The 232817-nt window shown below is 41.7% G+C and overlaps 6 protein-coding genes and 2 pseudogenes across 17 annotated transcripts; 1 reads left to right on the top strand and 7 right to left on the bottom strand.

The window, feature by feature from the left end:
- Positions 1-20796: 20796 nt before the first annotated feature.
- LOC114677587 (glutathione S-transferase A4-like) lies at positions 20797-34665 on the bottom strand. Its single transcript, XM_078001044.1, has 7 exons — positions 34579-34665; positions 33938-33974; positions 32630-32762; positions 29541-29682; positions 24770-24904; positions 23304-23313; positions 20797-21075 (listed from the first exon to the last, which is right to left on the bottom strand). Exons 1-7 carry the CDS (start codon positions 34663-34665, stop codon positions 20966-20968), a joined length of 654 nt encoding a protein of 217 aa, XP_077857170.1. The 3' UTR covers positions 20797-20965.
- Positions 34666-57075: 22410 nt separating this feature from the next.
- GSTA4 (glutathione S-transferase alpha 4) lies at positions 57076-72937 on the bottom strand. Of its 2 annotated transcripts, NM_001258102.1 has the most exon segments (7): positions 57249-57697; positions 61691-61822; positions 63536-63677; positions 64542-64674; positions 66460-66511; positions 71821-71925; positions 72880-72936. In NM_001258102.1, coding segments are annotated over 6 exon segments (669 nt in total). In that variant the 5' UTR covers positions 71908-71925; positions 72880-72936; the 3' UTR covers positions 57249-57574.
- A 3900-nt stretch (positions 72938-76837) lies between these two features.
- CILK1 (ciliogenesis associated kinase 1) lies at positions 76838-117048 on the bottom strand. 2 transcript variants are annotated; one of them, XM_015136532.3, is made up of 13 exons: positions 116776-117048; positions 113581-113635; positions 108365-108486; positions 107022-107101; positions 95648-95780; positions 94752-94923; positions 92043-92210; positions 89614-89934; positions 87968-88158; positions 87700-87848; positions 84911-85039; positions 81864-81986; positions 76838-80857 (listed from the first exon to the last, which is right to left on the bottom strand). In XM_015136532.3, the coding sequence occupies exons 1-13, from the start codon at positions 116874-116876 to the stop codon at positions 80703-80705; spliced, it is 1899 nt and encodes a 632-aa protein (XP_014992018.1). In that variant the 5' UTR covers positions 116877-117048; the 3' UTR covers positions 76838-80702. The 2 variants fall into 2 exon arrangements, with proteins under 2 accessions (XP_014992018.1, XP_077855933.1); XM_077999807.1 differs by having other exon boundaries at positions 81864-81920.
- On the bottom strand, positions 116776-137946 carry LOC144340338 (uncharacterized). Of its 8 annotated transcripts, none has more exons than XM_077999811.1 (4): positions 137468-137672; positions 134950-135026; positions 132733-132817; positions 116776-117048 (listed from the first exon to the last, which is right to left on the bottom strand). In XM_077999811.1, the coding sequence occupies exons 3-4, from the start codon at positions 132752-132754 to the stop codon at positions 116906-116908; spliced, it is 165 nt and encodes a 54-aa protein (XP_077855937.1). In that variant the 5' UTR covers positions 132755-132817; positions 134950-135026; positions 137468-137672; the 3' UTR covers positions 116776-116905. The 8 variants fall into 8 exon arrangements, with proteins under 8 accessions (XP_077855937.1, XP_077855938.1, XP_077855941.1 ...); XM_077999812.1 differs by lacking the exon at positions 134950-135026 and adding an exon at positions 129394-129532; XM_077999808.1 differs by lacking the exon at positions 116776-117048 and adding an exon at positions 129489-129532 and having other exon boundaries at positions 137468-137946.
- On the top strand, positions 137788-177970 carry FBXO9 (F-box protein 9). 3 transcript variants are annotated; one of them, XM_015136480.3, is made up of 14 exons: positions 137788-138002; positions 138682-138832; positions 146927-147013; positions 149669-149827; positions 152343-152400; positions 154324-154423; positions 156470-156600; positions 157991-158105; positions 169583-169701; positions 169885-169975; positions 170617-170712; positions 171037-171130; positions 172633-172784; positions 174870-175469. In XM_015136480.3, the coding sequence occupies exons 4-14, from the start codon at positions 149681-149683 to the stop codon at positions 174976-174978; spliced, it is 1212 nt and encodes a 403-aa protein (XP_014991966.1). In that variant the 5' UTR covers positions 137788-138002; positions 138682-138832; positions 146927-147013; positions 149669-149680; the 3' UTR covers positions 174979-175469.
- Positions 177971-204142: 26172 nt separating this feature from the next.
- On the bottom strand, positions 204143-226658 carry GCM1 (glial cells missing transcription factor 1). Its single transcript, XM_015136485.3, has 6 exons — positions 226529-226658; positions 223342-223552; positions 211164-211416; positions 209118-209230; positions 207946-208074; positions 204143-206097 (listed from the first exon to the last, which is right to left on the bottom strand). Exons 2-6 carry the CDS (start codon positions 223414-223416, stop codon positions 205357-205359), a joined length of 1311 nt encoding a protein of 436 aa, XP_014991971.1. The 5' UTR covers positions 223417-223552; positions 226529-226658; the 3' UTR covers positions 204143-205356.
- On the bottom strand, positions 225602-225705 carry LOC114677953 (small nucleolar RNA U3; annotated as a pseudogene).
- Positions 226659-231482: 4824 nt separating the features above from the next.
- Positions 231483-231582, bottom strand: LOC114677833 (U6 spliceosomal RNA; annotated as a pseudogene).
- Between the last annotated feature and the right edge of the window lie 1235 nt (positions 231583-232817).

The raw sequence follows: 232817 nt of genomic DNA, 5'->3' as shown, positions 1-232817 counted from the left end.
ATCAGTATGAAGACTTGTATGTGCCTGGGCAAATACTGAGAGGAACACAGAACGAGAAAAATAATGTGTGTTGGGGTTATGAGATTATGGGTAAATTAATTTTCCCATCAAATGTACTGCAATTTTAGTATAGTATCATTTCTCATAGAAATTAATATAAATCAGAACAGAGATGAAGCAAAAGGGAACTTCCAGTAGAAAATGGAGGCAAGGAAGAAGAGATGAAAGGAAGAATGAGGCAGAAGGAAATATACTTGACCTAGACACAGATTTGTATACTTAACATTGCCAGCCTTATGCAATATGGAAGAGCACCGAATTACATTGCCCTGCATAGCACATTTAGTGCCTCCCAGAATATGCATTAGCATGGTGTGGACTGGCATAGGTTTAACTTTGCTTTACTTTAAATTCTATCAGCTTAGTGTCTCCTTATATCACATGAACGATACGTGAAGAGCACCGAGCTTTGAGTTCTAGGCTCAAAACCCAGCTCAACTATTCATTAAATTATGTAAACAAGGTAAGTTGCTTAGTATCTCAGAGCCTAATTTTTATTAGTAAAATAGAGATGGTAACACCTACCTCACCAGATTAGTGTGAGGTTTAAACGAGGTACTATGAGTAAAATAGCAGCTAATTATTAAAAACAGTCACCATTATTACAATTATTATTAGCATGTGTGTAGAGCTTTGTATGGACAGACAGGAGATATGTGTGTAAGCAAGGCCCAAACTGCGAGACTCTCAGCCTCTGAGGCCGGTTGGCGGCCAGAGTGTTGGTTAATTGGGCAAAGGCAGTGTTTAAAATTCTGCGAGAGGCAGGTTGTGGTGGCTCACGCCTATAATCCCAGTACTTTGGGAGGCTGAGGTGAGTGGATCACTTGAAATCAAGAGTTCGAGACCAGCCTGGCCAATATGGCGAAATCCCATCTCTACTAAAAATACAAAAACTAGCTAGGCGTGGTGGCAGGTGCCTGTAGTCCCAGCTGCTCAGGAGGCTAAGACAGGAGAATCACTTGAACCTGGGAGGTTGAGGTTGCAGTGAGCCAAGATCATGTTACTGCACTCCAGCCTGGGCAACAGAGCGAGACTCCATCTCAAAAGAAAAAAAAGAAAAGAAAAGAAAAGAAGAAAATATATTAAGTTTAAAAATTAACTTAAAATTTCAAAAAAGTACTCCAGCCTGGGTGACAGAGATAGACTCTGTCTCAATAAATAATAAATAAATAAATAAACAAAATAAAATAAAATTCTGCTGGAGACTTTCCAGGTAGAATTTCACAAAAGGAGTGTCTGGGCCAAGACAAAGATTCAGTTATCAGAAGTGCAATCCAAAGCAAGTGCAAAGCTAAAGACAAAATAAAACACAAAAATTAAGATAATTTGGGCCAATAAACAAAAACACCCAGTTGTAGGGATGGAGAGGGGGAGGGCGGGTCAGTGCAATCAACATAGAGACTTGTCTGCACCTACTGGGACTGGGACCTTGAAGGGACAGGCTGCATCCAGACAGCAGAGGCAATGGCTCAAAAAATAAATGGAATCCCAAGTTTTCATGAGAATGTGATCCTAGAAACTATGTTCTAAAGCAGGTTTTATAAATTAAAGTGTATTCCCCCATTAAAAACCATGTTATATTTATAGCTTTTATTTCTGACCAAGGACTTGTCATCAAATAATGCCTAGATACGTTCAATAAAATGTCATAAAAGAACAGATGAAGCAACTATGAATTTTCAAAAGAATCTATTGAGCTTCAATTTGTGTAAAATGCAAACCTGTCATCAATCCTGACTCCTCCCATAGATATGGTTAAACACAAGCACTATTTTGCTGGAAGAATCTAAGGAGTTGGTGGCCGGTTGAGAGTCATGTGTTTCCTCCATCTCTTCCTCACTCCCAAACCCAACCTTCCATCAAGTTTGCTGATTCTCTTCATTGTGTTTAAATCCATCTCTTCCTCCCCACACTTCTTCCTCTGCCCTACTTCTGGCCCTGTCATTAGTCACCTGAGTTCTTACGGAAGCCTCCTTCGCTGACCCTTGGTTTTCCCTATATATTAGTTAAGATGCTTTCAGCTTCGTATAAGAGAAAACTCAGAAGTGTTTTGAATAGCAATAAGAAAGATAACATCTCAGCAAGAAATCTGGAAGCAGGCCAAGTGCAGTGGCTTGAGCCTGTAGTCCCAACACTTTGGGTGGCTAAGGTGGGAGGATCCCTTGAACACAGGAGTTTGAGACCAGTCTCACAATACAGCGAGACCCTGTCTCTACAAAAAATTAAAAAATTAGCTGGGCGTGTTGGCGCATGCCTGTGCTCCTTAGCTACTCAGGAGGCTGAGGTAGAAAAATCACCTAAGCCTGGAAGGTTGAGACTGCAGTGAGCCGTGATTGCACCACTGCAGTCCAGCCTAGGGAATAAAAGCAAAATAAATCTGGAAGTATCTCTAGAGATGATTAACTTGGCAACACAACGTGATCCAGGACCCTGTGATTCCACTGAGTGGCTTCATCAAGGTTGTGACCTGTGCCAGACGAGGATCACCACAGCCTTCCCATGACACATTTTGGCAGGAGGGGGTTTCTCCTGAGCATGTCTTTTTGTGAGAAAGTGAAACTTCTCCTGCAAGCTTCTCAGCTGACTTCTCTCTCCTTTTAAGTCAAGGTTGTACATGGACACATAAACACATGACCATGATTGTCTTAGACTAATCAAAATTCAGTGATGGAACTGATTCCACGAGAGGGTGATGCCAGAACAAAACTGAGAAATGACTGTTACATGGGCCACCAAATGCGCCTGCTATCATTCACCTTCCTCACTGAGCTCCTCTGCACAAAATTCACTCCCTAGTGCAATCTAATCTATTACACTCAGATTTAAAGCCCTTCAGTGGCTCCTGGTGATTGAAGGCCCTCATTTTATGTTCTAGGAGCATAAACTTCAAAATATTTCTACACATGCCACTCTTTTCAACGCCTGTGCCTACATTATACCTCTTTTATTCTCATGCTCACATTGAGCCTTCCAGACTCTCCTGAAAGAGATAACCTCACTTCTCACCCAAAACTGGGCTAAATATCCCTAGTTAAAATCCCATGCAAGGCTTTACCCACCCACTGTGGAGACAACCACAGTGGTTGTTTAGGGCTGACTTTCATTCTGATTGTTTGGGTATCCAATTTGATTAGTCCCTGCCCTTCCTAAAATCTATTGTTAAGCACATTTTACATTACCCTACTCTTATAACACTCTTGCCATCCATCATGTCAATTATAATATTACATTAAAATTATCTGCTTATGTGATGGTTCTTTACTAAACTACAAGAGCATTGAGATCGTGTGTATTATCTTATGGGTCTTTGTAGCTGCTACACCTTCCATCCAGTTGCCATGAAGTGAGCTTTCAATGACTTCATCTATCGTTATAGTGGAACCAGTTGCATACAAAAGGGTAAAGGAGAGGAAGGAGTCAAAAATGGTGCCAATGAGTGGAATAATTTTGATAGGAAGAAAGTTGTGTGGGGAGTGCCATTTGGGTGGGAACAAAAACTTTGTGGGGTAAAGATTTTGCCATCTGGAGTTTTAGGGGACGGCAGGACTGCCCTGACAAGATGAGGGGTTGGGGTCTATTTCAGAGTCCAGGAGTATATATAATGATGGTGTGGTCATCAATATAGAGAGGATACTGTAAAGCATTAGAAAAAAAATCTGTTAATCTCCAGCTGAAAACCTGTATATGTAGTGAAAATAGGGGTGAAGGTCTTAGCTTAGATGTCACTACTTCCCCATCCCCTCCTCATCCAGGCTTCCTACACCTGTTATGAACTCCCATAGGAACCTGTTCTAGCCACATCATCATTCTTATCACATAGTATTATTGTTATTATCATTATTAGTGGTTTGAGTATCTTCCCTATTAGACTATAAGCACCTTGAGGGCAGGGACCATGTCTACCTTCATCTCTACTGCATCCCTAGCCCAGCATCCAGCAAAGTAGGAAGCACTTAAGAATTTCTTTCTTTCTTTCCTTTCTTTCTTTCTTTCTTTCTTTCTTTCTTTCTTTCTTTCTTTCTTTCTTTCTTTCTTTCTTTCTTTCTTTTCTTTCTCTTTCTTTCTTTCTTTCTTTTTCTTTCTTTCTTTCTTTCTTTCTTTCTCTCCTTTCTTTCTCTTTCTTTCTTTCTTTCTGTCTGTCTTTCTTTCTTTCTGTCTTCCTCTCTCTCCTCTTTTCCTTCCTTCCTTCCTTCCTTCCTTCCTTCCTTCCTTCCTTCCTTCCTTCCTTCCTTCCTTCCTTCCTTCTTTTTGATACAGGATCTGGTTGTGTCACCCAAGCTGGAGTGCTGTGGTGCGATCATGGCTCACTGCAGCCTCAAACTCCCATGCTCAAGCGATCCTCCTGCCTCAACCTTCCTAACAGCTGGGAGCACCAGTACATGCCACTATACCCAGCTAATTTTTGTTTTGTCTTTTTGTAGAGACAGGGTCTTACAATATTGCCCAAGCTGGTCTTAAACTCCTGGGCTCAAGCAATTGTCCCTCCTTGGCCTCCCAAAGTGCTGGAATTACAGGTCTGAGCCACCACACCCAGCCAAGAACAATTTTTTAACTGAATGAATGTTGAAAATAATTTTACTAGCTAAGACTTACTAAGTAGCTGTTTTTGTAGCAGGTACCATGCTAATTGCTTTTTCATGTATCATCTTGTGTAATCCTACTAATCCTCCTTTTATGCTGATAGCATTACCATCCTCACTCTACAGATGTGGAAACTGTGGCTTAGAAAGTTTAAACAATTTACCCAAGGTTAGAGCTAGAGAGGATAGTGGAAAATGAGCCTTCTCTCTTGAACACATTATACTGCCTTCCAATTTTAGTAAAGAGGTAGAATCTAATAGGTAATCCATGGGTCTATATTTATCTCAGTCCTGCACAATATTTTTAAAACATTTAAACTGTCAAAGTCAAATAAAATATAAAGATGAAGCTTTGGCTGGGTGTGGTGGCTCATGCCTGTAATCCCAGCACTTAAGGAGGCCAAGGTGGATGGATTCCTTGAGACCAGGAGTTCAGGACCATCCTGGCCAACATGGCGAAACACTGTCTCTACTAAAATTTAAAAAATTAGCCACGCATGGTGGTACATGCCTGTAATCCCAGCTACCTCGGGAGGCTGAAGCACAAGAATTGCTTGAACCCAGGAGGCGGAGGTTGCAATGAGCCGAGATCATGCCACTACACTCCAGCCTGGGCTACAGAGTGAGGCTCTGTTAAAAAAAAAAAAAAAAAAAAAAAAGATGAAACTCTAAATTGAAGACATTTTATTTGTGAAGTAATAATTGTAATTTGAGGCATACACACAGAACGGGTGGTCTTCAGTACGTCCAAAGAACAAGGAGAGGGTTGGGAGTTTTATTAGAAAGGAAAATCCCAGCTATAGTTTTGCAAAAAAAGCTAATTGGCACTAGAGAAGTTTTTGAGAACTGGCAAACTCTGATTAGTGAGTGATAGTGGTAAGTAAAATCAGTCAGAGTCACAGCAGGTTAGTTCGGCAGCCATTAGGTAAAATAGTCTTAGAGTTACAGCAGGCCGTTTCAGCAGCTGAGCTTGCGGAAAATTTAATTTTGGAGGCAGGTTCTATGTCTCCTGAGTGCTTTTTTACCCTTGGCTCTGATTTAGTTGGGTATGACAAGAATAACCCAATTTGTATAATAAACCTATACAAAACCAACCATGAAAATTGGGAAATTTTACATAAACATTCCAGATATCAGGCTTGTTTTGGAAAACTTCGGAAAAACTGGAGAAGTTGGGTAGGCTCAGCTACATCAGCAATTGACTGGAGCTGAGTAGTGGCGGCCTGCCTTAAGGGTCCTGAGCCCTGTCCACTACCCAGACTCAGACATGCCCCCTGAGCATCCACTGGGGCATCTCCACCCACTGGCCCACTTCATTTATTGGCCCACATGCACCCTGGGCCATTTTATATTGCAATTTTGGATCTATCAGAGAATCCTCATAGTTCTTTTATTATTCATTTCCACTTTTCTTTTTCCTGAGAAGCAGAGTTCATTGGTGTTTTTGTTTTTTCAGTCTCTTCTTAGGTTTGTTTTTTTTTTTTTTTAGACGTTACCTATTAATCCACACTTTTTCATTTTCAAATGAATTAACGTTCAAAAGTAAGAAGGCTGATTTCAAAATCCTCTCGGGGAGACAGCTACCTCATTACTCCAAAGTCACAACTCATGTCTAACCAGCAGCAAAGTCCATTCTTCCCTTCAGGCTGGTGGAGCAGCCTCCTCAGGTCCCGCCTCAGATAAAGCTATCTCCTCTCTTCCCTTGCAAGTCTCCAGTGGGAAGTCCTTCAGAGCAGTGCCTCATATAAAATAAACATCTGGAGATAGAGAGCAAAATCACAGACTCCTGAGCCACCACAAGAGGAAAGATTCTGGTTTAGTCATTGCAGATGGGGCTCTTGAGGCAAAAAAAGGCTTCTTGCATTTCTACCCAGAAGTTCTGTATCTAGACATATATCCAAAATAATTGAGGGCAGGATCTCAAAGAGTTATTAGTATTTCCGTGTTCATAGCATCATTATTCATGACAGCCAAAAGGTGGAAGCAACCCAAGTGTACATAGAAGGATGAATGCGTAAACAGGATATCATCATTTCTTCACGGCCTTTTGGCTAAGACCAAGTGTAGCAACAAGATGTTGTATATATATTCAATGGAATATTATTCAGCCTTTAAAAAGAAGGAAATTTTGATACATGCTATAACATGGTTGAACCTTGAGGATATTAAGCTAAGTGAAATAAATCAGTCACAAAAGAACAAATACTGTACGACGGCACTTACATGAGGTATCTAGAGTAGTCAAGTTCATAGAGACAGAAAATAGAGTGGTGATTTCCTAGGGTTTAGGGGAAAAGTAAATGGGGAGTTAGCGTTTAATGGGTGCAGAATTTCAGTTTTGCAAAATGAAAATAGTTCTGAAGATGGAAGGTAGTGATAGTAGAACAACAATGTGGAATGTAGTTAACACTACGGAACAGTACACCTAAAGATGGTTAAGCTGGTGGATGAGTGGATAAAGAAAATGTGGTATACATATACACAATTGATATTATTCAGCCATTTTAAAAAAGAGTAAAATCCTGTCATTTGCAGCAACATGAATGGAATTGGAGGTTCTTAAGTGCAATTAGCCAGGCACAGAAAGACAAATATCACCTGTTCTCGCTCATATGTGGGAACTAAAAAATTTGATTTCATGGAAGTCGAGAGTGGAATGATGATTACCAGAGGCTGGGAAGAGTCAGAGGCAGAGATCAAGAGACATTGGTTGATAGTTACAAAAATGCAGTTAGAGAGAAGAAATAAGTTCTAGACAGGGCAACAATAGTTAACAACAATTTATCGCATATTTTAAAATAGCTAGAAGTGAAGATTTGTAATGTTGCCAATCTGAACAAATGATCTATGTTCAAGGTGATGGATATCCTAAATACCATGATTTGGTCAATACACATTGTATGTGTGTGTCAAAATGTCACATGTACTCTGTAAATATATATGATTATTATGTATCAATAAAAATGGTTAAGCTGATGTTATGTGTATTTTGCTATAATTAAAATTAATAATAATAAAAAATGATTTCCATTCTAATAAGGTCCCTGGGGATGCCAAGAGAGCTGGTCTATGGACCACACATTGAGTAGCACTGCTTTAAAGGATCGCACCAACCATAGAAACATTGGCAATGTAAGCCAGTTAGCCCAGAGAGATGCGAGCTCCGTTCTTTTGAGCAAAGGGTGAAGCAGCATCTGAGCCACTGTACCAGAAGTTGGGAGACCTTCATTTTACTCCTGATTTTATCACTGGCTCACTCTGTGTTCTCAATAGGGCGAAGCTCTTAACCTTCCCATGTGCTCATTTTTACATCCATAAAATGAGAGTTTGGATAAGAGTCTGGACCAGATGATCCCTACATTTCCTTTGGGCTAGGAGAATGCATAATTTGGATCTGCAAGTGATTCCAAGAGAGAGCTAAGGCTAGCCAAAGGAATGCCTGTGCTATGTGAGGCAGAGCAGGTCTAGGGCTGCCAGGCTTTTCCAGTCCTGGGGAAAAACAAACTATTCCCCATGGGGAAACTGGGTTCCTTCTGGATGGTTCTAAAGGTTTTAGATCAGTGTTCAGCAGGCCTGAAATCTGACAAGTGACCATTTGAACCTCTGATTCCAGTGTTTGGTAGCTTTCCAGAATGTGAGAGTCCAGTTGAGAGAGAAAGCCACAAAATGACTGTGAAGGATGCTTCTCTCCAGTATTTTTAGAGACACTTGCCAAGGTACATGTGAACAACGGCCTGGTTTTATCACTTCTGCCTGTTGTATTGAAAACCCAGCTTGTTTTCTCATATTACAACTGGTAACTAAAAATTCCAAATTCATTTCAACAAAGCATTCCAAAGAGAGTGTTTATCTCAATTTATCCCCCAACTACTACATGGTTCTAAGGAAGGAGACCACTACTACTCCTGCTGCCCTCCTCCCCCAAACCTTGCCTAGTTCACAAGACAGGAGGAAAGAGAGAAAGCAAAAAGTTGGAAAGAAACAAAAGTAAGATAAATAGCCAGACAACCTTGGTACCACCACTCGGCCCTAGCAGTTAAAAAAGTAATAATAATAACATCAACCCCGGACCTAAACTACTTGTGTTATCTCTAAATTCCAGACATTGTATGAAAAAGTATTGCAAAACTTTCTGTTCTGTTAGCTGATGCATGTACCCTCAGTTACATTTCCCATGCTTGCTGGATTTATTGTGATCTTTTCACGTGGACCCCTTAGAATTGTAAGCCTTTAAAAAGGCCAAGAATTTCTTTTTCAGAGAGCTTGGCTCTTAAGACACAAGTCTGCCGATGCTCCCGGCTGAATAAACCTCTTCCTTCTTTAATCCAGTGTCTGAGGAGTTTTGTCTGCAGCTCGTCCTGCTACATTTCTTGGTTCCCAGGCCGGGAAGCGAGGTGATTAACGGATGTCCAAGGCAGCCCCTTAGGCATCTATGCCTGCCCTGTAGAGCATCCCTGTGGGGGAATCCAGCCAGCCTGAGTGACACGGATCTTGAGAGCGCTCCCGGGTAGGCATTTGCCCTGGTGGAACACCTTGTCAGAGCGGTGCATGGCAGGCCCCTGCAGAGGATCAATGCAGTGGCTGAACACCAGGAAGGAATGGGCACTTTAAGTCCAGACATCTGAAACTTGGTAAGACTGGTCTTTGGAACTTGCCCACTCCATTTGAGTGGAAGTGTGGCCTGATCACCCATGGTGTGCCTGTACCGGCACTTTGGTTTTTGCTTTTGACTTGACTTGAATTGCTTGATACTTTGGTTTTTGTTTATGACTTGACTTGAATTGCTTGATAAACAGGCATGCCTTTATTAACACTTTGGTTTTAAGTTGGGGGGTCCTTGCTCCCAGAGCTCCCAAGATGGTGGCGGGCCACTTCCAAGATGGTGGCAAGCCTCATGTTCTCTGACCTGGGGTTCTTGGCCTCATGGATTCCAAGGAATGGAATCTTGGGCCATGCGTGAGTGTTATAGTTCTATTAGAAGCTGTGGGACATGGAAGAGACCCGTGGAACCCAGTGACTAGTGTTCAGCTCGATTAGGACAAAGCCAGGCACTTAGCCATGCAGGAACAATGACAAGCCTTTAGTCCGATCAGGAATGGCAATGGGCGCCTGGCTGAATCAGGAGCACAGCGGACACCCTGCTGGATCTAGAGGGATGGAAGTCAGCAGCGGGTCTGCTACAGCAGCAAACAACAGTGATGGATGGCAAGCAAAAGCTCAGCCCGAGCCGTAACAAACACGAAACAGAAGAGTGTGCAGTTGCAAGATTTAGTAGAGTGAAAACAGAGTTCCTATAAAATGAGAGGGAACCCAAAGGGGTTTACGTTGCTGGCTCAAATGCCTGGGTTTATATCCCTATCATTGTCCCTCCCGCTGTGCTCTCAGGCAATAGATGATTGCCTATTTCTTTACCTCCTGTTTTTGTTTAATTAGCATTTTAGTGAGCTCTTTACTACCTGATCGGTCGGGTGTGAGCTAAGTTGCAAGCCCCATGTTTAAAGGTGGATGCGGTCATCTTCCCAGCTAGGCTTAGGGATTCTTAGTTGGCCTAGGAAATCCAGCTAGTCCTGTCTCTCAGTGACAGGGGTCAGAGGACAGCCAGTGTACCTGTATCAAATACCTTTATATTGATTCTTGGTTAAATATAATATAGACAAAACCAGCATAAATTTAGCTCTGTTTTACAGCTTACTGCAAGAAAGCCAAAAGTAAAAGTAAGAGCAGCTTTGCCAGCAGACACAGAGTTAAAAAGGGAGTTGAGAAGCCAGTTTTGCAGGAGCCACCAAAGATAATAGAAATTCTTTCTCCATATGTCTCAGCCTACCCCCTTTACCGAGGCCAACAGCCCTCTCAGAAACCAGATTCAGGAGCTAACATGCCCCAGGTCTCACCTCAAAGGGGAGGATGGGAGTTTCAAGAGGCCAAGGAAGGAAGTCAAGATACTCAAGTGGGTCCTCTCAGATCTGGTCTTGCTGGAGCTATGCAAATGCCTCTCAGGGAGATGCGAGGACCTGTCTATTACAATGACCAGGCCCACATCCGGCGGGGGGCAGCAGACTTTCATCTATCAGCCCTTTTCAACCATTGATCTACTAAACTGGAAACACCCTGAACCCGCCACCTTGCTCTGGCAGCTAGAGCCCTGTTGAGCATAACTGTGTAGAGGTGTTGGACTCAGTTTACTCTGGCAGACCTGACCTCCAGGACCAGCCTTGGGCATCAGCAGACTGGGAGCTATACGTGGACGGGAGCGGCTTCATCAACCCACAAAGAGAGAGATGTGCAGGATATGCAGTGACAACCCTGGATACTGTCGTTAAGCTGAGCTCATTGCTTTAATTCGGGCCTTAGAACTTAGCCAAGGTAAGACTGTAAACATTTACACTGACTCTCGGTATGCTTGTTTAACCCTCCAAGTGCATGGCGAATTATATAAAGAAAAGGGCTGGTTAAACTCTAGAAAAAAGAGGAAAAAGACCCAGAGAATGCAACTCAGCTTCAGTGTTTGCAGAGGTACCGAGAGGCACTTCTGCAGAGGCTAACAGTTAGTAGAAAAAAAAGCAATTGATATAAAAAAGATTTCAGAAGTGCTTCAAGGAGCTGACAAGAGCCTAAGTCAGTTTTATAAGAGGCTCTATAAAGCATTTTGACTTTATACCCATTTAACCTTGAGGCTGCTGAAAATCAGTATATATGAATACTTCATTTGTAAAGCAAGCCCAAGGTAACATCAAGCAGAAGCTGCAGGCATGAATACCACCCAGTCTATAAAAGTGGACACCAAGGTGTATGTTAACTGTGACCGAGGAACAAAACTGGAAAGAGCAAAAGCAACAAGCACGGCAGCTAGGCATGCCAAGGATTAAGTCCCTCTCCCCAGCTCGGTTCTACCTAAAAAAAGAAGGAGCCAGGGACTGGCGCTGGGAAAAGAGCAAAAGGAAAAGAAAGACTAAGAGTAAGTGTGAAAAAGAGAATCAGAAGAAAATAGGAGAGACAGACAGCAGTGCACGGGGGCAGGGCCCGTGCCATTGCCTGGCCCTGCCAACTGACTGTAGGAGCAGGAAGGGAAAAAAAAATTAATTAAAGGCTTAAGAAGAAAAAGAAAAAGAAAAGGCTTAAGAAGAAAAAGCCAATCTGTTGGCAACAGCTCTTATAAAAAGAGAGATTAGCAATGTGAGAGGACATGGACGTGGATGTAGATGTAGAAGAAGTCAAGTTAGGCAAGGATTCAAGAGCCAGACAAGGCTAGACAGAGATTAATGTGTGAGATACAAAAAGAAAGGACACTAGAAAGATAAATGTTCAGAAGACAATGAGGAAAATGGCCAAGGCCGCAAGACAAACAGGCCATCGGCCAAGGGCTGCCGCACCTTGGAGGAACCAAATACTGATCTGATCAGGCTGGCAGGAGCTGAAGAATGTAAAGACTAGATCAGACCAGCCACCTTCTCATTAGGCTCCCAGGAGCCCATGGTCGTATTAAAAGTTAAAAGCAGCAAGATTCTGCCATATCTGGATTCCAATTTCTCACTGACGGCTAAGCCACTAGATAAGAGTTACAAAGTAGGGAGAAGAAAAAGAACCCCTTCTGTAAGAAACTTAAACAGGAGAAAGAGCCATACCTTGTGAAAATTTGTTTATAGACATTACAGAACTGCCCCATGCCAGAGGCTATTGGTACATGCTAGTGCTTGTTTGCACCTTTTCAGGGTCAGTTAAACCTTTCCCCACCTGGATAGAAAAAGTACAAGAAGTAACTAAAGTACTGTTAAAAGACATTATCGGGCTGGGCGCGGTGGCTCACGACTGTAATCCCAGCACATTCGGAGGCCGAGGTGGCGGATCACGAGGTCAGGAGAGCGAGACCATCCTGGATAACGTGGTGAAACCCCATCTCTACTAAAAGTACAAAAAATTAGCCGGGCGTGGTGGCGGGCGCCTGTAGTCCCAGCTACTCGGGAGGCTGAGGCAGGAGAATGGCGTGAACCCGGGAGGAGGAGCTTGCAGTGAGCCGAGATCGCGTCAGGGGACTCCAGCCTGGGCGACAGAGTGAGACCCTGTCACACACACAAAAAAAGGACATTACCCCATTACCCCAGGTTTAGACTGCCTCTAACTTTAAAGTCAGACAATAGGCCAGCATTTGTAGCTAAAATAGTTCAAGATTTAACAAGACCGTTAAAAATAAAATAGAAGTTACACACAGCCTATCAGCTGCAAAGTTCAAGAAAAGGTGGAACACATGAACTGGACACTTGAGCAGCCACTGAAGAAACATTGCCAGGAAATTCATTTAAGATAAAATCAGGTTTTTGCCTATGGTCCTCCTCCAAGTCTGGTGCACCTCCACCAAACAAACTAGGTATTTGCCCTTTAAGATTTTGTTCGGTTGGCCACCCCCAAATCATAGGTCAAATTAAAGGTGACCTCGAGGAACTAAAGGAATTAACCTTAAGAAAGCGAATGCAGGCTTTAGAAATAGCCATACAAAGTGTTTATAATTAAATACATACAAATGCCTATAAGTCTGACACCCCTTTAAATCTAGTGACTCTGTTTAAGTTAAAAAGTAAAATCTAATTTTTCTAGGACCCATATAGGGTGGGCCCTTTACTGTAATCTTGTCCACTGCCACTGCTGTTAAAGTTGGAGGTGTTGTGTCTTAGATCCATTGTGTCTAATCCATCACTTGATTCACAGACACACGCACACACATGCACACATGTAGGTGTCGAAGAAAGAGTCAGAAAGCAGCCCCTGGTTTTTCATTTGGTTTGAACTCATTCCATTTGTGGGAATTATAATGTCTGTCCTTAAGAGTCTGCAGATAAACCAAACACTTCAAGGACATCTTTTTGTCTTTCTTGATGTGGATTCCCTGATTAAACTGGAGATGATTTTGGAAATTGCTCATGGAAATTTACATGAAGAAGGCTTTGCAATTTCATTCCCGGAAGAGGCTGGGGGGCTGCACCCCCCTTCACCAGAGGTATCTCCACTGTGTCTCCAGGGTATCACCTGAATCGATGAGCTCTGGCTTCCCTTCCAGTCTTGGGGCTCTTCTGTCTGTATGCTTTATACTTCACAGGGCACTTTATCACTACACAGAGCTACTCTCTGTGATGCCTTCTGATAGGAAGAAATGTAACTAAATTATAGTTTTAAATTCACCCACAAAGACCTGAAAAGAAAATGGAATTAACTAGATTATTGGATTCTTTTGCAATTGTAAAGGGAAATGGGGGCATTTAGAATTCTGGGAAATAGCAGCTACTTTTAAGTATATATTACAGCTCTATGAACAGGGGACATGGCTTAAGTAACACTTGAGAATTCTCCACATCCCACCTCCCATTTGTACTGGCATCTTTGTTACGCACAAATCTATTTACATAGCATAGATCTATTAACAAAGCAGATCCTTCCCTGACCTTCCTCTGCTAGGGTAACTGACAACAGGCACCTGGAGCCAGGCCGACCTGTGCTCAAACTTTGTTTCAAGCACGTACTGGATCTATGATTGTGGAAAGTTACTTAACATCTTTGGGACCTACCTTATAAGGTACTTGTGAAGATTAAGTAAGAAGTAAAAGCTGCTTAGTGCAAACCTAGGCACAGATCAGGCCCTCAAAAATGGTAGCCATGAGGCTTATTGTTTCATTAACAATGCAAGAGGCTGTGGAAAGAGAATTTGAGAATACACACTGAAGACTGGAAATGGAATGTGTTAAAAAGATAAACATCAAAGTCAAAATTTTAAATTAGAATTCTTTTCATATGTATTTTCAAAAAATTTAAACAAGATCACTTAAATATAGCTAACATCTCAAATTTTAATTTTTGAAAAGTTAACTAAACTTTACTAGATTTTTAAATTTTTATTTATTTAAATCCTTTGCATGAAAATACATTCAGCTTTTGTATATTTGGAATACAATTATTATTTTTTTTTTTTTTAATGAGACAGAGTTTCACTCTTGTCGCCCAGGCTGGAGTGCAAAGGCACAATTTCAGCTCACTGCAACCTCCACCTCCTGGGTTCAAGTGATTCTCCTGCTTCAGCCTCCTGAGTAGCTGGAATTACAGGCACCCACCACCACACCCAGCTAATTTTTGTACTTTTAGTAAAGATGGGGTTTCACCACGTTTGCCATGCTGGTCTCGAACTCCTGATCTCAGGTGATCCACCTCGAACTCCTGATCTCAGGTGATCCACCTGCCTCGGCCTCCCAAAGTGCTGGCATTATAGGCTTGAGCCACCACGCCCGGCCTCAATTAGATTTTTAATCCTTTAGATGATCACTATAAATAGAACCCAAATTATGTGAAAATCAGGTAATTAATGATTTTTGCTGAAGTTAGGAGAATAAATTTTATAGAATGAAAAAAAGAGACAACTAATGTATTAATTTGGTTAATAAATATTTCTAAAATAAAAAATAAAACAAGGTAATCTAAATTTAAAAAATGAAATATAGGCTGGGCACAGTGGCTCATGCCTGTAATCTCAGCACTTTGGGAGGCCGAGGCCAGAGGATCATGAGGTCAGGAGATCGAGACCATCCTGGCTAACATGGTGAAACCCTGTCTCTACTAAAAATACAAAAAAATTAGCTGGGCATGGTGGTGGGCGCCTGTAGTCTCAGCTACTCGGGAGGCTGAGGCAAGAGAATGGCATGAACCTGGGAGGTGGAGCTTGCAGTGAGCCAAGATCGCACCACTGCACTCCAGCCTGGGCGACAGAGTGAGACTCTGTCTCAAAAAAACAAAACAAAACAACAACAACAACAAAAAAAAAAAAACTAAGAAAGACATATAATAAAGATATTTACACTTAAAAAAAAGAAAATAGAAAGTATGGGTGAGAGAGGTGCGTGGATTGCCTCCACAGACCCTGGAATGGCTACTGTCCCCCAAGTTTAGAAGTCTGGCCAGGAAGCCAGCCTGAGTCCACCTGGCAGGTCCTGGGGATGCTGTGAGGGAGAATGGGGCCACACGCACAGATCTACCACCTGAGGACTCTTGAAGTTATCCACCACCACTACCTGGAAAGCAAACTGCTCCTCTGGCCCCTTTCTGGGCTGCTGGCCTGGTGGCTCTAGCTAGTTAGAAGGCTCTCACTTGGGCTGGGCCAAGCAGGGAGGTCCTTGCAGGACTGGATTCTTGAATGTTATTGGAGGCCATGCTGGGAAACAAGGTGAAATACTCTCCTCAGCTGGCATCTGGATCTTTCTAAAGTCTTGTGCTTTACAGACGAGATCGGGCATGTTTAGGGTGGTATGGCTGTAGACAAAGCCTTGTGCTTTACAAATATTTGCTTTTACCGCCTGGGGCCTGGCATGAGTAGGCCTGGCTTCTTGCCCTAGTTGTGGTCACGTCTCTGGGAACCTAGGTCCCCAGCTTCTCAGGGCCTCAATTTCCTCACCTGTGCAAACTAGAATGATCACATGTCTCTTGGAGGGTTATTGAAAGGATTAAATTATATAATGGATATAGAGTACCTGGAAGAGAGCCTGGACTATAGAAAGTACCCAACAAATGTTACTTTTTTCCATGACATTTGTCAAAAGCAATCTCTATGTGGTGTAATTTCAGCACGAAGGACCCTTTACTCCTGATACAACCATACCTATTTCCTGACACTTGAAATTCCTTTTAGAAAAGACAAAGTTGGTTTGTTTTTTCTTTTACAATTAAATATGGGGTACAAAGAACAAATTGTTCAGAGAGGTTCCATAAATCTGAGAACTAATCATGAAGGGGAAGAGCATTGCAGTTAAAGAAGCCAGAAAGAACAGACTCCCAGATAGCATCTCAGGCAAAGATGGCCCACATCCTGTTGGGCCATCAAGCTCAGGGACTGTGTGTCAACTCTGCAGGTCCCGAAACACAATGGGACAAACTGCTTCTGGGGATAACACAACAGGGGGAAACTTACTTCCATTATAAACACCCAAAACAGCCTTAAAGAGGAATACAATTCTATTACATGCCACAACATGGATGAACCTTGAAAACATGCAGAGTGAAATAAGCCAGACACAAAAGGACAAATATTGTATGCTTCCACTTACATGAGTTACCTACAATAGGTAAGCAAGAGAAAAATAAAATTAGCCAGGCATGGTGGCGCATGCCTCTGGTCCCAGCTACTTAGGAGATTGAGGTAGGAGGATCACATGAGCTGGGAAAGTTAAGTTGCAGTGAGCCATGACTGACCACTGCACTCCAGCCTGGGCAACAGAGCAAGATCCTGTCTCAAAAGAAAGAAAAAAAGAAATGTGACATTTGTAAAAACAAAAACAACATTGAGCTATAAATTTAAGATGTGTCCCCTTTACTGTATGTTTGTTTTACTTTGATAAAAAATTTGTCAAAAAAAATGCGTAAGTTCCAAAGTTGTTATAATTTGAAAGAAAAAAAAAAGTTCTATTCCATGCAAGGTTTTGTTTTGTTTTGAGACAGGGTCTTGCTCTGTTGTCCAGGCTGGAGAGTAGTGGCGTGGTCACACTGTGTCCCAGGCTCAAGCAATCTTCCCACCTCAGCCTCCCAAGCAGCTGGGATTACAGGCACGTGCCACTATGCCAGGCTAATTTTTGTATTTTTTAGTAGAGATGGGGTTTCACCACATTGCCCTCTCAGACTCCTGAGCTCAAGCAATCCTTCTGCTTCGGTCTCCCAAAGTGCTGGGATTACAGGAAATGGACTTAGGGGAAAAACAGATATACAATAACTCATAGTATTAAAACGGCTGCAATGGCCAGGTGCAGTGGCTCACCCCTGTAATCCCAGCACTTTGGGAGGCTGAGGTGGGCGGATCACTTGAAGTCAGGAGTTGGTGACCAGCCCGGCCAACATAGTGAAACCTCGTCTCTACTAAAAATACAAAAATTAGCCAGGCATGGCGGTGTGCACTTGTAATCCCAGCTACTCAGGAGACTGAGGCAGGAGAATTGCTAGAACCTGGGAGGCGGAGGTTGTGGTGAGCTGAGATCGTGCCACTGAGCTCCAGCCTGGGCAACAGAGAGAGGCTCCATCTCAAAACAAAACAAAACAAACAAACAAACAAACACAAAATGGCTGCAAGGACTCTGAGTGGAAACACCATTTTCAAATTTGCCACCCCTTAGAAACAGGAGAGACCTAGTCTCCCAAGCTGAACAACAGGCTGCTGCCATATATATTTTAAAACCTTGAGTCCTGACTTCTAGATCCGGGCTCTGGCCCAGCCACTCATTAACTTATGATCTTAGGCAAATTTGTCTTCTTCCTTTTGGTCTAATTTTTCCCTTCCCTAAAACCAGGATGCGATCCCCGTTGGCCACACCACACAGTAGGATCGTGGCTCATGGGGTAAGGCACTCGCTGATCCTCACTTTCCTAACTGGAAACTGGGGAGACAGTAGACCTTTGCGGTTCTGTCGGCCCCTCCTCTCTCCTCCTCTTCCTCTGGTAATACCAGCCCCACTCTTCTGAGGGACTTCTCCTGCCTCCTCCACGTGGTTACTTTTGGCTGCATAAGGACCTCCATGACAGCAGCAGGTGCACCAAGGAAGAGTGAGCCAATAACAGAACCACAAAAGGACCTCAGGCCAACACAGGTGTCAGAATGAGTTATGGGCCATCCTGATGGTCTGAATGTCCCTGAATTCACACTCATCTTTTCAAATGTGTGTATTAATAAACCCCCATCTTTGCTTGAAAGTAATAACTACAACTCCCCGCTGACCCCTGCACTCCTGATAAAGAAAATCAAAGACCAAAATCAAAGCCAAACTTCGTTCTGTCAGTTTTGCTCAGGGCTGGCAGCCAATGGAAGCAAACCATGTCTGGCTTGGTCTTAGCCTCTCCCTCTAGCCCTGTGCCAAGAAACTCATGCAGCAATCACACGTTTAAAGTTTAGAGAGGAGTCTAAAGGGAGGAGTAATTGCCAACATCAAGGGGTCATTAGGGGGGCCGCTGCTCAGGTTTGAGTTCTTTGTACACTGATGTCCAAACAATGACAAAAATAGGCTTTCATTGAAACAGGAGATATTTATAGCCACCAAGAAAAAAAAAGAAAAGAAATTTTCACTTGCCAGAGCATTAAATGGAGGACTAAGACTAGTAGCAGTGTTTCTATCCCAGTAACTTCGGGAATAAAGGACCAAGGCCCTTTTAAGCCCCCAGCCCTCCATTTTGATGAGTATGCTGAGCTAGATGCTTTCACTTGCCTTTCTCTCTCTGTCCAAAAGTAAGGCTTTCTGGTGACAGAGGGGCGCCGTAATGGGGCCTTGAATGTCTGCTGTGTGCTATCAGGGTCTCTGAGGCTCAGTTTTCCTTGGGCATCCATGGTTACCTCTACTAGTTTGGGTGAGACTCCAACCAAGAAGCTAGGGAATGGGCCCAAATAAAACCACACAGGGAAGAACGAAGAGTTGAAGACTATTACAAGAAAGACATCAACTTGTACTTATGAGATGATTGGACAAGGAAACGTGCTTCTGGCATTGACTGGTTGGCGGGCTGTGTCTGTGGTGACTTTGGGGAATTCTGTGAGAACATGCCAGCATGCCAGGTTGAGGTCAGGCCTAAGGACTTGTTTTCAAAACCTATGAAGTAGACCCGAAGGAAAACTGGCTTGGAGCATTGGGAACTCAATCACGCAGCACTTGGAGACCAAACGGAGGCATTAGAGCAAGGAGTAAAGGCCCAGACGTGGTTGTTTTGAAAGCAATTCAGAGAAAGGAGGATTTCCTTTTTCACTATATAGCCTTTTATACTGTCTGAATTATTAACCAAGGCCATGTAACTATAACAGAAAGAAATTGGGTTTACAGTTTTGAATTATTAAAAATGAATTTTTCTTTTCTGTTCAATTCCTACAAGTTCAGATCCCTGGCTTCGCTGGAGGTCAGAGGGAAAAGTCATCCCACACAGGAAGCAGGCACAGGGTTTCCAGTGAAAGCCTCTTCTCCCAATCCATGTTACTCTGTCATTTTCATCATCTGGTAGCTGGCTGGCAATGGCTTGCTCAGGGTGAGGAATGAGGAGGGATGACAAGCTGAATGCTGATATCAGGCTGGGATTTGACCACTCTGGGAGCTGGAGCTCAGGTCTACATGGACTGTGTTGCGGGGATGCTGAATGGCCCAGGTTATCAAAAAAAACCCTGTTGCTCCGTCCATCATCTGAAGACAAGAGGAAGAGTGAATGGGGAAGAAGGTAATATAGGGAATGGTTATGCCGTGTAGTGGCCCTGAGGAAATGGCATGAAGTCTGGTGGTCATTAAGTCATTTCACAAGGAAGGACATATACCTGGATACACACAATAAAGTGTGCAACCTGGGACGGAATGTCCCAACAGGAGTTGGAAGCTGGTAGAGTTGTGTGCCCCAAACCATGTGGCAGACCAGAGACCTTGCTTCAGACCAGAGGCCACCAGGAACTACAATTGTGCCTACAACATCATCCTGAATAGATGCTCTGTGACTAAGTCAGCTCTTCCATCTCCCATCAAACAAGCCCCAATATAAGGCTGAGCTCCAAATTTTACAGTTTGGAACATAATAGGTACCGTTAAAGAAAGTGTATCAGAGTTCGAGGCTGCAGTGAGCTATGTTTGCACCACCGCACCCCAGCCTGGGTGACAGAGGACCCTGTATCTTAAAAAAAAAAAAAAAAATGTATCCAGGCTGGGGAGTCTTTTGCTCAGCTTGTATAAGTAGTATTTGTCAGTTATAGTATTATATCTTAATCTCAGTGCTGCTTGGAATCGTTTCATCACAGCAAAACTCACTCTCGGGTGGCTCTGTTAGGTGGAAGAGTGTTGTCTAAATATCCAACTTTTTTTCAGGGTTTCAGAATGAACATTTTCTGTTCCCCACACGTCCCTGTAAGATTTACTAGCATCAGCCAATGTCTAACTCCTAATTTGTCATTTGCCACTTTTTTTCTTATCCCAAGTAATCAGCAATTAGAGTGGGTGTTGGAGAGATCCTTCCCCCCCAAATTGCAGGGCCCTCTTCCCTCAATGGTCCCAATCTTGATGCAGACAGAACAGGGTTGTATGTGGACCCCTGCCCTACATATATCTGGCTCCTATTTATTTATTTCATAAAAGTTGTAGACTATCATCCATAACTGACAAGCTTTAAAAAGCCACACACATCCGAATGGTTTTATACTACATTTAATCAGCATTGCTGTTAATGGCAGCATTGTTTGGTTCTTTTCAGACACTTTACTCCTGGGATCTACAGTTCGCTTCTATTATCCTCTGCAGACAGCACATGCTGGTGCTGCGACTGTATCATAACGTTTGCCATCACGCAACCTGCTGCCATTAGAGCAGCACTATGTTCCTGACACAGTCAACGTAGTGGGTATCAGGGGGTGGTTTCCTCTGACTCCCAGGCTGCAGGAACTTCTTAATTGTAGGGATGTTGCTGATTTCTTGTTTTAAAAGCCTGAAATGAGAAACAGTAAAATCAGGGCCTTAATAGCAGTCACAACCTTTAAGAAAAATCTCAACTTTGTCATCAGTGAAGGGTGCTTAGACCTCAGTTTATGGAGTCCAGTGTGTTGAATCTGCATTAATCCCTCAAAAAGTCTTTGCTGGATATTTCTGAAATGGATAATAATACAACTGCTGACATGTTTAGCATGAGTTATTTTATCTATTAAAAAGTCACAATCAGGCAGTGCATACCCCTAAAATATTCATATTCTTTTTTTTTCTTTTGAGATGGAGTTTTACTCTGTTGCCTAGGCTGGCATGCAGTGGCACAATCTTGGCTCACTGCAACCTCTATCTCTTGGGTTCAAGCAATTCTCCCACCTCAGCCTCCCAAGTAGCTGGGATTACAGGCACACATCACCACACCTGGCTAATTTTTGTATTTTTAGTAGAGACAGGGTCTCACCATGTTGGCCAAGCTAGTCTTGAACTCCTGACCTCTAGTGATCCACCCGCCTCAGCATCCCAAAGTGCTGGGATTACAGGCATGAGCCACCACATCTGGTCACATTCATATTCTTGACCTATCAATTCTTGTTTTAGGAATTATTATAAAGGAATAAGTATGGGTGTGAGCAAAGAAATAGCTATAAGAGGCCCAGTGTGGTGGCTCACACCTGTAATCCTAGTACTTTGGGAGGCTGAGGTGGGAGAATTGTTTGAGCTCAGTAGTTCAAGACCAGCCCAGACAACAGAGTGAGACCCCCATCTCTATAAAAACTTTTTTTGAATAAAAGAAATAGCTGTAAGAATGTTAACAGGGGCCAGGTGCGGTGGCTCTCACCTGTAATCCCAGCACTTTGGAGGTTAAGGTAGATGGATCATGAGGTCAGGAGTTTGAGACCAGCCTGGCCAACATGGTGAAACCCTGTCTCTACTAAAAATACAAAAATTAGCCGGGCGTGGTGGCACGAGCCTCTAATCCCAGCTACTCAGCAAGCTGAGGCAGGAGAATCGCTTGAACCCGGGAGACAGAGATTACAGGGAGCCGAGATTGCGCCACTGCACTCCAGCCTGGGCGACAGAGCAAGACTCTGTCCCCCACCAAAAAATGTAAAAAAAGAATGTTAACATGGTAAAAATTGGAAAGAACCTGTTTCTAGGAAAAGGAGACTGGTTATGTAAATTATGATACTCTACAAGGAGTATAAACTAGTAATTTAAAATGTTCTTATGTAATAGGAAAGAGGAAGGTCCTTGAGCCCAGGGCAGAACAGAATATACACTATTTTCTGTTTTGTGCAAGAAAGTTGAGAGTTGCAAAGAATATGACTATATATTCTAATTTGCTTTTATCTGCATAAATAGGAACACTGGAAGTATACATAGGATGCCAATAAAGTGATTATGGGAGCAGGGTGGTGGGAGGGGAGGGGTGGGAATAAGACTTCTGAATTTATGCTCTTTTTACATAGCTCTCACTTTTTTTTTTTTTTTTTAGATGAGGTCTCACTCTGTTGCCCAGGCTGGAGTACAATGGCATGATCTTGGCTCACTACAACCTCCATCTCCCGGGTGCAAGTGATTCTCCTGCCTCAGCCTCCTTAGTAGCTGGGATTACAGGTGAACACCACCACACCTGGCTAATTTTTTATATTTTTAGAAGAGACGGGGTCTCACCATGTTGGCCAGGCTGGTCTCAAACTCCTGACCTCTAGTGATTTGCCCGCCTCAGCCTCCCAAAGTGCTGGGATTACAAGCATGAACCATCGCACTCGGCCATAGCTCTGATTTTTTTTTAAGAAGATGTGATTCTATTGATTAATGAAAATAAAATAGCATACTATTGCAAAAGAATATTTGTTGACCTGTAAACTTATTCATGATAATTGAAAAGGATGTTAAATGAAGGCCACAAAACAATCTTCAGTATGACCCTATTTGGAGGGAAAATGCAAAATAATAGGTCAGGAAATCTCATGCAGATAACATTTGGCTGGTGAGATTATAGGTCTTTTTTCTTTTCTTTTTTGAGACAGTCTTGCTCTGTAGCCCAGGCTGGAGTGCAGTGGTGCGATCTCGGCTCACTGAAACCTCCACCTCCCGGGTTCAAGCAATTCTCCTGCCTCAGCCTCCCAAGTAGCGGGATTACAGGTATGCACCACCACGCACAGCTAATTTTTATATTTTTAGTAGAGAAGGGGTTTCACCATGTTGGCCAGACTGGTCTCAAACTCCTGACCTCAGGAGCTCTGCCCGCCTCGGCCCCCTAAAATGCTGGGATTACAGGCGTGAGCCATCGCAGCCGGCCAGTCTTTTTTCTTGTCTTCTTTTGGTTTACACAAACGTCTAACATAACTATATGAACTTGCATTTCTTTTATTGTAAGAAAAATTGCTAATTCTTAAACCACAAGACCCCTGGTTGCCTATTAGATAAAATGTTTCTCAGGAATTGGAACAGAGGCCAGGTAAGGTCTGGCAGGAGGGGAATTCTGTCTGAGGGCTGGGGCAGTGCCACAGGAGACTGACAGCACCCCCTAAGCAAATGCTTTGAACAATGGAGGAACTATGTGGGAGCCCACAATCAGGGGGACTAAAAGCAGGCAGGGTCATCTGGTAGGACCTAGAGGGAGAAACAACAAAGACAGACGTGTGAGCTTTGCTTTGCCAGGAAGAAAAGTTTTAAAAGCACTAAAAACAGGAAAGTTTTTAATGTTCATGCTAAACATCATGATGTTTAGCATCATGCTAAATGTTCATGCTAGACATCAAAATAATCAATTATTTTCCCCCTTCATAAAGTTTTATTTCGTAACAGATCCTATAGATAAGCAAGAGAAAAATAACCAAAATGAATAAAAGAATGATTTTTTATTTACTTTTTTTTTTTTCAAGAGGAGTCTCGCTGGGTCCCCAGGCTGGAGTACAGTGGCACAATCTCAGCTCACTGCAACCTCCGCCTCCCGGGTTCAAGCGATTGTCCTGCCTCAGCTTCCCAAGTAGCTGGCATTACAGGCACACGCCGCCACGCCCAGTTAATTTTTGTATTTTTAGTAGAGACTGGGTTTCACCGTGTTGGCCAGGATGGTCTTGATCTATTGACCTCGCAATCCGCCTGCCTCAGCCTCCCAAAGTGTTGGGATTACAGGTGTGAGCCACCGCGCCTGGTCAGAATGATTTTTAAAACAGTGTTCTTGGGCTGGGCATGGTGGTTTATGCCTGTAATCCCAACACTTTGGTGGGCCAAGGCCAGGGGACTGCTTGAGGCCAGGTGTTTGAGGCCATCCTGGGTAACACAGAGAAACCCCCATCTCTACAAAAAAAAAAAGAAAAAAAGTTAGCCAGGTGTGGTGGTACACACCTGTGGTACCAGCTACTCTGGAGGATGAGGTGGGAGGATCGCTTGAGTCCAAGAGGTCAAGTCTGCAGTGAGCCATGATCATGCCACTGCACTCCAACCTGGGCAACAGAGTGAGACCTTGTCTCAAAAAACAAACAAAAACAACAATAACAACAACAACAAAACCCCACCACACACACAAACACACACACACACACACACACACACACACACACACACACACACACACACCAGTGTTCTTAAGTTTCTTTTGAGATTGGCCTAGAGGCATATTTTGCTTCAGTCTTTGTTCATTTTTTTCTGGGCTTTGTGTGGATGTTAATACACTACCTTTAGTAGAGGGAAGTCAGAAAGAACAGAAGCATTGAGTTCTTCCACCATTAAAATAGCTTCTAACAGCTGTATGTCTGCCCGGCTGAATTTGTTGCCAACAAGAAAATCCTCTCCATGGTCATTCAAAATCTACAGAAAGAAAAAAAATAAAGAATATCAAATGAGAGTAAAAACCATTTTGCATGTCTAAATACTTAACAAGAGCATGAAGCCTTTGTTCTGATTAGATTTAATAAAGAATCTTAACAACAACAACAAAAAATCTCCAGGGCTGGTAAGAATAGGATGAAACCAACACTCTAACACATGTTGTAAACTGGCACAATTTTGGTGGGGGTAATTTGTCAGTGATTATCAAGGCCTTTTGGGTGGTGAAATGCTGGTACTGGACTCCTGTTATAAACCTGGAGGTGGCTAAGTAAAATTGTATCCACCAGTGCAGAGAGACACAAAAGTTACAACTAGCTTAAGCCTGCTGGCTATACCACCAATAGAAACAAGTGACAAATGTGATCCCAGAAGTCCAAAGCAGAGCCACGTAGAAAGCTAATTTTTCACTATCCAGTGAAGAGTGAATATTTAGAAACCTCTCAGGTGCATCTGTGAGTACCAGATGCATTAAATGTGGGTTCACTTGATAAATAAGGAGCAAAGGTAAATTCAAGTGCTATGTCTCTTCTTGTGATACATGCAAGAATAAAAATAAATGTTAGTGTGGATGGGGAAAAATCGCCAGAATCAGTGAATTCTATAGTACAAACACTTGATGAGATATATCAAATAAATGAAATGGGACTCCTGCTGAAGACAAACTCACAGCTAAAAATTACACAGCATATAAGGAAACCCAAGTCATCTATGAGACAGAGGTAACAAACTGATGAAAAAGAATTTTGAACCACAGAGCCAAAAATAAGAGTCGATTCTGTAAAGGGATAAAAATGTTTTCAAATCAAAGAGATGATAAAAAGGTGTTGTGGGTGAGCAACCACTCTCTGGGCTGGTGGCACCGGGTCAAAGAATTTACCAAGATAGTTGTAAAGAAAGGCAGATTTGTTCAAGAAAGTAGGAAACTATGTTGCGAGGAGGCAATGGGCAGGATCTGCAGAAGAGAAGCTGACTGCAAAGAAACAAAGGCTTGCTGAAGATTTTATAGATAGTGTCTATGCTGTCTGCAAAAGAGGGCTTTGTGCAGTACTGATAATGCCGTGATTGAAGTGAGCTAACGTGCAGGTGTCTGGTGATGGTTGGGCACAGAAAGATTGTGAGTTGTTTGCAATTTATTAATCTAGAATTCTATAAACATCTAAATCATTATTTTAGAGTAAAGGTAAAAATACAGATATTTTCTAGCAAAGACTGAAAGAGCTAACCACTTACAGACCTTTCCTGAAAGAACTCCAAAAAAGACGTGCTTCCCTTAGAAGGAAAAAGCACCCAGAAGAAAGGCATGAGAAGCAAGGAGCAATGGTTAGCTAAGGAATCAGTTAAATGTGTTCATAAATACACATAAGTTGTAGCTAAAAAAAAAAAAATTAGAAGAAGTTTAAAAACAAGTTGGATATAAAATATTATTTAACAAAAACAGAAACAGGAAGTTTGGAGAAAAGTTGAATCTTTGTCCTATCAAGAGAAGGACAAACATTAATAGTTTCAGAAAGAAATGTTTACCTTCTGAACCATAGAAGAAAAGCTGGAGATAAAGAAAACCAGATCATCTGCCAGGATCTAGAAAAACAAAGGAAAACTCAAAGAAAAGTTTTGTTTTTGTAAATAGAATAAATAAAGCGAAAAGGATAAATACAAATGTATTAGCAATGACAAGATATTTGCCTATAAGGCTCAAAAACATAAAGTTGGTTGATAAAAACAAGTAGTAGAACAAACTTATAGTATGATGCTATGTACATAAAAATATTTTAAGATCCACACGTGTAAATACTTTTAAAACAGCTCAAAGCCAGGTCTCTATTTTTAAAAATGAAGAGAAAGAATTTACATCAAATTTCCGATAGTGGTTGCCTCTGAGAAGGGAGAGAGGAAGGGTATAATGTTTGAGTACAGTTCAAAGGAGACTTCGGCTATCTATATACATTTGTTTTAATGAGAAAGTAAAATTCTTAAGCAAGAAAATAAAAGTACTGACATTTGTTACTGCCAATCAGCAGTTCTGATTCTGAAAATATTTTAAATACGGTTGACCCTTGAACAACACAGGTTTGAACTATACAGGTTCACTTATACATAATTTTCTTCCACTTCTGCCACCCCTGAGACAGCAAGACCAACCCCTCCTCCTTCTCCTCCTCAGCCTACTCAACGTGAAGATGATGAGGATGAAGACCTTTATGATGATCCATTTCCACTTAATGAATAGTAAATATATTTTCGCTTCGTTATGATTTTCTTAATAAAGTTTTTTTCTTTCGCTTACTTTGAATATAGTACTTAATACATATAGCTACAAAATATGTGTTAATCCACTGTTTATGTTATCAGTAAGGCTTCCATTCAACAGTAGGTTATTCATAGTTTTTGAGAGGTCAAAAGTTATATGCCCCAATTCACATGTTGATCAGGGGTTAATTGTAATGGAATACCCGGCAAAATTATCTCCTGTATAATCATAATTATCTAAAAGTCCAAAAAACAAATAAAAATGTATTTATATGGGAAAAACTAGGAAGAACCATGTAAAAATAATACTGACTGAGATATATCTTTGGGTGTGAGGATAGTAGTGGTTTCTTTCTACATTCTACAGCTCTGTGTTGTCTAATTTTTTATATAATGAACATCTACTTCTTATAAAATAATTTTTAAAACTCACCTCATTTTCAGAAATAAAATTTGATATCTAAATACAAAAACTTGGACTTAACATATTTTGAAATACAGCATCTACATTATTGAGTTGAAGTATTATGTTGAAGTACAGTATTCTTTGATTTGGAAAAAGCAGTTTAGTTATCCAGTAATAGGTGAATAAGAGAAGCAGGGTTTGTTTTCTGCTCAGTATCATTCTCTTCACTCAGAGAAAAGATCTATCCCAAAGCCCCAGAGAGATGCTTTGTTTGAAACAGCAGCCTCCAGGATATATTCTCTTGATCAGAAGGAATATCATGAAAAGATGGTTTGGCAACTAAAAAAATAACACAAGCCCAAGCCTCAATGGCAAGTAAGGGTGACGTCGCATTTTGAATAGTTCCCAGTTCTTTAACTTAACATAAGGAAATTAGTAACTTTGCATTTAAATCCAAAACACAATCAAAACTCTTCAGTACATTGTGTCTTACAGAATAGAAGTAACATAGTCCTGGCCAAAGACTAGACCCAAGTATTAAGCATCTACTTATTTCAGAAATAACAACTATGATATAAATGAATGATATCATTCCACTTTCTTAAAAGATTCTCTGGGAACAAACTATAATAGACACTAAGGTGCATTTTCAAAAACTATCATATCCAACTCCAAGTTAAATAAAATAGTCTTATAAATGAGCATTCTAAATAATCCAACATCCGATTAAGGAGGGTTATTTGGGCCAGAATGCATCACCCAGGTGCCACACTTCACTGCTGTGTGTCAATAACAGAGTTTTTGTTTTTTTTTTTGAGACAGAGTCTCACTCTGTTGCCCAGGCTGGAGTGCAATGGTGCGATCTCAGCTCACTGCAACCTCCACCTCCCGGGTTCAAGTGATTCTCCTGCCTCAGCCTCCTGAGTAGCTGGGATTACAGGAGCCCGCCACCACACCCAGCTAATTTTTTATATTTTTGGTAGAGACAGGGTTTCACCTTGTTAGCCAGGCTGGTCTCAAACTCCTGACCTCAAGTGATCCACCTGCCTCGGACTCCCAAAGTGCTGGGATTACAGGCATGAGCCACCGCACCTAGCCAATAAGAGAGAATTTGAACTGCAAGCTCTTGAGGTTGTCAAAAGAGGCCTGGAGTGATGGAGCCCCCAAAGCAGTCTCTTCCAGCTGCCAGCTGCTTTGCCTGTTTGTGCCGATGCCATACAGATATCATCATTCTTTATGACTACTATGGCATGAAAAAGTTAAGCATAAAAGAAACCAGAGCTCCTTAAAAAAATGGCCGATTGCCGGGTGCAGTGGCTCACACCTGTAATCCCAGCACTTTGGGAGGCCGAGGCGGGCAGATCATCTGAGGTTGGAAGTTTGAGACCAGGAGTTCGAGACCAAGGCCAACATGGTGAAACCCGGTCTCTACTAAAAATACAAAAATTAGCTAGGCATGGTGGTACACGCCTATAGTCCCAGCTACTAGGGAGGCTGAGGCAGGAGAATCACTTGAACCCGGGAGGCAGAGGTTGCAGTGAGCCGAGATCACGCTACTGCACTCCAGCCTGGGTGACAAAGTGAGATTCTGTCTTAAAAAAAAAAAAAAAAAAGAGAGAGAGAGAGAGAGTTTGTCTTTTGATTGAGGCATAATTAGCCTCTAGTATTAGACCTAAAAAAAAAAAAAAACCTGATAGTATTCACGGTGGTCACACCTTAGGCTGATGTCTTATTTTAAAAGACAGAACAGAAATGCTGTATGCTTTCATTGTACTTGGTATATTCCAACTCCGTTTCATTGGAGGTTCCATAATTTTACCTGTAATTTGTTCTGGATCCTTTTTAAAGTTTTGATCCAAAGGCAGTAAAGCTCTAACATGGCCTCTGTGTCTCTTTTCAGATATTCACTCTTGAAATATTCTCAGAAACAAAATGTAAAAGCCCTGGATACCTGAAGCCTACCTTTTCAAAGGCAGGCAAGTACCGGGTTTTAGCTTTCTGCATGATGGAAGCAAGCGTCTCCTGTTTTTCCTCAGGGAATTTGAAGGGGGCCATAATTATCATCATCATCAGGACCTGGGTGCCATCAATGTACATGTTGATCCTGACAAAACAACCATTTGACCATCAAGGAGGTTTTGAGCGTAGGGTTCTTACTCCAACACTTCTCTGGTATAAATGGATGCAGGAGCAAATAATGTTTATTTTTCCTCTTAAGCTTCCACTCTCGTGAATGATTTCTAGCACCAGAACCAGCCAAGTGCCCAGGATATAGTAGAGTCTCTGGAAATGTTTATTGAATAAAAGGATGTATGAAAGAATTCACGAATGCCCTTAAGTTGAAATCTACCATAAACAAATAATTGATTATTATGGCTTTAAAAACTAAACTCAATGAAGTTTATTAAAACTACAAAACAATTAGTACCAGAACATTTTCACTTATTTAGAGAAGATAGATAATTTAACAGGTCTTCTGTTGACCTGGCAACTGAGAAAGAAATGTTTAATTTCCTTTAAAGTTTTCCTTTCATTGCCAAGCACTAAATAAATAAACAAACCATAGTATCTCTATTGCTGTTATTTACTGGCCTATTATACGTTCATGCTGTGCTAGTTATCTCTTCAAGAGTGTCTTTGTATTCCCCATTATATGCTAATTGCTTAATGAATTTGTTTTAATGGTCTTTTGTAGTCTTTTTCTTTTTAACAGCATATAAAGAATAATGGAGTCAGGCTTAGTGGCACATCTATGGCCCAACTATGCCGGAGGATGAGACGGGAGGATTGCTTGAGCCCAGCAGTTTGGGTCTGGCCTGGGCAACATAGTGAGATGCCATCTCTTAAAAATTTAAAAAAAAAAAAAAAAAAAAAAAGGCCTGGCATGGTGGCTCACACCTATAATCCCAGCACTTTGGGAGGCCAAGGTAGGCAGATCACTTGAGGCCAGGAGTTTGAGACCAGCCTGACCAACATGGTGAAACCTATCTCTACTAAATATACAAAAGTCAGCAGGGTGTGGTGGCACGTGCCTATAGTCTCAGCTGTTTGGGAGGCTGAGGCAGGAGAATCACTTGAACTCAGGAGGCAGAGGTTGCAGTGAGCCGAGATCACACTAGTACACTGCAGCCTGGGCAACAGAGCATGACTCCATCTCAAAAAAAAAAAAAAAAAAAAAAAAAAAAAGAATGAATGAAAAAGAAAAAGAAAAAATTTAATAATATACTTTCATTGTCCTGTTTGAATTACAAATAACGTTTCTTTCATGTTAGTGTCACCTAGTCCACTTGCTTTAGTTTACTGTAGTTTATGGCTAACCCAAAGAAAAAGAATATTAACAACACCATCTATAGCTCAGGGCTTGTCTTAGAAAAAACGAGATTTTTAAAGACCAATTAAAAACTTTGCATCAAAACAATAAGAAGCAGAGTGCATTTGCATATTTGTACTTATTTACAAAAGTATCATGTTCACATACTGTTTGACATTGCTTCTCCTGCCATATACCTTCGGAATTACAGGTTGGAATGACTAAGCCTGTTTTAAAGATGAAGATATGGGAAAGTTGGCATGGGCTGCTACTTTTTGTGGGCCTTGCTCATTCCTGTGTTGTTCTTTCTCCTTTTTCTGAACAATTGAGCCCTGGTCTTTCTCCCACTGCGTCTTCTGTGTATACTGACCTTGCGCACTGTGTCCATGCTTATAGTGATGACTGTTTAGGGACCTCTGAACAGGCCCCATGACCCCAAATCCAGGTAAGATTTTATAGTTGCAAGTACTTGTTTTGTCTTAAGTCTAGTTATTTCTTATGAAACTAAACTATCCCCGTGAATAATTACCCAATCATTTTCTGCCAGGCCTAGCACAATGCCCAGCGTAGCATAGATGTCTGTGGTATACAGAGGCCAAAAAATGGCCAAAAAACTTCACCCTCCTGTATTTGTGATGAAACTTGGCAGCTCCTCCCATCAATAGATGGGGTCTATTTCCCAGTCTATCTGTGGCTTCCTTTAATGAGTGGAATGAGGTAGAAATGATGAGGTGCCAATTCTGAACCCAGAACTTAGGAGGCCAGTATGCTTTCACTGTCGCTCTCAGAACTCTGCCTCGCTGCCATGAGAACAAGCTCAGGATGAGAGGATGAGAGACACATGGTCCATTCGTATCCCAACTGATAGTCAGCCAACACCCATGACCAGAGCCTGGCTAACTACAGACATCAGTGAGTGCAGTCTAGCTAAGTCAAGCTTGACTCACATAGGCCACCCAGATACTTGCTCACCCATAGACAGGTAAGCAATAACAAATGCTTGCTGATTTAAGTCAATGTGTTTCAGGTTTGTTTTAGAGTTTTCAAGATACGTTTTAGAGCATTATTTATAGTCAATAGATCATTGATACAATGCTCAGTATGTGTGATAAATCAGTCATTTCTACCTTCATGTAGAATAACTTACCAGTTTATTTTCTAAGAACATATTTTGTTAGGAGTGGGGAGAGAATATGAGAATGTTGAATGCAACATTCAGTGCACTATCAGTAGTACACAGAAAAGGGGGATGTGGAGTACTTATTAAGAATAAGTACAAGGTGGCTGGGCACGGTGGCTCATGCCTATAATCCCAGCACTTTGGGAGACCAAAGCAAGTGGATCACTTGAGGCCAGGAGTTCGAAACCAGCCTGGCCAACATGGCATAACCCTGTCTCTACTAAAAATACAAAAATTAGCTGGGCATGGTGGTGCATGCCTATGGTCCCAGCTACTCAGGAGGCTGAGGCATGAGAATTGCTTGAACCCAGGAGGCGGTAGTTGCAGTGAGCTGCGATCATGCCACTGCACTCCAGCCTGGCAACAGAGTGAGACCTGTCTCAAAAGAAGAAAAAAGTATAAGTACAAGGCATGCCAGGTCTAGCAAGTCATTTCCCCTTTGTCCCATTTGTCTTTTTTGTCTCAATCCAGGCTGAAAGGTACACCTGAACCAGGTCTCAGTTGGTGGAGAACTGAAGAAGTTTGACTAAGAATCAAGTAGAGTAATGAACACTATAGTACCTGACTCTTTCCTTCAGGTCCTTCCCATAGAAGTTGTCCTTCGCAGCAAGATAGCTGAGGATGGCTCTAGTCTGTGTCAGCACCATTCCATCCATTTCAACCAAAGGCACTTGGCCGAAAAGCAAGCGTCCATCTGTGGTTTGAGCAAAGAGGGGTTAAGATACCCTTATTCAGTAGTTGCAGTAAATCTAAGGATGGTTCACTTCTAATTTCTCTCTGTGATTTTTAGGTTCTATCCAAAGTGATGAATTAAAGACCCCAGTTGTTGAGGAAATGGCTACCATTTGCTTCATGTAAAATCTGAGATTCATTTGGCAGTCTCATGCATTTTTGTGTGTTGGTTAACGTGATTATTTACGATTTTCTGCATTACTGTAAATATGTTATAGTATAAGTGCTTCTGATTCTCAAAGTTTAGGGTGTTGGCTGGGTGCAGTGGCTCATGCCTGTAATCGCAGCACTTTGGGAGGCTGAGGTGGACGGATCACTTGAGGTCAGGAGTTTGAGACGAGTCTGGCCAACATGGCGGGGGGGGTGGGAGGTGGGGGGAGTGGGGATGTGGGGATTCTTAAAGGATTCTTCAGTGAGATGGGAAGAATTAAACCAATTATTGCGGACACATATGATTTTCATTCTATCCTCTTAACCAAAGTCACTGTCATGACCTACTTGATAAGAGTTTCTGAAGGCTAATTGGTGTGGCCTTTGCTGACGCAAATTAAGCTGTGTATCAGGAACATGATGAACAGCCAATCAATGTTAGCAGTCATGCTATGTGCTTGCCTTTTCTAACAGTAGCCATTCTAGAGCTCTGTCTCTTTTATCAAAACAAATACTTCCCAAAGCAGGTTTCCATTTTTCTCTAATAAGATAATATTGAACAAATCTAGGCTTACCCTTCTGCAACTTTCATATTGTTCTCTTGTTTCAAGAAATTCTTCTTCAAACTAAATAAAAGATAAAGAGATATTATTCCAACTTTAAAGTCCTCAACAAAGAGATTTTGTTTTTTGTTGGTTTTTTATTTTTGCTCCCATTCCTCTTTTTCCTTTTCATCACCTAAGTTCTTCCTTCCTTCCAAACTCATGTCCTTTCTCCAACTTCCCCAGTGATTTTTCCTCTTCTTTTTCTTCTTCCTCGTCTGTTATTTTCCCTTCATATAAAGACAAGTTAAATTTATCTTTAATGCTCATGTATTCAATGAAAGGAATCCAGAGATCTTTAATCAGGTGAGATTATCATGATTTATTGATGATGTTTCTAAAGCTTTTGTGAGAAAGATTGATTTTTTTTTTGGTCCCCCCAAACCTTGAGATGTGGGTAAGCAGTGTAAGGGGAGATGTCCCTAAAAGGAAATAGAGAAAAATAAGCAAGGTAATGAGTCCTTGCTCTAGAGGAGATAGCATTCAGATAGGGAAAAGGAAGCCTACACCTGCATAAAACAATTCCAAGGCACTTGTAAAAATCTATGAAGAAGTCAGTGTGGAGGGAATTCAGAGTTAAGGAAAGATCCCATAGGGTAGATGTTTCAAGGGAGGAGTTAAAGGGGAGGCCAGACTGCAGCTGGGCCTAACATTCCAGCTGGCAGCCATGAGTACTACAGGACTAAGGTGCTGAGGCAGAGATGAAAGACCCCAGAAAATCAGCCAGTCCCAATGGAGAGAATGAGGCAGATGTGGGTCTCCTCTCTCTTCTTTGTCTTGTGATCCACAAAAATCTTTTTAGCCCCTATGAAGCTTCTGGAACACCACCTCCCCTGACAGCTCCCCAAATCCTCCCTAATCCTCCATCATCCTATGATCCCTCCCTCACCTCTTACAAAGGAAGACAATAGGAAAGGAAAATAATAGATACAGCCTGTAGGCACCATTCCGAAGCCTGAAGAGGAAAGGAGGCTACTTCATTCCCACCCAAATTACCATCCTTCCCAATCCCAGTCAGGAACCAACCTCCTCTCCAGCTGCAGCCAGCAGCCAGCGGATGGACTCCATCCTGCCCCTGCCATGAAAGTAGTAGAGCTTGGGTCTGGCTGCCATGATTCCTGGCTCAAAGTTTTCTAAAGGATATAAAAAAAATTAAACAATATACTGACAAGTCATGTGGTATTTCTTCCCTATTTATAGCAATTCCAAAACAGGTAAAACAAAACTATTGTTGAGGGATTCATACATAGGAGGTAAAACTATGAAGCAAAGCAAGAAAATAATTACCAAGGAAGCAGGATAATGGTTACTTCTAGTGAGGAGAATGGGGTTGTTATTGGGGAGGAGCACTTAAGGTTTCTGGCATGCCAACAATGTTCTATTTCTTAAGTGGAATTAGTGGTCTTTATAATTAGTCTTAAAATTGCACATAATGCATTTGCACCCTACCCTATAAATGCTCTAGCTCACAATTTAAGAAAAAAGAAAGAACAAATTATGTATATTGTTTCAAAAAAAAAAAACTCTCCAACCATATTGCTCTGCTAGAAACACAAAAAACAGTCAACGCAGAAGACTTCTGTGACCCCAAAATATGTGGGGATTTCTCCCCACTGGCAAGCAATTAATTCTGCAGCAGACACCAGCTGAGTGTCCTCCAATTTAATTCGAACACTATCCACCTGGAGACAGCATCGCATCCCAGAGAATGAGGGCTCTGTCCCCAAACTGCTTACCTTTCAGACACCAGTCATCAGTCCAGGCCTCCAAAACTTCTGACCAGTCAGCTTCAAGTTGGGATTCCCACAACCCCCTCTTTGGGTTTAATTAATTTGCTGGAGCAGCTCACAGAACTCAAAAAAAACACTTAAGTTTACCAGTTTATTATAAAGGGTATTACCAAGGATATAGATGAAGAGAGGCATAGGGTGAGGTGTGGGGAAGAGGCATGGAGCTTCCACGTCCTCCCCAGGCCCAACACCCTCCAGGAACCTTTACCTGTTCAGCTGTCCGCAAACTCCTGGAATCCAGTCCTGGGTTTTTATTGGGCTTCATTACATAGGCATGATTCATTAAGCCATTGGTCCTCTTCCCTACATAGAGGTTGGGGTTTGAGGCTGAAAGTCCCAACCCTTTAACCACGGGTTGGAAGTCCCAACCCTTTAACCATGTCTTTTTCCTTCCAATTAACCAGCCCCATCCTGCAACTATCAGTCAACATTAGCATACAAAAGACAGCACTGTGGAGATTCCCTGAATTTAGGAGTTGTATGCCAGAAAAGCAGAGTGTGATACCCTACCTTGTTTTTTTGGTTTTGAGAGGGAGTCTCGCTCTATCACCCAGCCTGGAGTGCAGTGGCGCGATCTCAGCTCACTGAAAACTCTGCCTTCTGGGTTCACACCATTCTCCTGTGGCAGCCTCCCAAGTAGCTAGGACTACAGGCGCCCACCACAACAACTGGCTAATTTTTTGTGTGTTTTTAGTAGAGACGGGGTTTCACCGTGTTAGCAAGGATGGTCTCGATCTCCTGACCTTGTGATCCACCCGCCCCAGCCTCCCAAAGTGCTAGGATTACAGGCGTGAGCCACTGCACCCCGCACCCTACCCTGTTTTAACGTGAATTGACTCTCCCTTAGCTAAGAGAGCCAGACAGACTCCATCTTGGCTCCTTCACTTGCAGCCCCTTACCCGCCCTCTTTCCTCAAGGACTTAACTTGTTCAAGCTGACTCCCAGCACAGCCAAGAATGCAATTAACTGATAAGATACTGTGGCAAGCTATATCCGCAGTTCCCAGGAATTCACCTGGCTAATAGCACTCAGAGTCCCGGCGTTTGTGTCCGGTTGATAATGCCAAAGCCCCGCATCTATCACCTTGTGATAGATTTAAAGCCCCTGCACCTGGAACTGTTTGCTTTCCTGTAACCATTAATCCTTTTAACTTTTTGCCTGCTTTACTTCTGTAAGACTGTTTTAACTAGACTCCCCTCGCCCTTTCTAAACCAAAGTATAAAAGAAAATCTAGCCTCTTTGCCATCTCTCGGTCTCTGGCTAATAAAAGAGTCCTGAATTTGTCTCAGAGTGTGGCGTTTCTCTATAACTTGCTCAGTTACAATAAGAGGAAGACCAAATATGTATTTCGCAATAGCACAGTCTACCCTCCCCGACCTTTGAACACCAAGGTGTTTGAACATTAAAAGGACATACAATTTAAAAACTACTGCCACATTACTAGAATCCCATTCAATCAGTAAGAATTAGTCCAGTCCATCATATTGTATTAATGTCTTTAGAGGGAAGTCACTGGGGCCTGCAGGTTTCCTTTCAGTCAGTTCCAAAAGTAGGAACAAACATAGCTGCATCCTTTCAGACATCTGTTGTAATTGAACTAACAGACATGTCATCTCTTGCTCTGAGCCCCTTTCAAGGTGTTAATGTAATGTTGGATTTCCCTCCATTTATAACCGATTTATTCATTCCTTTGCGCTCAGCTACTTCTCCCCTGCTCCGTTAATACCTAAACTTTTTCACCTTTGGGAGGAACATTAGAACCGCCACTGTGCTGGTCTAGATTGCAAGCAGCAATACTAGTCTAGCAAGTGCCTCCTCCTCAGTTGGACTGCCATTAAGGTGGGGTACAGTTCCATAGGTGCAGAACTAGTGAGCTATTTCTACCACCAGGCAATATAGCTGCATTCTTTCACCACAATTTTGCTAGACAGGATGAAGGCACAACCCTTCCCCATCAGGCCCTTAGGAATTCTGACATAAGGTCTGAAAAACACTGACAGTTTCTTGCTTAGAAATCCCTGCTTCCAGCACTTGTAGTTGCAGCCCCAGTCCTAGGACTGTTGCATCATGTTGGCAATAGGCCCCCAAAATCTGGCCATAAACTGCCCCCAAAACTGGCCATAAACAAAATCTCTGCAGCACTGTGACATGTTCATAATGGCCATGATGCCCACGCTGGAAGGTTGTGGGTTTACCAGAATGAAGGCAAGGAACACCTGGCCCACCCAGGGCAGAAAACTACTTAAAGGCGTTCTTAAAACACAAACAATAGCATGACCGATCTGTGCCTTAAGGACACGCTCCTGCTGCAGATAACTAGCCAGAGTCCATCCCTTTATTTTGGCCCATCCCTTTGTTTCCCCTAAGGAATACTTTTAGTTAATCTATAATCTATGGAAACAATGCTTATCACTGGTTTGCTGTCAATAAATATGTGGGTAAACCTCTGTTCGAGGCTCTCAGCTCTGAAGACTGTGAGATTCCTGATTTTCCACTCCACACCTCTTTCTTTCTTTTTTTGTTTTTTTTTGAGACGGAGTCTCACTGTCGCCCAGGCTGGAGTGCAGTGGCACAATCTCAGCTCACTGCAAGCTCCACCTCCCGGGTTCACACCGTTCTCCTGCCTCAGCCTCCCGAGTAGCTGGGACTACAGGCACCTGCCACCATGCACGGCTAATTTTTTATTTTTTTTTTGTATTTTTAGTAGAGATGGGGTTTCACCGTGTTAGCCAGGATGGTCTCGATCGCCTGACCTCATGATCCGACCACCTTGGCTTCCCAAAGTGCTGGGATTACAGGCGTGAGCCACTGTGCCTGACCCCACCCCTCTATATTTTTGTGTATGTGTCTTTAATTCCTCTAGCGCTGCTGGGTTAGGGTTTCCCTGACCAAGCTGGTCTTGGCAGTATCAGGTAGGTGAGAAGAAAAATGTTTTTGAGGTGATTTGGGAAAGACAGAAAAAAATCATAGTTGTTATACAAGTGTACTCCTCCCTTGGCAAAAATTGCATAGTCATGTCGCTGAAATGTGGGTTACTTGCCACGTGTAGAGTCCAATTAACAAGAGTGAGGTCTGATACTAAGAAAAGTGAACTTATTCCTTTCTTGCCACAGTCTTGTCACCCTCTGGGCACCATCTCTATTGAGTTGCTATTAAGATTCAGTCCTTTTTACATTGACTCTTGAGCTATTGCATGTTGAAAATTGCAGGAACTTCCTAAAAATTTATGACTTTACTGTCTTGGGAGACACCCTGATAAAAAGGCACTTTGCTAACCCAAATGCCCTGATTAGAGAAACCATGTGGTGGTTCAGTGACTCAATCCCAATACACCTTAACATGAACCTTACAATGAAATGAATGTGGAGAAAACATGAGAAGAGGGAGAGGAGAGACTCTGCCTTGTTGTGAATCTCTCCTCAACGAGAGAATTCTTCAATTCCCTGGCCCCCTGCAGTGACCCAAGCAGGATGCTAAAGGAGTTATCACACATTTAGAGGTCAAAAGCGGGGTGGCTAAGGAGTTCACAGACATGCCAAAAGCACCACGGGACAGCATACCTGGTGGCTTCCAGCACTGGCAAAGTCACCTTGTAAATCGGCCATGTTCCAGGTACTGACCAGGTGACAGGCAACCAGCAAAGCAAAAGCCACTGGACCATTGACAAGTGATGCCTCACTCCACCCAGCTGCCTTCTGAGAAAGATAAAGCAGCACTGGGCCCAGTGCAGTGGCTCATGCCTATAATCCCAGCACTTTGGGCTGCTGAGGCGGGCAGATCACCCGAGGTCAGGAGTTAGAGACTTGGCCAACATGGTGAAACCCAGTCTCTACTAGTAATAAAAAAATTAGCCAGGCATGGTGGCATGTGCCTGTAATCCCAGCTATTCAGCAGGCTGAGGCAGAAGAATCACTTGAACCCAGGAGGCTGAGGTTGCAATGAGCTGAGATCACACTACTGCAATCCAGCCTGGGCGACAAGAGCAAAACTCCTTCTAAAACAAAACAAAACAAAACAAAACAAAAAACAAAAAAGATAAAGCAGTACTGTTGAAGTTCAGTATCAGCAGCCCACTTGGGAAGTGCCATCTCTCCCTTTCCACCTGCTCTGAGAGATGGGATAAATCTGTAAAGCTGGTGAGGGCTGGTCTGTTTAATTCCTGTGGTTCTGTCTCACTAAAACCTTTATTAGACCAAATTGTATTTGAAACTAATCCTAGGGTGAAAGAACATGGGCACAAGAAATACTGTTAAAATCCTCTATACAGTGGTTGTATTCAGCTCCCCCAGTTAGACACTGTTACCTTTTGGTTTGTCCTGTGAATCCAGATAAAGTCACTTCTAGTAGCCTCCAGAAAAGCTGTTTCTTTCTGTTTCTTTTTTCTTTTGTTCTTTCTTTTTTTTTTTTTTTTGAGGCAGAGTCTCACTCTGTTGCCCAGGCTGGAGTGCAGTGGTGTGATCTCGGCTCACTGCAACCACCATCTCCCAGGCTCAAGCAATTCTCCTGCCTCAGCCTCCCAAGTAGCTGGGATTACAGGAGCACGCCACCATGTGAGGCTAATTTTTGGCATTTTAGTAGAGACAGGGTTTCACCATGTTGCCTGGGGTCATCTCAAACTCCTGAGCTCAGGCAATCTGCCCACCTCGGCCTCCCACAGTGCTGGGATTACAGGTGTAAGCCACCGCTCCCGGTCAGAAAGCTGTTTCTAGGCAGTGGTCTCTTAAAATGCAGGCTGGCTGGTCCTTCTTCTATCTAGTTATTCTCTTGGTAATGAAAACGCTCAGCTCTGGGCTGCCCACAGGAGATGGGTCCCTAATGTAACACTGAGTGTCATGATTATCTAGCTCTAGATATTATGTCTGTCCCAGAGGCCTGGTCAAGATGGTGAGATAGCAATGGCTATACCTTGTGCAAGTGATAGTAAAATCTCCCAGATGATAGGAGCAGCAGCAAAATGCCATTATCAAATGAGAAAAACAGGGCAAGCTTCTTGCTGGGATTGCAGAGCCAACATTCAAAGGGATGCAGAGATATGGGCCCTTGGATATGCTGGAATAAACCAGTGGGGTCTGGCAAAATCAGACAAGTGGACAACAGTCTGGGTACTAGAGATGGGATGCATTTTTTCCTTTGGGAGAGCTGAGGAGTCACAGGGTGAAAGGGGAAACCTCTGCTCCTTGGAACATAACCTTCTGGATGTGGGCTAACAGCTGCTCTGACCTCTCCAAGGGAATGAACACTGAGAAACCCAGATGTGGATCCACTCCTGTTCATTTGCTCCATGCCAAGTACAGGACCATGTTCAGTACAATTCTCAAATGGAAGTGATAAGTGAGTGTTAATATCTCCTTCTTTCAAAGGCAGGGGTCTCTGGGGGCTCAGGGGTATGAGTCCTCACTATAGTGACACAAGCTTATTCCACCTAAGCCTCAGTCTCCTAATCTTTAAAATGGGGGGTGGTGGTTGAACTACCCACCTTGAAGCGTTATTGTGGGGCCTGAGGATGGAACCAAGCAATAGATAAAATAAGTGCTGCATGGATAGGAAGAATCAATATCGTGAAAATGGCCATACTGCCCAAGGCAATTTATAGATTCAACGCCATCCCCATCAAGCTACCGATGACTTTCTTCACAGAATTGGAAAAAACTACCTTAAAGTTCATATGGAACCAAAAAAGAGCCTACATTGCCAAGACAATCCTAAGCCAAAAGAACAAAGCTGGAGGCATCATGCTACCTGACTTCAAAGTATACTACAAGGCTACAGTAACCAAAACAGCATGGTACTGGTACCAAAACAGAGATATAAACCAATGGAACACAACAGAGCCCTCAGAAATAATACCACACATCTGCAACCATCTGATCTTTGACAAACCTGACAAAAACAAGAAATGGGGAAAGGATTCCCTATTTAACAAATGATGCTAGGAAAACTGGCTAGCCATATGTAAGCTGAAACTGGATCTCTTCCTTATACGTTATACAAAAATTAATTCAAGATGGATTAAAGACTTAAACATTATACCTAAAACCATAAAAACCCTAGAAGAAAACCTCGGCAATACCATTCAGGTAATAGGCAGGGGCATGGACTTCATGTCTAAAACACCAAAAGCAATGGCAACAAAAACAAGAATTGACAAATGGGATCTAATTAAACTAAAGAGCTTCGGCACAGCAAAAGAAACTACCATCAGAGTGAACAGGCAACCTAAAAAATGGGAGAAAATTCTTGCCATCTACACATCTGACAAAGGGCTAATATCCAGAATCCACAAAGAACTCAAACAAATTTACAAGAAAAGAAAACCCCATCAAAAAGTGGGCAAAGGATGTGAACAAACACGTCTGAAAAGAAGACATTTATGCAGCCAACAGACACATGAAAAAATGCTCATCATCACTGGCCATCAGAGAAATGTAAATCAAAACCACAATGAGACACGATCTCACACCAGTTAGAATGGCGATCATTAAAAAGTCAGGAAACAACAGGTGCTAGATAGGATGTGGAGAAATAGGAAAACTTTTACACTGTTGGTGGGACTGCAAACTAGTTCGACCATTGTGGAAGAGAGTGTAGCGATTCTTTAAGGATCTAGAATTAGAAATACCATTTGACCCAGCCATCCCATTATTGGGTATATTCCCAAAGGATTATAAATCATGCTGCTATAAAGACACGTGCACACACATGTTTATTGCAGCACTACTCACAATAGCAAAGACTTGGAACCAACCCAAAGGATGAGTTCATATCCTTCATAGGGACATTATTCTCAGCAAACTGTTGCAAGGACCAAAAAACAAATACCACATGTTCTCTGGGAATTGAACAATGAGATCACTTGCACACAGAAGGGGAACATCACACACCGGCGCCTGTTGTGGGGTGGGGAGAGGGGGGAGGGATAGCATTAGGAGATATACCTAATGTAAATGACGAGTTAATGGATGCAGCACACCAGCATGGCACATGTACACATATGTAACAAACCTGCACATTGTGTACATGTACCCTAGAACTTAAAGTATAATAATAAAAAAAAAATTTAAAAAAAGAAAAAAAACATAAAAAAAAAGTGCTGCACTCTGTGACCTATATCAAATAGAGTCCTCCATGTCTCTTTAAAGGTATTACAAACTGATTTAGTGTTTTCTAGATTGTCTTTTACTAAGACTAGCTTGTCTGTTAGTTTTCCATGTCTTTTGAAAAATGTGTGTTGTAAATGCAATCGATATTTTGTAAAAGGAAGCTAAAGCTATTGTAAATTTGACGCGGTATTGCAATAAAAGGTGTGTTAAAAGAAAGATCTGGAGTGACTTTTGCCTTCATTTTGTGATTTATGAGCGTAATTGGAGAATTTTCATTGTTTGGTGCTTTACGGTAGTGAATTTTGGCATTTTGTGTGACGGCTTTGGGCCAGCATAGTTTTCACCACTTCACTCCTGCCTGTCCCCTGCATGTTCTCGAGGCAAGTGGGAGACAGAAGGATGTAACTTTGAAGGCCAGCACCTCAAATGATAAGCACTTACCACTTGCTGTAAAAATCTCAGCAAGTGTTTGTATGCCCCATAAATAGCTGGCTCTGGCCAAGTAGTCACCGTACCTGGTCTCTCAGCCTCGGCTCCATGGGATTCTAAATTAGGCACTCAGATTGCTTGAACCTGGAAGGCAGAGGTTGCAGTGAGCCGAGATCGCGCCACTGCACTCCAGCCTGGGTGATGGAGCCAGACTCTGTCTCAAAATAAATAAATAAAAATAAATAAACTAGGCTCTCAGGAGGCATGATGAATGGACTGAACTAGAGAGTGTCCAAAAGCCTCAGCAGGACTCCATTCCCCACCCCGAGCTCCTCCCAGGCAGAGCTCTTCCTTGTAGAACAGCTGAGTGCAGAGAAGGGGCCCCATACATCTTACAGTCTCATGCCCAGGAAAAGCCACCTTCTCTCCCTGGATTCTACACTGCAAAATTCTGAGGAGGTGGCAAACTCCTGGAAGGCAGGGTCAGGTCATGTTTCATCCATCCCGCTGTGCTATATTGCACAGCGGCTGTGCAATACATATGGTGGATACTGTCAATGTACTACTTTGGGATACCAGTTTCTAAACTTGATAATATTCCTGTGTTCAGTCTTTTATTCTTTTCTTTCAACATCAACATTTATTAAGCTCCTTTTATTTATTTATATTTATTTATTTATTATTTTGAGGCAGAGTACCACTCTGCCACACAGGCTGGAGTGCAGTGGCACGATCTCGGCTCACCGCAACCTCCACCTCCTGGGTTCAGTGACTCTCGTGCCTCAGCCTCCTAAGTAGCTGGAATTACAGGCGTGTACCACCACGACTGGCTAATTTTTGTATTTTTAGTAGAGATGGGGTTTTGCCATGTTGGCTAGGATGGTCTGGAACTCCTGGCCTCAAGCAATCTGCCCGCCTCAGCCTCACAAAGTGCTGGGATTAGAGGCGTGAGCCACCGCCCCTGGATGGATAAAGTACTAGGGTAGGTACTCTGGGCACTGAAAGATAAATAAGATGTACTTCCTGCCATCGAAAAATTCAGACTACTATAAGGTAAGTCAGAATGAAATAAGTGTTTCATGAAAGTACAATATGGTATTAAGAATTGAACAGAGCCTTTCTGAATGAGTACAAACAGAGATAAATTTGTTTGTCTGACCTCTCATGCTTCTCCTCCCCATGGCATTGTAAGTTAAGGGCCCAAACCAGGTCCTTTAATCCTTTTTCCTTGACCTCTAATGAATTTCAACAAAGATTAGGCTAAATCACAGCTTAGTAATATAGAAGACCAAGTTTGTTTATGCTTCAAAAAGTAAACCCAATTATTCTGATTGTTTAAAAGTATACTGTCAAAACTTAAAAGAACAGGTGCAATGTAAGTATGTACCTCATCTGTGGGAAATGAAGAAGCAGGGAACGGAGGAGCAGTGCTTTCTGGATTTCATCCAAAATGCAAACACTCTGAAAACTCCGCTGATGGAAGGTCCAGAACCTTAGAAGCTAAGATGAGCAGATGCTCAAGCCCATCTCCTCACCTCTGGTTTTTCTGATGCGGATATTGGCCGACAGGTGTGTCCTCACATGGGTCTTATAACATTGGAAATTAATTCCCATCTCTCAGGGCTTGAAAACTTCACCTGTGTGCAGCTTCACCTGAGATGAGCCAGCCGTGGGGATGCATTCCCCCACCCACAGCCCTGAGTACATATCTAAGGTGGGCTGAGAAGCAGTGAAGACAGCCTAATGACCTTTGGCTAGTTGAAGAAGTGCCTTTGAGTAAAAAAAAAAAAGGCCCGCAGCTGGGCACAGTGGCTCACGCCTGTAATCCCAGCACTTTGGGAAGCCAAGGCGGGTGGATCACCTGAGGTCAGTTTGAGACCAGCCTGACCAACATGGAGAAAACCCATCTCTAGTAAAAATACAAAATTAGCCGGGTGTGGTGGCGCACGCCTGTAATCCCAGCTACTCGGAAGGCTGAAGGAGGAGAACCCGCTTGAACCCGGGAGGCAGAGGTTGTGGTGGGCCGAGATCGTGCCATTGCCCTCCAGCCTGGGCAACAAAAGCAAAACTCCATCTCAAAAAAAAAAAAAAAAAAAAAGCCCAAGATCTTTTTGAAAATGTGGAAGAACACGTTTACCCGAACACATTAATCTGAGTTAGGCTCTGGGTACTGGAGAAAAGACCCAGGTTCAAATCTCAGGTCTCTCTCTCTCTCTCTCTCTCACGGGAACAGGTTTCTTAATCTCTCTGAGCTTCAGTTTCCTTATTTGCACAATGAGGCTAATAGTACTTAATTCATTTGGTATGAGGTTGAAAAGAGGTAATGTGTGCAAACTGTTGAACATAGTAAGGACTCAAAAAATGCTACATACACACACATACAACTCCAGATTACAGCAACATTCACAATAAAGAAAAGCAGTCAAACTTGCTTCCGATAGAAGTACAGGGCATTCTCTGGAAGTATGATTTTGGAACAGCAGCAGTGGTGCCTGGGAGCCACTTTTAGAAATACAGGATCTCAGTCCCTGAGTCAGGCCTACTGAGTGAGCGAGCCTGTGTCTTTAACACCATCTGCTGGAGATTCGTATGTATATGAAAATTAAATTTGAGAAGCGCGGCTAGAATAAAAACCAATAACCTGCCTCTGCGGCTCAGTGTCCGGCCCTGGGTTGTTCTCCCCCAGAACTGCTGGGCAGGCATACTTTGCAGGACATAACGTTTTAAGAGGTGGGCTAAATAAAGTGGTGGAGTCATATGTGGCTGTGGATACAGAAAAGTAGAGGAAAGACTGGAGAATTGTAAGTGAATTCCTCCTGTTAAATCATCTGCATTAACCCTCTTTTAAGAGAAGAACTCCTAGTATTCAAGGCCTCCCTTCTTTTTTCCCCCACCTAGAAAAATAAGAATTTGTGTTTACTAACGAAGGGTACGGAAGTCAGAGCAGTACAGCCTACTAACCAGTCCCTCCTGTAGTCTACCCATCTAGGTCAGTAAAACTAGTCTGTCTGGAATTGGTGAATTCTTGGTCTCACTGACTTCAAGAATGAAGCTGTGGACCCTCGCGTTGAGCCTTACAGTTCTTAAAGATGGTGGGGACCCAAAAACTGAACAGCAGCAAGATTTATTGTAAACAGCAAAAAAGCAAAGCTTCCACACCCTCAAAAGGGACCCCAGCAGAGAGCTACTGCTAGCTAGGGCAGCAAGCTTTTATTCGCTTATCTGATCCCACCCACATCCTGCTGATTGGTCCATTTTACAGAGAGCTGATTGGTCTATTTTACAGAGAGCTGATTGGTCCATTTTACAGAGAGCTGATTGGTCCGTTTTGACAGAGTGCTGATTGGCGCATTTACAAACCTTGAGCCAGACACAGAGTGCTGATTGGTGCATTTACAATCCTTTAGCTAGACACAGAGTGCTAGACAGAAAAGTTCTCCAAGTCCCCACTAAATTAGCTAGACACAGAGGGCTGATTGGTGCATTTACAAACCTTGAGCTACACACAGAGTGCTCATTGGTGCATTTACAATCCTTTAGCTAGACACAGAGTGCTGGACAGTAAAGTTCTCCAAGTCCCCACTAGATTAGTTAGATACAGAGTGCTGATTGGTGCATTTACAAACCTTGAGCTAGACACAGAATGCTGATTGGTGCGTTTACCATCCTCCTGCTAGACATAAAAGTTCTCTAAGTCCCCACCTGACTCAGGAGCCCAGTGGCTTTGCCTGGTGGATGCCATGCTGGGGCCACAGGCAGAGCAGCCCATCAGTCCCGCTCCACGCACCAGCACTCCTCAGCCTTTGGGTGGTCGATGGGACTGGGCTCTGCAGAGCAGGGGGCGGCGCCTGTCAGGGAGGCTCAGGCCACACGGGAGCCCACCCAGGGCGGGGGGCAGGGAGGGGTATGGGGCTCAGGCATGGCGGGCTTCAGGTCCTGAGCCCTGCTCCCTGGGGAGGCGGCTGAGGCCCGGTGAGAATTCGAGTGTGGCCAGGGTGGGCCAGCAGTGCTGGGGGACCTGGTGCACTCTCCACAGCTGCTGGCCCTGGTGCTAAGTCCCTCACTACCCAGGGCCGGCGGCACTGGCTGGCTGCTCCAAGAGCAGGGCCCGACGGGCCTGCGCCCACCCAGAACTTGTGCTGGCCCACTCGCGCCACTCACAGCCCCGGTTCCTGCGTGGGCCTCTCCCTCCATACCTCCCCGCAAGCAGAGGGAGCCAGCTCCAGCCTTGGCCAGCCCAGAGACGGGCTCCCACAGTGCCGTGGCGGGCTGAAGGGCTCCTCAGGTGCCACCAGAGTGGACACTGAAGCCGAGGAGGCACCGAGAGCGAGGGCTGCTAGCACGTTGTCACCTCTCACTAGGAAGGTTTGGAAAAAGCAATAGATAGGCCCCCTCCTCCCAAGGTGAGTTCCCAGGGAGCCAGAGCCTGCTAAGTAAGGAAGAGGAAGTCAGCAAAGGTCAGAGGCCAAGGAAGGAAGGAAGAAACAAAGCCACCAGGGAGACAGCCTTTCAGGGATCCCTTGGCCCTTCACTCTCATTGTGGAGGGCAAAGCACCCCAAATGCAGCCCCACAAGAGGAACTAAGCAGGGGTACACTCATGTCAAAAACCTTGTATATGGGGTTGGGGGGTGAGGATGTCCAAAGTCAAGAACAACTCCCTCCAGGGTCAGTCCTTGCCCAAGGATGCCGGTTCAGCCTCCAAGGTTTTGTCTCCATACCAAGTTTACACCAAGGAGCAGCCTCTGGCATGCCCAGATCCAGGGAATGGATGCAACAGAGGACAAGGGGTCAATTGCTTCTTTAAGATCTGTCCTGTGGCAAATTCCGAGTCCAGTGGAAGTCCAGCCTTCAGCTGCTCGGGTCTCCCGTGCCTTTCTTAGTTCATACAACCACTTCATCATGGAAGTGTTGCACTCCACCACCGACATGCCATAGGGGACGTGCTCCTGGGCCCGCTTCCCAACAGTGACCAAGCTGAGGAGGGAACAGCTTCCCTCAGAGCTGCCCCGCCCAGCACTGGGCCCAGCCAGGGACATGATGTCCAAGCTGGCAAGGCCCACCTTCAATTCCCAAATTGAACAATGTGCCAGATGTGTGGGTTCCAGCCCTGAGGCAGGGTCACAAAGAGATGTCGGTTTCCTCAACTATAAAATGAGGAATTGATTTGGAATCAGATCATCTCCCTAGTTTCTTCCAGTTTTAACTGCCCACCCCCACCTTTTTTTTTTTCTTTTTGAGACAGGGTCTTGCTGTGCTGCCCAGGCTGCAGAGCAATGGTGTGATCATGGCTCACTGGGCCCTTGACCTCCTGGGTTCAAGGGATCCTCCCATCTCAGCCTCCCAAGTAGCTAGGACCACAGGTGCTTATCACCACACCAGGTTGATTTTTCTATTTTTTTAAATATAGGGTCTCCCTGTGTTGCTCAGACTGGTCTTGAACTCCTGGGCTCAAGCCATCCTCCTGCCTTGGCCTCCCAAAGTGCTGAGATTACAGGTGGGAGCCATCACACCCAGCCTTCAAGGGTCTTCATAATCTTGTTCCTCCTCCCATGCATTCATACTTTGCCCTGTGCTCTTATCTGCTGAATACACCTTGGAAAGGGAGCCAATCTCTTTGCAGTGACATTCTACTGACAATGTTAACAGTCATTCTGGATCATTGAGGCAAAACAAGCACGTTTTTCTCAATTACTTGAAATAGTTAGGCAAAAGCAGATTTTTAGTGAGTTTTCTAGATAATAAAATTATAAGGAGTTAATTTAGGAGACCGCCAGTTTTAGCGATGTTTTGGGCCAGAATATAAGATGTCAATTCTAAATATATTATCAATAGAAATATCCTTAACATTTACCTTAGCTTCACTAATGGATCAGAATGGCCTATCTTTATTACAACCAGCAGATAAGAATGTGTCACTGGAACTAAAAACTCTCCTGGCTAGTCCTGAATTTAGATTTGCTAGTTTAGAAAGATGTAGCCTTATTTTTGCTTTAAGTATATAATACAACAAAGAAAGAATATTTTAAAGTTGGAAGATAACAATGATAAAAACACAACCAAGGGTTCCAGTACAGCTTTAAAGTATAGCTTTATTGTAGCTTCAGTATAACTTTAAATTTACAGTGATTGATTATAAATTATTTCTCTCTACTTTTCTAACATATGACATGTTAGCAAAAGACTGAATTAGTTGAGTTTGACATGTTACCAACAAACATGGTCTCCTATATAGAACCAGCCCTTCCAAAAAAGATCTCAAGTATTTACATGGCACTTTTAGTACACAACCAACCAAACAATATTACTGTGGAGGAGGTGATGGTCACTTACACTGTAAAAATGATTAAGGAGGGAGGTCTACTGCAAGCTTGTATAAAAAGCATCTTCTCCAGAGAGCCCTATATTTCATTTTCAGAAACTAAATTTCCTTTTAACTAGGGCCTAATGGATTGATTCATGTTTCCAAAACCCACAAGAGATTGACTTATACCTCCAAGGCTTACAAATGTATTTAGATGAAAAATATATGAGTCAAGAAAGAGACTTTTATCTACCCAGGTTTTTGAGACTTCTTGGAGAATAAATAAAGTGAGCCATCACATGGCTCATTGCTGTCAAAAGACTGGAGCGAGTCCTAGAAAAACTTGTGTGAGAACTTTGAGTTCTCATCTTGGCATAGTTCCCTGGGGACGTAGAACCCTGAAGGAAGACCCCAGGGTCAGATCATTTGAATTAAATCTTCCAAACATACATGGAGTAGATCTGTAGGTGCAGGGAGACTTAGTTTACCCATTAGACACCATAGCACAATGTGGCTGGGGCCTATGTTCTTTTCAACTGGGTACAAAATTATCTGACATTTGCTTGAGGTGGAAAAAATGTAATGGTCCAAATAATAAATATTTTTAAATTCTACTAAGCATATTATGTCAACCAATCAACTGAAACACCACTTAACTCTTAAATAATTTTTAAAATTATATTTAATGTGTGATGCAGGTGTGAGGATACTTTAATATGTCTGATAGTATGTATATCATGCATAGACAATAAAAACCTTCAATAGGCCTTCTCTATACGTACATTTGCTCTTTCTCATTTACATTATCTATTCTGCGGAAAACAATATCTGTTTATTTCATTCGATAGACACAGGCTTGGAAATAATATGCATTAAATTAACCACAAAGTTAAAACAGTTGTTGAGTATAAGTTAAAAACTGGGCAGCAAAATACTATAACTGTCCAACCAGGCCCCAAAGAGTAGATAAGAACTTCACTTCTCACCTTATCTCTCCTAGGCTCTTGTCTCCAGGGTGCTGGGGGGAGATTAAGTGAGGATTTATAACCCTCTCCTTTCCTATTGAAAGCTCTACCCACTCAAAATATCAACCAACAGTCATTCCAGTTTGGCTCACACCTCTGGGGTTTCACTTTACATTCACTTTTTAAAAAATATTTGATAGCTCACTGAGCTAACTAAGTAAGAAGAAAGTAACATTCCACTGGCTCATTCAACAATTGTTTGCTGAATACCCTTTTCTGCCAGATATTGTTTTAGGATTTGGCTCTACAAAGGTGAGTATGACTGCATTTCTGCACCTATGGTGCTTACATTCTAGAGGAGGAAGACAGGCAGTACATAAATACATATTTTTAATGTAGTTTGTTCAAAATAATAGCAACAATGTATTGGATGATTATAACTTGTGTATGAGTTAATGTATGAAAGCAAAGTTACAAAGTATGGGAAGGGGCAATTAGAAGCACTCTGTTATGAGGTAGCTGCACTATTTGAGAAGTGATGTAGTGTTACTTGAAAGTGGTCAAGATTAGTTGTTCATATATATTGCAAATTCTAGGGCAACCACTAAAAATATGTTTTTAAAAAGTATACTTGATTTGCCAAGAGAGGAGAGAAAATGGAATCATATAAATAATATAACCATATGTGATGGTTAATACTGAGTGTCAACTTAATTGGATTGAAGGATGCAAAGTATTAATCCTAGGTGTACCTGTGAGGGTGTTATCAAAGGAGGTTAACATTTGAGTCAGTGAGCTGGGAAAGCCAGACCCACCCTTAATCTGGGTGGACACCATCTAATCAGCTGCCAGCACAGCTAGAATATAAAGCAGGCAGAAAAATGTGAAACGACCGGACTAGCCTAGCCTCCCAGCCTACATCTTTCTCCCACACGAGGTGCTTCCTGCCCTCAGACATCAGACTCCAAGTTCTTCAGTTTTGGTGCTCACACTGGCTCTTCTTGCTCCTCAGCTTGCAGATGGCCTATTGTGGGACCTTGAAATCTTGTGAGTTAATACTTAATAGTAACTAACCTTTATATATATATATCCTATTAGTTCTGTCCCTGTAGGCTAATACATCATACAAATGGAAGAAAAAAAAGAAATAAAGGAGCAACAATAGGAAACAGCTACAAACATGGTAGGTATACATCCAACTACATCAATAATTACTTCAAGTGTGAATGGTCTTAAATACACCAATTAAAAGACAAAGACTATCATGAATAGATTAAAAAAAACAAGACTCAACTGTGCATATATAAGCAAGCCACTTCATATATAAAGACATAGATTGATTAAACAAATCATGCCAGAGGGTGCTGAGTGCTATGAAGAAAATAAAATAAGAGGATAAGAAAGAGGTATGAAGGGGCTGGACGCAGTGGCTCACTCCTGTAATCCCAGCACTTTGGGAGGCTGAGGCAGGTGGATCACTTGAGGTCAGGAGTTCAAGACCAGCCTGGCCAACATGGTGAAACCATGTCTTTACTAAAAATACAAAATTGGCTAGGCATGGGGGTGCATGCCTGTAATCCCAGTTACACGGGAGGCTGAGGCACAAGAATGGCTTGAACCTGAGAGGCGGAGGTTGCAGTGAGCCAAGATTGCACCACTGCACTCCAGTTTGGGTGACAGAGTGAGACTCCATCTCAAAAAAAAAAAAAAAAAAAAGAGAGAGAGAGAGAGGTATATGGGTATGTGGGGGGTCGGGGCAGCAGTGCGGGGAAGCTCTGTAGATCTTATGGTCAGGAGAGGATTCCCTCACGTGGAGATGTTAGCACTAAAGGAATAAGACAGAGCCTGCCACGCAATGTTCTGAGGGTTGTTATTTGGGTTAAAGGCATAAAACGCACAATCAGCCATGAGGGAACATTAGTAAATACAAAATCCCCTGCTGGTTATTGTCTGTTGCAGCCCCTGTCCAGTGGGATTCACTTTCTGCTCTGTTCCGTCCCCCAGGGAGATTGGACGCTGCAGAACTGCCTCGGCCAGGTGAGGACAGGAAGAGAGTCAGAGTCAGGTATTCAATCTGCCAAAACCTCTCTGAAAGTGTGGCTTTTATTCTGGGTCCCTTGGCACTTCTTTTTTTTTTTTTTTTTTTTGAAATGGAATTTTGCTCTTGTTGCCCAGGCTGGAGTGCAATGGTGCGATTTCAGCTCACTGCAACCTCCACCTCCCAGGTTCAAGCGATTCTCCTGCCTCAGTCTCCCAAGTAGCTAGGATTACAGGCGTGCGCCACCACACTCGGCTAATTTTTTTATTTTTAGTAGAGATGAGGTTTCTCCATGTTGGTCGGGCTGGTCTCAAACTCCTGACCTCAGATGATCCACCCACCTCAGCCTCCCAAAGTGCTGTGATTACAGGCATGAGCACCTGAGCCCGGCCAGGTCCCTTGGCACTTCTGTCCTAGATACCAGAGTCCCACACTGTCCATTTTTCCTCTTTTGTCCCTGACACTGAAGCCTCTGCAACTGCCCCATTTAGGCATGGCTGTGCACTTTAACCCCGTTGGTTCACCTGTCGTGGCTTTTACTCAGTGAGCCTCTTGTCTTCCTTCTGCTCTTTCTTGCACCCTGTCTCACTCATGCTGACTTTGGGTTTAGCCTTGAACACTCAGCATGTTGATATTTTTTGAGGATAAACAATCCTGTCTCTGACTTCCGACTCTATTACCAAAGTCTGGTAACTCGTGAAAATTGTGGGGGGTAATGGTGGTGGTGGTGGTGGTTGGAGGTTTGAGACTAAAGGGTGGGAGCCTGCACCAAAAAAAGAAATTATGAAACTGGGGTGATGCCACCTGAGGCAGAACGGGACAGGAGGGGGCTGGTTTCCAACATGGGAAGTGAATTGCACAATTTAAGGTCATGCAACTATGAACACGAGAAACATGGGAACTTCTTGTTGGAGAGAGCCTCGTCTCTTGTTTTTATTTTCTCTAATCCTTTACTTCAATGCAGAAGCCAACCTTCCTCCCTGTTTTTTTCCTAAAAGAACCAGATTCAGGGGCCCCCTTGTGTCTAAGAGAATTAAAACCCAAAAGCAAGTACTTGCAAAATGGCTTAAGGTCTATATAGACAGCCCTTGATTAAAATTATCAGGCAGTGGCACTGGGTAGTAAAAATAGCAACACAGTAATATAAACTAGCCCAAATTTGCTGCCATCCCACAAAACTCAGTACAGTTTGAGTGTCCCTTATCCGAAATGCTTGGGACCAGAAGTGTTTCTGACTTTAGAACTTTTTTGGACTTTAGAATATTTGCATTATACTTACTGGCTGAGTATCCCAAACCAAAAAATCCCAAATCCAAAATGCTCCGAGGAAGATTTCCTTTGAGCGCCATGTCAGCACTCAGTTTCGGATTTTAAAGCATTCTGAATTTCTGAGCATTTTGGATTTCAGATTTGGGTTGCTCCACCTGTAATACAGACCCCTGAGGATTGTCAAGTCAACTGTCTGGTTCCCAGGTATAAATTAGTCTCTAAATGTGTGTAAAATGTTTATCTTCTCTGAAGAGTTCAGAGGGAAGTTTGAGGGGAACCACCCTTAGGTTACATGATTCATTCGAAGGACTCACAGAACTCACTGAAAGCTGTGATACCCACGGCAATGGTTTATTACAGGGAAAGGATACAGATGAAAACCAGTCAAGGGAAGAGGTGTGTGGGGCAGCGTCCAGGAGGGATCCAAACACGGGCTTCCAGAGGTCCTCCTGTGGAGCCATGGGCAGCGTTCACTCCTTTTGGCAACACTGTGTGTCAATACCCATGGAGTATTGTCAACTGGGGAAGTTTACCTGAGCCTTGGAACCTAGGTTTTTTATTGGGGGGGGGGTCCATCAGGTAAGCATGGCTGACTGCCCAACAGGTGATCTGTTTTCACTCTCTCCAGAGTTGAGCTGATACCATGTGACCCAGAGCTCTCACTCAGTATCGCATTGCTGGTGTGACTCAAAGCTCTCACCCTACATCACATTGTTACTAGCTGACTGGCCCAAGACCCCCAGGCAAACAAAGACACTCCTGTCAGGCCTAGCATTCAAAGGACTTAAGAGACTGCCTTCCAGAAGCAAAGGCCAGACCTTTGGTGGGGCAAGGTGAAAGTCTTTACCACACACTTCCCATTTTCTTTTTTTGTTGTTGTCTACTGCACTCAGGGGCCTGGCCACGCTGGGCCTCTTTCTCAGCACAGCAGCCTAGGTCAGCACTGTTCCTCAGGCCTGCCTCAGGGCTGCACCTGCCACCAGGCCTTTGCTCTTGCAAGAATTTTAAATATCAGGGTGATAACAGAGTGCTCACATTGTTTAAATATGAAGGCAAATCACTGCCTTGATGTTTGCGATTTATTTTCCTGTAATGAAAACAATGGAAATTGTATTGATTACATCAGACAATGATCATCTCCCACTTGTCTTTTCTTCTTTTGTTTCCACTGAGCAAAAAATCCCTTCTGTCATGAGAGATAAATGAGTGAGACTCTCATCAAAAACTTGCGTTTCCTTGGTTTTAAAATTTCTGAGTAGTAGATACTCCAAAGAGCGGCAATTCTTTCCTTTTTAAAATTACTTCTGCTGTTTACATGTGTATCTTGCCCTACCCTATTGTGTCCAGAATTGGTGGGTTATTGGTCTCGCTGACTTCAAGAATGAAGCCGTGGACCCTCGCGGTGAATGTTACAGTTCTTAAACATGGTGTGTCTGGAATTTGTTCTTCAGATGTTCAGATGTGTCTGCAGTTTCCTCCTTCTGGTGGGTATGTGGTCTCGCTGACTTCAGGAGTGAAACTGCAGACCTTCGTGGTGAGTTTCACAGCTCTTAAAGGCGGTATGGACCCAAAGAGTGAGCAGAAGTAAGATTTATTGTAAAGAGCAAAAGAACAAACCTTCCACAGCGTGGAAGGGGACTGGAGAGGGTTGCCACTGCTGGCTTGGGCAGCCTGCTTTTATTCCTTTATCTGACCCCACCCACAACCAGCTGATTGGTCCGTTTTGACAGAGTGCTGATTGGTGCGTTTACAATCCTTTAGCTAGACACAGAGGCTAGACAGTAAAGTTCTCCAAGTCCCCACTAGATTAGCTAGATACGGGGTACTGATTGGTGTATTTACAAACCTTGAGCTAGACACATAGGGTGCTGATTGGTGCATTTACAATCCCTGAGCTAGACACAGAGTGCTGATTGGTGCATTTACAATCCTTTAGCTAGACACAGAGTGCTAGACAGAAAAGTTCTACAAGTCCCCACTAGATTAGCTAGACACAGAGCACTGATTGGTGCATTTATAAACCTTGAGCTAGACACAGGGTGCTGATTGGTGTGTTTACAAACCTTGAGCTAGACAGAGTGCTGATTGGTGTATTTACAATCCTTTAGCTAGACATAAAGGTTCTCCAAGTCCTCACCAGATTAGCTAGATACACAGTGCTAATTGGTGCATCCACAAACCCTGAGCTAGACAGAGTGCTGATTAGTGCATATATAATCCTCCGGCTAGACATAAAAGTTCTCCAAGTCCCCACCTGACTCAGGAGCCCAGCTGGCTTCACCTAGTGGATCCCACACCAGGGCCACCTGCAGACTGCCTGTCAGTCCAGCGCAGCACGCCTGCACTCCTCAGCCCTTGGGTGGTCGATGGGACCAGGTGCCACGGAATAGGGGGCGGTGCCCGTCAGGGAGGCTCCGGCCGCGTGGGAGCCCACCACAGGGGGCTTGGGCATGGCAGGCTGCAGGTCCCCAGCCCTGACCCACTGGGAGGCGGCTGAGGCCAGGTGAGAATTCGAGTGGGGCACCAGCAGGCCTGCAGTGCTGGGGGACCTGGCGCACCCTCACAGCTGCTGGCCTGGGTGTTAAGCCCCTCACTGCCCTGGGTTGGCGGCGCCGGTCGGCCAGCCGCTCCAAGTGCTGCGCCAGCTGAGCCCGCTAAGGCTGAACTCGCACTGGCCTGTGAGAGCCGCCTGCAGCCCCGGTTCCCACCCTTGCCTCTCCCTCCACAGCTCCCAGCAAGCAGAGGGAGCTGGCTCTGGCCTTGGCCAGCCCAGAGAGGGGCTCCCACAGTGCAGTGGCGGGCTAAAGGGCTCCTCAAGGTTGCCAGAGTGGACGCTGAGGTGGAGGAGGCGCTGAGAGCGAGGGCTACTAGCACGTTGTCACCTCTCACTATGCTGAATTCTTCTAAAGCAGGGGCTTTCTTCTACGATTCTGCCTCCTGGCAGTCTGCCTGGCATGTAATAGGTGCTTGATTAGTACTTTTTTTTTCTTTTTGAGATAGGGTCTCATTCTGTCACCCAGGCAGGAGTGCAGTGGCGTGATCTCAGCTCACTGCAGCCTCCGCCTCCCAGGTTCAAGCAATTCTCCCACCTCAGGCTGTCAAGTAGCTGAGATTACAGGGGTGCGCCACCATTCCTGGCTACTTTTTGCAGTTTTAGTAGAGATGAGGTTTCACCATTTTGGCCAGGCCGGTCTCAAACTCCTGACCTCAGGTGATCTACCCACCTTGGCCCCCTAAAGTGCTGGGATTACAGGCGTGAGTCACTGTGTCCAGTTGAGGCTTGATGAGTATTTGAGACGTGAATCAACGCCTGTTTAACAGCAGCATTATATTAACAGACCATACTTTTAGTTCTGAAATGCAAAAATTTAGAAGCCTACAAATAACCATTTGGGTAGTAAGAAGATAAAAATAATATATATTTGCATTTTCTTATACATGTGTCAAATGTAACTGGAAGGGTACACAAATAGTAACTGCGTTTGCCTGTGAGAAGCAGGACTTGGTTGTGGGGAAGCAGGGTTGAAAAGACTTCCAAGACTGTAGACCCTTTTATACTTTTTTGATTTTTGAACAGTGCAAATGTATTCTTTATTTGAAAAAAATTAAAAAATTCTAGCAACAAGGCAATGAGCAATGACTCATAAATTCTTTATTTTGGCTAATACTGATTGCATTCATTACTACCATTTTATTTATTACAGTTCAGATGAGAGTCATTCACTAGACATTTGGTTGTTATTAAACACTAAAAATTAGGCAAAGACTGGAGGGGATAAGGATAAGAGAACAGGATAAGGAGAGCAGAAACACACTCAGGAGAGAACAAGAGATCCTGCCCATTCTCATTATGAGGATGAACTGGCTACAGGACATTAGTAGCCTGATCAGATCTAACTTAAATACCAGCCTCGCCAAAAAAGTTTTCCAGAAAAGATCCCCTAACAATTATTTACTGGACAAAAAAGGTTGATATTTCTAGAAAGAGATGATCTCTTTGACACAAAAGACCAAACTTAGGACCCAACGTAATACATAGCACCATGACAGAGCTGGGATCCATTAAGACATGACTGTGGACAGAACCATCTCTAGGAACACGCTCTCACTCACAGATGGATGTGTTGTTTTACGGCTTAAAGATGTTGTAGACGGTTCTCACATAAATTTCATCAGGGGGAGGCTTCTTCTTGCTGCCAGGTTCAAGGAATCTCTTAATTGTAGGGATATTACTTAGTTTCACTGTGTACTCCTGAAAAAGGAAAACCCAAAAGTTTAAGGCTAACAAAAAAGGTATTAGTTACTACGAAGATATGGTTATGCAAAATGGCCCATCAAAATTTGTTCAATAAATACTTGTTGAAAGGTTCCAAGCAGAACTGAAATCTAGCATTTGTTTAGCAGGGATGTCCAATCTTTTGGCTTCACTGGGCCACACATAAAATACACTAACACTAACGGTAGCTAATGAGCTGGAAAAAAAAATCCCAAAATATCTCATAATGTTTTAAGGAAGTTTATGAATTTATGTTGGGCCACATTCAAGGTTGTCCTGAGCCACATGTAGCCCATGGGCCGTGGGTTGGACAAGGCTGGGTTAAGATCTGATCTCTATGCTTATTTACAATCGCTGTCATCAATCACCCGTATCAAGATCGGAGTTTAGGCAAATCTCCAGGTTCACAAAAAGAACTCTACAGCAATGGCAAAAGTAAAAACATACTCAAAATAGAATTATGACACTTAAGGTGAAAAAAAAGGAAGGGGAAAACTCATTGAAAACACCTCCAGTGTATTTTTCTGTATTGTTTTTTAATGCTAGTCAATTTGAAGCAGTGGGAGTGGGGAAGGAACAAAGAAATCTGTAACTTGTTGTGATCAATAAGCTGTAAACACCACTCGGACTAACCACCTGAAGTGCACTGATCTGCTGGGAGAAAATGCATGAGCCACTTAAGTAAAGGTGCTTTAAAAAGTCACCAGACGGTACAATTTATATTTTAAGATTCAGCTTCTTCAGAGTTTTTACTCCTATCAGTAAATGAATCCTCTTTCTGGCTATGTTCAGGAAATCGCCAGTTGCATTTTTTCATAGCCTCTGGCCCAGATACCAAATATTTATGTAAACTGGAATAGAAGAAAAAAAAATTATATTTTTCATTCATAGAATCAAATCTTACCAATTCTCAGTAACTGAGAAGAAAAGCCCATTTTATCTAGTGAAAAATCTGAACTATATGAAGAAGCATATGCTCATCATATATAATTATTCTAATAAAACCTTTTAAAGCTATTTAAATAAAACCATTTATTTAAAAGTGAAGAGGTTGTTTTAAATAGCTACTATTTATTAATTGCCTATTATGTGCAAGACACAGCCTTAATTAAGCACACACAAACATACATACATATGCCACTAATATTAACAAAAACCCTAATAATTATGCCAATTAATTATATATAAATATGACAATTTTCTCTTTTCATTATGTACTTGTGTTATCTGATTTTAAATATCATACCAAAATTTAGAAGCTTGATCCAAATGATGTATTGTTTCAAGATTTATGTGGGGTTCATAGTTATCATGTATAGTAAAACTTTTGTGACTTTTTAAATCCATTAATCAACACAGGAATAACCCTTTAAATTCAACACCGATCTGGTGTCCAATTCTGAAGATTTAAATATTGATCCTCAATCTGATCAGAGATTAAAACTGTATTTACACAGATAATGCCTTGGGGTTTAAAAAGGGGTTGTTATCATAGTATCATCAATGTAAAATACCAATAGGTCCTGGTGCTACAGTTTACCAAGAAACCTTGATCTCTATCATTTACCCCAGACTTTTTAGATATTTTGTGTCTATTCAGTGAAAAGTTCTTTACTGCCTGTGAGGTGTGTGTGCATGTGTACACAGCATGTATATATATGCATGCCTGGAAAGATTTCACCTTTTTTTTTTTTTTTTTTGAGACACAGTTTTGCTGTGTCACCCAGGCTGGAGTGCAGTGGCATTATCCTGGCTCACTGCAACCTCTGCCTCCCCGGTTCAAGCGATTCTCCTGCCTCAGCCCCCGAGTAGCTGGGATTACAGGCACGCACCACCATGCTCAGCTAATTGTTTTATTTTTAGTAGAGATGGGGTTTCACCATGTTGGCAGGCTGGTCTTGAGCTCCTGACCTCAAGTGATCCACCTGCCTTGGCCTCCCAAAGTGCTGGGATTACAGGTGTGAGCCACCACGCCCAGCCTAGATTTCACATTTAATAAGTTTAGCATTCTACCTACTTCTGGGTTCAGCATCTCACCTATTTAGGGCCATAGGTACTTCTAGTACTTCTAAATGTGTTTTTCAGAAACCACACAGTCTAGTGGAAAGAGTACAGACTTAGATCCCAGACTCCTCTGTGGCTCCCAACTCAGTCATCCACAGTCTTGCAACTTTATGCAGAATGTAATGTTTCCAAATCTGTAATTTTCATCTGTAAAACGGAGATAGTGAAGCCCATCTCCTAGGGTTATTGGGGTGGGTTTGAGGGGCCAGATGAGCAAATGCATGTTAAGTGCCTAGCAGACTGACTGGAACGCAGCTGGCTCTCAATAAGTTGCAGATCCCTTCCTCTGATTTCCCTTCTCTGCTAAACAAATAACTCTTTTAACAGTGCAAAAGAATACTTCAGGTGAAAAGTATCCTAAGTCAGTTCTGAATGAATAAAATCAAATTAAGGAAAGCCGATCTCTGTGTCTGCAAGAGTAAATGAAAAAAAAAAAAAAGAAAAAAAACTATATAAACTATAACATCATAAATGATATGGTGGTTTATTGCCTTGAAGATTTTTATTCTCATTTTCTGGGTGTATTTATTGAACCGGTGGTAACTGCCCTCATTAGTACATCAAAATATTTAACAAACTTGGCAAAAAATGGTTTTAAGTATGTGTGTTACTCTTCGGGGAGTCAGTGTATCTCTCTTGGCTTTTGATAACTTGGTCAAACATACAGCAATATGGTCCGTATCTGCACTGTATCGGGGATTGGCAAAGTTTTTCTATAAAGGACCAGTCAGCAAAACTTTTAAGTTCTGCAGGCCATATGGTCTCTATCAGATCTACTCAACTCTGCTGTAGAAGCACAAAAGCAAACTTGACATTGTGTAAATGAGCGGGCATGGCTTTGTACCAATGAAATTTATGAATACATTTTGAATTTCATATCATTTTTATGTGTCATGAAACATTATTCCACAGATTTTTTTCAACAATTTAAAAATGTAAAAACTATTCTTAACTCACAAAAACAGGTGGCAGGCCAGGTTTGGCCCAGGGGTTACAGTCTGCACATTAGACTTGGAGATAAAAGGCTAAGGTTCTAGACAAAACTCAAGCATCCACTGGCTAAGCCAGCTTGGCGGCTGATTTCTTTATCCTGGGTCTCTACTCCCTCAAGTGAATACTGAGGTCACTAAATGTTTTTTTAAAAAGGCCCTTCTCTCCTTTAAAGTTCTAAGATCAATCCTGCCAGAATAACCCTGAGGGATAATTTGAACCACACAAGTCTTTCCTTAGAATTCTCAGGAGAATGGTAGGAACCCTTTGGGGTGATGTTTAGGGTGCTATCATCTTTCATTTGCTCTCAGAGCTCAGGCTTACAATTTCCTAACTTGAGACCATACTGTTTCTGAGAAAGGGGGTCATAGCCTGATGAATGAGACTGTTTTGATGTTTATCTTGCCCACTATCCCATCAGTAGATATATGTGAGTGTGAGAGCACCTCACCTCTATGGTTATTTCTATGGAAAGTCCCCAGTGGCAAACTCTCTGTGTATGGAGTTTTTTCCAGGAGTGCAGTGATGGAACAAAATTAAGATGAAAATTTCTGAGCTGGGTGTGCTGGCACATGCCTATAGTGCCCCCTACTCAGGAGACTGAGGTGGGAGGATCTCTTGAGCCCAGGAGTTCAAGACCATTCTGGGCAACACAGTAAGATCCCATCTAAAAAAAAAAAAAAAGAAATCTTTACACATCAATGATCTTTCAACTTGAAGGATTTAAGGACCAGAAAAACAACTTCGGGTCCTTACTTTCATTTCATTTGCCAAATTAGAATCTTAAAAATATTACACATACACACACACACACACACACACACACACACACTCCCCCAAAGCCAACCAAACAATAGGCACTGAAGGGAGGCCTAAGAGTTCTAGGACAATCTTCTAACACATAGTTTTATTTACCTGGAGGAAAGGAAATGCAGACAGGATATTAGGAATTTTCTCTTCTAGAGCTAAAATGGTTTGGAGTAAAATCACATCTGCAAGGCTCAGCTGATTACCAACAAGAAAGTTTTGTCCGTGACCCCTTAAAATCTGTAAGGAAATGGTGTGCATCAGTCATAATATTCCACATAGAGAGACTGATGAGGCTATTGAATCAGTGCAGTAACTGAGAAGAGGTGAAATTATGACCTTGTCATTTCATGCTTTCATAAATAACATCAAGTAAGAGAACATGCCCTATCTCTGACAGAGAGAGCAAGAGAGAGTAGGGGAGAGAGAGAGAGAGAAAGTACAAAAAAGGCATGGAAATGAAAGCATCCTTAAATATCTGCTGTGGATCTGAATGAGACATTGAAGTGGGGAAGGGAAAATTCCTTATTTCTGGATTTAGCATCTGGTGTTTTGAAAGGATGCATCTACTCCAAAAATGTATCTACAGAAATGCATGCAGGAGGCTTGGGGAAGGGCGGGGTGATTTAAGAAATCTAAGTGATAGATCATCTTTAAGGGGCCCACTCTTACTTCCCAGTTCTGTTGCTAGAACATCAAGACGTGTAGTAATAAACTCAACCCAATTAAAAATTAAGCTTCCTCTTACATGTCCCAAAACAGAGAAAATTAAAAGCTTGAGTTCATCTTGACTCCCATTCTGAGGGTAACATACAAGTGTGGGGCTTTATAAGAATAGATTGTGATTAGGGACAGGCAAGGAGCAGTGGTAGCAACGGGGAGATCCCCTTCACAGGGAACTCTTGCATGCCCATGGGTGTCTTCATGTGCACAAGTGTGTGTGTGACAGGAATTCTGAACGCAATTCCAGGTCAAATATAGCTGCTGGAGTCAGAGTGGCATAGTACAATGTATCCTGAATTTGTAGTCAGAGGCCAGAGTTTCAACCCTGCTCTCCGTTTTCTGGCCATGTTACCTTGGACAGGTCCACTGAATCTCTCCATGACTTCATTATGTGTAAAAGGGACAACAGTTCTCACCTCATAGGCGTGTTGCAAGAAACCCTGACACAGTCTGGGCCCTTGGGACCTAAGAATGAGCAGTGACCCTTTGCCAAAGCACCATGTCCTCTGTGCCCTTTCCAGACCACATTTCTGCATTATCCTATTTTACATTCACAAAGTGCCTGTGGGAAAGATACCATAAAACCTAGCTACAGAAACCCCAGAAAATACCTCTCCTTTTTCCTAAATCTAGTTCCACAAAGATGGTCACAGGAAGCTTGCCAGATAGGCCTTCCCATATTTTCACATCCTCTTATTTAGTGTTTGCACTGAAACACTAAAAATACTCCTCCCAGTTCAGGAATAAAGAATTGGAAGCTCAGAAAAGCAGATATAACAAGAAGAGAAAAACAACAAAACCAAAAACAAAAAGAGCAAAGGGAAGACAAATAAAATGGAAATGTTCTTCTCCTCATATCAAATTATCAGGGAGGATGTCAGCTATGAGATAGCTGTTCAACAACTGTTTGTTGAATGAATGAATGAGGCAGTTTCTGTTTTCTGTATCTTCTGAAGTTTCTGCTGTATCCACACAAGGTGGGAACTTGGTGAATGCAAGGAACAATAAGGGACACAGGCAGGGAGCCCATACTTTTTCTAGACTCCTGAATCATGTGGTCCTAGCAGAGTCTGAGGGGCTCTAAGACACCAGCTTTGTGCTGTGGCTACTATTAGCTCTTAGGTTAGTCCAACTGGGCTCAGTTTTAAAATGCTTGGACAGAAAAGGGTGTTTGTGGCAGCTTCTTTGTGGTTTGGTTACTCTGTGTACACAGGCATCTCTGCCACCTACCTTTTCAAACACAGGAAAGTATCTAATTATAGCCTTCTGGGCCATGTTAACCACTTCCTTTTGTTGATCATCTGGTTTTAAGAAAGGATGCATGATAAGCAGTTCCAGCAGATCCAGCGTCCCCTCCACATACATGTCAATCCTTAAAACAAAAGAGCAGTTGTCTCAGTTTCTCCTTTCTTTGAAGTCATTGGTTTCCACAACTAAGAATTCAGAGTGCTTTTTTTTTTTTTTTTTTTTTAAGATGCTGGCAACTTAAGTCCCTAGCAGCATTTACCTATACCTGTCTCTTAAGAGCAAAGAGATAAGGTCAATTCTAGTTGTAACTCACAAAAATCTGTCACAGATCAGACAGCTTGAGAGTCACGAGTGCTTTCTTCCTGGCATCCTACTCCTCCACCTTCACCCCAGCATCTGTGTTTTGGTCTCTTAGTATGGGTCAAACTTCATCTTCATGAAAATAGTGAATACCATTTATTGAGTGCTTAGAGTGTACCAGGCATGGTGCTAAACACTCTCCATTCATTATCTCATTAAATCACATGACACTATGAGAAATGTACTATTCTTATACCCACGTTGCCCAGGGTCATACATCTAAGGGGTGCAAGGACCAGGCTTTGAATTCAAATTATAATCTAATGGTCTCTAATGGTCACTCTCCCAGGCCTTGAACATCACAGCAGCTCCTCATTCCTAATACTTAACAACAGTGAATGTGTAAGAAAGGTAAAAAGCAGTATCAAAGCATTTAAAAATGTTGAAATCTGAAACGATGACACCCTAGATATAGTATTCAACATCTGAATCCAATTATTTTCTTTTGTTTTACTCAGACTCTCTCTACTGAAGTTCCAACTGGTCTTCGTGACCTTCTTGGATTTTTGCTCCCTGATCTCATAACTATGTAAGACATAAAGTAAATGTGGTGTGCTGCAGAGGACTGCTAATCAGCTAAGGCATCAGTAAGCTGACAAGTGACAACACTTGAGAGGGGCCACAGTACAGGGTTCTCTCCTTGAGGTCCTTGCCAAAGAGATTGTGCTTGTCTGCTATGTAGTGGAGAATGCTTCGGGTCTGTACCAACTTCATCCCGTCAATTTCAACCATAGGCACTTGTTGAAACAGCAGGTGGTTACCTGAGAATGGAAGCCCAGAGTTAGAAGTGATCTCTTCTTCTCTGTCCCCCAACCCCTAAAAAATGCTCTGTTGAATGAAAAGAAATGTGGAATCATGGCCTTAGGAAATAGTGTAAAGCTTCCAGATGACAGATAACTTTAACTTCATTCAGGAGAGCAGATTTAGCCACAAAAGAAACCTGAAGGGGTCAGGCACGGTGGCTCAAGCCTGTAATCCCAGCACTTTGGGAGGCCGAGGCAGGTGGATCATGAGGTCAGGAGTTCGAGACCAGCCTGGCCAATATCATGAAACCCCGCCTCTATTAAAAATAAAAAAATTAGCCGGGTGTGGTAGCTGATGCCTGTTATCCCAGCTATTTGGGAGGTTGAGGCAGGAGAATTGCTTGAACCCAGGAGGCGGAGGTTGCAATGAGCCGAGATCATGCCATTGTACTCCAGCCTGGGCGAAAGATCAAGACTCTGTCTCGGGGAAAAAAAAAAAAAAAAAAAAAAAGCCTGAAAACTAGCATTGTTATAAACGTTCCCTTTTCATTTTCACCCCAGGAAAAATACCTATCCACAGTGATAAGGGATTAAGGGGAATGTAGTGAAGATATTTCTTCAGTGCTACACAGGCCAATACAGCAGTCAAAGCTACATGCAGCTATATAAATCTAAATTTAAATTAATTACAATTTTTAAAACTTAAAATTCAGTTCCTCAGTTGCACTAGACATATTTCATGTACTCAACAGTCACACGTGCCTAGTGGCTACCATATTGGACAGTGCAGAATACAATGTTTCCTTCACTGTAGAATGTTCTGCTGGACAGCACTGTTTTTAGAGAATCTGATCATGAAACCTAAGTAACTAGCTGAGACTCATGTATACTCTTTGGCTCATGTATACTCTGTGGCTACTCTGTAGCCACAGAACAGATTGTTTACTACCAAGTTCGCTGTCACTAGTTAAAAAAACTACCCATTGTTTTCTTTAACAAATCTGAATCCAACACTTTCCACATACCAAACCCTGGGGAGAGATGCCTGTATAGGGTACAGCTTGGCCCTTGAGGGTTTGGGCATTCTGAACGGGTGAGGGTAGAGGGGAAAGGAGTACTTAGCACATGCCTAGTGGCTTCCAGCCACCGTCGCACACAAAAGGTGGCCTTACAGCCCTGGAGTGCTGGTACCATACAAGGGAGCCTCCAGCTGGGCCTGAGGACCCTGCTGTTGGCTGGGAGGGAGGCTGCTCACAGGTTGATGGGTGCACTCTTTATGGGTCTACTGGTGGCTCCTGCTATAATGGATGGGCAAGGAGGGAGCAGGGCTGACCAGGAATTAAAGGTGAAGGGAGGGGCAGTTCGTCGATTTCGCTTCTGTGTGGTATTCACTTCAGAAAGTATCCCCATTGCGGGTATTTATTTGCATACTTCAAACAGGCCAGGATGCCTCAGATAGTATGAAGGAAGTAGGGAAAGATGAGAAGGAGGGAAAGGGCAAGGGAGAGAAAGAAAGGGGGAGGAGGAGATTAGAGGGGAGAGAGGGGAGAAGAAAGGGATGGAGGAGAGCTGTTCACTTGGGTGGGGAAGGAACTACTCACCCCCTTCAGCCAGCTTTTATGGAACTATTGAATAAGAAGTGATTTCCTGGCAATTTCAACTATTTATTCCCTCTTGCTTTTTTTGGTTTTAGGATACTGTTCTGAATGTTCAGTGTCATTGAATATTTTTGCCCTTCCACATAAACAGCAGTTCTTAAAGGAAAATCAGTATTAGAGGCAGTTGTTTCATTTTCATACTCACCATCCTGCAACTTGTGTAACTGTTCTTTTGTTTCCAGAAATTCTTCATCAAACTAAATTTTAAAAAAAGAAATGTATACATACATAGTGGAATATTATTCAGCCATTAAAAAGCAAAATCCTGTCATTTTCAGCAACACGGACAGAAACAGAGGTCATTACGTTAAGTGAAATAAGCCAGACACAGGAAGACAAAGACTGAATGTTCTGATTCATATGTGGGAGCTAAAAAGGTGGATCTCATGGAAATAGAAAGTTATTGGTGCTTACTAGAGGCTGGGAAGTGTAGAGAGGAAGAGGATGTGAAAAGAGGTTGGTTAATGATACATAAATACAGCTAGACAGAAGAAATAAGATCTAGTGTTCAATAGTATGGTAGGCTATAGTTAACAATAATGTATTACACAGTTCAAAATGGCTAGAAGAATTGGAATGTTCCACCATAAAGGAAAGATAAATGTTTGAGGTGGGTAATGGACATCCTAATTACCCTGATTTGATCACTACACATGATATGCATGTATCAAAATATCAAATGTATCCCCCAAATATGTACATTGTGTATCAATTTTTTAAAAAGATATCCTCACCCTCCAAAAGGAGGTAAACATCATAGAGACTCAGGACTAAAAATACCAAGTTAAACAGTCTTAAGAAGCAGAGAGAAAGAGCAGACTTAGCATCCACATCTTGGTTTCTAAATATCACTGCCCCCTAAAAGGAACTAGGGCTCCTATAAAAGAAGGTTGATTTTGTTATGCCGAAGCAAGGAAGTGCTCAAAGGTGAAACAGAAAGGCATGGAGGGCCCTGTGAGGGGAATTCCCTACCAAATTTGGGAAAATTTAAGCATCAAAAAGAATGATGTCAATTATGGATTATAACATACAACAAAATATCTATGTCCATAAATGATGATGCTAAAAAAAAAAGGTAAGGAGAAGAAAAAGCTCTTTTTTACAGAAGACTTAATTAAGTTACTTAATTATGATAAAGGGAAAGTATCAATTTACAATGGAGAGATCGGGAGATCTCTCACCCTCGGTCTAACCAAACAATCAAACTTGGCTCCCCAGTGGAGAACACTCTGACATCCTAAGCCTTCTGTTGTAACACAGTGAGAAAGGCACAGTCACACCTGCTAAAACAGTACCAAAAATATTTACCCTGAATCTACGCGAAAGGTGAAAAACAGGTATATTCAGGATGTGGGACCTTACAAACATAATGGCCTGGACTTCTCAAGAGTCGAGGGCATGGAAAAAAAGTCAGGTCCTGTTGATGAAAATCAACTAAAGATACTTAACAACCAAATTGGAAGTAGATCTCGGAGGAGAGGAAACTGTTATAACTGCTAAACAGATGTGTAACAGTTAGACATTTGGGGGAAAATAGGGAAAATCTGAATATGGATTGCATATTAGATGTTGTGAAGGCAGCGTTAATTTTCTTGGTGGTGACAATGGTATTGTGGTTATTAGGACAATTATTTATTTTGCCTTGGTGTCAGAGGCGTGTGAACCAGAGCAACTTCATCTTGAATAGGAGCCGGGTAAAATGAGGCTGAGGCCTACTGGGGGCTGCATTCCCAGACGGTTAAGGCATTGTAAGCCACTGGATGAGACAGGAGGTCAGCACAAGATACAGGTCATAAAGACCTTGCTGATAAAACAGGTTGCATTAAAAAAGCCAGCTAAATCCCACCAAAACCAAGATAGTGATGAACGTGACCTCTGGTCGTCCTCATTGCCACACTCCCACCAGCACCATGGCAGTTTACAAAGGCCATGGCAATGTCAGGAAGTTACCCTATATGATCTAGAAAGGGGGGAGGCATGAATAAATCACCCCATTGTTTAGCATATTATCAAGAAATAACTATCAAAATGGGAAACCAGCAGCCCTTGGGGCTGCTCTATGGAGTAGCCATTCTTTTATTCCTTTACTTTCCTAATAAACTTGCTTTTGCTTTGCACTGCAGACTCGCTCGAAATTCTTTCTTGTGCGAGATCCAAGAACCCTCGCTTGGGGTCTGGATCAGGACCGCTTTCCTGTAACCCTGGGAGGAAGACACATGCTGATGTCTGCAACTACTTTGAAACAATTCAGAAAAAAAAAGGAAAGGAGAAAGCAAATTAGTAAAATGTTAAGAATTGGTGAATTTAGTTGAAAAACATTCAACCTGGAGGGGTGGGGGAGAATCAGGATCATAGGGTGGAGGCTTGGCTTCTGCTGCTTGCCAGGGTGGGTGCTCATGGTGTGAGGAAAGGAGACTCAGTGCTCCCAGAGGACCTTCATTTAATGCTCATGAACAGTATCCTTGGGGCAACAATGCTCGAAGCCTAGATGGTCAGATGTGGTGCAGGCAGTACTCCTGGATCAATTGACAATGTCTCTCAGATAGATTCAGTTGAGGAATTTGTCCCTGGATATTTGTACTACGACACACTAAAATCAAAAGTTAAAACATCATATTAGTTAACAGAAAGGGTTATTTATTTATTTTTTTCTTAGAGGTCTGTCACCCAGGCTGGAGTGCAGTGGCTCAATCACAGGTCACTGCAGCCTCAAACTCCTGGGCTCAAGGGATCCTGCCACCCTCAGCCTCCCAAGAAGCTGAGATTATAGGCTCAAGCCACCACATTTGGCTCAGAAAGTTTATAGGATATATGCAGGGACAAGGTGCTCAACTGATGCTCCTAGTTAATGGTAGAAATGGTGTACATCTCCCACATCTCAATGGGGATTTGCCTGGGTTTTAAGGGGTCTTCAGGCAAATAAAGTTCCAAGCATGGAAGAAACAACCAACTTACAGCAATGTCAATGATGACTCAAATTAAGTGACTGACCAACATTGAGGACTCCCTGAATTAGAACAGGCTGTTTTTCAGTAGGTTTTAGTGACCTAGTTACCCAGATGTGTGTGCTTCAACTTTAGGTTCAACTCAATCATGGGATATTGAGAATCATGGACTTGTCTGGTGGCTGCCAGCTGGTCCCTCCTGACTGTCTCAGATCTATGTGAGCACAAACTTAACTGGCGAAGAGATGGGGAGGGGCCCCCTCTCCACCACCCTGTAAACCATGTGGTTGCCCTGGGAAAGAGACCAATGCAGCTTCCTCCACTCTGGTCTGAGGAGTGGGCTCATTACTCTACCAGATCAGCCTGTTCCTGTCACAGATTGGACTGGGGTAGGTGGGTCAGATAACTCATGTTCTTTTTTTGTTTAACTTATTTAAGGTTGGGTTTTTATTACTGTAACCAAAAATGTTGACTCATAGGTGAGTAGGAGGGGCAGGGTAGAATGAAGAAAGAGAGAAGATTTGACAAAGGGTTATATCCATTCAAAACCTATGAAATGAACCAAGAATTACAAACTCAGAAGCCTATGGGGGTTAGACATATGACAGACACGAGTGAAGTCGGGCAGGTTCAGGTCCTGGGACCTTGAATGTTTTTCACTTTCCTCTTAATAGTTAGCAAATACACCCTGAGACAAGAGGGCGAGGTGGGGCAGTCCTTATTCAGATCCAACAATTGCTGCCCTGTGAAAATAAGGACTCAGGATCACCACATCTTCCAATTTCTAAAGACAAGTCAGAAATCAGAATTTGCATATGAACATAATGTCAACTCATTTAGAAAATTGTAAAACACCATGTGGCAAGTTATCATATGCAAAAAATAAAAACAAAAAACAAACACGAAACCCATAACCCAACAACTCACATTTGCCATCTTTGGAGGTTGCTAGGGTAACAACACATTATTGTGAAAATTTATAATCAAGCATTTACCTTGCCTTTCCTATATGAAGCACATTTTAAAGTAACTGAGTTTTAAAGTTTATGATTTAAACATAACATTTTTACACATTTTAAAGTTAATGAGTGACGAGTACTGTCTTAGAAGAGAATCACAGTTCATAAACTTAGGTGAAATGATAGAAATGAAAAGAATTGCCATTTTGTAAACCCTAACAGGGATGATGATCAATAGCTGCTAAAACCACAAGTTGAAAAGAAACTGGGAGAAACTATAATGTGTGGATTGGGGTTGACATCACAGGAACACACCGAAGAAGCTCGGCATCACTGAAAACGAGACAACCAGACACCAGACAGCCCCTGACATGGTACAAGAGAAGTGTGTTCACAGTATCTCCTCTGACATAGTCTGGCAGGAAAAAAAATAAAATAAAGAGAAAGAAAAAAGGAGCCTGAAGTGATCATGCCTCTGGGTCCAGCTAGTAATTTATGGGAAGTACAGAAAATAGAGGAGCATGTTCAAATAAGGGTAGCCTTACTTTACTATGTTACCTCAAGGCAACACCTGGAGGGTAAGTAAACCAAATCCAGAATAGGGAAAATTTTACAGGGCAGTTTCTTCCACAAACAAATGGCACTAGAAACAAACGTAGACATCTAGCACCCAGATCTTGACGTTAATACCTTTTCTTTTCTTTTTTTTTCTTTTTTATTTGTGACGGAGTCTGGTTCTGCAGTCCAGGCTGCAGTGCAGTGGCGTGATCTTGGTTCACTGCAACCTCCGCCTCCCAGTTCAACCGATTCTCCCGCTTCAGCCTCCTGAGTAGCTGGGAGGACAGGCGCGCGCCACCACACCTGGCTAGTTTTTGTATTTTGGGGAGACACGGGGTTTCACCATGTTGGTCAGGCTGGTCTCGAACTCCTGACCTCATGATCTGCCCACCTCGAACTCCCAAAGTGCTGGGATTATAGGTGTGAGCCACCGTGCCAGCCTGTTAATACCATTTTTCTATCTAAGAAATTCCTGATTCTAGGGCTAGGGCAGGGAAAATATTAATACAAGATGAGCACAGAGCATTTTATAGTGTCAAAAAGTGCTGAGAACAAAAAAGAGGCCAATGTGAAATAAAAAAAGGTAAACCTGAAAGAGCACCGTGGCCAAAGCTGAAACAATTTAGGCAATTTAGGTCATTGGACTATAATCTAAAGTATAAAATCAATATGCAAGCAAGATACCAAGGCTGCCAGTTTGAAGCCACTGAAGAAAACACGAAATTTACCCTAAGAATGCATAATAAGAGCTCAGAGTAACTGACAATTTCCAGGTACATTTCCTTTCTTCTTATTAATAAATATTCATTGGTGCTAGATCAGAAGCCAATAATTAAGTAACAGTCAAAAGGAAAATAGAATTCCACCAACTACATTCTAATGATAAAGAAAAGTCCCTTCAGGAATGGAATCTGATTCAGTGAAGCATGCCTGTGATTTTGGTGGACGAGAACGAGACCTGAATGGTGCTTCAAAACCTATTTTTCTTTCAAAGGTCTCAAAAAACTGTATAACAAATCTGTGAAGAAACAGCACATAAGGTACCTCGACTCCGGCGGCGGCTAAAACCCATCTCACGGACTCCATCCGGCCTCTTCCGTTGGGATAGTGGAGCTTGGGCCTTGCTGCCATGATAGCTTTTCAGGCTTTCTGAAAAACAAATGCAGCAGCTCCTCGCACACCAATAGTCCCAATTTCGCGTCTTCAACCCAGTGCTCGGGGCGAAATGAATATTCAGGATGTTGGCACGGGAAACTGTTCTTTATTTTTGTTTTTGCATTTTCCCTCACTCAAGAAAAAACATACCACCATTTTAAAACATGGACAAAAAAAAACCTTGGCTTTTATATGATTTCTATTTATGACTTCTTATCCTGGATCTTGGGAAGCTGGGGCCATTTGTTGTAAAAACATATGTGCTAGCAGTACGGGATTTCACAAATTCAGAACATTATATATTTTGACCTTGAGAATCTCAGATTTTCCAGATTCAGCTTGGGGATAGGGGGTGGCAAGCGTTGAAGAGGGTCGCGAAGGAAAATTGCACAGCCACAGGAACCTCTTCAAGTATTCATGCTTTTACATACATCATATTTTATTATCACGGCAACTGGAAGGTGAACAGGCCGAGTACTACTATTGTCTGCAAAATGTGCATCCATCGTCACGCATGCGGGGGCTGCCCCCCGGGTCCCACGTGTCCCCCACCCCTACTGGGAGATGAGCCCCCGGCCTTGTAAAATGAGCCGGGGCCAGGGTTTGGCCATCTGAGACTGCACTCTCCCATGCTCAGCTTCCCCGCTCAGCCCACGCAGGGGCGTAGCGGCCGCCCCACCAGGCCCTGGGGACCATCCAGGCCCACCTTCCACCAATGCATTCAGACTCCGCAGAAGGGGTTAAAAAAAAATACGCACACTCCAAAAAGGACCCCAGCTCCAGCCAACAGGCCCACCTCTGCCCAGACTGGAGATGGAGGGCAAAGGACAAGAGGGAGAAAAAAGAAGGACTGAATTGGGGGGATGAAGGAAGAATGTGAGAGTGAGACTCGGAAAAAAAGAAGAGAGAAAGGGCGGGGAAGGGGGTGACCGCAGGAGGGAGACAGACCTGGAGTCCGCTCGGAGACCTGGAGCCGCACAAAGCGCAAGGCCAGCAGTCCGCGGCTAGGCGAGACCAGCAGGCGGCTCTAGCGCGCGGGAGCTGGGCGAGGCTCCGGAACGACCTCACCAATAGAGACTGCAGTATTTAGCATGCCCCACCCATCTGCAAGGCATTCTGGATAGTGTCAAAACAGCCCGAAATCAAGTACGTTTCTCTCAAACTTTAGCATTTGGGGAATAAATGATATTTGCTATGCTGGTTAAATTTGATTTTAGTTAAAATTACCTGCTGAAGCTCTAATACGATAAATAACTTGACCTAAGTGTAAAGTTGGAACTTCCTTCAGGTTTATATAGCTTGTGCGCCGCAACGAAGTCTCGGATGTGAGGGCGATCTGGCTGCGACATCTGTCACCCCATTGATCGCCAGGGTTGATTCGGCTGATCTGGCTGGCTAGGCGGGTGTCCCCTTCCTCCCTCACCGCTCCATGTGCGTCCCTCCCGAAGCTGCGCGCTCGGTCGAAGAGGACGACCATCCCCGCTAGAGGAGGACCGGTCTTCGGTCAAGGGTATACGAGTAGCTGCGCTCCCCTGCTAGAACCTCCAAACAAGCTCTCAAGGTCCATTTGTAGGAGAACGTAGGGTAGTCAAGCTTCCAAGACTCCAGACACATCCAAATGAGGCGCTGCATGTGGCAGTCTGCCTTTCTTTTGATCCATGACCCTTTTTAAAAATTAATTAATTAATTTTTTTATTTTTATTTTTATTTTTATTTTTGAGACGGAGTCTCACATCTGAGACTGCACTCTCCCATGCTTGGCTTCCCAGCCCAGCCCACGCAGGGGCGTAGCGGCCGCCCAGTCAGGCCCATCTGGGCCCACCTTCCACCAACGCATTCAGACTCCTCAGAAGGGGTTTAAAAAAAATACGCACACTCCAAGAAAGACCCCAGCTCCAGGCAACAGGCCCACCTCTAGGCTGTAATCTTGGCTCACTGAAACCTCTACCTCTCGGATTCAAGCGATTCTCCTGACTCAGCCTCCCAAGTAGCTGGGATTACAGGTGCGCGCTACCATTCCCGGCTAATTTTTGTTTTTTTTAGTAAAGACGGGGTTTCGCCATGTTGACCAGGGTGGTCTTGAACTCCTGACATCAGGTGATTCCCCTGCCTCGTCCTCCCAAAGTGCTGGGATTACAGGCGTGAGCCACCGCGCCCGGCCCTTGGATGCGTTTTAAACAGCAAGTACGCAATGCTTTCCTGACAGGAATGTTAAGTCCGTCAGGAAATCCACATACGGGTGTTAAGTAGGCTAAGTACCACATACAGATTAAAATCGAAAGAGCCGTCAACCCTTATTTAATTTAAGCAGTAGACACTAACTTCTTTCTTTCTTCATCTCAGTGGGACAGCTTGAGATTTTTCTTCATTTTGTACATTTTAGAGTCACGTGCTCTATAGTCATGGCCTCAAGTCAGCACCTGCTTGGAAGGGGGGGTCTTTGGGGTTGGGGGTGGTGCTAAAAAAAAAACTAATTTGGCTGGCAAGTTAGTTAAAACGTTGAAAATATTTTAAAACTATCAGGGCTATATTATGGAACAATTGCGAAATTCACATGGATTTCAAAGTTTGAAATACATGCCTTCGAAAATACATCTTGTTTTTAGAGGCAGCTTCTGCTATTTCTCAGGCTATAGATGCTATTTTCTTCACCCACAGGGGTGCTCGAGAGTACCTTGCTTGACAAGCCTGGGTGCTGAACAATTGCAGCCGCTAGCTAACATGATCAGATTTTATTTTCAGTAGGTTTCTCTGGCCAAAGTGAGGCGAATGAATTGGGGTAGTAGGGGTAGAGAAAGAAACCTGTTGTGTCTGTGTAAATTAAAGTAGCACCATGCGTTTGAAGAAAATGGGTAAGAAAAGGTGAAATAGTAAAGAGGTAGGTGGTAAAGGATTTACTAATCAGGTCAAAGGGAAGGGAGGAGGAAGAAAAGTCTAGAATGATGCCCTGTCCAACACACACACACACACACACACACACACACACACACACACACTTCTTGTCTGTTTGTTCTGCACTTGTATCCTGGAACTTAAAGTAAAATTAAAAAAAAAAAGTCAACTACATCTTAAGATGTCTATAGCTGAGGAAATAGCTTAATGATACCTGGAAGGACAAATTCCTATGACAGTAGAATGTCCAGATGTTCCAATATTGCATAATGCTAAATGCCTTTAAGGTAATTATAGTCATGCTTTCACGTACTTACGCATGGAAATGCCAAGGATACCTTTCTTTAAATTAACAAAGTACTAATTTTTTTCATTCTGTTAGCCTACTTGCACGTAGACATTGCTTAGCTTACCTTTTACATAGATAAGACCCCTATCGAATAAAAAACAAAGAGGAGGCATTCCTCCTCTTGCTTTCTGAGGACGCTCTACTCTATAACTGAGTAGCTTTCAATAAACTGTTGCTTCTCATGGCACTCTGTGAATCGCCTTACATTCCTTCCTGTGCGAGATCCAAGAACCCTCTTTTAGGATCTGGATCAGGACACCTTTTTCTGGCAACACTCAGCCTTGTTCACCTGAAAGTGTAACTAAGGTAGCAGCATGACTCTGTTATTACACAGGCTTGGGGAGAAATGAAAAATCCTGTTATAATAGTTCTGCATTCTATGACAGATACCCCAAAGGCATTTTATTCCTTTGAAGCCCCTGACATCGTCAACCTGCTTATTCTTGAAGACCCTTAGAGTTGCCCTCATCCTGAGACAGTCTTACTCATTTTATCTATCTATTCTACCTACCTATCCACCTACCTACCTGATACATTTTCAGAGGCCCTGAGAAATCTTCTTAGTCTCAACCCTTCACTCATCTGCTCAGTAGTAGGTAAAACTCCTTGCACAAAAGTCAAGAGCTTCAAATCTCAGTTTAAGAGCTTTGTATACTCCCAGAAGAGGGAAACATTTGACTTAAATTCAGCCTTAGCTATAAGTGATTGGTGTAAGACCCTATTCTAACAAGTGGGTTTTCTTATCAGGAAAGATGGTTGAGAGCTTGAAATGGCTTCTTCAGGGTTTCTGAAGGGGCAGCCATGGGCCCAGCGTGATGCCAAAAAGACAAATGCCCATGATTACACAGTAAAGTCACTGTGTTCTGATGGCAAGAGGCACAGTTAGGGATTCACCAATGCAAGTTTGATTGGTAGATCATGTTCCTAGAAAATCCTGTCAAGGAGTCAAAGAATGTTTAGAAAATGCATTTCTTGTGACATTCTTTCTGTAGTTCACGAAGTTATGAACTTCTTTTAAAGGTTTATATTGTATATGAGAATGTGCTGTGAAAAGCTAAAAGACATACAAGGCAGGTTAAAATGATGAAATCAGGAACAAGAAACTGTTTCCACCTGCTTTTGCTTTTTTGTTGTTGTTGTTTGTTTTTGTTTTTGAGACACGGCCTTGCTCTGTTGCCCAGGCTGGGGTGCAGGGGGGTGATCTGGGCTCACTGTAACCTGTCTCCCAGGCTTAAGCGATTCCCCTTCCTCAGCCCCTCAAGTAACTGGGACCACAGGTGCACACCACCACACCGGCTAAATTTTGTAATTTTGGTAGAGATTTTTGGTAGAGGGTCTTGCCATGTTGCCCAGGCTGGTCTCCAACTCCTAGGTTCCAGGGATCCTCCTGCCTCCGCCTCCCAAAGTGCTGGGATTAGAGGTATGAGCCACCACTTCCAGACGCCTAACTTTCTAAAAGCTGAATTTTAAAAAAACCTCCACATTGCAGGATAACTCTTCATTCTGCTACTCAAAGTGTATGCATCTAATTTCATAGCAGTAACACGATACTAAGCATTCAGGAGAAGTTATAAAACATCAAAGTTCCAAATGAACTAACAAAGGACAAAAATTAGAAAACACGAATGGAAGAACATGAAAACAAAAACAGAACACTCAAATCAATTTTTCTTAAACTTCAACTTTATTTGGAGCAGGAAATTTTTCCTTACATAAAGTTGACATTTTTAAACACCTTAGGACAAACTATTTAAAAAGCAACATTTTTATTTCAGAAGGGTCTTGCTTAAGTGGTTACTCTGAATTCTTCTCATTATTATGAATATTTGCTTTATAAATAAATATATTGTCAGTTACTCCATTGTAATCAAATCAGGTGACTAATTGCTATCTGTACTGAGTTATCTGAAATCAGAAGACTTGATGCAGGTCATTTAAAATTCACATTAGCACAGTGTCTGTAAGAAATTGATAATACAGATTAATATGATATTTACCTCCAGTTTGTCTTCCTAATGGTTTCCATGAGAAGATCCTCACAATAAATTATATAACAGTACAGTACATTTGGTTGGAAATTGTAAAAATAATTCTAAAAATTAGCTACATATATTATGTTGCTACAGTATGGTTTAAATGATATAAAATAATTAGTATGTCAAACATCTTCTTATAAACATATTGCTTTTGGTCATACACTGAACTGAAATGTACAGCATAAATTCCTTTTTTTCATCTGCTGAATGGCACAAAACAATGGCTTGATGGTAGGGAAATGCTACTTCATGAGAAAGCATGGTGCCCATCAACTCCAACAGTACCTGTATGTGCACTTAAAAATAAAATAATTCTTATTTTGTGTTGTCTTGATTGCATACAATTTTTGATAACTCCAGAAGATGACATAGTGTTACCATATTAGATGTATATAGTCCTTTAGGCAAGAGATAAATTTAAAAAATTATTTGAAAATCAAGTTTCTTCCAACATAAATTTTATCATACATGAGCTGGGTGAGGGCTTGGTAATTAATGGAATTTTACTGTAAAATGAACAATCATGTTAAGAGTAGTTTTTATGCAAATGCAGTTTTCCCTGCTCTGCTGGCTCTACCTGGGGGACCTCGATACCCCCACAGCGCACCTTTGTCACTGAACTTCTGTCTCATTTCAGCACGAAATGAGAACCAACCCTGTATCATTTCCTGACGTCCCAGTAAGCTTTCTGACTGTAAATGAGGTATAGTCCTGATAGGTACAGTTACAGGTATATCATTTCTGTTGGTGTCTTACATTACATTTTATAATTCTACAGTAACAAAAAATAGAGGTCACAAGTAGCATTTTGTTTTCATATAACAAGAAATGGCTGCACAGATTCTCAGTCAGAACAAAAACAGAGAGACAAAAGAAATGGTTACTATTCCCTTCTATAGCGCATAGGTTTTTTACACAATTGGTCCTTTACCCATTTCAGAGAGGGGGAGGAAGAGTACTTCACAGCATTTGCTAGTTAGAATTTGTTTTCTCCGTCTTTTAGTTTTTCTCAACTGCACATCAGCTACTTGATTTTTTTATAAATATGTTTGGCTTCCCCAGGGAAGTTGTTTGCTGGTAAACAAAGGAAAGTGTAAAAGGAAGAAAGCAAAGTATTTTCTGAAGTTGGGCCCTATAAAGTATTAGAAGAAAAACAATTTTATAATGTGTAATAATCAGGTAACTAGGTTTTTCAATTAAAAAATGTAATGACCTTATATAAGCTAGATTACCGAGACTATGGTATTAAACAATCCATTTGCTCCTCTAAGGAATATTTACAATTTAAAACCTGCTTTCCAGCAAGCTGGGCAAGGTTTCACATTAATTTACTTTTCATATATAATACAGAAAATGAAAATAAATATTAACCTTATAGTAAAGGACTCATCTCTGAAAACACATTTTCTGATGCTTTAGATAATGAGTTGAGAATATAATACAGAAATGAATTCAGCTTCAAGTTGTGCTTGCATATATATTTTCTGAAGCTTTGCTGCCAGCTTGTCAACAGGAAAAGACCACCTATCACATCCACATCCATTATGTGCTTTTCTCATGCCCCTAGGGACCACGGTGCTTGGTCAAGTATATTTTTGAGTCAGATTCTCCAAAGCGTAAATTACTCTCTGATTTTAGGTTAAGGCTCTTTGGAAGCCATGGTAATTTGTTCAGAATGAATGCAACATATTATTAATATACCAAAGCAATAATTTACCAAGTCATTAGGTTGAACCATATGAAAGTGTCTAGATTCATTTCACCTATCATTTTAACCTATAAAAATGATCACTTGGCTGGATGCAGTGGCTCATGCCTGTAATCCCAGCACTTTGGGAGGTGGAGTAGGGTGGATCACGAGGTCAGGGGATCGAGGCCATCCTGGCTAACATGGTGAAACACCATCTCTAATAAAAATACAAAAACTAGCTGGGCGTGGTGGCGGGCACCTGTAGTCCCAGTTACTTGGGAGTCTAAGGCAGGAGAATCGCTTGAACCTGGGAGGTGGAGGTTGCAGAGAGCCAAGATCACGCCACTGCACTCCAGCCTGGGCGACAGAGTGAGACTCCGTCTCAAAAACCAAAAAAAAAAAAAGATTACTTACATATGGTTCAACTTGTCATTATCCTGGAACCAAGAAAGTAGTTTGAGCCCTAGGAGAATATGAGTCAATACACTGTTCAGACTGCATTGCGTTCACTGATGGTGACCTTCCCTCTTGCCTTTAAGGCAACCATAAGTGAGCCAAATGTACCATATAGAGGTGGATGAGACTGGACCTTTTGTCTTTTTCTGTCTCCAAACTGGCTTTGTCATTTTCAAAATTGCTGTAAACATTCCTCTCAATGGAACAGCCTCTGCCCAACAAATAGAGTTCTCATTCTTGAAAGAAACTACACCAGGGTTAGGAGATCAAATGTGGCACGTGACTGTGACTTCGTAGATGAGTGGAACCTCTGCCATAACTCTTTCTGCTCCCCAAATTGTCCTGAGAATTTGGCTAGGACAGAAGATTAGTCATTGACTGCTCCTAGCCAGATCTGGAGAACCGAGCTAGGTGCAAAATTCCATCTCAGTTACTATAATCAAAAACTTTCTGCTGCTTTGATACTTAGTTTTTTGGCCATGCATCTTGGCAGGAATGTAAGTTTGATTGACTGTGTTAAGCTTCATGTTGAGAGCCTTTTGAAACAAAAAGCTCTCCTTTTATTGGTACACATACAACTTGATTTCAAAAGTGGAATAAATTAGAATACAATGGCATAGAATGATTAAGCTTGGTTTCATGTGATATCTGCAACCACATTAAAGGGTGTTGAAATGGTTTTTTAAAACGTATTTACTTAGAGTTCTTTCATCTGGGGAACAAAAGTAAAACAAAGTGAATTATATAATAGTCCTTTCAGAACAGCAGAGTGGTATCCAAAAATCAAACCAATGACCTGTTAAGAAAAGCAGAGGATCACTTTTCTAACAACAGTCCAAGAAGGCCTCAAGTACCTAGTGAGCCACACTTAAAATTTAACCACTTCATAAATATCTGCACACACTGAGTAAATAACCCTCTATCACATAGCCTTAAATTGCACCCCTGTTGCAATACTGCATTAATATTATTACATTTTTCAAAGTCTGTAGAAAATATTATCTGGAACCCCAAAGGAAAATCAATTAATCTTTAAAAAGTTCATTACAAAGTTGACTGTATAAAATGCTAAAACATAATCCATATATACAAAATGCTGTTGTTTAAGAAAATAACGGGACCCAGTTTTAGAATAAAATAATTTTATACAAAAAAGCGTACTGCATTCAAATCAATATTTTAAAAAAAACTTTAAAAAAGAATATTGACATGTCTTAGTTCAGAAGAATAACTATAAAGTGTTGATTTGCTTTTCTGCCCTCTGTACATCTTGCAGGAAGAACACCAGTCAGCTGAGGGAAAGTGTCCTGCTTCTCCCTATGTAGAGATTCATCACCAAGGCAGATAGTCATCGCCGAGACGCGTACTTGGAAGCCCAGTCTGTCCGGCCGTGCACTGGCTGGGCGGCTGGAGGCCGTGGTATCAACCCAGGAGTGCTTCTAGGCTGGGTGTGGAAGAATGGTCGCCCAGGATGAGGTCTCAGGGCCTTCAGGGAGGAATAACCTGCAATGAAAGAAAAAGGCCGGCATGACTGATAGGGGGCCAATGCAAGTAAAGTGCAAATAAATGCATTTTGGTGACAAAAACATGAGAAAATAAGGAGTTCATTCAAGAGGAGCATCTTGTCTCCTACTTACAATCTTCTCTACTGCAGTTAAAGACAACGTTTTAAAGTTGTCAGGCTAAAAATAATGGCATCATTCTTGACCCCTCTTTTTTTCATATCCCACATATAATTTGTCAGGATATCCTATTAGTTCTACCTTCCAAATATTTACAGAACCTGGTAACTTTTTACCAACTGAACTATTGCCACGCTGGCCCAAGCTAGCATCATTTCTTACCTGGATAATTTCAACATCCTCCTAATTGGATTCCCTGTTTTCTACCTTGCCCTTGCTTCAGTCTCATGACAACAGCAGCTTGAGGGAGCTTGTGGAGATGGCTGTCAGATCACCTCACTTATGGACTCAAAGCACTCCAGGGACTCCACGTCACTCAGAATCCATGACAATGTGCTTACAGGCATCATATCGCTCCTGACCTCATCTTGCTACTCCCCTTCTCACTCCTGTCACTCCTGCACTCTGGCCTCCTTGATGCTCCTTGAATTTGCCAGGCCAGTTCTGCCTCAAAGCTCAAGCACAGAAGAATCTCCTGTCTGGAAAAGCCTCACTCATAACGCACGCTTGCTCAATCACCTCCTCCAGGTCTTTACTCAACAACTCCTTTGCAGTGAGCTCTTCTTTAGCTAAAATTGCAACCTGTACCCCACACTCCAGCCCCCACAATCTCTACCTCCTGTCTGCTGTATTTTTCTCCTTAGCACTAAGTCAGTAAGCATCTGACTTACTATATGTTATATAGCACTTATTTCGCTTACTTATTGTCTGTAGAGTGCAAGTTTCATTTATTGGTGGATCCCAGGCCTAAAACATGCCTGGCACAAAGCAGTTGTTGAGTAGCCATTTGTTGAGTCAATTCATGAATAATTTAAAATACAACTCACCAGGGGAAGGGTCTGGAATAGGTGCCAGGTGTACCCTCTGCATAGCAGAACCTATTTCTTTTTTCAGAAAGGAAGGGACATAGTTTCCAGTCAGTCCACTAGAACTTGTAGAGCTGGAACCAACTGATTTGAAAAAGCAAAAAGCTCTTTACTACAAAGACATGTACCCAGGACACCAACAAGGTTAAATAACAGTACTGCAGAGCAATAACAAACTAAGTTTTTACTTTTAGGGAAAAGAGCAAATCATGATGAAAATGAGTTCAGAGCCAAGCATCCCACCATACCACCCTGTCAGAAAGACTGCAAGGGTCAAAGACAGTGCTGCTCCCGTGGGGGCAACCAAATAGAGGGTGGGTTGGTTGTGAAATTTTTTTAAAAAAGGGAAAGGTGACATTTGTTCTTTATTTTCTTTTGTAAAAGTAGATTTAGACTGTTCTAAAATTTGCTTTTTTCACTCCATAATATAGAATAGTTGTCCTTCCATGTCAGTACATATAAATAACAGTACATATAAATAACACAGGTTATATTCAATTATTTAGCTGTGACAAGTAATTACACACTAAATATTCTTATCCACATCAGAAAAATTAACCATTTTTTAAAATATTAAATACCTTCACTTTTTATGTCATTTCCACATGAGAGTGCTTTAAGGGCAGGGACTGTATGCTACTCCTCTTTGCATTCTGGGGAGGATAACGGAATGCCTTGCATATAGCAGATAATCAATTAAGATTGGATAGGTGAATGAATATAATTCTTATTATTTAGGCTTAAAGGTACACATGGAATAATGAAGACTGTTATTATTGCTCATTATAGAAACGGAAGTTCTAACCATTAAGAAGTCAGTAAGTGGTAGAGTTGCTCTGTTTCCACAACACAGAGCCTTTTCAGCAATTGCTTAAGGCAGAGTAGGAAACACAGTCTAGAATGCCTGTGTGAGGAGTTGTGTTGGTCAGCTGGGGTGTATTTTGCACTCTGGTGAATGAAGAAATATGAAGAAAAATGGGAAGAGAATTTGAACAGGTAAGTCACAAAAGAGAAAACTTATAGTCAATAAACACAAGAAAAGGTGATGAACCTCATTAGTAAACAGGATATGCAAGTTTAAACCACAATAGATACCATTTCACACTCATCAGATTAGCACAAATTTTAGTCTAGACAGTACCAAGTGTCATTAAGGATGTAGAGCAACTCCCATATCCCTCTGGAGAGCAGTTTGGCAATATCTGTGAAGCTGAAGATGAGCACACCCTTTAACCTAAAATGTTGACTCTGGCCGGGCATGGTGGCTCACACCTGTAATCCCAGCACAATAGGAGACCGAGGCGGGTAGATTACCTGAGGTCAGGAGTTCGAGACCAGCCTGGCCAACATGGTGAAACCTGTTTCTACTAAAAATACAAAAAAAAAAAAAAAATTAGCTGGGTGTGGTGGCACACACCTGTAATCCTAGCTACTCGGGAGGCTGAGGCAGGAGAATTGCTTGAACCAGGGAGGCAGAGGTTGCAGTGAGCCAAGATCGCGCCACTACACTCCAGCCTGGGCAACAGAGCAAGACTTCATCTTAAAATACATAAATACATAAAAATAAATAAATAAAATAAAATAAAATAAAATAAAATAAAATGTTGACTCCTAGTTCTCATACCCAGAGGAATCCTCACACATGTGCATAACAATAGGGGTACAATAATCATTTCAGCACTCTTTCTAATAGCAAAAATTACAATCAACTTATGTATTTATCAAGAAGAGAAGGCATACATAAATTATGGTCTATATAATGTTATGGTGTTGTATAGATGTATATTGTATATGTTATATAATATATGAGATATATCTCTATAATTGCTACACATATATCTATTTAAATACATGTAGCAGTAATCCAAGATTATGTTCAAATAAATTTTAAAACCTGCAAAACCACACTATGAAGTTTATACAAACCTAAATAAACAGCCGATCAGGCTGGCATGTGGGGAGGTAAGGGGAAACAGGGAGGCGGGAAAGGCACAGACACTGGGCTTCATGTGTATTTGCCAGGTTTAACATTTTTTTTTTTTTTAAGACAGAATCTCCTCAGGTTGGAGTGCAGTGGCACGATCTTGGCTCACTGCAACCTCCGCCTCCCACGTTCAAGTGATCTCCTGCCTCAGCCTCCTCAGTAGCTGGGATTACAGGCCTGCTGCCACCACGCCTGTAGAGACAGGGTTTTACCATGTTGGCCAGCTGGTCTCAAACTCCTGACCTCAAGTGATATGCCTGCCTCAGCCTCAGCCGGGCAAAGTGCTGGGATTACAGGCATGAGCCACCACACCTGGCCAAAGTTTGACTTCTTAAGCTGGGTGGTGGCTACACAGGTGTTGCTATATTATCTCCTTCTTTTTTGTATTCCTTAAAGTAAACAAACACCTAATGGATGAGGGCAGTGCACTTGGAAGTGCAGAGGGGAAGCAGCACATAGCAGGGGCTGCCTGTGTGAGGGAAAAATGATGCAGGAAATGCCTCTACTGTGAACAGGGTTGGTCAGCCTTGGGACTCAGGAAATTCATTCATCCATTTAACAAAAAAAGTGGGGAGGGTCTTCCAAACTGTCCACCTTCCAACTAGAAAGGATCTTGATACTCTGGGCCTGCGGCTGGGTCATCAGAAGGAGGGGACAGGCTGGAACAAGGCAGACACAGCCAAGGGTGACTTCCACCTCAGGAAGAGGGTGTCTGCTGCAGCCAGGGCCTTAGCTGTCAGGCCTAGTAGGAGTCTGTAAAGGTATTTTTGTTTTTCCCTTGAGCCAGCAAAGACTATGCTCTACTCTCCAGCTACCCTTGAAGGCAGACTCCCATGGGAGCTGGCTGAGTCCCGAGGGACCGCTGCCAAGAAAGAGAGGAGGGTAGGGCTGGAAAAGAGGACTGAGCTTTCAGACCACAAAGGCCCCTGTGCTTCCAAAGCTCGTCCCATGGCTCCTTTTGCCCACCTTGCTGCATCCAGGGAATTTGCTTTTTGCCATTTAGGGGTTAATGATCATTACTCACCTGAATTTACTTTGCTGATTACTGACACTGTCCCTGAAGATTTTCCAGACAAGCCAGAACTAGACCATGGATTAGGTGGAATAAAGTCCTTGCCTGGATTCGAGAGTATGCCGTTTCTTATATTGATGCCTAATAGAGAAGAAATGATTTTAAAATGCAAAACACACAATGAATCTTACACCAGACTACAAAGATAAAATTAATGCAGAACTCAATTTGTCAAAAACTTCTGTATGATGCAATAATCAAAGCAAAAACTGACTGTGATGATGTCATCTGACAGATGTCCGAGGAAAGATATCTCACTGGTGGGTGGCCCAAGAGAGGCCTCTTATGCTTCTACCAATGGATCTGTCCCACGTCTTGACCCTCTGGTGCCATCCTGGGCTTCACTGCTACTGGACATGCTATTCTTCCCCTTCACAGACCACTTCCTTTCAGTCACCTTTTCAGTTTCTTCTCCATCCCCCAACCCCAGCCTCCAACTCTGCAGCCCTCTGCTCTCCTCTTTCTGTCTTGTCCCCAGGGTTCCATCTTCTCACCCGACCTGGACCATTACTGCCATCGTATGCTGATGACTCTGATATGTACAAGGAACCCTCACCAACTGTTGTCTCTCACACTCAAGGCCTCCCAAAACAGGGTTGCCTTGACTCTGACCTCAAGACAAAAGCCACTTTTCATCCAGATCACTCCCATTCCCACAGGCACTGCGGCTTTTTTCCAGAACAGAAAGTTTAAATTCCCCCTTTATCCTTCTTCTTCTTCCCCTACAACCAAAAAGAAATAAAATAGCTCTCTGATTCACTCCCTGCTCCTTTTTGCCTGTGGTCACTGTAATTCAAGGCTTGGCCCCTCATACTGGATCACTCTATACCTGTCATCTGGATCTCTCTTCTTCCAGCTCACCCTGGGGCCTGTCAGGCCAGTCTTCTAAGAACAAAATGTCAATCCTGATGAAGTCTAGCAATCTTTAGAAGCCACATTCCCAATCAGAGGGTAGGAATTTCATGCATCAAGAGGGCCTGCCATTCTCACCCCATTCCTCCCTTCTGACTGCACCCCAGCCTGTGCCACCACCCCCTCTCACCTGGACGACAGCTCCAGCTTGCTGGCCCCTCCCCTATTCAGCATACAGGTGTTGATACAACCACATCACTCCTTCAGTTAAAACCCTTCAAGGACGGCCGGGCGCGGTGGCTCAAGCCTGTAATCCCAGAACTTTGGGAGGCCGAGACGGGAGGATCACGAGGTCAGGAGATCGAGACCATCCTGGCTAATATGGTGAAACCCCGTCTCTACTAAAAATACAAAAAACTAGCCGGGCGAGGTGGTGGGCGCCTGTAGTCCCAGCTACTCGGGAGGCTGAGGCAGGAGAATGGCGTAAACCCGGGAGGCGGAGCTTGCAGTGAGCTGAGATCCGGCCACTGCACTCCAGCCTGGGCGACAAAGCGAGACTCCGTCTCAAAAAAACAAAACAAAACAAAACAAAAAACCCTTCAAGGACTTCTCATCACTCATGAAGCAAAATCCAAATTTCTTACAAGGCCCTAAAAGATGCCTCATACTACACACTACGTCACCTCCTTTCTCACTACACTCTGGCCACACTGGCCTCTGCCGTTCCTCTCACAGGACAAGCCCTCTCCTGCCTCCAGACCTTTGCACTCACTGTTTACTCTCTCCCTGGTGTGCTCTGCCCTCAGCTCTCTGCACATTTGGTTCCTTCTCATTCTTTGGGGGCCCAGCCAAGTTGCTTATTGAGACCATTCTTTAACAATCTGTGATTACTGTGTGTCTATTTGTTAAAGTCTCTCTCCCACCACTAGCATATAAGCTGTGTGAGGGTGAGGATATTGTCTGCAAAGCTGCTGTATAAAGCCACTGTGTAGACTACAGAGTGAAGGAATTCCCCAGAGTTGCGTGACCCAGTGGCCCTGCCTGGCTGTTTTGTTTACAATAATATTCGCAGTGCTTGGCACGCAGTAGATGCTTAATACATATGTACTGAATGAATGATTCACTAATGTTGTAAGTTTGGAATATAGAAAATCAGAAGAGAGGCTTGGGTACCCACCAAACAATAGCATTGACATTTAACCCCTGTAGTACTGCCAGGATGGTGTGACTAAGCTCCCACCCTGGTTTCCCTAGTGGCCATTTCCCCTAAACCTGGTCTGGTAGAGGAGCCTCAGACATGCTGCCCAGCTTTTGCCAGTTCCTCCCTCCCTGGAGGCTGGACCCAGTTTCCTATACCATATTTCTTATCTTGGGTGACTATAAAAGATAAAAATGTGAGGCCTGGGCCCAGGCACGGTGGCTAATGCCTGTAATTCCAGCACTTTGGGAGGCGGAGGCGGGTGGATCACTTGAGGTCAGGAGTTCAAGACCAGCCTGGCCAACATGGTGAAACCCTGTCTCTAGTAAAAAATATAAAAATTAGCCGGGCATGGTGGCGGGCAGCTGTAGTCCCACCTACTCAGGAGGCTGAGTCAGGAGAATTGCTTGAACCCAGGAGGCAGAGGCTACAGTGAGCCGAGATGGCGCCATTGCATTCCAGCCTGGGCAACAGAGAGACTCCATCTCAAAAAAAAAAAAAAAAAAAAATAAATAAATAAATATATAAAAGTGAGGCTTGGGCTTCAGCAAATATTTCTATGATGTTCCCCTCAGTTCTGAAAGGAAGCCGCCTAGTATCTGCCTTCTAAAACAGAACCTTCGTGAATGTGTGATTGCAAGGACAGGGTTTCTTATTAATAATCAAAGTAAAGCCAAGTCATTTATATTACCAGGCAAGTATCGAGAGTGCTTCAAATAGTGTTGCTTCGCTGCAGATCTCAGGGTGGGCGTGTCTCGCCGCTGATATGACATCTGGGTGGGGGCGCTGTTTCCTGTGCCCACAGGCTCAGAGGGCTTCAGGTCCAAAACACTCTCAAACCTGAATGAAGAGAGCATGGCTTGGGTCAGCATGAGAGACAGTGTGTATCCTCAGATACATACCGATAATCTCACAAATCCCAGAATCAGTCTGTTTACAAATGTGAGCAGCACACTTGCCTGCAGAGAGTGTCATCACTCTGTCTTTTCTTGTTTTTCAGGTCAATCCTGCTGAGGGATGGACTGAAATCCAAGTCATCCAAGTCAGCCCAATCATCTGAATCCTTTGTTGACCTGGAAATAAGACCCCACCTTCTCCTACTCTTTGGCTTTATCTCACCATTTTTGTGCTCCAGGCCAGCTGTGATTTTCTGTGTAAACAAATTGGGTTGGGGGGAAGCAATATATGGCATTAACAGAACTCATTCATGAGTAATATCCATTCTGAACTTCCTCTGCTACACAAAGGAGGCTCCTGGGGCATAACATGACTTATCTGAAGGGGCAACTGTGGAAAACACATTCCCAGTCTTTCTGTCTCACTCATCCTTCACGGATCACATCGGCTGCCATCCATGGAGAATGTTAAAGTTGTATAAAATAAGGATAAAAAAAATTTTAAGATACTTCTCACACACCAGGAAGATGGCTAAATTCATACTCAGTCTCATCCTAGATGAGTTAATACGATCTCCACTATTATAAATATGGATGTAAGAAATTAAGGTTAAGATGTCAGTTAGCTTGTCCTTCTATAGAAATCAATGCAAACAATGTTTTTTTTTGCCTTCTCATTAGATATGGTTACTATCTCTTAGCTATAAAGAATTAGCTACAACAGGACATTTCCATACACACACCACTTCTAAACTGCGCGCTGCAATAAAGTGAGCAGGCCAGAGATACCACCTTGCAGCTTCTGGCAGTGTCTCACATCGCAGTGGTTGGGAGCCAGCACTCAGCAAATACTAACTGACACAGAAAGTGCCACTTTTTCATAAAGGATAGACAGTTGGCCTCTTCAGACAGCACTGCAAAGTTAATGAAAAATAGAACCCCCTGGCAAGTTATTATTTTATTAAATCTAACACTCATTGTTTTCTTTTGAAAACCAGCCCAAGAGGAGCAGAAAGATCTGGGCTCAGTTAATAGCCCAGCATTAACAGTATCGATTAACAGCAATAATGTGGATAACAATCTAAAAATATTAATATAAATAGCACTTTATGTTTTCAAATCATCTTAAAAACATCATGACCTTTGATCCTTATGAACAACCCTGTCTGGTAGGTAAGACATGTACTATAATCTTCCTTTTACAAATGAGGAAACTGAGTCCATAGGGATTAATAACAATTACTAACCTTTACAGAGTTGTAACTAGGTGCCAGGTATTATTCTACATTCTTTTCAAGTATTAACTCATTAGTCCTCAAAGCAATTGTATCAGGTAAGTACTATTATTATCCTTATTTTACAGATGAGGAAAATCAGGAGCAGAGCGGCCAGATCACTTGCACAAGTATCAAGCTACTAAACAGCAGAGCTGAGATTTGAACCCCTGGCAGTCTGGCTGCAGAAGCCAGCTCTCAACAACTACCCTACACTGCCCCCATTAGTGACAACGTTATTAACAGGCACAGCCAGAACTTGAATTTAGATCTTTCACTCCAAAGCCAAGTGTCTTTTCACAATTCCATGCTGTTGCAAACATAAATCTACCATGATTGCACTCTGTATAACGAAAAGAAAATATTTCACCCAATAATGGGGTCAGAAGAGGAATAAACAGACACGAAGCTCACTGGTGAATCTGGGCTGCTCACCGACTGGGGATTCTTGTTGTGAAGGGATGGGAAAAGCAACGGGCTTGGCTTGTCCTCCTGGAGATGGCTTGGGTGATCTGTCCTGGAGACCTCTGCTTTGTAGGGGTACGTGAGATGCAGAGGGGGCTGGCTGGCTTGATGTTGTCGTGAAGAAATTCGTGTGTGTGGCTTGGTTGGCGGCTGGGCAGGAGGGACTGGCTTAATATGAGGAGGTGGGCCTGCCTTTTCCAGGATGCCTTTCTGTGGTTTTTCTGAATCCTGAAGGTTCTGTGTGGTGCTGCCTAGTGGGTGTCCAACTTGGAAGTAAGGATATCGAAGTGCCTGGAATGACAAAAAAGGCTTTAGGAGAAAAATCTAGCCAGGAAAGTTACCACTGTCTTGATTACTGGGCTATATTTCATTGTGACCAGTTTACTACTGTTTCTTAGCCCAACTAGAAAACAGCATCTTGAATTTTTAACACCTCTTGTGATTTTTCTTATCTAAGATACCATAAAATATATGTAATGATTGCAACACAAAGTTATTTATATATAGTAGTCAGTTACACTGCTGTTACCCTGGCTACTTCTAAAAAGCATTCTGGATCAACACAGATCCTGGTTTTGTAACTTATTTGCTATGTGTCTTAAATAGGGTATTTCATCCTTCCAAGCCTATTTCCTCATTCCACAGAATAAGAAAAAAATAATATAAAACCAAAAGAGCCAAACATAATGATCCTGGAAGACTCTGAAGAATTGAGTACAAAATAAGCAGGCACATATGCTTTTATTCCAAAAGTGCCAGGAGTGTAACACATGATATAGTTAACCCTTCCCTATCAAGAACAAAACCATGTCAGTTGTTCCAAATAACTGAGTTTTCTGGATGGCCAAGAGATAACTTAAAGTTTAGAGGTTTACAATTCTTTCTGAAATATTCCCTGTATTCTCTTGTCTTTTTGAATGAAAGTTATTAAGCATAACATAATCTTTCTGAGTAGGCCTGGGACAGTTAAAAACATCTGTAATGATTATATGCAAGTGTAGATACAGAGGCAATTAATGGGAATAGCCTGGTAGAGGTCCCAGACTCTAGCATCTATTATAACTTGAGAGCCTTCTCTGTAGTCACAGACATTTTTGCAAGTCTTAACTGATTTGGGGGGTATTTTTAGCTTTTCACACTATTCTTAAAAGCATACATTCCTCTCTTGGTTCCTTGCTACAGAATCTTTTTCTTTTCATTTCTAATATGCATCCATTAAAAAACTGGTTTCATCGAAAAGCTTCTTCTCTGCCCTTCAGCCAGTTGTGAATTTCACCACCAGAAGTGCATTCCTGAGAGCTTTCCAACCCTTGAGCCATCCAAAGCCTTACGACACCAAACTGTAGTTCTTTTTTCCTTCAGCTTTCGGAAAAATTGCTTTTCTACACTCCTTAATTATTCCTCCAACTATCATCTCTCCAGCTATCACAAATTCTACCACCACATTGGCACTTTCTTCAAATACCCTCATCACTCTTCTTCTCCTGAATCATCTTCTCTGATTAGAATTGGTCACTTATGTGATCCTCTGAGCAAAGTAACTGTCAGTGAGACAAGTTGAGAAGGAGCCAGATGTAACTACCACAAAAGGAGGCTTGCAAGAGGCCTGTGAGTGATAAGAGACCACAGCATTACTATACCTCTTTTGGGTATATTTCATTATTTAAGTCTAAGTGGCCCATGGGAAGATGGATTGGGAAAGCAGGAGCTATGAAATCAGTGGACCTGACTTCATACTTCAGGTCAGTTGGTTTAATTGTAGTTAGTTGCACTATTTGAACTAATTAGCAGATGAGTTATTACAGCAAATTGCTTAAACTTTCCAAGATTGAGTTTTCTCACTTACAGAATTGAAAACAATAATGCCTGTCTCATGCAGTCTTCATTGGATTAAAAGTCATATAAAATATACTCAAGCATTTGCACAGTGTAAAGTGCTATGAAATGCTAAGTGCAGTTACTATCCTAGCTCTGTCTCATCTGTCAATCTCTTTAGGTCATGAGTCAGTTGGACTTTACATAACAAGAAGTTGCCTTTCAACAACCAGTACTGGCTTATAAACCAACTACTATATAATTGAAACTCTTAGAGAATAGATTTGAAAACATTCTCCAAAGACAGATAAATATATGTTTATTTCCATTTTCATATAAATGGTGATGTATCATGTGAATTATATGCCCATTTTCAAAGCAACTGTATTGTTTACATCGTAACTACTTTATACTCAGTAAGTTTCAAACTATTTTAAGTTCTCATACCTTGTATATTACACCATTAGTGGTATTCTGTACTATTTCTCACCCATAATACTAAATGCTAAATATTTCCTGTGCAATTTATAGAAATTATTCAGAGTTAGATATGAACTCCATAACAGAAGAAAATGGAAGAAAACCTGACTAGCCGTTGGTCGTTTCTTGGGATCCCACTGAAGCATGTCTCTCAGGAGCTGGATTGCTTCACTGCTAGCATTGGGAATCAAGGTCTTTAAGTTATTGGGTACACACTGTGGCCAACGGAAGTTCATTGCACTTGAAAGTTGATAGCCTTCAGGCCAGTCAGTCTGAAAGAAGGAAAAGATAGAAAATCTTGCTCAGCCAATTGTTGTGATATAAGTTTATATTCTGGCATGTGTGCCTCAAATGGAAAGGCAACCATGCCATTACCCACCCACATTCATTAACCACCCACATTCACTACCGTGGCACTGTGTGGAATGAGACATAGATTTGGATTAATAGAGAGACTATCAAGATCATGAAATTGGGGGAATAGTGGAAAAGACACTGGATTTGCCAACTTGTTTAATAATCTTTACATAAGATAGTCCATCTCTTAAGATTTTGGGATTGAAACAAATTAATATTTCCCCAACTGTGTTCCATGAGACAGAGGTTTTTGAAACTGCAAATGAGATATTCTTTTGGAGAAAACAAAATAAAACAAAATCCCGTTCCTGGATAAATAAATTTGTGAAACTCTACCTACGCTATCTTCAACTTGATAATTCAAATTACACATGTGAAGACCAGCAGCAAAGAAAGGTGTTTCACCCAGTCTCAAGCTTTCCACTTTTTCATGCATCATTTCTGTGGGACACTAAATGCTGGAGTGAATGATGGAAAATGCTAAAGAAATGGTCTTTAAGGTTCCTTCTAGTTCTAACACTCTACTATTTTATAACACACAGCCTAAGGTAATTGTTCCTCCACTCTTTTTTAAAGCCAAGTGGCAATACATATAGCTTTTATCATTCATTCACTTGACAGTTCTGGAATGCCTACTATATGCTTAGTGTTGTTGGAGATCCAAAAATGATCCAATATAAATCCTGTGCTTAAGAGTATTACTGTTCTTAAAAGAGAAAAGAGTATTTATTTAAAAACAAAGTAATAATGCAGAGTAAAAAGTGACAAAAGCTGCAAGAGAGGTACAGGTACAGACATGCAGAGGAGAAAGATTCCAGCATTGGACTCAGGAAATTTTCTTGAAGAGGTGGCATTAGTAATTCATTCAAATGATTAAAAAATTTTTTTGAGGATCTAGTTTGTACCAGCAATGGTGCAGGGACCTGGGAAAATAAACGTACAACAAATCTTTGTCCTGAGTCAGCTTACGGTCTAAGAAACAACTATGTACACAAATAATTATATTAATAACATACGACACAGATGAAGATGGGGAGGGGATTAGAGAAACAGTGAGCAGGGGGATTACTGATGGCCATGTGACAGATATCACTCAGGCAGAGGGTGTTATGTGCAGAGCACAGAAGCAGGGAAATTTCAGGGCATGCAGCTGTTAGGGGTACATTTGTCATTCTAGGCACTTCAACAAATAAGGCTGGACTTGAAGCCAAGAGTTCAAGACAAGCCTGGGCAACAGAGCAAGACCCTGTCTTTACCAAAAAAAAAAAAAAAAACTAGCTGGGCACCATGGTTTGTGCCCGTAGTCCCAGCTACTTGGAAGGTTGAGACAGGAGGATCGCAGTTTTTTTTTTTTTTTTTTTTGTAAAGACAGGGTCTTGCTTTGTTGCCCAGGCTTGTCTTGAACTCTTGGCTTCAAGTCCAGCCTCATTTGTCATTCCAGGCACTTCGATATCCTTACTTCCAAGTTGGACACCCACTAGGCAGCACCACAGAGAACCTTCAGGATTCAGAAAAACCACAGAAAGGCATACTAGAAAAGGCAGGCCCACCTCCTCATATTAAGCCAATCCCTCCTGCCCAGCCGCCAACCAAGTCACACACACGAATGAATGAAATGAGCGATAGGAATAGGAGTTACGAGGCTGGGCAATGGGGAGTCAACCAATACTTTTATGAGGGCAAGTCAGTACCAGAGCTGTTCTTAAGGAGGTTGAATCTGGCCACAGACTGGACAAGAAGCCAGAGTGAAAACACTTGAAGGCAGAAAGATGGGGAAGATGCCATTAGACACAGGTAGGTGACTGCGGTCCAGTCTGTGATGTCAGCAGTGGACTTGAAGGAACAAGAGCCACGTGAGATATGTAATGTGGCAATATTCAACAGGATTTACCCACCAGCCGCTTGGATGAAGGGAACGGGGAGTAGGAGAAAGATAGAAGGTAAAGCTGAAATTCAGCTTCAAGGTGGGGGCTCTGGGATTATGATCAGACCACAAATGAACATGGAGAATGAAAGAAGGAAGCTAGTAGGGTGGCAAACAAAAGGCAATGATGAGTTTGAGGTGATGGTGAGGGAGTCAGGAGAAAATCCCGTACAGAGTTATAAACATGTGAGTGGAGTAATAATGGAGGGAGGCAGGGGCTAAGGATTACATTCAGGAGACTTCTGAATAGGCATAAGAGTTGTAGCAATGAGAACTGAGAAGTTCTGCAAGGGAGGCGAGATGATATAGAGAGGAGGGCAGAAGGAGCCATGACAGATGTCATACTTAAGAACAGGAGGAAGAAGAGAAGTCGGCTGTGTCTGAGAATGTGGGCAGTGGAGAATGACTAAGGTCAAGAGAAAGAGTCTAGAATGGGCAGGTGCTCAATCGTGCCAGTGCTGAACAGGGCTGAGAGGAGAGAGCATGGCAGGCTGTTGGCTTTGGCCCACCGGCCTTTGTTCTGTATCATTACCTTTTTTGGTGTCCCCAGCACTTGGCAAATTTTGAATATCGTGTCAATTTCACTGGCTCCAGGAAAGAGCGGCCTGAGGGTGTAAACTTCTGCCATGATGCAGCCCACGGCCCAGACGTCAATGGGGGAGCTGTAGTTGGTAGACCTCAGGAGTACTTCTGGAGCCCTGTACCTGGAGGAACAAAGGTTAACTGCTAGCTATTGCTTCCACTGCTCAGACATTAAATTAAATAACAATCAGTTCTCAGTGAGGGGGTGTATATGTTCCTATTTTCTCTCTAGTTCATTGTGGTGTAATGGAATTGTGAGAACTTGGCAATTGCCGTGGGTTGCTGTTGACAAGTAGTGCCTCTCTAGTTCACAATATTTTCTATTGAGCATTTCTCTACAGGAGACTTCTCTATGGCATCTTTGAGAAACACTGGAAAAGTAAGAATTAGGAAAAAAGAGAGAAAAGAGAAAGAGGAAGGTAAAACTAAGAGAGAAAGGGAGAGGAAGGAAAAAACCTACAACTTGTGTGTAGGCTACTTGGTCACGGCAAACTGCTTAAATCAAATTCCCAGTGTCTCGAAGTTTTCACAATAGCAATTAGATGGTTCTCAGACAGGTCTTTGCAAAATATTTTACACAATTCTTTTGGGAAGTTGTCCTCAGGAAGGCCTATATATAAAATTTGATTTACATTATAGAAAAGCATAATAGGTTTTCTTTTAACATGATTTAGAATACAAGATTTTTAACCTTATACACTACCAACACATCTATAAATATGTGTTTCAGACTGCACTGTTTCTTTTAGTGAAAAGTTAACGTTTGTGACTTTAACATTATCCTTAGCATAATGATATCTTTTTAAAGAAGTGCAATTAAATAATTTTGAGAAAAATAGTATTCACCATCTGGTAGATACATAATCTGTATATGGAGGTTTTGATCGGATTTCTCGGGCCAAACCAAAGTCTGCGATTTTCACAAGTTCTGGTCCCATGCAGAGGAGGTTCTCAGGCTTTAAGTCTCGATGAAAGAAGCCTACAGAGACAGTAGAGGAGAAGAAATCCAAATGCAGGTTTGCTTCCATATTATTCTTTGCAATTGTATTGCTCTCTGCAAAATACTTATAATTTAAAAAGTAGTCTAGCATGGCACCAAAGGCTTTATGCGTTCTTCCCACAGATAATGTACAGTCCTTTGAACTTCTCATAGGATTACATTCATTTCCCTTTGCAAATCATTCAAAGGTGATCTTCATAATTTTATTTACAAGAGAGAAAATTTCTTTTAAAATATCAAACTGGATCATAGGCTGAGATAACTTTGCAAAAATAAACTGTCACTCAAGGGAAAAATATCACGGATGGCATCTCATTCTATTGCCTAGGTGGGAGTGCAGTGGCACAACCATAGTTCACTGCAGTGTGGGCTCAAGCGATCCGCCTGTCTCAGCCTTCCAAGTAGCTGGGACTACAGGCACAAACCATGGTGCCTGGCTAGTTTTTTTTTTTTTGTAGTAAACACAGGGTCTTGCTCTGTTGCCCAGGCTTGTCTTGAACTCGTGGCTTCAAGTTATCCTCCTGCCTCAGCCTCCCAAAGTGCTGGGATTATAAGTGTGAGCCACCATGCCCGGCCCAGATAACTGTCTGATGGGAATTGAGAGTTTATACCACAGCAGAAACACAATTATAATTTTTGTTTAAGAAAGAATTTATGAATACGACCTACTCATATCTGAGATTGTGCAGTATGTTGTAACATATGTTTAAATGTTAAGTACTTATTACTTTGCCTAATGAGGAAGTACAATGGTACATCTACAGCTCACATGAAAGGCAAAGATAACTCATCATGTGGGAAGCCCGTCTCAGCTATAGCAGAGCTCTGGAGGTACAGGCAGGAGATAGTCAACGTGGCAATCTTCCAAGCTCACTCAAACACCCAGTGAATTGCAATATATGTCACTGAAAACCCCAAACCTCCCACTTCCTGAGAGTATCACCAACCTAGACATCATTCAATGTGGCTCCAAATCTCAATGGGACACCAACACTGGAAATATAACTCACCTGCTGCTGCTGCTATTCTTTGTTACACGTTATCATTGCTATCATTACAGGCTGAGTATTCCCTACTCTGAAAATCCAAAATCTGAGATGCTCCAAAACCTGAAACTTTTTGAGCACCAACCCGACACTTAAAGAAACTGCTTATTGCAGCATTTTGGATTTTGGATTTTTGGGTTAGGGATGTTCAACTGGTAAAATATAATGCAAATATTCCAAAATCTGAAAAAACCCCAAATTCAGAAACACTTCTGGACCCAAGCATTTCAAATAAGAGATACTCAATCTGTATCAATGTTGTGAAAGCTGGATTCTAACTAGCACATTATGGGAGAAATTAAAAGCGATCACTGAAGATCTACGTGATTCCTTGACAACCTGTATATTGACAGTGCTCAAGTCTACATTTCTAATGTGCCTTCTCTACCCTTCTGAAGACCTAAATCTCTATTTGGATAGCAACTGGATGTCACTATCATCCCTATGTTAACTTATCCAAAACCACTTTTGTCCTCTCCCAAATCATCTCTCCTTCCTAAACTTTGGATAAGATTTCTAGGTACCTTGTAGTTATGTTGGATCCAACCTTACCCAGTTATGATATTGTGTTGTATTTTCTATCAAAACATCTCATATCAGCCAGGCGTGGTGGCTCACGCCTGTAATCCCAGCACTTTGGGAGGCTGAGGTGGGCGGATCATTTGACGGTCAGGAGTTTGAGACCAGCCTAGCCAATATGGGGAAACGCCATCTCTACTAAAAATATTTTAAAAACTAGCTGGGCGTGATGGCACATGCCTGTAATCCCAGGTACTCAGGAGGCTGAGGTGGGAGAATTGCTTGAACCTGTGAGGTGGAGGTTGCAGTGAGCTGAGATCACACCACTGCACTCCAGCCTGGGCAACAAAGCAAGACTTCATTTTGGAGCGGTGCAGGAGGTTTGGGGGAGCGGGAATCTCATATCTGTCTCTTTCTACTTTCTCACTGCCTATGCCTGCATTGCCACTACTTTCTTGCAGATCTTCCTTGCTCCAGTTTCTCTCCTATAATCCTGATCATTTAAACACTGTCTTTCCCTTGTCACTCTCTCATTCACCCACAAAAGCCATCCATGATTCCTTTTTATATTTAACAGGGCTGAACTCCTTTCACTCTACCTAAAGAGAGAAACTTATTTTCCAACACTTATTAATACATGTAAAGTGTGCTCCAATCAGGTACAACTCCTCATTCCTTTTAAGTTCACTGTACAGTCATGCACTACATAACGAAGTTTCAGTTAATGATGGACTGCATGTATAATGGTGGTCTTATAATATTATAATGAAGCTGAAAACTACTTATCTGGTATTTACTATACTATACTTTTAATCATTATTTTAGAATTGTACTCCTTCTACTTACTAAAAAACAAAACAAAACAAAACAAAACAAAATGAAAAACAAAAGTTAACTGTAAAATGGCCTGAGGCAGGCCCTTCAGGAGGTACCTAGAAGGTATTGTTATCATGGGAGAGGACAGCTCCCTGTGTATTACTGCACCTCAAAACATTCCAGTGGGACAAGATGTGGAGGTGGAAGGCAATGATACTCATGATCCTAACCCTGTGTAAGCCTAGGCTAATGTGTGTATTTGTGTTTTAGTTTTTAGCAAAAAAGTTTAAAAAGTAATAATTTAAGAACAGAAAAAGCTTATAGAATAAGGATATAAAGAAAATATTTTTGTACAGCCATATAATGTGTATGTGTGTGAAGCCAAATGTTATTACAAAAGAGTCAAAAAGTTAAAAAATGTATTTTTATGAAATAAAAAGTTTCGGCAAGCTAAGATTAATTATTAAAGAAAGAAATTTTAAAAAATTAGTGTAGCCTCAGTGTACAATGTTTATAAAGTGTCCTAGGCCTTCATACTCACTCACTGATTCACCCAGAGCCATTTCCTACAAGCTGCATTCACGGTAAGTGCCCTATACAGGTGTACCATTTTAAAAAATATTTTATACTATATTTTTACTATACCTTTTCTATGTTTAGATACACAAATACTTACCATTGTATTACAATTGCCTATAGTACTCAGTACAGTAACATGCTGTAGAGGCTTACAGTCTAGGAACAATAGGCTATACCATATAGTCTAGCTACATAGTAGACTATACCATCTAGCTGTGTCTAAGTAAGTATACACTCTATGATGTTTGCACAACAACTAAATCGTCTAACCACACATTTCTCAGAACATATCCAGTCATCAACTTATGCATACTGTATTTATTTCCATTAATAATGTGCCCTTTGCTCCTTTTTGTCTATATCAATCCCCACTTTTGCTATCCTCCAACACCTGTATTGAGTTTTGCTTCTTCCAGGATGCCATTCTTTTTTTTTTTTTTTTGAGACGGAGTCTTCACCCAGGCTGGAGTGCAGTGGTGCCATCTCGGCTCACTGCAAGCCCCACGTTCATGCCATTCTCCTGCCTCACCATCCCAAGTAGCTGGGACTACAGCATGATGCCATTCTAATATACTAGCCTTCATTCATTCATTCATTCTACCAACAAATTTTCACTGAGCATCTACTCCATGCCAGGCAACAGATGAGGTTCTAAGGATTCAGAAACAATGCAATGGACATGACTCTTGCCCTCATGGACATAATAGGCCCTCCCCTCTAACTCCAGTTGAGCTCTATCAACTTCAGGTATGTTAACTATTTTTTATGAATTAGATGGAGGCACTTTAAGGGCAGAGGCCACATTTATATTTCTTGTGAATGCCTGGCACAGTGGCAGGAACACAGTGGTCTCATAATATATTCTTGTTCATTGAACAAAGGACTTTCATCTGTAGGGAACATAAACAGCTTAATGTCAACACATCTACCTGAGCCAAATGCCAGGGTCAACCAGAGAGCAGACCAGAGCTGTGAGGAGGATAGGAGGGAGGAAATCCATGAGACAGCACTGAGAACTGAGAGAGAACAATAACCCAGTAGTGCGGGGGACAATGAGGGCCCAGAGCTTGTTGTCCTTGTGACAGAGGGAGTTGTATTAGTATTAGTTGAATGAATGAATGAAGGCAGGAACTCTAGTAGGACTAAATCTATTGGTCAAGGTTGTTTTCTGTCTCTGCCCTAGAGCAAAGGGAGGGTGATTGTGATGTGGTTATATGTGAAAATATACTAATTGCCATTATCATGGAAACGAACAATATTTTAGTAAAAGGACAATCCTCTCTGTTCATCATTCTAAAGATAACAGTACTTAATACTGGGTCAAGTTCCAAATGGATAGTATTATACTATGGCATAATGGCAGATCTGTAGGAGAAGTAGCTGGCTTAGATGGACAAAGTGAATGTAATTACAGAGCCTAGAACCCAGTAAACACAGAAGGGGATGAAGGTATAGAAGTGATCAGATACATTCAAGAGGACATAAGTGAGAGGAGGAAGTACTTCCTTCCCATCACGGGGTTGCTTCTATTTTCCACAATCCAAGGCATTGACGAGTTCAAAAAAGTTAGACAAGGGTTAAACCAGAGACAGGCGCAGCAAGTTTGTTATTTTATAGCACATGCATACACAGGTTTGTATGTATATTGTGAAGTATTTATGAATATATATTCCATTGTTCATTCTTTATCCTGCCATTGTACTGGTACATACCTAATGGCATTCCTCATACAATTCCTTGAAATATCCTAGTGAACTTAATAGTAAATTAAACCAAAATTACAATAAGAACCAAACTTGAGGTTGTCAACTCAATAAATGCAAAGAGCATTCAGTATCAGTCAAGAATGGCCTTTAAAATGAAAGAGAAGATTTCTGATATAGAGACATTTGGATGCTTATGATCAGCCTAATTAAATGAAGATTTATTCATGCCTACCACAGTGGGTGACATCTCTAAGACTTAGTATAACTGAGTCATTGTGTTTGGACCCTCCGTTCTTCAGAGCACCCTCCAGCTTGCAGAAGGCCTGATTGTGTGTTTCCATTTTGGAATTGGCTTAAGAATGTGTAAGGATACAAGCAGTGATTACAGTGATCTTTTGTCAATGCACCTGCGACCTCTGAAAATAGATGAATTGTGAGACCATGGTTTGTCTTCCTAAAAACTCAGAGCGTTCAAAACATTCCAGTGAAAAAAAGGAATGGCAGGCATCATTTTCTTACTGAACAGATGGGAAAACTGAGTCATGGTGGCAGGGGGCGGTAGATGAATTACTCCCAATTCCACCAAGAAATGTGTCATAGCTGTTATAGTGTCCAGCTCTACTCTCCCTTTCAATGCATGTAGCTAAATCTTTTTTTTTTCCTTTGTAAGACAGAGTCTTGCTCTGTCACCCAGGCTGGAGTGAAGTGGCACCATCTCAGCTCAATGCAACCTCCACCTCCCAGGTTCAAGCAATTCTCGTGCCTCAGACTCCCAAGTAGCTGGGATTACAGGCCTGCACCACCACGCCCGGCTAATTTTTGTATTTTTAGTAGAGACAGGATTTCGCCATGTTGGTCAGGCTGGTCTCCAACTCCTGGCCTCAAGTAATCCACCCGCCTCAGCCTCCCAAAGTGCTAGGATTACAGGCGTGAGCCACTGTGCCTGGCCCATATAGCTAAATCTTGATTTGTTGTTTTGACCCTCTCAAGCCTAGATTAATGCTGTTTCTCCTCAGAGACTCCCTTTTTCTCATTTACTTGGGGTAATTATTATTTCCAAACTTATGTGGCAGTTCCCTTATAATGAGTCCTCTGTTCTGCAGTCCCTACCCACTACGGCAACTTCCTCTGGCATCATCTGGAACACCCACCACAACAAACTTGTGTCTTCTCTCTGCTCAGTTCATCTTATCATCAATTCGTACTCAGATGCAAGTATCGTGCTCATACTCCAGACCTCGTTCTTTGTTTCCACCATAGTCATGCTCCTGTAAACACTGGCCACCCCTCCCATCAGCCAAGCTTTATCCTCTCCCTCACTGCTAACTCTTCTTTAATCCTACTTCCACAGAGGACATGCACACTAATGAAATGAGGGGAAGGAAGATTCCAATTCCTCACATATCTCTTTAAGCAGCTTCTCTTTTTATGGGCCATACTTCAGGCTCAAAACAAGCGAGGGAAAATGGCTGGGAAAGAAAATTAATTGCTAACAGACTATAAAAATGACTGATGAAAGACTGTATCTGTAGGTTGACATATGCTGTATTTGTTATACTGTCTTCAAGTAGAAGCCTTTATAATAAATTTGTGAATATATCTGTAGACTATCTAGCCCTCTGTTAAGTACTGAATAATATAGCAATGGGCTATTATCAGCCTTATACACACAAGATCTATTCCTGGTAATTAAAAGTATAAGATCCTTATGTCATATACAGCATATACAGGTACTTTTCATGTCTATTTTAACATGACATTAGTATTTCCTTATAAGTAGCAATGTCACATAGTGGGTTGGTGCGCAGACCAGCCAAGTTGCCTGATTTCAAATCATAATTCCATTACTCACTGGCTGGAAAGTATTTATCCTTCCTGTGCCTTAGTTTTCTTATCTGTAAAATGGGGAAATAATAGCACCTAATGGGGTTGTTCTGCAGGATTAAATACGTTATATTTGTAAAGATTTTTTTTTTTTTTGGAGACAGAGTCTCGCTCTGTCACCCAGGCTGGAGTACAGTGGTGCCATTTCAGGTCACTGCAACCTTTGCCTCCTGGGTTCAAGCTATTCTCCTGCCTCAGCCTCCAGCATAGCTGGGATTATGACCAGCTAATTTTTGTATTTTTAGTAGAGACAGGTTTCGCCATGTTGGTCAGGCTGGTCTTGAACTCCTGACCTCAGACGATCCGTCCACCTTGGCTTCCCAAAGTGCTGGGATTACAAGCATGAGTCACCGTGCCCGGCATGTAAAGCTTTTTGACAGTGCTTGCACATTAATATCTTGCGAGAGCTGGTCATTAACAGTACTACTATTAACACATTCTCTCATTTTACCCTCCCATAACCTGTTAAAGTACGGAGGCAGACATGGCTCCATTTTTTGCCAATAAGAATTACATCTGGCATGCCCCATCGGTGAGGAGGTGGTACTAAAACCGATTTGTAGCAGGGTTCCAGTTCTGCTGATGTGTGCAATGTGACCTATAACAATAAGCCTACTTCCTCCCCTGGGCTTCTGATTCACAATGGAAACCCTTTTAGTTGGGGTCATTCAGAGATCACGCAACAGCAAAGTGCTGTTATGATAAGAACTTTCCTGTTCAAAACTGTTTGACTTCCAGAAGACAGGAACAGACCTTCAATTTAATTTCAGAGTCCTATATGCCAGTTGAATAACACAGGGATTTTCTTTCATCCTGGCAGAAAATGTGTGTGCTTACTTTTTCATTAATAACCATTGGGCAAGGAAAACATCAAGCTACAAAGAAGGCTTTCTCCCCTCTACCACATTTTGTTATTGATGAATCGGATATGAATATATGGAAATAACCAGAGAATCTTCAAACACTATGAATTTATATAGGACACTTTCCTGCTGTGGAAACTTTAATTTCCCAGATATTATTAAATTCAAACCTATAATGTTTTTATCAAGAAGGCTACAAGGACAGCAATGCATAGAAAGGCAACGGGTTGTCTCAAGGTCATGCACAGCAAGACAGTGAGGAAACACAGAGGCAGAGAACCATCTCTTGGTGCAAAACATTGTCCTTCAGACTGCCCAATGCATTTCTATTTCTGGCACGGATAAGTGTGACCTGGATATCTGTAAGGTCAAGTCAGAGTTGAAACAGACTATTTGCATTAATTATTTAATTCCTGCAAAGGACATATGCTTTGGCATTGCTCAATCAGTACCAAGTAGAGCTGCATTTTCATTCCCTGTGGGAGGAAAACACTCAGTGACACAAAGTATGGCCATAGCAACTAACGGCAGCACTGTTCTCCCCTCAGAGGAATCTACTCCCCAGGGGCAGAGTGCACCTCCTCACAGTGAGAATGGGCTACCAGAGACAAGCCGGAAATTCATGTGACTTTGAAGTGCTTTAAGTGCTTTTTTTCCATTGCTGAAGGAAAGGAATATAGAGGTACATGTGCACTTAACCAAAGTCAATACCACACAAAAACCATGAAACAGTTTCTAAAAATCATTATCAGTGAAAATAGGATAGGGACTGGGTGCAGTGGCTCAATCCTGTAATCCTGGCACTTTGGGAGGCCAAGATGGGTGGATCACTTGACAGCAGGAGTTCGAGACCAGGTTGGCCAACATGGTGAAACCCCATCTCTACTAAAAACACAAAAATTAGCCGGGCGTGGTGGCACGCACCTGTAGTCCTAGCTACTCCAGTGGCTGAGGCATTAGAATCACTAGAAGCTGGGAGGCGGAGGCTGCAGTGAGCCGAGATTGCATGACTGCACTCCAGCCTGGGTGACAGAGTGAGACTGAAATTAGTATCTATACCACTTATAATGATTATTATTTTCTTCACCTCTTATTCTCTTGTTCTCTCTGAGCACAGACAGTTTTTCTAATCAAGCGTGGCAAACAGGCATAGGCTTTCTGAATCTTCACTCAACCACTTTATTGCAATGGGAACTTTCACAGGTTTTTGAACCTCTCTGAACCTAAGTTTCCTCTTTTTTGTAAAGACTAGATATCACCTATTCGTTCTACCTGATAAATTGGCAGTGAAATAAGGTAACAGATAAAATGTTAAGCTCAAACTGGAACTGGGCACTTAATTGCTGAGGAAAAGTGTCAACAAGAATCTCTGATAATGGCAATGGTGTTGAGGTTATAAAAGCCGAAGTCCAACCTTCTCCATAAACTGAGCCTTCCCTGGTACCTTGTGGTCTGAGTGTCTAGTGCAGAGAGGGAAACACAGTGCAGTTCCAACAGACTGTTTTGACACAGTAATATATGGATGCTAAATTATGTACTACAGATGAGAGTGTGTGTGTGTGTGTAAGATGAATGTATATGTAGGTATATATGCATGTGGGTATGTGTACATGTAGATGTTTGCATGTGTATGCACATGTCTTGGGGCTTGGGGTGCTTATGTGTGGTCTATGTGTTTGTGTGGGTATGTGTGTGTGTGTGTGTGTGTGTGTATATATATGCATACATTTGATTAGGTAGAAGCCTGGACAAAAGGCTACTTTCTGGCAACAAGTATCTGGGTCTAAAGAATAGCAACAAAAATGAGAAAGAAAAGAAAACCAAAGAATATTAACTTTTGTTTAAGTCTACCATTCAGTTCCCAGTACTGAGAAAATAGCCTGAATAACTGAGACACAATGACTGATCTCTATCTGAAAATATGCTGTCTCTTTTGCGAATCCCACTGAGTTCTCGTTAATTTTTTTTCCTGAGCTCTTAATCTAATAAGTGACCTTTCTCCTATTTGTCCCTAAGATACCATGCCAGAAGTTTTTAATGCTTTGCAAATTCACACTATCTCTTGTGAATTCTTGTGAATAAAGGCCCAAGTGCTAGTTCTACAAATGTCAATGGAATCAGAGAAAACTTGTACTAGAAACTTTTGACTAGAACTGGTTCACAATTTGACTCAGTCTTGCGCATGACATGCTGATTACTCAGTATGTGCCTGAGGCAGACTAGGACTTGTAGATAGCCTAAGTTTGTCTATGTTTCATTTAGTCTCTAATTGTAAGGGGCTACCTTAAGTAAAGGACAGGCTAGTAATGATCCCAAATGTACTATGCCACCTTCTTCAGCACAAGGTCTTTTCTACTCACTGTCAATTTACATCAAATCTAAACTAGCTACTCAGGAGGCTGAGGCAGGAGGATCGCTACAGCCCAGGAGTCCAAGGCCAGCCTGGGCAGCATAAAGAGACCATCTCTTAAAGTTTAAAAATCTGAACTGACTGTATTATCAAAGGGCTTCAACCCAGTCTCCTTATTGAGTAATAAAACTCATTTGTTGGTACAATATTGACAATGGCAACAACATCTTTGGACTGAGAGTAAATGGATTTCTACCTATGCAAAATCAGCTTGGCCCATCTGTCTGTATACTACAATGACCTCAAATGACCTCCTGCAAAGACTTCTGACCCACCTGTGGATACATCCATCTGGTGGCTCTGTGCTCACAAGTATTGATCCAACCCCAGCTGGGTCTGTGTCTAATTAGTAACGACAAGCAGCAATACTCCAGGTAGTTGCTGGAAAATAGAACCTCAAACTCATTGCTTCTTAATACCTTTCAAAAGCTCAGCTAAGAACAACAGTGATGGGGGATTTCCAGAATAGTATGTGGTCATCGTTCGTTCGGATATTCTACATTTCTCCCCAGCCTAACCAGACCATCTGTAGAACAACTCAGACTGGCCCCTGTAGAGATGTTTTCTCTGATTAGGTGATGTAATTGGCCTCCATTGAGGGATATGACTGACATCAAACTGCTCTCTAAAACCCGTCACTGTGTTTATGATAAAGTCATGTTACATACCATCCTTTCTAAAGGGTCCATGAAAAAAGCTTCTCCCTGGTCTTGGCATCAAGAATAGTTCTGCTTTTCTTGGGCAACTGGTCTGTTTTTACCTACGTGTGTTGTAACTGGTACTATTTCACATTTTGCATGGTCTGACAACGAGCTCACAATCAAATCTTAGCCTGCTTCTTCTACTGAAATAAAACTGGCTGGCATGTATTTTGAGGACTAACCTCACCTCTGGCTATATCCACACCTTGTTTTGCCTTTGTCTCTTTTTATAGTTTGCTAATTTTAAATTTATTCTATTTTCCTGTGTCACATACATTTTGTTAGACTACTTTGAAACCCGTTTGAAACAAGTTGAAATATAAATACATTAGAAAAATGAGAAATAACAGTGAAGCACTGTTAGTGGACCAAACATAATACATGAAACTTCTCAGAATTCTAATTGTAAGTTTTTCATTTAACATACTAGTCAATGGTCAGGAATAATATTTAGATCTATAACCAACAAGCTTAATGTTAAAGCCTACAGAATAAAAACATAAAGACACAATAAGTAACAAGGGAAATTCAGAGATCAAGTTATAAAAGTTAATATATTTTAAAATCCATTGTCAGCCTCTTAACTCTTTAACCTTTTCTGGCAGTCAGCTACAAAAATATTACTGTTTCCTACAACTTCTACTTGATAACAACATTTCACTGCTCTTCAAAAGCACAACACTCCGAATCACCTACCGTGTTTGTGAATAAATGCAAGTCCTTGTAATATCTGATACATGATATTCCTTATGGCAGACTCAGGAAACAACTTATTTCTATATGAGGCAGAGGAAAACAAAGTTATAAATCAAAGGCCAGATCCTTTGATAATAAATACTAAAGAATACCATTTGTCTATACAGGGGGGCTACCTTATAAACACCAAATATATTCACATGTTACAAAAATGAAAAGATTAAACAAACATTTGATAGTAAGCCAAAAAAAAAGGTTTTCCTCCAACATAGCATATAAAAATAAAAAAATCTCCTCTCTCCATGATATAAACTAAAACTTTAAAATAATTTGGGGGGGAAAATTTGAGGTCTTCCAGATGAAGCCCTTATATAATGCAATGGCTAATATTTTCCTCCTGGATGAGCAAAACACACAGCACACTGCTGTTACTGTCAATAAAGATGATATTTGTTTACTCAGATCACTCAGAGGGGTGCTGAGAATGGCATTCATTCTGCCACAAAAAATGTGCCCAAGAGGCTCCACATGGGTCACCTTTAAAGTTCAAAATTACTGTCACAGGTAAATTTCTTATTAGCCTCCTTTTGCCAGCATGCAAGCACCTGAGTGCCGCAGCAAGAGAGGAACTGAAATAAACCTAGGACTTTTCAACAGAGGTCTCAAAATCCAGGAAGCTGTGTCTATCCTTGACTTCTAGTTGCTCTGCCTATATGTCCTAGTGGGAATGAAAAACTGCAATGTCTATTAAACCTGAGCTTCTTTGGATGAATAACTCTTATTATTATTATTATTATTTTTGAGATGGTGTTTCGCCCTTGTTGACCAGGCTAGAGTGCAATGGTGCGATCTCGGCTCACGCCAACCTCCACCTCCCATGTTCAAGTGATTATTCTGCCTCAGTCTCCCTAGTAGCTGGGATTACAGGCATACCCCACCATCCCGGCTAATTTTGTATTTTTAGTAGAGACGGGGTTTCTCCATGTTGGTCAGGCTGGTCTTGACCTCCCGACCTCAGGTGATCCGCCCACCTTGGCCTCCCAAAGTGCTGGGATTACAGGCGCCAGCCACTGCGCCCAGCCTGGATGAATAACTCTTTAAAACAAGAAAATGACTGCATTGAGAACAGTTTCCCTGAATCTAACAGAGGGCCTCTAAAGTAGAAATATGGGTGGGCCCCAAATCTAACTGGCAGCTTTCAACATTAAAGCCCAGTAGCATGAAAGTTAAAGGATTGGAGAAAGAATCAGAATAATGCAGTAAGAAAAGAAGAGACAGAGAAAGAAAACACATCTGCTTTGCCTATTTATTTCTATAATAAGATAATGATGACCAAACTGTACCTTTCTTTAATGAGCTGGTAAAGATTTTCCTTCATGTACTCGAAGATAAAATAAAGATGATCATTTTCCCTGATAACTTCTTTTAATTTGACTACATTGGCATGGTTGAGCTTCTTTAAAGACTAAAGGCAAGGAAGAAAAACAAAACAAAACAAATATTAGAGAAAATCTGTTGTTGAAACAGAAAAGTAATCCTATGTATACTTGGAAAGAAACATCTAATTTTAGAACCACAGCAATGTCCTAAATTATATTTTATTGACAATTTAATAAACAGTATATCTCTGAAATTGATAGTAACCTTATATAGAAAAACTACTTCAATGAACTGACAAAAGGTACATATTCGACCAGTAACTGGTATTTCTAGCTGCCCCTAGCACCAGGCAATGTATCAGGGCTATTTTGGGCCCACCCCCTCCAGATGATGGAATTCAGGCTGTGGAAGTAGCCAGAGAGGAATCAATAAAAGAAGCTTAGATTTTTCTAGCACTGGAGAATGCAGCTGTGTTGGGCTGAGATCACCAGATAACAGGCTGCAGACACTTTGAATAGGAAATTGTTCAAAATGATGAAGGGTTGATGGCCTGCTTCTCTTGACTTTTGTCGGACTCGTGTGTGTCCACAAGGCATAGAGCACTTCTTCTTACAATGTGAGTTTGAGTTACAGAGGACCAGAAGGAGACAAGAGGACCCTGAAGTAAGACAACAGAAATCCTTCTGCTTCCAAGAACAAAGGCAAAAAGTCAGGCAGTGGATGAGGAATTAGAGGGTGGCTCAGAAAATGGTGCATGGCCTTCCGATTACTCATCTTCACACATATATACCTTTCGTCTTCCTGAACACATGCGTACATGTGAGTATAGCCATGTGCACACTGTTTTCTGTTTGTATCCTTAGTTCCGTTGATAGTGAACAAATCACTTCTGTATTAGTGAGCAGCATCCCTGTTCTTGTACAGCAGACATACCTAAAAACTATTGCTTTGGATAGTCAGAATCTGATCGACTGTCTCCTTCATGAAAGCCTCCAAGTGTCACTTTGGCCAGTGAGATGAGTCCTTTAATTAAAATAGCCCTTTCCTCATACATAGAGAAGGGAGTCCAATATTAAGTTGATATCTTTGAATTTCACTAAAAAGAACATCCTTTTTTATAAAACAAAGAAAACATATGAAGAGGAAAGTGTTAAAATGAATATCCTCATCTAGAAGAACACTCAGTGATAAAGTACCCAGGGTTCAAAGCTTGGGAATGTGTAATATGATCAGTTACTTCAAGCAGCTGGCAAGAGAGACGAAATATGGTCGGTAAAAGAGAACAAAATAAGACTCTCTGGAGCTTCCTCCCCAGAAGAATAGTTCCTGCCAAGATACTTCTCTGGCAGGGAATCCTCAGCTGTTTTGGTCAATTGTTTTGCTAGATCCTTCTAGTATGGACCAAAGGGGCTGATTACTTCTTTTAGTTGAGTTGGATTCCTGGTTCTCCATGAGTAACAAATATAAACATTGCTTAACTTAGTAAGTATTCACTAAACTCTCAGTGATCGCAGCTTTTTTTTTTTTTTTGCCTGTTTGCTTAAAACGCATCACAAGCATGCCTGAGGAAGCTAGTGGATGAGCAGCCTTGGGGAAAATTCATTCAGTGGAAAACGAAGTGGTTTTAAAGCTTTTCTGGGAGAGAATTCTAGGCAAGGAGTGGGGTGCCTTCAGCTCCTGGCCTGAAGTGTGTTTGGAGCCATGAATTACTGGCCCAGCTCTATAGCAGCTCACAGCTCTTGTTTCTAGGTGAGGCTCATGAACAAGAAAGTCCATAGTAGATTAAAATAAGAAGAATTAATTTTGTGTGGGGGATGTCATGTGACTGGCTTTATGAAGATGTATTTCCAAAGAAGCATCTTATTTTGGCTCAGGAAAGGATTCCAAAGCAGAGATAGAGGCAGGTCAGTTGTGTCAGAGTGGAGAAGCAAAAGTAGGAAATTAAGCCTGATCAACAGTCCAAATGGAGACTGTTTATCCTCATGGATGAAGCTTTCAGTTGGATATTACCAGTGTTGTCCACATCAGGGACTGATCAACAGTTTCTAACTATTAAAACAACAATGTACTGGGCCCCCAGGGTATACTGAGGCTTAAGATGCAGTGCTTGCTCTTAAGAGGCAAACAACCTAATTGGAAAGTCACGACATGGATACAAAATACATCTAACAAAATAAGAAAGATCATATTAAGTGCCAAGGGAATGACAGAAACAAGGACCATCAGAGATGTGTCAAGGAGTAATCAGCAAACCCTGAGTGGTCAGTGGGAGCATAACCGAGATGTGACTTGAAGAAAGAGTGACACCTGGATGAGCTTGCTGGGAGGCAGCGGGCATGTCAGGAGGGAAGCCCACTGCAGCTGAGGCCTGGAAACTGAGTGCAGGACTCTGTCTGGGGGATGAAGGATGAGAATCAACCTAATTTGATTCTGAGGGAGACTCATCTGTAAGACTTTGGCTGGAGAAGAAGGCAGGGGGCAAACCATTTGGATGCCGGGTATATACCTGCTGAGTTCTTCTGGTGAATCTGCTGCCTTAAGTAGAGTTGCAGAGGGAGATGCCTGACTCGATGAGGTTGAAAAGTAACTGGGGTGTGGGAAAGCTGCACTGAAGAAAGAAGTTTGGAAGGTAATGTAAGAAAAGGAAAGAGGTAGAAACTCAAGGGGAGAGAGGTTTGGGACTTTTTTGGGTTAGAGAGAATGGTGGGCACATTTATAGACTAAAGAGAATGAGCGGGTGGAAAAAAAAGAGTTTAAAGATACGGGAAGGAGGGGGAAATTGTTGGAGCAAGAACCTACCGACATAAAAAATTAAGATGGTTAAAAAAAAACCCGAAACAGCAAAGGAACACAGTAGGCAGAATATAGGCAGCCTATGGTTTCAAGATGGTGTCTAGAATAGCATAGTGCCATGTAAGGCTATGCTTCTAAGAAAAATAGCACCAGGTGCCATTCCCGCAGGACATCACGGGAGCAGGGATTCCCCTCCCTGCCGTGGCCGTCAGGTGCAGAATCTCCCTGAAGTCCACGGGGTCTTCACGAGCGGACACGGAAATGTACAGACAGGTGGCAACAAGGAGAAAGGAAATGAAGAAGGAACAGTGATGTGGTGAGTACCAAAATTTCCCTTCAGTTCCCTCTGCTGCTGGAATGAAGCAGCTGGCAGGACATGAGAAATGATAGTGACAAGAGGCCTTCAGTGATCTTCCTTTCCCTTCCCCTTCTGAGTCAGTAGGCACAAAAGAAGGACCTCAGCAGGGAGGAAGGGATGAGGAATCTTGTAAGGTGCCTCCTTTCTACCCGCTTCCGCCTTCCCTCCCCTGTGTTCAGGGTTAGGCTGTGGCCCAGCGCTGGTAAGTCTGTGTGAGGCTCAACAAGCGCGGGGGTGTGGGGGTGGGGAGGATCCCAGTTGGCAGCCGATGTGGCATCTGTGCAGGCAAGGAAAAAGAGTAGGAGTTGTCTGGTGGTCATCAGCTAGAGGAGCAGTTTCTTCAACTACCTTGCTGAGGCAGTCACTTGCTTCCTAAGACGCTATGTGCCCAGTTTTTCTAAACTGTTTATATGAGTAATCTCTTTTGCATTAGAACTAATACACAATTAGCTATATGGAAAAATAAAGGTTTAACATCCAAGCCATGGATACCTCTCAGAACTTCATGTCACAGAGAAAATGTCCTTGGATTATCTTTGTTTTTTTATCTCTGATGTTTGTTTCTTTATATCTGATGTTTTTGGATCATCTCGAACTTTTATTCTCTAGAACAGAGGTTGGCAAACCATGTCCCATGGGTGAAATCCAGCCCACCACATGTTTTTGTATGGTCCACAAGCTAAGAATATTTTTGTTTTTTTTTGTTTTTGTTTTGACTGAGTCTTGCTCTGTCACCCAGGCTGGAGCAGTAGCACAATCTCAGCTCACTGCAACCTCCACCTCCCAGGTTCAAGCCTCAGCTTCCTGAGTAGCTGGAATTACAGGTGCCCACCATAACACCTGGCTAATTTTTGTATTTTTAGTAGAGATGGGGTTTCACCGTGTTGGCCAGGCTGGTCTCGAACTCCTGACCACAAGTGATCCACCTGCTTCAGCCTCCCAAAGTGCTGGGATTACAGGTGTGAGCCACCACACCCACCCAAAAAAGATAAAAAAGAATACTTTTATAAATGAACGGTTGCCGTCAGTTTGATGATAGGGAACACTAACTTTGAACTCCAATTAAGTTAAATATTATGTCCCCTCAAAAAGAATATCATTCTTCTCATTGGAAGACCTCTAATACAGAAAATTATACTAAATTATTATTAAATTTTATATTTTATGAATAAAAATTTTATGGAAATTTGCTTTTGCTCTTGTTACACACGTATCTATATAACATCTTCAATGTGACCTTTTGGTCCTAGAAGCATAAGAGACTGACTATCTGGCCCTTTACAGAAAATGTTTGCCGATCCCTGCTTTAGACTTGTAACCCCACTTCCATGTACAGGACTCCTTTGGAGAAAAAGAAAGGGTGTTTTTCAATATTCTATTAGGTGTTTCAAACAGGGCTGGGTGAGAGGACTAAAATTAGATGAAGCGCCACTCCACTGCACAAGGAAGAGAATTATGCATGTAAAACTCAATGTGGTCAATCTACTCTGACCGAGAGAAAAATTGGAACAAAATCAATAGAAGAAGGTGCAGGGGGAAAGGAGGAGAATAGTGAATCCAGTCAGAAGGCTGAATAAAAGTAAAGATCTGTGCTCCACAGTGCTTGACATGGGTGTACCTTGATCAATGAATTTCCTCACAGAGAGTGGAGTGCAAATTATTAGAGCAAGAAACTGAAGTAAGTACTGCTATTATGTCTAGGGAAAAACATTCAAAATCAAATAGATTTTCCCTTATGTTAATAATTAAGAAAACAATTAGGCAATAATAATTCACTAAATCAACACATTCAACTTCTTTATATTGAAATATATTGATATAAGAGATCCATTAAAGATGAAAGCTTTCTAATAACAGTATATACAATTACATCATAATCTTCTGCTTCAGCTGTAATGTTATCATTTGCCTCCCTTTCCAGCATTAGTGAAAAAATTCAAACGAAATGACTACATCAACTATAAATCTAAGCATGTACAAAGCTATTTTAATCATCCATAAATTATTCCTTGGTATATTAATAAATACCTTAACCTCCCGAAGGTTCATGCATTCCTCCCAGGAATAAAACTTTCTTTTCATTCTAGAAGAGAAGAAAGGAACAAACAACACACTTATTCTCAGTAATAGATTAAACTTTGCTTTTAGAAAAATGCTTTCCTTCTGAACCTAATTAACAGGACTTAAAGTGGGTTTAAATTTCTACCCAGTATTATACTATCCCAAACTAGCATTTATTTTCAAATGGCAGTGCAATAATCAATCCTAAGTCACAACCTTTGCCAGTAGCAGTGGTGTGGTACAGTCCAGAGAGGCCTGGACTACTGTCTTGCTCTATACTAACCAGCTAACCTTGCCCTGGAAGGAACTTGCTCAGGCTTATTCTATCTAGACCAGAGCTGTCCAGTAGAACTTTCTATATTGATGAAACTGTTCTGTGCTGTCCAGGATGGTAGCCACCAGACAAATGTGGCTACCGAGCACTTGGCATGTGGCTAGCACAATGTGGGAACTCAATTTTAATTTTAATTAAATTGAAATTTAAATACCACATATGGCTACTTGCTATCATACTAGACAGCAGAGCTCTAGACCCTCTAGTGCAGGAGTCAGCTAACTATGACCCATGGGCCAAAACCTCCCCACCATCTGTTTCTGTACGGCCCATGAGCTAAGAACGACATTTACCTTTTTAAACTGGGGGACAAGTCAAAAGAGGAATAATATTTCACGATATGAAAATTTTGTGAAATTCAAATTCCAGTTTCTATAAGTGAAATTTTATTGGAACACAACCGTACTCATTCATTTATATACTGCCTGTGGCTGCTTTCGAACTACAACAGCAGAACTGAGTAGTTGCAAGAGACCATATGGCCTGTGAAGCTTAAAATATTTACAGCCTGGCCCTTCATAGAGAAAGTTTGCCAACCCCTGGTCTAGAGCCTGAGTGGAGAAAAGAAAACTCCATGAGTTAATCAGAAATCCAGGTTTCAAGGTTATATTTTTCAGTGCATTGCAATCACATTGTCTCATTTGTCTTATAGCAGCCCTGTGAAACAGATAGGACAGCTGAAGAAACTGAGAAACAGAGAAGGTACACGACTTTCCCGAGGTCTCACTGCTGGCCAGTAACAAACTTCCCATCTCTCCAGCTCACTCTGTCCTTGCCACACTGTCTCCTGGTAGAGTGATCAAATCCTTTATTCATGCCCCAAATATTATTTAGCCCCTGCTATGTGGTACAGTAGGTGCTTTGTCAGGCAATAGAGAGACAATGATGAGAAAGACATCCCTCATGAAACTGACATCATGGCAGGAAGGTAGACAATAATTTTCTGTACCAAGTGCTGTGAAGAAAGGAAAAGAGCCTATAAAAGTGAACCTGAAGGGAACAGTGGCTCAGCCAAATGATGCAGCAATTTGTAGGTCACATTAAACATTTGGGGCTTCATCCTAAAACAGACAGGAAGACATTGGAAGCTGTCTTAGTTTGGATTCCTCCAAAAGCAGGGCCTGGGCGAGAACTTGGGTGCAGGTAGTTTATTTGGCAGGTGATTCTAGGAAGCAAGGCAAGGAGCAGGAGACTGAGAAAAGAGAGGTAGGGAACCCAATAACGGGTGTATGAGTAAGTCAATAACAGGGTTGGCAACTGGCTCAGGCCTGCTGGGGACCTTTTAAGGAGCTGGACAGAATGCACCTTGGTCTCCCACATGCACTTGGGGAGGGGTGCTGGCATGGGCATAGAGCTGTGCACTACAACTGCACTGACATCAGGTGGGAGCAAGGGATATGTTCATGGAACACAAAGAACATTTGGTCAAGTAGTTTTAGATGATTGAAGTTGTATGTTTAAAATAATCCCTTTGGTCTGATATGAATAGGGGGAAAAAAAGCCAGGAGCCCTAGTGGCAGAGGACCTCATGGTGGAGGTGGCAAATGGTAATGGGTTGAATGGAGGTTAGCAGTGGGAATATACAGAAGTAGGTGGATCACATAAATATTATGTAGAATTGACAGGACTAGATGACTAAAGGTGAGGCATAATGGGGAGGGAAGGCAGGAGGACTCCCAGGTTTTGAGGGTATAGTGCCAATTATTGAAATAGGGAACACTGAAGAAGAAACAAATTTGGGGTAAGAGTGAGAAAATATGCTAAATATGAGTGTAGTTTTGGGCATGGTGAGTTTGAAATGTCTGCTGGGCATCCAAATATAGATGCTGATAAGGCAACTGGATAGAGATGGTTGTGGCAGTCTCCAATGTAGTTCCCAGAGACTCCCACCTCCTGCTACCCAGAGCCTTTTAGAACCCCTCTCCTTCAACAACTTGCTTCTAACCAACAGAATATAGCAATTTGGCAAGGATGTCACTTCTGTAATTAATTTACAAAAGCAAGATATGACTTCCATCTTAGTACAAGTCTCTCATTGCCTTCTTGACTCCCATGTCTTGATGCAGCAAATTGCCATGTTGTAAGCTGCTCTTTAGAGGCCCACATGGCAAGGAACTAAGGGCAGCCTCCCGCCAACAGCCAGCAGGGAACTGAGGCCCTCAGGCCAACAACCCATAGATCAACCCACAATCACAAAATGAGCTCAGAAGTGGATTCTTCCCCAGTCCAACCTCTGGATGAGACCCCAGCCTTGGCCAACACCTTGACTACAGCCTCATGAGAGATACTGAGGCAAAGAACTTAGCTCAGCTGTGTTCAGACTCCTGACCCAGAGAAACGGAGATAATAAATGTGTGTTGTTTTAAACAACCAAGTCTTGGAGTAAATTGTTACACAACAACAGATAACTAATACAATGTGTCTGGACTCAGGTTGTGAAGGGCAAAGGGGGCAGAGGGAACAAGACAGCAGTCACCAGACCACCACATGCATGTAGATGGCCCAAACAAAGTCACTTAATTTCTTGGAGTTTCAGTTTCCTCTCATGTAAAATGATGTTTATTAACCTGCTTGTTACTACCTCACAATATGAGAAAACACTTTGATAACAAGTACTTTACTATGCGCAAAGTAGTAAATGTAAAGTGGAAATGTTTTTAATACCTCTAACATGAGTGTTACAGAATCAATAATCATCTAACCCACAGCAATCATTATCTAAGGTTCTTCTCCAGGCATCCCACCCACTCCCCTCTACAACTGTTTCAAAGACGGGAAATGGTGAGGGTAGAGATAAAATTATCACAGGAGTGAAGGATCAAACTTACTTTTTAATAGCAATCAGCTCCCCAGACTCAATGCTTCTTCCCAGCAGCACAGAACCATAGGTTCCATCCCCGAGCTGCCTGATTGTTGTGTATCTATTCATGGTGTGCCTGCTCAGGCCAGACACTCATCTCACGGCCGAAGCGGTTCAGTCCTGCAGTGGTAGCAGTCCTCCCCAGAATGTAACCAGATTTTTCGATGGCAGCACCAGCACAAGGTATTCAATAGGACGTGACTATCTCCCAAATACATATTTTCAAAAATCAGTCTTCTGCCTGCAGAGAAAAATGAGAGACAAGGATAAATGCTAATATATACATTTTGAGTATATATATTTTTGTAAGTCTAAATCTGTGTTTTATTGAACAGTCATACCCACATACTTGCATACCATTCATGACTACAACAGCAGAGCTGAATAGTTGTGTGGTGCTGTATAGCCTGCAAAGCCCAAAGTACAGCAGGTTTTGGAACAATGTTGTTTCGTTATAATGTTGATGAGGGAAAAAAACTTGATTCCCAGCCGGGGCTGCTGTCCATGTGGAGCTTCCACATTCTCCCTGTGTCTGTGTGGGTTTTCTCCAGGTGCTCCAGTTTCCTTCCACATTCCAAAGAGGTGCACACTAGGTGAACTGGTATGTCTATACTGTCCCAGGCCTGAGTGAGTGTAGGGGGTGTGTGTGAATGTGCCCTGCAATTGGTGTCTGTCTAGGGTTGGTTCCCACTCTGGGCCCTAAGCTGCTGGGATAGGCTTAGGTTTACCACCCACAACTGTAAACTGGAATAAGCAGGTAATAATTACCTTACCTTTTTTTTTTAATCTTTCTTAAATGTATTTATAACTTACATTTATTCCAATGTTTAATATTCAAAGTGTTTTAGTCTTTATTTAGAAGTTTGGTGATGTTTTTATGACCAGAAATATGCTCTAGGAACTTAACTCTTGTTTTTATCAATTAGCCTATGGCAAAATTGGTTTTATTATATGTTGTTTGGCATAAAGTTGCAGTTTCCAAAGAACCTACTGATAGGTTAAATGAGGACTTAGTGTATTGACTATGTTGCCCTTTACACAGTTCACCAACCCTTGGTCTAAATAATGCTCTTTTATAATTTCTTATACAACTAGAGATATTATGCTTGGAAAGTAAATTTGTCACTGACTCAGAAATGAATCAGCTCCAATTCAATGCTTTTCTGCTGACTAACCATTCTGGGCAAACACTGAGAGATAACTGTGGTCGATGAAAATTGTCAAGCTATGAAAATTTCTGCTAAATATACTGTGTTCTGTACACTTGAGCTACAATTAACAATGTAAACATACAAAAGCTAAGAAATGCTAAACTAAAGTTCTCCTGATAGAGAACTTATGTGTGCTCCATGAACTATGTGTGGCCAAGCATCAATGGTATTATTATCACTACTAGACATTCAGAAGCCAAACAAAGAACTAGGAATTCAAGGCCTATGTGCAGGGTGTGCTCCTTTTAACGTCATTCAGTTTGTGTCTTAAAAATAATGTCACTGATTTTTCATTTATATAATTCAGTCTGCCTATAATAAAGAAACTATAGTAATAATGTAAAGTGACTAGTACTACTACAAAGTGTCCAGATCACAAAAGACAAGGACAGACTAAGGATCTGTCAGAGATTGGAGGCAATTAAGCAGACATACCAACTAAATGCAATGTGGGATCCTTGACAGGACCCTGGAATAGAAAAGGACACTAGTGAAAAAGTTGGTAAGATCTGTTGTTAGTAGTATTGTGCCAATGCTAATTTCCTGGTTTTGATCAATGTTCTATGGTTATGTAAGCTATTAATATTAGGGAAAGTGGAGTGAAGGGTTTCTAGGAACTCTGTACTATTTTTGCAAGTTTTCTGTAAGTCTAAAATTAGTTCAAGATTAAAAATTTAAAAATAGGCCGGGCGCGGTGGCTCACGACTGTAATCCCAGCACTTTGGGAGGCTGAGGTCAGGAATTTGAGACCAGCCTGGCCAACATGGTGAAACCCCGTCTCTGCTAAAAACACAAAAATTAGCTGGGGGTGGTGGCATGTGCCTGTAGTCCCAACTACTCGGGAGGCTGGGGCAGGAGAATCGCTTGAACACAGGAGGCACAGACTGCAGTAAGCCAAGATCACGCCACTGCACACCAGCCTGGGTAACAGAGTGAGACTCGCTCTCAAAAACAATTTTCTTAAATAAAATAAATAAACAAATAAATCCAGACTACGTTCTCCTGAAAGCTGTGTGTGAGCTTGAAAAATCTTAAGAAATATAAAGGTCCTGCCTGATTTCACCATGCTTTATCACAGAATCAAACAAGCTTACAGATCAAACCCCTGCTCTACCCACCCTGCGCGCATTCCCTTTCCCCTAGAACCACTGGCTGGAGGGGCATTTTCCTTCTTGAAACTCTTCAGGATCAGACTCCCTACAACCTCCTTCAGCAGCTCTTTTGGGTGATGTATTCCATTGATGACTAATAAATATTTATAAAGTACATTCTGTGTGACAGATCCTATCTTTAAGCTCTGAGGATACAAAGACCAATAAAATATGGTCCCTTCTTTTAAAGAGCTTAGAGTCTCCTGGCAGGGGATGGGGTGTGGATGGGAAGGGGGAAGCAGATATGTACCAATCATGAATACAAACTAAGATATGTCCAGTATGCTTAGGGCACAAGATGTGGAGGGGAATTAAGGAGAAAGCCCTCTTGGTTTCCAGCTGGGTCAATTCCATCTGGGCTTAGGGGAGGGCAGAAAAAATCTTCATAAAAGATTGTCTTAAAAAAGAGAAAAGCAGGTGTTTTGTAGGGCAAATGGGATTCTAGTACTCCAAGAAGCAGAAACTAAGAGACAGGGGCTTGAAATTGGGGGGTGGGAAAGGGGGAGCTTGTAGAAAGAGTTGGCAGAGTTTTGTTTATGGAGGAACCCAGATGCCATTTTTTAAAATACAGGTTTTGACTGGAATCTGCACTGGAGAAGAAAATGCTATAAAGCAGGGGTCCCCAAACCCAGGGCTGTGAACCAGTCTGTGGCCTGTTAGGAGCTAGGTCACACAGCAGGAGGAGAGCAGTGGGTGAGGAAGCATTATTGCCTGAGCTCTGCCTCCTGTCAGATCAGCAGCGGCAGCATTAGATGCTCACAGAAGCACGAACCCTATTGTGAACTGCCCATGGAAGGGATCTAGGTTGCATGCTCCTTAGGACACTAATGCCTGATGATGTGAGGTGGAACAGTTTCATCCTGAAACCATGGACAGTATATTAGATAAAAATATTTATCTGTGTTAAAGTACTGTAGCTGTAGTTACTGTCCTGTGATTCAGTAAGAATGCAGTTTCATTCTTGGGAAATACACTCTGAGGGGTTTACAGTTAAAGGACCATGATGTATGCAATTTATTCTCAAGTGGGTAGAACAAAATTTTTACGTGCATGGTGGGGAGAACAAATGGGGTAAAATGTTAACAACAGGTAAATCTGGGTAAAGGGTATGCTATGGACTGAATGATATCCCTCCTCCAAATTCACATGTTAAAGCCCTAACCTCCAATGTGATTGTATTTGGAGACAGACCTACGAAAAGGTAATTAGGCTACAGAGGTCATAGGATAGGGGTCTGATACAATAGGGCTAGTGTCTTGTACCTCTCCCCCACACCCCCTACCACAAGGACACAGGAAGAAGGCAGCCATCTAAAAGCCAGGAAGACAGCCTTCACCAGAAACCAAACCATTTGATCTTGGACTCTCCAGCCTCCAGAACTGTGAAAAAAATAAATTTCTGTTAAGATACCCAGTCTTTGATATTATGTTATATATGGTAGCCCAAGCAGACTAAGATAGGATGTATGGGTATTCTTTTAGTATTCCTGCAATTTATGTAAATTTATAATTATTATAGATTAAAAATTTCAATTATCCCTAAAATGGTAGAAGGAAAATTTTTAAAAGATACAGGCATCTTAAATGTTTTATTTTAGATCAAAATATACAAATGCAGACTTATTTAATACAACTTGTTGAGAAGACAGAACACTATCATACACCATGGTTCTTTCACTTCATGATTACTGTATTATGGAATAGATTGGATTCAGGCTGTGCTTTAACCCAAAAAGCACATTTGGACCACAGCACAAGCAATTCTGGCTCTGCATTTGTCTTCCCCTTTTTCTTCTTAATATTTATCTTCAACTATTTTTTTCATATAGCATACACACAGTCCTCAACTTATGATGGTTTGACTTATGATATTTTGACTTTACAATGGCGCCAAAGCTACATGCATTTAGTAGAAATCATATTTCGGGTGCCTGTACAACTATTGTTTTTCACTTTCAGTGAAGTATTCAATATATCCATGAGCTATTCAATGTATTATTATAAAATGGGCTTTGTGTTAGATAATTTTGCCCAAGGATAGGCCAATGTAAGTGTTCTGAACATGTTTAAGACAGGGGAGGCTTACAATGATGCTCAGTAGGTTAGGTGAATTAAATGTATTTTTTTCCAATGATTTTTTAACTTACGATGTAACCCCACTCTCAGTTGAGACACATCTGTGTATGAATTCTCTATCATTCATTATTTCACTTTCTAACAAATTAAGACTCCCAAACCATTGTTGTATGTCATCTTCCTAAAAAAAAAAATCACTGGAAACTTGATTTGTCAAAAAAATCAGCCAACTGATAAACAATGTTTTGTTTAAAGGAGGCTTTGCCCTAGAGACAATGGGAAGTCAACTCAAGTTTTGTAACTAGGGGCTAACATGATCAGATCTGCATTTTGTAATCCAGTTAGAATATTTTTCTTCATGTCCAACCAAAACTTTGCATATTCTAATTTAAGCAAATTTCTTCATGCCTAGTTTTCTGTGGATATAAAAAAGCCATGTGATAAAAATGTCTATGCACATGAAATTAGTAATCAAGCATGTGTCTCTCAGCCTTCTCCTGCCTTAATTACACGACCTTTTCTCAGAGGAAGCATTTTCCACTCCTTTAATTACCTTTGGCATTCATCTCTGAATCCTCACACATTTCTCATTTCTCCATCTCCTTGATGAACTATAGTGACCAAAACTTAATAGTAACCTATATTACAGTAGCATGTGGGTTTCCCTCATGCTTTTTGCAATGGCATTATACTACTGATTTATGTCAGTTATTAATAATAAAGTCTTTTTTGGATAGTTAATGTCCCTTCATCATCCACTTAAATTGTACAATGGGAACAATGGTTTCCTAGATTATCACTGAGAAAGCTATTTATGAAAGAATTAAGAGCTTCATTGAAATCCAGATAGATTGGATTCATTCAATGCACAGTCACCCCAACAATTCCTCCTTGTTATAGTCTGTCATATTATCAAGGAACAAAATCTACGTACTCTGGCAAGATATGACTCTCACCATACCATGCTGGTTACTTTCTAATTTCTTATGCTACTTCAGGTAATTACCTAACAACTATACAATGGATCAGACTAGTGTCTCTTCAAGCATTGATGGCAGATGGTATAATTTTATTTAAATTTTAATGAGATGCTAAGCATTATGCAAGGTTCTTGGGCACACTATGGATAAGGCTAGGTCTCTCCTTTAAATCACTCACAACTGACAAATACACAAAAAATGTAGAAACTGCTATGAGGATGCAGTAGACAGCAACCAACTTTTGGGAGGAGGAGAGAGATCTGATAATCCTTCAGAGAAGAGGTAGTATCAAGATATTAAAAAATGAAAAAGGTTTTCTTACGCAGAAAAGGAGAGAAAGAAAATTACAAGTGGAGGAAACTGTAAAAATGTTGGTGAATACGAGAGCTTAGTGTGTTCACAAGAGGGCAGGCACAGCCTAGTTGTTCTCACCCTGGTTGAATACAGAATCACCTAGAGAACCTTTAACATTTACTCACGCCTAGCCCCAGCCCCAAGAAGCAGGTTGGGATGGGGGCTGAGCTTTGAGAGTTCTGAAAGTTTTCCAGGTCTAATGTGCAACCAGGGATAAGTACAAGGCTAGGGTATAAAATCAATCCAACAGAGGGCAGTGGGGGAAATTGCAGGAAATAGCTAGAAAGTTAAGATGGGCCCAATTATGAATGTGTATGTGTGTCATGCAGGAGTTTTTTGTTTTTGCTTTTGTTTTGTTATTTTTTTGAGACAGGGTCTCACTCTGTCACCCAGGCTGAAGTATAGTGGCGCAAAATCACAGCTCACTGCAGCCTCAACCTCCTAAGCCCAAGTAATCCTCCCACCTCAGCCTCCCAAGTAGCTGGGGGTACTTAGTGTACAATACGAGGCATGATTTTTTTTTTTTTAAGAGATGAGGTCTCTTTTTTTTTTTTTGCCCAGGTTGGTCTCGAACTTTTGGGCTCAAGCAATCCTCCCACTTTGGCTTCCCAAAGTGCTAGGATTATAGGCGTGAGTGCACCTGGCCTCACGCAGGAGTCTGATTTTTGTCCTACAGAAGGGAGTTCCTCAGACTTTTTAAAGCAGAGAAACAGCATGAATAAAACTCCTCTGGAGACTACATAGATGTTAGCATACAGAGATCAGAGGCAGAGACTAATTAGGTTACTCCAGTGGCCCGGGTGAAATATGATGAAGGCCCGAACAAAGGCACTGGACTGGGTGAGTCTTAGATACAACAGGAGACTATGGGTTTGAGATAGCGAATGTGTGTGCTTGTGTTATTTGGACAATGTACAGAGATATGGGTTCTGTTTTCTGGGGGCTGAATTTGAGGTATGTACCAAACCTCTCACTGGAGATGCTCAATAAGCAAATAGCTCTAAGGTTGTTTTATTTTTCCTCAAAGACAGAGTATTATTGGAGCTCTTATTGGGAACACAGCATTCAGACAAGGCTGATACACCGTATCACTCCAGGGTACTCCATTCACATAGAACACAATGTGAAAGGTGCCCACTGGAGTTGTTCAATAAGGCAGCCTGTGTTCGGAATAAGGAATGCAATAGTCCCATCACACCCTTGGTTTACTGCTCCAGATGCTTCAAGATAAATATTGAAGAACGTAGTGTGGCATCTAAATGAAAGTACAAGAAGGGTAGATGAAGAAACACCGGATGCTGGAAGCAAAGGAGACCTGGAAAGCCATGATAACTGTCCCAAGTGTACAAAGGGACATCAGAGGGAAGGGTTAGTTACACTAGATATGGATCCAGAGGACAGAACCATGACCACTCTTTGAGCTTTCTATTAATTCACATTAGTGAATTTTCCCATACTGAAAAAAAGTGAATGGTATTAGCCAAACTAGCATTAGACAAGAAGCACCAGTCAGCTCATAGTCAAATCTGAGCATATCCTAGCAGGATGTGGTTAAATACACTTGAGAATGGTGTTGTTCAGTTATTCATCCTTTTTGTGGTTGCCCAAATATGATGACTCATGTCATAATCTGAAAGTAAAGAACAAAAACCTACTGTTGCTCTGGGAAAACAGGGCGATGGACAACGCACTAGAAAAAAGAAGGGAGCCATGGCAAGCACCTTTGCTGCTCTACTCCACAGCAATGCTCCCCTTCTTGCTTAGTTTACAGGACCCTGATTTTACTCAGGATTCGACATACTCAGGCACGGCAGCCACCCCAGGGCATGAACTACAATAGATCTAAGCCAAGCAAAGGAATTCTACTTCCTTACTAAAATCTGTTTAGGAGTGGTGCCATGGCTCGGACTTATGAGAATGAAAGTGAAGTGAGCTGGTGAGGAAGGAGAAGAGCTTCTGAGAAGGAATCTACTCCCTAATAAAGACAGTTGACAAAGAAGCTGCATTGAACATGGCTGTGTAAAGTTGTGACATTAAGGGCTGAAGCAGAGACGACTACAAGACATCAACCCTAAAGATGAGAATCCCATCTGTGAAGGATGTATTCATAGAAAGAGGCTGAGTCCTTGATGACATCAGTGGGCTGCTGCTTGAACCCTGAAAATATATGCCTTTGGGTTTATTGTTTTGCAACCTAACTGAAGGTCTCTGTTGAAGAAGTCACTGTTAATCTATCCAGTACAGCTGAAGGCATTCCTGATACAGTGGGTTATGCTAACTTAGGTGACAAAATACAAAATTCTCTACAGGAGGTGACAGATAGACCTTTATGGTTAGCATAGTTTTGAAGACTGAAAGAGGTGTACAGCTGGAGACAAATTAGAAGTAACTGTCAGCCTGATGTTCATTTCCTTTCCATTATCTGCTTCCATTTTGAAAGAAAATATGATGCAAATAAGATACAAACCTATTGTGGTAAAAGAATGTCCAAAAACAGCACTCGGTATCACTCCAGTTTGCTTGGACAACTAGCTAGCTGAAGCTGTGTGACCTTGTGGAAACCAGTCATGTGCCTGTAACATGGCAGGTGGGAAACATGAAAGGATTCCACTTTGCATGACAAGTGGGGCACAGCGTGGGGACCACTCTGCATGTCATCGATAGTGACATTTACTATAGACAGCCACAGAGCTTCAGTCAAAGAAAACCAAGGCAAGCACAGAACTCTCAAGCTGAGTTCTTTTTTCTTTTTATGAGACAGGGTCTTGCTCTGTCTCCCAGATGAGTGCAGTGGTGTGATCATGGCTCACTGCAGCCTCATGGGCTCAGATAATCCTCCCACCTCAGCCTCCTAATTGGCTGGGACTACAGGCACACACCATCATGCCTGGTTAACTTTTGTATTTTTTGTAGAGACGGGGACTTGCTATGTTGCCCAGGTCGGTCTTGAACTCCTGAGTTCAAGCACTCTGCCCTCCTCAGCCTCCCAAAGTGTTGGGGTTATAGGTGGGAGCCACTGTGCCCAGCCTCAGTCGGAGTGCTAACAGGAAAAAAGGTTTCAGCACTCTAATGACTATTTTTAGTGTATTAATATTAATACATCCTTCTTTGATACTTAATGGGAGACATCTACATCTACAGAGTCAGTGCTTCAAAGAAGCAGGCAAATATCAAAAATTTGATACTTGACAAGACATCACAATTCCAGCCTGAAATCTCTGAGTATATGACATTAGCATACAAAGATTTCACACTGTGTAGACCAGACACCACACACTGGCAGCATAATATTTTACCCATAAGTCACTCCATTGAGACCTCAGTCCATAAGTAGAAGGCTGTTTCTACTGTTGGATTCTTTACAATTTGTTAAAAAAGCCAACTATTGTCTTTTCTATGGTTTGAGGTTTACTCGCATTTGTGTGTGTGTGTGTGTGTGTATCTATACACATATTCACATACATATAAATATAATATTCATATAAGTATATTATATATAAATATATATGTAAATATGTGATATTTATTTTATAAAATTATATAGGCTGGGTGTGGTAGCTCACACCTGTAATCCTAGCACTTTGGGAGGCCCAGGTGAGCATACTGCTTATCCGGGAGTTCAAGACCAGCCTGGGCAACATGGCAAAACCCCATCTCTACAAAATACAAAAATTAGTTGGGCGTGATGGTGCATTCCTGTAGTCCTAGCTACTTATGGGGCTGAGGTGGGAGGATTGCTGGAGCCTGGGAGGTGGAGGTTGCAGTGGGCCTAGGTCACACCACTGTACTCCAGCCTGGGCAACAGAGCAAGACCATCCCAAAAAAAAAAAGGTTTTTTTTAATTTAAAAAAGCATATAAATAAACGTTTTTGATATACAGCAATATGTGAAATACGCTCAAGACACTAAAGTATCAACAAAGCATCACTCAAGTGAAAAATTAAGTATAAGGCCCTATGTTCAGTATTGAGATAGAAGATCCACAGAGCTGTGGGTGGCAGATCTGGCCTCTGGGGACTTCTCATGCAGTTGGAGAGGTGGGAAATACACAAATGACCAGGAGACATGGACACTGGGTTAAGTTCCTACGTGGAGTGGAGATGAGAGTGCTACTGGTGCACAAGGAAGGAGTCACTTTGTGGATCACTGGCTAGGAATCTCAAGGAAGGCTCTGGGCCACCAATTTCTAAACTACAGCTAATTTTTCTTGTTAAGGACATGTCACTTATCCATATTCCAATCCAGGTATAGATAACAAAAATTAATTTTTTAAAACTATACAAAGTTTTCCTTGTCAGTTATATTAATTTCCCACAGCTGCTCCAACAAATGTTCACAAAGTTGATGGCTGAAAAGAGCAGAAACTTATTCTCTCAGGTTTCCAGAGGTCTGAAGTCCGAAACTAACATTCCTGCATTGAAGTAAAGGTGCTGGCACTTCCTTCAGAAGCTCTACAGGGAATCCATTCTTTGTCTCTTCCAGCTTCTGGTGGTTGCAAGCATTCCTTGGCTTGTGACCACATCGCTCCAATCTCTGCCTCTATGATCACATTTTCTTGTCTTCTGTTTTTAAATCTTCCTCTGTCTCTCGCTTATAAGGACTTGTGTTTTCATTTAAGGCCACCAAGATACTGCAGGATAATCTCTCCATTTCCGATTATTTGATTCAATCACATCTGCAAAGTCCATTGTGTCATATAAAGTAACACTCACAGGTTCCAAGGATTAGAACCTGGTATATTTGCAGGTTATTATTTAGCCTATCGCTCCCCAGCAAAACATCCCAAAGACTTTTACACAGTCATCTAAATTGCACAGCAGCGATTTTCATTCATTCAAAGCTGGGTGTTTTAGAAATGAAATCAGAAATCTGTGCTTACTTACCCAGTGAACAAGAACATTCCATTTTAAAATATAGAATGTACTCATCTCTTTGATTTTACTTTAAGCTCCAGAATTCATGTGCAGAATGTGCAGGTTTGTTACATAGCTATACATGTGCCATGGAGGTTTGCTACACCTATTAACCCGTCCTCTAAGTTCCCTCCCCTTGCTCCCCTACCCCACAACAGGCCCTGGTGTGTGCTGTTCCCCTACCTGTGTCCATGTATTCTCATTGTTCAACTCCTGCTTACGAGTGAGAACATGCGGTGTTTGGTTTTCTGTTCCTGTGTTAGTTTGCTGAGGATGATGGCTTCCAGCTTCATCCATGTCCCTGCAGAGGACATGATCTCATATCTTTTTATGGCAGCGAAGTATTCCATGGTGTGTATGTACCACATTTTCTTTATCGAAGTGTACTACTCTTTAACTTTGCACAGTGAACAAGACTTGACAATTCTAGCGTGAAATCTCTGAGTATACGACATTAGCATATGGAGATTCCATGCTGTGTGGACCAGAGATGGCACACTGGCACTCGGGGGGCTGAATCCCAGATTTAAAAATAAGGAATTTCGGCCTGGCGCAGTGGCTCACACCTCTAATCCCAACACTCTGGGAGGCCAAGGGTGGCAGATCACTAGGTCAGGAGTTCGAGACCAGCCTGGCCAAAATGGTGAAACCCTGTCTCTACTAAAAACACAAAAATTAGCCGAGCATGGTGGTGTGCACCTGTAATCCTAGCTACTCGCAAGGCTGAGGCAGGAGAATTGCTTGAACCAGGGAGGCAGAGGTTGCAGTGAGCCAAGATCACGCCACTGCGCTCCATCCTGAGACAGAGCGAGACTCCGTCTCAAAAGAAAAAATGGAATGTCCTATATAAATTCCGATTTGGAGCCACCTGGGGTCCTTAGCCCTTCATGGTAATAAGAAATGGAAGAAATGTCCCCACCTCTTCAGGCTGGGTATGTGCTCTGCAGCTCACCACAGTCCCCATTTTTTCCTTGTTGTCACTTGCCGTTTTTTTTTTTAAGCTGTCCTTTTTTGTGTGTCCCTTCGTAGCCACTTGTTTTACTGGATGAAAAATATTTCTCTGTTCCTATGCCTATATCAAAAGTGACAAAGTAAAAGCCTGAAGAACAAAAAAAAAACACCTTTTGCTTAAAGAAAAATTGGAAGGGAACAAAAATTGTTCTTTTTGAGAAGAGAAGAGCAATTTCTTACTGTTTGACAAGCACACACCCAGCTTCCTTGAGTCTTTTATTTTCCTCCTCTGCCCTGACAGCATTTAAATTCAGCTTCTGGTACAGTTAACACTGCTTGAGAAACGAATGGAACGTAGCAGCCTGTCCATTACCTTGAGAATTAGCATGTATTTCTAACTTGCAGTATTTCTAAATTCTACTTTGACTCTAAGAATTCACTTGGATAAATCATTCACTATAATGAATCTACACTTAGCACCCTAATATATGAAATATGCCCAAAACATAGTAATTTTAGTAGTATGTACACAGTACTATTATAAGTGCTTATGCATATATTATTAGTATATTTAACCCTCGTAACTCTACCAGGTAGGTACTATTACTATTATCCCTATTTTACAGAGAAGGAAACTGAGACACAAGTTACATGTCTAGGTTATACGACTAATATGGCAGAAATGAGACAGGAACCCAGGCTGACTGTACCAAACTTAAGGAAAAGGTTTCAAAAGATCATGAAATCTTTGGAGGATCTGAAAATGAGAGGAACAGAAGTAGTACTTTGTATCTCAAAGCCCAAATATGGAAACCAGTGATATGGCTATGCTCTTGTTGGCTTCATTCTGCAATTAAACATCAGCGAATCCACTGGAGCCATCAGCAGCACCAACAGGCCCACGGTGGAGGCAAAGTGAGGGACTGGTCCCAGTTTCCACTCAGCACTGACCTGCTGTGCCTCGGGGCATCTCTTGGTCCTTGGGTTTACTTTCGGTGGAATCAGGGCATTGGACTTGCTCTAAGGTGGTTTCTTCCTCTAAAGCTGTGTGATTCTGTGACTCTGTATCAGGAATCGAGCTAGTATTTGTCTAAGAAAAAAACGGATAAATATTTCTGCTTTTTGCATCACATGAACAAAGGTTAGCGGAGAAGACAGTACCACTGAAGGATCCCCTATGCTACATACCTTTCTTTCAAGAGACGCACAAGCACCCCATTGCCTCAGCCAGGCCCCAGTGAACATTAAACATCAATTCCTTCTCTTCCGAGATCACACATCACATCTTCTAAGCCTCCTGCCCCAACCCACACATATAGACCCAGAGAATGGCCCCTCTCCCTTGATGCCATAGTGCCTTGTCCTCACCTCACTGCCGGCCCCTTCCCCGTGGCAGTGACCTGCAGGTGCACCCTCTGCCTCATCCTCGACACTCTCCAAGATTCCTTTATCTTCGTGTTCTCACTCCACTGGCAGTAGCAAGTCCTCAAAGATTGTTTGAAGGGCCCAAATTTGAGTTTTAGTCTTTGCTATTTATTTTCTGTACCACCTTGGCTAAGTACCTCAAAATTCTCAGTGCTTCTATTTTGTCATACGCAAAATAAAGATAAACTGTTGGGTCCAACTAAAAGTTTAGAAGTTCTGAAGTGGAAGAACAGTGAATACCACAGAATAGCTGGGGCAGGGAGGCAGCCTGGGCCCTCCCACAACAATGCCCGGACGACTGAGTCTCAGAGAGTCACAGAAAGGCCCCTCCATGCAGTCAGATCAGGCCTCTGGCCTTTGGGTAAGGCTGTACCCAACTAACAAAGAAAGACAGCTTTATCTCTCTTTCAAAGAGTTCCAGCAAACCTCTGAAGTCAATGTTAGGATGTTCCTGGCTAGGTGACATTGGGAAAAACCTTCCTGTGATTTGCCCCAATTCCCTCCCCTCAGCTTCAATCCTCGGTGCAGGCAAAGAACATCTGCTCATGGCCAGCAGCTCGCATCAGGTGCCTTGCTCATTCACAGCCTAAAAAACGGAGGCGAGGGGCAGGGAAAATTGTAGTTCATTCTTTATTTTGAAATCTTAATCAATGAATTAATGCCATCATTACACATTTTCTAAGACAGAAGACAAAAAATTACAACAAACTTGGCGTTCTCTGGGAGTTGTGGTTTACCAGACCCATTGACACCATTCAGTTCCTTAGAAGAAGCTTGTCGCCCTTTGCATTAATTATCTTACATGGAAAAGATTCTGTTACTTTCATTTATCCTCCTGGGAAAAGTGGATTATATGCGAAATCATTAGATGACCCTTCTCATGGTACTTCTGAGTTCCATTTTACCTTTACAGGTTTATAATTACACTTTGTATTCTAGGTTTGAATGTGTCCTGACTTTACAAAAGTCAGTGAACACTGTTAATTTCTTTTAAAAAGTTACTAGAAATAGTACATCTGGGTTTTCATTTTTCTCCTGGACGTAATTCTTCTGCCTCTGTACATTTTAGCAAGCAAAACTGTAAAGCATTTTGCCTCTTGGACTACTGCTTTTTTTCTGCATAAGGAATAGTAGCTACAAAGCCAAAGGGACCTTCTTTACATGGATCTTGCTTTGTCTTTACCCTGACAGAGGAGTGAATTAAAGATGCATTCAGCTATTGCATCAACTGGATGCTAACAAGAGAAGATAATCCGTTACGTCATGTGCCCTCTTCTGTGCCCCAGAAACTGCTTCATACCTTTACCATCCCTCTCCTCTTTCAATCCCAGCTTCTGAAAAAAGAACTCATCCTGCACTAGGTCCTTAATCCCACGAGAAGCTTCCACAACTCCCTGTCGCTTCTCTTACAATATCAAAGGTGCTCATGCCTTGAACCTTAAAAAAATTCTTCAATCGCTTGCAGATGATTTTTAAACTAGGACACACAGTTGGCTTTAGTGGACTGTAAAGAACTGATGTAAAGGTGAAATGTTAAAAAAATAAAAAATAAAACAGCCAGAAAAACAAACCTTTACCCTGCCATGTGTGAAACTGTAGATGAGCTAGAATGAGAGTCCCCAGCTTAATGAAAACTGCCGAGGGTGGCAACAGTCCTGCTTGCCTGTGTTTCAGGGGTGGGCAAGATAAGGGATAGTGAAGATAGGGGAGTGACTAAGAGCATATCACATACAAGTTCATGTAGATAATAACTTTCATGATATTGGCAAATAAGTAGCTGGACATTACACAATAATACTTTACCTTTCTGGTTCTAAAGCATTATCTTTTATGGTAGTTACAAGGTCAGCCACATATTATCAGTATCTATATACATATTACAACACATTTGACAGAGGAGCTGATCTCAGGGTAAGATGCTTTCCTAGCATGTATAAAAAAAATCAAAATGAATTAACGTAAAGGAAGTAAAGGCTAAATGTAAAAATAAAATAGGGCAGGGATCAGCACACTTTTTCTGTGAAGGGTCAGTAAACAGGTTAGGCTTTGCAGGCTCTCCATCTCCGTCACAACTTCACTCTGCCATTGTAGCATGAAAGCAGTCAAAGACAACATGTAAATACATGGGCATGGCTGTGTTCCAGTACAAATTTATTTACAAAAACAGGCAGCAGGAAGGATTGGCACACAAGCCATAGTTTGTCAAGCCCTGAAAATGAGGAAACCTCCCAAATAAGCAGAAGCACTTTAGTACTCTCCATAGAACCCTCATTTACCCGTAGGTTACAGGGCTACATACAAGCTGTGTTTAACCTTAGAATATAAGCTCTGTGAGGGCAGAAACATTGCTGTGTTCACAACTGTATTCCTAGTACTCAGTTCCCAGAGAATTGGCATAGTTGGCACAAGTATGGACTCACAATAAAGACAGGTTGAATGAATTAACTAATGAATGAACAACTTATGGAGCTTCAAAAGGCAATCCTGACCATAGGTGATTTTTCTGTACTACCATGTCCACCCTCACTGCCATCCTGTCACGCCCCACTTCTTTGCAAACTGGACAACTGTATTGGGACTACGGTACCAAAATTATGACTCCTTCTAAAAACTTTTACACTTATTTAGGAAAAAATTTGCTTTTCAACAGCTAAGATAACATGAAGGCATGTATATCTTACATTTTTCTCCCTCACCTTTGTCTTAGTTAAATCATTCTCTAGTAAATTCTCCTTTAAAGCAAAGGCAATGTCCAAGAGGGCAAAACCATTAATAACTATCTTCGGGGAACCACAAGTTCAAGCAGCTAGTAACTTTCATGATATTGCCAAACATGTAGCTGGGCATTACACAGAAGTACTTTACCTTTCTGGTTCTCAGGCATCATCTTTTATGGTAGTCACAAGAGCAGTTACATGTTATCAATACTTTATCACAGGTCATGCTTCACCTATAGAAAGGTAAAAAAATAACTCACACTGATCTCTCCTAAAAAAAAGTGTGGTTCTCATAAGCTCTGGGCCATTGTTGTACATTTATCAAGTGGCTACTAAGGGTTCTTGACATGGTGGGAAAAGCACCAAATGAAAAGTCAGGCACCATTTTGGCCCTTTCATTTCAAAAAAAGTGAGTGAGGATGACAATCATTTGCTAGGAACTACAAGTTCACACAGATAGTTACTTTCATGATATTGTCAAATACAGTTGGACATCACACTACAATACTTTATCATTTGGTTCGGAGGCATTATTTTTTATACAGCCATGATTAGCTTATTTGAAGATAAAATATAACTGAATGCTAATTAATATAGATTTGAATGCTAAATTCATTAGGACCTATGTTCAAAGCCTAATGTTGAAGAAACTTCAGACAATAGTTATAATTTTTTTTTCTGTAAAGGACCTTAATGATTATTCAACATCCTCACTTTACAGATGAGATCCAGAGACCCAGCTAAGAAGAACAGAATCCTTGTTATCTTCTGAGTAGCTTTTTTTTTCCTTTTTTTTTTTTATTTGAGACGGAGTCTCGCTCTGTCGCCCAGACTGGAGTGCAGGGGCATGATCTTGGCTCACTGCCAGCTCCGCCTTCCAGGTTCACGCCATTCTCCTGTCTCTGCCTCCCAAGTAGCTGGGACTACAGGCGCCCGTCACCACAGCTGGCTAATTTTTTGTATTTTTAGTAGAGACAGGGTTTCACAGTGTTAGCCAGGATGGTCTTGATCTCCTGACCTTGTGATCTGCCCACCTCGGCCTCCCAACGTGCTGGGATTACAGGCATGAGCCACCTCGCCCCGCCCCAAGTAGCATATTTTTTAAATGTGTGAATATAATACATGTTTTCTAGCCAACTAAAGATGTATCAAATGTTCCCCACGTTCCCCTTAGTAAAAAGCATATGAATATTTTGCTAATTCTGAGCCCACATAGTTTTAAAAAAAAGGGGGAGCAGATCTTTGAAGATGTGCTATCCTCAGACTCAAAGATGACTTCACATGTCAACATATGCTGGATTTGATTTCAGCCTGCTCAAGTGAGTGCCACGACAAGACACTCTTCCTACCCAGGAAGACTTTCAAAGCACAGTGAGTCAGGTACTTAATGTGCAAGGATAGTTCAGTCTCCTTGGAAGAAAATCAGGAATAGAAGCCTACTGTTTGGGGTGAGCGTTTCCCTAAAACCTGTTGAGTAGTAGTTTTTCCTAATATTGGACAGCACTTCACTAGGAGCAGACAGATTGAATGAGGATGCCCACATCAACCTTGGTACCATCTTGACATAGACCTGAACTGCTGCTTTTACTTCTTTGGTTGCAATCAAAGGCATCTCTGATTTTCTTTCTGCCACAACATTTCTCTTACTGCCACAACATTTCCTTAGCATTTTAATGCAATTCACCCCAGAAAATGATCTGTTTCACTAACTTCTTTTTACTAGGTAATTTTCTAGAACACATGTGTTTTTATGAGGAAGTTAAAACTGTATTTCAAAGGTAAGCACAACCACAAACTAAGATACAATTATACTATAATCCCAAAACATGTGTATAAGTCATCTGGCACACACCTCTGTTTGCACATTCTCCCTGTCAACCACGTCAGCCATAAACACTGAGGTCCACAGATAGGAGATTTCTAATACTCTAAACATAGGCCCTTCTCAGAAAGCGACAGTTATCAAAGACCACAGGTGAAAGACTCAACAGTTAAGTGAGATACTATTCACAGGCTTTCAGATCAACATACAGAGGGGTCATTAGACCCAGAATTCTCCCAAGGAACCACCAGGCAAATATACACACTCACACAGATCCCACAAGCAGAAACATTCATTTTATCAGGGCAAACATCAATAGAAGGGTTAGAGACCACTCCAGCTCTGCAAGATCCCACAAAATGAAACCGAGGAGACTGCTGCAAGAGCAGCAGTACAAAAAAAAAAAAAAAAAAAAAAAAATTTAAGCCGTAGTGTTCCTGGCAAGGTTCAGATGGAAAAACAGCAACAGATCCCAGAAGCAGAGCTGCAGCCAGGAATAACCTAAGCTCAAGCCATTTTAAGTAAGGGCAGGATAATACTTACTAAGGATTCACTGCATGGTTACCCTGGTTCTCTAGGCCTCCAGGCTGAGTGTTCAGGAATTGGACTCTGTTAAGTTACTGTCAAGGGACAAGCAGATCTTTATCAGGTATATGCTAGTTATGGGTAGGCACTATAGACCATCTTCACACCACAACTCAGGGGTGAAACTGCAGGGAAGCATTTTCCCTATTTTGCATGTGAGATTAATACTAGGAGATTTACAGAAGGCCACACAACTAATAAGTGGAGTCAGGCCCTTGTCCCAATTCTGCCGTACTTCAAAGCCCATGATACCACATTACCATGCATAAAATATGGCTCCGGCCCTAAAGAGGCTTAAACTAACCTAAACCAATCAGAGATCAATACAGCCAGTATAATGAAGGGCTAACAAGCAAGTATCCTGAGAAACAGAAAGAGAAAATATTTTAAGAGAAGTAGACAGGTAGGAGTCACACAGGAGAGTGAAGAGAAGGGAGGGGGTTTCTAGGGAAAGCACTATGAGCAGTGGCACTGCGGTGGGAAGGAGCCTGGCACCACTAGCAGGACAGCAAGAAAACCAGACTGCTTAGAGTGCAAAGATGCATGCTGAAATGAAAAGAGAATTTTAGACAGGAAGGGCGAGGCTGATTATGATAGGCCTTGAGAAGTCAGGCATAATATTTTAGACTTGAGATAGTACATAATGGAGAGAAACTGAAGGTTGCACATCCAGAATAGACATGATGAAGTGGTCATTTTAAAGATTAGACAGGCAAGAGAACACTGAAAAGACCAGAGGGAAGCTTCTCATTCATTTATTCAGCAAACATTTAATGAGAGCTTACTAAGAGTCAGGCTTGGGAGGCTGTTGCAGTACTGCAGGAGAGGAAGAGTGAGGACTAGATTAGAATATAGAAGGAGGGATCTATATAAAACATATTTCAAAGGTCTTGATGACTCATTGATACAGAGGATGAAGGAAACGAAGGAAAAGATGGTTAAAGATAATTCCAACGTTTCAAGATTAACGTAATTTCCACTGTACTAGGAATCTCAAAAAGCAATGAGAGTAACAAACAATAAAGTATAAAAAGGGCTCTGATGATACTGAACAGTCAATAAATAAAACTCCTAAATGGCTTGTTTGACATCCTAGTAGTTCATTTACACTTAGTCTGTGGAGAAGAAACTTCAGTGAAAAGACCTTTTTTTTGTGATTAAATGCTGAGTTCCCTTGGCAAGGACAGCAGAGGTCTGCCTAATCAGACAGGCTCCATCAACCCTCCAGCAACCCCCTCCACCATCTGAACCTAGATTGGTTTCATTAGGAAATGTGGCGGCCTCGCCGCTGCCTGGCCGCCAGTTTTGACTTTGGAGAAGGGGACAAGGCAAAGTGGAAAGGGAGAAATAAAAAGTGGGCAGGGTCATTCAGAGAATGGGGAATGGTACCGGATGTCATTTTAAATAAAGGATCCCAGGACTGCTTTCCTTTCTATACTTACTTCCTAGTGTTTTACAAGTCCTGATCTCAAGTAGATAGGAAAGCCTTAAAGAGTCTTTACCAAATTGTAGCGCATTGTTCAGAAACTATTTTAAATGTGCATATTTATGCATATATTAACTCCCAGCACAGTTCAGCATATGATTGAGACACAAATTCTTCTTAATAATTTATATGTTGACTACAGAAATTTAAAGCTCATTTAAACTTTATATTCGGCAATGGTGACATTCACTATTGAAGCACACCCTGAAACCCCACTCACTGGGAAATGTGAGAAATGAAAACTGTAACTATCAAACTTCTGTTACTACAAAGAGTTCTCCCGGTTTAAAAAAAAAAAAAAACAAAACCCACAAGCGCCAATACCTTAGAGAAATCCAGTCCCGCTTGTAAAATTCAGTATGGAAATCCCTCAGCCTAGCCCAGCTCCAGCAAAAGCAGGTCTTATTTAGTTATAAGTGGAAAGGAATACTCTTCTCTGCAGAATGATGCATTAGCTACCTTACATATAAGTCCTTAATGTTAGTGTCAAAGTCAAACTTTAAAAGGTTAACATTACAAAAGAATCAGTTGTTCTGAAAAATCCTTCAATATCCTTCTCATAACAGCTACTCAGATTAATAAGAAAGAAATCAGAGCAGAAAGAAATCCAGTAAAAAAAATGGTTGCAAAATAAGTACGCGAGGATTTTTGCTCAGACCCCTTGTGGGACAGCCAAGGGCCTAGTCAGGGAAATTCCAAGAGCAAGTCCTCAACGTGCCCCGCAACGAGGCTTCAAATGGGCTAGGGTCTTCCCTCTCTTTAAGACTAAAAGATAAACACCCATCAAAAATCCTCTAGGCTCCGAGTTTTCATACCAGGAAGGAGAGACCCATATGATCGCGGAAAGAAACTATAACCCATTAGCCTCTTCCTGCGCCTCCGATCCGTCAGGGGGCCACCGGCCAGGGGTCTCCCCGCAGCCCCAGCCCAGCAGCTACTGAAGTGACAGGTCGCCCGGCATAAGCCCCCAAATCCCGGAGCCCCACTTACTGGCGCCGCGAACTCAGGCGGGGGCCCGCCCCTGCGGTGAGCGCAGCTCCTCGACGAGCGGGGCACAGCCGCCAGCTCCGGAGCTGGAAATGGGGACAATCCCTGCTAAGACCGGCCGAGGGATGCGTGCAGGGACGCCCGCGAGGTCCGCCGAGTCGCACGGGCCGCACGGCGCATGGTAGTGCAGCAGGAACCCGGCCGTTTTCCAGCCTCCGGCAGGAAAACAAACAAAAGGCTGGGTGGCTTCTACTGGGGACGACCGGCTGCTTTCCCTGGGAAAAGTTACCCTGCAGCTCCCCTCGCTGGCCCTGCGCGTCCCTGCACCGCGTCCCGTTCGCCCCGGCTCGCCCGGCCGAGCCGCGCGGCGCAGCTGTGGGCCAAGGGCGGCACAGAGCCCAGGGACCCCTAACGCCTGCTGACCACAAGGCCATCTCCGACTCCAAACGAACGCCTCGTTGCTGATCGGCTCGATCAACCATCAAGACTTAGAAATATGGAGGCTGTCGATGGACGTTCTGAGCACATTTAATGAAAGGTAATCGTTGTGAAAACATTTTTCTTATTTGAAAAAACGTAGCTGAGGTGGCACGACATTAATGCCACCTAATTAAGTAATCAATGCCACTGAATTGGATTCAAAGTGGTTAAACAGCAAATTTCATGTTACCTTTATAGAAAAATAAAATGAAAACCCAATTGATTGTTAGCATTCCTTTGAACTCTTAACAGTTTTATGTTGTTAGCAAGTAGTTGTAAAGACTAGACTCTTATCCAGATGGGAAACTGACTCTAGTCAGATATCCTCTACACAACATGTAATTTTATAACATGTAATTTTATAACAAATTCATTTATGTCATAAGTGATATGGTAGACATTACCTAAAATCATCTTTATGAGGCTACAGGGCTTTGAATAAAGAAGTTGCTTCCAGGTCCCTGATTTTTAAATTTACATAATTGTTCTAAGCCAACAGTTGTTCAACATTAGCGGGAAGCATCAGAACCACCTGGAGGACTTGTTAAAACAAGTATCCGGGCTGCACTCTCAGATTCTGGTGCTAATGTTGCTGGGTCACACTGCCATAAGCAACACAAATTTAACCAATAAAGCAGTAACTCTTTAACACTTCGTGGACTGTTCTCTGAGTTTACAATTCCCGGCTGATCATCATATCAGTTTTTTCTCACTATTTTTATTTTTTAATTCTACAGACTGAAGATTGTTTTTTACTGAAAAAATCTATACCAAGGCCTGAATCCCTCTCTCCTCTTGATCTTGTGGAAGAAGCATGCAAGATACAAGATAGTCAAGCTTCTTTAGATTTCCTCTCCCAAATGGAAAAAGGTCATCTGGTCACTTGACGTATGTATAACATTGATATCTACCTTTGTGCTTACCTATTTAACAGCCAGCCCATATGGCAAATGAAAACTGAAAATCATTATCAGTGAAAAGATAGAGAGACATGACAAGGAATCTAACAAGTCATATACTACGGCCATGAAAAGCAATTTCTAAAGTAAAATGATCAGTTTTAGTCAAATTGTCCAAGCAGGTCTACCTGGCAAACAGAGGTCTACCTTTTAGCAAGAGTCTGCTAGGCTAGTAAGTCGCTTAGATCAGTAGTTTTGGCCTCAGGAAATTACAATCCTGTAAATATAATATGAGAATATAACCTTGTAATGAGGTCTAGTGTATACTGTGGAATTGACTGAAAATAGAAAATTAGTAGCTATGAAGCATAATAGTGTTTTAATGCTCAATTTATCTTTACAAATATTATTTTATTAAGCTTTAACTACTTGCTAGAAGAAACCATCTGTGTAATTGACCAGGCTATTTTAAACTAGCACTCAACATTTTAAATGAAACAGATTTGTTCTGAAACTATTTCAATACTTCGTTCTCAGTTTGTAAAAGAATCACATTTATCATTTTATTCTATTGTAAATCTTTAGATTTAACCTTTCCCCCCAATTTAAATTTCAAAGTCTAAATTTAAGGAGTTCTTTGGGAGGAAATTTATCCCTAAAAAGATTTAAGCCCTAGAGTCTCCTTTAAAACTAAAAACTTAAATTTTTGGCTTCTTTTAAACACTAAGGCATCTTTTATAGGTACCTGACTTATCGTGCAAATAAAAACACACGTATCCGAAGGGTGGATTCCAATGTTAAAACATGGCAGGCCGGGCGCGGTGGCTCACGCCTGTAATCCCAGCACTTTGGGAGGCCGAGGCTGGTGGATCACGAGACCAGGAGTTCGAGACCAGCCTCACCAACATGGTGAAACCCCGTCTCTACTAAAAATACAAAAATTAGCTGGGCTTGGTGGCGTGCGCTGTAATCCCAGTTACTAAGGAGGCTGAAGCAAGAGAATCCCTTGAACCCGGGAGGCGGAGGTTACAGTGAGCCGAGATGGCGCCACTGCAATCCAGCCTGGGCGACAGCGACACTCCGTTCCAAACAAAACAAAACATGGCATTTGGACTACCTTATTGTAGCTCGTTCTCCCTCCCCTTCACTCTCTCTCTCTCTCCCCTCTCCCCCAGCACTTTCACCTCCATTTCTGTGCCAAAGATGTACTACATTTTTTTTTTTAGACGGAGTCTCACTGTCGCCCACGCTGTAGTGCAGTGGCGCGAACACTGCCACCTCCGCTGTAGTGCAGTGGCGCGAACACTGCCACCTCCGCCTCCCGGGTTCAAGCGATTCTCCTGCCTCAGCCTCCTGAGTAACTGGGATTACAGGCGCGTGCCACCACGCCCGGCTAAGTTTTGTATTTTTAGTAGAGACGGGGGTTTCACCATGTTGGTGAGGCTGATCTCGAACTCTTGATCTCGTGATCCACCCGCCTCGGCCTCCCAAAGTACTGGGATTACAGGCGTGAGCCTCCGCGCCCAGCCGATGTACCGCATTTTTAATCTCTCCAGAATAGAATGGATTAGAAATTTAAACTCTGTAAACTCGTTGAATGTTTGGAAGCCTATTAGTTCCTGGCACCAGTAAAAACTTTAAAAACTCAGTATATGTTTGCTAAATGAAGGTAATATGAAGACTGTCAGTTTTCACAGGCAAACCCGTAGTTAAAAAATTTAAATTGTGTAAAAACAAAGTATCACCTGATAAACAAGTATATTCACTTGAGAAGAAATAAGGTAGTTTGGGCTTTAAGAGGTGGGGCGGAGGACCAAGTGTAAGTTCCGGTGCTCAAACCTGAGAGGCCGACTACAAATCCCAGAGTGCCTCGCGGGCGCCGTCTCCACGGCACTTGGGTTTCAGGGCCGTGGAGTCGCAAGCCCTTCTCTCACTGTATTATGGGATCTGTAGTGAGACGTGCCTTGCGTTGGCTCTTTCCTGCTGGGCACCAAAGCGCGTCTTTTCCTCAACCTCCAGTCTGTCTGTGCTCTCAAAAACTTTAGTCGTTATAACAACTGTGACTGTTCAGAAGTTTGTTTTCCCGCATTCCTGGCGCGGGACTCTAGCCAGAGGCTCCGAGGACTTTGTTGCGACTGTCCCAAGCGTCCAGTTCGATGCTTCTCAGGGCGGCTTGCCTTAGGGGCCCACCCCTAAATTTGGGTTGTAAACATTTTTGAGGTAGTGCTTGTTCAACTTCGCTTAAGTGTTCACTTAGCCCAACACGCGGGTTGAGCTTGAGGTTCGGCACCCGGGCAGCCTCACCCAGCGTCAGGCGCGCGCCTACAGTAGGTCCGCGACCCCTAGCCTACCACGAGGCAGCCCGCGGGGCTGGGTGGCCGGGCAGCGCACACGGGCAGCACCGACACTGCGCATGCTCGGCGCGTCGGCGCAGGTTTGCGCAGCTGAGGGGGCAGCACCGCAGCGGCGTCCGGGGTCTCCAGTAGGGCTGACGCTCCGGTGTTCGCATAATCCCCTGCTTCGGCTGGCAACGGGCGTCCCTCCACTCCCCGAGTCCCCGGCCGCCGCCGCCACCCCAGCGCGCCCCGATCTGGCCCCCTGCCCCGCGAAGATGGCTGCCGTACGCCGGGCCCGCAGTTATTGCCGCTGCCTGGTGCGCTTCTCCGACCGAGAACTCTGCTAAGCTCTGCTGCAGAGACAGGCAGGAGTAGACACCCAGACACCCAGCACCCCTCCTCCGGGGGGCGGTGCAGTGGGGGCACGGAGAGCCCCTCGAGCGCAGCAGGCCGCCCCGCCAGCATGGTAACCTGGCCAGGGGGCTCGAGGGTGGACGCCGCGGGGCGGGAGCGCGGTGTGCAGGAGGGGCCGGGCCTAGGGCTGGGGGTCGGCGGGGACTCTGGGAGGAGTGGGAGCTTCACGGCCACCACCCGTTAGAGGGCCCTGGCCTGACAGGGAGTGCGTCGGGGGGCGGGGGTTGCCAACCCTGGCTTCTCCCCAGGGTTCCTTCCTGCTGAGCCTCCCCAACCCCCGCCGGGCTCGATGTGAGGAGGAGGGTTTGCAGGACAGCCGGGGAAAATGTCCCTTCTCGGCTCTCTGAGTATGTTGAACCAGTCTCGGTCCTCTCGAGGGATTTTATCAGAAGCATTGAGCATAGATTGAGGTGAGCTGTCACAGCGCCTGAATTCGGAAGGGAGCTCTGGTAAGCGGAGACACTTGTTGATTGTCCTTCTGCCGAAAAGCCAGGCCCACCGACAGGCCCTGCCGGCACCTTGAAGAGCCCTGGGTGGAGGACGCATTTACCCCGCGAGGCGTCAGTTCCCTGGGTAGTATGTTGGCAGGTGGTCCTGGCGGAGTGGGGTTGGAGGGTTCGTCTCTGCGGCGTCGGTGCGGTGCAAATGGAGAGACTGAGCTAAGTTGCAGAGTTTGACAGCGCAGATTCCATGGGACTGTTCCCTACTGGAATAAGTATTCTCTGCCCTGTGCCTTCCTTTGGTTTAGAATAAATTGTTCATCTGAGAAACTAATCTCTGACTGGGGCTTAAAGAATCAGGGATGAAATAATTCCAAACGAATTAATTTATAGTAGACTCAAATATTTATTGCATAAATGAATGGCTGAATTTATTTTTATTAAATTAATCTGGAGGATGGAAAAGGCGTCAATTGCTCCTGCTCCTAAACTCTCAAAAGTAGTTCTCTGACCAGGATTAAGCACTTAGCCTTTATGGGTTTATTAATCCCACCTGTGAAACGGAGGTAACATGATGAAGACATGGGCTACTCATACACATGAACTACTCAAGTGAAGGTGATATTTAGGTCAAACTCGATTATGAAAAATAAAAGGAAAACTTCCAAGTGGTAACTGAGGCCCTACTTATTTCAAGTAGTCGTTGAATTGACCAAATGTCAACTCAGCCAGATCCCAGATACAATAGTTTGTTTTTGTGATCATACTGTCAAAATCAAAGTAAGAGTGGTTTAGAGTTCCACTATGACACAGGGGAGAAGAAAGGTGCTGTCTATATTACACTTCTCCCATTTCCTTTCCTCATCCTTCAGATACACATTATCCACATGACATTTTGTCAATTCAACCAATATTTTTGAGTACCTATTATCAGCCTGGCATAGTGTGAGACTCTGGTACAATACTAGATCTTCAGTATAACCAAACCTGCAAGGTGATTTATGATAAACTTTTAATCAGAGAATGTCACATATGAAAAGGTACCTCAGTAGATCACCATATCTTTTTACTGATGTCGCACAGACATGACAGCTGAGGCCTAGACAGGCCTTTACTACAAATCAAGCAATGTGTTTGGCCTTATGGTTACAGAGGTAACTGAGATGTGTTCCTGTCCTCGATGCCTTAACTCTAGTAAATGAAACAGCCAACCTCAGTACAAATGTTGTCATAATAATAAGCACAAGTGTTATGGGAACACAAAAGAGGCCATTAGAAAGGTTGAAAAATGCTTCTAAGATGAACCCTGAGCTGAATCTTGAAGCGTGAGAAGAAATAGCTAAGTGAGGAAGAAGGCATTCCAGATAGAGCAAGCAGCTTATGCAAGCCAACTGGACAGAGCAGGGGAAGCTCTTGAAGTCAGTTTAGAATGACTACTAGGCAAGAGTTAGAAAACTAAATTACAAAAGATGCCTCACAGAACTCAGGTCCCCTCCCGTTACCTCTACTTAGAGTTTACAATAATAAAGCAGACTCTTACTTGAGAAGAGAGAGAAATACACTTCTCAGTGGGATTTATACATTCAGTCTTTCATTACATACTTTCCTGCTGGCGGTGTTCTTAGTAGGAAAATCTCCCAACTTGAAGAGACTAAAAAGCAATGTATTTGACAATACATTAATCCTTAAATTTTCCATTTTTCTAGAAATGCATCTGAGTTCTTGATCTCATTTATTTCTTCACAGATATATGTTTTACAGTGTGTTTTATAGTATTTTACCATATACTAACTGGTTCAAGTATGAAAGGCACCTCTGCTTTGAGTCTGCTTGCCAGAGATAAGATAGGAGGCAAGGCTAATTTATGTTCTGTAATATAGTGCAAGTATATCTGGTAGCTGTGTTAAAGACCTGTGTTAATATAAATACCGCCCCCCCCCACCCTGTCCTGCCCCAAAATAACATATGACTAAAATTTGCAATTGTAAAACTTACCATCTTTGGAACTAGTAAAATGAAATGGGTTTTATTATTGTCTAGCTAACCTTTAAGGGCATTTCCCTGATTGCCACATTTCTTTACAGTAAGTGTGGAGTAAGTTTCATTTGCTAATAAGTCTATTAGCTAACAGACTGAGCTGAGGCAACATGCCATTTTCACTGAAAGGTAGGATTTAGTTTAATTTAGCAAACATTTATGGAGAACAAAAGGATAAAATGAAAGTCATCTGACTGAAACCTCTATTAAGTCCCAAGTCACACACAGTAATTCCAGTCTAGCTTTATTACACTGAAGCCAATCCAATATATAAAAATTTAATTTATAGACAGATAAAATAGAAGGGGTTTCTTTACAAAAGCATTTACTATTAAAAGTCTGACTAAGAAGCTTTCCTAGTACATATAAAATACACAGAAGTTTTATTTGCATAGAACACATTTAATAACATGCTAGCTGTATAAAAGAAGTGACATCATCTTATGGACTATATTCTTTTTTTTTTTTTTTTTTTTTTTTTTGAGACAGGGTCTCACTCTGTTTCCCGGGTTGGAGAGCAGTGGTGCAATCTCGGCTCACTGCAACCTCCATCTCCCAGGCTCAAGCGATCCTCTCACCTCAGCCTCCCAATTAGCTGAGACTACTGGCATGCACCACCATGCCCTGGTAATTTTTGTAGAGACGGGGTCTTGCCATGTTGCCCAGGCTTGTCTCAAACTCCTGGGCTCAACCAATCCTCCCACCGCAGCCTTCCAAGGTGTTGGGATTATAGGCATGAGCCACCATACCCTGCCTGAACTATATTTTCTTAAGTGATCCATGAAACAAAAACTATCTGCTACAGCCAGGCATGACTGCACAAGCCTGTAGTCTCAGCTACTCAAGAGGTGGAGCAGAAGGATCTTTGGAGCCCAGGAGCTTGAGGCCATCCTTAGGAGACTCTGTCACAAGAAAACAAACTATTTGCTGAACTCCATAGGACAACTAAATGTTACTGTTTTCTGAAACAAAGTTATTTTTAGCCACCTAACAATACATTTTAAACTAGAGCCCAGTGAATTTTTTTATTCTACAGTATCAAAAAAATTCAAGTATCAAGTTATATCTGATTGGCATTGTTAAACTTACCTGTGAAGAAGATATCTACAAAGAAGCGATGTTGTATTTCATTAGCATGAAACATTATAGTATTTTCTGTTTTAGTACTTGTAGAAGTTTATGGACACTAAAATTATTTGGGCTTTTTGCCTTAGACTCAATTATGTTTAGAACATCTGTCACAGCACCTTGTCACCTGCATTCCAGAACATTTCTCCTCCTGACGGAAAATACAACATGACCTATGAGGTAGTCTTGCAAAATAAAAAAAAAAATCTTGGCAAAATCTAATCTAGCCTCTCAAGATCCAGCCACAATTTACAGAAAATAAGAGTAAGAGGTCAAAGGAACGTATTTATTGAAACTTCAGCAAAATCTAGCTTCTACAGAAAAACGACCCAGTTTCATCCCAAATAAATTACAAGAAAAAAGAGTGAGGATTATAAAAGACTTGAGACATATCAGTCAATTACAATGTGGACTTTATTTGAATCTTGATTTCACAAACTAAAATACATGTATTTTACATATGACATCTTGAGAAATATGAATTACTGTGACTTGGTATTTGATATAAGGAATTACATTGATAATTATTGAAGTTGGGTCATGAGTACTTAGGGATTAATTCTCTTTAAATATTTTTCTCATAAAAACTTTTAAAATCTTGTAGAACTAAAAGAATACCAAAGATGTTCCTGTTTTATTTCTTTTTTTTTCTTTCGTTCGTTCTTTTTTTTTTTTTTTTTTTTTTTTGAGATGGGGTCTTGGTCATCCAGGCTGGAGCACAGTGGCTCTATCTCTGCTCACTGCAACCTCCATCTCCCAGGCTGAAGCAACCCTCCCTCCTCAGCCTTCCAATTAGCTGGGACCACAGGCATGCACCACCATGCCCTGCTGATTTTTTGTATTTTTAGTGGAGATGTGTTTTCACTATGTTGACCAGGCTGGCCTTGAACTCCTGACCTCAAGTGATGCTCCTGCCTCAGCCTCCCAAAGTGCTGGGATTACAGGTGTGAGCCACCACACCTGGCCAAAAGAAGAGAAAATAATTTTTATTATAGATTATCAGTAGTTATGTATATTAATGAAGGATTTGGCTTCATTTACCTAATTAGATTAATCATAAATCATTTATGAATAGTAATTAACTTGAATTGTTACTTTTTATAACACAGTTGGCCCTCTGTACCTGCAGGTTCTGCATCCTGGGATTCAACTGTGGATCAAAAATATTTGGGGGGAAAAAAAGCAATACAACAATAAAAAATAATACAAATTACGAAACAATATACTACAAGAACTATTTACATGGCATTTACATTGTATTAGATATTATTAGTAACCTAGCGATGACTTAAAGTATATGAGAAGATGTGCATAGGTCATATGCAAATATGCCATATGAGGGACTGGAACACCCAGGGATTTTGGTATCCTGAGGGCTCCTAGAACTAATCACCTGTAGATACTGAGGGACAACTGTAATTAAATTGATTTTTGGATGGACGCAACTGATGTTAAATTTGGCAGGGGCAGCGAGGGGGGGAATGTTAGGATTCACGATAACGTGAGTGCTGTGGTTTGGAGTAGAGAATATGCTTTTCAGACTCATTTTCCTTTGGAAATTAATAGTCAGGTCTCAAGTGTACCCTATAGCCTTGCTACTCTAAGTGGGTTCCACAAAGTGTTGACAGTATGGTACTAAATAGCAAGTGGCTGAATGGGAAATGTAGGTTACAGAGGGCAACTGGTGTGTGTATATTTCTGATGTTATTTGGGTTTTTTTCCCCTCAGGCAGAAGCTGAGGAAGATTGTCATTCTGATACTGTCAGAGCAGAAGATGATGAAGAAAACGAAAGTCCTGCTGAAACAGATCTGCAGGCATGTTTCTTCAATTGTGTCTTTGATTTTTATTCCATTGTTCCCATACGTATGCAGAAATTGATCGTAATCATGGATATTTGTAGGTTGTTACTGTTTGCATTGAATTTAACTGTTTTCTTATTGGTTTGTAGAATACTTAAACTATGTTATGGCTTTGTGAAAAGAAGTATCAATAATGACTGCTTGTAGTTTAACATATGGGTTTAAAGTATTCAAACTAAGGCTTACATATGACTCAGAACCCATAATCTTAAAAGGATTGATGGGTTTGACCACCTAAAAGTTTAAAATCTGTGTATAAGAAAAGGCAAGGCATCATAAGTAAAGTTAAGAGAAATAGCCAACTGGAAAAACTGTTTATCATATATGGGCAGAGGGTTCATCTTCTCATTACATAGAGCACTCATATATTTGGAGGAACAGAGGATAAAAAGCTATGAATGGACTGTTAATGGCAAAATAATACAAATGGCCATTAAATATTTGAAGCGATAATTAGCCTCATTAATAATTTAATCAGATTGGTGAATAATGTGTGTTGCTGTCCAGGCTGTGAGAACACTCATGCAGTGTACATGAAAATGTAAATTGCTACAGCTTTCTGGAGGGCAGGCTGGTAATATGTATCAAAATGAAAAACATGCATTCCCTTGATACAGCATTTCTACTTCCAGGAAATTAATTTTAAGGAAATAGTGGGGAAAGTAAGTAAATATGCAAGTATAAAGATGTTTGGTATAACATTGTTTATCTGGAAAAACATCATACATACAACTTAAATATTCGTTACCTGTTATTAAGTAGTGATACATCCATACAGTGAAAACACTACAGCCATTTAAAAGGATGAAGTAAATATGCATTAAAAGAGAAAAAAAGTTGCTCTAACTAGTTAAGTGTGTCTCACTGCACTTGTAAGGTTAATAATTGGAATGGATCGTCTAGTAGACATTGAATGCTACTAAAGATTCTGCAGGTCAGAGATCTGTGTGTAACACGGTAAAAGCGTAGCAACAAAGCAGTGTACGGAATAGAGAAAAATTAATTTAAAACCTTCTAGATATGTCTTTTTTTTTTAAAAAAAAAGAGGAAGCCAGGAATAACATGCAATGGCTGCCTTTGGGCAGAGTGTGTAACCCAGTTTGGGTTCCCCAGGAAGCAGACTAGGTGAAGACTGCTGTGCAGGAAGTTCATTAAGGAGTACTCTTGGGATCAACACCTGTGGAAGGGAGAGAGGGAAACAAATGGGCAGGGAGAAGACCAGCTGCAGTGCAGTCTTAATGGACGGCTTAGCCATCCTCGAGGGAGTTCTGAAGATGAAATTCCCTTTCAGGGCTGACCTGAGTTGCAGAGAGCCAAGCCTTTATTAGCCATTGATCAGTCATTGGTTGGGGATTGAGAGGACAGTGTGATTTTGTAGAGGCAGTACCCAAAAAACTCAAGTGTTTTCAGATAAAACTCTCAGCAGTTTGGGTAACAAGTTCTTTATTTCTAAAAGGGAATTTGGGCAACACACCAGAGTCTACCTTATAGGGTTTACTTTTTATGTGCTTTAAATTTTTTTTTTTTTTTGAAATGGAGTCTCGCTCCATCACCCAGGCTGGAGTTCAGTGGTGCGATCTCAGCTCACTGCCAACCTCTGCTACCCAAGTTCAAGCAATTCTCATGCCTCAGCCTCCTGAGTAGCTGGGATTACAGGTGCCTGCCACCACACCTGGCTAATTTTTTTTGCAATGTTAGTAGAGACAAGATTTTGCCATGTTGGCCAGGCTGTTCTTGAACTCCTGACCTCAGGTGGTCCACCTGCCTTGGCCTCCCAAAGTGCTGGGATTGGCCGGGCGCGGTGGCTCAAGCCTGTAATCCCAGCACTTTGGGAGGCCGAGGCGGGTGGATCACGAGGTCAGGAGATCGAGACTATCCTGGCTAACATGGTGAAACCCCGTCTCTACTAAAAATACAAAAAACTAGCCGGGCGTGGTGGCAGGCGCCTGTAGTCTCAGCTACTTGGGAGGCTGAGGCGGGAGAATGGCGTGAACCCGGGAGGCAGAGCTTGCAGTGAGCCGAGATCACGCCACTGCACTCCAGCCTGGGAGACACAGCGAGACTCCGTCTCAAAAAAAAAAAAAAAAAAAATAAGTGGACACCAAAGTGCTGGGATTATAGGCATGAGCCACTGTGCCTGGCCTTTAAATTTTTTAAATAATAAATATTTGAAAAAATATTTTCTTTTTGAAATACAGAATGTTAATTAAGAGAAAGACTTAAGGCTTACCTATAGAATTTTTGGCAGCATTCTTAATATCTACTAGATGATATAGTCATTAAAAAATTATTGGAAGCTTATAACTTCAGCCTGTAAATGATGGCTTATATTTTCATCCTAATTAAAATTCGGTTCTTTAATATAATTTGACTTTTGCTGTATTGACATGTATTTTATGCTAATTTCTTGATTCTTTAAGTTTTGAGCAGAAAACTATTTTAAAAGATAACATGTATTTAATGGATATTTAATAATTTAGAAGACAGTGGACTTAGAGTAATAAGTATATACATGGAAGTAGGTATTGGACATATTGGACATATTGATACATTGTTCCAGAGTTGAGCTACCCTTCCTTGATGAGTCCTAAAATGCTGTTCTCCCGGTAGGCACAACTCCAAATGTTCCGAGCTCAGTGGATGTTTGAACTTGCTCCAGGTGTAAGCTCTAGCAATTTAGAAAATCGACCTTGCAGAGCAGCAAGAGGCTCTCTCCAGAAAACAGCAGCAGATACCAAAGGAAAACAAGAACAGGCAAAAGAAGAAAAGTTAAGTATTATAGATGTTATAACAAATTACCTTTTTTTTAAATTTTATTTTGGCACATGGACATTTTCTCTGACACAATAGTCATTAAAACCAGACTTTTGGGACATAAACACATATCTTGTAAAATAAAAATTTTGACTAGTATACTATTTCTCACAATTTCTTCTAGGTACTTTGGATGGTACCACTACTCCTGCATGGCTTTTTTCTCTGTAGGTACACTATCTTCATTGAGCTGTCTTGTTAATTTATAGACCTCTGGGATTCATGTGGTTTCTAAAAGATTGATGTCTTTGAATTTATTAACAGAACCAAAAAGAAAAAACAGAATTTTCTGAATTTATTAATAGAACTGAAAAGATTGCTCACATGTTAGTGTCTTTCCAGAGGTCTTAATTTCATGCAGTATTTTGTTATATTTTGAGTTGATCAGCTTACAATAATGCATTAATCTTTTATTCTGGGAAATTTTGAAATATTTTCACACTGATAATATTTTGAATGCTGTCTAATATTCATATCTCTTCTGGTACTTACACAGAGCAGGCACAGCATACCATTTCATTTCTTATTATTCTTCTTCCATAGAGGCTGCCATCTTTTTACCATCAGATCCAAGTTTGTGTTTACAATTAGTCATTAAATAATTGGCATTACCATAATGACTTACCTTCTATCTCCTCTTAATTTTTATTTTGAAATAATTACAAGTCCACAGGTATAGGGAAGTCTGGTGTACCCTTCAGCCTTCTCCGATAGTAACAACTTGCATAACTATAGTACAATATCAAAAATGAGGAAATAGACATTGGAATAATCCACAGTTTACTTAGATTTCCTGGGTTTATAAGCACTTGTCTGTGTGTATGTGTATAAATAGTTGTTTGCAGTTTTATTACAAGGTAGCCTCATGTAACCGCCACCACAATCAAGATACAGAACTGTTTTATAGTTATATACTCCTTTCCCTAGTCATTCATAACCACTGACAACTGCTGGTCTGTTCTCCATTTTGTAATTTTGATATTCCAAGAATGTTGTATAAGTGGAATCATCCAGTATGTAACCTTTTGAGATTGGCTTTTTTCACTAAGTATAATTCCCTCAAGATCAGTCCAAGTTATTATGTATCAGTAGTTTGTTCCTTTTTATTGCAGAATAGTATTGCATGGTATGGATGTATCCCCAGTTTAACCATTTATTGGTTGAAGGACATTCGAGTTGTTTCCAATATTTGGCTATTATGAATGGAGCTATGGAAATATATGTGTAGGTTTTTGCACGAACATAATTTTCATTTCTCTGGGATGAAACCCCAAGAGTGCAGTTGCTAAGTTCTATAGTAAGTGCATGTTTGATTTTAAAAGAAACTGCCAAAGTGTTTTCTAGAGTATCTTATATTAAGTTCCCACCAGCAATGTGTGAGTGATCCAGTTCATCCTCATCAGCATTTAGTGTTGCTCTACTTTTTAATTTTATTTTTATTATTTATTTATTTATTTATTTTTTGAGACGGAGTCTTGCTCTGTGCCCCAGGCTGGAGTGCAGTGGCGCGATCTCGGCTCACTGCAAGCTCCGCCCCCCCGGGTTCACGCCATTCTCCTGCCTCAGCCTCCCGAGTATCTGGGACTACAGGCGCCCGCCACCTCGCCCAGCTAATTTTCTTGTATTTTTAATAGAGACGGGGTTTCACCGTGTTAGCCAGGATGGTCTTGATCTCCTGACCTCGTGATCCGCCCGTCTCGGCCTCCCAAAGAGCTGGTATTTATTTATTTATTTTAAGGCAGAGTCTCGCTTTGTCGTCAAGGCTGGAGTACAGTGGCGTGATCTCAGCTCACTGCAACCTCTGCCTCGCAGGTTCAAGTGATTCTCGTGCCTTAGCCTCCTGAGTAGCTGGGATTACAGGCCCCGCCAGTAATGCTGGCCTAATTTTTGTATTTTTAGTAGAGACGGGGTTTCACCATGTTGATCAGGCTTGTCTCGAACTCTTGACCTCAAGCAATCCACCTGCTTCAGCCTCCAAAAGTGCTGGGATTACAGGTGTAAGCCACCATGCCCAGCCAGATTGCTAATATTTTCAATGTTGTGTTTTGGAAGTTCTTTTTGTATTCTAGATACAAGTCTTTTATAGAATATGTGGCTTGTAAATATTTTCATCCTCTTAACAGGGCATTTCACAGAGCAAAAATTTTTAATTTTGATGAGGTCCAGTTTATCAATTTTTCCTTTTATGAATGGTGCTTTTGGTGTCAAATATAAGAACTCTTTGCTGAGTCCTAGGTCGCCAAGATTTTCTTTGTTTTCTTTTCTTCTAAAAGTTTTATGGGTTTTACATTTAAGTCCATGATCCATTCAAGTTAATTTTTATGTAAAGTATGAGGTTTAGGTCAAGGTTCATTATTTTGCCTATGAATGTCCAGTTATTTGACACAATTTATTAAAAAGGCCCTCCTTCTGCCATCTGTACTAATTTTTAATGCAGGTTTTCAAAAATTTTTACTTTATATTTTTATAGGCTCGAGAACTCTTCCTAAAAGCAGTAGAAGAAGAACAAAATGGAGCTCTCTATGAAGGTAAAAATTCAGAGCCCAGGTTCATATCATCATAACATTTCTGAATAATGACTCTGTTATTAACCATATATTTTTTTTTACTATAACATATTTGGTATAGAACATCAGTTTTCTTAATACATTCTTCCTTCAGTACTCATTGGAAATTGGTTCCAGGAGCCTTTGTAGCTACCAAAATGCTCAAGTCCCTTATATGAATGGTCTAATATTTACATATAACTTACTTATTATGTAAATAGTTGTTATACTGTATTTTTTTGTTTTATTTTAAATATTTTTGATCTGCAGTTGGTTGAATCAGAGAATGTGAAACCCATGAATACAGAGGGCCAACTATATTTGAAATTGTTTTTTAAGAAATGAAAAATAGAAATTGTTTTTCTATATAACCTGTCTTTTTGCACAAAAATATTGCTGGGAAACATCATCATATTGGTAGGATAAGCAAAATAACTTTTTTTTTTACATTTAACTTTAGTTATTCTTCATTAATATAGTATTTAATATTGTTCATTTTACAATATGCTCTTTTTATAGGTGAAAATTACTTCAGAGGATGGGAATATAAAGGATAAATTGAGGAAAAAATACATGTTTTTCTTTCTAAGTTCCAATTTACATATTACTAACAGAAATATGTGGTAATATGTGTCAGCTTTGTGTCTTTTATTAACCCAATAGAAATGTGTAAATAAAGTGATAGGACTATTTACCATATTAAGTTTGTAACTATGCTTTCATTTTGTGATCGCAAAGATAATAATTGAGGCATAGGAAAAATTCTTGTGCTTGAATCATTTGAAAATGCCCCAAAAGTTACATCATTCAGAGTTACTGCATTTATGTGCAAGTTTCTTCTAGTGATAATTTTCTTTAGATTTTTAGAAAGGCCCAATTGGTCAAGTCCCTGTGCAGCCTTCATTGGTTTGTGAAATTCGCATCTCCACTTAGTGTATGGTAATTCATCCAGAATAATAGAACATGGCAGAATATATTGAATTATAAACTTCTTTGTAGGGAAAAAGAACTAGTCAGCCTCTACAGCTCCAAGTTCTACTGGTGTATCTCTGTGGGGAGAGTTAGTGAATATTACAGCTCTAAACTACTTGTCTAGATTTGTAAAAAAAAAAGTTTTGAAGATTGCTTATGTAAATAAGAGGCAGCTGGGCTAAAGGAAGTTAAATTTAAAGGATAATTAAACAAACAAAAAAACTATTATTTATTCCACCCAGTAGGAAGCATTTAATTTTCCTCAACTTTGTGTCTTAGAAAAGTTTGCTTAGAAGTGTTTTTGGCCAAGCATGGTAGCTGATGCCTCTAATCTCAGCACTTTGGCAGGCTGAGGCAGGAGGATCGCTTGAATCCAGGAGTTCAAGACCAGCCTGGACAACATGGCAAGACGTTGTCTCTACAAAAAATTTAAAAATTAGCTGAGAGTGCTGACTGATGCATGCCTGTAGCCCTAGCTACTCAAGAGACTGAGGTGGGAGAATCACTTGAGCCTGGGAGGTGGAGTCTGCAGTGAGCCGAGATCATGCCAACTGCACTCCAGCCTGGACAACAGAGTGAGACCCTGTCTTTAAAAAAAAAAAAAAAGTATTTTTGTTGGCTATAGCAATTGCATCTTCAGAGCCCAAAGAAAGACAACTATTTAAAAATCATGATACATAAGAGGGTGAGGAAAAAGATGGGAAGGGCTAATATATAAGAGTAAAATACAACATCTAAAGTTTAGGGAAAAGTTTCTTTCTGAGCAGTAAGGTTTGGAAATAGTTTTGTGTCACTGAACTACTGTTGCATGTAGAAAAACAGAATTTGGCTGATTGTAGAGAAAGTTACCAAATTAAACCACAGTTAAGGGTAATCAAAGGAAATGACAAAAATATGTGGTCATAGCTAATTTAGCTTTATTTCTTCTTTTAGCCATCAAGTTTTATCGTAGGGCTATGCAACTTGTACCTGATATAGAGTTCAAGATTACTTACACCCGGTCTCCAGATGGTGATGGCGTTGGAAACAGCTAGTGCGTATATAATTTGATAGACAGTAATGCATAGAGTTTGTTAAAGTTAAGCATCTTTGTCCTGTTGACTCTTAACATAAGATGGTGCTAATTCTGTTAAGCTCTATACTCTTTAGTATATCTTTGTTTATAAAGTTGTAGAAATTTTTTAATTAGGGAAATTGAAAGATTAAGACATGGAAATGCACCTTTTAAACAGATACAAAAATAATAAAATGAAAACGGTTTAAAAAAATAAAAGCAGTAGTTCCTGAAAGGAGTAAATTAAAGGACACATTTCAACTTTCTGAAACCTATTTTAAGTAGAAAGTTTTAAAATGTAATTAGGCTAAATTTGGCAAAATGTTAATAATGGTTAAAATTGAGTGATGGGTTGATGGGATTTTATTACACTAGTTTCCTTTTGTATATATTTGAAATTTTACATTTTAAAAAAGGCTTCTAATTTTATTAGGAAAATGCTGAACTATAAAAGTCGTTATTATTCTCTTAATGTTTTTTAGTAGAACATTAAAACTCTAACATTTATTTAAAAACACAGGTGCTAATATATTCCTAAAAGAAATCATATTTCAATTATATAGTTGCCACTTGCATCAAAGCCATGAAGTAGCGTTGGTTTTGTGTGGATAAAGATCAAGAAAACATATTTTTAAGGCAATACTTTTGAAGCTATTTGCAAGACAATTATAAAATTGTTTTGGTTTAATTCCACTGTCTCCCAAAACTCAATTTGCTGATATTAGAAGGGAAGGGGGTCTGTACCAATGAGAGAATGTCAGGTTAAAAATAGTACAGAGAAAAAAGTTTTGGTAATGAAATATTAGCTATTAATATATTCCCTCTGTCATGAAATAATTGTCACCTTTATTGATAACATATGCTTATTGCCAATGTTTTTTAACTGCATATGGTATTAACACTTAAGCTTTGAATAAGTCATATTAAAAACATCCCAACGAGGTCAATATTAATAGAAGTGTTTAAATTTTCAGCTAATAATATTGTTCACCAAATCAGTTAACAGTATGAGATAGTTCATACTTAAAATGAATCACTTGGGTTTTTTCTAAACCTTCTTTATATTTGGGTAGAGTTGTTTAGATTCAGCTCTTCGCCAGTTTTGTAAATATGTGCCAGATGCTGTTAAGAAAGATTGTATTAAAATATTAAAGAGTCATTTCTTTTCTTTCCCATTTTTTATACAAACCCAGAGGCTACGCAAGTTCTTTAAGGATTCATCTTTTTTTTTTTTTTTAATAAGATCTGATAAGCCCTAAAAGTTTGCCTTTTTTTTTTTTTCCTGTAACATGTTTGTAGAATAGCCATTGAGTCCATCTAGCCTCAACCACACTTATATTTTGTTGTATTATAAAATGCCCTTCGTGTTTTTTTTTTTTTTTTAAGTCTGCATCACTTGAAACTTCCTGGTTTTCTAACTTCGCCTTCATCCAATCCTCTTTGTAAGTCTGATCATCTTTAAGGTTTACCTTCAGTAAAAATAGAAAGCTCAGACTTTTTTCTAGCACCCTTCACTACACATTTGCATATATTGATAGATGATTTGTGAACCCTAAGATGTTTTGAAAGTAGGTATTTTCCTCTCTGAAGGTAGGCTGATAAGGCAAATCTGTTAGAAAACCCTTGGCAAGTAAATACCTCAGATGACATCTGTAGATTTGGTTTTTATCCAGTTAGAATAAATTAAGGTTAAAGAACATATTACGTTAAGATTTTTGAAATCATTTGAAAGTTTTCACTAACTCATAAAATCTCTACTTTACAATAAAATTAGTTAAATCTCAACACCTGTATCCAAAAATTCTAATTCTTTCTGGATAATTACTGAAGCTTTTTTCTTTGAAAAACTGGTATGGTATTCCTTTGTAAGGCAGGAGAAATTCATCACATTTAAAAATGTATCACATGTTGAATAAGCTTTAGGTGACTTTTTGTAAAGCAAATTTGAAAATGCTATGAAAAATCAGTTCTAAACTATACGCTTATAGACTGAGGCACTTAATTTATTCACCTTCCTTTTTTCAGCATTGAAGATAATGATGATGATAGCAAAATGGCAGATCTCTTGTCCTACTTCCAGCAGCAACTCACATTTCAGGAGTCTGTGCTCAAACTGTGTCAGCCTGAGCTTGAGAGCAGTCAGACTCATATATCAGGTGTGAATACTTGTTTTTTATAACTCAGTGAGAAATATCTTAACCTTAAAGATTTCCAAATTTATAAGGTCAGATAATTTGCCAGGTAACTGCTGCTTTAGTTCAGAATATGATGGAAGATCTAGTTATAATTATCATTTGCATATACTATTAAGCTGTTTTGTGGTTTGTTTTGTATTTTTTTGGGACAGAGTCTCACCCTGTCACCCACACTGGAGTGCAATGGTGCAATCTTGGCTCACTGCAACCTCTGCCTTCTGGGTTCAAGCGGTTCCTGCCTCAGCCTCCCAAGTAGCTGGGATTACAGGCGTGTGCCACCACGCCCTGCTAATTTTTTGTATCTTTAGTAAAGACAGGGTTTCACTATGTTGGCCAGGCTGGTCTCGAACTCCTGACTTCATGATCCGCCGGCCTCGGCCTCTGAAAGTGCTGGGATTACAGGCATGAGGCACCACACCCAACCCACTAGTAAGCTGTTTTAAAATCTAAAGCAGAACAGTTTGTAATGCTGTTGTTTAAGGTTGCCATACCTTTTTCAGTAAAGATCTAACAGGGTAAGTCTGAGTTGTTGAGGTAGCCCTAAGAAAACTGGAGGAATACTGGTATCATGAAGCATTTCAACCATGATGGACAATTGTCCTAAGACAGGCTGAATGTTTAGAAATTAATGTATTTTTGGCTGGGCATGGTGGCTTATGCCTCACCTGTAATCTCAGCACTTTGGGAGGCTGAGGTGGGAGGATCACTTGAGGCCAGGAGTTCAAGACAAGCCTGGCCAACATGGTGAAACCCCACCTCTACTAAAAATACAAAAATTAGCTGGGCGTGGTGGCGCATACTGGTAGTCCCAGCTACTTGGGAGGCTGAGGCCGAGAATTACTTGAACCCAGGAGGCAGAGGCTGCAGTGACCTGAGATTGCGCCACTGTACTCCAGCCTGGGCAACACAGCAAGACTCTGTCTCAAAACAAAAAGAAAGAAATTAATGTATTTTTAATATGTTAAATATTGTTTGGCTCGGGGCTTTTTCAGAGGAGGACAATTGAAAGTTTTCAAGGAGATGAAAATAACTTTAGTGTTAATAGATGCAATATGGATCACACACAGTAGATTATTTTTGTAAAACATTTAATATATCTGGTATGAGGGAAAATAGTGTTTTATAAAAAGTAGTTTTAGATCTATACTGAAAAAACAAAGATATTTATGTCTTGATGTTAAGAACCATTCATTATTATTATTGAGTAGCTAAATACACTCATGCTTCAGCTCTGAGCAATACAGAGGGTGTCATTTATAAATTTCTAGGAAGGTATAAATGTACTGGGAATGTGGTTGTGCCAACAGAATGACATACAGAAGAGTCGCTGAAGGCTGATTTTCTTTTGCAGTGCTGCCAATGGAGGTCTTGATGTATATCTTCCGATGGGTGGTGTCCAGTGACTTGGACCTCAGATCATTGGAGCAGTTGTCACTGGTATGCAGAGGATTCTACATCTGTGCCAGGTACTAAGTTTTGTTTTTGTTTTTTAAACAACTCAGGCAACGGTGAAAAGAAAGATGCTCCTTTGCCAATTTTGATAAAATTACTTGATTGGTATTCTGAGTTAAAGCTTAGAATAAACAAGTTTTGCTAAGCTGTACTTAATTTTCTCAAATAACTTAGAACTTAAAGGCTAGAATATGCTGGGTTTCTAGGGTATAGAATAATATATAGGACAGATGTAGTAACCCATACTGCTTCCATAGGGTTTGCATGCCAGCCTAACTGATTTGGGAAAAAGAATTATATTAGAAAAATATATTCAAGTCATCTTTATAGTAACTGTAAATCCATTGTGGTAATGGTTTAGAATAAAACAGCACTCGAATTTTCTTGTGGCTCATTAAAAGTTATTCTATATTTTGAAAATTTTTCTATGTGTGGGAAAGGACTTTATTCAATAAATGGTGCTGAGATAACTGGCTAGCCATGTGCAGAAGGTAGAAACTGGATTCTTTCTTTATACAATACACAGAAATCAAATCAAGATGGATTAAAGACTTAAATGTAAAACCTAAAACTATAAAAACCCTTAGGCCAAGGCGGACAGATCACCTGAGGTCAGGAGTTTGAGATCAGCCTGGCCAACATGGTGAAACCCCATCTCTACTAAAAATACAAAAATTAGCTGGGCGTGGTGGCATGAGTCTGTAGTTCCTGCTACTTGGGAGGCTAAGGTAGGAGAGTTGCTTGAACCCAGGAGATGGAGATTGCAGTTGTGCCAGCAACTGGGTGTGTCCAGCCTGGGGGACAGAGCAAGACTCTGTCTCAAAAAAAAAAAAAAAAAAAAAAAGAATAAATAAAATTTATAAGGAACTTAAATTCACAAGCAAAAAACAACCCCATTAAAAAGTGGGCAGGCCGGGCACAGTGGCTCAAGCCTGTAATCCCAGCACTTTGGGAGGCCGAGACGGGCGAATCACGAGGTCAGGAGATCGAGACCATCCTGGCTAACACAGTGAAACCCCGTCTCTACTAAAAAATACAAAAAAAACAAAAATTAGCCAGGTGAGATGGCGGGCACCTGTAGTCCCAGCTGCTCGGGAGGCTGAGGCAGGAGAATGGCGTGAACCTGGGAGGCAGAGCTTGCAGTGAGCCCAGATCGCGCCACTGCACTCTAGCCTGGGCAACAGACCGAGACTCCATCTCAAAAAAAAAAAAAAAGAGTGGGCAAAGGACGTGAACACTTTTCAAAAGTTATATATGTGACAAACAAGTGTGTGAAAGAATTCTCAGCATCACTAATCATTAGAGAAATGCAAATCAAAATCACAATGAGATATCATCTCGCACCAGTCAGAATGGCTATTATTAAAAATAAACAGATGCTGGTGAGGCTGCTGAGAGAAGGCAACACTTCTGTGCTGTTGGTGGGAATGTAAACTAGTTCAGTCACTGTAAAAGCAAGTTTGGTGATTCCTCAAAGAACTTAAAAGAGAAACTACCGGCCAGCCGCGGTGGCTAACACCTGTAATCCCAGCACTTTGGGAGGCCAAGGCGGGGAGGATCATGAGGTCACGAGATCAAGACCATCCTGGCTAACACGGTGAAACTCCGTCTCTACTAAAAATACAAAAAAATAGCCAGGCCTGGCGGCATACGCCTGCTAGTCCCAGCGGCTGATGAAGCGGAGGCATGAACCCGGGAGGCGGAGCTTGCAGTGAGCCGAGATAGCGCCACTACACTCTAGCCTGGGCGACAGAGTGACACTCCGTCTCAAAAAAAAAAAAAAAGGAGAGAAACTACCATTTGACCCCAGCCATCCCATTATTTTATATACCCAAAGAAATATAAATCATTCTGCCATAAAGACACATGCACACGTATGTTCGTTGCAGCACTATTCACAATAGGCTGACCTGGACTCAGCCTAAACGCCCATCAGCAGTAGACAGGATAAAGAAAATGTGGTACATGCATGCCAGGGAATACTACAAACCCATAAAAAAGAATGAGATAACTTTTGCAGGCCGGATGTGGTGGCTCATATGTGTGATCCCAGCACTTTGGGAAGCCAAGGTGGGAGGATCAGTTGAGCTCAGGAGTTTGAGACCAGCCTGGGCAACATGGTGAAACCCCGTCTGTACAAAAAATATGAAAGTTAGCTGGGCATGGGGGCGTGCGCCTATAGTCCCAGTTACTTAGGAGACTGAGGTGGGAGGATTGCTTGAGCCAGGAGGTCAAGGCTGCAGTGAGTTGAGCCATGTTCATGCCACTGCATTCCAACCTGACAAAGTGAGACCTTGTCTCAAAAAAAGAGATAATATTCTTTGCAGCAACGTAGATGAAGCTAGGGGCCATTATCCTAAGTGAATTAACATAGGGATAGAAAACCAAACACCGCCTGTTCTCACTTATAAGTGGGAGCTAAATGTCTAGGCACACATTGACACAAACAAGCGAACAATAGATACTGGGGCCTACTTGAGGGTGGAGGGTGAGAGGAGTGTGAGGATCAGAAATACCTATTGGGTACTATGCTTATTGCCTGGATGACAAAATAACATATACACTAAACCCCCATGACACACAATTGATCCATAGAACCAGCCTGCACATGTACTCCCGAAACTAAAACGTTAAAAAAAAATTTTTTTGCTATGCAAAGAATAATTCTAGTTTAATATAAGGTCATTTGAGACTAGTCTGTCATGGACACCTTATATAAAAATATATACTTAGTCCTTATATAGAATTTTTAAAAATAACTTTTGTTCTTAAAATTCAGATGCATTTTTTTAAATTAATTCCATTTGGAATCTTGTAGTTTTCATAAAATGTTTGAATTTCTTGAAGACTCTTTTTCACAATTCTGTGTGCTGTCTATTTAACAAGTACCTATTAAACACCTAGTGGATTACCACTAGGGTCTCTAGCACTGTTGTGTCAACCTAAGTAACAAGCAGAGAGACTCTATAAAAGAAATTTATTTGAGAATAATACATTGCAATGGGAATACACATGCCATATTAAACTATTCAGGGAAACAAAGGTTTTTAAAGGAAAAAATGAGGATTACATAATTGTTTTGAAGTAATCCTTGACTACAAAGATCAGTAACAAGGGTGACGCCAGTCTGAGATTGGACAGGCAGTTTCTTGGGCAGATGTCCTGCAGCAAAAATATTTTTTGTGTAAGGTTGTGATGGCCTTTGTGCAAAGTTGTGTTTTTTATAGTCTTTTTTGTTAACCATACTTATTATAGAAGCCTGAGAACCTTCTCTTCATGGCCTTCTGCAGCTCTCTTTGTAAGGGTTTTCTTAATAATTAGTGACTCCATTTTTATTTTAACAACTTTCACATTTTCCCCTTTTGATCAGTATCTTTCTCTGATCAGTCATACTGTAGTTAGGTTTTGACATCCCATAGTACCAGGATAGACGGATCCTGGTTGCTAATCTCATCCCATGTTGGGGAGAAAGATTAACGACTAGGAGTCCGTGTCAAAACCCTTTTAAGCTGCATTTGGGCAAGAAGGGACATTTGAAGGGAATGACTCTCAGGCTGTGTCTACCTGGATTCCATTATTAAGTTTGATTTTTGTCTGTTCCATAGTCTTTTGTTACTCAGAATGCTGGGCCAGCATTATTGTTAGGTGTGATACTTCTGCAGAAATTTAACAAGTAACAGATACAAAGTTAATAGTAATATATAATTCCAATTTGCATAATGGTTTTGAGCCATGAACCTAGGCTTAAAAACGACTAATTGAGTAGATCAGTGACCACAGGGGATTAGGTGAGACCATGTAATCATGCGATCTGTTTTCTTATTTTGTGTACATGGGTCTCAGCTTTATCAGAGGGATTTATCTAGGTACAGCATGTAGTACTAGTGATAGCACAGATATTTTCTTTTTTAACCAATGAATACTAAAGGATTTCTTGGGTTAGGTTCTGTTAAGTTACCAGCAGAAGCTATTGATTATGAAATTTCAATTACACCATTATCCTGTGAAGTGAAAAAAGTAGCATTAAATGGGGGTAAAAGTCTTATTATGAAATGGTTCTGGTGTCATGGGAAAAGCTGTCTACAGCTTTCACAAAAACATCAGCTTCTCCTCCTAATTTATGTTTGAATGCCTCTGGTCATGATATTGTTGTGTGGCTCATAGATCAGGCATGAGACTTGTTTCTTAAACTTTGAATAGTTTCAGCTTATAGGGCTTTAGGAGCAGAAGTTTTTGTTTTTAGTTGGAGTGTTGTGGTCCAATCCTGAAGGAAACTAGGAGAATTCTTGAAACAGTCCAGTGTACGTGTGGATAACAACAGGTATATTGTAGTTTTTTTTTTTAAGAAATTTTTTTCCTACATTGATCATATAGGAATTTCAGATTTAAAAATCTCTTGAGGTTAGGAAGTCAAAGACAGGTAGACTTTAGACTTCACTTAGGGTCTTAAGGTTCTTGGGCCTGCTGGGAAGTGACAGGTTTTACTCAGGATAAGGCTGAGAACTCTTGAAGCCAGATGTTTTATGCACATTCTTAAATATGGCATTTTCAGTCAAAGCCTTGGTAACATAACTAATGTTTCTAATTGTATCCTCATATAAAGAGAGTAGATTTTTATTGAACTTATATAAATAAAAATAATATGAATAGTTTCTGAATTTTGGAGAAATCAAGTAGGGAGAAAAAGCAAATGGTTCCACCTTTGTTCACCAAAGTCTACTAACATCATAAAGACATTCTCTTCATAATTTACATCAATTTTATGTAATTTTTTGTTTTGCTGCTTGATCTTTATTAGCAGTTCTATGAATTCATGAATTTATTAGAGTTCTGGAAATTTTTATTTAGTCCATTGATCTTAAAGTTACCAGAAATCTTTGTTCAAGGGTACTGCTAGAGTCTCTTCCATGAACAGCAGCTTTGGACTGTAGCTGATTGCAAATGTTTTTAGAGAATTCAAAATAATAATTGTGATGACAAAAACTTAGAATAGCCATGTAAAATTTGGTGAAAGTTCTCAGTTGACAAGGAAATGTAGTTATTTTTAGTACATGTAGCATTTTAAGATAACCAGAATCATGACTGACCGTGTCACATCAGGACTATCAGACTTTTATATAAATTTCATCAAATCTTTAGAATACTCACATTAATAACATCTATACAAATACAACTTTAGAAAATTTTTGATATAATAGAAATTTATAACTAATAGCATACTAGATTTTTATGAGTTTACATAGTTTTTGAAACATTTATATCAATAACATACCCATAAATGTAACTGAAAGAAGATCTAATACTTATTATTTAGCAGTGCCTCCTATACAATTTACCAAGTGAGGTTAATCATTTGATATATCTACAGGATGAGAGATACATTCTTTGAGGCTTTCCAGGATCCCAACTAGAAAATCCCCAAAGTTGGCTGGGTGTGGTGGCTCACACCTGTCATCCCAGCACTTTGGGAGGACAAGGCAGACGGATTACCTGAGGTCAGGAGTTCGAGACGAGCCTGACGAACATGGAGAAGCCCCTTCTTTACTAAAAACACAAAATTAGCTGGGCGTAGTGGTGCATGCCTGTAATCCCAGCTACTCGGGAGGCTGAGGCAGGAGAATTGCTTGAACCTAGCAGAGGTTGCAGTGAGCTGAGACCACGCCATTGCACTCCAGCCTAAGCAACAAGAGCGAAAATCCATCTCAAAAAAAAAAAAAAAAAGAAAATCTCGAAGTTATTTTTAGATTGGAAGGCCTTAATTTAGGATCTTGATTCTGGGGAAACCTGCCAGAGATGTCAAAGGTTCAAAACATTTGATCAAAACAAAATTGCAGGCTACTGTGAAGTTACTCATTTAACCATACTGATAATCAAAAGATCTTAAAAGCAATGCAGAAAGTTACATGGATGTAAAAGCCTTAATCCTTTTAAAGCTCAGTTTTCCTAAGTAACCAAAAACCTAATAAAGAAAACACAGGTGTTATATTGATAAAACATTAAATTTTTTTTTAGGCCAGTTGCCAAGAAGGTAAAGAAATACCTTTTGTAGGGTATTTGCTTCTCCTTGTGGGAAACCTATTTAGGTAACTTGGAAGTTAAACCTGATGAAAAGGGTACTTGAATTTAATTAGGGACAGGAAGTGTCCACGGTTACGTATCTACATTAGAGAGGAATATAAACGAGAAAACTAGTAACTTGCTCTCAAATAGCATAGGAAGTTTCCTGGTTACATGGAATAATTCAGATACTATGTAAAGCCAAAAGTACAGAATCAAGTTATGTTGGAGGAAAACATTGCTCTTAAACTAAACATTTCAGGCCGGACATGGTCACTCATGCCTGTAATCCCAGCACTTTGGGAGGCCAAGGTGGGAGGATTGCTTCAGCTCAGGAGTTCAAGACCAACCTAGACAACATCTCTACTAAAACAAAAAAATTACCTAGGTGTGATGGTGCACGCCTAGCTACTTGGGAGGCTGAGGCAGGAAGATGGCTGGAGCCTGGCTGCAGTGAGCTATGATCACGCCACAACAGCCTGAGTGATGGAGTGAGACCCTGTCTCAAAAAAAAAAAAAAAAAAAACAGGTGCAGTGGCTCACACCTATAATCCTAGAAATTTGGGAGGCTGATGTGGATTGATGGGTTGGGCCCAGGAGTTCGAGACCAGCCTGAGCAACATGGTGAAACCCCATGTCTAGGATAAAATAGAAAAATTAGCTGGACATGGTTTGTGTACCTGCGGTCCCAGCTGCTCAGGAGGCTGAAGCAGGAGGATCACCCGAGCCCAGGAGTTCAAGACTGCAATAAACCATGATCATGCCACTGCACTCCAGCCAAGATGACAGAGTGAAAGCGTATCTCAAAAAAAAAAAAAAAAAAAAAAAAGATAAACATTTCAGTGTCAGGCTATTAACAGCAGAGTGAGAACTGGAGGGAAAAAATTAAGTGGAGCTGACAAAAAGGTTGAAGGAGAGAGTTATCACCCTAGCCAAGCAAAAAGATATACTTTTTCAAGGGTAGAAAGAACAGAAGGCAATGGTGTATGACCTGCAAATCATGTGCAGAAGGGGTACAGCCAAAGTTGAACTTCTGATATAAATCTGAGAAGTTTCAGAAAGAACAATTTTACCTTGAGAAGTGAAATTACCATTCTGAGTGAAAAAGACAGCATTTCCAACCTGGAACTAGGGAAATTAATTAGATCCCAGGAAGAAATAGAAACTGTGGTTTTGCAGATGGCTGTTCAACAGATTTTAGAATTTAAAATCAAAACCTCTTTCAGTTTTATTAATACTAAGAGCAAATTAATACTTTAAGAAAACCTTATTGTTCTAACAGAGGACCAAGCTTTTTAGTTTTGTATTAGTGTATTTATAATAGCAAAGCTCAATCTTTAGAAAGACTTGTAAACAATTCTCTTCAATTATAGCCAACTTGACCACACACAAAATCTTTTATGAACCTTATCACAGCTTACATTGATGACATGCTTGGACTTTCTGCTCTGTTGTATACCTTCCTCTTTTTTAACCAGTCATTTTACTTTAGGACAAAAATCTACGATACAAGATTCTTTTGTGTACAAAATTATTCTTTTTCACCTTTTTTTTTAACCAAAAATATATCTTTGTAACTTTCTTCACATCTCTCTCTCCTACTGACTGATTTGTTTCTTATTCCATATTTTGAAATAGGCTTTAAATAACCTTCGAATTAATTCTTCTTTATTTAATCTTGGCTAACATGTCATAAGCAGTGAGTTTTATCTCAACATGAATGGAAAAGTCAGCAGATTTCAAAGTATAAAGAAAAAAAGAACTTAGATCAAATATATTCTATAGTTGCAGGTTTTTGAATGATGATAATTTGAGCTGTAAATTTTTCTTGATGTAATTTTGCTCATCAGTTTAAAAATGTGCACAAGAATAGGCTGTAAGATGTAGTCTGCTGGAATCCCAGAAAACCTGGCATCTTTTAACATTTGAGAATCCCATTCTGTTCTTATTACTCTCTTGAGAGGAAAGAAAATTCTGCAAATCCTGTCAGGGAAAGTCAGGAGTTTAGACCTGTGCTTTAGGTTGTGGTGACTGCCCTAGTGGTTTGTCTTTTTTTTTTTTTTCTTTTTTCTTTTGAGACAGTCTTACTCTGTCACCCAAGCTGCAGTACAGTGGCATGATCTTGGCTAATTGCAACTTCCACCTCCCGGGTTCAGGCGATTCTCCTGCCTCAGTCTCCCGAGAAGCTGAGATTACAGGCATGCACCACCACGCCTGGCTAATTTATGTATTTCTAGTAGAGACAGGATTTCACCATTTTGGCCAGGCTCGTCTCTAACTCCCAACCCCAGGTGATCCGCCCACCTCAGTCTCCCAAAGTGCAGGAATTACAGGTGTGAGCCACTGTGCCTGGCCCTAGTGGTTTTTAGTTAGCCATCTTGTGCCCACCATTCAGAATCTTTATTTTTGCTCATGGAAGATTTTCAGAAGCAGCAAGGGAAAAGAGTCAAACCAAATCAAAAGCCAAAATAAGGATGTTCACAAATATTTTAGCCCAGGCATTGCAGATCAAACAAAATATTAAACTGAGTACACAGACAAAATCAAAAGTAAATTCACCAGAAGACGTGAACAGAATGTAAATTCTGTAGAAACCAAGAATACCCAATCTAAAAAGACATTTTTCTTTACACCAGAAAGGACTTACCAGGAAATACATAAAGTTTATCATCTCAAAAAGGGATGTATGGTCCTTTATTAAGGTGACCTTATCCAAACCAGATCCCAAATGATATCAAGAAGCCTCTACCAAAAGGAAGGAGGCTCAGCCTGAGAGAAAATTCACCAGGGCAGAAAAGGCAAGCCATGGAAGTAGAGTGCTCAGAGCACTCAAGTCAGTACTGCACACTGGTTCTAAGAATCTCTGACTCCTTCAGGTAATACTCTTTTCAGATCCCACTTCTGACACTTCAATATGTCAACCTAAATAACAAACCACCTAAATAACAAATTCCCAAAAATTATTTGGGATTACAGCATCACAATGGGAATACACATGGCATAGTAAACCATGTGCTTATTCAGGGAGGTAAAGGCAGGCAGGTTTTTAAAGGAAAAAATGAGAAGGATTACATAATTGTTTTGGAAATAATTATCCTTGGCTACAAAGATCATTAACAAGGGTAATGCCAGTTCAAGTTTGCACAGGCCGTTTGCTGGGCAGATGTCCTTGTAGAAGCATTTTTTGTATAAGGTTTAATGGCCTTTGTGCAGGGTTGTGTTTTTTGTAGTCTTTTTTGTTATCAGGCATACAAGCATGAGAACCTTATTTTCATGGCCTTTCCCAGCTCTGTCAGGATTTTCTTCACATTAGTGATTTCATTTTGATTTTGACAACTTTCATAGTTATTCCATTAACTTGTATTTGTATGTGAGAAAATACTATAAAGAAGGAATTGGGTTGGTCTGAGTGCAGTGGTCGTTTACATCTAATTGATCACAACCAGTTACAGATTTGTTTGTTCCTTCCCCACTCCCACTGCTTAACTTGCCTAGCCTAAAAACAAAAAAGAATTGGTTAAGCAAATATTCAGGAATAAAACTTCATGTGTCATCATAAAAGTAATTGTTTAAAAGCAAACGTTTTAAATACACATTTTAACATAAATTTGAGAGGACTTATCGTTTTCAATCTGACACTGATAAGTAGTTTTTGCTTCATTTACTTATTTATGAATGAATGAACAAGACAAGGTCTTGTTCTGTCGCCCAGGCTGCAATGCAGTGGCGCCATCATGGCTCACCGCAGCCTCAAACTCCTGGCCTCAAGCCACCCTCCTGCCTCAGCCTCCTGAGTAACTGGAATTACAGCCATGTGTCACCATGCCTGTTTAATTTTTTTTTTTTTCATTTTGTATTTTTCCCTGGTTAATTTAAAAAAAATTTTTTTAAGAGACAGGGTCTTGCTATATTGCCCAGGCTAGTTTTTGCATCTTTAAAACCGAATACTTAGCTGGGTGTGGTGGTGCACGTGCCTGTAGTCCTAGCTGTTCAAAAGGTTAAGGCAGGAGGATTATTTGAGCCTAGGAGTTCTGAGCTCTAGTGCACTATGCTGACTGGGTGTCCACATTAAGTTCAGCATCAGTGTAGTAAACTCCCAGGAGCTGGGAACCCCCAGGTTACCTAAGGAGGGGTGAACTAGCCCAGGTTAGAAATGCAGCAGGTCAGAACTCCCATGCTGATCAGTAGTGGGATCATACCTTTGAATAGTCTCTGCACTCCAGCATGGACAACATAGTGAGACCTCATCACTTTAAATAAGCAAAATGAACAAACCCTGAATATTTTAAGTTAGAGATGGAGTTAAAAATATTTTTAGTTAAGCAGAATCATGTCAGTTTTGGGGGGGCGGGGTTTGTTTGTTTGTTTTGAGACGGAGTCTCACCCTGTCGCCTAGGCTGGAGTGCAGTGGTGCAGTCGTGGCTCACTGCAACCTCTGTCTCCCAGGTTCAAGCAATTCTCCTGCCTCGGCCTCCTGAGTAGCTGGGACTATAGGCACCTGCCACCATGCCCGGCTAATTTTTGTATTTTTAGTAGAGAAGGGGTTTCACTATGCTGGCCAGGTTGGTCTCGACCTCCTGACCTCGTGATCCACCTGCCTCGGCCTCCTAAAGTGCTGGGATTACAGGCATGAGCCACCGTGCCCAGTCCCTGCACTAATTTTTTAAACAAAGTCCTGTTGGTGCTCCTTTCAAAATTTATCTCCTGTCTGACCATTTTACGGCTTCTGCAACAACCCTTCCGACTCAGCCACTGTTCTGTTTGGTTTGGGTTACATAGTGGCATCCTACCTGGTCTTCCTGTTTCCACTCTTATATCCCTAGAGCATATTCTCCACAAACCACCAGAGTGATCTTCTAAAATAAAATAAAAGCATAAATTATGTTCAGAACCCTCCAGTGGCATCCATCTCATGTAAATAACCACTCCTGCCTACATGATGCCACCTCACTTGCCCCAGCTGCCTCATTGTATAGTTCCCTCTGCACAATGCCCTATTTGCCACAGCTGTGTGCTCCTGCTGACCCTTGGGCGAGCCCACCAGTCACACTTCTGCGTGAGGGCCTTGCACGTGCTCTGACTGCTGCCTGAGATACTTATCCCCATCACTATGATCACCTTCCCAGAGAGGCATTTCCTGGCTTCCCTATCTGAGATAGCCTCTATTTCCTCATCAGCATCATTTCTGTCTGCTGACTCTACTTTGTCTGTTGGTTGATTTTTGCACTAAGCATACTACCAGAAGCTTTTCTCTCAATTTGCTTTCCCACAGTAAAAGAGCAGGGCCTTTGTCTTGTCCATTAGTTTCTCCTCAGAACAGTGCCTCCCAGGTGTTCAACAAATACTTGCTAAATAGAAGATGGCTGATAGCAAAATGATTTATGTCTATGTGTAGGGACTTGGTCTTTATTGACATTGTGCTTTTATTCCCTAGAGACCCTGAAATATGGCGTCTGGCCTGCTTGAAAGTTTGGGGCAGAAGCTGTATTAAACTTGTTCCATACACATCCTGGAGAGAGATGTTTTTAGAACGGCCTCGTGTTCGGTTTGATGGTAGGTTGGATTCTGTAGAACTCAGCAGAAATAGTGATCTGTAATTCTGATTTTGATAAATATGCCATTTCAATTTTCCATGATGAATGTGAGTACTGTAAGCATGTTTAAAGGAAACCACAGTAAAATAATGCTGGAAATGTCAATATTATAATTTTTAACTTTTTACAATTATTTTCATAGGAGTGTATATCAGTAAAACCACATATATTCGTCAAGGGGAACAGTCTCTTGATGGTTTCTATAGAGCCTGGCACCAAGTGGAATATTACAGGTACCACTGTAGTACACTGAGTGAGTGGAAAATTCTCTCTCTCCATGTATTAGTTAAATGGACATCTGTTCTTTGTTGCTTTTAATTGACCCACAAAATGGCTCTCAGTATTTTTATCTAGTACTACAATATAAGAATTGCACTCAAAAAACCAATAGGCTAATATAAATTACAGAATTTCTTCTGGCCTCTTTTAGATTTCTCCTTGTCTTTTGCCCTGGGTATATTTGCCTTTTCAAATACCTTGTGCTTTTATTCCATTTTATTGCTTGCCAAATATTACTGGCATTTAGGAAAAAAATAGACATGTTAACCATTGTGTGTGGATCTCACTTTGTTTGAAATTGTGCTTTGGAAAAAGCACAGAACTTTGATAAGACAATATTTGACTTTTGTTCAATGAGTACAACTTAAAAGTTCGACAGTTTTCCCTGAGGAAGATGATAAAGTATCTTTGGTTCTTTGTTGCTGGACTAACAGGTAGTCAGTCATATTTGTTTTAATGTTTTAGCAGTTCTTTAGCCCATGGTATTTCAGTGTTGGTTTCATAGCTATGAATAGGTGTAGGTACTGATAGGTAGGGACATATTTTATACTTCGTGTGTGGGTTGTGTTTTGGTCTTCTTTTTCTTATTACATAGGTACATAAGATTCTTTCCTGACGGCCATGTGATGATGTTGACAACCCCTGAAGAGCCTCAGTCCATTGTTCCCCGTTTAAGAACTAGGAATACCAGGTAGTATTTTTTTTTTTTTTAATGGCTTTCCATCCAGTCTACGTTTTATATGGTTGCTTGCAGATTAAAGTAACCCAGTGCTTCCTTCACTTAATACTGGATGATTTTAAAAGCAGTCATTCAGGGGCTTAGGAAAAATACCAATTTCTGGGCTTTTCCTTAGAAAATCTACTTCAGTAGGTCTTTGGAGCCTTGGAATTGAGGTTTACTCAATCTTAACTGATTCTTTTCAAGCAAGAATAAGCACTGTTGTAATTTGTTACTTCTTAGATTACTTAAATCCACTTAATAACTGATTTAGATTCAATTTGTGGTTTTTTTAAGGACTGATGCAATTCTACTGGGTCACTATCGCTTGTCACAAGACACAGACAATCAGACCAAAGTATTTGCTGTAATAACTAAGAAAAAAGAAGAAGTGAGTATACGAGGTGGAATTAATAGTTTTCTTACCTGAATAGCCTATTCATCCAAGCATTCTCGATTAGAACGACAAAGAAACCCTGTCTGATTATTATAAAATGTATATTAACTTCTAGCAATCACTGAAGAAAGCTGGAGAGTTTTCTAAAATGTGGTTATTTTTTATTGGATCAGCTTGTTTTTTACCAGATAGTTTGTTTTTTATATATGAAAATGTAAAGCTGAAATCTCTTGTGAAATAACTAGTAAAATTATACCTGAATATGTTTTTGGCTCTGCTCGTTTCGAATCACAGGGATTTTTTCTTCCTAAATTAGCTCATACAGTTAGTTCTTTCCATAAGGATACTGTTAGAACTTTAGTTTCTACTGGAAATAACGTAACTTCAGATAATTTTCTTCCTGCTCTTATAAAAGGAAAAAAATGCCAAGCAAATATGATTACTGACATTCTAGAGTGCTTTAAATTCTCTTAACAGATTGGTAGCCTAATTTTTTTACAACCTTTCTCCATATGCATGTTTTCAATCCTGGTTAAAAATTGCTATATGTACCCAAGAAGCTAGTTGTATGGTATTTGAAATAAATATTAATATTTACTTGTTGCCTTTATAATTAATACAGCTTTTGAAGGATATTTCTCTTGTATGAAATCCCCCCTTCTCTAACATCATATATCAAGACAGGACAGAATTTCATCTGCGAGTCCTATAACCTTGTGGCTGCCTGTTGCTGGCATCCCCAGTTCCCTCTGATGGGTTCCTGGAGCCTGGGCAGACAGAGAGTGTTGCTTTGACAGTGACTGCAGGTTTCCTGAAGTCAAAATTGGGAATTTGGAAGGCCTTAGTTGCTTAGGTTTTATCTAATAAAAGAGTTTAGGAACTCCCATGTAGAATGTCAATTTTCTCTTCAGAATATGATGAAACATTCATAGTGGTTTTTTTGTTTTGTTTTGTTTTGTTTTAGCAGCAGTATTTGCAGAAGTGTAATTCTAATAAAACTTGTCACAGCTGTTTGCTCACTTATTTTACTGTTATTGCAAAAGATAAGTTATACTCTGTGCTTTTTCTACATCTTCCACCAATTTATCACTTTCCCTCTTAAAAAATGTCCAAGTGTTTTCCAGTAGAAGGAAATACTAGGCTTAAAGGTAGGAGATAATAATTTTACATCCCATCTATGTAACGTTGGTTACATAGTAGTTTTACCTCCCTGGATCTTCATTTTTTTAGCTAGTAAATAGAAATAATGCAATCATATTTAACACATGAGGTTATTGTGATGATTAACTGAGATGATGATGATGATGGGGAAAACCTGATATTTTTAGAGTATTTAACAATTTTTAAAGCACTCATATGTTCTGGTAATATTCAAAACAACTCTTTACTGCATGCAAATATTATGTTACTTTTAGTGTCACTGTTGCATAATATTTCTATAAACGTAGAAGTGAGGTAAGGTTTCATTATAGGTTTATGCATCTTTTCTTTTGCAGAAACCACTCGACTATAAATACAGATATTTTCGTCGTGTCCCTGTACAAGAAGCAGATCAGAGTTTTCATGTGGGGCTACAGCTATGTTCCAGTGGCCACCAGAGGTTCAACAAACTCATCTGGATACATCATTCTTGTCACATTACTTACAAGTAGGTGAATGCAATAAAAATAACAAGGTTACACTATAAATGTATACTTCATATCCAGCTTAAGAATTTCAGATATGTTTCTAATTTCTCTGAGTTGCATTACAAACTAAAACCAATACTACTACAAACTACTACAAACCAAGAAAATGGCCCAAATGAAAAAGACTAAGCATGCTTGAGGAAGCAGAGCATCTGGAACACTCATATAGTGCCCATTGGAATGTGAATTGGTACCATCACTTTGGAAATAAAAGTAGCATTCCATGGGGAGAATGGTACTTAGTCAGCTGTGAGCTGTCCATGCATGACTTAAAGCCATTTTAAAATACCACATTTTTCTTTTCCCACAGTTCAGTTACCATTTTTTGCTTTATTTCCTTTGTTTTATCCTCAGGGCTTATACACTGATTTAATAAAATTGTAGTTAGGAAAGTAAGTCTACTAAAAAAATAAGATCGCAGGTATTCCAAAGCCAAATCTGTTAGGTAATTCCTATTTAAAACTCTTTGTTCTATGCAGTAGCATTTACCTGTACATCATAATCAGTGAACTGAAGAGGGGAGGTGTGAGAAAGGAGCCACCATACAGAAATACATAAAACTTAAAAAGGAAGTGAAATATCAAGTCCTGTGGCTATTAAGGTTAATTAGCTCTTGTTCGATTTGAAAGAATATTGGTACGTGACTGAAGGCTCTTCGTTCTGCTTGAATCCAAAATTCTGAGAGAGAAGTTTTGAGGTCAGCTTTCATTAGCCTCTTTGCAACCTTAACCACATTGTTGAAAACTGTGTCACATTTCCACTTTACAAATAACTTTTCCCCGCTCATTTGGAAGGTCCTGACAACAGAACATTTTTCTTTCTCACTTTTGCCTACCAATTCTACTATATCTCCTTTTTGCTTCTCTCTGTAATGCTGTGGAATTTTTTTCTACTTTTCAAAGAAAGAAATCTGGGCAGGTGTGAAGGCTTATGCCTGTAATTCCAGGACTTTTAGAGGCCAAGGCAAGAGGATCACTTGAGGCCAGGAGTTTGAGACCAGCCTGGGCAAAACTGGGTGACCCCATCTCTACAAAAAATAAAAATATTAATAAAAATATTTGCCAGGCATGGTGGTATGCACCTTGAAGTCCCGGCTAATTTGGAGGTTGAGGTGGGAAGATCATTTGAGCCCAGGAGTTCAAGGCTGCCACTGTGAGCCTTGATCATACCACTACACTCCAGCCTGGGTGATAGAGCAAGACCCTGTCTCAAAAAAGAAACCAAACCCTGAAGTAGAACCAAGCAAATGAACAATGGATGGTTATAATTTATATTGACCCATTAGAAAAACATTATTTATTTAGGAGAAAAAAGGACATTACAATACGCATTATTTGTAGCTGCTAATTATCACATTGACTTCCTGTAATATTTATAAAATCACTTGAATTCTCTGCTTTTGTTTCTCTTTCTGTCAGAAGGAAAAGAATAAAAGGCAGTGGTAGTATAACTTACCACCTACTTTCCCTCCCCCATGCCTATAATTATGTTGTTGATCATGCAATTGTTAAATAATCAAATTATATTCTAGGAATATAGTTCTTTCTGAAATATTTTAACAAGAACCTAATGTCTATAGCTTCTGACTTAAAAATTCTACTCTTAGGAGTCTCTGAAGGACATCAAAATAACATAATTTTAAATTGAGAAATAGTAGACACAATCTAAATCTCCAATTAAGTAAACTGTGGTACAAGCAGACAGTGAAATATCATCCTCACTAAAAATGTTTTCTGAAAAATAATGGTGTGGGAAAATGCAAATAATTAAATGAAATAAAAAGCAAAATTACTAACTTTGATCTCAAGAAACACTAGAAAATATCCCTCATATGGCGCTATCTGGGTGTTGGAATTATGAGTGATGTTTCTGTATACATTTCTAAATTTTTTGAGTTTTCTACGGTATGCCTATATTATATAGAATTTCCTAAGATGAATTAAAATAAAAAAGGCTAAAGCATAGAATAACCTTCCCCAAACACACAGGATTTTAAATGACTTGAAATTTCCTCGTACTAGTAATTTTGTGCTTTGTTTTTACAGATCAACTGGTGAGACTGCAGTGAGTGCTTTTGAGATTGACAAAATGTACACCCCCTTGTTCTTCGCCAGAGTAAGGAGCTACACAGCTTTCTCAGAAAGGCCTCTGTAGAGCCTCAAGTCCAGTCCTCTATCACTTTTGCATGAATTAAAGTATATAGCGCAAAAGAGCACCTAAGTTATAAATGTGTATATATATATATATGGAATTGGAACTTATTTTAAATTGTTGGAGTTCTTTTAAGAAGAGTATAAATTGATTATTTTTTTTATTTAAAGGGATAGTTGATTCTTGGGGTGTTTTGAAATTAAGTTGGAGTTAATTTGCTTAAGCATATTTATGTTGTGAGAAACCTTCATATGAAGTTTATCATGCCCTTTTTCAAGCAGATTTATGAGCAGATTTCTGTCACATAAGTCGTCTTCTACTTGAGCATCCTAATATTTAAATACATCAGGGGAGAGCTCCACTGGATAAGCATTTTATTTCCCGCATGGCATAATGTTTTTGCACTAAAGGCTCAAAGTGTGAGAACCTGTTCTGGATTTGTTTGAAATTGTTTCACCAATAAAGATCATAAATAAATGCTTCTTTCAAGAAAATATATTTGGATGGCCTTTTAAAAATAACAGGATATTTAATAAGAGTCCTAGATAGCCAGCAGAGACTTTAAGAATAATTGCCCCTAGCCAGGTGTGGTGGCTTGCACCTGTGGTCCCAGCTATTTGGGAGGCTGATGCAGGAGGATAACTTAAGCCCAGGAGTTTGAGTCTGGGAGTTTGAGTCCAGCATGGGCAACATAGCAAGACCCTGTCTCTTATTAAAAGAAAAAAAATAATTTCCTCATTTCATCATTGGTCTTCATATGCAGCCACAAACACTGACCTCATGTAGGCACCTTACTAATATATGACATTAAGTGAGAGTGGAATCCCTTAGGACTGGAACACTTCAAGCTCAACCAACTGACTCAGTTGTCATTCTTCACAAAAGAATAGTAGAGGATCACGTAAACCTGAGCCTGACTCTTGTTCCAGTATGAAACTTGGGGGAGAGCACCAGCCACCTAAGAAAATTGTATCTTACCTTTTTACTCAAAGGAGTCCCCCTTCCCAGTAACAGTCCTATTAGTGTTTAATTTCCGAGTTTGTGTCTGGTAGACCTCTACCTGATTGAGATTTGGTTTTGATATTTCAACCATAGTTAGAGACAATTTCTCATGTACTTTCAGAAATCAATATCTGCAGCCACTGTTACTTTTAATTGACATTAAAAGACGCTTTGTAAGTTCCCACAATTCAGTATGGGTTAGGCTTTTTAAAAAGTAAATACAGACCAGGCGTGGTGGCTCATGCCTGTAATCCCAGCACTTTGGGAGGTGGAGACAGGCAGATCACCTGAGCTCAGGAGTTCAAGACCAGCCTGGGCAACATGGCAAAACACCGTTTCTACAAAAAAAAAAAAAATTAGCCAAGTACAGTAGTGCATGCCTGTAGTCGCAGCTACTTGGGAGGCTGAGGCAGGAGAATTGCCTGAGCCTGGGAAGTGGAAGTTGCAGTGAGCCAAGATCATGCCATTCCACTCCAGCCTGGGCAACACAGTGAGACCTTATCTCAAAAAAATAATGATAGTACATGTTATGTTAAAGGTGAAAACCATACATCAAGTGTGCATATAGAAGGAAGAGAATTGGCCAGGTGTGGTGACTCACACCTATAATCCCAACACTTTGGGAGGCCAAGGCAGGAGGATTGCTTGAGGTCAGGAGTTTGAGATCAGCCTGGACAACATAGCAAGACCTCATCTCTTCTAAAAATTAAAAAAAAAAAAAAAAAAAAGCATGGTGGTGCACACCTGTGGTCCCAGCTTGTTCTTAGCCAGGAGGTTGAGGCTACAGTGAGCCAAGATTGCACCACTGTGCACCATCTTGGGTGAAGGAGCAAGACCCTGTCTCAAAAAAAAAAAAAAAGTTCTTAGTTTGACCTTTTGTAGCAATCTGAGAAGTGTGTTTTTCAAGTTGGAAAAGAGGGAGAAAAGCAACTTGCCTAAGATAAGGTAGCTCTTCATGATATGACTATTATTTTTGATATACAAATAAATAGAACATGATTAGGACATAAATATAGCTAGAAAAATATATTCCTAAGGAAAGTGAGATTTGAGGAATCCTTTTGTTCTGCAGCATCCCTAGACTGAATGATCTGTTGCAGATAATGCATACCAAGTTCAAATTTAAAGATTTCTTTGTAAGCGGTAAAGTGACTTTCACTTATTTAACTTGGAACTGGAAAAAGGAACTTTTTTCCAGATTACATTTTCTGTATATTTTTAAAATGTCTTTTTTTAAAATACAAAAGCAATATATATTTGTTGTGAGAAAATTAGAATACACAGATAATTTAAAAATAAAATTAAAAAAAACACCCAAAGATAACCAGAAGAAATTTTTGCTATGTAACCTTTTTCTTCTGGTCTCTGCAAATCCTGCCATAGAAGCTTTTTTTTTTTTTAACTTCAGGAGTGTCCTTCCTTTGCTCTATTATGACATTACAGAAATCAATACTATGGAAAGCTGGCAGCAGTATCTGGATTAACTTTTTAAAAACAATGAAAGCATTTTACAGAAATTTCATTTCAGATAGTGCTGGAACTGTCTGTGTTCAGGAGATACCCTCAGAGGGAATCTGGCCTGAGCACCATCATGTATAATCGCCTCCTCCTGTCTTGCATTTTCCTCCCAGCCCCCTTCCTGCCCCTTAGCAGAGGGCCAGGTAAGAGTGCTTGGGGCCCATAGGGGCTGTGGGTGTAGACTTCAATTACACCCCCAGCCCCCAGGGAAAAGCATTAGCTTTGAATCCTCAATCCCACGCCCTCAACCTATGGTTTTTATCTTTGGATTATTCTGTGCATCTATTAAAAATGGGACTATATTGTAAATAATGCTTTGTAAGCTTTCTCTCCCCACATAAGAATGCCATGTAAGCATTTTGTTAAATATTTTTAATGACTTTAGAGTCCAACTTTATACTCCTCTTTATGCGTTTTGGTTTTCTAATTTAATGCTAGTGTCAATGTTTTTGGAATAAACATTCCTGTGGCTAAATCTTTGCATACTTCTTGAATTATTACCTTAAGATGTTTCCAAGAAGTAGAATGACTGAATCAAAGAATGAACATTTTAAAATACCTTAAAATATACATTTTTGGTAAATAATATATACACTCTAGAAAAACTGGAAAATAGATGAGCAGACATAAGAAAATATAAATCACCTGTAGTCACTTTTTGATTTTAATCATCCTGGCCTTTCACACGTATGTGTGATTTTTCAGTCATACATTGAAACACTTCCAGTTCTGTCTCCTTTTTTTTTTTTTTTTTTTTTTTGAGACGGAGTCTGGCTCTGTCATCCAGGCTGGAGTGCAGTGGCCAGATCTCAGCTCACTGCAAGCTCCGCCTCCCGGGTTTACGCCATTCTCCTGCCTCAGCCTCCCGAGTAGCTGGGACTACAGGCGCCGCCACCTCGCCCGGCTAGTTTTTTGTATTTTTTAGTAGAGACGGGGTTTCACCGTGTTAGCCAGGATGGTCTCGATCTCCTGACCTCGTGATTCACCCGTCTCGGCCTTCCAAAGTGCTGGGATTACAGGCTTGAGCCACCGCGCCCGGCCAGTTCTGTCTCCTTTATCTGATGCTTTCATGCTCTGGATCTTAAAACCTGGCCAATCATTTCCCCAGTAATGGATGCTGAGTGTCAGCAACAGCTCTAGGTAAGTTGGCAACCATGACATGTATGGGCTAAGGCTCGCAAGGCTTCTCTGGCTACAGAGAATCTAACTGCAGTCAGAGCAGAAACAGAAGCCAAGGTGAGGCAGTGGGATCCCAGTTTCACAGTGACCATCCATCAGTCACTGTGACCAGTCATGATAGCCTCCACATCCAAAAAGTGATTTCAGTCTTTGGTTATGTGTAGTGAACAACACCTGCACATTTATCTCCACTGTCTCCTGAAATTCCACTAAAATGGTAGTAAAGAAATAGAAAGGGCTGGGTGCGGTGGCTCATGCCTATAATCCCAGCACTTTGGGAGGCTGAGGCCAGGGCATCACTTGAGTGAGGGCAACATAGCGAGTTTGAGGGTAACATAGGGAGACCCCCATCTTTCAAAAAAAAACAAAAAAGAAAAGGCTTAAGTCCGTCAAGACAGGGAGAAGAGGAGAGGTGCTGAAAGCAGACAAGACAGGTTAGGATGTGGAAAATAGAAAGCAGGTGGGCAAGTGGTAAAGTGGTATTAAGAATGGGCTCTGTGTTGAAGTGCTAGATCCACGACTGAGTTTGAGCAAGTTGGTTAACTCTCCATGTCACAATAAATTAGAGGAAATATTATCATAGTACCTACCCACAGAGTTGAAAGGAGTAACGGATAACACTCCATGTTAATTGCTTAGGACAATGCCTGATTGAGTTGGTGCTCAGTAAATAGCAGCCATTATATGTATTATAACTGTTGCTGTTCCAGAGAGATCTGAGACGTCAGCCAGAAGCAGGGGAAGCTAAAAAGGGCAACTTAACTCAAGTAGCCTCCCACAGAAGGTAAAGCACCACATGGAAACAGCAAGACCCTGCGGGAAGAATCCGCAGCCAATTCCCAGAACTCAAGTTGTCAGGCTCACACCATCAGGCAGGAAAGTGGAGCCTTCCCCTCTAGGAAAAGATCCCCCCCCCCGCCGAAAAAAGACCTGCAGATACTGACATTTAGTAATCAACAAAATAGGTCCTCTCCCACGCCTCTCAGTCAGCAAGTACCACCTACCCACGTAGTTTATAGTCAACATCATATTGGCTGCTGCTTGGCTATCAATGGACAAGCAAGGAACACCAGGCATTTGAAGAGAAAGTCTAAATGAGTGACAGAGAAATCAGACTTTTTAAGTAAGCAGAGAAAGGGGATGTGATGGCAATCAAAAAATACAGGTAGAAGAAGAAATCTGAAAGACAAAATTCTATTTCTTCAGAGACATGCAAGAAGAAACAAGAACAAAAGGCTATTAGAAAACATTGGAAGTCAGATCGTTTGAATAATACATACGCGATAGCCAAATATTTTTAAGTGTCAGATGACACATAGAATGTCAAAGCTGGAAGTTTCCCTAGAGGTCATTTACTGACCAACTATCCCCATGTGGAGGTGAGGAAATAGGGGCTCACGAAGGGTGAAGTTGTTTGCCTCAGGTGGTAAAACCAGGACCCTCACAAATTAAAGGCGTGTATTCATGCAGAGGACCTGGCAGTTGTAAGCACTCAGTAAATTCTAGTCTTAATAATGTTTATTAAGAACTTAGATGTTACTGAATGATCTTACTTATTTGTAAAATCTAAAAAAGTCAAGCTGATAGAAGACAGTAGAGTGGTGGTTACCAGGGGCTGGAGGGAAGGGTGGATGGGGAAAGCAGAGATTTTAGTCTAAGGGTATGTAAAGTTTCAGCTAGGAGGAATACATTCTAGTGATCTATGGCACAATATGCTCACTGTAGTTATTAACAATGCATATGTTTAAATGGCCAGAAGAGTATATTTTAAATGTTCTCACCACAAAGAAAGGATAAGTATATGAGGTGATAGATATGTTAATCTGATTTGCTCATGTTGCAATGTGTACATGTATCAAAACATCACATTGTACCCCACGAATATGTACCATTATTTGCTAACTTAACAATGCGGAGAATCAAGAACTTATATGTTCAACCTGGGCAACATAGACCTCATCTCTAGAAAAAAGAAAAACAAAATTGAGTCCCAGCTGTTCGGGAGCCTGAGAAGTAGAGGCTGCAGCGAGCCAAGATCATGCCACTGCACTCTAGCCTGGGCGACAGAGTAAACCCTATTCTCAAAATAAAGAAAGAACTTATATGCAAGTAATAATAAAGTCGTTTAAAAACGCTGAGAGATTATGTGTTAAGTATGAGGCAGAAGGCCTTCTTTTATATGGATTATCTCAGTTGTGCTCACAACACACAGGTATTATTGTTCCTATTTTATAAATAAGAAATTTCAGATTAAGAGAGTTTAAATAAACCTGTCAAGCTCATCCTGATTACTGAATAGTGAAGCAAGGCTAACTCCAGAATGCTTTCTCATAGCCAGAGCCAGGAGTAGAGTCCAGTTCTAAAGAAATAATATCAAAACTCCAATATGTTACAATTCCTACTGAAGCTTAGACCAGTGCTGCCCAGTAGAAATATAATTTGAACCACACATGTAATTTTTAAGTTTCTAGAGCCATTTTTTATTAAAAAGGTGAAGTTAATTTTAATAATTTATTTTAATCCAGTACTATCCAAAACAGTATCATTTTGACACGTACTCAAAATAAAAATTACTAATGGAATTTTTTTACACTTTAAAAAATTCTCAATCTTTGGAATCTGGAGTGTAATTTACACTTCCAGCACACTTCGATTGGCTTAGCCATGTTTCAAGTGCTCCTAGCCACATGTGACCAGTGACTACTGCAATGGACAGCGCAGCCATCAACCCAGGGGTGCATCATAAGAAAGAGAGTCAGAGGATGGTTTGTGCCAAGTTCAACCTCAGTTTCTCTCCTCGTGTAATTGGCCTAGGGATAGGTAAGCTGAGCGGGGAGCTAATGCCCAATTAATTGTTAGGCTCAGTGCCTATGTATACTTTTCCTGATTCCACCAGAAGGTGTCCCTTGTCTGTCTCCAAAATATTCCACATTGCCTCTATCCCAGCAGTTATCACACTCCATGCTAATTCTGTTTTTACATGCTAATGGCCTCCATCAAACTTGGGTTGAGGACAGGGCCCATTTCTTTTAAATCTCTGATTCCAAAGCACCTCTCTGTTGTGAACATGAGATAAAAGAATCCCTATAAAGCACTGGATACATTTCATGGGCTCTTGATGCTCTATTGGAAGAAACGAACAAAAGCATGCCTTTGTCACTAGGTGACACTCTTGTCCCAGGCTTTTTGTTTTTGCTCTTATTCTTCATAGTGTTAGGGGAAGCTGATTTTCACATTCACAAGAAAATAGAAGCATCCCAGATCTTTCTGGCTGACCTTCAAAGCTCCAAGTGACAGGATCTAAGATTTAAGATGTATATTCAAAGGGAAATGCCATATTGGTGATAGTGCCCTACCTCCTGTCATGCCAGCTCTTCAGCAAGCAGTCCAGAAATCTCAGTTTTCTTGTTTTGTTTTGTTTTGCTTTTTTAAATCTGGCCAGTTTGTCCTGGCTGCGTGAGGAAATTGAATATCCTGATTTGGAATGAATAGGAAAGGGATCCTGGGATTAGTATCTGGGGTTGGGGTTGTTGAGAGCCAGAAGAGGGGCCAACCTGTCCCCATTTGACAAGCAAGTGGCCTGATTTGTGACTCTCTTGGGAGGCCCACAGCCCCTCTTGCTGTGGTCTAATGCTCAGTGCAGAGTTTTGGGGGGACCACTGTTAAATCCACTCAAGGCTTCCATATTTGCACCTTCGTCTTATGAATCCAGTAAATATCTAGCAGCAGAATTGAGATTCAGAAAACTGTGCAAGACTATCCTAAGAATGCTGGCCAATTCTGGACATGGTGTGCATGTGTGTGTATGGTAGACTGAAGAAGGATAGTGTGGAGATTGCATAAGCAACACAGGCTTCTTTCTGCTGAAATGGCTTTTCTGTGCAGACTATTCTTCGAGTCCTGGAAATATATCCAGCCCAATTTATTGTATTCAGGCCAAAGGAGCAGTAAGTTGAAACCTGCTATATAAGTAGGATGGTCAAATAGTCAATTTATTGTCAAAATCAAGACACTTTTCAGAGGAAAGAGTAGTGTGTTTTTGTAATTGCACTGGAACAGCAAGCAAAAATCGGGAGGCTCCTGAGCAAACTGGGATGGATGGTCACTCTATATACAAGGCGTGGCCAGTGCCCTACATTCAGCTTGTTGTCAGATGTAACTCAGAATGAAGGTTATCCATTCTGTTCTGGCTATTTTTCCTCCTCAACAGAAGAAAATACCAGCGGTGTTTCCTAGTGTATGATGAGCAGAGTGACTGCGATTAGACCTCACTAATTTCCATAATTTTACCAGGAAAACCACATTGCAGAAGGGTCCAACGTATCTGTTGCCCTGCAGTGGATTCTGAAGTCCCTCGGAATTCTCAGTGACTCTGCATTTGGCTAACAGAGGCTTTGGTACCAGGAATTCCCGACAGCTTAAAAAAGTGAATCCATATCAGATATCAGTTTCTACTTTTCTCATGATCTGTTCTTTATTTCCGTCTGATTTCTTTAAAGACTAGCTAATTTCCTCCAGGCCTAGACCTATAATCCCAAATTAATGTGGACAGTTGCAGAGAGTTATCTTTCTTTGCCTTATAGTTTGTATGTCCTTGAAGCGTATGGCTAAAAGCAAAGTCTCCTCTCCTTGCTTGTTCCTTCATCCCCAGCAGGTGTGTGTACCTCTGCATGATCTCCTAGAGGAGTGGATTGATTTTGAGCACTGCGATACAAGGAGCCAGCTGCATGGTGTGGTGCAAAGACCACACACTGGATCAGAAGACATGAGATCAGTGAACCTAGTACAGATCCTGCCCCTAGTAGATACTCAGTAAATGTGAGCTGATTCCCAATCAGATCATTCTAGTTAACCATTGCAGTGGAGGGGAGACTTCTGTGGCTTCTACCAACACTGTGTCAGAAGAGTTCTTTGCCTGGGTGCCCCCCAGTTCAAACCTAGTAGATGCTAGGACCATCCAGAGCAAGTGAGAACTACCAACACTGAGGCCTCTACAGATCAAGGATCTTTCAGCTATGGATCCTTTAAATCTTAAACATGATTCCTTTAGGTCCCTGGGGACCTGAATAAGAAAGGATCATATTCTACCCAGACATGAAAAAGTTAAGCCTTCCTCTAACTCAGAATTTGACAGGAGAAGTAAGGACGTATCATAAAACAGTGGATAGAATCAGGACTTTGGGGTTAGATAGCCCTGGGTTTTTAGTTGTTGTTTTTGTTTGTTTGTTTTGGAGATGTAGTCTTGCCCTGTTGCCCAGGCTGTAATGCAGTGGTGTGACCTCCTGAATTGAAGGGACTCTCCTGCCTCAGCCTCCTGAGTAGCTGGGACTACAGGGACACGATGCCCAGGTAATTTTTTTTGTATTTTTAGTAGAGACGCAGTTTCACCATATTGGCCAGGCTGGTCTTGAACTCCTGACCTCAGGTAATCTGCCTGCCTCAGCCTCCCAAAGTGCTGGGATTACAGGCATGAGCCACTATGCCCGGCCAGCCCTGAGTTTGAGCACCTACCCTTACCAGCATCTACTTAATCAAAGTCACTTAACACCTGGCGCCTCATTTGTAAACTGGGGATAATGAAAACTACCTGCAGGGTTGCTATGGCAACAAAATACTACAGATGTTAGGTTCCAGCACATAATAGACTCTCCATATGGAATCTATTATTATTTAAAAGGACAGTAACACTTAGGGTCACTTGAGAAAATAGCTCTATACTAAAAAGGAACCAGTGACTGCAAGATGCCAGAAAGAAGACTCTAAAATCATAAATCTCAAAACAACAACCCTAAGACTGTACTTGTGAGCCATTTCAACTATGTAGTTTATAGGAGAAATCCCTTTACACTACAGCAAGTTAAGCTTCAACTTAAATCAATGGCTGGGCTTGATTCATTGGTAGTGGTTGTCTGAAATGCTGGTTAAGAAATATTCTGCTGCTGAGTCAACTCAGTGGGGACGCGTGCCGTGGCTGACTGATCAGCGATGCCTGCTCTGGGCACAGGATTGGGAAGCAGAAGCAAGCATACCACATAGTTACCCTGTGTTCCTCACCCACCAGCTGATGAGACTGCTCTTAATACAGGGAAGAATTTGCAAGTCTAGAACAGCACTCAGGCTTTGGGTAGCTTAGGGGAAATAAATGAAAGGTAGTGATGCACCAAAGACTGATGCAAATAGGAAGGTTTGGAAGATCGTGGGAAATCTTGATAGTATGTAGGCAAAGTTCAATGATTTCCTAACTCTACCCAGGGACAGCCCCACAAGGGTAGTCAAAAGGGCCTGAGCAATTGCCTCTGAGAGCCAAGAGAAAATTCTGAATATTGGGAAACCCTAAATCAGTCCACAGAGCGTGAGTTAAAGTGCAGGAGGAGATGGGAAGAGCAACAGAGTATAAGGTAAAATTAAAGCAAATGCCCAACCTTGTCTTTGGAAACATTCGATTAAGAAGCAGTAGCTTGGGCTGGGAGCAGTGGCTCACGCCTATAATCCCAGCACTTTAGGCTGAGGCTGGTGGATCACCTGAGGCCAAGAGTTCGAAACCGGCCTGGCCAATACGGTGAAACCCCGTCTCTACTAAAAAATAAAAAAATTAGCTGGCGTGGTGGCACATGCTTGTAATCCCAGCAACGTGGGAGGCTCAGGCAGGAGAATCGCTTGAACCTGGAAGGCAGAGGTTGCAGTGAACCGAGATCATACCTGGGCAACAAAAGCGAAACTCCATCTTAAAAAAAAAAAAAAAAAGCACTAGCTTGGAAACAACCAAAATGGTCGCAAGCAAGAAAGCCTTAAATGCCCCACAAAGTAATGCTCCTTCCAAAAATCTAATGGCCTTCCTGTAATTGCTGAATGACGTCTCAATACATCTGTTTTGAGAGCTCTAATCTTGAGCAGAATTGAGTAAGTACAGCCTGTTTCTTTCTTAATGATAGAGTAGAAAAGATGACCTTTATAGAGGTCATGGAGATTATAAATAGCAAATTCCTATTCCTAGCCCTGCGTGCCCCCTGCCCTGACTCAACAAGAAATAGCAGCGTTTGAAGCAGACCTTCTGAGTTAGGAAAAATAATCCTGAAGAACTTGAAGAGTCAGGAGAAAAAGAGCCTTAACTTTAAGAAAGAACAAGTTTTGGAACAGGCTCTTCTTCTCCTACCAAGACTGTCATTAAGCAGGTTTCTCTTGACGTGAGGACAGCTGCTCATGTGGTCACTTTGTTGCTTGTACCCCGAGGGTCAGCTGCATGGAGGGGCGTGGTCCATCTCTCCCCCTAATCTTTCTTTTTTTTTTTTAATTTTTTTTTTTTTTTGTAAATCTTTTTAATTTTGGTACCATTCCCACTGAAGTAGTTCTGAGACAGCCAATATTCTTTTATCTTTTCTTCCTACGTTTTCCAGTGCCACAGCAGACTGGGAAGTACCTGTGACATTTTCAAACTTTTTGGCAAACATTAATATATCAATTCTGGCAAATGCAGAGAGGCATTAAAAGAAATTAGGAATTGCCCATAAACTTACCATCAGAGATAACCACTGTTTACATTCACTGGCTTAGTATATATAACTGACTAATGGGTACCCGGGTCATCCTTCTCCATACGTGCTGTGGGACATTGGTGTGTTAGGAAGGGATTCTTAGTGTCTCCTTGCCACTTTCTCACCAGGAGCAGTACTGGCAGGGTTTAGGATGGGGGAGGCAGAAGAAGGGGACAAAAACAGTGATCACTACAATGCTGAAAAGTTGGGAGGCAGAATGGAAAGTATTTGTGAGCATGGTGTAAATTTAACGCATTATGCTTATAGATGTGGCAACACAAATGGTTGAACGGGGGAATAATTTGGTGACAATTAGTCTTCTCTGATGTGTTCTGGTAGGTGAAGAAGTATTTCACAGTTTGAGAAACATCTTTCAAGGCCTAATTTCTTCACTCCTCAAGACCTTTGTTTACACCAGATCAATTATGCAAAGTTCCCTGCAACCTAGAAATGAAGTAATTGTTTCAAATCAGTTTATGGGACACAGAGGACACACAGTGAGATTTTGCCAATAGTGCCTTTAAATCTCAACCTTGGGTCCCAGCCCTCTACCAGGCCACGTTTCTCTAGTTAGGCAGTGACTGCCTGATTTACCTGGATTGGTAGAGGTGATGGAATACAGAGGGAGAAAGACTCATTAGATGCTGTTCTAAGATTAGCTCTAGTTCCTGATCATTGGAACAGTCTTTGGAATTCTCTGCTCAGCCCTGGGAAGATGTCGTCAAGGGGATAATTGCCAGAATGGTGCAAACACTGCAGGAGAAACAGTAGATACACTCACCAAAAAGATAAGGAGGTGTTTTCTAGAAAGATGGCCCCTTTGCAATTAGTGACTATTCAAAATTAAAACTATCTCCTTTCAGTTACCCAGGTAACTGCCATTCATAAATGCCTGAGTTGTGGTTGCATCTACCTGTGTGCAGAAAAACTGACCACAAGACTTTCAGGACTCAGAGGACTGAACTGAGGGGTGGCTGCCTCTCAATGAGGAGTCAGAGGAGCAGGGTGTCTTCCTCAGGACTCACCAGGAACAACAGGACCTATGTGATGAGATTGGGCCCACCTGGATCATCTGGGCTAGCCTTCCCATCTGAAGGTCCTCAACGTAATCACATCTATAAAGTCCTTTCTGCCACGTAAGGTTTTGTCACAGGTTCCAGGAGTTGGAACATGGACATTTTTGAGGGACCATCATTCTGCCTACCATAGCCATGACTTCCTGGGCTATAGCAACACTGCTCACACTCTATGCCTCCACTTCTAGGGATCTGGACACAGGTCATGAGCTCAGAGTTTTTAGAAGACGGTGTCACTAGAATAGGTATTAATATTAGCCTCAGCACAATACCAGCAGTTTGGCACCCATGATTATCCCAGCAAGCTTCAGATATCTAGTTTTCCTTCAGGCACCTGTAGACATTTGCATTTTGGCACTTCCATCAGCTCCCAATCCCTTTCCTCTGGCTGGCTCAGAAATACATAGCACTGTGCTTGACCCTCAGGTAGGGAGGGCTAAAGAAAGGTCCACCCCCATTTTATCCCTTCCGCTCACTTTCCACCACAGATAACAACCCAGATGGATGCAGTGGTGTGTCTTGCTGTTGGCAAACACCATGGGGAGTGAGTTGTGCCAATTATCTTGCCACATCCATGCTATGTCTCTCCTAACTCCTCTGCAACTCCCTCCCTCCAATTCTCTCCTCATCACAAGACACCTGGGACTGCAGACTGGCTTATGAAAAATGTGGATAATAATGTGCAAACAGATGGGTGTGGTAGCTTATGCCTATAATCCCAGCACTCTGGGAAGTCGAGGTGGGCGGATCACCGGAGCCTAGGAGTTCGAAACCAGCCTGGGCAACATAGCGAAACACTGTACAAAAAATGCAAAAATTAGCTGGCCGCAGTGATGCCCACCTGTAGTCCCAGCTACTCAGGAGGTCAAGGTGAGAGGATCACTTGAGCCCAGGAGGTTGAAGCGGCAGTGAGTAGTGATCACACCATTACACTCCAGCCTTTGAGTGACAGAGCAAGACTGTCTCAAAAATAAAATAATGTGCAAACACACAGCATTTTCTATGTGCTAAATGCATTATTCACATTAACTCATTGAATCCTTGCAGCATCCCTGTAAAGTGGGTGTCATCACCTTTTCTTAAAAGTGAGGAAACTAAGGCACAGAGATATTTAGTAACTTTCCCAGTGAGTGGTTATGACGGGATTCACATCTAGATGCGCTGGCTCCAGAGCCTACACTCTGTCCCTAATGCTAGCGTGCCTCTAGACAAATACAGATCCAGTGATAATATTCAGACCATCGCTGGGAGGTGAAGTGCTTTCTCCTACCTTCCTAGATGTATTTGCAGTTTTAAAGAGCACAGACAGTGATGCTTTGTGTCACACAGAGGAGTACACCCTGCCCAAGGGAGATGGATTCAGACTGGGAGTGAAGGTTTGTTCTGGTTCTGCCATTTTGCTGGCTGAATGGTCGTAGACAAATAATAGATCGTCTCTGAGTCTCAATTTCTTTATCTGCAGGACGAAGATGACAGTCACAATACCAAGCTCACAAGGTTCTGGTGGGGAATGACATTCCTGATCTCATTGGATAAAAGTGTTAAAGTGTTATTCACTACCTAGAGCTAAGGTCATTTGTTTTATTTCTGTTGAGACAGGGTCTCACTCTGTCGCCTAGTCTGGAGTGCAGTGGTGCGTTCATATCTCACTGCAGCCTTGATCTAGCTGAGGTAGTATTCTTATTAGAGCATGGGCTTCAAGCTTGTTGAGCATGAATCTGAGACAGAGAACTTGTTGGCCCTCAAAGCATAGCACTGGGCAGCCCCTGTTCCTTCTGCATATAAGGCCACCTCTGTATTTTCATTCACTGCCACTGCCTGGGTCAGGACCTTACCACCTCTGGCTTGAACCTATAAAACAGTTTCCTATCAGATATTCTGCCTCTACTCTCGCCACTGCCCAAACAAAACGCTGACCTCAGGTTAGTCTAACTGAGGCACAACCTTCCTCTGTTATCCGCAAGTTGTGACCTTCTAAACTTTCTACAGCCTGCTCTCTCTGGCAAGGGTGATGAACTTAAACACCTATGAAGGTCCAGAGGGCACCACAAGTGAGTGAGGTGGACCAGGTATGCAGACAGTGGCAAGCCAGACTCTGTGTCTCTCATCTGAAAGGGAAGCAGCTCCTCAGCTTTCATTCGAAGATTCTCTGTAAGGCCTGGCCTTCCCATTTTTAAAGAGAAGCTGGAAATCTGTGTTGTATGTGAAATGTTGTATGTTTAAGCAAACTCAAATTAAAAAAAAAAACAAAACACCATACAGATCAAACAAAAGCCATCTGCAGGATGAGTGGAATCGGCCAATTTTTGACCCTTTGTATGCAGGTTAAAGCCCAAATCATAAACTTTGCATTCTAGGTCTGTACAGGTTTGACACTGACCTACCTTTCTAGCTCATCTCCTGCTCCTCCTTCAGGTCTGCTGCTAGCCAAGAGTGGTTCTGGTTCCCAGGACACCCGCGGCCCCTCCCTACCCCTGCCCCTTTGCTCTGCTGGCATCTGGAATGCTCTCTCTCTCACCTTCCCCACCCTCCAGCTCCTCCTGGAAGTTCTACTATTCCTCCTGGAGGCTTTTCACAGTTTAACTCCAGCCAATGAATGATTAAATAATTACACACAATCTACTCCCCCTGGGCCTCCAGGGCACTCTCAAAGAGCTCTGTTTCACCTGTGTTTACTTTCTACCACATCCTGGCCTGTGCCACACCTCAGAAGGCTTCAGAGAAAAATTGTGACTAATTGGCTTGTGTCACTTCTCTCCTACTAAATCATAAGCAACTTGTCTGCAGAGCCCCCCCACTGCCAGCTCCTCGCCCCAGCTCCTCCCACTACCACCAAGATCCAGGACAGTGTCTCATAGGTCCCAGAAGACTGTCAAGGCTTCTTGAAAGCTTTGGCTCTAAGGGATTAAACTGGAAGACTGCAGCTGATTAACTCACTAGGTTTAAATTAAGTTCTTGGGCTTGCTGCAAGCAGAGCAAAACTCTCCCATCTCTCGGCAGCCCCTTCTGAGCCCCTCTGCTCTCTTCGTGGGCATGGCCAGCATCTCTTAGCTGCATCCTGGGTCACTCAAGGTCTCAGGCTAGGAGAGCTGGATGTACAAATCACACCCTCCTCCTCCTGGGAGAGTGGATCCAGGTGCTGGTAGAGGGATGCCAGCATCACCTGGAAACAGAAAGTGATGCCCTGAGGCAGCTGTCCCTTGTTTGACTAATCCAAATTAATACCACTATTATCGTCTCACAGTGTTAGGGCCATGAGAGGCCATAGAGCCATTTAGACTGAAGGAGGAAACTGAAACTCAGAGAAGCGTGATTTGCCCCAGGACAAGATAAGGGTGAACTCTAGATAGGATCCAGGACATCTAACTCCAACTCTGGAGACGTTTTTCCACTAAGTCAAAGTTTTGCTGCTATCATGTGAAGTGTTCTGCTAAAAACAAAAGTGAGATATCTCATGACTACATTTTTCAGACACTCCGTCTCACAGCTGTGCACAAATGGGCTGCCGATTTGTTTTTGTCCTTTCTGCTTCTGTGAATGTGGCATTTGGAGCGTGACATTTGCTGCTCCAGCCACTTCTGATCTCAGTGTAATTTCCTTAGCTTAGGAAGATGCGTGGTGTGTGTCTGTGTGCTTGTCTCTACTTTTCAAACTCCCCGGAGAACGTGTCACAGAAGCAGATAAAATTAGAGAATAATCACTGGTAGTTTGCTGCAATGTCTCTTGGTCTGCTCTCTTTCTCAACCTTCCTAAGTTTGTAGTTGGGACAGACTTCTGCAACAAAGGACAGATTAACAAGAGAACAGTCCAGCTTATCAACACGTACAGGGCACATCACGTGGGAGAAACCTCAGTGAAGCGTTAACTCAAGGCAGTGTTTACGAGTCTGGCGTATATAGCATGTCTATAAAGAACAATAAATTTCAGAGAAGTGACAAGACAAAGGAAAGTAGTCCTGGGCTTCCAAAGATGGGAAGCTATGGGAAGGAAAATATATGGGCAAACACTAGTGGAGTCAAGTCTGCTCACAGGTCCCGCTGGCACCATCTCTGAGCTGATCAGCGTTGTCTCCAGTAACGAAGAATGTACATCTTATCTTTAGGTAAGAAAAGAGACAGGGAGGATAAAAAGACCTTTTGTCTCTGTAAATCTCTGTCCCGATTTTAGGCAAGCAAAGGGAAGACACAGAGCTCCCCAGCATCTTAATTATCTTCGGGTCAACAATCCTCAGATTTTGAGGAGGTATATTCTGGTCTCCTACAGTTGCCATATTTCCCTGGGAACGTTCAAATGAGGAATAGCTGCCATGAAAGTCAAGAAAAGACATTTTGGGAGCCTCTCCAAACCTATTCTGGGTCAGGGGCTGCCTGGTTTAAGAAAAAAGGGAAAGAGAAAAAAAGAAGATAGTTTACACTTACACTACTTTTTCAAAATAAGAGATTATTGTTTGTTCTCATGCCATCATGGGAATCTCTGCTGAAGAGTAAGTCAATGGAGGAAGGCAGCTATTGAAGTACTAAGACAAGATCATTACCTTCATTTTACAGATAAGGAAACTGAGACTCAGGGCAACTCAAACTAAGCACGTACTATGTGCCAGGTTCTGTTTTAAGGACTGTGTATTTATTTACCCAGTTAAGACTTACAGTAACACCATGAGGCTAGTGCTAGTATCATCACTCCCATTGTACAAGTGATAAACTGTGGCTCAGAAAGAACTAACATTCCCAGGAGCATTTAGTTCATAGCTTGACAAAGCCAGGATTTGGACCCAGGTAGTTGTACTCAAAGTGATGTTCAAAATCATTCATCTGTTAATTTTTAGTCAAATAAATGGGCCAGGCACTATGCTAGGTTCTGCAGATACAAAGGTGAGTGAAATAGACACAGTTCCTGCCTTCAAAGTGCCTCCAGCCTAGCAGGAAAGGGACCGTCAATAAATTATATAAAATTGAGAGGGATCAGAGTGTATCACCTTCGTAGAAGGATTGTTTTGAGCTGAAGGCAATTGGGGAAGAGCAGACTGCAGAAAGGCTCTCTACTTTCCCCTATTTGCTTAAAAGCAGGGCATGTATTTTTCTTTGTGAAGGTGTTATCCTTCCCTCTCTCATACCAGGAAAGGCAGAATAAGTCTTAGTTACCAGAGATAACTCTAGATTCTTTTCATCCCAAACATGACACCAAAAGGAATCTGTAACACAAACTCTACTAAAATAACACTTACCTTCCATTAGCTTCCCCATATATTTACCTTCTCACAGCTTCCTGCCTCTAGAAGCTCAACTGCCTTTTCATTTGTCTTGTTAGTTCTCCAGAAATTCATCGCTCTTTGTTAAAATGGTGTATATACCTCCAAGTCTGACCATGTCTTTGGGATTTTCATTTCGTTTCTCTGAGGTACCTTATGTGCACGTGAAATACGCTTTTTTTCTCCTGTAATTATGGCTTTTGTCAATTGAATTTCCAGGGCCACAGCTGCAGAATTGAAAAGGATAGAGAAAAAAAGCTTTTTCCCCTCCCCTACAAAATCTCCTGGCACTTAAACTTATGCCCTTTCTACTTCATGATGTTGATACCACACTCCTGAGTCAGCAGTGACTGACATTTACCAGATTGTTCCATTCTTAATCCTCATGTGCTCCTTTTACCCAAACCTGACCTTCTCACCCCTCTGTCTGCCTTCCTAAATGGGCTTTATTTTGTGAGGTGAGGCTTGAGATCTCAGTCTTCATGGCCAGCATTTTGTAGGTTTCTTGGCAGCATCTTTCAGCGTCAGTAGCCCAAAGCAAGCTGCGGCCCATATCTCATCAACATTATGATGATGTGGCCCAGCCAAGGGAAACCAGAAGCCAGAGAGAGAGACAGGTTCAAATTGTGTTTTGTTTACAATTTCTTCGTGACACAAACAATGCCAAGCTTTGATGGTTTCTAAGAAATGGCAAGCATTTCTATGAAAGCTATCATTTAAAGTCAGCTTTTGACCTCTGCTCATGCAAAGCATGTTTCCACATCTAGGCCCAGAATTCTTTACCTCAGCCCAGTGTGCCACGTCTCTATCCTAAGCCCTGGCGCCTTCTGCTACTACAGAAGCAATAAAATCCAGCCAGAGATACCACAACACTAGTAGATTAAACAGGCTGAGGTAGATGGAGTGACAACTGATATGCAAATGTATGTATTTATTGGAACCTTGGGGACACCACGGAATGTAAAGAATTCTTATTTCCAAGTATTACAGAGGGGGCTTTGCTGGGCCCTAATGGTGGGACCTAGGTAAGTGTCACTGGATGTTGTGAGCACCCACCTGGCCACAGTGTCTGAGTCCCTAAGCACTGTGTGACAGGTGTAACCCAGGTATGCCTCAGGCTTACCTGCTTGAATGTCAGTTACAGTTGGTCACTTGGTAGTTACCCTGAAGTCTACTCCACCTGCTATGTAGCAGTCCATCTTTCTTCTGCTTCTTGAGCCAGGGAGCCCTGCAGGTGGTCAGGAGCTCTACAGGAGTGGAATAAAATCCTTCCATGGCTAGGATAAAGGTGTGTACAAATATGAATGAGGGACTTGAGAAGGGTGGCGGAGGCTTGCAGGAAGTGAGGCTACAAGGAGGAAGAATGGGGATCCTAGGAAAACTCCGTGACTGCTAAGGAGTGTGGCAGAAAGGCCAGATTCAGCACCGAGACCCAGATCCTCAAAGAAACTCTGAAGGCAGCACACCCTAGACACCACTCCCACCACTGACTTGGGCCTTCAGCCCAAGCATCTCTGCAGTGGGACTTCCCTGGGAAAAGTTGTGTGTGAAAAGGAGAGGGTCTGCCCCTATTCTAGGAGAGATTGCTGAGTACTGGTGACTAGGAGCAGGTGGAGAGGTAGCCAAGTGCTGATGCTTTACACCCTAATGGTGTCAGAGCAATTGTTGGACGTATGCACTTCTCCTTTACCCATGAGCAATTCCTCCTCGTTCCAAAGGTTTTGGACATCACTGAGCTTTGAGGGAACGTCAGCTTTGAACACAACTACCTGGGTCCAAATCCTGGCTTTGTCAAAACTGTGAACTAAATGCTCCTGGGAATATTAGTTATTTCTGAGCCACAGTTTATCACTTATACAATGGGAGTGATGATACTTGCACTAGCCTCACAGTGTTCCTGTAAATCTTAACTGGGTAAATGAATATACAGTCCTTAAAACAGAACCTGGCATGTGGTAGGTGCTTAGTAAATGTGAACCACTAGCTAGAAAATAAGCAGGGCCAACGTGATGGAGTGCATTTTGAGGAGTACCTATAAAGCACCGCCTGGTCCTCGCATGTCTCAGCATCCTGCTAAGGTAGACTTTTCATCCAAGTCTCTCCAGGCCCAAATTGTTGACCCACAAGTGCCCCTACTAGCATGCAGTCATTAAATCTTGCAAGGGTAACTCGTTATGACCTTTGGCAGAAAACGAACAAAGACGATAGTTTTCACCGAAGTGGAGGGTAGTTCTCACACAACCCTGTGGGGCAGGTTCCTGGGTCCTAAGGAAAGGACACACCCAGACTGGCTCCAAGGAAGCACAGATGGGGACTGTGTTTGTGAAAATAATTTTTTATTTTTTATTTTTTGAGACGGAGTCTTGCTCTGTCACCCAGGGTGGAGTGCAGTGGCGTGATCTTGGCACACTGAAACCTCTGCCCCCTGGGCTTAAGTGATTCTCCTGCCTCAGCCTCCCCAGTAGCTGGAACTGCAGGCGCATGCCACCATGCCTGGCTACTTTTTTTTTTTTTTTTTTATTAGAGATGGGGTTTTGCCATGTTGGCCAGGCTGGTTTCGAGTTCCTGGCCTCAAGTGATCTTCCTTCCTCAGCCTCCCAAAGTAGTGGGATTACAGGTGTGAGCCACCGTGACCGGCCGTGAAAAAAATTTTGAAAGAAGATAGGCGACTGGTGGTCGTACCAATGAATCCCCTCACCATCAATGTATATCAGAGTACCTGGCCACCAGGCTGTATGGTCAAAATCTTGGATTGTTGCTAATCTGGGAGGTGAAAAAAGAATCTTAATGCAGTTTTCCTTTGCATTTCTGTGATTATAAGGTTGAATATCCTGAAAAGAGTTCAAAAGGGATACTGAAGTAGGATATCAAAAACAAACTTGTGTGAATCACACAAATCTATTCCAGGCTAGCCATATATATATATATGTATATATATATACATATATATATATACACACACACACACACACACAGCCCTTTATATATATATATAGCCCTTTATATATATATTAAATATATATTTATTTATTATATTTATATATATATATATAAAGGCTAGCCTGGAATAGATTTGTGTGAATCACACAAGTTTATTTTTGATATCCTACTTCAGTATCCCTTTTGAACTCTTTTCAGGATATTCAACCTTATAATCACAGAAATGCAAAGGAAAACTACATTAAGATTCTTTTATATATATGATTATATATCTATATATAAGATTCTTTTATATATATAAAGAATATATATTTTCATTATATATATTCTTTATATATATTATATGCTCTATTTTATATGTGTGTATATATGCTCTATTGCCCAGGTACTAGTCTATTGCCCAGGCTAAAGTGCAGTGACACAATCATAGCTCACTGCAGCCTCGGACTCCCGAGCTCAAGCCATCCTTCACCTAGTGTGCCGCCACACCAGGCTACTTTTTGATTTTTTGTAGAGAAGGGGTCCTCCTATGTTGCCCGGGCTGGTCTCTAACTGCTGTCCTCAGGCAATTCTCCTGCCTGACCTCCCAAAGTGCTGAAATTACAGGTGTGAGCCACTGTGCCTGGCCTCCAGGCTAGCCTTGAGCACAGTTACTTGCAGCAGCAAATACCCCTGCCATTTCCTCTTCAGGCAAAGACTGCCTCGAACATTCTTCCCAAAATTGAAAAGAAAGGTGTCTGGGTACCCCATCTACCCACTCAAACACACACACACACGAGGCAGTATTGCCTGGTTTGAAGGCTTATACTCTTCACTAACCATTACTCATACTATCTCTCAGGCATCCTTGTAAGTTACCTCCTTGTATCTCACAGCTCAGTTTCCTTGTTTGTTAAGTGAGGAAAACAACGTGTTCTTCGTCATCATGATAAGCATTAAATAATTATATAAAACATTTGGCACAATGTCTGCCACACTCCACACTCTCAATTAAAAAGTATTAGAATATTTAACCTCCTGTCCCAACCTCCATAGAAAACGTTCAGCATCTCAAAACGAAGTTTCAACAGCTCGGGGACTTGAGTTCCCCAAATTAATGTTCTCCATCTCTCTTATGTTCAGAGCAAATACCAATGGGTCCAAACAGCCTGGAGAAAAACAATCCCATGGACATGTGGACATGTGAAGACCCTGGACTGACAGGGATCTAGGTACAAGTGATTTACTATCCTCAGAGAAGAGGATAGCAATTCTGTTTTTGTTGTACGCACAAAGAGAAAAATGCTGGCATGAAGTCTCACAAAGGGAAGGTGAAGAAACAAGAACACTCAGGCTTTTAAATCTTACCATCCATCAGCCCACAAAACCTTATGTCTCTAGGTTACAGTCCAATTATCATTTTATGTGAAACCAAAAGGAACACAGGTGCTCTGTGACAAATCAAAAATCCCAAGGCTTAGCAGGAAAATGTTTAGATTCCAAAATCACTTTTTCCTGGCAAGGCAAAAAATAGCTAGGAAAAGAATGCTATGGGGATGTGTCTTCTCTCCTGGCCAGAAAAAAACTGTTGTGGAAGTGGCCTCTATGTCAATATTTGCAGAATGAGCACATAAACCGCTGAAGTCACCCAGGGCCTGGCACGTTCTCTCTTCCCAGGACAATGCTCTAAATTTAAGGGAGGGATTCTAGTCAGAATCTGAAATTTATTCTTTCTGTTGTGAACATCAGAATTAAAGTTTAGGAGTTGGTTCTGGTTTTAAAATTTGTCCCATTTTTTCCCCTTCATTGCGACATACAATTGTTTAGCTTCCACTCTGTCTTCCCCAGTCCTCCCCTCTCCCTACTTTTTGAAGGTCTCTCTCTCTCACTCATCCCAGGAGCTTGGAAGGACCCATTTGGCCACCAAGACAGCATTTCCACCTACCAACCCAGCCCAGATGTCCAAGTCCAGCTTAGCTTTGACCCCTCCTGGTGGACTCCATGGCAGAGGCAGGTGGACAAAAGCAACGACTGTTAAGGTGCCATCTGGGGTCAAGGCCACATACAGTCTGGCAGCACCTCAGCCAATTGCCTTCACCCCCATCCTACCCCATTGACCAGGCCAGGAATATCTTCTCCCTTGCCTCTCTGAGCTTAGTCCTCTCCATTTACCCATTTCCTAATTAAATAGTACCCACAAGTGAACAGCAAAGCACTCCCCTAAATGGAAGGCCATTAGTGCCCTTGGGATCAGCTAATATGTCAGTAGTTCGTAGAAAAATACTGAATAGTAGTACAGCTGTTACTACCTGCATATAAACACAAATGTTGGCCAGGTGTGGTGACTCATGCCTGTAATCCCAGTGCTTTGGAAGGCTGAGGCTGGAGGCTCCCTTGAGCCCAGGAGTTCCAGACCAGCCTGAGCAGTACGGGAGAACACTGTTTCTACCAAAACAAAACAAAACAACCTCCACAAATATACTAATCATATGCAACTAACAACATAAGCCATTAAAAATATGTGTGACAAATTCACATTAAGATAAGTTCATCTAGTGATTTTTATTTCATTTTTGGATCAAAAACATTTGTACATGGTAAAGAAATACGATAGTACACACAGAGTTTATACTAAAAAGTACTGCCCCTCCCCCAGTGCTCCCCAAGACAAAGCAAATTTAAACCTTTTCTAACTTTGGTTTTTCTGAGGTAACCCTCATCTTTCTAAATCACATGCTCATTCCTCAGTTTCCTAATGTATCAAATCTGGATCTCTAGTGATTACCCAGGATGAAAAATGGGGTTTTCCTCACTTGTGTTTTTGTTCCTTTCCCTGTCTCTACCTTCTTCTTCTTGACTTTTTGCAGTCATATGCTGTTGTATGATTATTCTCCATGCCTCTGCTAGATATCTTTGCAACTTAAAGTAACATTAAACCACTGTTTATTCTTCTATCCTTAGCCAGCACACACAGATGTGTTGACCCTACCCAGATCTTCTTCCACTTTTTTTTCTCTTTTGCCTCTGTCAACTACACCTTTACCACAGTAACATTCTGTGCTGGAACTATTATGGGGTCTTCTGTATTTCATCTGCAGTTAATTAAAAAGTTGGAACCCATTAATTGTGTCTACGCAAGTAGCTTAGGACACAGCTACATAGTAGCAAGGGCCATCTTTTCTTATCTGTGGCTTTAAAGATTCCAGCATCAAGATCAAATGTCAGACAGACTTCACTTCAGGGTGCCTTTAGACCTTCACTTCCAAAATGCAACAATACAAAGTGCTTTATTCTCAGGAACAAGAACCCAAGTAGAAGCCTCAGTTCCCCTAGAATAGTTAATTCAATTTCTCTCGAGACAAGTCTTACTTTTATTTTTATTATATTTTTATTATTTTTAACTGTACTCCCTGGGATGCATGTTTGGGTGAAGTCCTGACTGGTAGCAGTTGATCTGCAGAAACTTTCAAGTATTGGTCCTGTTTCCCGTGCCCATCTCTCCTCATTCCTACCCTTCAGCTCAGTGACGTCAGCCCACAGCCTTTCCAGGGTCCTGCCTTTCCATTTCACTTCTCTGTGACTCCTCATTATAGGTCCATATACTCCATCCATTTCCCATCTCCCAGAAATTTGTCAACATTTCTGATGCACTTATTATCTCCCTTATGTTCTCTTGGTTCATTTTTTTATGCCTCATTATTGACAATTAAGATTTCCAGCAAAGGCATACATTTGGTCTGCTACCGTAAGCTAAATAATAAATGACTTTTTATACGAAATAGGCAGTGAAACAAGTCCCTACTTTGGATATTTTATTCATACTATATTTTTATTAAGATCAGAGTAATAGTCCCAACGGTGGTTTGTTGTTTTTGTTGTTTGAGACGGAGTCTTGCTCTGTCACCCAGACTTGTTGGAGTGCAGTGGCACAATCTCACCTCACTGCAACCTCCTCCACCTCCTGGGTTCAAGCGATTGTCCTTCCTCAGCCTCCCGAGTAGCTGGTATTACAGGTGCACACCACTACTCCCAGCTAATTTTTGCATTTTCAGTAGAGACGGGGTTTCTCCATGTTGGCCAGGTTGGTCTCAAACTCCTGACCTCAAGTGATCAGCCCGCCTCGGCCTCCCAAAGTGCTGGGATCACAGGTGTGAGCCACTGCGCCCAGTCCAACAGTTGCTTTTGATTGGCCTTTGATAATTCTTTACATTTGGTCCATTCTGAGGCAGTTATGCACACTGAGCATCTCTAGGAGTCTGGCATTGAGCCAGGTGCTAAACAGGAAATGATTTACACGTACAAATCAAGACAGTATCAAATATAATACATTTTAGTGCTGTAGTAATATCCATGTTCCCATTTTATTTACCTTTCATATTTTTCCTTTCCTTTTTTCTTTTTTTTTTTGAGACGGAGTCTCAATCTGTTGCCCAGGCTGGAGTGCAGTGGCACGATCTCGGCTACAATCTCCGCCTCCTGGGTTCAATCAATTCTCCTGCTTCAGCCTCCCAAGTAGCTGGGATTACAGGCATGAGCCACCATGCCTGACTAATTTTTTTCTTTTTAGTAGAGATGGGTTTTACCACATTGGCCAGGCTGGTCTCAAACCCCTGACCTCAGGTGAGCCGCCCACCTCGGCCTCCCAAAGTGCTGGGATTACAGTCATGAGCCACCATGCCTGGTCCCTATTATATTTTTCTGTTTGTATTTTATCTTAACCGTAACAGGTTTGAATCCTCACAGTCAGGTGAAATATCCTGTAACATTTTCTAGGCCCAAGTGTGGTTCTTGCCCTCAGTCAATGCTCACTAAACAGAGCAGATGCAGTTTTGCCTGGCAGAGCAGCCCACAAAAGCACAGTGCCCAGGATGACAGCATTCTTAGGTGCTCCGTGAAAATTTGTTGAATGCAATACTCTTCTGAAAAAAGTTCCAAAAAGACAACCAGAAAAAAGAAAGAAAAAAAATATTTTTGAAAAATACAAGAATATATCCAAGAACTAAAAAATATGAATGATTATATTAAAAGCCTCAGGGCCTTATACAATGAATAAGAAATGAAAAGGCCCATCTCAAGCCTTATTGTCATGAAATTTCAAGTAACAAGAAATAATAAAACTATCTGAAAGCTCCTAGAAAGAAAAAGTAGGCCATGTTCAAAGGACCAGAAATCTAAATGATATCCAGATTGCTCAACAGCAGCTCTGAATACTAGAGGACAGTGGAGCAGTAACTTCAGATTTTTGAATGATTTTTTTTTTTTTTTTTGAGAAGGAGTCTCGCTCTGTTGCCCAGGCTGGAGTGCAGTGGCACGATCTCAGCTCACTGCAACCTCTGCCTCCTGGGTTCAAGCAATTCTTCTGCCTCAGCCTCCCGAGTAGCTGGGACTACAGGCATGGGCCACCACACCCAGCTAATTTTTTAAAAATTATTTTTAGTAGAGACGGTGTTTGACCATATTGGCCAGGCTGGTCTTGAACTCCCGACCTTGTGATTCGCCTGCCTCGCCTCCCAAAGTACTGGGATTACAGGCAGGCATGAGCCACCGTGTCCGGCTTTTTTTTTTTTTTTTTTTTTTGAGACAGAGTTTTGCCTTGTCCCCCAGGCTTGAGTGCAATGGAGCGATCTCGGCTCACTGCAACCTCCGCCTCCCAGGTTCAAGTGATTCTCTCGCCTCAGCCTCCCCAGTAGCTGGGCCTACAAGCATGTGCCACTACACCCGGCTAATTTTTTTGTGTATTTTTAGTAGAGATGGGGTTTCACCATGTTGGCCAGGCTGGTCTCGAACTCCTGGCCTCAGGTCATCCACCCACCTTGCCCTCCCAAAGTGCTGGGATTACAGGCATGAGCCACCACACCTGGCCATTTTGAATGAAAACTACTTTCAACCTGCACTTCTAATCTCAGGTAAACTCTGTGTCAAGTAAAAGAACAAAAACAAAAACCAAGTATATGATTAAGACATTTCCAGACATTCAAGTGCTTCAAAAATGTATCTCCCATGCAACTTTTCTTAGAGAACTAGTGGGGTGTGTGCGCTACCAAAATGATGGAATACACCCAGAATGAGAAAGACACGAACCCAATCGAGAGGAGAGGAAAGTAAGCCCAAAGACGAAGGAGCAGCAGGATCAGAGAGCAGCCTGCCCACACTTGTTCAGAGATAAAAGGCTCCAGGAGTTGCTGGGGGCTGGGGATCCCAGAGGGAATTAACTGCAAAAGGCACAGTAGGACTTTTCAGGGGAACTTCCATATATTGATTTTGGTGAGGTTTCACTGTATACAATGACCACATGTACAGTGTTCAAAACTCTGTAAAATGAGTTGAGTTTTTTTTGTTGTTTTTTTGTTTTGAGATAGAGTTTCGCTCTTGTTGCCCAGGCTGGAGTGCAATGGCGCAATCTCAGCTCACCGCAAGATTGAACCTCCACCTCCGGGGTTCAAGCGATTCTCCTGCCTCAGCCTCCTGATTAGCTGGGATTACAGGCATGTACCACCACGCCCGGCTAATTTTGTATTTTTAGTAGAGACAGGGTTTCTCCATGTTGGTCAGGCTGGTCTTGAGCTGCCAACCTCAGGTGATCCACCTGCCTCAGCCTCCCAAAGTGCTGGGATTACAGGCGTGAGCCACCATGCTGGCCGAGTTGAGTTTTATTGTATGTAAACTGTTTTTCAATACAACTGATCTTTGTAATTTGCTGGAAGAATGCATGATCTAGGCAGGGAGTGGTGCATATGTCCTAAATCCTATAGTCAGAAAACAATAGACATATAAAACTAAAAGACGTGTAAGCACATTCTCTAATAATACAGAAGTAAGTACTAGAAATAACTCAAGGAGTTAAAAAGTGGAAACCTCTTGGAGGGTTGGGAATAGGACTTGGGAGCAGAGACAGCTGTTGTTCATAGTAAGCTTTGTGATACTAGCTGACCTTTGAGCTACGTATATGTTCTCACTTTGATAAATATCAATAGAATAGTTTTTTGGATTTTGTTTATTTATTTTTGAGACAGAATCTGGCTCTGTCGCGCAGACTGGAATGCAGTGGCACAATCACGGCTCACTGCAGCCTCGACCTCCTGGGCTAAAGCAATCCTCTTGCTTCAGCCTCCCGAGTAGCTGGGACTATAAGTGCACACCACCATGCCCAGCTAATTTTAAAAATATTTTTTAGAGTCTTGCTATGTTACCCAGGCTGGTCTCAAACTCCTAGGCTCAAACGATCCTCACACCTCGGCCTCCCAAGGTGCTGGAATTACAGGCATGAGCCATCATGCCTGGCCAAGATTAGTTTTTGAAAATGAGAAAAGGTTTGGAATAACAGGATGCCTAGTCTGGTGGAGGCAAAATGTTTGCAATACCCAGAAAGCCTTGGACCAACAGGAGCTAAAGTTTCCTTCAGACAGTTACTGTTTCCTTAGCTCTTTCATTTCATTTTGGGTGAGAATAAAGAAATGTATTACAGCAATGAAAATAACAAATTACAGCTACCCTCTTATGGATACAGTGTTGACCAGAAAAGGCAAGATCATAAAAAAATGTACACTAACTAGATGATGGCTAGACTGGTGTGTTCTTACAACAATTGAGCTCTATGCTATGACCTGTGCACTCTTCTATATGCACATTATACTTCAATTAATTCTTTAAAGTACACCATACGATTCTATTTCTTAGGCTCCCCAAAAAGACCAAACCACACTATAGTTTAGGAATACATACAAAGGTAGTAAAAATGTAAACAGCCAGTCTAGTGATCACCTTTGGGATACAGGGAGAGGGTTGTGATCAACAGTGGGTGGGACTGAAATCCACAATAAGGGGAACATCTGCAGTGCCAGTAGATCCTATTTCTTGGTCCAGATAGTGTTTACAAAAGTATTCGCTTTACAATTCTGCTAAACTGAATATATAAGGTTTTTGTCGATTGATTGATTGATTGAGACTCTGTCATCCAGGCTGGAATACAGTGGCACAATCATGGCTCACTGATTTGATAAGCATCGACCTCCCTGACTCAAGTGATCCTCCCACCTCCCAAGTAGCTGAGACTACAGGTATGCATGATGACACCAGCTAATTTTTAATTTTTTGTAGAGACGGGGTCCCGCTATGTTGCCCAGGCTGGTCTTGAACTCCTGGGCTCAAGTGATCCACCCACCTTGGCCTCCCAAAGTGCTGGGTTACACGTGTGAGCCACCATGCCTGGCCAATATAGAAGTTTTATATATAGTCTTGCCACTTAAACAAAGGAATTTAGAAGATTTGAACAAATCTAAATGTTTATCAATAGGGACTATTTAATTATAATAGTCATGTAATGCATAATGCACTATTAAAAATGAAGCAGTTGTGATCCTATATGCTTATAAGAACCTAATGCTCAAATTGGGTCCTAAAACAACAAAAACCATGTTAGAAATGAATCTGATATGATACCACTTATGTCGTCTCTCTCTCTCATATATATATATATAAAAACATATTTTATGTGTATGTATTTTATGTAATGTATTTCATACACATTACATATAATTATATATATGCAGAGAACATCTCTACTATCTGGAATAATAGACAAGAAACTTGTCAGTGTTACAGAGAGACTAGAAATAGGAGACTTCTTTTTCACTTTTGAATTTTGTATCATGTGCATCTGTTACTATTCTAATAAAGGAGAAGGAATCATTTATTTTAAAAATACTTGTTTATTGCATGGTTCTCTCCAGATTTTGTGTCTAGGCTTACTTTTATTTATTATGAAGTACTTCAGCAAAGAAGAGAAACTGGCATTCAAACATGGCCGGCCAATCACTGCCAGGCTAATTGCCCAAGAGCTTCTCTAAGCAAATATTTCTCACCTATTACAAACCCCACATTCATATAGGTGCCAGAAATAATAAATGGGACAAAACAGAAGCCCCTGTGCAAGGGGAAGTCAGTGAGAGGCAAGGAGACCATGCACATCACTAGTATTTCTCTTCGTATGGCAATTTAACATTGCTGTTCTTTGTCTTTATGAATAATGGGGTTAGGTCAGGTTCCTTGTCATCACAAGTCTTAGAAATCATCTAGAAAACATGTATTTTACACACTAATCTCACAACTAGATAACATATTCAGTACTTCAGTGGTAGAATCTTCAGCTTTTCACACCTTATGCAGTTCTTCTACCATCTACTTCTGTTTCTTCATTCTCAGTTCCCGGGAAGGCATAGATCAGGTCCTGCATAAGTGGGCATGTCAAATGTCTGCTCCATTTCATTTGCAACAATGACAATGAAAATCCAGCATGCAATGTGGCTGAGGTGCTGGGAGCCCCAAACAATGTGGGGGAAAAAGCAGAGGGCATTTCACATCCCAGACGGGACAGGTTTCCATTCCTTACTGAGGGTGGAAGTACTAGAGTGGAGGAGAAGGAGCCAAAAAAATTACTCATATGAAAAAAAAAGCCTTGTCAGCCAGGCGCAGTGGTTCACGCCTGTAATCCCAGCACTTTGGGATGCTGAGGTGGGCGGATCACTTGAGATCAGGAGTTCAAGAGCAGCCTGGCCAACATGGTGAAACCCTGTCTCTACTAAAAATAGAAAAATTAGCCGGGCGCAGTGGCAGGCGCCTGTAACCCCAGTTACTCGGGAGGCTGAGGCAGGAGAATCACTCGAACCCGGGAGGCAGAGGTTGCAGTGAGCCGAGACTGCACCACTGCATTCCAGCCTGGGCAAAAGAGTGAGACTCTGTCTCAAAAGAAAAAAAAAGAAAGAAAAAGAAAAGGAAAAAAAGCCTTGTCTACTGCTTATCGTGATCCTCATTTATCTATGGTTATGTTTTAAAAATTATTTCCTACAGAAATTCTTTCAGCCCTTCCCCATTTTTGAGGGGCGGAGGTGCACATAGTGAAAGATTCGGGTCATCTCAGAGGACACAGGTTCAGAAGCATCTCACTGTTGCAGTGATCCAAACCCAAGTATGTCATTTCTTCCTCAAAATCCCATTTGCTGCTCTTGCTTGGCAGTGAATATTGCTGATGAGGATGAGAGGCATAGGTGAAGAGAAAGGGGTCTTCCTGAGGTGAATGGTATGCAGGGGACTGGACGTAGCTGTTAAAATCCACATGTACTTTCTCTTCATAAAGATTCCCCCCTGGATTTGGCCATAATGGGGGACAGCCAGTTTTGGCTGCAGGTGGCTCCAGTGGAATCTGCTGGTAAAAGGGTTCTGAAGAGTTTTGGGAAGGAGAGAAGCTGCAAGGCCAGCTGGTCAGAGGAAAAGGATAATTGGAATAACAGTTGTCATTAAGATGATTTCTCCCCAAAGCAGCATTTTTACTCCACGTCTGCAGATCGCCGTGATCAGAGTAGACTCCGGAGGCAGAAGGAGGAAGCAGGTCTCCACTACTGTAGGTTCTGCTACTGGACAATTTACGCTTTTCATAGAGCTTCGTGGGGTCCACAGTGGAAGTCTGGTCAGTCAGATCTGTGATTCCTCCCAGACCATAACTCTTGGAGAAGGAAAAGCAATCATTTAGTGAGTTCTGCTGAGGAGTGTTAGCTATTAGATGTCCACTGTAACTACCAGGCAGTTGGACGCCTTCCTGGAAAGACCAAGTTAAAGGTAAACTCCCCTGACTTTGTGTTTCACCTGGAAGAGACTGGAAAGGAAAGTGAAATGCTCGTGTTAATAAGTTAAGCAAATCCAAACCACTACCACAGGCATCCATGAGTTACTCTGCACAAATAAGAGCTCCGTCAGATTTTCCTCATTCCTTACACATTAATACTTGACGCAGAAATACATGCAGCAGCTTGACCACAACCACGACACATTGAAAAAGGCAAAGGCTGCCTGTTTCCGTGTTAAAGCTTACTAACCAGTAAGAGCCACATTTCCCTACATTCTGTGGAGACATGAGTGTACTTAGGATGTCTCACACTCAAACACAAATCTGATATCCTAATTGCCTTTTTTTTTTTTTTTTTTTTTTGAGATGGAGTCTTGCTCTGTTGCCCAGCCAGGCTGGAGTGCAGTGGTGCGATCTCAGCTCACTGCAACCTCCACTTCCCGGGTTCAAGCGATTCTCATGTCTCAGCCTCCCAAGAGCAGGGATTACAGGCGCCTGCTACCACGCCCAGCTAATTTTTGTATTTTCGGTAGAGATGGGGTTTCACCATGTTGGCCAGGCTGGTCTCGAACTCCTGACCTCAAGTGAGCCGCCCGCCTTGGCCTCCCAAAGTGCTGGGATTACAGGCATAAGCCACAGCGCCTGGCCTCTAATTGCCTTTTTGAGAGACTTATAAGGAACTATTCACAAAATATCAAAGTATAACTTCAAAGATTTATATTACACTCAGCACAACTCTCAGGGGTCTCTCGCTCTCATCATTTCCTCCCTTGACTTCTCTGTTTCTTAGTGCTCGTTGGAGTGTGAGAGACCATGGTTGCTGTTGTTTTTTTCTTTTTCCTTTCCTCAAGAGATTTTTCTGTGAATTCATGGGAATTTTGTTGAACCATAAATCAGACCTCTAGAACATGAGTGGTACATTCATTTATTTTTCTAAATGGAAGAAGTATATTATTCTTTAGTTAATTATTTAAAAAAAGGATCTGGTTGAGAATTAAGTTATGCTCTTGTTTAGGTAAAAGTACTTGCTGTTAAGGGGATACTTTTAGGGGGTAGAGAAAAAGGGCTGTGACCAGGTAGATTGGATGAGAGACTGAAATGCCACTTGACTTGTCCCATGGCTGGGAGAAAGGATGAGGAAATAGCCATTTGGGTTTGGGGGGCTCGCATTTCCCTACAACGGACCCACATTACAATTTTTGTTTAAATAAAGTACATTTAGAGCCTCTAGGGATGGACCAGCTCCATCTCTGTTCTCCCAAAAAGACATGAGCAACTTTGAACAGTAGAAAAAGTATGGGAACTACTATAAATATTAAACAGACAAATGCAAGAAAACCTATGCACTGCTGCCCATAAAGCAGTGGACTTCACATCACAGTTTGTCTGTGGGAAAGAGCCTCCACTCCACTATTGCCACCCTAGGACAGCCATCATTTTCGGAAACTGCTTGCTTATTTCATCTTGATAGAATACGCTAAGAAAACAATCTGTTTGGGGATGTATGGAAATTCAGGAGGGCAGGGAGGGGGCGGGCGGTGAAATGCATGAGGTTACTATTTTGTGGAGATCGTTTCAATTGTTTTTGGTTCTTGTCAAATATAAGTTAAGTGCTAATTCAACTTTCTCTTTGTAATTGTAGTAGGGAAGATGATTCTCCAACTACATGGACTTTATGGTTCAGAGCATGCTACAAAGATGGTAGAAAGTAAGAGTAAAGCCTCAGATTTAATTTCTTTGGCACATGTTTGTTTGCAGATGAGCCTGATAATCCATGATTTCTGGCTTTTCCTGTGTCAGCAAGGGACCCAGGAAATCGCTCCCAGCACAGGCGTGGCAAGGTACTGCATGTGTTGAACATACATAATGAAGGATTACCCTGGTCTCTGTGCCCCCCTTCAGGCTCAAGGAGACGGAGGAAGGTGCTGTATGCACTTTCTTCATGGCTCTTCTTGCCTCCGCTTCCAACTTGGTTTCTGGTTTTGGATGATCATGCTCTCCCTTTGACTGAAATGAGACAAGGAAGTAGAAAAGAAACGATATAACACTAACTAGACTGTGCTTCACTCTGTGTCCTGCCCCCGGAGTGGTGTTGCAGTCTCCTATGGTAACAAGACTGGATGAACCTCTGAAGACGCTCCCAAGCCCACCACGCTCCTGCCTGCCTGCCTCTCACCCACCCAGCAAAGCCATAATCACAGTGCTAAGTAACACTTATCAAATGCTTCCTGTGGTATGTGCCGGACACTAATAAACACCCTGTGCGCCTTATATCTCATTTCGTCTTCAGCACAACCCTTGAGGTACATACTATTATTATCACCCCCAGTTTACAGAACAGGAAACTGAGGCACGGAGTGATTATGCCAGCTGGGTAACCTCCTCTAGAAGTGAGGGAGATAGAATTCCCCTACCTGGAGCTGGCCAAAGCTGAGAGTCAATAGTTAAACATTCAGGAATTTTCTAGGCTGATTGTTAAAAATGACTGCAGGCTTGAAATCAGCCACCGTGGGAATATTTCCATTGCCCAAGCTGGCAAATGCTACAAATCAGGACATTTTCTTTTTGGAGAGCTGGTTTACCAGCATCCCACTAATTCAAACCCAGGCAGTCTGAGTCAGGGTCCATTCTTCACCCCTGTTGGTGCCACTGCCCCATTAGTACTCTTACACATTCTACAGAAAACTGGGACGTGGAAGAGGAAAGTCACCTGCTTGGGTTTACAGAGCAAGTAAAAAGTCAGAGCTGGTGTTTGAACTCAGATTTGCTGAAGGCTACCAGTGGCATGTGGCATGCTTAGAAGCACTGTGCTAACCTCAGTGTGACTAGATTAGCTGCCACTTCTCCTGAGGAGTGGAAGCAGCCAGCTCCCCTTCTAGAGCTCCCCAGCACTTCAAACATCTATTAGAAGTGCAGGGGACAGACAAACTTGCTTTCTCAGAGTGTGAGCCCTCGGGGATGGTGCAAGATCTCATTCACCAGTGTATCTCTAGCCTCTGGTGAAACTCCTCAGTAACGAAACTCTCACGTAACTAACTCAAAAATCCAACCTGGAAAAATATAAAGCGTCCGTCGTGCCTCCAGAAGTTGGTGACCGGGAAGCCCCCGTGACCTCGGCAAGGGATGAGCTTCAGAGGCCCATCACAGTTGGGACAGCGTTTCCCTACAAAAGAGCAGAGGAAAATGACTACACCTGGCTGAACCATGTCGGTTGACTCCTGGGCAGCCTTGAAGATTTTAGCCCCGACTGCAGGATGGTAGAGGATAAATCTGGGCACAGTCTCATGAGCTCCCATCCACTAGATATTACCCCTGACCCTCGGAAGCCTGGCCCCCAAAATGGCCCAGATGGGTCTCACACATACATAGGGGAAGTGGTTGCCTACCAAGTAGGGTATTTCACAGGTCAGGGAGGAGCTCTTCTGAGCAGAAAATCCCTCCCTACTTATTTAGTGATATTTGAAATTTTGACCAGGCACAGTGGCTCACACTCGTAACCCCAGCACTTTGGGAGGCCAAGGCAGGCGGATCCACTTGAGGCCAGAAGCTCAAGACTAGCCTGGCCAATATGGTGAAATCACGTCTCTATTAAAAATACAAAAATTAGCCGGCCGTGGTGGTGCACAACTGTAGTCCCAGTTACTCAGGAGGTTGAGGCAAGAGAATCACTTGAATCTGGGAGGTGGAGGTGGCAGTGAGCTGAGATGGCGCCACTGCACTCCAGCCTGGGTGACAGAGCGAGACTCTGTCTCAAAAAATAAAAAAGAGAAGTTCTTTCAACTCACAATTAGAACTAAGGGTCAAGGGGCCAAGCTACATGGGAGAGTGAATGCAGCTACTACATTTTCACAGAGGTGTAAATGACTGATGCCAGGTCCTGATCTAAGAGCAAGTTTGGAAGACAAACTACTGGGAAAAATATAAGGTAACTTGAGGTTTGAAGTGGGCGAGGTACAGGGCACGCTGAATGTATCTATTTCATAATCCAGTGAACGTGTCTAAGAAAATGAACAAATATCTCAGCACGTGATTATGATGTGAACCTAAATGAATGGAATTGAGTCTAACCTTTCACAGCTGCCATTCCACATTAATGCACACATTGAGATCACTTAGGGACCCACAAGAGGTCCAGTGGCAAGTCCAATAAACTACTTTCTTCTAAATTTTACATGGGTCATTGACGAATTAACATTAACCCCTTCAGTGATACATTTTTCATTTTATTTTTGGATGGAGTCTGTCACCCAGGCTGGAGTGCAAGTGGTGCAACCTTGGCTCACTGCAACCTCTGCCTTCTGGGTTCGAGCGATTCTCCTGCCTCGGCCTCCCGAGTAGCTGGGATTACAGGTGCACACCACCACACCCGGCAAATTTGTGTGTGTGTGTGTTTAGTAGAGATGGGGTTCCGCCTTGTTGGCCAGGCTGGTCTCGAACTCCTGACCTCAGGTGATCTGCCTACCTTGGCCTCCCAAAGTGCTAGGATTGCAGGCGTGAGCCACCGCGCCCAGCCATTTTCCCTTTTTTTTTTTGGAGACAGGATCTCACTCTGCTGCTCGGCCTGGAGTGCAGTGGCTCCATTATGGTTCACTGCAGCCTTGACTTTCCAGGCTCAAGCAATCCTTATGCTTCAGCCTCCAGAGTAGCTGTGACCACAGGCATGTGCAACCACACCCGACTAATTTTTAAATTTTTTTTGTATGGGTTGGGGTCTCCTTATGTTGCCCCGGCTGGTCTGGAACACCTGGGCTCAATTTATCCTCTCATCTTGGCCTCCCAAAGTGCTGAGATTACAGGTGTGAGCCACCACGCCTGCCATCTACCCTTTAACAGGAGACTTCAGTCCACTACCTTAACCAAAGGGGGCATTTTTGATGGTAGGTGCTCTGGGTATGGCAGATACGGGGGGTCCTTGCTGGAGCACAAGGGGTCTGGTTGGTTCCCCTCCATATGCTCCGTATCAGAACAGCCTTGGCTGCCACTACACTCCAGGGTGAGCGTTGTGCCCTTGGGCGGTGCTGGGACATAGTGACCCATCCAGTAGGGGCATCTGAGGGATGCCAGCTTTTCTGCTGCTGCCACCAAGCTCTACTCACGCTGCTGCTTCTGCCGGGCCTTGTCACAGATGGCAGGTCTCAGGTAGATCTTGCGTCCCTCCTCTGCGAGGCAGTCGCGGCCGCACACCACCACACCCAGGCAGGACTTCTTGAGGATGCGGGAGTTGTGGTTGTTGGTGTTGCGCATGGCCCAGCTGCTCAGGTGCCGCTGTGCATTCTTGTCCTCCGAGCTGTAGATGTGTTTGGCATAGGAATCTGGCCACTCCTGGAACCAGTCAGTCTTTTTCACGTTCTGATAGAAACACAAAAGATATGACTATAGTTTAAGCTAGAAAACACAGCTGTCACCCACTGTGGAGGGAGTAGATGGGAAGGATGTTTTGGCACTCAGGAGCTGGGCAAGAGACCTTTGGCAAAAGCCTCCCTACATTTAATTCTGACAGTGGGATCAGGGAGCCCAGCACAACATGGCAACTGAGTGCTATGTCTGTCAGGCATTCAGCCGCTGGATCAAAATAAATGGTAGCCCCTGTGAGTTCCATCTGATTGACACTTCCCTAGCCCTCAGTGACACAAGTAATGACCATTTCTCAGTACGAATTTTTGAAGGTTAAGTAATGCTATGCTCTGACACAATAACAGTGGAAAACAGGGCCCTGTGTGGTGGGGTGTGCCTGCAGGAGGCTGAGGTGGGAGGATGACTTGAGGCCAGGGGTTCAAGACCAGCGTGGGCAATGTAGCAAGACCCCTTCTCTAAAAACTCAAAATAAACTGTGGAAAACATTGTGGTGGGATAGTGAGATAATGTCTCGTACCACGCTGTGGTTACCTTGCTGGGAGTCACACAGGTTTATGCAATATCACCAGAGATAAGCAGTGGGAGGGATGAAAAGCCCTGGTTCAGAGAGATCAAAGAGCCACTTTTCCCCCAGAGATTTTCTTCCTTTATCTTTAACCCTACACTCATGTGCCTCAAACATGATGGAGAGTAAGAAAGAGCTTGTTTTGACTGAAAGCGTCTCTGTTATTGCCCGGGATTGGCGCTATGCCCTGTGTATGAACATTTGACTAAACTCTCCTTTAAAACATCAGAGACAAGGAGAGTTGTCATTCAATGGACAAAGTTTCCATTTGCAAGATGAAAAGGTTCTAGAGCTCCTTTGCACAACAGTGTACATATAATTACCACGACTATACTATGCACTTAAACATGGTTAAGATGGTAAGTTTTAAGTTGTGTTTTTGACCAAAATAAAATAATAATTTAAGAAAGGCCAAGGACACAGGACACTCAGTCCTTATAGCACACATTGTTTTGCTCTCTGTGCCTCTGTTTCTTCATCTGTAATATAGGGATGAGACCTGCCTGCCTGAAGAGTTGTTCTGAAGATTAAATACGATTTTATATATATTAAATACTTAGCACAGCACCTAGCATGCTGTAAGCTCTAAATAATTGTTAGTCACTGATGCTGTGGCTCATATTCCTAGGCCCTACATTGGTGCACAGATGCTGCATTTGACAGACCCTCCCTTGTTCTTAGAATGAGAATCAGTAAGCAGTGTCAGCAGTCAAACTTAGGCTGTGTCCATGCCCTATGGCTTTCAGAGACTTAGCATGGTGTAAGAACATTTTTCATCTAGAAGGTTCTAGAAGGTCAAAATAGAAGATTCTAGAAGGTCCAGAAGAAGAGACTAGGTTGCTTCTTCTTTGCTTTCCCAACCAGAAAGCATAGCCCACAATATAAAAGAAGACAAATTTTAGAAGAAAAAAGTAAAAGTGTCAGGATTGATGGGCATTTATTGAGTTAGAATTCAAATTTAGAACGTGCCAAAGAACTTTGTAACTTGAGACTCTGGGCAAGTAACTTTGTCTTTAAAGCCTGTTTTGCTCTTCTCTAAAACTGGAACATTGATTAAACCTGCCTCACAAAAGTGCTGTGAAGAGCAGATGTGTTGTAAACTATAGATTCCATATAACGATACTTGTTGAATGGAATGTCACAGGGCCTGAGGTGGTCTGAGGAAATATAAATGAGAGGTTTTAGGTACATGCAGGGTAGTACTATTTGGTGGTTAAGAGCTGCAGTGAGCAAACTAGGACCCATAGGCCAAATCCTGCCCATTGCCTGTTTTTGTAAATAAAGTTTTATAGAAACTGATCTATGTTCATTCACTTAAGTGTTGCCTATGGATGTTTTTACACCACCGCAGCAGAGACTCTATGGCCCACAAAGACTGCAATATTTACTATCTGACCCTTCACAAAGAGTCTGAGATTCCTGGCTGCAAGCTTGGACTCTGGAGGTACACTGTCTTTCTGGGTATGAGTCTTAAGCAAGTTATTTTCTCCTCAGTGCCTCTGTTTCCAGCTCTGTAAAATGGGGTAACATGAGTCCCCAGAGGGAGGTTTTGAGGACTTACTGAATTAACATACACGATGCACTTAAAACAGTGCCTCGCATGCAGCAGGTTCCTCCTCAATATTAACTGTTATTCTATCAGATCTGGAACTGCCCTCAGCCAGTCAATGCAGTTTTAAGAGTCACTGGCTTTCGGGAGAGAGAAGACCCAGTAGAGGTCACTTCATGCTTTAAACCTTGCCAAGCCGAATGCAAGATAAGAGTCCAAGTCCCGGCTGGGCAAGGTGGCTCATGCTTGTAATCCTAGCACTTTGGGAGGCTGAGATGGGTGGATCACCTGAGATCAGGAGTTCAAGACCAGCCTGCCCAACATGGTGAAACCCCGTCTCTACTAAAAATACAAAAAATTATCCAGGTGTGGTGGTGGGCGCCGGTAATCCCTGCTTCTTGGGAGTCCAAGGCAGGAGAATCACTTGAATCTGGGAGGTGTAGGTTGCAGCGAGCCAAGATCGTGCCATTGCACTCCAGCCTGGGCAACAAGAGTGAAACTCTGTCTCAATAAAAAATAATAATAATAAAAGAGTCCAAGTCCCTATAAAATAAAAGCTTAATTAGTACACCTCTTGTTCCACAAACTTCCTTCTCATGGCATGACAGTGGCTGGCCCTTTGTGTGCTGTGCTGTAACTACTGCGGTTTGGGAGGGGGAAGGGTATAAATACTAGGGGGGTTACATCTGGAGAAGTTCCCTGTGGTCCTTTAGGTAGTTACAGCAGAGATTCCCAGATGGCCAGGCCAGAATGCTGGTTGGACCATTTGCTTTCCCAGACTGTCCCTTCTCCTCCCCAGTTCCCTAGTAATTTTGGGCTTGCTGAGACTCAATGCCCGGGTGAGAGAAGCTCCCCAGGCAGCATGCCTCCTGCTCTCTCCACCCACCTTATCTTCCCTTCCTTCCTTCCTTTTTCTGACCCAAAGCTGCAAACAGTGCTCTCTTGTTTTCTGTCACAGAAATACCATAGAAAGCATAATAGAGTATCTTACCTTTTGAAATAATAATGTAGGTTAAAACATTAAAATGTGTACTTTTGGCCAGGAATAGTGGCTCACACCTGTAATCCCAGCACTTTGGGAGGCCAAGGCTGGATAATCTCTTGAGCCCAGGAGTTCAAGACCAGCCTGGGCAACACAGTGAGACCGTCTCCCCTAAAAATAGATTTTTTTTCTGAGTGTACTTTCCTCTAATATTGAACTGTAAAAAACTACTGGTGCACTTGAATTATTCCAACATAAAGCACAGTTGTCAGGATAGCAGAGATGAGGGCAAGGTAGACTTAGAGGAAAGCTGAGATTTTCATGCTTTAAAGGTAAGTGGCCTCTTTAGGTTGGTCAGAGCCATAGACCTCATGAACCAGAAGGAGTGGAATGTATTTGTGAGAACATCTCAGATGTTCTGATTAAAGCAAAGACTCCTTGCTTGTAGAGGAAGAATTGGTCTCTACCATCCTTTAAGCTTTTTTCTGATAGTCCCTCCACTGGTATGTTAGTTTTCCTGTTCTATTAATAATGCAGTAATAGCCAGGTGCAGTGACTCGCCCCTGTAATCCCAGCACTTTGGGAGGCCAAGGTGGGTGGATCACTTGAAGCCAGAAGTTTGAGACCAGACTGGCCAACGTGGTGAAACCCCATCTCTATGAAAAATACAAAAATTAGCCAGGCATGGTGGCGCATGCCTGTAATCCCAGCTACTCAGGAGGTTGAGGCAAAAGAATTGCTTGAACCTGGGAGGCAGAGATTGCAGTGAGCCAAGATCATGCCACTGCACTCCAGCCTGGGTGACAAGAGTTCTTTGTCTAAAAAAAAAAAAAAAAAAAAAAGCAGTAATAATTTAGACAATGTATGGACTGAGAACATTACTAGGAGTAAATGTACTCACATCAAGCTAGTCTCTGGGCCATTTATTCATGCCTGGTCTTTGACCTGGACGTTTAGTGGGGTCTTTGATGTCTTTTTACACTGAAATTAAGAGAAAACCCAGCTCTCAATAATGCAAAGGAACTCAAGTGTCAGACGGATGATTGTGATTTCTGAAACCTGTTTAAACCAAGGCCTCAGAGAGGTAAAATTTAATAAGAAACAATAATCATTTCTTCATGTTTAGCAAATCCCCACAAAATACTTTCTTCTTTTTAGATCCTTTGTTTGTTTTAATTTCTAACTTTTCATGAGTAACTCTTTGTTTTTCCTTTTAGTTAAGAAGTTTATAATTGAAAGGGAATATTTCTAAGGTTTCCAACAGGTAGACTTAACTAATTTATATTTTATAATCTCCTGGGTAACATCATTGGGGGCTTAACTGATATTTTGATGACTTCTGGGTACAATTTTTTACTAACGTATTTAATCCTCTAACTCAATCAAAATCTTTGTAGCTCTATGCACTCCTAGAACACCCTTCATCCTCACCTCATTCTAATTTGTTCAACTACTTGAAGTTTTAAGAGGGTACCTGAAGAAATTAAGTATTGTTATATAAAACTAATAAAGTAAAATACAAATTCTGAAATAAAGTATCAAAAATATCTACATTATCATACGATCATATTATGAAATTGATTTTCATTTGGAATATAGTCTGCACTTGTATAAAGCAATTACCTTCCAGATTTTCATTAATTATATAGCTTATTCATTACTTATAAATAAATGTTTCCAAGTAGAACAGGAATAGCAAACAAACATACTTTAAAGCAAATTATATAGAGGTACAAAAATCAGATATTATGGAAAACAGAAAAAAAATCTTCAACCAACGTTTTGATTTACACACAACTTTTCAAGAACTTATCTCTTCTGGGCCAACTGGAAATAAAACGTGAAGTGTTACCAAGCAAAGAAATTCAATTCAACAAAATGCTTCTGTGTTTGTTCAAGAATTACTCCTTAGGGCAGGCATGGTGGGGAATGTCTACCCAGTAGGCTAAGGCAGAAGGTTGCTTGAGCTCAGGAGTTCAAGACCAGCTTAGGCAAGATAGTAAGACCCCCATCTCAAAAAAAAAAAAAAAAAATTACTGATTACTCTTTAGACTAATCCTGGTATTTCTTAGTCAAGAAATCAAAACTCAGGACAGGCCAGGTGCAGTGGTTCAGGCCTGTAATCCCAGCACTTTGGGAGGCTGAGGTGGGCAGATCACAAGGTCAGGAGATCAAGAGCATCCTGGCTAACACGGTGAAGCCCCGTCTCTACTAAAAATACAAAAAATTAGCCAGGCGCAGTGGCGGGCACCTGTAGTCCCAGCTACTCAGGAGGCTGAGGCAGGAGAATCGCTTGAACCCGGGAGGCAGAGGTTGCAGTGAGCTGGGATCACACCACTGCACTCCAGCCTGGGCGACAGAGCGAGACTCCGTCTGAAAAAAAAAAAAAAAAGACTCAGGACAAAGTTCCTTATTTACTCTGAAAACACTAAACTATGCCAAGTTACCCCAGCTTTCAAACTCTGTCTGTATTCTCTTTTCGCTTCCCTTTTCCACTCCACCCAGCTAAGCAAGGGACCTGCTGCAGGGCACCAGCAGATGCAGTAATGCTCCTATCTGCATCACACCAGAAGCACAAAGTGGCAGAAGAATTCTGGTCCCAATTGCAGAGGCCCCAGTGATCGTGGGAGCCCATATAGGTAGGGCTGTCTCAGGGAAGTTCAAATGACCCTTGAGGTCAAGGATGGAGACAAAGGAAATTTGTCTATCAAAAATACAAAAATTAGCCAGGCATGGTGGCACATGCCTGTAATCCCAGCTACTCAGGAGGTTGAGGCAAAAGAATTGCTTGAACCTGGGAGGCAGAGATTGCAGTGAGCCAAGATCATGCCACTGCACTGCATGCCACAAAGGAAGTCTGTCTCTGCAAAAGAGAAGCCCAAAATTGTAAACAAACATGAATATCTGAGCTCTCTCTGTGAATCCATGTGTCCACACGTAATCAGAACAAGCCAGTTGTAGTACTCAGATTTAGCTGGCTAAAATCATAGTCCAGGAATGAACTAATCAGAACTGTGGCCCCTTTGCAGTTGACTTTACTATTCTATACTAGAGAATGTTCTCTCTACAAAAAAAAAAAAAAAAGTACTTAAACCTTGTAATTTTGTGAGTTAATGGCTTGGGGTGGCTTTGGCCATGGGTTTAATCTGCAAACTGCTCAGTGTGTAGGAACAAAATGATCCAGGGTGTTTGTTGGTTGTAGTGCTATTGGCACAATCTGAACTGAGAGAAACTGGCTGGTATTTGAAACACAGTGGGTGCTCTCCTCTCACTAGTGAAATGGGTACTATTTAAGAGAAAAAGGAACTGAATTTCTTCCCAATTTTCAACCAGAAGAAAATAATTCGTAGAGATTCAAAGTTCTCTAAAGTATTACAATCAGTACTAATAAGAGTGTGACACTCTCCAGGACCATGTAATCCACATTTTAAATCAAGACTAAATCAACACCAGACATTTGCTGCTTGGATCAAGCAAACCTTAAAGCAATTAGATTTGAACTTTCTAGGTGCAAATGTAATTTAAGGGGAATAGGAAGGGAAAGCAAATTGGCTTGAAATAAAGACAGTTTTATCAATAATGGTTTAAGCTGGCTGGGCACAGTGGCTCATGCCTGTAATCCCAGAACTTCAGGAGGCTGAGGCAGGCAGATCACTTGAGGCCAGGAGCTCGAGACCAGTCTGGCCAACATGGTAAAACCCCATCTCTACTAAAAAAATACATATATATAAAAATTAGCCAGGCGTGGTGGTGTGCGCCTGTAGCCCCAGCTACATGGTAGGCGGAGGCACGAGAATTGCTTGAACCCGGGAGACAGATAGGTTGCAGTGTGCCAAGATCACACCACTCCACACTCCAGCCCAGGCAAAAGAGAGACTCTTGTCTCCAAGAAAAAAAAAAAAAAAAAATTTAAGTCAAGTGCCTGCATTTCTGGGCTGGTTTCCCACAGGTTATATTGAAGAGAAATGGAATCAAAATGGAGGAATGGCCAGAAAAAAGTGAAATGAGGATTTGTAAAGACACACACAACATAAAGGAGGCAACACACAGGAAACAAATACAAGAGAGGAAAGATTTACTAAGGACAAGTGAAGCTGGAAGAATTGAGGACTTTCTAAGCCCTAGGATCTGATCTTGACATTTTCCAGCCCAAGATTAACGGCTTTCTACTACCTGTAAAACAACAGAGTCCTCTTAGGATGGCCTGCTTCCAAACCACCAGTAGTCCCCAAAATCTTCATGCTGAACACTTGTGCACAACTCTCTAAAATGTGAACATTTGAGTCTTCAGACCCTGGTTCCCTACAAGGACCTTGAAAGTCAACGCCCCTGCCAGGATGGTTATATGGAAATGGCTTGTGTAGTATCAAGCAGAGAGTAATGCAACTCATTACATTATGTTTCCTTCCTGTTGTCCAGGCCAGCATGTTTCCTAAATTCAGACTGTTGCTGAATTCAGACTGTTGTTGTAGTTAATGACATAAGTAATAGATGATTGATTTAATTTTTTTTTTTTCTCTAACCTTACACAAACTCTTCTGGCCTTGTTCCCCATGCCAGGGTCATGTTGAATTACACACTCCTTCTTTCAAACTCCTCTAGCATTTTTCTACAAGGCATTGATTCTCTATTTAAGCAGTAATCTTGTTCCACTAGCCCAGAAGATCATGAGCATTTCCAAGGAAGTTAACGTAGCTTAATGGCCCCAGTATCCCTGAGCCTACTGCAGTGTCTCCCACATTTCAGTTTCTCAAAAACGTCTGATATCTTAGTGAGGATATTACTGCTCACTGTTGTCAAAATTAACCCATAAGCCTTGATGTATCTGAACTATTTAAAGACACATGGAGTTTCTCAGATCAGAAGATGCAACTGGTAATCATTTTGAAACTTGAAAGGCCAGGCGCGGTGGCTCACGCCTGTAATCCCAGCACATTGGGAGGCCGAGGTGGGTGGATCAGGAGGTCAGGAGACTGAGACCATCCTTGCTACCATGGTGAAACCCTGTCTCTACTAAAAATACAAAAAATTAGCCTGGCGTGGTGTCAGGCGCCTGTAGTCCCAGCTACTTGTGAGGCTGAGGCAGGAGAATGGCCTGAACCCGGGAGGTGGAGCTTGCAGGGAGCCTAGACAGCGCCACTGCACTCTAGCCTGGGCAACAGAATGAGACTCCGTCTGAAACAAAGAAAGGAAGAAAGAGAAGGAAGGAAGGAAGGAAGGAAGGAAGGAAGGAAGGAAGGAAGGAAGGAAGGAAGGAAGGAAAAGAAACTTGAAACTTGAAGCATGTGAAAGGATAAACAGAAAAGGAATTCTCCTACGTGTTTTATAACTAATAATTCTGGCAAGAATATAAAATTATGAATATAAATTATAAATGATTTGGATCGATGGGGCAGAGAGTGGAATTAGAAAAATTTATAATCATAATAAGCCATTACATTTGATCCTTTAAACCACATTTGTTAAATGCCAAATATGTAGTCTGGGGAACATCAACTCCTGAAGGGCTTCAGGAAAAACATTTCATGGTCAAAAATAAGTTGGGTTTACACTGCCTAACACAGCCTCCTTGGGAGACCCACCAATGCACAGGATGGTGAGAAAGACTCCATGCCTGCAGTCAAGAAATCTGGTTAACCTTGTTGAACCTCGTATTGCTCTTTTTCTTTCTTCACAGTACCTATTAAAATTCCATGTAACTTGTACTCTACAGAATATATTTAGGGAACAGTATTCTAAACATCTTAGAGACTGAGGCAGGATATGTGGAGAATTACTATTTTCATTCTACAGGAGGTAGCTAAGACTTAAGAAAATCAATTTCTCCAGTCTCACACAGATTCTAAACAATGGAGCCACTTATTAACGAATTCCATATTCAACATTTGTTGTTTCATACACGTCAGGCACTGTGCTAGGCACAAGGCTGACATTTCTAGAATTCTAGACTATTAGAACTAATAGGTACATACCAGACCATTTGGCGCAACCCCCTCATTTTCAGAGAGGAAAGGAAGTTTCAGAAAAGGTAAACAACTCAAGGCTCTACAAAAAAAAAAAAAAAAGGAGGTGGAGCTAGAATTCAAATCTAGGGCATTTGTCTCCAAGTCCTGTACTTTTCATAGTATACCCCTCTGTCTCCAGATATGCTCACACAATATAAAATCTAATGCCTGGAAATCTTTCCAAGAGCTCAAGTGTTTCTTGGTCCTATGATAAAGCTAGCATAAACCCAGATGAGGATGGTATTCTCTCTACTCAGAAAATACTAAGGAATATTTGCATTTTTAATCATTTCCCTGACATATTTAACAAATTGGAAGACACTTAGCTATTTCCATGAGCAATCTTAGTACTTTTTAATGAACTATAAATACATTTCTAAAACCAAATGTGCAGTTTTTGCTATAAATTTCTCAGTTTAATGTCCTAGGTAGCTGCAAATACTTTCATTTTTGGAAATTCATGTTGGAACATGAACTTTTATGAGCCTCAGGTTTCCCTATAGGAAAGAGGTCTTCATCTCTTTTTTATGGATCTGATGAGGAATTGTGTCCCAGAAAAAAATGCCTGTTAAGACACAGTGTCACCCACCATTTCATGGGGTTCTCAAACTCACTAAAACTCTTGCTATAGAATGTGACACTGTAAAGTCTTCTACGTATCTGTTTACTTCAACTCTTGATTTCGTGTCTGTCCAACTTCTATTTGGGTGTTGCAATCATGAAGTTAGAAATAGGTGAAAATATGGGTCCTGGAGCCAAGAGCAATTAAGGTTTACTTTAAAGTATCTCCACAACAGTGACAATAATTGTAATACTAATTAAGAGCAACAACAAACACAAATCCCTAAAATAGATATTTGCATATGATTCAACTGTGGTTTCTAGAACCATGGATGGAAAGTGGGGCACACTTTTGTTCTCCAGATCTGTCCCAAGACCTACCAAGAGAGGATATAGATGTGGGGTCGGGGGTGGTGGGAGGGGTAGAGGGGGTGAGGTTGGAAGTTAAGAAAAAGCATAAAGAGAAACAAAAGGAAGTCTTCGTTAGAAATTCTGGATCAGTTACAAAGATAGGGGAATCTCTATTCCCTCTCCTCTGCTTCTGATAACTCAGATTCCTTATCACCCAGAATCAGGCAGATGGGACTGACTTTTTCATGACTTGGTACTGGTCTAGTCACCTTTTCAAACAAGTTCTAGTGAAAATATCTTAAATGTTAATAAAGGAAGCCAAGGAAGTAAACAATGATATATATGGAAAATCAGTATTAAACAAGTAATGTGTGCCTATAATTCCAGCTACTTGAGAAGCTGAGACAGAAGGGTTGTTCGAGGCCAGTAGTTTGAGACCAACCTGGGCAGCATTGTGAAACCCTCCTCTCAAAAAACATTTTTTTTTTCAATTAGCCAGGAGTGATGGCACATGCCTGTGGTCTCAGCTTCTCAGGAGGCTGACGCAGGAGGATCACTTGAGCCCAGGAGATTGAAACTGCAGTGAGCTATGATGGTACCACTGCATTCCAGCCCGGGAGACCAGGCAAATCCCATCTTAAAAAAAAAAAAAGTCAGTTGCCAAATAAAATGTGAAATGAAGTCTCTCTATTTTCAGTGCATGTATGGTATTTACAAAATAGGAGGAGAAGAGGCCAGGCTGTTTACGCCTGTAATCCCAGCACTTTGGGAGGCAGAAGCGAGTGGATTGCTTGAGCCCAGGAGCTCGGGACCAGCCTGGGCAACACAGCGAAGCCCTGTCTCTACATACACACACACACAAATACAAAAATTAGCTTGGTGTGCCTGTGGTCCCAGATAGGCAGGGGGATCACTTGAGCCCAGGAGTTCAAGACCAGCCTGGGCAACACGGCAAAACCCCATCTCTACAAAAAATACAAAAATTAGCCAGCTGTGTTGGCATGCGCCTATGGTCCCAGCTACTTGGGAGGTTGAGGTGGGACAATCACTTGAACTCAGGAGGCTGAGGCTGTAGTGAGCTGAGGTCGCATTACTGCACTCCAACCTAGTTCACAGAGCCAGACCCTGCCTCAAAAAAAAAAAAAAAAAAAGAAAAAGTGGAGAAAGAAAAGAAAAGGAAAGAAAGAAAGGAAGGAAGGAAGGAAGGAAGAAAGGAAAGAAGGAAGGAAGGAAAGAAAGAAAAGAAAGAAAGAGAAAGGAAAGAAAGAAAGAAAGAAAGAAAGAAAGAAAGAAAGAAAGAAAGAAAGAAAGAAAGGAAGGAAGGAAGGAAGGAAGGAAGGAAGGAAGGAAGGAAGGAAGGAAGGAAGGAAGGAAGGAAGACAAGAAGGCAAGGCAAGGCAAAGGAAAGAGAAGAAAGAAAGAAGAGGAAAAAGACAAAAGGAAGAAGAGCATGCTGTATTCCACAAGAGAACAATATCATCTGGATTCCAGCACATTCCAGTTAGACATGAATCTGAGTTAAAACTATCACTACAGCAAATAAGGTTGTATGAGGACTTGCGCATAAAAAAGAGTCAATTTATGGCCAAATAAATTATCATGGGTTTTATCATACCATCTAGCCAGAGCGAGGGCAACCTGAGTCAAGCCAACTTTTAAAGACAATGGAAGTAGAAATTTCTTTGCATCAGTCTCTAAGTGTGGGAGTCTGGTAAGTAAAGACCCACTCCAATCATAGGTCTTGCCATCTCTTCTTAAAATCCCTCAGTCAGCTGTCCAGCTGAAGCTCTGGGGGAGAGGAATTTACCCAGCGAACCCTCACCAATTGCCTTCCAGGTCTCCGCATGTTAATAGTCAAGACTTCATAGCCCAATGCTGAAGGCAGATTTTTATAGCAAGTACGTACCTGTGGCAGCTTCACATCATTAATATCCCAGCTTAATATCTCTTTGTCTTCAGAATCAAAGTCATCAGGTTCCATGATAAGGTCAGGCCAGCCAAGGTTTTCACCTATTCGACTCCCCTCAGAAGTGCTTGAGAATTTTGTTCTCAAAGGTTCTTGATATAGCTGGATTGGCCCACTCAAGCACCTTAGACCAGGAGATTGTTTTCTAGGGCTAAAAAATAAATTATATTAGTATTGGCCATTAAAGAGATTTTTAAAAATCAGTGCTCCTCTGCCAGAAAAACCTGTTTCACTGACATTTTTGCAAGTACCAACATACTAATAAAAAACAAAACATAGGAGCCATTAGTGATTTTACTTAAAAGTTGGCCATCGGGAATTACAAGCATGTGATCATTGCTTTCACCCTTGGGTTTGGGCTTGCTTTCTCATTGCAAGATCCTTAGCAGAGTAGTGAAGGCCTTAGCAGAGACAGTTGTCATCTGTAAACAATGGCTAGGACCTTTTCCTGCTAGGGCAGGAGGATACTAGCTTGGAGTTGTTTCCACAGAAATGCCTTCATAAATTAGCTAATGTGTGGTTGAAGCTGCAAGAGGGGAACATCACATTGAATTTATCTAGAAAAAATATACATATATATATATATATATATGTTTTTTTTTTTTTTTTTTTTTTTTTTGAGACAGAATCTCACTTATTCACCCAGGCTGGAGTGTGATGGTGCGATCTCGGCTCACTGCAACCTCCGCCTCATGGGTTCAAGCAACTCTCCTGCCTCATCCTCCCCAGTAGCTGGGATTACAGGCATGTGCCACCACACACAGCTGATTTTTGTATTTTTAGTAGAGACGGGGTTTCACCCTCTTGGCCAGCCTGATCTCGAACTCCTGACCTCAAGTGATCCACCCACCTCAGCCTCCCAAAGTGTCGGGATTACAGGCGTGAGCCCCCGCACATGGCCAGAAAAAAATATATTTGAAAATCCAAATCACCATAAAGATTAGTTTTGGTCTCTGCAATAAATCCTGTGTGCACTATATATCTTCAAATATTATCAACTAATATGCTTATATCTGATTCATCTGAAACAGGGTTACTTAACCTTGGCACTACTGACATTTTGGACCAGATAATTCTTTGCTGTTGGGAGATTTTGCATGTTGTAAACTGTTTGGCAGCATCCCTGTTCTCTACCCATTAGGTGCTAGCAACTTGTAATCCCAACACTTTGGGAGGCCAAGACAGATGGATCACTTAAGTCTAGGAGTTCAAGACCAGCCTGGGAAACATGGAGAAACCCTGTTTGTATAAGAAGTACAAAACACTAGCTGGGCGTGGTGTTGCGTGCCTGTAGTCCCAGTTACTTTGGGAGGCTGAGGCGGGAGGATTACCTGAGCCCAGGAGGTTGAGGCTGCAGTGAGTCAAGATTGTGTCACTGCAAGCCAGCCTGGGTGACAGAGTGAGACCTTGTCTCAAAAAATAAGTAAATAAATGAACGAATAAGTAAAAGTTTGTTCAAATGGCATTTCTTCCCTCACGAGAAATACTGCTCTAATTTCTAACTATAATTGGCTAAAGGAGATTTACAAAGAAAAAAAAAGAAAAAAGAAAGAAAATTTGAAATGTTCTACCCTGAGGAAAAAAATGAATAATTTTGCAGATGAAAGGTACTTGTTAGTAGGCTATGAAGTGAAACATGTTCACATGTGTAACATTTCATTTATTGGTACTCTTATAAAACAAGAGACATAATGATGTTATGTAGAGCTATTTAACAGGGAACTCAAACTGCAAGGCAGATTAATAGCCTAAGCTTTGGCAAGATCCATGAACTCTGTTCTTTAGTTTTTATTGTTTTCGTTTTTGTTTTACTTTTTGAAATGGAGTCTCATTCTTATCACCCAGGCTGGAGTACAGTGACACGATCTCAGCTTACTGCAGCCTCCACCTCCGGGGTTCCAGCGATTCTCTTACCTCCGCCTCCCAAGCAGCTGGGATTACAGGCGCGCACCATCACACCCAGCTAATTTTTGTATTTTTAGTAGAGACAGGGTTTCACCATGTCGAAAAGGCTGATCTTGAACTCCTTTCCTCAGGTGATCCACCCGTCTCTGTCTCCCAAAGTGCTGGGATTACAGGCATGAGCCACCGTGCCTGGCCTGTTCTTTAGTTATTTAGTGTTATATGATCCTAGTACTTGTCAATCACTGAACTCTACCAAGGGAAAGTGTATGTATATAGAAGACTGTTGACCTGAACATAAGAATGAAGTCCTTTTTTTTTTCTTTTACGTGTGTGCTCTAGATGTCCAGAGAAATTTCTCTAGTAACAAACTATAGAAATGATCCTTGAAAGTACAGTCTTTATAAATGAAATTCTTGACCATTAAATGACAAGCTAATCAGAGTCTCTTCCTTTCTGTTCCACATACCCGTACTGAGCTACAAGCTAGTGGTTGCAGAGCATGAAGTTTCTGTTCCCCAACTGAATGTTGATTTTCAAGACTAAATCCTCATGGATTTTAAGTAAAATTCTATGTTTAGGAAACAAACATTGTGTTACTGAAGAAATATTGCCGCAAACTGATTCTAATTCAAAGGACTTAAATAACAGGTATAGAAGAAGCAGATATCAAGCAGCAGTTCCATGTACTTACCCCGAACAGTAACGATATCGTCTCTGATGCTGCAAATTTTGTTATAACTAATTAGAATAGATCTACTTTTTAAAAACCTTGGGAAATAAGATTCATATTTTCAAAAATCAAAAACATTGCTATAAAGCCTAGGCAACATAGACATAACTCTTTTGTTTTTAAATTAGGGGAAGAATAATACAGAAAATTTCATTACAGAACAACTGTGTTATTTTTTAGATTTTCTCCCGATATTAATATTTGCTAAGCGAATGAGCATTAATTTAATATTTCCCTAAAAGTTAAGAACAAAACATAGGAAAGAAGAAAAAACCATTTTACAGCCCTTAAGTAAACTCTGTTTTCCTCTTCTAGGACTGAAAAACTACACTTGTCAAGACTACTTTTTTAAAAGCGACTTGCGCAAACTATATTCAATTTTCATCATTTCTACAGAAAAATGAACTAGAACAAATGAAACCCTGTAGGAATGGAGTGGTCGTTGCCGCATCCCTTACATTTGCCTCTCCACGGGATTTCTGGCTTCCTTACCTTCTAACTTCTTACGGAGAAGCAGACAGAACTGTGTCGTGAAAATCTTACTGCTGGTTCAAGTCCCAGCAGGCTCTGGTCATTTTCTGAGCAGACGCTGTTCCCTACTCCAGGTCAGGGTACACTATGCTAATGAGTTCTGGCAATGGTCCAATCAAAATCTAGATGCTCTAGGCTCTGGATAGGTAAGAGCAGCCTGGGAGTCACTTAACCAGCCTGATTCTTCTCAGAATGCCAGCAATGTGATGAATATTCTATGATGTATCTCTGAACTTCCCCCTCCCTTTATGTTATGAGGACATTCGAACTAAAATGGACATTGAAAAGAACCTCATGAGGAAGTACAGAGTTTTTCTTCTTGTGATGTTACAGGTTGGGCCCCAGGCAGACGATTCACAGTAGGTCCTAATTCTCCCACTGTTTACGCGGCAGGTCATAGTTCTCTCTCGTGTGTGCAAGAGAGAGAAGACAGACAGAGAGAGAGAGATATTATGGTGAGGAAATTTACTGGTATAGACAGTGGACAGCCAACATCCTCTCTACCAGAAATACTGAAATGCTATCTTAACCCTAGCAATAATGTCCCACTACTTCTGAGTGTTCTAATCCCCTAAAAATACACAATTCTTGGTCGGCGTGGTGACTCACGCCTGTAATCCTAGCACTTTGGGAGACTGATGTCAGTGGATCATGAGATTAGGAGATCAATACTAGCCTGGCCAAGATGGTGAAACCCTGTCTCTACTAGAAATACAAAAATTAGCCGGGTGTGGTGGCACACGCCTGTAATCCCAGCTACCTGGGGGACTGAGGCAGGGAACTGGGAAGTGGAGGTTGCAGTGAGCTGAGATCGCGTCACTGCACTCCAGCCTGGATGACAGAGTAAGGCTCCATCTCAAAAAACAAACAAACAAACAAACAAAAAAACAAACAAAAAAACCCCAATTCTTTCTTCTAGAGACACCCTCAGTGCTATTCTTCCTTTCAGTGACATCCGCAGTACAGCCTAAATCAGTTCAGTTCATCTGTTTTGTTCTAGGTAGTCTGCTAGGCCTTGGCAACACAAGAGAGAATGAAAGCCATTAAGAAGTTCATTCTAGTAGAAAAGATGAACAAAGCTACTAAATAAGGCCATTTAAAATTGATGCATAGAATAGAAGTAATATAAATGAGAAGGCTATTAAGCTGGAGGGAGGAGAACCAGAGAAAACCACCAAAATGATGCTCGATGAGCCTTTTGAAGGACAAATAGATATTTATCAAGGCACGAAGGACTGGAAGAGGGTGTTTAGGGGAGTGACAATATCTTGGACAACATGACGAGGGATCAGTACCTGTCAGGAAGGTCCAGACTCTCAAGGATGAGGATTAGGAGGCAGAGATGAGAAGACCAGAAGGCAAAAGGCTTGGAACGCCTCATAGTTGCATTCAGCGGCCCCTAATAGAGTTCCCATTTGTCTTTCAGTTCATGAACAAATTCCTTTCCTGCCTGAAGTTTAAGACCCTGCTTCATTTTTTTTTTTTTCAAATGGATTTTCGATCTTGTTGCCTAGGCTGGAGTGCAATTGCGCTATCTTGGCTTACTACAACCTCTGCCTCCTGAGTTCAGGTGATTCTCCTGCCTCAGCTTCCCGAGTAGCTGGGATTACAGGCATGCACCACCAAGTTCAGCTAATTTTGTATTTTTAGTAGAGGTAGGGTTTCTCCATGTTGGTCAGGCTGGTCTTGAACTCCTAACCTCAGGTGATCCACCCGCCTCAGCCTCCCAAAGTGCTGGGATTAGAGGAGTTAGCCACCACGCCTGGCCAACCCTGCTTGATCTTATTGTACTTTATCTGGCCAGTCTTGGTCTCCTTTCTGTAATCCCTTTGTTGGTCAGGAGGACATTTCTCCATCCCTCAGATACATTGTATGAGGACAAAGCCTAAAATTATGCCAGCTGGTGAAAAAGGATGTCTACAGGGTCTAGCACCAGAATCACAAAGCAGAGTAAAGAGTGGATTTAGTGTCAACAGGCAATAAATCCTTACGAGAGCTCCTTATGAGAGCTTCCCACACTATTCTAGAACACATGATTTCTTATTTCTGTGATGCTGTAGAACTCTTTTGTTTCTTCTTTGAGACGGGATCTCACTCTGCCACCCAGGCTGGAGTGCAGTGGTGTGATTATCGCTCACTATGGTCTTGCTTTCCTGGGCTCAAGCGATCCTCCCACCTCAGCCTCCCAAGTAGCTGGTACTACAGGTGCACCTGACCACGTCCCGCTATCCTGCTAATTTTTGTATTTTTTGTAGAGATGGGGTTTCACCATGTTGCCTAGGCTGGTCTTGAACTCCTAGGCTCAAGAAATCGCTTGCCTTGGCCTCCCAAAGTGCTGGAACTACAGGTATGAGCCACGGTGCCCGGCCATGTTGAACTCTTAACTCTGAATTATATGCTGTCTTGTATCACTTGGAACTAATAGTGTTTTAAAATTACAAAATAAATTCATGATTTTTAAAAAACTCATATTTTCATCTCCCATAGGTTTCCACTGTTAACATATTGGGCATGTCCTTTCAAACTTTTGTTTTCCTATATCTTTTTGTTCCCATACAGAACAAAAAGATATTATTTTTATTTGCAATCCTATTTTACATGCTATTGCTTTTAGTTGTTTTGTTTTATTTGTTCGGTTGATTGGTTTTGTTTTGCTTTTTTTGGAGATAGGATTTCCCTGTGTGGCCCAGGGTAGACTCAAACTCCTGGGTTCAAGTCATTCTCCCCCCTCAGCCTCCCAAGCAGCTGGGATTCCAGGTGCCCACCACCACATCGGGCTATTGCTTTTCATTGTTGATGAGTGTTGGTTCTGGCTCCCCAGCGAGGCTGCTAGTTCCTTCACGACCAAGTTGGGATATTCCACTTTCCCTCTCCTCATAGAAAGACCTGCTGGGTTTCCAGCTGCAGCATCACAGCCATCCTTGTCCCAAGCACCAACCCTGCTCGGACACAGGAGGGCGCTGAGAAGCTCTGGCTCCACATTCTGATAGAGCTGTGAACGTGATGTCCCAGTCTAGTAAGGGTATTTTTGCTTTCTTAAGGCCAAGGTCCCAACTTATTACCCAAATTCTCCTAATTGTTTTTGTTTTGTTTTGTTGTTTAACACGGAGTCTTGCTCTGTCACCCAGACTGGAGTGCAGTGGCGCAATCTCAGCTCACTGCAGCCTCCTCCTCCCAGGCTCAACCTATCCTCCCACCTCAGCCTCCCAAGTAGCTGGGACCACAGGCACATGCTACCACACCCAGCTAATTTTAAAAACTTTTTGTAGAGACAGGGTCTCACTGTGTTGCCCAGGCTGGGCTCGAACTCCTGGGATCCAGTGTTCCACTGCCTCAGCCTCCCAAAGTGCTGAGATTATAGGTGTGAGCCACCTTGCCTGGCCACATTCCCTAATTGGATCTCTGTCATTGTTATTAATAACAATAATCTTAGTAGCTTCCCTTGATTGCACACTTAGAATGAATCAGGCGCCACGCTTAAGCACCTGTCTGTATTATCACCCTTGATCCATACAGCATCCCTATCAAATAGGTACTATTCTTATATCTCTTTTGTGGAGAAGGAGATCAAGACTCAGACAAATGATATCACACAGAAATGTAAGTAGTAGCAGAGCTGGGGTAGAACTCAGAGACATGCCTGTTGACCACGGTACTGCATGAAGAGCCCTGGAGCCGTGTTCAGCATCTGGAGTCTTTGTCTCCACTCCTATAAAATCTGAGTTCTACGTCACTCTTTCCACCCTGTGCCTCCTCCCCTAGAGACAGGAATCCTGCCTTAAGCCAGGTGGCTAGAGGCCCTATTACTTGGGAACTGACCTCAACCACTAATGATTGGATTTCTCAGTATCTCTACTCTTGCATTCCCTGACACTCTGAGGCCTGCCTATTGAGATCATTCTGGGGTTTTGTTTTTTGTTTTTTGTTTTTTTTTTCATCAATAGTGATGCTTTAGGCATTTTAAGCAGGATAATTATTTGGGTCAGACTGTCCCATGCACAGAATTCCCAGACGCAAGATGCCAGCCACATCCCAGTCACAATATCAACCATAACCCACACCTTCATATTTCTACATGTTCGGGAACCAGGGAGGGAGCATTATTGTGCTGCCTTTGGTTTGGGGTGACCATGCCAGACTCTCAGGGCTGACAAGTTTGCCTAGACTATTGCCTGTGGTTTCCAATTCACAGCCTACGAGATACCTTGTTCTACCTAATGGATGAACTTCTATACCTACAGTTCTATCCTTCTGGTATCTACCCTATCTAGTTTCATCCATTTGCCCAGTTCTTCTACTGTGGACTTTTTTTTTTTTTTGAGACAGAGTCTTGCTCTGTCGCTCAGGCTGGAGTGCAGTGGCGCAATCTTGGCTCACTGCAACCTCCACCTCCCCGGTTCAAGCGATTCTTGTGCCTCAGCCTCCTGAGTAGCTGGGGCTACAGGCATGTGCCACCATGCCCAGCTAATTTTTGTATGTTTAATAGAGACGGGGTTTCACCATGTTGTCCAAGCTGGTCTCGAACTCCTGACCTCAGGTGATCCACCCACCTCAGCCTCCCAAAGTGCTGAGATTACAAGCGTGAGCCACTGTGCCCAGCTGTTCTACTGTGGACTTTTATTTATCACTTATTGTGTATCTGGCATCTTTCCAAACATTTAGTTCTCACAACCTCTTCATGAAATGTACTATAAATTTGTAGTAGTTCTACATATTTGTTGGTACATATGATATTTTGGCTACACGCATAGTATGTGTAATGATCAAGTCAGAGTATTTGGGGTATCCCTCACCTTGAGTATTTACTGTTTCACGTGTTAGGGAGTATTTCAAGTCCTCTCTTCTAGCTATTTTGCAACATACAATACATTGTTATTAACTATAGTCAGCGTAGTCTGCTACTGAATATATTAAGAAATACATGGAATGTTTCACTGACTTGCATGCCATCCTTGTACAGAAGCCATGCTAACCTTCTCTATCATTCCAATTAGCATATGTGTTGAAGGGAGTACTGGTATTATTAAGCTATATAAGTATGAAAATAGCATAAGGAAACTGAGGCACAGAGAGGTAAAGTAGCTTGATGTTTACAAGGTGGTGTAACCAAACTTTTGGCATCAGCAAACTGACATAAGTCAAAGGAAAAATATGAACTGGAGAAGAATGATGTTAAAAGTCATTTCCTTCGTGGGAGAGTATGTCTATCTAACATTCTGATCCCTTCTGGTGTCAACATTCCCCTGCCTCCTTACCTCACCATTTTTTAGGAAATTGCCTTTCCCCCAAGGCTGTCCATTAGAACGTTCTGTCCCTTCTGACATAGAGCCTGACCTATTCAGTCTTTCCCTGGAATTTTCCAAATTAGAGGTGGAGGAATTGCTCTTTCATCTCAGATGCCAAATTGTAAGCCTGACCTCAGTCTTGTGATGGTCATCTCTGCTGTACATGGCAGAATCTGAGAGAATGGAGACAACAAGAGACGAGTGATGGAAAAAGGAAGGAAGGAGGGAGCACTGAACACAGCCAAGCCCGAGGCCAGCTCCAATCCTCTCTCTTCCAGTTATGTGACCCAACAAATATCATTTATGCTTTCATTCCTTGGAAGTGGGTATCTTCAACTTACCCCTATGAGAGATCTACTAACACACTTCCCACCCTCCTAATCTAGGTAAGCCTGCATCTCGCCCAGATTTCAAAGTAAACCACTCTCCTTTTCATTGATACTTCAATGAAAGTGATGAAAGTGAAGTGGGCATCAAAAGTGACTTCTCTGACACTGCTTAAAATTGGAAAATTCTCTGTAATGTCTCACTGGAATCAATGTGCAGGACACAGGGAATAGTCATTGTAGGCCTCAGTTTACACCTACCCAGCATGCGCAGTTGCTAAAGCAGGTAATCAAGGTACCACTCAGAGATCACTTTTCTGTGTTGTGTAAAACTGAACTTTGGATTTTTCCTTTAGGGTTTCTCAATTTGAAAGCCATTCGTGGCTCTCATGTGGACTTTCCACAAGTTCTATATAATTTACTTCAGTGCTCAAGACCCAATTGTATCATCTTAAACTGGATTCTGAGCTGTATCTGTTCTGAGAAACAAGAAGTGTTCTCTTTCTAAATCTCTGGGCAGACAAGACAAGCCTGGCTGACTGTGAAAATCCTTAGATGATTGTGGGAATGTTCCTGAATGTCATGGTCCTCTTTGGAAAATATTGTGAAACTTTAAAATATGTAATTATAAGACTTGAG

This window comes from Macaca mulatta, chromosome 4, assembly GCF_049350105.2.
Source record: "Macaca mulatta isolate MMU2019108-1 chromosome 4, T2T-MMU8v2.0, whole genome shotgun sequence".
In the NCBI taxonomy this organism is placed as follows: domain Eukaryota; kingdom Metazoa; phylum Chordata; class Mammalia; order Primates; family Cercopithecidae; genus Macaca; species Macaca mulatta.
This window is presented reverse-complemented; position numbering and strand designations above follow the sequence as displayed.

Coding starts and splice junctions, on each gene's coding strand:
- GCM1 (XM_015136485.3), bottom strand. CDS start 223,416: ATGGAACCTGATGACTTTGATTCTGAAGACAAAGAGATATTAAGCTGG. Junction 208,075..209,117: donor GACGCTTTATATTTTTCCAG/GTTGGATTTTTG, acceptor GTCTCATTTCAG/TCAAAGGGAGAGCATGATCA. Junction 206,098..207,945: donor AGGGGGGCACAGAGACCAGG/GTAATCCTTCAT, acceptor TTTCCTTTCCAG/TCTCTTCCAGGTGAAACACA.
- CILK1 (XM_015136532.3), bottom strand. CDS start 116,876: ATGAATAGATACACAACAATCAGGCAGCTCGGGGATGGAACCTATGGT. Junction 108,487..113,580: donor TGAACCTTCGGGAGGTTAAG/GTATTTATTAAT, acceptor CCTTGCCTTTAG/TCTTTAAAGAAGCTCAACCA. Junction 80,858..81,863: donor TATTCCAGACCCTTCCCCTG/GTGAGTTGTATT, acceptor CTTTCATTGCAG/GTTATTCCTCCCTGAAGGCC.
- FBXO9 (XM_015136480.3), top strand. CDS start 149,681: ATGTTCCGAGCTCAGTGGATGTTTGAACTTGCTCCAGGTGTAAGCTCT. Junction 156,601..157,990: donor CAGTCAGACTCATATATCAG/GTGTGAATACTT, acceptor TTTCTTTTGCAG/TGCTGCCAATGGAGGTCTTG. Junction 158,106..169,582: donor GGATTCTACATCTGTGCCAG/GTACTAAGTTTT, acceptor TTTATTCCCTAG/AGACCCTGAAATATGGCGTC.
- LOC114677587 (XM_078001044.1), bottom strand. CDS start 34,665: ATGGCAGCCAGACCCAAGCTCTACTACTTTCATGGCAGGGGCAGGATG. Junction 32,763..33,937: donor CTGCTTACCCACATCTCAAG/GTTTGGGGGGAC, acceptor CTCAAACCACAG/ATGGACGCTTGCTTTTCGGC. Junction 29,683..32,629: donor GACCTGAAGGAAAGAGTCAG/GTACTATAGTGT, acceptor TTGTTTTGTCAG/GATCAACATGTACATTGATG.
- LOC144340338 (XM_077999809.1), bottom strand. CDS start 137,946: ATGGTTGATCGAGCCGATCAGCAACGAGGCGTTCGTTTGGAGTCGGAG. Junction 135,027..137,467: donor CGCCTGAGTTCGCGGCGCCA/GTAAGTGGGGCT, acceptor GTCCCTTGACAG/TAACTTAACAGAGTCCAATT.
- GSTA4 (XM_077998669.1), bottom strand. CDS start 71,907: ATGGCAGCAAGGCCCAAGCTCCACTATCCCAACGGAAGAGGCCGGATG. Junction 66,512..71,820: donor TAGCCGCCGCCGGAGTCGAG/GTACCTTATGTG, acceptor TTTAAAATTTAG/TTTGATGAAGAATTTCTGGA. Junction 64,675..66,459: donor GTTACACAAGTTGCAGGATG/GTGAGTATGAAA, acceptor TTCCATTCTCAG/GTAACCACCTGCTGTTTCAA.